Genomic DNA, 288,358 nt, shown 5'->3' with positions numbered 1-288,358 from the left:
CGAATACTGGCTTCAAGGTCTATTACTTATTACATCACTGTTTTCACGTCTGAATAGGTTTTAGCTGGTTTTAAGCTGAAGTCCTTACACTGAGTGTGTGTTTTATGTGAAGAGTTCTGTAGTCAAGTAAGGTCGACCAACTTCAGCTCCATCTGAAAGAATCCAGATGCAAATGAGTACCCTGAAAATTCTGAGAAGGCCTCCAGTAAAGAGGGCTGGTTACCTTTTCTGAATGGAACATTTATCAGGCTTATTTGGCCTTTTATTGTGTAAAATTCATTCACACACCTCAAAACATAAAATAACATAAAATAATTTGAGAAATGCTAACTTAACACAACTTACTGACTTCTGCCTACATCTCCACACATGTGTTTACCATCATTGAGAATGGCTTCTCCCTTCCTGTGAGCCAAGCTGTCTTCTATGCACTGTAATCCACATTCGCTCCTTAATGAAATCATCCCAGATGAACCAGGATAACCCACAAAATTCCAGTTATTTTATTTGTATTTATTTATTTTTAAATTACCATTGATGTTCAATATTATATTAGTTTCAGATGTACAACACAGTGGTTAGATATTTATACAAGTATCACTTACAAAGTGGTCCCCCTGACTGGTGCCCACTTGGCACCATACATAGTTACTATAATATAATTGACTCTATCCCTCATGCTGTACTTTACATCACCATGACTATTTTGTAACTGCTAATTTACACTTAATCCTTTCACCTTTTTAGCCCACCCAATCCGCTCTCCCATCTGGCACCCATCAGTCAAAACCCTAGTTGTTCTAGAAATCACCTGGACGACTCTCACAGACAGCTCTGTGTAATAATCAGTTACGTGGTAGTCTTTTAAAAACATAGATCACACATGTCATTTCTCTTTTCAGAACCCTTAAATCGCTATCCAAAGCATGCAGAAGAAAATACAGACTTTTTAGAGCCCAGAGATATGTCCCTTCTGCTCCTCCAACCTAATTTCTATCCCTTTCTTACATCTTTCCTCTCACACTGGCCATGCCAAACTCATTCCTGTTTCAGGGCCTTTGCACTTGCTCTTCCCTTCATGTGGGATGCTCTGAGCCCAGAACCTCACATGGCTCACTCCCTCTCTTCACTCAGGTCTCTGTCACACATCACCCTCTCGCTGAGGTCATCCTGGACCTCTGGATTTCAGCTCCCCGCTTCCTCTACTGGCTATTTTCTGACCCCACACGGTGCTGCGTTCTCCTCATGGTTTTAACACTGCCTTCCTTACATCATATAATCTTGGCTCATATAAGACTCAAGAGGGAAGGGAATTTACTTGGCTTCTTCACCACTCTATCCTGAGGGCCTGGAGGAATGTCTGGCGCATAGTAGGAATTCAAGAAATGTTTGTTGAATAAGTGAATAACTAAAAACGTTTAGTCAAGGTTCAAATTCTGGTTGTTTGCATGATTTAGTGGAATAACTGGGCCTCTATTTATGTTTCTCTCCCTTAGGGCTAATTTAATAAATGAGACTGCCTGATTATTTCTGTTATTATATGCATCTCAACCACTCAATTACTAGACTGTAAACTCGAGAAGAAAGGAATGGTATTTTATTTATCATTCCACAGCTGATAGACACAAGTGTAGGTTCTTAAAAATAAAAGGCACTGTAGACCTGATTCCTTCTAGTTCTGATTAGCACAATTCATTAGATGCTTTGAAATACATAGCATTCTTTAGAGTATTTCAGTTTTATGATTTTTCAAGGCAAATGCAATTTTGACCTTCAAACTATTAACTTTGATCTCTGTGAAGAATTCATACCGTCTCTGTGGCTTCTAAATATAGGTATGGGTGCTATTTGTTACTGTTTGTATTGAATTTAAGGCATATCCTGATTCACAAGCAGTGAGACAAAGGCATGGGGCTGAGAAAGCTTTGGACTACATGCTTATCTCACTTCTTGAAGCATCTACAGACACTTTTAGGACTCTGTAGGTCCTGAATGAGTTTTAGAAAAAAATAGAGGAGATGGGAGGCGTTAATAAATACCGAGTTGAATGTATTGGCAAATAGAAATGTGCCCAGCTCTAACATTCATTTCTGACGTGACAATGGGAAAGACACTTAATCTTTTCTACAAAATGGGTATAATGATAGTACTTACTGCGTATAACTACCGTGAAGATTAAATGAACAATGCAAGTAAGATATTGGCCCAGTGGTAGCTACTCTACTCTCATCTTGATTTTCCAGCACTAACTCCACACCTTGCACATAATACGAATGGAGGAAATGTTAGCTAATATAATTCTTTACTCAGATTGCCTTATTACTCAAGCTTGTAAACTGAATCTTTAGCAGTCAATCACTGCATACTTTCCAAGGGCTTTTTCTTGATTTGGCCCTCTATTAGGCATTGTAAGGGAAACATAGACCTATGTGATGTGTACTTCAGTTGCTTATTACTCAGGGAGAAAGCATAAATGTATAATAATATAATTTGAAAACTGGGCAGTCTATGAGAATTGAACAGTAGCTGGAAATGATGACAAACTCCCAGATAAGTTATGCTTTGAAGGAGAAATACTACCTGCTGTGCAGTGGGGAGGAAAGGATTCTCCAGAGACTAGAACATGGGGAGCAAAGGGGCAGGGTTGGGAAGGGAGAGGTGTGGTGATTAAGGGGGTGAGGTTGACAGCAAGGAGGATAGTGAGAGGAACAAGGACAGATAAAGCCTAGGAGGCAGTATGGGGAGAATCATGGGCCTTGGTGATTATGAATGAATGAATGAAGTAGAGACCAAGAAATCAGCCAGACTGTCAGGTTTCCAGCCCCGGCCACCAGGATGGTAGTGTCTGTAATAGAGATGGGGGTCCCCGAGGAGTGGCTGTGGGTGGCAGAGAAAGTAGATGGAGAAGAAGACTAGGTCCCTAGGGAAGGTCGGAAGGGATGAGGAAATGGGGGATTTGAGTTAAGGTAAAAAAAAGAGGGAGAGATGTTTCCCCAGAGACGGGAGGAGGCATGGGAAAAGGATGATAGCCATAACAGAATCAGATGTGCGGCAAGTGCATTGATAATGGGTCTCAGGTAATGTGCCCGTGTCAGGCATGACCTCCTTTCACACTTTCACCCTCGTGGTGGTTCTATGAGAGCAGTCCTCTGAGCTCATATAAAGGCCAAGCTGCTTATCTAGGGTCACACAGGCCCTAAGAGCAAAGCCTGGATTTAGACTCAGAGGGTCAAATGCTAGCCCGTTCCCTAAACCTTCTGCCGCCCTATTGTCCAAGGCCAGGGAGGGCTACGATGCTTGCAGGATGGAGGCTGGGCCATCCTTTCCAGGGAACTCAGGGAGAAGTAATAGGCTGAGAGGAAAACTGGGAAGTGATGTTGGAGAGAAAGGAGAGGCAGGGTTCTAGGGGGTGAGTTGAGGATTGAAGGAAAGAAGAAGTCCAGAAAAAGCACTGTGGGAAAATATGTTAGGGAGACAAGTGAGAAAGAAGCAAGAGGCCTGACTCAGCAGCACGGGGAACTGTTCACAGGGGGTAGAGAAAGTCATTTGAGGTGAACTCTGGAGACACAGGGAGAGCTTGTATCCTCGTCACCAGGGCAGCCCTTTAAAGTTTAGGGAAGGACTTTTCAGGTTCCCTCCTCTGGGCTAAACATTGCTCTTTTCCAAGTGGGTAATTCTGCCCTCTGTTACTGCTTATGGGGCAGGAAAGTTGTGTCTCTCTGGGAAGGCCGGGTACCTAGCGAGTCTGAGAGGAAGGCCAGACCTACGTTTCAAACTGAGCTCCTCCACGTACTGGCTGTGGAGCCAGGGGCCAGGCATCCGTGTGCCCGGTTTCCATCACTGCACAGCACCGACTTCACAGGAGCGTGGTTGGAATTAGATACAGTTTGTAACACAGGCCGCTGCAACTTTCCTAGCATATATGTTATAGTCTGAGACCTGTAAATGGCTGTACTGAATAAAAAAGATAAAAGATTCAAACCATGACTATGGTTATTGGTTTGAGGAGAAATGTGTTCTAGAAAACTTTATATAGCTTTAGGCATTACAAAGATATCTTGTATTGCTCTTATTACTTGCTATGAGTCCAGTAATGATTTCATACTACACCCAGCGCACTGGGTTAGCTTTTTGCTTGTCCTGTGACCATTTCTGTCATCCTCTGTGAACTTATTCACTTCTCACTGAATGACTCTTAGCAGTTCTATAAAGTGCTTTTCATTTACAGTGTTATCTCATTTCATCTTGATAGCAAACCTGTCAAGCAGATGCTCTTATTATCCCCATATTATAATATAGATGAGGAAGACGGAGGCTTACCTACAGGACGTGAGTCCCTCAAGGCCACGTGGATTTTCTACCTCCAAAATCTGTCTTTTTTTGTTTGTTTGTTTAATGTGACAAAACTCGGCCAACTTTCCACAGAACTGTAGTGTTGATAAAGTAACAGAGGTAATTATGCCTTGGTCACGTGGGGTTTGGGAAGTGAGGTCAAAGGAGAGGAAACCAGGATGACTTGGCTTTGAATCCTGGCTCTGGCCACCGGGTAAGTCACCCATTTTCTTCAAAACTCCACGTCTAGTTACTTATCATCTCGGTCCCTTAGCTCTTGAAAACATAGAATAATCATTTTTCCCCATGGGGTTGTTACCAGGATTAAAAGGGATGGTGCATTTGAGCATTAACCTTAGCTTCAAACATGCTACATTAATTATGAATTACTTTGCCTTTTATTGCATGCAATGGGTCATTGGTCCACCAAACGCCCATTTATCTTTAATGCAAGAAGGACCCCTCGCTTGCCAGCTTGTGATAGACGTAGTAAAGGCCCCTGAAGTCTCGAGGAGTTCAGTCTAGTGGTTAGAGAGCAGAAGCTGAGTGACAAAGACTATTTCCAAAGTGAGTCACTTTGCAGCTAACATTTTACCACAGTAAGAGTCAGAGCTGGAAAGAAGGGAGACCCACTGGCGGGGGAGGAGGGGTAGGGGATGAGTATGGGACTTCTGCTTTCTATGGTGAGCAGCTCTGTAAGGACCACGTGGTATTTCACTGGATGAATTGTTTGTTTATCATTGTTTCTGGTGTTTACTTGTTCGCAGCTTCTTTCTTTTTACTCTTCAAGGAAACTGCTCTTGGACACATCAGACATTCTTGCTGTGTGCTCTTGGTCATGTCTCTTCCCCTCTCTGGGCCTCAATTTTATATGTTAAGTGTTAGGATTGTGTCTGCTGTCCAGACGGTTTATTGTACTTTGGTATTCAGACCCTCTGGGATGAGGGCTGGAGACTCAGGTGTGTTCTTTCTGTGCTAACAGGAAAGAATGACATCTTTTCCTGGATTCTGACACATACACCATCCTGTGATTTCTGATTGGCTCTTAGGACAGGTACTGCCAGCCAGTTGTTTTCCGTTCTGCCTACAGCTCTGCCATCCTCCAGGTACGCAGCATTTTCAAGGGGCCACATATGCCAAGGACCACTTGATTTTCAAGGCTCTACGTGATATAGCCTAGGGGTCAGATGTGGTCTCGACTTCAAACAAAACGATTTGTCAGGAGTCACTTCCCATTTATGGTTGGTTGTTGTGGTTACCAAACAGATGGACATACATGGAATTGTATTTCTCTCTCTCTCTCTCTCTCTCTCTCTCTCGATAGTGGGGTGGAGCCATTGTGGGATTAGCTTAGAGCTATGAGTCACTGGATACAGGACATGTTTCTATTTGTCTTAGCATTTTATTATTATTAAAGTGTGTGAAGCCCCGTGGATACTGAGCCATGGCTTGCCCGTCTCTCCTCCTCCAGATGGTCTCCATGTCCCATCTATGTCATAAGCATCATGAGGAATGGCTACATAGCCAGTCAGTAATGTTGAATTGGGGCTCAGAATTCTGTATAACTGACCAGTTTGAGGGCCGATCATGGTTGAAAATATTGGAGAATTTTCAGAAAGGGGCAGATGAAGAGATCATGGAACTGGGAATCAGGAAGTTAAGCCCAATTACTAAGCATAATATAAATTTGGATCAATGATTTCACCCCTTTAAGAGAGGAGGGTTATAGGGACAGCTAAAAAAAAAAAAATTAAGTTGATCTAGCTTGCCAGAACCAATTAATTGACAGCAGCTGTCTGATGTAGTATGCTGGGAATTATGGGATGTCAATTGGGCCCCTTGGAAGACCCCAGGGGAAGTGACAGCACTGGGGCCCTGTGTTTAGAGCACTGGGTTTGATTAACAATGGCTGCCATGGGTTCTTGGGGCAAGAGTGTCAGGGGCGTGGAGTGTCTGCCCTTCGGGCAGTAGATCTCTGAAGTCCCACTTAGCTCCTGACTTTTCATATTTAGAAATTAAAGAAGATAAACTTAACCCAAATCTGTCACCACTTCACTTTTTCAGTGGGCTCTTTCAGTGGTGATTGTTTTCAATCACCAGGGCATCTAATTGTCACACATAGCCACATTGCTGGCAACGTGAATGTCCCTGGGACTTTTGTTATGTGCACAACACACATCAGATCTGATTAAATGTCCCAAATAAGAACTATAAGACCTCCAAGCCATCATAAAAGAAATGTCCTCTCCAATTCTCAAGGGGGCTGAACATAGGAATGGTGAACAATGTGTGCCATTTGGGGAAAAAGTATGTTCCAAATACTTACTATTTTCATACTATAAATTGTAAAAACTTCTCCACCTCCCCTTCCTCCAGCCCCTTCCAGCTCTTGGCTCATGTTTGGGGTATGTGTCTAAAAGGGGTAAGAAATATTGCTAGTCATAAAGTTGAGGCAGTCTTTTGAGAAGCCAAAACAATGTTTGGATGCAGAGAGGGGGAGCTGTCTTGACAGCAAGTGATGCAGGAATCTTTGTTAAACACAAACTCCAATAAACCAACGGAATTTTTGGGCTGCTGCGAAGCTGAGCTAATCCCCGGCTAAATTAATACAAGTATGATGAGTATAACAGTCCCTCATACTCTAGCTTAGCAGGCCCACATTTGGACAATTATACTTGAGTCTGAACATCATATTGTCAGGATGGTGAGATGTTTGGAACCATGTGTGATTATACACAATTGGAAGAATGGAAAGAAGAGGAGAATTGGGGAGCCACATGGGACATGTGGGTTCCCTCTGAGTATCTCTCATTTCAGTTGTCGCTGCTCAGCCCCATTTCCTCCTTCTAGATGGGATCCTCCATAGTGACATAGGATGGGTTCTCTGGGAAAACAGACCTTCAGATGGAGATTTGCTTGGAGTGCTCTTCAGAACAACAGCTGTGCTGGAGTAAAGGAAGCAGGATTGGGCGGAGGGAGAAGTTGTGTCCTGCAGTGTCTCACAGCAAAGACCTCAGCCCACTCCATGGGGACCTCTGGAGCTGGGAGAGCCCTTCAGGGTTGTGCCGAATTGAGGCCCAGGAGCCTCTATGTGACTGGGTGTGGGCTGGCTGCACCTGAGGAGGGCATAAACATGGGCAAGGCAGCTCCCTTTATCCGGAGAAAAGAGTCAGCTGTGAGCCTCCAGCAGGTAACACTGTGACATTTGGGAGAGTTAATGTCAGAGTATCAGTTTTGAGTCTGGTGGCTGGTCTGATGGCCCAGCACAGCAACCCCTACAGCGAGGCTGAAGACATGGCCACCAGTGGCCCTAGATTTATATTTTTCTAACCCTCTGACTTCACAGAGAAAAGATTCTCAATTCTGGCTTTAGTTTTTAAAAGTCTTGGAGAAATACTCTGACTGGATTGGCTTGGGTCTCCAACTCGGGTCGGAAGCTAAATGGTGATCAAATGAATGGTGATCAAATGATCTTGGAATATTATTGACCATTGTGGCAAAGTGGATGGAAGTGGTTAGCGGAAGAAAGGGTGACAGCACTACCGTAAAGGGAGAAGCCACCTAGCTTTTGTCATCTCACCTGTCCTGGGAATGAAGGTGCTCATTGGTCCTGTACAGTATGAGAGGACAAAAGGAGAGTGAGTTCAGCTCCATGGAAAGTTGATTTTCCTTTAGTAACTAAAAATGCCTTCTGTGGGGAAGAAGCCTCCGTAACTGGAAGCATTCCAGCAATGGCCATTTGTCTCTCTTTCCAGTACTCTGTACAGGGATTTTCTGTATTTGGATGGCATCAGAATTCAATGAAGAGTTTGAAAACGGTACTGATTGCTGCACTCCATCATTAGAAAGTCTAGTTCAGTAGGTCTGGGGTGCAGGGTCCTCTGCAGGACTCTGTATGCTTCTCATTTGATTCCCATATGCTTCCAAGTTGGGAAACCCCAGTATACAAATAAAACAGATATTAGCTAAACTGCTCTGAATGAATTGCATGTGTGTTTGGAGCACCAGGGGGAAGTGTGTGGGGAGAGAAAAAGGAACTGTGTTTATTTGTCCACCCTGTCACCCTTTTCTTCAAAGGTGATCTCTACTAAGCCATCTCTGTGGAACAGAATTTAAAATCCACCAGACTAAATTTCTAGACTACCTTCCAGCTATAAATCTCATTGACACCATGGATATTCCAGGTTAAACTAAAGCAACAAGTTTATCCATTGTTCTTTGCTGTTTCAGACATTTGCTGGATTTTCTGAACTGGGACTTTTGTGGTGAAAAGAACAGGTTTATTAAACCTGTCTTATTTATGAATGCTCCCTCACCCTTGCATAAGGCACAACTAATTGTGGGCCCAAGAGTAAAGAAAGAGAAGCATTTCCTCTGGAATCTCGGAGTCATGACAGGTCTCTTCCGATTCAGTGGAGGCGATAATTTGGGAGTGACCAATGCATGCTTACATAACACTATGAGGGAATCAAAAATAGGCTCTTTCTAAAACTAGTACACTTGTCTGTGGTTTCTTCCATGTGCAAATGGAGATTTTATTCAGCTCTAATCCTTGGGTTAGTACTCTAATATACTCTATTGTTTTATTTTTTCCATTTAGCATTATTTTATTTTATTTTTTTTATTTATTTATTTATTTTTAATTAATCAATTTATTTATTAGTTTCAGGTGTACAAAACAAGGTAATACTTAGACGTTCATCATTTATATCCCTCATACTGTGAACCCCCCTCCCCCCATCCACTATCCCTCCGACCTCACACTGAACCATCACATTATATATATAAAATTATATATGTACCTTTATGGCCTTTGTAGTTTTTTCTTTTATGCCTCCATTGTTTTAAGGTGTCATGGTGGACTTTATGTTGCTCGAATTTGGGGTATTTGAATGGTTTCCATTTTGTCATTATTCATGGCATGACCATGTACCATCTGGTACCTGTCCTCACCTGAAACCGCCCCATTTCCAGTATCCCCAACTCCCAAGCTCCTTTCCCTGACTACACGCTCCTCTCTCAGTTCCCTTGATCCCCTTACACGTGATCCAACATCCTGTCTGTTTGGCTCAAACATCCAGCTGCGTTTTCCATCACAGCTGAGGAGCTACTGGTCACTATTGCTATGCAAGGCTTTCAGCTTTAGCACTTCAGGATTGCTCAAAAAATGTCTGCTCTTATAACAACGACTCTGAGGATGATCGTGGTTATTGAATTCAGGGTTGGTGTCTTACTCATCTTTATCCAGTCAACTAACCAAGCGTGTCTGACTTATACACATCATCCCAAAGTTATTTGCTCAATGAGTGGATGATTTTAACGTTCAGTAATTTTTTTTTTAATCAAATGTTTCTTACATATTAAATAGCAATGCTTTTTACCTTTTTTAATATAAAAAAATCACACTGAATTCCTGGAGGACAGAAAAGTTAATTTATAATATTTTTCCTTTTATTACCAATATGAGTCTGATTTCTCTCTGAGATTGATAGAGAATTTTCTTGAAAGTTTTTTTGCTGGTTTTTAATTTTTGCTTACTGTGTTCCTAGTTTTCTTTGAATTTTGTCCAGTTTTGCATAGGTAGGATAAACTGCATTTAATCACCAAGAATAACTCTTTTACCACATGGATGAATTCTACTTGCTGAGATTCAATGTAGAACAATCCCATAAGAAAGTGAATTAGTTATAGCAATTTTCTTGTTATTTAAAAACATGGAGTTTTCCCTTTCTTTCTTTCTTTCTTTTATTCTTTCTTTCTTTCTTTCTTTCTTTCTTTCTTTCTTTCTTTCTTTCTTTCTTTCTTTCTTTCTTTCTTTCTTTCTTTCTTTCCTTCCTTCCTTCCTTCCTTCCTTCCTTCCTTCCTTCCTTCCTTCCTTCCTTCCTTCCTTCCTTCCTTCCTTCCTTCCTTCTTTCTTTCTTGTGTGTGAAAATTTGAAAGAAAAATTACCTGTAATAATAACGATTTTTGTGGTAATAACAACAGTTTTTTTAAATTCGTCCCTTGGTTCATTAGTCAGTTTACATTCTCTATTTCTTTTTGGGCCAATTTTGGTCATTTCTAGCTTTGTAAAGGCTCACTCAAGTCACTAAAAATTCCTCACAGATTATTGTCTTTTATTATCTATTAATTCATTTTTTAAAAAATGAGCCAGGACTGAGCTAGGTGCAGACAATGCAGAATAAGACGGACACAATTCTGTCTTTTGGATCTTTTGTGTCTTCACAGAAACAAACATTAAACAATAAAATTACAGAAGGTATTATTTTATTTCATCTACAATAAGAGTTATGAAGGTTCACTGGGAACATATAAAAGGCCAATTTAACCTAATTTCCAGGAGAAATGAATATAGTAGCTTATCATAAAGATGTGCAGCATATCTTATGTTTAATACGTATCAGCCTATACTAAAGGAAGTCAACATTTTTTATTGACAGCTCAGAAAACCGAGGCCCAGAGAACTTCCATGATTTATAGTGTGCTGTTAAAAAAGCTAAGATTATAATTTAAATCTGAATTCCAGTCAGTGTTTTTGTCTTTTCTAAATTATGGTAACTCCCATAACACATACATGTATCTGTATCTATATATACAAATATATGATATATGACTTAAATTATTAAAAAAGTATGTTTTATGGAATATGAGTCAATTTAAATTTTGGATTATAGCCATACATGAGGAACACATTGTGTATAATTCCAGCTATTATTGTCATAGGGCACCCGAATTCTGTTTTGGAAATAGATGAGTTGTTCATCATTAATTATGGAGTGATTATTTCATCTATGCTCTGGGAAGTTTCAGGTACTGAATCTAAGAAGTGTTTTGCTGATGCTGTTATCTTTGTCGGGGTATGTGGGTCACAGGCTTCCCTGCAGGCCTGAGAGGATTTTCATGGTGAGAAAGTTATATTTACTTACACAGCCCTCATCCCTGGGGACTCTCATGGCTCAATTGCCAGGATGTCAGTTGTGACTCTTTCTGCATGCCACAGAGGGACTCAGTGAAGGGGTCTGCTCTTAGTGGGACTTACAGCCTTTCCTCTGAGTTGGGGACACTCAGGAAATCCATGTTTACGTGTATAGATAATGCCTTCTCTTCACTGTAATACTCTCCTGGAAACTGTATTGAAAAGCAAATCACTAAACAGCAGGTTTAATTTTCCCAGTAGTGTTATCATTGGTTCTTTGTTGGTAACCAAAGATTCCACATCAAACCAGTCAAGGGAAGGACCAACAATAGGTCTGAAAAGCAAAGGTACATCTATGTATCAACCATCACTAACATTTAAGGTTGTTATATCATGCTTACTCCAAAACCTAGAAAAACAGTCATAAATATATTGTATCCATAGATCATTGCAAGTGGCATCATATGTTATAAATAGCACATACAGAACATGAAACTTAAGTAGAGCTCTAGGCTAATATTCAATGGCTGATCATTTTTACCATAGAAAATGAGAAAGCAAAGGGATTTGGGACCGGCTGCATGGAGTGGGAATCTGGGCTTTAACAGTTCTAGCCAGATCACCTGGGAAAGTTATATAATCTCTTCTGAGACTCATTTTCATCCTCTGTAAAATGGGAATGATACCTACACAAAGGGCATATTATGCGGATTAAAGAAAGTGAACAATATAAAACACCTAGCCCAGTGCCTAGGTATTGCTGAAACTCAGTAAATATTAATTTGCCTGTCTCTGCCTTTTCCCTTAATTTATCAAATGAAAGTCTGGAAGATGGTTTGAATGATTCAGATCTCTGAGAAAAACTACCTGGATAAATTTGAATGTTTTATGGAAATATTTTTAAAAATACTAAGCCAGTTATTTTTATTTCAAACAATCTAATAATTCTTAGAGTTTTATAGCCTTTAATTTATGATTAAATACTGTTGATTTGTAAAAAAAAAAAAAAAAAAAATCTCATTGAGAGAGAAAAAAAATATTTCTCGAATCTCTGAGGCTTGTATATAAAGAGCCAAGCCAGGAATATGGCAGAATAGATGATATTGGAACAGGTCTGATTTTGCTCCATGATTTTGGTGTAATAAACTTCTTTGTTCCCAAACATGAAAGTTAATACCGTGTTTCCCCCAAAATAAGACCTAACTGGAAAATCAGCTCTAATGTGTCTTTTGGAGCAAAAATTAATATAAGACCTAGTCTTATTTTACTATAATATAAAACCAGGTCAATATAATATAATATAATATAATATAATATAATATAATATAATATAATATAATATAATATAATATAATACCAGGTCTTATATTAATTTTTGCTCCAAAAGGCACATTAGAGCTGATTGTCTGGCTAGGTCTTATTTTAGGGGAAACACAGTAGTAAATTAAATCTATCATGCTTGAGGGATTGCCTTCCATAGGATGGTATAAGACTCTTAGAAACTTAAAAGGTATGAAAAGTGGGGGAGCCTGGGTTCTGACTGAAGCGCAAGTACCCACCATTGTTACTCCTGCTGTGGCTGGGCCATCACTGGTCCTCAAGATGGGCTCAGCAGTGGTCTTTGTTCTCTTTTTCTACACGAAGTCCAAGCTCAGCTACAGAGACTCTCTCTGCTTCTCTCAAGAACACATGGCTTAGAGTCCATGATGCAGACATTTGGCAGTCAGTACTCCAGAAAGTTCTCTGTAAAAATCCCAAAATGCCACAATACTCCTTAATCTCAGGGAAGCTACCTCTCAGTTGGACCTCTCAGTCTTTAACACAAAGAGATGCCATTTCTTCTGGGAACACTCAGAAGAATCCCTTACATGCCTAGAGAGGGCTGGCTGGGGTTTGTCATCCCCTCATCCAGCAACTTTCGATTTTGACCATAAAACCAAGAGCTATGTATTACCAACCCACTAGAGCAAGAGTGCCCTAAAATCCTATCTGTGAGAAGAAAGATGTGCTAGGAGCAAAGACTACAAACACATTGACACACAGCTGTTGCCTTCAAGTGGTTTACTGTCTAGAGTGGAAGAAAGACAAATGAAAGTTTTTAAGTAGTGTCCTAAGCGCTAGCATAAAAGGATACACAGATACAATGAAACACAGTGGCGATCTCTAAATGAGAGTTGGAGGGCATCCTGGAAGGCTTCATGGAAGAAGTGATACATAGATGCAAAAATTTTAAGACACAGTTTAAAACAATAAGGCAGTTTGTATAGTGTCAAATGTTCAGACACCAGAGTTAGACAAACTTGGGCGGGAATTCTGGCTCCACCATTTGTCAGTTGTATGACACTGGGCAGGTAACATATATATCCTTTTAAAACTTAGTTTCATCATCTATAAAACAGTGATGAAAATCGTACCTACCTCATAGTGTTGGTATTGTGGGAATTAAATAATGAAGAAAATACAGTTCTTAGCCTGGTGTCTGGAACGCATTTACTCTTCAACAAATATGTAGTTGTTATTACTTTTATTGTTATTGTTTCACACAATAGCCAGTGTATTGCTCTAATCGGATTTTGTAAACATTTGGTCCTCTCTGTGTGTTTTCAGAAATGCCACAGAAAGGCTTTATTCTTTCATCAGAGGAGATGTGAGGCAGAGGTCACAGAAACACTTAAGTTATATGGAGGATCTATGAGGAGGTGCCAGAGAAGAGGCTGTGTGGGACCCTGGGTGAATGCCAGTCAATCAGGATTTTTATCTAGAAACCTCCCTATAATTTGGAAATGAAGCTGGAAGCCAAGGTGGGAAAGGGTGGGGCTGCTTTGGGCTTTCAGCATCCCTAACCACTTCAAATCCCTTCTCAGCTCCAGTGTATGGCAGCACCAACAATGAGGCAAACGCCTCCCCACCTTCTCGGACTATCTTCTTCATCTCCAAAAAAAAAAAAAACAAACAAAAAAAACCACACACACAAACAAAATGAAAGGAAGGAAAGGACACAATGGGCAAAATGTTAGGAAACACTTTCCTTTTAGAGTTCCTGGCAGTGAGCAAGCTTTTCTGTTTTGGGGTACAATTATGTGGACGTTTAAAATACCATAGGGTCACAGGAGGAAAGCTTTATGGAGGTCTGACAAAACCAGTTCATCTACCCATTTTATAGATGTGGAAACTGAGATGTAGACAGGTTCACAGAGAGCATCAAGGGTGATGTGAACTGAAATCAATTATCTAAGGGTTTTCTAGAGGGTAACAGGAAAAGGCTGACCAAGAACCAGTGGGTGAGACAATGTCAGGAGGCAAATTTTATTCAATAGCAGAAGGTTAATAACCTTCAAAGTTGCTCTGAGATAAAAGAGGATACTTTGGGAGGCTGAGCCTCTACCTGATAAGGGGAAGGGGGTCTCAAAAATTAGAGGATGGAACTAGTGAAGAGAGGAGAGCGATGGTGAGCTTGATGACCTTCTAGGAAGCCTTCCAGCTCTGAGCTTCTAATGTGGTTCAAAGCAGTCAATCAAAGAAAGTTCTTTGGGTGATTCAGTAATTTAGTACATTTCCGGTGGTTTCAGTAAATTATAGATAAGCTTACCAGTATTTGCGGCTCACCCATGTTCCAGAGGTGGGGAGATAGCAGAGAAAGGTATTTGGAGCTCAAACATCATCATCACTTATTGTCTGTGTGCTTTCAGGAAAATCGCTGGCGAAGTCTCTGTGTCCTCCCATGGAAAACAGGCGGTTGTGTTGACGGAATAAGATAATGTATGTGAAAGTGTTTAGCTAAATTGCTGATATGATAACTAATACTTAAAGATGGAAAGTAGCAGTGAAACATAGGACCATGCAAATAAGACTTCTGTGATCTGAAACTGTTTTTAAAAATACTGATTTCCTTTCAAACTAATTCAGGGCATAACTAGACTCTCAAATGATTCATATGTCTTATGTGTGTGCGAACCAGAGATTATCTCTGTGCTTTCCAGGTGAGATTTGTCTAACTGGGAGGGAGCTAGACATGTAGGTTACCTTAAAGGGAGTGACTCTTGTCATAAGCCCAGGAAGGGTGAAGGTTTGTTGTGGAAGACTCTTCTTTAAAATCTTTCTAGTTAAGGTGGATTTGAGATTATTGAGTGCAACATTTTGGAGAAAAACCCTAGCTCCACTGCTTCTTAGTCAAATTATTTCAACTCCGAAATTAGGCATCTGTAAAACATAAAGGTTTTAGAATAGTATCTGGAACATAGTAAAGGTTTTGTGACTATAAGTGGTTGTTATTATTATTGTTGATGTTGTTTATTTTATTATTAGAAGTTGGTGCCCCGAAAGAAGTCAGGAGGTGTTCAGAACCACACAGTGATGTGTATACTATGAATAGAAACAAGTTTTGTTTTGTTTTGTTTTGTTTTGTTTTGTTTTCCTTGCAGGTTAGTTCTCTTTCCATCACAGCCCCTCTGTTTTCCAGCTAGCAATCTGTGTTCATAGCTTCAGTTTGGGGCAGCCATTAGGCCACTGATCAAATATCACACCTCTAACCCAACTTCTACCAGCTCCCACTTGTATATACAGAATCCCAGATCTTACTCAGACTTGTCACCTCATCTCAAGTCCTGCCACTTCCACAAAACCTTCTAGTATGTTGCTCAGAGAAATAGTGACAACCCCTTACCCCCCACCCTTAGAAACAGTGATCTTAAAACAACTCCAAGACAATTTTGCAAGACTTGTCGCTTCCCCTATCTGGACTTTTAGTTCCCCATTGGTAAAATGAGAAGAATGTAAAAGAGTCAATAAACAATTGATTGTTGACTAGAGGCCTGGGCAATATGCTAGATGACAGAGCAAAAGATGACTTGGACCAGCTCCCGCCCCCAGATAGTCTACAGTTCACTACAAGACACAGGAGAGGAGATTGATAATTAAATGAAAAGTTATAAGGACTGATATAAAAGTATCTGATCCCCAATAAGTAGATTATTAATACAGAGTTGAATGAATAGGTAGAAAAAAATGATTGTACCAAAGTGTGGGGAGTTAGAAAAAGTGGTATTTGGTTTAGGTCTTTTTAACAGCAAGGGAAGGAGGAAAGAAAAGAAGAGTAAACAGCATGTACAAGGGCTCAGAGGTATTAAGAAACAGAAAAAAGTGGTTAATTATGGCAAAACATTCCGTGTGCTGGAGAATATTTAGGGAGGGCAGTGAAGGCAGAGGAGGAAGTAGAGGAAGATGAAATTGAAACTGGTCTCTGTGTCCCTCATTAGACTATTGGCAATGGGAGGACAAAGGTCGTGGTAGCATTTCTTCCCTATTCTTCAACACATTGGAGGGGCACAAAAAAATTTGCTGAAAAAATGAGAGGAAAGAGTCATGTGCCATGAGAACCACATGCCACACTATGGAATTTGGGCAGAAAAAAAAAAAAACAACCTTTGAAGAAACACATTTACAGATAAATTTACAAATTCCGGGAGAACAGTCATCCCAAGTTATTAGAATAAATACAAATAAAACCATATCTGGGTACATCATAGTCAAACTGCTGAAGACAAAAAATAAAATTTTGTAATCAGGCGGAGAAAAATGGCACATTTCATCAAGGAACAACAACACTACAAATCATCTCTGACTTCTCATTAGTAGTGATGGATTCCAGAAGAGAATGGAACTTCATCTTGAAAGTGCTGAAAAGAAAGACAGAGAGAGAGAGAGAGAGAGAGAGAGAGAGAGAGAGAGAGAGAGAGAGAGAGAGAGAATAGAGAAACAAACTAAACTTGTCAACGTGGAATTCTGCATCAGTAAAAACATTCATCCTTCAAGAATTGAGGTGAAATAAAAGTATTTTAAGATGAAAGAGGACTGAAGAATTCATCATCAAGGCACTTGCACTGCAAGGAAAATCAGGAGGACTTCTCCAGGCTGAAGGGAAATCACACCAGATTGAAACGTGGCTTTTCAGTAGGAAAAGAAGAATTCTAGAAATTATATAGACATGTAGGTAAATATTTTTTGAAAAGCCATTTTTCCTCTTAACATCCTTAAAATACATGTGACTATTTAAAACAAATATTGTAAATTTGAGTTGTGGGGTTTCTAACATTTATATATGAAAAAAATATGACAACTATAGCATAAAGGACCAGTGTTGGGAGTAAATGGACTTATTGCAAATTTCTTTCATTTAACAAAGTGGCACAATGTTAACATTAAGGAGACTATATTATTAAAAATGTATTTTGCAACTCCCTAGAGCTACCACTTGAATAATAGTAATAATACAAAGAAATATAGCTAAAAAGTCGATAGATTCTAGAAATGATTAATTATCCTCAAGAAAAGCAGGAAAGAAAAGATAGAAGAACAAAAACTAACAAAACAAATAGAAAATAAATAGTGAAGTGGTAGGCCTAACCTCCATCAGAATGTAGGCTCCATAATGACAAAGACTATATTTATTTTGGGACATGATTTATCTGAATGAGTAGGTGTGAATTAGTGAATAAATGTATGCTCCCTGCACAATAGCTTCTCCAGTTTCTGGGGGTCTCCTTGTGACTTATTGTGGCAAATATGACTATAGTTTATATTTATGGATGTTCTACTTGCCAGAAAGTTTTCAACATTTGGAGCTTATAATTATTATTATTATTATTATTATTATTTTTTTTGGTAATTCCTGAAATGTGTGGAAAGACGATGGGCCAAAAGTTGAACTGGATAATTCTTTGTTGAAATTTCACAAATCCACTTGTCAAGAAAGTAAGTTGCATTTCTGTACATGGAAACTTGGCTGTGTGTAGCGTGTTGCCTAATGTCACCCGGGATTTGCTGGGTTACTTTGGCTTTTGCTATAAAACATGGATGTTGAAAAACTAATAACAGATACTTTGATCACAAGATCAATTTTGAATTCAACAGGATTCCAACTGTAGGGAAAAGTAGAAAGTCTCCGACCAACTTCAAAGGTGTTAATGGCATGAGAATGAGAGGTAGGGGAATAGGGAAGTCGTTCTGAGAGAGACACTGCCATGACGATTTTCAGACTTTAGATGCTGACCAACCCCTTTAAAGGAAAACAGAAATTTCTCATGGTTCCCAGCGTTGATATATTTTTTTAATTGTAATGTTATCGACATATACACACACAGAAAAGTAGGCATAAATGGCTCACTTTGTAGCTTGCCTACAACTGAAATAACAAAAACTAAGTTATGAATGAAATGCAAATAAAACTACAAAACAACTATGATTTAAATGCATTTAGTATGATGGATAATCCTGTTTGGCTGAAAGGAATTCTCTGCCCACTCCTATTCTGACAAGGTCCTCAAAGATTTGTCTGTGTACAGTCCCCCTGAGCCTCAGAGGGCCTATCATAGGTTTTCTACTTGCATTGTTACAAAACTTTTGTTCCGTAAAGTTCCGTGATGATGTCATTTGGCTTTCACTTGATGTGAACACATCACTTATTAAGACTGCCTCTTTTTCTTTTTCATTAGCCTTAGTGGTATTACTTGGGGCCGATTTGCTTACAAAGTCAACAAATGCAGGCGCTGAAATCCCGAGAGTAATGCAGGTGACCCCCGTTATTTCAAAAACTATTTGAATGATCATAAAATTCAAATGCAAAATTACAGCATTATCATAAGATGCCCAAGAATTTATGAATCTCTGAGACACTGTTGAGAAACACACGTGCTGTGATTTGTTTACTGTGCCTACAGCCTCTTTCGAAGGGAACTGCCCTTTTTTCAAAGCTTCTGGCTGCTTAAGTGGCCATGTCCTGTGCCTTATCACACATCAGCCTTTCCCTACCCCCACCCTCTGACCACTGTGGGTTGGGTCAGGAAGGGAGGGTGCACTTGAGCCAAGGGTATGTAATCCACTGGCTGGTCAGTAGCCACAAGTGTTTAGACTGCATAAAGAGGAGCTGGCTACGTTTCCTCCCTCTTCTCTCGCTGAATTTGCAGCGAAGTTGCCATTTGACAACACCCATGAATGCAGGAAGGTGATACCAAAGTGGAGCTAGAGCTCTCCGTTGCCCATGAACAAAGTGACGTTATGGGCAAGTGAACACCATAAGCATTTTGAATCACACTTCAGTTCCAAGCATCAAAACCCAACACAAGTAAGTTTTAAGGAAAAAAAATTGCTCCAAGATAAGAGAGTCAATCATTTCCTCCTGGACCAAGTCTCTCTCCTTCGGATGGTTCTGCTCTCTTCTGCGTTTGCTTCCTTTCCAGATATCACAGCATTGTAAGAAGGCAAGTGGACTTATATCTCCACCAACCAGTAAAAATCTTCTTCCATCTCATTAACTCTAGCTAAATCTATAGGCCCATGCTTGAAGTAATTTGTGGGACCTAAAGAGTCTCATGGTCTGATTCACATGCCCCATCCTGAGAGTGATGAATGGTGTTGTCAGATCCTCTAGAAGCACAGGGACTGACAACAGGGGAGGGTGTCCCCAGACGAGAACTAGGAGAAGGGTAAAGGGACATTTGGCAGCCACATAATGTATCCACTGCATATCACTTCTCCGCCCCATTTTCTTTGTAAAATGATTATAACTCTGCTCTACCGACCACTGAAGACTGCTGTGAAATGAAATGAGGCTGTGGGTATAAATATGTTTCTAAATTCTAAAATACAGACAACATGAAGTAATCATGTTTAAAGGGCTTGTTATCCCCTTGTCAAGTACCAAGGGCATAATCAAGCTGAATGGGCAGTCTTTACCCTACCGGCTGCAACTTCACGTTTCCTGGGGTCAGTTCCTCTTGCAGGAGTCAAGGGTATTCCCCTGATTTTATTTTGGGCAGCATGTGTAGTTTGCAAATATTTCTATTTTAATGACAGCTGCTAGGGCTTCGTGGAGTCATTAATTTTAGTAGTATGAAAGCTTTCCCGTTATCCAGTCTTTTTCGCTTCACAGCTTAGAAGGCATGTACAACTTGTATTTTTCCTGGAATCTAGAATGGAAGAGAGTGGTTGTTGCTCAGAAGAGGAGGGGTACGCTAAGAAAGGCACCAATTTCTGCATGCAAAAGCCCTCTTGGATTTTGAATTGTACGTGATTCAAACAACCAAAGAACACTGCATTCTTCGGTGTGATTACTTTGGGACAGTGCACAGTTTGAAGCAAGAGTTGTGAGAGTAGGTTGGTGTTTAGATAAGCAACCCCTCAGGAGAGATGGTTGATGGGGAGAGGGGGCGTGGATTTGGAGCCCAGAAAAATCTCTCACGTGGCAACAATAATAGGGAAACAACAAGGCCTACTTGCTGGGTTTCTTTGATGTGAAACCTGAGCCCAGCTCTGCCTGAAAGAAGCTGAAAAGTGAGGCAGAGATGGAAAGATTCTGATAGGACTTGGAGTTATAAGTTGAAAAAATGTAGGTCAACTTCCTGGATTTATATCAGTTTGAATAAAAATCCCATCCTCACTTCCAAGCAAACTCAATATATACTCTGGGCTGCATTTTCTGATAACCTGTGTCAACATAAGGGTTATGGAATTTGTTACTATATAAGATTGAGGGAAAGATGGCTGGGAAATACAGCAATTCCCGGGCACCCTGCAGGCCACTCTAGCACAGAGTGCCTTTGTGTGTACAACAACATGGCACCTGCTCTAAGGGGACCAGGAACAAGAAGATGCCTTCTCTGGGCTAAGGCAGTGCTTTACCAAGGCCGGTAGCTGGGGTCCTGTGTGCAGGCAGACTATAGACTTCAGGAGGAATCACTGACAGCCCATGAATCCTCATTTGTTTGAATATGAGGGAATAGGACAGGCAAAAGAGCCATGTAGGTTGTTTTAGTCATCATTTTGGGGACACCTCCTTCGAGGAGAGGTTCTTGGGGAAGGGCTGGAATGAGAATTAACTGAAGAGACATTTTTTTAATTTGGGTGTATAATTCTCAATTCAAGAAACTCCTATTTTGGATATCTGGGGTAAGGGTCAGACATGCGTATCCTGGTGTATGCTTATGCTTGGTCCTGACCTCCTTCGTTATTTCCCTGACCAGCCTATCGAGTTCACTGGACACGTCGTTTTCCTTTTTCTTTGAGTTCTGTGGGTTCCTTGATACGAGGCCAGAAAGAGCTTTGTGAGAAACCCCTCCTCTCCACTTAGGGCTCTGCTGCTCATTCCTCCCTCTTCTGAATTCCTTTAGCATCTTGGTCTTAGCACACTCGTCACCATGTTCTCCACTGGAGTTATTTATGAACATGTCTTATCTCCTCACACACAAGCCCCCAGAAGGCTGAGACTGTCACACCCAGAGGCCACCCACTGGCCCTTGGATTGCATCCCATCTGTACATGTAAACACACTTGGCCCTCAGAGTGTTTAAAACTTTTTTTATTTACTTGCCAGCTTTTAAAATTCAGGAGGCATTCCTCCCAACCCCAACTTTCCCCCTAAATATAATGACCATTGTGCATTGCTTTTTCATTTGGAATGTCTGAAGTTCTGTCAACAGAGGTTTCTCACTCCTGCATTGTTACTATTGACTGGAGCTGAGGAGCAGGTACCCCTTTCAAATGGGGGTTGTATTCTCCCATTCACTCCAGTCCCCACCACTCCCTATTGTCTTACACTGTGCTGCTGTTTTCCTTAATATTTCTCTCCTATCACCTGTTAGGCATTTGAATGTATAACCTCACTAAGCGCTTTTGATTTCTATGCAATATCTGACTTTTTGTAAGTGCTTCCCTAAATATTTGTCGAATGGCAAAAATGGAAGTCTAAACAGCTCCAGGAGATGGGTGCTTAAGTGGACTTCTTTCTGTAAGCTGCCAGATATGAGTTTGCAAGAAGAACAAAAGAGTCTATTAGATTTTTGTATTGTGGCTTTTCCCAGTCAAGAATGACGAGCTAGTTCCTCATTTTCAGCAGCTTTATCTAAATCCCTTTATTTACCTTCTGCCAAGTAGCTAAGCAATTCTCCTCAAGCTGGAGGAAATGCCACTAAACATGGGAATTTCAGAGAGCAGGTTCTCCTTACCCCCAGTTGCTCTCTGAATTCTTACACAGTCACCTGCTATTCATCAAGGCTTTTGAAGCTGGCCTCGTGTCACTCTCCACTGGAAAGCCCCTTGAGGGGAGAAATTTTTGTCCAGGAATATCCCTTTTCACAGTTGTCATGATTATTATCCGGTTTTTGTAGGAGACTAAATGGAATAGTGCTTTCAGCACTGATTTCTGAAATGCAACCTCATCTCCTCAGTTCTCTAATTAAAATCCCTCCATGGCTTCCATTTCCACATCCTAAAGTATAGGATGTGAACCACTTGAGACATTTAAAAAAACTTTTAAATTAAATTTATTGGCGTGACATTGGTTAGTAAAATTGTAGAGGTTTCAAGTGTATAATTCTATAATACATCATCTGTGTATTGCATTGTGTATTCACCACCCAGAGTCAGTTCTCCTTCTATCACCATGTATTTGACCCCCTTACCCTCCTCTACTACCATCTTTAAATTTTATTAGTCTTGTATTTATTTTGCTGGTGTGTGTTCTTAATGAAAAATGGTGCTGCTTTTCTATACATAGTAACAACAATAATATTAAGTTTTCCTTAAAAATATTTTAAGGAAAACATTAAGTTCATTGAAAGGAAAACAAGAAATACTAGTTCTGATGGAATGAGAATATGGCAGAAGTAGGGAGGTTGTTACAGGTATGACACTTGTTTGGGAAAGACTGAGTTTTCAGACAAAGTCTGGGCCCCTCTGCAAACGGGACGCTGCCCATCTCCGTGGCCTCAGCTCCCACCAATGTCTTTTCCCCTTTCCCACTGTACACCGTAATATATACCTGGAGGTTTCCCCACCTCTCACAAATGGTTTCACAATGGTTAGGTCTTCTTCTAGGAGAGTATTTGTTATTCCCTCTGCTAGGAGCATTCCCTTGGCCCCCTACCCCCTCCTGCCTCATCCCCCTTTCCCCTCACCTATGTGACAGGTGTTTCCCATCCTTCCATTGCGGCTACAGAGCCCCCTCCTCGGAGAAGCCTCACTGGACCACCCTGTATAATCTTGCTTTCTATTTTCTATCACAGCATCTGACCACTTTCCTTCCTAATTGTTCCCACAAACTGTAATTTTAAAAAAACAAACTATTTCCTCTCTTGATTAGTAAACGTCTCTCCCAGGGCATTGTGAGCTCCTTAAGAACAGAGCCCTTGTGTCCTCTCACTGCTGCATCTGCAATGGCCAGCAGAGTGCCAACCACACATAGATACTCAGTGGCTATTTGATGAACGAGTGAGTACATGTTCTTCCTGCCTTAGTATTTTGGTGAATTCCTTCTCATCCTTCAAGGTCCATCCAGCCCATGAGCTATTCCTCTGAGGACTTTCTGCACCCTCCTCGACCAAGATGGGGTAGTCGCTCTGTCCTCTGGGCCCACAAAGCATCCTCTATACACTAGCATTAGAGTATCAAATACACTGTATTGTAACTGGGTTAAAGGTCTATGTACCCCAAAAGTCGGTGAGCTTCTTGAATACCCAACCTCTCCTTCCTCCACCATTGAGCCATCATTCTCTACTTCTAACCATGATGTTACTGACTCCAAGGGAAATAGTCTCTTTCTCATGACTTTATTTGTACTCAGTGATGACTGAGGTGGGAAGTGAGGAGGCAGAACAACAATAATGGGAAAACAGTTATTGGTATTTGTGGGATGTTCAAGCTAAGTATGCATGACTTGTAGATGTGCTTGTAAAACGATCTTAATAAAAGATGTTATTTCTCTACAGAACTGTTTGGTTCTTCCATAAATCCTCCCACTCAGAAATCTCCAACAAAACAAGGCTTCCATCTACAGAAAAAAGAAAAAAAAAGAACTTCACCATCTAGTGGTAGAAATCTTGAACTGCAGACATACCTTTATTTACTCTCTCTCTTCCACTCAGCAGCTATTTATTGACCACCTTACTCTGTGCCAATGATTAATCCAGACAAGTTTCTGTCCTCATGGAGTCATTCATGGACAGGTTACTTTGCATGGGTGAAGTACGTTGTTTGGAGCTCTGGTGTCGGCAGGTTTAGATAAACAGACCCATGTAAGGTCAGTTTTCTTGGTGCAAAGGTCAAACACAGGTATCTCTGGGCCTTATACAAGTTGCTTTTCTTGCCTGATCGGTAACTATAAAAAAAATAAAAGCAACTTGGGGAGACTGAAACACACACACACAGACACACACACACACACACACAGCCCTCCCACGTGGACTTCTGGCTTCTCTGGGAAAAGCAGACAGCAGTGCCCTGCATTCTTACCTTTCAACAGTTGGCTGGAGCTGAGAAGCAGCTTCTCCTCTAGTCGGGGCTCCTCTGTCAGCCCACATCTGTCCATTCTGTCCACTCACTCATTTGAGCGTGATCTCTTTTTGCACGTATCCAGACAAAAGTGAATTCTCTGCTTTTATTCCTAAGGCAGGACATCTCCAAACGCCTCCAATACTTCCAAGAAGACCCCTGTTTCCCGCAGAGGCGATAATAACGGCCCAGTTATCAAGGACACGATACATGCCTTGGCAGCCCCTAAATTAAGGGCCATTTATTTCTCTGGGTTTCAGTCCTTAGGAAAAAGCTCTTTGCTCAAATCCTCCCACTTGGTTATTTCCTTTTCCCTCCTTGCTTGGTGAGCTAGAAGGTTCTTATAGAGCTGTTGCTTGTTTATCTTTATTTGTTCAACAGTCAATTAATGGACACTTCCTAAGTGCCAGGACCTGTGTATCCCGTGGGAGATACAGCTGAGGACGTGACACACATATCCCCAGTGGTGCTGGTAGTGTGTCCATTATAAAAGGTCCACGGTACCATAGGAAGTGAATGAATGAACACTGGACCTAATATTGGGGTAGAAATGGGGTCAGAGGAGAGATCCCTGGAGAAAGTAACGTGGAAGCTCAAACCTCAGGACAGACAGGAGTTAGCCAAAGAGAGAGAAACTTGCACAAATGCCCAGATTCAAGAGAATTGTTGGAGTTGGAGGCTGAAATTCAGGAGCAACTGTGAGCTCTGTGAGGAAGCACAGACTTCATTCTGCAGGTGACGGCCAGCCAGGAGAGCTGATGGGCAGGGGAGCGAACGTTCACATCCATGTTTTCAGAAGGTTACTCCATCGAGAAATCCACTTGAAGAGATTTGGCTGAGAGCTAGGGCCGCTGGTTCCGCTTTGGACCCCTCCTAGTTGAATGTTATCAGGGACAATTTGGTGACAAAGGACTCCGGGAGAGGCATCCGTGGCATCCTGGAAGGCACAGTGGGGCTGACCGCTGCCTGGCCTTGTACCGGCTCTTATTTTGCCCTTTAATTGTTGTTGTTCTGTCCCCACTTTCCCCGGAGTGCTCTGTTTTCTCCGTACTTCTGTCCACTTTCTGTGTAATTCAAGCATCATCCCTGGCCTGCTGTGGGTTTGCGGTTGCCTGGGGAACCATAGCAACGAGGTCGTGAACTCCCCTCCCACCCCAGGGAGCCCTTCTATCAGAAAGTTAGCTTCACTACCTAGTTGGAAATAGTCGATACCAAGCAAAAAGTCAACAAATAGTTGCCTGGAGTCTTGGCACTGGCGTCTTTTTCTTTTTCCTTTTGCTCAATTCCCAGCTGGTTAGCAGCCTGAACTTCTGCCTACCCATCCACTCCCCCTGGCAGCTCCCTCCCGTGCTAGCTATGCTGTCGCAGTCCTGCTGAGGAAGGCATGCGACCCGACCTCCGGCCCACCCAGAAGCCCTGGGCCCTTCTGACAGGGGGCCAGTCCTCTCAGAATGAACCCACTTAGGTGCCTGACACACCGAGGTTCTGGTTTGAGCTGCCGTTGCTGCTGGTGGTATGGTCTCCGGAAACTTATTCCACCACCTTGGGCCCTAGTTTCCTTTTCTGTAGCGTGGGAAATGATAATCCCCCTTCCCAGGGTTATTCTGAACAGAGGGAAATGGCTCTCCAGATTCACTCAATCATTTACAAGACATTTATTGATTACTCAGCCATGTGCCAGCCACTGGGGGATGGAAGCCTTTGTTAAACTGTAACGTGCTCCACAAATATGACATTCTCAGATGCAGAAAATTCACTACCAACTGGGTCAGATGGGGTGTGTTTGTTCTGCTTCCCTCACCTGTCTTGCCTCCCCAGGTAGGAGTGACCGCAAGCTCCCTGAGTGCTGCCACACCCACGCATTCAAGGCAAAGCTTTAGTAAGAAACTTAATAAATAGAAAATATCATCTAGCATTACAAAGGTGTATGGTGATGAAGGCTCTCTGTGTCTGGAGGTTTCCTTAAGTCCTGCACCAGAGGCCATCTGTAAGAGGGTGGTCGCATTTTCCCTATTGCTCCAGCATTGACAAGTAGGGCCCCAAAGAGGAGCTAGTGCAGTATTCCAAAGAAAGCCAGCAACAGTTGGAGCCAGAACACTCCTTGTCCTACAAATCCCCAGGGCTTCCCAAAAGTCAAAACTGAACTGGCTCTGCCATCATCGGTCCCTCGGCTTCCTCCTCCCTTCCTCTCCAGGCTACATGCTCAGAAACCTAGGTGAGGAGGAGCGGAAAGGAGAGAGAGAGAGTCATCATAGGGGTCAGCCTTGTGGGCAGTGAACTGCTCCATGGGAACACGTGTAAGGGCTACATGTGTTTCCTACTGGGAAACAGATGGGACCCTTCCATTAGAACAATCTAGGGAAGGTTTATTTACAAAGAGGAGCGATGTGGTCACCCATGGATAGTAGCAGCAGAGCTATTGGGGCGGGGGCTGAAACCAGAACCCGGATAGAGAGAGCCATCTTCAGACCAATTAGAAATCTTTTTTCAATGGTTGGCAAGATATTGGGGGGCTCTGACATAGCAGTGGCAGGAGAGTTAGAGAGAAAGGTGAAAATATGAGACCAATTTTGAAGGTGGACTTCACGAGGCTTGCAAATGGAATGGATTAGGAAGGAAAGGGCAACTTATAAGTTCAGACTTGGGCAAATGAACCATTAGTTTTGATTGGGAACACAGGAAGGGGTGGGGAGGGTTGGAGGATCCATGTTCAGTTTGGGACCTGCCAGGTTGCGAGGACTATAAAATATCTATGTGAAGGTATCCAATATTCAGTTGGACATGGCATCTGAGACTCAAAAGAGAGACCTTGGCTAAAAATACAGAATTATATGAAATGCGAACAATTATGATGACATATGTTAAAGACTGCCATGTAGCATGCACACAGTGCTGTGAGATCTGATGCTTACTGTGGGAGAAAGCAGTCCTTGACATTTTGAAAACTTGTCTTTGCTGCCATGTCTTTGCTGGAACTATGGCCACTCCTGAAAAGGTAATACCATTATGCTGGCGCATGCTAATTACTATCCACAAAATAGCCGTTTTATAGCGGAGGAAATTGAGGTCCAAAGAGGTAAAGTGTAGCAGTTCAGGTTATTATTCTCACAAGTGATCAAAACCTCAGTTTACAGTAGCTTAAATAAACAAAGGGATTTACTGGCTCAGACCCAGGGGTGATTTTGGCTTCATTCTCTCCGAGAAGCCCTTACAAGTCTTAAGTGTTCTCATTGGCTCTAATCAGGTCTGGTTCTTAGCCCTGATCCATCACTGTGGCCAGGTGGATGAGCTGTGCCAATTAGATTGGGACAGTGAGAGCCTACTCGCAAAGCTGGGAGAAGGGTCAATTCCTCCCAAACATTGGGATTTTATTATAGAAGGGTGTATTCACAAGTGAAAAATAGGGTGCTGTTACCTGAGAAGAGATGCTATGGAGGAAAAATCAAACAAACCAATAATCACCAGAAGAAGTTACCTGTTTCAGGTCACCCAGTCTATTAGCAACAGAGATACATCTCAGGTGACCACCCCACCTTACTTTCTTCTAAACCTTATTGCCTCTTGACTGCTTTGTATCCAGCAATGTTCCTAGAGACTTAAGGAGATCAGAGGCCAGGCATGAGCTAGTAAGAAAAACTGGAGTGATAAAAAGTTTAGAAAGATCACAAATCCTTCAGGATCTTCCTCTGGTCCAGGGTCACAAATTGGCCACAGTTAGACTAGAGTATTACAAGGGGAAAGGCACTGCCCCAGGAGGAGAGGCAGAAAACAAACTGGCCGTAAAGCTGATGAGTGACCACTGGCCAAGCCCACATTCCCGTGGCCTGGAAGAAGAAAGACCATAAGTAGCCAGGGAGCTTTCAAGACCTGTGAAGAGCCAGTTAAGACCAGCCCACAGTGGTTTCTAAAAGTGTCTCTGGTTCATTTACACTGTCAAGTTATTCCATGTGACTCTCACTCTTTTCTCTCTGTCTTCTCTGTCACAAAAAGTTTTGCTGTTTCTGGTTATTTTTAGCTCAGTACGAGCCTTCGGGGATCATCAGATCCAACTCTCTTGTTTTGCAGAAGAGAAAAATGAGACTCTGAGTGAGTTGATTGTCACACACTTACTCTCAGAGCTGATTGCCGAGCGGGGTCTCCAGGCTTCCAGCCCAGGGATTCCCTTGCACCTGGCTGCCTCCACCCACCTCTTCATGGTCTCAGCAAGGCCCCCAGCTGGGCTCTGCCTTGTTAAGAAGCCGAATGTTCTCCGGGGACTCACAGGCACCAAATGATTTTTACCTTAGAAATAGGGTGGGTCCCCCAAAGATTTGCAAGTTGGTCTTTGGAAACTCAGTGTCGCTAGAGAAATGGTTTTATGCTTTATAGGTTGTTAGTCTCGTTCACAAACCCCTGGACCCAGCATACTACACGCCAATAGTGAAAATTAGTAGTGAGCGACCGTTAATTCCTGTCTTCTCTCTTGAGGGCTGGACACTGAACTTTGTACTTCTTTATAGAAAGGCTTTGGGGACCTCGGCATCATGCTTACTTATTCTTTGGGAATTTACTGGCAGTCAGTCTGGAGCACACTTTATTTCTTTTCTCTTAAGTGATGGCTTCTCTTTTTTTCCAGGGCTGGCATCCAGGGCTTTCATTCTGTTTAATTGCACAGAGACCCACCCTCAGGGTTTCCGCTTGGCTGTGGCCATCTTGAAATTCTTAATGATTTTATTCTTGAACATATGTTTTGTAGGTAAAGTCCAATGGCACGGTGGAACATGCGTATGAACAGAGGACATAACAATCAAGAAGACAGGCAGGTCGGAACTCTCATGGAAATTAGGCTCTAGTGGGAGAGACAGGCAAAAAGCAATTAAACAAATAAAACAATTACAGATAAGTGCAAGTAAGACCATACCCACAGTGCTATGATAGGAAATAAACTAGGTGAGATGTTTTGATAGGATTAGGAACCGCTTCTCTGAGGAACTGACAGTGAATCTGGTTTAAACATTGAGAAGGATCCCTTTAATGCAAAAGAGCTCAGGAGAGGAAAGAGCTCATCAGAGAAATAGCAAGTGCAAAGGCCCAGCGGTGGGAAACAGCTTAATGTGTTCTAGGTATTGACAATATGACAGTGTGCGGGAGCATAGGGCATGATGTGGTGTGTGGAATGAGATAGCAGGAGCCTAGTCAGCCTTAGTTTAGGAGTTTGGGATGGATTTTGAGTGCGAGGACGCCAAGTTACAGAAGTGATGCTGGGGGGAGGATAGCATGATCTGCTCTGCAATGTGCAGAATGGATTGGGGGTGGGCAGGAGTGGAAGGTGGAGGAACTGAGTCTCAGAGGTGTTCAGTGACTGCCATTCATGCAACGTCTAAATATCAGGGCTGGCTGGGCAAGGTACACAGGGAGCTAGGAAGAGGAATTCCATTCCCAGAAATGTAGAGCAGGGCGCCCCCTGCTGTTTCAAGTTCTCTAGCTCTCCTTTGAAGGCGGGTCTTCTAGGAAGCCAGGAAAGGAACCTCCCAGCTCTTAATTAGGGAATGTACAGAAATTCTCCAATCACATTTCCAAAATATTGACGTTTTCATGTGAAGACACGGAGGGGATGAGGAAGTTCTCAACCAATAGATTTAATCTCAGTGAAGCTGGGGTAGAGATGGAATAAACAGGCCCTTTTAATTTCTAGTGTACTCACTCACTTACTTGGTTTTTAAAAATTATACATGGTCATTACAAAAAATAAATCAGACAGTATACAACCATAAAAACAACAACAAATTGTTCCAGATCTTACCACTCAGAAGTAAAAAGTATTAACATTCGATGAACATTATTTTAGACATGTGTATGTGTATATATATGGGTTGGATAAATATCCCTCTACAGTTAAAAAAAATTACTAAAACAGTTGAAAAGATACACTCATTATTAAGCCACATATTTCATTTTAGATGTATGTATATATTTATATAATTTAGATATAGGGATATTATTTCAGTGTTATAAAACGGGCGAGCAAATGTATTCTGTAAAGGTCCAGGTCGTAAATATTTTAGCCTTAATGATAGTAAATATTTTATCTACATCTTCTTTATCTAATCGTCTATGGATAGGCAGTTGGGTTGCTTCCATATCTTGGCTATTATAAATAGTGCTGAAAAGTCTTGGTCATAACTATTCTGCTCTGTGGCAAGAAAGTAGCCAGAGACAATATGTAAATGGACTGTGGCTTTGTTCCAATTAATCTTTATTTATAAAAGTGGGTGGTGGCCTGAATTTGGCCCAACGCTGTAGTTTGCTGGCTCTACTACAAAAGGTAAGACAATTACTGTGCTTACTCTTCCTTCCACCTCACTTCTCCAGATTTTGCTTCTATTATTTTAATTTGTTAAGGCTTATGATATGTCTATGCTTTTATGCTGCCATTATGACCATACATGATTAGCCCTTAGCTGTGATATTAAATAAACTTGGTGTTTATCTTAGCTCGTTTGGGCTGCTATGACAAAAATACCATAAACCAGGTCATTTGTAACAATACTTATTTCTCACAGTTCTGGCGCCTGGAAGTCCAAGATCATAGTCTAGGAAAATCTGCTGTCTATCGAGGACCCACTTCCTAGATGGTCATCTTTTCATATAACCTCACATGAGAGGAAGGAGAGAGAGATAGCCCTGGAGCCTCTTTTATAAGGGCACTAATCGCACTCGTGAGGTCACCACCCTCATGATTTACTCAATCCCAAAAGCCTCACCTCCTATCACCATCACCGTGGGGGTTAGGATTTCAACATACGAATTTTGGGTGGACACAAACATTCAGACCATAGCAATATTCACACTAGTATTTTTTTCATAGTTTTCTCATGCATGCGTTCTTTATTATTTATTATTGAACTCTAATTCAGGTGGGATTATTTGTCGAATAGTTTTGTTTAGTTTATTTTTATTTTTAAAAGAGTTCAAAAGTTTAATATTTCCCTAACTCTGTCATGTCAGAAAATATCTGTCTTTTAGTTCCATACTTAATAACACCTGACTTGGTATAAGATTCTTGGGTTACACTCTTTCTCTCAGTATTTTGTGGTCCCAGCTCCACTGTCTTCTGTCTTTGGAGTTGCCACGAAAAGCCTTAAAACCCACTGGTCTTCTTCCCTTTACGTGGCTGACTTGCCTTTGTCTCCCTGGAGGTCTGAAGACTTTTTTCTTTATCCTTAACATTTAATAGTTTCAGGAAATATCTCAATTTTGATCATTCTGCATCAATTTTTCTTGACCAAAGGTGTGCCCTGTTTTTCTGTGAATACAGTTCTTCCTTTCAGGAAAATTCTTCCTAGGTTATATCTTTGAGTTCTTTTTTGCTTTTCTCTATATTCTAAGGGTGCCAGTTGTCCTCATGTTGAATAATTGTTTGTATCTTTTGTCTTTACTTTAATCGTGTTGTCTTTCATTCTGCATTTTCTATTATTATCCCCGCCATCTCTCCATGCCATTTTCAGCCCCTTTTTCTCTCCTTTTCCATTTATGACTTATTAGATCTGTAACAACTTCGTTTTGCTTCTCATTTCTTTTTAGCTCTACAATCTCTTCTTTCATCTCAGTCAACTGTTTGATAATTTTTCTCTTGTTTTATTGAATTCATAGTCTTCATGAATTTTTCTCTACTCTAACATCCTTCAAACAGTCAAAGAGAATCAGCATTTATTTCTCCTTTGGGTTTTATTTTATTCCTTCAGCTTTCTTGTTTGTTTGTTTTGTCTTTTTCTTGCCTGACATAGTCTGTTTTTGTTGTAGTAGATTCGTACAATTTTTGTACTTCTTTTCATTTTGCTCACATTTGATAAGGAGCAGCTTTGTTTATAGTTCCTCTGGAATGGTGTAGATGGATTATACGAAACTGCCCACTTTTCTGGGGCCATTTTGTCTTCCCTCCTTCACGGTATTGTTTGAGAGCTAAGAGTAGCTTTCTATTCATTTTTTCAATTAGAGAATATCATTTTGAATCCCCAGTATTTTGTTGACTAACTGCTCTCAGGAGGTACGGGTGGTGTTAGAAGTTGCACTCAGTCACATCAGAATCTCTTTTCATGGCCAAACCTAAAAGGTTATGATTCAAGTAGTATCCTTTTCCTCTCTTGTTCTTCTGATAAATTATTGGCCTTAAAAGAAAAAAATAACCATTTCATCAGATGTGAGAAGTTTCTGTGATGTTTTATTCTGTGATCTTTACATGGAAGTTGAGTGTTGAAACAAGAGTCAGGTACAGTTTTGAAAGGATTGAATTATGAAAAGAGAGATACTAGATGAATTTTAAAGTCCCTTTTAGTTTGACATTCTAAAACGTGATGGATATGACAGCAATGGTCACCTAACTATTGAAAATGATCATGAAGTTTAAAAACAATTTAATAATAAGAGGCATTTCCATTTTCAGACCGCTAGAGGGCAGCGCGTGGCCACAACTGGAGGTAATTCCATAATAGTAAATAATTACGACTGTCAAACGAATTATCCTGGAGTTCATTTAAACTTTTGCAAAAAGCGTGAAAAGGAAAAAAAAAATTATGAGGGGAACGGAGCTAGGATTATCTGACAGGCAGGAGCTGCACATTTGTAAAATGGGGCCAGTGTTTCTTTCTCTTGCCATCAGTTATGAGCTGACTTCTGTCAATGCCCCCTAGTCCTCTATGATTGTGAACTCTTAAACCACAACCCCAATTCTTCGTCGACCTGCTGTTTTCTAGCCAGTGTCCAGAGTTATAGCCAACCAGCTTGTAAATGACCAAGACTTGACTGGGAGTTCCACCCACTTCAGGGCTCCTGGGCCTTCTGCGGACCTCTCTGGAGTAGGAAGCTCTTGCTACTGGTACTTTGTTTTCAGGGTTGCAGCGACAAGAGAACCAATGCCAGCAAGAAACAAATCACAGTCCTCCCTTTAGCCCTAGCTGTTAGCAACTCCTGTGGCATTCCGAATCATTACTGAGGACTGAAACTTTTGTGGCCCAAAGATAAGCCACTTATAACAAAAACGATGGAAACCCACCTTTGCTGGCAACAGGGCTCCATTTGATTCTTAGACTGGGTCTTGCTGCTGAAAGCACCATTTTGCAACATGAACTTTCAGCCTGTTGCTCATTAAATTCCTTCTTATATTGTTCATAATGCTTCATCAGAAAAATTGAGGCTTGTTTTTCTTTCTTGAGCTGCATTCTTAGCCTCACTCTTGGTGAGAATGTGTAATCAAATACATGTAAAGACAAATGCTCGTTCTACTCAGGGGAGCTCTGAACCCACAACATCACTCACCCAGCCAAAGATTAGGATTCAACATGCTCTGTCAGTAACACACAAATTGAGAGTGTCTTTAAAGGACTGTTTCCTTACAGAGACATTTTTTTTTTCCATGTAGATTTTGTCTGGACTATTCCAGGAAATCACTATTTTTTTCTTGGGAAATATGTTGACTTATATATTGTTGTTAGGTTATCACAAGACAGATTTCTTTCAACAGGCAGCAGGCAGGCCTGAATTGTCTTCCAAGATGTGTGTGGGCGTGAGCTGTAGTTCACTGTGGATTAAAGTGTTCAGCGCCCCTGACACATCTTTGAAGACCACATAAACATATGTGGAGGATTATACTTTCTATCCCTGGAGTTGCCTTGTTTGGACCTGACGTGGTGGGAGGGGTAGATTCTTATTGTGATTCATCCTGGTGAAGAAATGAATTCAGATTTCTTCTTGGATTAGGGGAGAGAATGGCTTTAATTCCTTATTTCTCTAGGGCTGAAGGGTGTAAGATCTTGGACTCAAGGGGCAAAGGAGAATATTAAACAAAACTCCAATGGGGGAGGTGAGCCAGCCCTTGAAATGTAGCTGTGTGTAGAGGGAGTGAAACCAATCCCAGACATATATATTCTAGGAGCTGTGCTATCTAACATCCAGTTTAAAGTGTTTCTTTTTCTTGTGTTATTCTTGAGATCTCAGTAGTGTGTTATCAGACATCACAGCTGGCATGTGCGGGCCTGTGGAGAATTAGGACAGGGCCTATGTTCTCCTGGTGTCGTCTACCCTGAGACAGGGGCCATGTCCTTGGGGCTGTGTCCTTTGAGAAAGTCTTATAGTGAGAGCCTGCAAGACAGTTTTGAGATGGAGAGAGGTGACCAGCAGAAGGGCCCAGTGCAGTGGTCCAGAGTGAGTAATGGTAAATGATAATCAAAGTGGATTTGGTAAGACCATAGGACAAAAGCATGACATTTTTTAAACCTTCCAATCCGCTGACTCAATCAGGAACCTTGAATTCAGACTCTAGGGTCACTTCCAGCCTTGACTTTCAGGTTGGAGCCTATAACCAACAATGACCCTAAGAGTAGATGGATTTTTGACCAGCCAAAGGTCAGCACAGAGGAAGAATCAGTCAACATTGGTTTCCTTGTGTGTAAAGAGCATGCCTAATGCTACCTCCCTTGGGGGAAAATAAGAATATATATTTTTATTTGTTTGTGTGTGTCTGCAAAAACTAAAAACAAACAAAAACAGAAACAGGCAGATAAAACAAGGTACAAATCAAAGTGGTTACCTATAAGGAGTGATCATAAGAATGGGGTAGATGGAGATAAAGATAGGAGGGGTACTTCTCAGTGTGTAGCTTTTTGTAGCATTTTATTTAACAAACATGTGCGTGAAATATGCATTTGAATAATGACCCTTGCAGTTCTGTTGTGAGGATAAAATGATAAAATGCAGGTACAACAGCTGGCATACTTGGGGGCACTTGTAAAATGGCGCCAGTGTTATTTCTGCGGCAGCACCTTGGTGCTCCTGTAGGGAACCTGTTCCTTGTCTAGCACCTGATGGGCCATACACTAGGAAATGACAAAAGTCATCAATTGTATTCTCAGGAGACTAGTCTAATATTTAGCCACCCTGAAGCCTGTGGTTACTCTTGCTTCCATGCCTTCTGCATTCTTTCCTTTCTGCCTTCCTCCAGCCACGCCACGTCCAATTTGGGGCTTCATGATTTCATTCTGGCTCACTATTGTCCACCACTTTTCCCTTCCACTGGTTAAATGCTGCTTTTCTTGTACAACAAACCAGTAACTCATTCTGTCTCAGATCAAACAACTCTAAGAATAGCAGGTGTCAAGAGCTGTGCCAGAGAAAGGAGTTGGCTCTGAGTGGATGTGGTCACGTGGGAAAGCAATGAAGTGAGGAGATTTAGGAGGCATTTGATTAATACCAGTAATTAAGAGATTCATTTGCCATTACTGCCTTCCAGAAACCTCCTGGGCTGACTTCATCGAGTTTCTGGGAGTATCTCTTTAGGTCAGGATTTATTTGTGATGAGATTCACTTTCCAGCATTGAAAAGCAGGGAATTCCTGTTACAGTGAAGGGTTAGAACTGGGGCAGGAATTGGGGGTAGACAATAGTTTCGAGTTGGTCCGAAAGGCAGGGAAAGCCAGAGTAATAATAGCTACCAAATACTGAGGGCCTACTGTGTGCCAGACTTCGCACCAGATCTTTATATGCATTACCTCCTAATGTTACCACCACTACTCCATGAAACATTTACTGAGCACATATTATGTGCTAAGTATGGTTCTACATGTGTTACACGGATTATCTTATCTAGTCCTTACAACTGCATATGCTAAATAATTTTTATTCCAATTTCTTCGATAAAGAAATTGGGATAAATAACTGATTGAATACCTTGCCCCCTAGTCCCACAGATGGCAAGTAGCAGAGCTTGGAATATAACCCAGGCTTTCTTGAGTCTAGAGTCCCAGTCACTGCCTCATGACCTCATTTAAATCCCAGGAGTATCTCTTTCTATGTGTAATTTATAGTTGATGAAATAGAATCGTTGAGCCAAGGACATGCAGGACCTTCTGGTGTCCTCAAATGACAAGGGCATGGTGAAGACATGCGTCACCATCTTGGATGCTAAGGATGGGCTACTTATGTCCAGTCGTTTCCCTCCCTATAGCCCTAAAGTCCCTTAGTCCTTTTCTCTGGTTATCTCTGTCCTTTCCCAGCCAACTCTTGCAAAATCTAGACTATGACCTTTTCCATCTTGGTTTTCTGAGCTTATTACTGTGTCCTTGCCAGATCCAGAGCCTGGCAGTGAGTTCCAGTCTGTCCACCAGCCTGATTTCCCCTTTCTTTGTCTTGTTGTATCCCACTGGATTCCTATTGCAAACCTAACAGACGTACTTGGGGCACAATGCTACCATTCGCACGATGCAGAATATTTCCTGTACATATGAGTAGACTCTTCTACAGTGCCCAACTCTCTGTATCAGCAACCTGGGATCTCTGAGCCTGCTGCAGCTGGGGGCAGTTAGCTACAAGCCTGCTGCCCACCTCTGGGCGACCAACCCCTTACCTAGCCCAGGACACTCATCTTTGTCCACATTTCTTCCCTTATGTTTTCTGTCTTCCTGGTTCTACTTCAAGTTGTTTATGATATTTTCAACTAAAAGATTCTATTACCCCTTGGTGAAGTCCAGAAGTGTATTATCATTTCAAAAATAAGTCTCTGTATTGTAGAAAAGGAAGAAAGATACACCAGGAATGGTCTGGGCCAGATTTTCCTTTGAAGCTCAATAATGTAGAGATAGCTGGGGACATAGCCTTACTTTTCACTCCATTTTTCTTTTTAAAATATTCTTGGTAAGTATGTGCTGGCACCTAGTATAATCTTAGTGCTTCTCTCTGCCACTTTTTTTTTCCTTTTCTTTTCTCGCGGAAAAATGCAGCAAGCTCAACGATCCTAACAGAAAGCCTTAGGATGTGGCATTTATGAAAAAAATTTTGCAAACTAGTACAAATTATATTAATAATACTGGTGTATTCGGCTTCAGCCAGACGTGTTGCTTGCTAATTGCATTTTCCAAGTGACATTTTAGGGAAGTTTTATTGAATTCATCCATTAAATTAGGAACTGGACTTTTAAACTCTTGAAAGTTTTGGCTTTTGGGTGAGGAATCTAATACTTGGGATACAAATTTGATTTTATACCTTGAAATCACTCTACCTTTGGTTCATGCATGAATGCATTTTTAAATTGCTCAAGACATTTATTGTTGGGTACGGAAAAACTGGTTAAATTAAAAACTGGGTTATTTGGGCTGGAGCTATTACCTCTACTTAGTTACATGTTTGAACATTATTAGCATAAAAAATTAAACATGCAGGCTATGTAATACCATGAGAGGTTCAGATGAAAATTGTTTCTTCAGTCTGGTGAGGGGAGAAGCTAGGAAGAAGACAATTACATTAATTCATGCAATTTGCAATACCTAAATGCACAAGGCATTTTCAATAAGTAATGGAGCTACAGAAATGAACAAAATAAAGGACCTGCCTTTACAGAGCTTACATTCTTACTTTATAGTATCTTCCTTAATAGAATTCTAGAATGAAGGAATTTGGGGAAGAGAATTGTTTTCCCATCTGGGAATTGGTGGTTGAGAAGAATTTTGACATATGGTATGGAAGGGTTCAAGACTTAAGGGAGAGTCTGAACGGAGGCTGAATAATGTAACCATGCAAGGTGTGCTCGTGCACTGTAGCTGTGCTAAAAGAGATTTATCGCTGTGACAGGAGGTGGAATTATGGTCAGGTGATGAGGGACGGTTCTAATTTCTCTTTCTATAACGCTAAACCAAACATTTTAAATAAATCACTGAAGGCCACACCTACACATTAGTTTTAAGGAACTCAAGGATAACATTTTGAAACATTGGTCAAAACATGTGATTGCACAAGGAATTGTGCAGGTAAAAAGCAAAGAGGAAACGTTACTAAAAATAAAGAAGCCAGTTGGCTGTCTTCCATTTGGTGGGATTAACTGACCCTGGGTTGAAATGACCTTGACAAACACAGTGGCATTGATTATGTCTCCCGTCGCACCCCTCCCAAAACTGGTTGTATAGACCAGAATTTTTAGCGAGCCTTGTTCGTGGGAGTTCAACCAGTCAGGAAAAGTAACATGTGTCATTGACATAGGCATTGCTTTTTGATTAAAGAGGAAATTCAGACAGAAGGTAGCTGGGTCAGTATAGGATTAAAACGAAAAGAAGCTGATATTTTTAAACACCAAGCTGGAACATTTGGATGAATTGTCAACTTCTCTCTGGGTAAAATTCTGCCTCACTCTCTGATGAGGGTAATTAAAACTACAACCCTTCCCAGTGGCCAGTACTAGAGTCACACTGACCATTCTGGATCATGGTTTCTCATTTTCCTAGACCCATTTTCTCAGGCTATCTCAGGACCACATATCATGGGTTATATAGCTTAATTTATATTTTCATCTCCTCCATCGTATATGAGAGACATCTAGTCTAATCAGCAACACATTAGCTTATTACTTCTGCAGATGGTAATCTCATCTGCTTCACATGGTTCCTCTTGGCTTTAGTTTTGGAGGATGACTCATTCAAAAAAGAAAATTTCATTGTTTACTTTCTTAGTGAAAAAGTCATATACATTTCATGTAGAAAATATGAATATAAACATAAACAAAAAGAAAAATCCAAATCCTCTATAATTCCATATATGTAAAAGGAAACATATTGAGTATACTATTTGATAATTTTCTTTTGCTACAAGAATTTAAAAAAAAAATCTGTCGTATGTAATTAAATATTCAGGCATGAGATTCTTTTTAAATAGCTAGATTGTATGGTGTTCAATGTATCCTCGCTGATTTACTTAATAAATCCCATGTTGTTGAATATGTAGGTTAAATATTTAGGATATTTTAGGTTGGAAATTTTAGGATATTTAGGATACTTAGGTTAGAAATTTTGCTGCATTGAAAATCTTTGTAGTTTATTTTTATTAACTTTCCCACACAACCCTAATTGTTTTTATAAGTTTCCATTATACATGTGGACTTGCTGGGTCAATCAATGTGTATATTTTAAAGTTCTCGATAGACATTGTCGAACTGATCTATTGGAAGGTTATACAATATATATTCTGAACGCATTGCTTGAAGCTGCATGTTTCCTAGGTGAAATGTGCCCTTTATGACTCTATCTCCAAATTATAGACCTTTTCAGATTTGAAAACTATGAAATATTTTATAGATGGTTACTGTCCAGGAAGAACAGTAAATTTCCAACATGATTCTACCCATGTTAGTTAAGTTTGTTAGTCAAATGAATGAGCTAAGTAAGGAGGTTATTTTTAGACAGAGTAGTACCAAATTCAAAGTCTGTAGTACAATGGAAGGATTGAAATCAACTTCGATGACCTGGCTTTGAATTCTGACTCTATAATAAATCTTAAGCCAATACAATCGCTTTAAGCTTCAGTTTTTCTCATCTGTAAAACGAGGATCTGATTCTATAGGTAAATGAAGTAGACCATGGGGTCTCGGTGTGATTGATCTCATTTCCACTTAGAGGAATAGGGTTTGATTGATGTAAACCCCAAAAATATAATCCTATCTCCCTTACTTGGTCATTGGTTCGGGAATGAGCAACCCCACCTGTATATAGCATTTGCAGTAGATTGTGTTATATTCAAAATATATAAAACTCATCCCATGTGGACTTTCTTTTAGAATGATTTTACTTCCCATCCTACTAACAACAGGCTTAGACAATAACTTTCTTTGCCCTGTAAAATGTGGGTGGAAGTTACATGTGTCATTTTCAAGTGGAAGTTTTAAGAACCAGCATGTGGCTTTGCCATCACAATTTCCTCTGCCACAAGATTAATATGCCCTAGAAACTGGCTTCTTCCTATGTCTTACTCCCAGAATGAAGAAGACACGGATGAAGCCCTGGCTATTCTGTAACAGCCAACATGCAAGTTGAATGAGAAACAAACCTTTGTTGCTTTGCAAGCCACTGGGGTTTGAGGGTCATTTGTTACTGCAGCACAGCTTAGGATAGGCTGACTCCTACACTATTTCTTGAACTAGAGTGAACATTTTTCAAGGGTGTGTGCCTAACCTCATTTTGTCTGTTACGAATGAAGCTCAAGCCGTTTGCATTACATCTGGGAGAAGCGGCACTCTCTTTCTTTGGATGCTGTGTTTTATGGTGGTGTCGCCAGGTACTGCTGTACCATTTTGTTACTATATGACAGAAATCAGAGGAAAGAGAAAACAGATAAGAATAACACCAGGAGAAATGGAACCAGAGCCCTAATCTTAATTCAATGTCTGAAGTTGACACACCTTTGAATTCTTCAGTTAAGTGAACCAGAAACAATAAATTCGCTTTACAGTTTAAGCCAATTTGAGTTGAATTTTCTTTTATTTGCAACCAAGAGCATCATGGCTGATTCAAATGTCTTCTGCAACATGATTTAGTAGAACCCAATTTGGGAAGCCTGAAAAGAGGATAACACTCTGAGACGATCATTTCTGGCCAGTGTATGTGCTAATGGTGGCTGAAACAGGACAAAGGTAGAGCTTGGAAGAGTTCCAGAAGGTAAAGAATTCTGAGATTAGGGTGCAATACGTTTATTCCACTGTGAGGTGGAAATTGAAAACTGACTGGGGGATAGTATGAAGAAGAGATCATCACTGGTTTCACACATGCTGATTTTTAGAAGTTCTCAACTTGATACAGTACTTTCCTTGTTCTTACAGTCCTAGTAGCGCTTCTCACTGCCTTAGCTGATCTTGCAGGATTTCAAACACTGCCGGCTTCCTTAGGTGTCTATTTCCAGCCCACCCTGTCCTGTCACAGTCCATACTTTTAGCAGAGAGGCCTCTTCCTGGATTTGTCACTTGACTGGTAGGGGGCTTAATTAATTAGCATGTGTAAGATGTCCAGCTCTTTATTGGATTAGGGGTAATTAGGAAAGCAGAACCAAGAGCTTTTTATTACCTTCCTCTCTGCTGGTCTTTTTCCTGCACCTTCTGGAGAACCTGGCATTGATGTTCACTTAAATGAACTTGAACTTGTTATGCTGTCTTATTTCATTTTTCATTAAACAGATTCGGAAGTCTCCCAGGTCCCACATGGGAAACACTTTCCAAGGATCAGTCATTTCTCCCACAGACCAGGCAAACTCAATGTTGATAAATAATGCAGGCTTATAATCGCCATAAAGGGCAAAGTGTTTGAAAGCCACAGGTGAAATCTGCTGGATTCTTACAGCTTTCTCTTACAAGAAATTACCCCCCAACTTGGACGTCATACTTACCCCATGGACCCAATGTACTAATTCCCTCTGCACAGATAATGCAACATGCCCCACAAACGATAGGATTTAAATGTTATATTATTTTACTTCATATCTTGATTGCATTTTCACCCGTTTTCTTATTTTCCTACACAGAAGATGAATTGGTTAGGAATTGCATTTGGGGGCTAAAAAAAGAAACCGGAAATAAAATGATTAACAAGACGGAGGTTTATTTTTCTCTCAGATACAGGCAGTCTGGAGGCTGGCTTTCTATAGTTGTTACAGTAGTTCTATAATATTAAGTTGGTGCAAAAGTAATTGTGGTGTAAAAGGTTACAAATAATTGCAAAAACTGCAAGTACTGTTGCACCAGCCTAATACAATCTATGTCCTAGGCTTCTCCTATCTTATTGTTCTGTCACCATTAACACGTGACTGCCATCTTCAAGGTGCAAGATGGCCACTGCAGCTTCAGACATGAAATCCAAATTCCAGGCAGAAAAAAAGAGGAAAGGCAAAAAGGCAAAAAATATAAAAAGAAAAATAATTTTTTTTTAAAAGCCTCCCAACTAAATTAGCACCCCTCTTGAAACCCTCATGCAGAACTTAGTTACCTGGCTACCCCGATCTTGAGGTCAGGCTGGAAAAGTAGTTTTGCATCATGGCATGTTGATGACCTCAACAAGATCAGGTTTCTAATAATAAGAAAGAAGTAATGATGGGTAAAATGTAGGCAGTTATCAGTTTCTATCATATAGCATTCTTGACATTATGTCTTAAGTAATAATCCTTAACTCAATAATAATTACTAGTATTTGTATAGTATGTTAGGTTGTCAAAACTGATTCCTCCAGGGGTCATGGCTTCTTGGGGTCTTCAGTGACTTCAGAGAACACAGAGACCATTTTATATGGAGGGATATTAGAAAATCTTTATTTGCCATATGGTACCCAGCAACGACCCATCCTAAATAGATGTAGAGGGAGAAGCCTTCTCAAAGATTTTATTAAGTTGAACTTCTCCTAACTTTCCTAGATGCCTTCCAGGAGGTTCACCTGCCATTACTGAGGAGTAAAGGCACAGAACACAATATCCTGGTGCTTTCTGTTCAGCCTTCCAATCTCTTGCTCTTCCAGTTGGAGTTATGTCCTCTCCAGTAGATACAGCAGTGCATTTTTAAGATGAGTTGCTTAATGTGTTAGATATCAATTGGAATGCATCTCAACAGTGGATGCAGGTGGCCACTGTGGAATTCTAGACTTGGGACAACAACAATACAACAAAACAAAAGATACTCATAGTGCAACAATCTGGCTATTGACTATTCTCAAAATCTTTCTGCCTCAGAGAGATAATGACAGATGGTTGGTGGGAGGGGGGCGGTGTAGGGAAGAGACATAGCAGGTTAGCAGGTGCTCAATGTTAATTTTCTTCTATGCCTTTTATGGTTTGGGGGCTAAGAAGTTTAGGAAGTGCCAGGGAGATCATCTTACAAAGGCATTTGATCTCAACTCATTTTGTGTCATTATCCAGAAATAATGAGAGACTGAGGCAAAAGTGTTGAGATCGTTTTCATATCAAGGATTAGAAAACATTCCCTCAGTGGGAGGTTATTTCGTATTTGTGGATTAGACCTTACCTAGGAGCTATTTCCATCAGCAAAATGCAGCTTCTTTCTCTCCTGCCACCCACTTAGTGCCCTGTCTTGCCTCCATCAGCTGTTGTTTTGAGAGAGCAGGAAGCAGCACTAATATGCCCTTTGATTCACTTCCGCTGTCTACTATCTCGGTTGTGGTTCAAGTGTGTGGAAAAGACTTTCTCCCAATGAGGTCTTGTTGGCCTTGTCTTTTGGTAATGCTATCTTAGAGCAGCCACCAGTATGCAAAGTTCAGAAGCAATGTCACCATTTGGGGAGAGCATATGGAACCTAAATTTCATTTCTCCACTGGGACATATGCTATTAATTAAAGGCAGATTCTAAAGATTACACTTGGTAGATACATTGTCACACTGGAGAGAACTGAAAAAGAAAACCACCATTACACGTATTTCAGCTTCCTGTCAATCATTTCATAGTTGAGTGAAAGCAGTAACTGTTTGTTATATAGCACATTTAACAGAGGTGATTAATGCACTGCTTAAAATCTTTCAGTGCATTCCGACCTCTTTGGAGAAATTCTGAACTCCCTAACATAACCTCTAAGACCTTTTGTGATCTGGTCTCTGGCCATCTACCTTTTCAGCTTCACATTTTTGTCACTTTCTAATATGTACAATATAATCTAATCATATCAAGCAAATAATAATAAAAGCTCACATTTTTGAGCCAGCATCTATACAAAACACTTACCATTTAGCTCCAAGTAGGAATTTCTAGAAATGGGATTGCTGACTAACTGCAGATCTGTGGGCCATGCTCTGGATAGATGCTTGTATACGTTGTTCCTTGGCTATTGCTGTTCCATTCTTTTCAAATACCCTGAGACCATCATGTGTCTTTAATCACAGTTTCTATCCATTCCCCTTAATTCAATTTCTAGTGGATCCTCCTGGGCTGCAGGGATGTCTTTCATACTTCTCCAGGTCTGCACTCAACCCAACTGCCAGCTCAACTGCATCCTTTGAGCTCCAGCCATTTCCCTGAAGCCTCCTGGAGTTGGAGGGACATTTGCATTCCAGCCTGCAGGTTGACACCTTTCCTTTGTTACCCTAAGGACCATGATCCAGCACTGTTACCTGCCCAATCTTGATCAGCTGTTACAGGTCAATACTGCTTGGAAGAATGCAAAATAAATGGCAGAAAAGAAATGAACATCATAGTAAAACTACAGACCTTCATGAATCCCTTCCATGCAGTTTGTTCTTGAGCTCTCATTGGAGGAGAAGAAATATATATGTGTATAGAGTGTGTTGTAATAATTCATTATATGTCACATACTGCAATCATTTCTATGCATATGCAGTGTATTTTAATAAAACTATATGAGAGACAACTTTATAGCAAAGCAGCATTTTAAATGAGGTGTAGCTGGTCATTAATTTCCTCATTTAATTCTCACGAAAATCCTACAATTTAAATAAATTAGATTAAATGCTATTATCACTACAGATGCAGAGCCGGAGGCTTAGGATAACTTTAGTGATTTGTTTAAAGTGAGAACAACTCAACCATTATGCCAGGGCTAATAAACTAATCGCTCTCAGCCATTGAAATCAGCCATACATTTTGGGGGGATGGGGGTGGAGGAGACAGCACCGTTGATTTTATGATTATAATCTTATAGCATTTGAATTCACTACCAGTTTCATACACACACACCATAACACAAGTCTGGATTTCGGTTGAAAAATTAGAAGCCGTGGGAATACTAGGTCCTGCCTCATGTCAACAGCTGGAGCTCTGGGGGGAGGGGATTGTCCCCTCACAGTTCGCCATAGTCTGCACTACTCTCTCTTGTCTGTCCCAGGACCCAGCTCACTCTGCTCATGCTGCATGGCTCCTCTGCCACTTGAGGTTAGGACCATTGAACAACACACACACTCTCTCTATATATATCCAGAGTTCCCCCATAGCACGATCTTTTGCTGTTTCCTTTCTTTGCAGTTGCTCGGTTGTCCTATCACCTTTTACTCAACCAATACAATCCACTTCCTTTCCTGCCTCTCTGTCACATCCTCTTCCCAACATTTTCCACCCTTGCTAACTCAGAGTTGGCTACGACTCTGGGCAAGCCTCTGTCTTAGACCTTCCGGCAGCGCACTGTAATTGGCCTTTAGTGTGTTGTTCACACAAGCCCACTGATAGCTGGCAGGTAAATCTTTCTCTCTGAATCTTGATGCCCAGCTTACTTTTGCTCAGTAAGGATTTGAACAATGGATGAAATAAATGAGAGGATGGATGGATGAGGGAAGGTGTGGCTTGTTGACCCGAACTCAGATGGAAACCACTTTCTGCTCCCCTTTCCAGAGCAGGGCAAGTAAATATTCACAGTCACCGGTAGGGACCTGCCCTTGGCTTTTGACAAGAGCATATCATGTGCTTGAACTGCGTGTTGGTCTGCTCAGCAAGTGTTTCTAAACCAGAAATGTCCAGGAGGAAAGGCTACAACGTTGTTTTCCTTCCCAAATGAACTCAGAGCAGTAAATAATATTAAACCACAGACAAAACTGAACGGTGATTTAGTTTTTAAGAATTAAAAAGTCTCTAGGATATTAATCATGAACTACAGTTGGATGCTGAATTCAGCACTGAACTTGTAGTAGTAAAGACAATTCTAGTCCACTTAAGAGAAACGTTCGTTAGACATGACATTGAAAAAAACAAAAGCCTCTTTATCAGATCACTTTACTGAAATAGTTCAGTTGACTCTTATTTTAAGTAGGCATTCTGCCATCTGAAATGAGTATTCTACATATACTTTTTCAACAGTTAGAGTTCTTCCTTTGTAACTTATCACAGTTGCACAATTCCCCAACCCAACATTAACTATGAACTTAAATGCCAACCTTGTTCTGGTCCTTTCTAAAAATTTGTCAAAGGATTACATTTATATCGTTAATACCATCAAGTGGAAAAGACATAAAAAAAACAGCTATTCCTTGTCCCTCTTCCCCAGTTTCTCTCTCTAGTGGCAATCATGTCAAATGATTTTTAGCTATATTTTATTTTTATTAACTTAATATTTCTAAATGCTATGCTTTCCCCCCTTTACGTATTAGTTTCAGTTATTCCCAACTTGACTCCTTGATATGCAAGGTGGTGGTTCGACTCTTATATCATCCCTGCTCTACCTTATCCCTGCATCCTCTCCATCTGTACAATGTATGCCACCATTTAAACAATAAAATCCATATTCAGTCTTCATTCTTTTTGCACACAATAGTCCCCAAATGTCCCCGTTTCTACCCTTGGCTCCCTACATTCTAATCTCCACACAGCAACCTGAGGGCTGCTTCTAAAATATAAGGATTATCTTGTCACTTCTCTGCTCCCGACCTTGCAATGATTCCTCATCTTACTCAGAGGAAAAGCCCGAGTGCCTACATGGGGTCCTGCAGGACCTGGCTCTCATTACCTCCTGCTTTAGTCTCACTATTCTCTTCTTTTCTCTGCCCACCTTTTTCCAGAAATGTTGATTTTTTTTGCTATTTGTCAAGAACCTCAGACACACTCTTACCTCAGGGTCTCTATGCTCTTCTCCCAAATATTTGTATGGCCAACACTCTTTCGACCTGCCGCTCCTCAATAATTTTTGGTCCCTGTGTTCTGTCAAAACTTTTATTTTTTTCAGTAGCTCTTGTCATCTTCTAGCATACAGACATTACTTATAATGTCTCAGTTATGATTGTCTCTATTCCTGCTCCTACTACACTGGAAGCTCCATGACAGCAGGGGTCTTCATTTTGTTTGCTCTTGTATGTCACACCTAGAAGAATCCCTAGCACACAGCACAGAGTGCCGCTAGCTGCTCAAAAACTGGATAAGTGAATGAATAATACGATGGTTTAATGTGACACCTGGCAGGGTCAAGTATAGTGTCATGGAGATGTCATCTCCTTTCTTGCCTAGTTTTCTTTTCCTTCAAGAGTTTATAAGTGCCCTTTTCTTCTCTTATCCCATCTGTTAGCCATACATCTTTCATTCCAAATGATCTGTAACATCACGGTTTTGTTTTTAAGGAGAATGACTGATGTTTCTCTGAGTTTAATTTTGGCTTTCAGTTAAAGATTTTTTTTTTTCGTGTTAAGTGAGCATTCTTATACTGTTTTTAAAACAGCTTTATTAAGATAGAATTCAGAGATCACATAATTCATCCTTTTAGAGTGTTTAATTTGATAGTACTATTGGCTGAATTGTGTCCCTCCCACCCCCAAATTCACATGAGGAAGTCCCATCTCCCAGCTCCTCAGAATGGGACCATATTTGGAGAGAAGGTCTTTATAGAAGTGATTAGGTAAAAATGAAGCTGGTAAGGTGGGGCCTTACTCCAATATGACTAGTGTCCTATAAAAAGAGGGTGAAACAGCTGAGGTGCATGTGCAGAGAAGGATGGCCATATGAGGACCCAACAGCAGGAGGGTGACCTTCTGTACACCAAGGGCAGAGATCTCAGAGGAAACCCTGCTGTCACCTTGAAGGTAGGTGTCTAGCCTCTAATAGAGAATACATGTCTGTTAAGCCATCCAGGCTGTGGTGTTTTGGTATGGCAGCCCTAGCAAACTAATAGATGGTTCTTGGTATATTCACAAATATACCAAATATGTGTAACCATCACCACAGTTAATTTGAGAACAATTTTATCATCTCAAAAAGAAACTCCATACCCTTTAGCTATGACTACCTCCTGCCCTCCCCACCCATCCCAGCTCTGGGCAACCGCTAATCCCCTTTCTGTTTCTATAGATGTGCCTTTTCTGGAAATTTCATATAAATGATATCGTCTTATAGTGCGTAATAATTTATCACTTTGTTCGATTGGCTTTTTATTAAAAAGAAAATGTGTATCTATAAGGGGAAAGCTCACTGTAGTGTATGTGTGTGTTTGTGTGTGTTGTGTGTACGTGTGTGTGCGTGTGTATGTGTATGTACCCTACTCACAATTATAATTAAGACCAATATTTCCCTTTATAGTACTTCAGGTAGTTTGCCATTAGTTCCTTTTTTGGGAGAATGATGTAGGTAGATAGGTTATTATTTGCTATTTGAAAATTTGGACAGGTTTTGATCTGAACAAGTATATCCAGTTTTGTTTGTGTGGTATGTGAACAAGTTTTCAGCATGTTTAGTTACTGGGTATTCAATTTTTTCTTTCTTCTTGTGATTATTTTGAGGTTTTATATTTTTAGGATGAAAATGTGGAAAAATATAACTAGTATAGGGTTTGAAGACCTGAATTTGAATTTCAGGTGCATCTCTTAGTAGCTGGGTGACCTTGGACATACAACTTCATCCCTCTAAGCTTCAGTTCTTGGATGGAAAAGGAGGACAGATATTTATCTCGTAGGGTAGTCACACAGACAAGAAGAGGAAATGTACATAAAACAACCAGTACTGTGACAAAGAACATGGTCAGTACCGCCGGTAAGTGACAATTCCCTTGCTTTTGAGAAAATACTTTATTTCACATGGAAATTTAAAGTAATTAGCATTTAATTGTGCAAAGTGTTTCACACATTTTTTTCCTATTATCCTGGATGCTCTATTTCTGGTCTCATTTATAATTTCATTAATTTTTAAATTAAGTTACTGTCCTTTGGCCATTTGTTAGTGTTTTTCAGCCAATAATTTTTGGTCATATAAATCACTTTTTTTCATTTTTTAAATTATTTAGCTAATTTAACTAATTATTTGTTTATTCTGTCACATTTATGGTTTCTTTTTCTCCTGTGGGCTTTTTAAAAAACTCACTTCCTTGTCTTACACAATAAGGTGAGAACTTAGCTAATTTTTTTCTTTCTTTTTTTTTTTTAAGAATGAAAACAAAGAAAACAAGCTTTGCACTTTTCTCTAAACACTGTTTTTGATCACTTCTCATAGATTTTGATCCATGATTATTATGCCTTTTATATTCTGCTGCTGGATTCTGAACAAGTGATTAGAACCAGACTTTCAGGGATAGACTAAAAGAAGGGAAACTAGTAAAAGAAGCCATCACAACCATGAGCTGAAAGGCTGTAGACAACTATCTAGATCGAGAATACTAAAGTGGTGTCCAAGTGTCTGGGCCTGGAAATAAAAATCAACCTAAACCAGTTGAATGCCTATTATGTGTACTGTTCTCATAGTAGTTTTGCATATGTATCTCCTTAATACCCATGACAGTGTTGTGACATTTGTCTCATTTCCTCTCTCCTGCAACTGAAGATATTGGAGTAGTCAAATGACTTGCCCAAGGGTATAGAGCAAGTATTATGCAATCCATTTCTCGGGAATCCCAGCTGGGTGTTCTTTCCACTGCTTTACCATGTTACCTCTTTATGAATCTCTTCCAGGCTTATTTAGAGGCCAAGTCTTATTCTCCAAAATGTCAATGATGAGCATTATTATCTTTAATTTTGGGAGGACAGAAATGGTTTGTGCTTATTTTGCAGGGTTACTTAAGATCAGTTACCCTAATAGAAGGCATGGGTGTCAATGGGAGCAGTTTTCAAAGATAGGGGAACGCTTATGTGTGGAAGAGCTTGCCGATCTGTTTTACAAGACTCCATAAGACTAAGCTGAGAACAAGGTGTAGCATATTAATAGTAGCTACAGTTAATTAAATAACTACTATGTGCCAAGCACTGTGCTATAAGAATATTACATACATTATTTTAATTAATTCTTATCACAGTCACAAGATGTAGGTATTGTTATTATTTTTATTCTCACTTCTATATAGATTGGAACATTACGAATGCAAAGTATTAAGTAATTTATCCCAAGTTGCAGAACCAGGAAGTGCCACGGCTGGCAATTAAATACAGGTTATCTGACTTCAAAACCCCAAACCTTATCGTTTTCGCTTAATTGCTTCTCCTTGAAGCTATAAAAAGGCAAAATATTAATCAATATGAAAGAAAAATATTAAGGAAGTGCTGCTTTAAGAGGTGGTGGGTCATTTTATTGCTGGAAGGATCCAAGCAGAAGCTTGTGATCCTCTATCCACAAAAATTACCGGGAATCTGCGACCTGCAGGCTACTGGTACCGACCCTGAAGGAGGCTAGAATAATTTGTTGGAAATAGGGAAATGTGTGGTAGAAACATCAGACGTCTTGTGAGATAATGGGACTCCTATCCATGAGTCGGGTGGGGTAGGTAGAATAACTTTTTGTAGATAGAGTCTAAATCTGAATGGATAGTTTAACTCAGTGACTGTTAAATTTTTTTCCAGGGGCCTTTCAAGGACATTTTCAAATCAAATGTCGTACGTGTTTATTTTCATTGTGCTGGAAAGAGAAGTTAGAATAGCCGTTCTCAGGTTTTTGAGTGTGTGACTCACAACCAAAGTCTAGAAATCGAGAGCTCCTCTCCAGAGATGAAGAGATTCAAAAGGTCTAAACAAGTAAGCAATAATTACAATGCGAACACTAGTCCCCTGTACCAGAAGCATCCACAGCCTCCAGTGTACTGTGTAACTTCATCACCCATTAGCGTGTGGATCTCCAGCCCCTCCTATGTACACACACAGCCATATGCCAGGAAACACACACCCTTTCTTAGATGCCAGCTGGGTATGAAGCTGTACCAATTATTTAAACACGTTCTACCAACTCTGTACTATTTGAATAAAGCATTCAACTCAATGTTATACCTGACACTTTGCCATGGCAGTGCCAATTAACAGTGAAAGCAAAATTAAATTTACACGTTGACCAACGGTAGAAGCACACTTGTGATAAGTCTGTAGTACAACTGTTATATGATAAGCACTATAGAAATTGTTGTATTTCGACCACAAAGCCTGCCTGCGGTGCAAGCTGGTGGCTGAATTAAGAAGCCTTTTAACTGCCCATGAACTAGACTTTTCCAGTAAATCTTAAACCTATTTTAATTCAGAGGGAAGAACTGCTCCTATTTCACCGTGGGCTGGAATAACCCCTATCTGGTCTTCAGACTGTATGAGGAAGTCTGGCTATGACTCAGTGGCCACTATTGCCCAAATTCCATGAGCCCCTGTTTCCAAGCCTCATCCTCTTGACTTATTGCTTTGCCATCTAGACAAGTCATTAAACTTTAGTGAGCCTTGATTTCTTTACTTAAAAAATGGTGATAATAATATCTTCTCTGTAAGAGAGAATGACATAAAGAAGGTAAAATGAAATAAAGACAGCAAAAGATCTTTATAAACTGTAAAGTGCCATGATGGAAAGAGTTATTATTATTTTAAAAGTGCTGTTCTGGCAGAGCCTGGACTGTTGCTGAAAGCAGGCTGACTCAGTAGCAGGTTTGTAGGGGAATGGGGAGTCTGCTGGGGCATTGCTAAGGAAACCAGCAGACGCGTACGTCATTGAGCTCCATCCTTATCTGCCCACTGCAGTGTATCTACCAAGAGCACAAACAGTGCAAAGGACCAGTCATGGATGACTCGGGGAAAAAACACATCAGATTCCATTTAAGGAGGGAGAGATAGTGGTAGCAGGCTCCAAAGAAGGAAAATGTTTCTCTTGGTTACAAAGAGGAAAGCGCTTCCTGAACATTTCTAATCGACATGTGTAATACCATCTGGAAGGCAGAGGGAGAAAGCTGGCTGTCAGGTTTCCTTTCTAAAGGGGAAGCCTTTGTCCCTGGCATCGTTTGGATACTTGTGAGGAGATGAAGTTTAGTTGCGTAAGCCCTGGGAGTCCCTCTGGGCTCAGCTGACGGGTTCCATTGTCAGCTTCTTTGTTGAGTATAGTAAGTTTGGGTAAAAAATGAGTCTTGTGACCCTGGGAACTGAAATTGTGGGAAGTTTCCTGTGTGTCCCTTTATAGTGCTGCTATATCTCTCATATAATCTTCTCCCTCTTCTCCCTTAATACTTTTCTGACGATAGTCTTGATTTCCATGATGGATTATTTCGCTTGCTCTCTTTGTACCTGAAGTGGAGGGCATTTAATAGATGTTCAAATACAACTTTCCTTAATGGAACTCCTTGTTACCCTCGCTCCCCCTCGAGGGTGCTCCTCCCCTGCATTTAGAACTCCATGCCACTATTGGGCCACTCAAGGTACAAACCTCCAGGTTATTGTGACCCTGTCATTCTCTGACCTGGTATAATGTCAAACAATCCTACTGATTTTATCTTCCTGCACCTGCCTGGCTCACTTCATCCCACTGCGACTTTCAGGGGTCAGGCCTTCACCACGTCTTACTTGGACCATGCATTTGGGCTTCATCTCTAGCTTCCAGCCACGTTACTACCTCTTCCTGAGGCTGCTAAAGCCATCTTTCCAGACGGCAGAGCATGGGTGCCATTCCTACTTAAAAGTTTCTGATGACTCTCTGTTATTACCTGCAGAAGTGCACACCCTTCTCCGTGGCATTTGAGTGAGCTCTTTTTAGGGACAATAGTGGGAATTGCACGAGGATACAAATAACTGTAGTGTCCAGTAGGGCTTAATGTCGTGTGGTCTTCAGCTTAGCTTTTGACATGATCAAGATTCCTCCACATACAAGAAATCGTTGTAAGGGATACAGAGAAGACTGGGTATGTAACCAAAATTGTTTTTACCGTAGTGTTTTCTGAAAATTCCACTGGTCATTAGCAGATGTTTAAGTTCCTGAATTACTTTTGGCTCGGGAAACTGGGGCTAACAGAGATGTCCTGTGATAAATGAGAGATGCATTGAATAAACAGACTAGAAAATCTTTTCCATTACAGGTTTGTAAGCATGAAAGTTGAACTTGGGTTTACCATTATTGAGACTACATAGATAAGACTGGTTGCAAAAAGCCATTTATGGCCTGTTTTTAACACTAGGTAGCTTGTGTGTCTTCTTTTAATCACTGTCTCTTATTTATGGCTTCAAAAAAATTAGAAGACAAAATATCTGGCCCTTTTAGAAATAGAAATCTTTTGCTGGAGTTCCTATTTCTAACCACTCTTCTACTTAGGGAATGGCTGAGAAAGCAGACTGTAGGATCTTTCGGTTGAGAGATAGCCACAGGGAGAGAAGAAATTGGGAGCACAATAACCGATCTTGGTGAAGACTAATGAAAACAGACATAAGAACTGCTCAGACATGCTTAAGATATTCAAATGAATACACATGAAATAGTGAACAGTGGTAACTTCTGCAACTGAGTGGGACAATTCTACTTTGTGTTTTATACCTTCTACCTATGGAATTTGTTTAACCATGAGCATGTGCTACTTTTGTTGAAAAATTATTAGTCGTATTTATATGTGTTGCCATGAGAAGGATCCAGAATATATATGTTGTGTATGGTGTATTGCATAATTTGAGTTTTGTAAATATATGTGTATATATATGTATATACACACACACACACACACACACATATATGCATACATACATATAAGAAATGTCAAATTGTTTTTTTTAATTAAATGAAATCTGACTCTGAGTCCCCATCTTGACAGGAGCGCAGAAACAATGCAGAGGATTTGGGGGTAGTTTTCCTCCCTTGCTAGAATCACATACAAATCCCCTGGTGCCAGTCTTCCATGGTGACCACTGATACCCTGTTTTGTCCACACTTGCACGTGTCCTCGATTGGGCAGTAAGTTACCTTCTATGCTAAGCTTGTGGAGAAACTTTGCTGAGACTAGACTTTCCCTCTGAGGTCCTGGTCTTTCCTTGGGGACAGCTCTGGGAATCAGGGTCCACGTTCCCATTACACATAGAACCCGGAGACCTTCTTGTCTTGTCTTGAGGACTGTCCTTCCTCTTGTACTCCCTCCTTTAACACAAATCACTCCTGAAGTTCCAGGTCCAGAAAAGCAAGCTTTATTTGCAGACATCTCATTTTGGCTCTACGTCAGAGGCACAAAAAGGCCTAGAATTCTTGGAATTCTTGTTCTTGGAATTCTGTGTGTGTACTTGTGTGTGAGTCTATGCACACACATTTGTGTTAATGCACGTGCATTTACACACATGCATACGTGCATAGGCATTTGTGGAAGCTAAAAATAGAGTGAGAATAAAACACAATTTAATGTCTTAATCAGTCATTGTGCCACATTCATTTTATAGAGAAGCAAACTGAGATTCAGAGAGATGAAACAAGGTTCGATGGCAGTGATAATTTTAAATGTGGATCTCTCAGTTCCAAAACTCATTCCAATTTCCTCAGACTTAACCACAATCACATTTTATAGTAAATATAAAGACTGGAAATTTCAGGCAAACCTTCCCAGATTTTCATGTAGGTACTACTTTGAGGCTTGTAGGGAAAATGTCAAATTGCCAGATTTTTTTTTCTTCCTCTTCATCCTGCATCTGAAGGATGGATGCTGTGGCAGAGAAACAACTTTAGGTCTTAGGATGATGGGCATGTAAAAACCATGAAATACTAGGGTTGGAGGAGAATTTAGGGACCACCTAGGCTATGGTTTTGATTTTTTTTCCTTCTAAGAACCACTCTACTAAGTTATTTGGTTTTAAGCAACAGAAACCACTCCGCCTAATGTATGCCAATGAGGAATTTATTGGGAAGATCTGGGGTAAGTCACAGATTCCAAGGAAAGTTGACATACCAGACCTTAGAAAGAGCAGGTCTGGGCGTCTGAGGAGTGAAGCTCTGAAGCTTAGTCTTTCCTTGAACATGTGCTCGACTTTTGTGCTTTTCTTGAAATCCAGGGTTTAAACACTTTCCCAGGGAATCTGATCGCCCTGATAAGGGCCATGAAACCACCCTTAAGTCCGCAGAGGTCAGGGGCTCTTGACTGACACCCACATTGGGATCATGCAAAGTGGGGGTGGGATAGCTGTCTTTGTCCAAGTTTCCCCACAAATCTGGGCAGAACAGGAATCCTAATCCAGACCTTCAAACTCCAATCCTGGGCAGCTTCTACTTTTGATATCATGATGACTGTGCATTCCATTCTAAGTGAGTTCAAATTAGAAGCTACATTACATAGTTTACTAGGGGTATTTTTAGGTGCTAAGCACTTTTTCAAGGGTTTTTAAAAACAACCATATCCAAACAGTCAAGAAGAAAAATTGCAAACACTGTGGGCAGTGATTATCATTCATCAACTGAGATCAGACATCCTACAAAACTGTGTTGTGTGGCTGATCTGCTGCCTGATTAGAACGGAATAAAACCTGGAAGGCTTTGTCCATCGGTCCCAGACTTGGCTCCGATCCACGTCAGAGTCAACTCTGGATTCCGTTAAGGGCTGGCTTTGGAGCTGTTTGACCTGGGTTGGATCCCAACTTTGTCTCTACCCAACTATTGAGTGACCATGTGAAAGTTGCTGAAGCTCTCCAAGCCTCAGTTTCCTCATCTGTAAAATGGTGACAATTTCACTTTCAACTTCATAAGGGTGTTGGGAGAATGAAACAAAATCCTTTGTGGACAGTGCTTATCATCATGGCTGGCACCTGATAAGTGCTCAAAAATGTTAGTGGGACAGTCAGCAGGATTCTTCTTCCTGTAACATGGCTCCTGAGGCTTTGCAAAACCCTTTCACGTACCCACCTCATCCATCTCAGCAGCTCGATAAGATCTACCATAAAAGCCAGAATCCCATAAAATGGTAACACAGGCTATTTCATGAAAGCAGAATTTCAGAAGTAAATTGGAATCGATCTACTCTTAGAAATGAAAAGTATTTGATCTGGAAGGCTATTATATTTAAATCGAACAGTTTTTTAAAAGAGCAGTCCAAGGGCCTGTCAAAAGCAGAGCAAATTACTCTCCCCTTTGAGGGTTATCAGTCCCTTTTGGTGGGAATATAGCCTTCACCAGCGGTCCCACTATCTACTCGGTCCTCTTTGTAAAAGAAGAGGCTACAAAGCTGGAGGTCAAGAACCAGAGCAGAGAGTTGCCTCTCCTCCCTTTCTCTTAGCTAGAAGGCTCCTCCTCGGGGTATCAGGGCAACAAGGATAGACAGGCAGGTGATGGGCAAGCAAGGCTGTGGCTGGTATAAGGCACCCATGGAGCATTCCCTGTCAGCACTTGAGGGAAACCTGGGCAGTGATGTCAAACTTCCTGTAAGCCCAGGAGGCTTTTGTTTCCAAGAAAACAGGTTATGATGAGTAAGAAGGCAGCGTTCTGGTCTAATTTGCATGTAGATTGAATAGTGAATCATGTCAGGGTTTGTGAGAAAGGTGACAACTTTTGAGCAGGTGGTAATTTTCCCCATGTTTTTCTGCAGCCAGGTAAAACCGGATTTGCAGATAATATTCATTTCTTTTCTAATCTTCAGTAGCTACCAAGAGTGATTTTGGCTTACCAGTTTTGTTTTGTGTTTGTTTTTTTTTCCTCCTTAGAGGGGCTGTATTTCTGAAGAGAAGCAAGATAAAATTGCAAATTCTGTTAAGATGCCTTTTTCAAATGCCCTATCAGGTTATACTATGAGTTTTTAAGTTGTGCAATAGAATTGAATATTACTCGGCCATAAGAAATGATGAAATACTGCCATTTGTGACAACATGGATGGATCTTGAGATTATCATGCTAAGTGAAATAAGTCAGACAGAAAAAGTTGAGAACTATATGACTTCATTCATATGTGGGGTATAAAACTGAAAGCAACAAATGAACAAGACAAACAAACAAACAAAACTCCTAGACACAGACAACAATTTAGTGGTTACCAGAGGGCAAAGGGACAGGGTGGTTGAGGGAAAAGGGGATAAAATACATGGTGATTGAAGGAGAACTGACTCTGGGTGGTAAACACAAAATGCAATATATGGATGATGTATTATAGAATTGTATACTTGAAATCGATACAATTTTACTAACAATGTCACCCCAATAAATTTAATTAAAAAATTTTTTAAAGATAAATACAACATAAAAGAAAAAAATAAGAATTGAACTTGTGAGCTGAAGAATTACAACAAAATTAGTAAGGGAGCCCTAGATCAGGCCTGGAAAGGGTCCTGTATTGTCCTATGTAGTTAAGTTAAACACCAAAGGGAAATATTAACCTGTAGATATTCTGCAAACTGAAAAAGGAAGGGAACTGACAAGAATGGGTTTTAGGAAATCCAGACTATAGGGTTTTTAGCCTCTTGCTCTGGTTATCTGTTGCTGTGGCACCTAATTTCCTTCCCCCTTGCAAACTAGTGTCATAAAACACCACCAAACTTTTTATTATGCTCATACATTCTGGGGGTCAGGAATTGAGGGGAAACTTGCCCCTGTTTCACAATGTCTGGGACTTTAGCTGGGAATACCAGAATACTTGAAGTGACTCAGCAAATCGGGGCCGGCTGGAATTATCTCAAGGCTTGCTCACTCATGGGTCTGGCGGTTAACACTTGCTGCTCACTGGGGCCTCAGTGGGGGCAGAAAGATTTCACGTGGTCTTTCCATGTGGTTTCCCTGCTTTCTCACAGCATGACGGTTGGGTTCCAAAAGGACCAGGTGGAAGCTGCAACCCCTTTTTGTGATCTAGTCTAGGAAGTCCTGTGGGTCACTTCTTGTCATAGTCCCGCCCAGATTCAGGGGAGGAAACATACACCACGTCTCTCCCAGGAAGGATATCTACTTCACATTGGAAGAGGAGCATGGGGGTTGGGATATGTACTGTGGCCATCTTTGGAAAATGTAATAAGCTATTCCTTTGGAGACCATTCATCAATTTCCAGAGCTAAATACCTTTCCACGATTTCAGGTAGCACAGATGATGAAGTTCAATGTCCTGAGATGACCTGGCTTCAGCCTCTCTCTGACCTCACCTCCTACACTCCCTCCTTTGCTCTTTCAGCTCCAGCCACACCAGCTTCCTTCCTGTTCTTGAACATCTTTCTCACTTGGGAGCCTTCAAGTATGCTGTTTCCTCTGCCTAGAATACTCTTCCCCTCTTTATAATGTTCCTCCCAAAGGAAGGGATCAAAGCAGGACTATTTTCTGTTTTAAACTTCTTGGCCCTGTTTCTGCAAGCTGTCAGATGCATCTGGAGCAAATGGGCAACCAAGCATGTCCACTTCTTGTTGTTCACACCCTCCACCTGGAGCCACTGAGCCTGACAGAGGGGAAAAGAGAATGTCAGCACTCCTAGTCGTGCAAGCTCCTTTTCACCCTTCCTGTGTCTGTGCAGCAAGATGAGGGAAATGAGGACTACAGGTCCTCGCAGCTTTGGTGGCACCAGATGCTGGCTATCTGCTTCTGACAGGGGAGAGGACAAGTCCCACAGGCATGACTTTTGTGTGTTTGTTGTGTGTTTTTGCACATAGGCCACTGCAATTGGAATTCCAATGCCCCCACCCCTGCAAGTGACTGACTCATTCTAATAAGGGCAGAGTGGCTTATAAGGAAGTGAAGGCTTCAACTGGAGTCTCACTTATCTTTTAGGGACCCCTGGGGCCAGAGAGCAGGCCAATCACTTTTACACACCTTGAAAGCACTTTTCCTGGAACCAATATAATTCCACTATTTTAAACATTCAAATCCTTCCCTCAAACAGCAATGTGAATACTGACAATATTATTGTCTCAAGAGAAACACTGTTTCATAATCCAGAAAAAAAGTTATGGCAAATGTTTTCTGTACAGGGCCAGAGAGCAAATATTTCAGGCTTTGCAGGACATACAATCTGTCGCAAATACTCAGTTCTGCTGCCGTTGCATGAAACGAGCCATAGACAATATGTATGAAAACCAATGTGTGCCATCCTGTTGCAATGAAATTGTATTTCTGAACACTGAAATGTGCATTTCATATTATTTTCACATACCGTGAACTATTCTTCTTTTGATCATTTTCAACCATTTAAAAAGTAGAAACCAATCTCGGAAGCTGTACAAAAACAGGCAGCAGGGCCAGATTTGGCTCTCTGGCCTTGGCAATTTAGCTCATTACTCTGGAATACTCAATTCCCTCTAGTTTACAGTTTAAATCATTGGGTCAAATAATCTGCCAGGGACAACCTGGTCTGATGGCAGTCTTTTTCCATCTATATACCAGCACGTCACTCCTCTCTAACTATTATCGTTCTTTAAATCTCAATATGGTAGTTTTATTTTTAATTTTTAAAGGAACCTCCATACTGCTTTCCATAATGTCTGTACCAATTTACATTCCCACCAACAGTGCAGAAGGGTTCCCTTTTCAGTACAGCCACACCCACACTTGTTATCTTTGATCTTTTCGATGATAGCCATTCTGACAAGTGTGAGGTAATATCTCACTGTGGGTTTGAATTGCATTTCCTTGATGATTAGTGATGTGGAACACCTTTTCATGTACCTGTTGGCTGTCTGCATGACTTCTTTGGAGAAATATTTATTTAGGTCCTTTGTCCATTTTTAAATCATGTTTTCTTTTTTTTTCCTATTGAGTTTCTTTTATCCTATGTTTTCTTTTTTATCCTTTTTATATTTTGGATATTAATGCCTTATCAGATGTATTGTTTGCAAATATTTTCTGTCGTTTCATAAGTTGCTTTTTCATTTTGCTGATGGTTTCCTTTGCTGTGCAGAAGCTTTTTAGTTTGATGTACTCTCACGTATTTATTTTTGCTTTTGACGTGTGTGCTTTTGGTGTCAAATCCAAACATCATTGCCAAGTATGATGTCAAGGAGCTTACTGTCTAAGTTTTCTTCTAGGAGTTTTATGGCTTCAGGTCTTATGTTCAAGTCTTTAATCCATTTTGAGTTGATTTTTGTGTGTGGTGTAAGACAGTGGTACAGTTTTATTCGTTTGCATGTAGCTACTTTTTAGCCTTAAAATATAAGGAAACCCTGCCATTTGCAAATACGTGGATGGACTTGGAGGGCATTATGCCAAGTGAAATAAGCCAAACACAGAAAGACAAATACTGTATAATCTCACTTAGATGTAGAAGCTAAAATAATCAAACTCAAAGAAGCAGAGAGTAGAATGGTGATCGCCAGGGGTTGGGATGATGGAGAAATGGGGAGATGATGGTCAAAGTTTCAGCTATGCAAGTTAAATAAGTTCTGGAGATGCACTATGTACCCCGGAGCCAATAGTAACAACAGCGAACAATAACAAACTCACCGCGTTGTATATATTAAATATATACAGCTTTTTACATGTCAATCAGCCCTTAATAAAGTGGTTTAAAAAAATCTCAGTGTGAGTTTCAGTTCTCAGAAAAGCCTGTTAAGAACCTTAATTGGAATTAAATTAGGCTTTCGCATAGGTTCCTGTACTTCTCGGCACTTATAATTTTGTATTTATATCTTTATTTGTACGATCATGTGATTACCATCTGCCTGTCTTACAACACTGTAGCATCGGGAGAGCAGAAGCCAGGTCCATTTTGCCATTCATTGTACCCTAAACTGTAATGCCTGACACATAGCAGGCGCTCCACAGACATTTGTTGAATAAATAAAACCTACTTTCCTGTCTGTTTCGGCTCCTGCTTTGAAGTGAAGCAGAGCCCCTAAAAGAATGGCACTTGAAAAATCAGATTGACCACTGAGGTAGGAGGAGAATTTCTTGCTCCGGTCTTAAAATGAAGGCAGCTAGAGCTGAACTCAGAACTCGAACATGGAGAAGAATATGAATTGCAGTAGACCATCACCTCCCACATTCTGTAAGCTTGGCCTCTATTAATTAAGTTATTGTTGCTCATAGTTCCCCTATTTCATACTACTTACTGCACCTGTAATTATACATTTATTGGAGTGATCATTTGATTACTGTCTGTCTTTCCTCCATGACTGGAGAGACTACGTATATTTTGTCTAAAAATTGTCAAAATAAGAAGACTTTTAAGACAAACATTGAACTAAGAAATTGTGTGAAAGAAGATAAATGAGCTAGAAAATGAGTCTGTTAGGCACATTTATTTGGAGCTTAGTTTTTGGTCCACTTTATTTTTTCGCTCTTAATTTTGTCTAGTTCTTGAATTTTCAAGTTAATATAACTGTCCGATGCTCTGACAGGGGTTTAGAATATGTTTAACATGTTGTTTAAAGGTAACGACAGAGAAAGGCCAGAGAAGTTATTCATTCATTCAACAAATATTGAGAAATATAAGATTACAAAAATATGGTCCTTGCCTTAAAAAAAGCATAATGTAGGATATGCATACCACTTCCCTTTTCTATCCTTTCCCTGTCCTTGGCTTGCTCTTGATTCTGCAAATTGGCACTCAGTTTAGGTCCAATCTGGATTAGTTCAAGGAGTCTGGGACCAACCAGAACATCTGCCCTGGTTTCTGGCTCTCTCTCTGTGCCTGATATGTTTCCATGAGTGTGGGGGACTGTCACTGTCTTGGATTCTCAGGGCTTAAGGATTCCCTTTCTCTGTCCTTGTGTGGAATGAGATTTGGCTGCAGGTCTCTATGAAGAATTCCCCACCAGTGAAAGAAGATTATCTTAAGAGCACTGGACTATGAGTCGGAAACCTTGGTTTCATCCTGGCTCAGCCACAAACTCACCACATAGCCTTAGGCAAACGTCTTTTCTCCCTCTGGACCTTAATTTCCTATAAGAAAAAGAAAATGAAAAAATTGGATAAAAATTGGATAATGTCTTTTTCAGAGCTCACATTCTTACGTTCTATACCTGCCACTGCACGTCTATCATTGAGAAACTACAAAAAACACTGAGGTTCATGATTTTGAGTTTAATAACCATCTTGTTTTGGTAAACTCAGTTTTTCAATATTTCCAAAAAAGCAATTTCAACCCCTTTATGAGGTCTCTGGCTGAAAACAAATGAAGATTGACAGGCTCCAAAGTATGAAATAGCGATGAACTTCTTTCAGCAAGGGGAAGGTTTTAGCCTGATTTTGAGGATCCTTTTGGGGGTCTTTTCTTTGGATGAGCCCTGATCAAATAACAGGCAGAGGGAGAGGGCTTTGCTAGTTCAGAACAGTTAACATTTACCGAGCAGCTTTTAGATGCCAACACTGTCCTAATTGCATGTATTACCTCATTTAATCTTCTCCACAACTGTATGTCATTCAAAGAGAAAATTCAAAGATTTCTTTTCTAACAGGGCTAGCAAGGAGCAGGGTGCTTAACATCAGGTTGAAAGTGTTAAGGGAGCAATGAAAAATGCATTTTAATGAGTTCATGGCTCTCCAATAAAACGCTGGTGTTTATTTTATTCACCGAAGGCTTTCTAGAAGTCTTCTTGGTCCTAAGGAAAGCCACTAGCTATGCCATGTCACTGCAGAATAAATCCCATGTTTAATTATACAAAATAATAGAGAGGAATGAGATGGGCCTACCACCGCGGGAAAGGCCTGAATAAGTAGGTGGAGAAGGGTATGTGTTTGGTCTCAATTTACTCTCCCAGAGGATGGTTCAGGCTATTATTAAGTGGGTGAATAGTTTGAAAGGATGAGTTGAGGAAAATTAGTAGAGGGATTTTATTCTAGGATAAAAACCACTATGTTTGTTTGCAGGGGATTCAGAAGCCAAATTATGTCTGGTTGGAAGTGACGTCTATAAGCAAATGTCGGAAATGCTAATAAGCAATGGGGGCAAGAGTTGGATAGAGGGCTTACCATGCAGAAAAGATGAGGAAGGCCCAAGGATGTGTGCAAGAAGGTGGTGGAAGAAGGGAGGGGCAAAGGAGAGAGGATGAAAGAGAGCGATCATCCTGATCTCTCTTTAGCTGTTCTACTTAGGACTCTCAGTATCCTCAAAATCAATATTTCTCACCTTCTTGAAATAAAACAAGTTGAACCCCACTGTATTCCAAATACTGACATTATCGTAAAATAATATGGACTTAAACTTATTTTCATTCTATCATAGAATAAAAAGGTCCCTCTCCCCCCAATGTTTCCCATCTCATTAAAAAGCATAATCCAATTGTCTATACCTAAAACCTGGAACTCACCCTTGATTCCTTCCCTGACTTCCTGCACTCATAAAATGAAATTTGTTGAGGTTCTACCTGTTGGCAGACTCTATTCCACATTCCTGGGATCTCATGGAAGTTTCCCCCATTCTAGTATAGAGAGTCAGACTATGAATAAAATAAAAAAATGAAATGACACATGGTAGAAGGTAGAAACTGCCAAGGAGAACAATAACACAGAAAGGGTTATAAGGATTGCTGTGGTGGGGAGATGCAATCTTAAAGAACATGGTTATGAAAGGATTTGTGGAGAAACATTTGAGCAAAAAAAGAAAGCATTGAGGGGGTGAACCATGAGGATATCCAAACATCCTGGGGAAAATTATTTTGAGCAGAGGGAACAGAAGAGCTGAGAAGATGGCTTGTATGTTCAAGGACCAGCAAGGTCAATGAGGACAGAGCTGTGAGGGAAGGGGCAGATTCTACAGAAACTTTGGTTTACTCTCTGAGCAATAAGAGCCATCAAAAGGTTTTGAGCAAAGAAATGACACAAGAAGTCCTGACATGACAACTTTCAAAATATTCACTAAGCACATTCGCATCTTCCTGTCTCTACTGCCACCATCTCGTGCTGAACGTTTTGAAACCTCATGTCTGGCACCCATATTTGGTTACCTCCTCAAAACTGTTCTCTATGGAGCAACCACAGTGACCTTTGAAATGTATAGTGGATTATAACACAGTCCCGGTTATAATCCTTCAGTGACCTCCCAATGCACTTTGAGCAAAGTCTAAATTCCTGTTCACCACATGCAGTCAATCTCCTCCTATTTCACTCTGCTATAGTCCCCTGAGACTTCCCTCCGTTCCTCAAGCGCCTGCCTGTCTCTGCCTTAGGCTATTAGTATGGATCTGGAAGAGTCTCCCCATCACCCACCACGACCCCCCAGCTCTTCATAGACTAGTCCCTTTCTTCTCCAAGTCTCTCATCCTAGATGCCTCTTCCTGAGCAAGGCCCCTCCTAACTATCCCTCTGTTCATCTCCATCAGAATGCCTTGCTGGTTCCTGCTTGTCACTGGTGCAGTTTGTAAGAATGTGTTTATTTGTTGACTTGCTTCGTAAGTTGTCTGTTTCTCTTGCTAGACTGTGAACTCGGTGAGGAAAGGACTCCTCTGGTTCTGTTAGTCATGGTGTGTCCCCAAAATCTACGACGTTGTTGGTTGTTGGCGCTCAACAAAAACTGACTGAATGAATAAATGAAAGTGAGAGAGAGGGTCATAGTTTCAGACCCTTCAGTGCTATCTATCTATCTATCTATCTATCTATCTATCTATCTATCTGTCCATCAATCATCTATTTGTCTTGGTCAGTTTGGATTGCTATAACAGAATATTGTAGACGGAGTGGCTTAAACAACAAACGTTTATTTCTCACAGTTCTGGAGGCTAGAAAGTCTAAGATCAAAGTGCTGGCAGATCCGAAGCCTGCTCAGGACCCTTTTCCTAGATTGTACATTGTCATCTTCTCATTGTATCCTCATATGACTGAGAGAAAGCCATCTCTCTCTTGTTTGTTCTTATAAGGACACAAATCCCTTTCATGAAGGCTCCACACTCCCGATCTAACTACCTCCAAAAGGCACCACCTCCTAATACCATGACATTGGTGGTTAGGATTTCAACATATGAATTTTAGGGGGACATAAACACTTAGTCCATAACAATATACATATGAATTGTATTATTAGAATAGCGAAGGTAAGCTTTGTAAGTAATAAAGATCACTTTCTAAGCCATTTACAACATTCTTCTAAAGGAAAGAAAGGGCAGCCGATATAAGAGAAGTGACATTCTCTTACTTTACAAAATGATATTTTTAGTGTATTCATTTCTCCTTAATTGTTGCCATATTTATTTTGGTTCCCATGGGAACCTAGACAGGGACTTTCCCTATCTTTCCCTTTTTCCCCCCATCCCTTCGGGCATCTGTAAAGGAAAATGGGCCTGTAGGAGCTGCTTCAAAATTCGCTGTTTGTCAGGTGGTTGTGGGCACCGAACACTTTTTGGGACTTGCTCAATGCCAGATGCGATGCTTGGCATTGTGGAAAAGAAGGGGAATGAGACACAGTGCTTACCAGGGTGGAGAGTGGGCTGCTACACCAGTCACCTCAATACAGTGTGATAAGTGACATGATAGGCTTTGCACAAGGTGTTAAAAGAGAGGTCAAGAGAGCTGCTGGAGAGACAATGCTTGGATTGTGTTTGAGAATCATCCTGGAATTAACCTGCAAAAGGTGGGGAAGCAAGAGTGGGAAGAAATCTCTCATCAATTGTGAATTATTTTCCTATTTCAATTCAGAAGTATTAAGAGTTGGAACACAAAAGGGAAAAGAATACAAGAGAGGAATTAAACCTCAGAAAAGTAAAAAATAAAGTCTGCCCGTTGCTTATGTCTGTGTGCAAAGGATGGATGTGGATCTAGGTAAAGAAAATGATGAACTCTGTAAGAAATAAAATCCTAGACATTTGTCATCTTAGGTTTTCCCAGATAAAAGGGGTCAAGTAGCCACCTTTAGGATACATTCAATAATCTCACAAAAGAGACCAGCTTAGTTATGTGTGGGGCAGGAGAGGTGCATCAATCTGAAGGAGAGTGAACCTGATCACGTGACTGTTGGATTCTCTGCAACCAATAAATAGGAGTGGTGATGATGGCAGCCCACCTGGTTGATCAAAGACTGGTGTTGTCATTAAAACACACTCAGCTACCTATAGCCATTTAAAAATAAACCAAATCCTGAGTAACTATGTCTCAACAACTGTGAAAGGGAAGCCTAGTCCCCAGGGACCTTCAAACTCCCTCTTTTCTTGCTTTCTCCCCGCCACCTCTCAAACTGCAGGTGCTGCCTTCCAGTTTCTCTGCCTTGTTTCTCCCTAGATCTTCATGTCCTTCTTCTTCTTTTTTTTTTTTTTTACTCTTACCCACATCATTTTCTCTTGGTCCTGCATCCTATTATCCTAAGAATTCTAGAGAAGCTCTCTCTTCTCGGGTGGGAGAGGACACTCAGAAATTAGTTATTTTGATTTTCTCACAGGCTCATTAACAGAATTTGCAGAACTGAAGTCTATTAAAGATGCAGAATCCTCAGATGTGAGAAGCAAAAGGACATTGGGGAACTTAGTATAATGCTCTCACTTTACAGATGAGAAATCTGAGATGCTTGGAGCGGAGGTCAGAGTAGCTTCTCAGGGCCAGGAACTATCTGATAAGTGATGCTGTATGTTCATATTTTAATAGCTAAACTCCCTTGAATGAGGCTCAGAACATAATTTCCTTCTATTGAATTTTTGTCGCCAGAAGATTCTGGTGTGGGATCACAATGCTACCTTAGAGATTCTCCTTATGAAGCTGGAATACATTTTCCCTTCTATTTTTATGTTCGAATATGGTAATGACATTTTAAAAAATTGCCTTCCTTGTTGGCATTTTTATTGATTCTTTCCTCCAACTACCCCAAATAATGAAATGCATAATGTGGCATAAAATATACAGAACCATCTAAGTGCTTATTCTTGGTTACTACCTGCCAAATTAAACACTTTCCCTTAGCAAAGTGAAATCTGCAGGAAGAGAGTTTAGAATAAACAATAATATTAATGAGGTGCTGGCACTGAGCCTAGAGGTTTGTGTACAGAGACACGCTCAAGACTTACAACAGTCCTGTGAATGAGGTACCTCGATGCTTTCGTATGCCAGGTGAACAGAGGTGTGGAGAGCTTAGGCTCTGGCTTAGAGGGTAGGGCCAGCATCCAAGCCCAGGTATAGTAGAATTAAAGTTGGAGCTCCTAAGCCCTCTATCTTACTCATCGAAAGACAATAAATTGATTCAAATGTGTAGTCATTTTACATCCTCAGGCCCACAGTTTGGGTGTCATAGATGAATGCAACAAGAGCCATTTCCACTATATGTAGAGAGGCCTGAAAAGGAAAGAGTAGATGCTTTCCCATAGGCTGTGAGAAGTCTCATGAGACAGCCTGGCTGGGGGACATCAACCCAAGTGTCATCAGTGACAGTTTCAATATCTTATTAATTCCTACCCTGAATTCCTATCTACTTATTTCTCTCTTTCCTCTGGCATGTGTCTGCTCAGAATCTTTTTGGATTCTTGGGTCAACACTTAAGTCAATCCTTCCTTAACAGGTCACATGGCCTCACTGGTCAGACACATGCATGTGAGCACACACACACACACACACACACACACACACATACACACACCATGATTTGCCTCTTTGCTTCACAATTCATTGTCAGTGTTTTTATGGTTCACGTACGAACAAAAAACTATCTTTACATTCCTTTAACCATTATTACAACTCTGCTTGTCCATTAACTTTTCATTATTATTGTAGATAAATAGGACTGCAGTCACTCACTGTGAAGTAACTGGGCTTTAATCAGGAAAACAAGTGTAATAAAATTTTTCTTGCTCTCTCATAGGTCCGTGGAGAAATCCAAATAGTGGTTGCAACTGTTCCTTCAAGATAATGTATTTTCCGGTAACTGCTTTGTGGATATAATGCCGTAACCCAACAGATGGCCCCTTAGGAAAGATTTTGGGCTTGGTGGTGGCCATCCGTGCAATGTGAATAGCTTCCTTATCTCTGTCTAGCCCAATCTCTCACTCAAGGTTTCAATGCTTAACTTTCAAGTGCTTTGGAGGCATTGCTTTTTAGATGTCCCCAGCCAAAGCAAATGACTTAAGTTTGAAACTGTACTCACTGTTATCTAGAACTGTGCTGTTCAATATGGTAGACATATAGTTATTGGGCTAGTGAAAAGCAGCTGGTCTAGACTGAGATGTACTGTAGATGTAATACATAACTCAACTTGAAAGACAGAGTATAAGACCAAGAGTGCAAAATATCTCATTAATAATTTTACATTGATTACATGCTGAAATGATAATATATTCTATGTATATAATTAAATAAAACATTACTACAATGAGTTTCCCTGTTTCTTATTACTTTTTGAAATGTGGCTCCTAGAAAATTTAAAATTATGTATGTGGCATGTGTATTTCTATTGGACAGTGCTGTGCTATAATATCAAAACTAATCCCAACACTCATTTTATGAGTGATGAGTGATACTAATAACTAATTATGAAGTAAGTTTTGCCTTCCTGAAATGTGTCAAAGCACTTACATGTGCTATCTCATTTAATCCTATGAGATAGACATCATGGTTGTGCTCATTTTAGAGATGAGATCTGTAGAGGGGAAGTAGCTTGTCCAGTGTCATATAGCTTGTAACTTTGATGCTCTTCATAGCTTCAATTGCTGTGAATGATGGAATGCACAAGTATTTTCCAAGACACGGATGCCCTGTGTATATCTCCATGGTTCCCGCTCACTGAAGTCATTCTCTGGGAGCCACTGTCCTATGGACTTATCCCTCAACTGTTTTTGCCCCCAACTGTGATCTCATTTTCTCTTTGAAAAGAATATATGTGCAATTTAAAGTAAAAAGGCATTCCCTTACAGCAGGGACCTCTATAATTACTGCAAAATCTATTTTCTTAACTATCAAAGGCAAAGGAATGTGAAGCTCTGTGATGAAAGGTGAGTTTCCATTCTGCCTAAAACTGCACCCTGTCACGGCAACATGCACACACGCATACATTCACACACACATTCACACACATAGCAAATCACTCAATCACTCTTCCCAGACTCTGTAGATAGTTATAGTGCAGTCGCATCTTAGACTTTGCATGCAGTTCGTTAAAAGGTGAAAATAACAAATGGGCAAAAATTATAGTGTTAATATATTTCCTTATAAAGGACAACACTGGGACCTCGCATGTCATCTCAGAATAAACCCAATTTAGCCGATTTCTTCTCCAGCTTAGAGTGGATTGCTGCTTCTTTAGTTGAGTGTCAGATAATATTGCTTGTTTGTATGCAGGGAACGTTATATGAAAAGTACATATCACTTAGCCCAGTGAAATATTCATCTCAGGAGAGATACGAGTGAATGAGGGAAATGAAATTCACTCCTCCATCTCATGCTAACTCTAGGACATACACAGTCCTTGAGTGGAATGGAGGGCAAAATTGCCCCTACCTATTTAAATTGTTGTGTTTTTCTCTCTATTTCTTGACAAGCACATACAATGGAATTTGTGCAAGTGAAATGAACATGCATATTACTTCCCAGCCCCTCTGGTAAATAATATCGACTTATTATGGGTCTATCATACATAAAGTTCCTCAAGGAGGAGGTTTTATGATAAAAGGGTGTGAAGTAGTTATGTTTGGTGGGCTGGAAGAACTCACGAGTTCATTCACTATTCTTAGAAGAGTGACTGAGTGTCCCTACGTGTCAGATGCTGTCCCCGGTACTGAGGAGTCAGACATGATTTTAGAGACCATCTCTGTCCTTAAGCAGCTCAGACGTTTTAAAGGATTTGCTCTTGTTAAATAATAAATGCCCAGAGCATTATGGATATTTTCCCTAAGAGGGCAGATGAACAGTTTACATTTTATCTTATCATTATTATCATTGTTATTAGAAAAAGGAGGAGGTGAAGGCTAGGAGGAAAAGGAATGCTGAAAAAAGTTTCTAGTACCTGATGGGTCTAACTGCACTAGGCCATGTGGCAGAATGGAAAGGGATTTGAGCTTCGGAGAAGGCACGACACACATACTGTGTGGACCTGAGTGGAAAAGAGTTAGAAAGTCTGGAATGGCGAATTGCTGCCTTTTCCCTTAGAAAGTATTTCTGTTTTAAACTGCATGGGACAAATGCAGACAAGAGAACTCATCTGTTAATTAACTAGTTTCAATCTTATATTGAAATCCTGTTCTTTGGGTAATTGTACTGTGTAACTTTCTGAAAGTTTAAAAACATTGGTCTTATCTAATTATCTGATGTTTTAGGCTATAAAATGAAGCTTAGATGGAGAACTATTAATTTCCAATTTATTCGCCAGGTAAATGTTTGCCTTTTAAAAAAATTCTTCATTTTCCCCTTAAGATATTGATATTTTTGCTTCGTTTTTAACAGCTAATTGGTTGATTTGTTTCAAAGGCACCTCTGTGACTTTGTGTTCTTAATCTGGAGTTTATTATGTTTACTGGTGCCAACATGAGAGAGTATCTATATCTACTTTGTACCTTCTGTTTTCCCTCCTAAAAGTACTTTATGACCCAGGCTGCCTTATGGATCAGGAAGATACTAGAAGCTTTGAAACACACAAAGCCAGGCTTTGTTATCACCTGAGTATGCAGAAGGACACACCCTGAGTCTGTGTCATCTCGTGCCCTTATCACATGCTCCTTCGTTTTCTCCATTCCACTTTTCAGGTTCCTCTCTGGCTAGAGGATGAAAGAAGCTAGAGTGCTGCCTGGGGCTAGCTGTCCATACTGCCTGGGGCTAGCTGTCCATGCCTGGGGCTAGCTGTCCACTGTCCATGGCTGCCTGGGGCTAGCTGTCCATACCTGGAGGTGAGTGGCTGGGTTCCTGTGGGCATGTCTATTTAGGGTGTGTGGAACTCACTCTCTACTTATGCAGGTTTGTCTCAGGCCACACCTGCTGCTCTGAGCCCTCACATGATGATGAGATCATCCCAGTTTGCCTTTGGAGCTGGGTTCCGTTTCCCATCAACTGGGCCCAGGTGTAGTCACACCCCCTACGCTAGTCTCCTTCAACACAGCTGATGTCAGCTGGTGCTCCCAAATCGCTATGTCATCAATGCCCAGGACTCTTTTCAATTAGAAAACATTTTTACAAGATGTGGGAGAAAATACATTACCTTTTTTTCTGATAACCAAGTAAGGCATGCTCAGTGTTGAAAATTTGACAAATACTGAGGAATGTAATTTAAAAAAGCAAATATGATGTATTATTGTGCCACCCAGAGATAACTACTGTTAATATTTTGTGAAATTCCTCATAGATCTTTAATCTGCTACCATGGGCATTTGTACATTTGGGATGCTTTTAAGTGTATTGGTAGGCATTCCACTTTTTTCTCTTGATAGTATTTTGTGAGTATTTTCCCATGTGATCTACTGTCTATGAGGCCATGTTTGGATATGTTTGTGTGTGTGCATACACATGTACACAATACTTTCTAGTGATTTCTTCTATAATTTAAAGCCTCCCTTTTAAAGAACTATCCAAGACTTGTATAACATAAATCCCCACGTGTGGTAACCCTAGACAGCCACCAATCATAGATTTTGATGTTTTGCTGCTTACACTAGGGCTTCTCCATGCCTAATTACATTGTTTTCGTATTTTATTTTTCCTATCAAAGTTTACAAAAATCAAATAATGCAGTGCTTCTATGAAAAGTGATAGCTATCTTTTCACCACCCAAGGATCAGTTGTCTCCAGAGAAGAGAATTTTTTTGAGTTCAACAATTGGGACAGTTTAATTTTGCAAATTACAGAAAATGTAGCTATAGTGGTTAGGAATAGGTTTACTAAATATAATGGAAAATATAAATTAATAGTAGCTAAAATATTTGTCATTCATTTTCTCAGGTAAAAGAAGCCTGAAGATCTGTAGTCCATCTCTGCTATGGTAGCTCCACATTGATCAAGGACCTAGGCTCTGCTATGTTCTTGCTCCCTTGTGACTTCCATTTTAAAGGTTTGAAAATGCCTGCTGCCAGAGCTTCTCAGGCCACACAGCAGGAAGGAGTAAGGAGCAAAAGAAATATGACATGCTCTAGTCATATCAAGAACCACAAAGGAGTCTTCCTGGAAGTTCCATATAGTACATCTGTTTATAAATTTCATTGGCTAGAGGTCAGCCATGTGCTAGGGGGTGGGGAATATAGTCACTTATTTGGGATCAATGCCCCACTATTAAAATTGCAATTTTATTAACCATAGAAGTAGATGAAGGATACTGAGTAAGCAATCAGAAAATATATTGCTTTACATAACGGAATAGTGCAACAATTATGAATGGTTTCAGGTATGGTTTGATCCAGCTGATGCCATCATCCAGATTTTTGTTCCATTTCTTAGAGAGAGTCTCTGGCTTATACTCCTCATACATTGTGTTTACCCCCAGACTGGCTCTCCCTAGGATGGCAGAGATGGCTGTTGCATGTCATCATATACTTACATCACACTTTCCAGATAAGGAGGGAGACATTTTTTCAGAGACCTATCACAGGAGAGCAAAAATACTTCTCAGACCCCTAACAAAGTCTCTTTGTGTATCATTGGCTTAATTTGGGCCATTTGCTTATGCCTGCATTAGTCATTATGACTAGGTAGATTGAATGTGTTGATTGGTTTAGCATCAAGGTCATCCCTAGGACTAGCAATGGGTTAAGCTTCCCTAAAACATAGATTGGCTGGATGGGGAAGATGTGACTATGGTATGGCTGTCGCTATATAGAGAAAGCAGTGCTCACTACGTCTCTTCTGGAAATCACCTCCCTCTTTCTACGTAACATGCTTACATGCTTACATAGCTATTTCTTCACTTGTCTATTGATTTCCCAATATCACATTCTCAGTTCTTTCTGTGGTCACCTCTGCAACTTTAAATAGCACAATTAAACCTTCGTTGTTCATTCTATTAACCACAGGAATGGAGATGTCTTGACTCCTATATTGTACAATGAGGACATTAAAGTGTCTTCATTCATCTTACCTTTTCACTTTTACATCTCAAACATTGCCAGTTGTACCATTAATTATATAATGTTGACATTGAGAAATATACATTCTGACTATTCTAGTTAAGTCTTCTTAAATGTCCATAGGTTGATTCTAGATGTTTAAAACAGAAAACAATGCTTAAATCATCATGACATTATAAATATTGTCCCTGAAGTCCCAAATGGTATGCCAGGTTGCACTTTCTTTCTGGGTGGTCAAAGAAACACGTCTGTGTCACTCAAGTTCAAATCCTTCTGTTTTTAAATGCCACCAAATTCCTTTACCATTTCTGTCAGTTTTCTGAGATCTTATTTCAACTAACTCACCTCTTTTTTCCCCCATAGAGATGTCTCTTTCCTGGTCATCCAGATCACATCAAATCAAGTACTCCCACGACCAGTGGCATGGATAGCTTACATCCCAGATGTGAATCTGGAGCTCAGGAAAGAATTCTGGGACGGAGTGCAAAACTTTGGACTTGTTAGCATGATTAAAGCAATCATCGTGGGTGAAATAGTACCGGGTCCTGTAGAGAATGAAAGAAGAGGAAAGGCTTTGACATTTAAGTGTTAGCCTGAGAAGGAGCTGGCAAAAGAGACTGAGCTTTTGAAATCTCTGCATCAGAGAATCAATGAGTTGGGGAAGTCGGAGAGGTGACGTTGAGCCTCGCACCTGGAACAGGAGTTCTTGCTTTAGCATTCCTGGCAGATGGCACCCAGCCTGTGCTTGGGTACCTACAGTGCGAGACGGCTCCAAATGTTGAGACAGTCTTACGCCAAGCTGAATTGTTTCTCTGTGATATCCCGGGCCCTGCTCTACATTCTCATGCGTCAGAAATCCAGACTGATTTTATTGTTTCCATCTGCATAATAACTCTGGAAATAGTAGGAGATAAAGTGCCCAATGATAGAATGCCATCAATCATGAATGTTGTTTATATGTTGTTGTTGTTGTTGTTATTGTTAGGATTTTTATGTCATGATTGCTCACAGCAAAGATGTCAAAATCAGACAGCCTCAATACTAATCTTGGCTCCGGCCCTTTCTAGCAATGCACTTCATCTGAATGTCACGTTCCTTAACCTTTCTTGGCAGGGTGACCATTCAATAATATGTGCTTAAAAAATGTTTGTTATGTAATAATAAAAGAACAATAATAACAAATGTTAAAAGCTCCATTTGCCACCTGTTAACCTTAATATAACTTTATTAACTTTTACAATGTGTTGAAATTATCTGTATCCAACCCTATCTTCTCTAGTTGGCTCCGAATGCTTTGAAGAGAGGGATCCACTTTCTTTTTTAAAAAAAGAGTTTTATTAAAATGTAACTGACATACAATATTATGTTAGTTTCAGGGGCACACCATACTTATTCAACATTTATGTACCTAAAGAAGTGATCACTGTGGTAAGTCCAGCAACCATCTGACACTGTACCACGCTATCAAAATATTATTGACTCTATTCTCCATGCCGTACATTATGTTCCCATGACTTATTTGTTTCATACCTGGAAATTTGGACCTCTTAGTCCCCTTCACCTTTGTTCCCCCCTTTTTGATTTCTCAATTACAGTTGACACTCAATATTATTATTTTATATTAATTTCAGGTGTACACATAGTGGTTAGACATTTATATAATTTAAGAAGCAATCCCTCTGACTAGTCTAGTACTCTGACTAGTCTAGTACTCACCTGGCACTATACATAGCTATTACCATATTATTGACTACATTTCCTATGCTTTACTTTACATCCCCATGACTGTTTTGTAACTACCAATTCGTACTTCTTAATCCCTTCCCCTTTTTCACTTGGTTGCCCCCAACCCCCCTCCCATCTGACAACCATCAAAATGTTCTCTGTATCTATGACTTTGCTTCTGTGTTGTTTGTTTATTTTGTTCTTTAGATTCCATAGATAAGTGGACTCACACCGCATCTGTCTTTCTCTGTCTCACATGCTCCACTCAGCACAGTACTTTCCAGCTCCATGCTGCTGCAGATGGCAAGAACCCACTCCCTTCCACGGCTGAGCAATAGTCCATGGTATGTAAGTACCCCCTGCTTTTTATCCATTCTTCCACTACAGACACTCAGGCTGCCTCCCCATTTTGGCCACTGTAAACAATGTTGCAATGAACATATATATGCACACTTTCCCTCAAAGAAACAGTTTGGGTTTCTTTGGAAAACTACCCTGAAGTGGGATTACTGGGTCCTTCTTTGTCTCTTGTTACAGCCTTTGTTTCAAAGCCTGTTTTGTCTCGTATAAGTACTGCTATCCCAGTTTTTTGTTTTGTTTTGTTTCCATTTTCATAAAATATCCTTTTTCCATTCCTTTACTTCCAGTCTGTGTGTGTCTTTTGATCTGAAGTGAGTCTCTTGTAGGCAGCATATGTAAGGGTTTTGTTTTCTTATCCATTCAGCCCTCCTATGTCTTTTGATTGGAGCATTAAATCCATTTACATTGGAAGTAATTGTTGCTAGAAATGCGGTTATTGCCACTTTATTATTCATACTTTTAGTCTCTCTCTCTCTCTCTCTCTCTCTCCATCTTAAAGAAGTCCCTCTAAGATTCCTTGTAATTCTGGTTTGCTATTGGTGAACTCCTTTAGCTTTTTCTTGTCTGAGAAGCTCTTTATCTGTCCTTCGATTCTAAATGATAGCTTTGCTCAGTAGAGTAACCCTAGTTGTAGGTCCTAACTTTTCATCACTTTGAATATTTCCTGCCAATTCCTTCTGACCTGCAATGTTTCTGTTGAGAAATCAGCTCATAGTCTTATAGAAACTCCCCTGTAGGTAACTAACTGCTTTTCTCTTGCAGCTTTTAGGATTCTTTCTTTGCTTATAATCTTTGGCATTTTAATTACGATGTGTCTTGGTGTAGGCCTCTTTTGGTTCATCTTGTTTGGTACTCTCTGTGCTTCCTGGGCTTGTATATTTATTTCCTTTGCCAGGTGAGAGAAGTTTTCCATCATTGGTTCTTCAAATAGGTTTTCAATTCCTTATTATCTCTCTTCTCCTTCTGGTACCCCTATGATGCGAATGCTGGTATGCTTAATATTCTCTCAGAGGCCGCTTAAACTATCTTCCGTTTTTTGGAGTCTTTTTTCTTTTTGCTGTTCTGATTGGGTGTTTTCTGCTATCTTATCTTCTAAATCATTGATTCAATCCTCTGCTTCATCTAATCTACTGTTGATTCCCTGTAATGTAGTCTTCATTTTAGTTATTATAGTCTTTATTTACGACTGGTTCTTTTTTATATTGTCTATCTCCATTTCTATGTTTCCTATCTGTTGAAGTTCTCCCTGAGATCACCGAGCATCTTTATAACCAGTGTTTGGAACTCTGCGTCTGGTAGATTGCTTGTCTCCATTTTGTTTAGCTCTTTTTCTGGAGCCTTGTTCTGTTCTTTCATTTGGGAACTATTTCTCTGTCTCTCCATTTTGGCTGCTTCCCTGTGTTGGCTTCTATATAGGGCTGTTATGCCTCCTGGTCTTAGTAGAGTGGCCTTATGCAGTAGGTGTGCTGTGGGACCCAGTGGTGCAGTCTCCCTCATCACCAGCGCTGGGTGCTCTAGGTGTGTCACTTGTGTGTGTTGTGTATATATCCTCCTGTTGTAGTTGAGCCTTGATTGCTGTTCACATATCGCTGGGAGGGATTGACCCTCAGGCTGATTGGTTGTGAGGACTGACCATGACTACAGTGGAGGAGCTGTGGTACAGGGGCTGACCCTACAGAGCAGGATTTGCTTTAGCAGGGCTCTGGTACATGCCCAGGGTGCTCTTTGGGTATATCAATCCTGGAGGTGGTGGGTGGTGCTTGGACTGGGTCTGAAGCTGGCCCCTGGGTGTTCTAGCCCCAGGGCCATCTGGGAGGGGACCTGCTGCAGGCCAAGTTCAGCTGCAGCTTGTTCTCTGCCCAGGACCACCTGATGTGAGCCACAAAACAAATCAGAGATGGCCTTTACCTGTGCTGGGTTTGGAGGTACCTCGAGAGGCCAAACTGCAAACCAAGGCCTGCTGTTGCAAATACAAGCTTGTGGCCGTTTAGCCAGAGGTACGGGACATGCTGAAGCCAGATGCTGCTTGTTTGGGTTTTGTGAACCTTTGAGAGATTTTAGGAAAGTCTACACCATGAGCCAAGGCAGGCAGTTTGTATGGAAAAGCCACTGGAAGCTGCATGGGTGGGCTCAAAAGTTGAGTGGGGCATGGTCTCAAGGAATCACTAGGGTGGGGCAGACAAAAGGTGAAAGACAATTTGATGGACTCTGATTGGCATCTGTGTGCATGCTGGGAGGGAGAGGGCTCAACAAAGAAACATAGGCTTTCGTCATCCGGGAGAAAGTTGCCCCTCCTGCCCTTGCCCTGACGTCAGACAACTCAGTTCTCTGCGTGTCCCTGTTGCATCTCAAGCTGCTGCCCCAGCACTGGAGTTTAGAGTGGGTGAGTCCATCATCAAGTAAGTCTGTGCATGGGCCCTTTAAGAGGAGTATCTGGGAGTGCAGCCACCGTCTGGCTCACTCAGCCATAATCTCCGCTGGTTTTCACAGCCAGAAGTTATGGGGACTTCTCTCTCTGGCACTGACAACCTGGACCGGGAAGCCTGGTATAGTGCTGGGACCCCGCGGTCCTCTGGATGGCACCTCTGTAGCCAAGGTATCCCTCCCAATTTTTAATGGTCACACATAAGTGTGGGACCAGCCTGCTCCACATCTCTGCCCCTTCTACCAGTCTCACGGTGGCTTCTTTTATATGTTCCTAGTTGTAAGGCTTCGGTTCATCTAGACTTCAGGCAGTTCTCAATGATGGTTGTTGTGCAGTTTAGTTGCAATTTTGATGTGGTTGTGAGAGAAGGTAAGCACAGCATTTACCTACTCCTCCATCTTGACCAGATCCTCAAAGGATCCACTTTCTTATTCATCGTCTCTCCATGGTTGATCACAGGCTCTGCCACATAGGAAACCAGTAAAAACATTGTGGGACTGATGTTTGCCAACCCCATTGCTACCCAGGTTGCCCTTCTTTAAACATGAAATGATAGTTCAAGTCATCCACTAACCATCCTATTATAAGTGCCCCTTACATCTTTAGGAGACTCCAAATGAATCCCACACATGCTCCTGCAATCCAAACATGTCAGCCATACTTGCCTGTCCTTTTCTGCTCTGACAACCTCCACATCTGGCCATGCTGCCTTGTGACAGGTTACTGCTGCTACTACCCATCATGAGACCACCAGTGTCTATGCCCCTGACCCTGGCTCTGAATGACCTCCTCCCTGGGTCTGAGTCCTGCTTCATTAGTTGGGCCCTGAACACAGAGTCTTGACTTATGCCCAACCTCTCACAAATCCTTCTGGAATGTTCCTGTTGGTTTTTGTTTCTATCCCCTTCTCTCTACAGCTCAAACCAGTCCAAGAAATCTGGTGGGGCAAGAGGCCATTCATTACATATCTGCCCACTTTTCTCTTTCTCCCACTGTAACTTCTACCCTCATTAGAGTCTCATCTCCTAGTTACAGGACAAAGGCTTCCAGGTTTAGGAATGGAACAAATTGATATAGGATGGGGAGAATGGGCAGCATGGAGGAGGATGAGAGTTGTTCATAGTAACCAAAGCTAGTCAAAACCATCCCATTAAATAGAATATTTATGGTGTATCCCCAAATACCCTTCTCCATGTTAAAATTCAGTTTTGCCATATCCTAAATGTGATAATGGTTACACAGCTCTATAAAAATTGTCCAAACTCACAGAATTACACACCAAAACCCAGCAAATTTTACTATATATGAATTTCAAACTAAGTTGTAAATTTTCAGTTGTGTCAGATTTTTGCCTGTCAGTTCACACTCGTGATGTCTATCTCGTTGATTTAACTATTCTTGGAAGACTTTATTTTTTCAGTTTTCCTTCCTGATAGGCTAAATATTAATTTATTTGATTTTTATTGATAATAAAACATGAATTAGTTAACGGCCTTTTCAAAGGTAAATAGACTAAACTCAACAATATCAGGAAGACTACAGGACAAAGAGTAACTCAACACAAAAAAGGGCCAGGAGCCTCTTATCTGGACAGCAATAACTCGGCTTGGTCGCCTTTTATCTGCCTCTATTCTCTGCTGCCACAGGCAGTTGGCTTTTCATTGTTCAAATAGCAGGTCCATACAGACTTTGCCACACAACAAGTTACCTAAGTACACTTTATCTTAAATTGATGTGGTCTTAACTCTTGCTCAATCACATTAATTCTCTTTGGAATAGATTGACTTCTGGGCAGTTCTTTCCTAGTTAGATGCAGCCTGGGCTCCTTTCCTCTTTCTCTTGGCTCTTTATCCACTTATCAGTAGCAGACAGGATGTCATTGCATCTAAATCACCTGTTCCGTTTCACAGCCCCTCCTGCACACAACTCTATTTCTCCCAACACCACACCCTCTCATAGAAGGGAGTGATCATCCTTTTATCCATGCAGATGTGGGGTCCTTTGGCCTCCAAGGGCTCTTGGTTCTTGGGTAACTCTAGCCCCCCTGGAAAGCACAGAATCTCTGAAAATAAATCCAATTGTCGGTTCATAGTTCCAATTGTCGGTTCATAACTTTCACAAAAGGAGTGTCCACTCTGAGCCAGGATCTTCACGAACTGCAGTCCGTCGCCTCTAGCAGCTTAGATTTTACTGAAGAGGCAGAGAGTAAACAAGTAAAAAATACATCAGTGAATTAGTTACAGAGTAAGACAAGGGCTACAAGTGACATAAACAGAGTAATAAGAGAACGTAACGGGACGGGAGAAGCTTTCAAGGAGAAATGTCTCTGTAAAAAAAGAAAAGAAAAATAGGCTGAACCAGAGGAGAAGCACTTCAGATCTCTGAAACAGTAAATGCTGAAGTTCTGAGGCCAGAAATAGCTGTGCAAGACCAGAAACCTAAAGCCCATCATGGCTAGAGCACAACGGGAGGAGAGTGCTATGAGCTGGGGTGGGAGAGGAAGCGACGTCCAGACAAGAGCTCAGGAATCTGAGTTGCAACTTCAGGAATCTGAGTCGCAATCCTCGTCCAGGTCTTGTTTGGGTTTGGGGAGATGGAGTGCATAAGACTAACTATAGTCCTCTGTGGCAGATTTGACTCTTAAAAACAAGAAATTGCAAAGGTTCTTCCACTCTCAACTCCATTTGCAGGAGGTTTTCTTAGATGTGGTCTCGATATAGAATGATTGTCTATAAGGTAAGCTGAGGACTCCAGTTAATGACCTGTGTGCCCACGATGCCACTGCATCGTGTTCTAGGGTCTTAGTTATTCTATGCAGTTTGTTAAAATAAAGCCACGCACCCTGGCTTCATTAAAGGAAAGGTATTCACAATTTGATTTCTGTTCCTGAGCAGCTGTGTCGAAACACTAGCTGTTTAAATTTTTAGCAGCTCTTAAGTGGATAGAAGGTATGCAAGCTTCAAGTTTGTGAGTGCAAGAGAAGCATTGATTTATTTTAACACTTTGGATTCGGCATTTAATTTCCATCTTCTTTGTTCCTTCTCTTTGTTCTCGCCTCTCTCTCTCTCTCTCTCTCTCTCTCTCTCTCTCTCTCTCTCTCTCACACACACACACACACTCCTCCAACCACTATGCTGTACACCTGAAACTAATATAATATTGAATGCCAACTGTAATTGAAAAATTAAAAACAAACTCTGAGACTTTTAAGATAACCCCCATGGTGCTCTGCTGATAAGGTGCTTGGGTTGTGGCCAGTTGTTATGCAATGAGCACATAACAGGACATTTGTACCAGTCAAGCTGGGTGTGGACAACCAGAAGAAAAAAAGGTATTCGTTTCTGCAGTCTCGAAGAAATTAGCAATAGAAATCCTTAGCATGTTTCAAGTTTATAAATAAAACAATGGAGTCGAAGAGTTCTTAATCTCCTCCGAGTGAGATTTCTGACCTGCTGGCTCTGCTGAGCTATTAGTACTGGAGGATTCCTGGCAGAGAAACCAAGTGTGGAACCCGGAACAGCCTGGCACATCACAGGGGCTCGTAGTGGCCATTTATTATTTTTAGGCTGCCAGCTTCCATTTTACCTTCCTAACAGCACCCCAAATTTATTGGGAAATAAAGTCTCCCCCCATTGTGTATAATCTTGGTGAAAGGACCAAATCTTTTCCCTCCTCACTGATTCAGAATGGGGGAAGGAGGAAACACAAAGCTAACGTTGGCCAGTCTGGTGTGTGGTCCAGCGACTTTGAACCTCGGTCAGTAACCCAAGGAAGGAGAACTGGTGGAGACCATTCACTATATCCGGAGGGATAGCACACCATCCTGAATGAACCAGCTGCTGTACTTCTTGCTTTTTGGTTTTATGAAGCCCTGCTTGTACCAGCTTCTCTAAGTCTGGCATCCTAGTGATTCTGTGAGCCCCTAAGTAGTTCCAACAATTGTCCTTTTCTGAAGTTAGTTAGGGTCCTTTTCTGTTTCTATCAAAGGCCTTAATTGAAATGGTACAATAACTATTTCTAGAATGAATGAATTCACGAACAGAAATGAAGGCAGGTCCAGATTACATTTCAAGACTTGTGTGACTTTCCCCTTATTTTGTTATAATCGGAGAATTGAATTGCATTTGTAGATGGGTTTTCTTGGGACTTGGAAAAATACTGAAGTTTTCTACAACTCTCCTTCTGGAGGCAAAGCTGTTTTTTAAAAATAATTGAACCTAACTTTTAAACATATGCTTATGGTCTGGTAGTTAGAAAATACAGATAAGCACAACAAAGAATATAAAAATATTCATAAGCATCTATTTATATAATAAATATCAATTGACAATGATATTTATTACCTAAATGATATTTCAGGGTCGGGATAATATATTTAGCTAATCCCCTATTGTTGGACATTTGGGCTATTTCCACTTATTCATTCTTTTCTTTTTTTAAGGGGAACAAGACTTTATTGGGGAACAGTGTAAACTTCCAGGACTTTTTTTTTTCCAAGTCAAGTTGTTGTCCTTTCAATTTTAGTTGTGGAGGGTGCTGTTCAGCTTCAAGTTGTTGTCCTTTCAGTCTTAGGTGTGGAGGGTGCAGCTCAGCTCCAGGTCCAGTTGGTGTTGCTAGTTGCAGGGGGCTCAGCCCACCATCCCTTTTGGGAGTCGAACCGGCAACCTTGTGGTTGAGAGGACAGGCTCCAACCAACTGAGCCTTCCGGAAGCTCAGCGGCAGCTCAGCTCAAGGTGCTGTGTTCAATCTTAGTTGCAGGGGGCGCTGCCCACCATCCCTTGCGGGACTCGAGGAGTTGAACCGTCAACCTTGTGGTTGAGAGCCCACTGGCCCATGTGGAATACAACCGGCAGCCTTCAGAGTTAGGAGCATGGAGCTCCAACCGCCTGAGCCACTGGGCCGGCCCCACTTATTCAATCTTATAAAAGATTCTGCAATAAACCTTCTCTTGGATAAATATCTGTGTCCATAGGCTACATTTTAAGAAGTAGAATTATTGGGCCAAAGAGTTTGCTTGTTTATAATGATGTATTTACCATAGTATCCCTGTTAAATAAAATTGATAAAAAAGAATAGCCCTTTTATTATGGGACTCTTCTTCAGTAAAAGCAAAAGAAAAACAAAATAAAAAACGAAAAGGAAAGAAAAGTCTATGTTGCAAGCTATATATCAAAGCAGACCCATTAAAAACCACATTGCATTGACTGTGCTTCATTTTGACCATCTTTGACCATCCCAACAAAATAGAGACAGATGGTGCAAGAAAATTTTATTAATAGCCGTGTCTGCTCAACGCAACCAGACACTGCATTTGCTGTCTTCATTTATTCATTCAAAAAACCATTACTGAATCCCTACTGTGTGCCTGGAATGGTACTAGGGGCTAGGACATCGAAAGGGAGGTAAGACCTGGTCTCCACCTTGGAGACACTCCCCATCCTGGGTCATGCAAACCCGTGGATAACTCACAAAGCCAGTGTGGTGGTAACTGCTACAGTGAAAGATGAACATGGCATTGTGGGAGTAGAGAGCCAGGAACAGTTCCAACCTATGCATTTAGAGTTCTCTCCTCTCTCTTGTTCCCTTCTGTCCCCTTAGAAAGCACATTTTGAAATGGGATATACCTTGAGAAATACAGAGTTCTGGGGAATCAAAGAAGGAAGGGATCAGGAACAGCTTCATGAGTAGAAGAGAAGCATTATATTAGCTGTTGCTCCTGCAACAAATTACATAGTGGCTTAAAACAATACAAATTCATTATCGAACAGCTCTCTAGATCAAAAGTCTGACATGCATCTCATTGCACTCAAATCAAAGTGTCCATAGGGCTGCCTTCCTTTCTGGAGACTTTAGGAGAGAATCTGGTTACTTGCTTTCCCCAGTTTCTGGAGGCCATCTGCATTCTTCCATCTCCAAGGCCAGCAATAGCTCGTCCAGTCCTTCTCACATCATGTCACTCTGACCTCTTCTGGTGTCTCTGTCTTCTACTTTTAAGGACCCACCTGTATAATGCAGGATAATCTGCCATTTGAAGGTCTTTAACTTAATCATATGTGCAAAGTCCCTTTTGCCATGTAAGGGAACATGTTAAAACACGGTTATTTTCGGGAGCCATTTCCTGTCTTCCATGGGCATTAGAGTTTTAGAGCAAGACTGACACCATCAGGGATCTGCCTGAAGGAGAACACGCTGACAGGACAGACTGAAAGGCAGAGACCACTTAGAAGATCTTGATGATTCTACAAAAGATATAATTCAGTCCAGTGGGAATGGAAAGGAAAGGAAAGATGCCAGTGCCATGGTTGGGATAGACTCCCTGGGAAGTGGCGAGTGGCTGAGTCTCCAGTGGGAGAAGGGGAACAGAGGTAGAGTTGTCAAAGATGATTCAGGCTTTGTGCTCCCATGACTGTGAGGAGAATGGTGTCACTTATCCAGTGTATTTGGTGCAGGGAAGTGGCATAGTGGTAAACTTAAGTTTGGAAAATAACCTAACTTTTCCACTTTTAAATTTTGAGTAGGGAGTATGATGAGGTGAATAAAGATTCAGGACATATACACTCCAGGGAGAGATGTAATGAGTGGGAATGGCTGAAAGTACGAGGTGTGGAAACCAAGACAGGGTACAAAGAAGGTACAGAAAAGATAATAGGATAGGGAGAGACTGAGATAGGAAGAGAGAGAAAGAAGAGAGAAATAAAGTACAAGTAAGAGGGGGAAGAAATACAGACTATGAGAACGTCAGACAGGACCCGGCAAAAGAAGGGTGAAATAAGAGCCAGGAATATAAACAGAGAGATGAGAAATGGACCAACTCGGAGTTCCTGGCATGAGCAGGTTGGTCAATTTAAATTTCCAGTTCACTTGGGTTGTGTTCACAATGTTAATAATTTTTAAGATTGTCTTGGAAGTTTTATTTGCATTTGGAGGTTAATTACTGTTACAGCTTCTCTGTTTTGTCAAGCTTCCATGCAGACTCAGTGGTCCTTGAGGGGATGAGTAAACCACCTAGTAGGCCCTTGGCCCCCTCACCTGCCTTCCCAACATGGCTTAAGTCTTGACTTGTTTTGTCCCTGTAATTTGTCAGATGTGTTGAGGAAAAGTGTTTTTGCACTCTGTCACAGTTCCTCACAGATATCACAAGCACTACTAAGTGACACACAGGCAGGAGCTTTGGTCTCAACACAACTGTGACTTTATGGTCCCCATTTTACAGATGAGAGTACTGAGGCTTGGCTCCAGTCTAATCCCATGCTCAAGTTCGCAAGTGGACAGAGCTGAGAGAAACGCTACCTTCAGATCTGGGCAGCAAATAGTGGACTAACGAATATTGGCAGAATCACTTATGAAGGCTTGAGGCACATGAAACACTGCCTCTGGAAAACCTGGGCACCTTCTAAGGGACCACTCTGAACCCTGCTCCCAAACTAAGCCTGCCCTGGCAGTCAGAGGCATAAGGAAGTAAGCCGTACTGGGGTAGGGCTTTCCCCTGGCACAGGCACCACAAGCGCTTTCAGCTTTCATTCTTTATTATCTTTCAGGAAAGGAAATAAGCCCTCAGAGAGGTTAACCAACTTGCCCAAGGTCACCCAGGAGCCGCCAGTGAGCCCAGGGCAGCGTTCCCACCAGGGGAGGCGGATGCTGGCCAGCCCTGAGGGGTGAGGTCGTTTCCGCCCGCCTCCGCGCCCACTCCCCTGCGCGTGGGGCCGCCCGTGCCGTGCCCCCGCTGTCCCCGACGCCCGGTGAGGGAGGCAGGGGAACCGCGGGGGCTCGGGCTGTGGAGCCCGGCTCGGCCAGCTACGGAGGAGGACGATGTGCGGCACGCTCAGGTGAGCGGGGCAGGGGTCCTGCCGCCGGTAGCGCGGGGCCCACGCCTGGAGCCTGCCGGCCTCCTGGCGCGGGGGCTGGAGCCGGCACCCGAGGGGGCGGCGGGGAGGGCGCAGGCAGTGGCTGGGAGCGCAGCGGCGGCGGCGGCGGCAGAAGCTCGGCTCCACGGCCAGGGGTGGCCGCTCCAGTCATCCAGGGCGCCTCGCTCCCTCTCAGGCAGCGGGTAGGTGCGGTGGGTGCGCGGAGGTCAGGAGCCCCGGAGCCCACGTGTGCGGCTGGGGACGCAGCGGGGGCGGGGCCCGACCCGCGAGGGGCTTGGGGACTCTGGTCCAGAGCCTGAGCTCTGCCGCAGAGATGGGCTGCGCGGCGACTCGGGGTAGGTGGGCTGGCTGGTTGTGTAGGACACGTCTCCAGCGTGGGACCACTGTGGGGTTGGGGCTAGTGCCCCGCACTAGTGTACGTAAGTACTTGTGCAACTGCTTGTGTGGTCACTGAGTATAAGGGGATTGTGTATGTAAGGGTGTGTGTGAGTGTGTGTGTGTGTGTGTGTGTGTGTGTGTGTGTGAATGAGAGGGAGGGAGAGGGAGAGAAGGAAAGAGAGGAACATAGGTTGTGCGTCTATAACCTGTGTGTAACCAGATACGTGTGTGGATTGCATGGGTGGCCCTGGATGTGTAAGGAGAGAGGGTTCTGTGTGTGTGTGTGACATAAGATATGCATGTCCGAGTGTCTAGCTGGCTGTGTGTGTGAGTGACCGTGAGTGTGTGAGTCCATTGTGCTGCATGAAGCCTTCACGGTCACTGCCAGTACTAGCGCCCTGCAGTTGTCTTTCACAGAATCCCAATCCCAATTTAAGATGCATTTCCTCTCAGCTTGCTACCCAGTGTGTGGCACTGTGCTGTTGATACAGGGAAGTGGTGGCTGGCAGAGGTGGCGAAGTCATGGGCACCAGCTCATCTTTCGAGAGTTCAGTGTTAAGAAAAAATGTTGGCTTAGTTTTCCATTTGGCCCATTAAAATGAACAAAAAATGTTTCTTAGGGTACAGATTTGGCATGAACCAAAGGTGGCTTTTGATGGAACAACACTGAGGCAGGTTTGCCCTCCTTGTATTGATATTGCTGGGTGGATGGCCCGAGTCATAAAACTGTGGGTAACTCTGGGGGGCGGTGGGCGGTATTTTCCTGATCTCCTGAGTCGAACTTCACCATCAGGGATGAGGGAGACGTTGCTGGGAGCTGCTGGTGAGCACAGGTAGTAAAGGAAAAGGACACTGGTGATTGATACGGTGCCCTCGAATCACAGGAAAAGTCAGGACGAGACAAAACTCGTGGAATTCTGAGGAGCAGCTCTCACCTAGGTAGTGATGAGTGTGGAAAAAATTAGTAAAGAGTAGTGGATTTGCAGCATTCTCTAAAAATAAGTCGTTTTTTAATCTTATCTTTATTTTTCCCATGCATCCTGATCCTAAATTCTCTCTTGTGTTTGCATCATTTCCCCCTTTGGGAAACATCTTTATTATAATTATTGTTATACAGCTGAGCAGGTTATCATTTAACTGTAGCACAACAGAGCTAACTGGAGCTTTAGGGAGTGTCCAACCCAGCCCCCGTTGAGCAGGCGGAGGTCCCTGGGTGCAGAGAACAGTGTTGCTTTTGGTTCTTCTGAGTTATCTGGATTTCACTCCTGAAGCTGGTCCCTCTACGGGCCACAGTGGCCAACAATTTAAATGTGTTTTCTTCCACTTGAGTTCTCCAGGACCAGCCTGGCACCGTTCATCCCCTCATCTCCTTCCCCAAAGAACAGCACCTAAAACCCAACCTAAGCAACCTGCTACCCTAAACCACCTCCTGGTTTTCCCATTTGTTTATGAACCACCACCATGTTCTGGCTTACTCGGCTGGAAACTGAAGTCATCTTTTTATTTCTTCTCTTCCTTCATCAGTAGTGATCACAGCTTAATAGGCAGGTTTTATTAGCTTTCCTTCAATACCTCGAGTCTAATTTTTTTGTTTTTATGTTTTGTTTTTTTTCTTCCTATTGTCACTACCTTATTGGGCAAAACCCATATTCATGGATTTCTGGAAATAAGAACAGATATAGACTGTGATCATTGGGGAAATAAAAAAAAAAGCAAAGCCAATATCAAGGAGACCCTTGATATTATGACTGTTTGACTAATAAGTGAAATAAGTTTTTTTTTGAAGAACCTAGACCTTCTGATGGTTGCAGCATTATATGACCTAGATCAACTATCTTGGCCTTTCTAAATCTATTCCTTCATTTGTGAAATGTGATGAAAAATTTCAACTAAAACCTAGCTACTAAATCGTTTCTAAGGTTTCTTCCAGCTTTAAAATTCTCTAATTGTCATTGGTGTTCTTTGTTTTAGCAAGAGACATTTCTCCTAATGGTTTAGCATTACCTTCTAATATCTAACTATCTTTTTTAAAAATTCAGTTTTTCTTTAGGAAAAGGAAATAGGCAAAGGGGAAAAGGGTGAAAGGCACTGTTGACCAAAGTTTGTTGTGGAGGGTCAAGTGCATATACTATGTCTTAGAGTTGAAGGAGTCTTGCAGGTCACCCATTCTCACTTTCCCATCAAGTTCAGAATCTTCCTTACCATTACCTGTTTGAGAATTGAAAAAAATGTGTCAAGTCTTATTGAGATAACGTCCCCCAACATTATAATTCAGACTACTCAACCCTCTGTAGCCTTGACATTTGGGGCTAGGTAATTTTTTGTTGTGAGGGATTGTCCTCTGCATCACAGTTTGTTTAACAGCACCGCTGGCACCCATTAGATGTCAGGAGCAAGCACCAGTTGTGACAACCAAAAATGTCTCCAGACATTATCAAATGTCCCTTTGGGGGACAGAGTCGCCCTGCCCCAACCCCTGTTGAAAACGACTGTTGTATGTGTAATTCAAACACAAGTATTGTAGCCTTGTACAGAAATACTTTACAACAAAGTATATTAATACATGGATGAATTGCTGTGTTGCTAGCTGCTTTTCCACCCCCTTCCCACTTGGCCACCCTCACACATTTACCTTTATGCCTCCTGGTTTCTCATCGCCTTGTTGCTATGTCTGGAAATGCTCAAGATGCTGCTGAAGGCTGAGAAGCATTTCAGAGACAACATAATAATAATAATCCTGATAGCTCACATTACTCCACCCCTTGATATGTACCAGGCATGGTTCTAAACGCTCATTTAATCTTCATTAAGAATCCTATGAGAGAGATGCTTTTATTCCCCCCATTTTAGAGATGAGCTAACTCAATCTTAGATGGAGTGACATGCTCATGTTCTCTCGGCTATGATGTGTTAGAGCTGGGCTTGGTTGGTGTGTTGTCTGACTCCAGAGTCTGTATTCTGAAGCCTCACATAAAACTGCCTTCCATAAATGCATCTTGATGTTACAGGGTGGAAATGATCTGAAACATCCTCTAGTTCAGTTGTAGAACCAAGTCAGCTTCTAGAAAGGCTAGAGACGTGAGGTTGGCAGTTGCGTCCAGATGAAATAATGGGCTTTCTCTCTTTTGTGTCTTCTCTAATCTCTTTGTTATTCACGTTATTCATAAATAGCCCCAGGGCATATATGCAGGGTGAGAGGCAGTGGTGGCTGGGTTGGGTAAATTGGGGGAGAGGGGCTCAGGGGAAAGGAAGGATGGCTAAAAGGAGCAAACAATGAATGAGACATTTCTTTTTCCATTAAGCCTTGCCCACCATCTAAACTTGAGATGTCTCGTCTATCACCAAAATGAAAGTTGCCATATTTTTATCAGTTCCCTCTTTACATATTCTTGTCCTGCCCTTTTCATTCTTCTATTCTGCATGCTGTTTTTATACTACAGACACAGTAGAAAGTGGTATACCTTTGGACAGAGAGAAATAGAAGGGCAGTATAAATGACTGTCCAGTGGGTTTATTGATAGGGTAAGAATGAGTACCTTACCGATTACTATTGAGCTTGAAAATTCAAGGCAAGCCTTCAGAAAGTTGACTACTTTTTGAAAGACCCTATAACCTACCGCAGGTCTAGTTGCTGCCAGTGAATAGATAGTAGAACCTTGGTTTTGCGAGTCTTAGAGTTTGGTTAAGAGGAGAGTAGTTCCCAAACTTTGGAAAGCAGCAGAATCATCTATAGGACCTGTTAAAATGCATGCTGCTGTTCCCTACCTCCAGAGTTCCTGATTCAGTGCTTCTGGATTGGGGTCTGAGAATGTGTATTTCTAACAGGTTCCCAGGTGATACTGATGCTGTTGGTCCAGGGACCACAATGTGAGAACCACGTGGTTAAGACCTAAATAACTAAGTAAAAGTCACAACCCATCCACCTGAGTTTTTGTTTTTTGGTTTTTTTTTAAATGTATTTCTAAGATAAAATTATTTGGATTTATGAAAATCAATGGATAGATCAAGATGGAAAGAATAGTAACTGCTAGGGACTAGTGGTCATCTCTTACTAAGCATCTAAGCTTTGCCTCTCATTTTGAATTTCAGAAAAACCTCAGCCCTTTTTCAGCCGTGGTACTTCTAAATTGGATTAATTCTGATCTTAGATCTTTTCATGGTCCCTACCTCCACCCACTCCCACTGCTACTTCAATTTGGAAGATAAAATCCCTCATTACTCACAGGAAAATCCAAATAAAAAGTCCTTTAATATCTTGTTTACTGCCAGATAAATTCTGACTTGTTCCTCTGAGATTAAGAATGGTATGTTACCTGTCCATCCAGCTTTTGTTTCCTGTGTAGGTGCTTTGTAGTTCTTTCTCTTTCAAATCAGTATTAGCACCATGAAGAAACCCAACAAAAACTCAAGTCAGAAAATTTATGTTAAACTTTTAAAATCTTAATCAGAAAAAGTTTCTTTTAAAACCCAATTTCGCAGTCAACCTCTTCCTTCTTGACTGTCAGCATCTGTTTCTTTTTCGTGTGACCACATGTCATCCACCTAAACAGAGGGACTCCAAGTACTTGCTCAGAAAGATCTAGCGGTTCTGGAACTGAGATCCAATTTAAGTGATTTTCATTGAATATTTGCTATGTGCTATGGTCTTTTTTGATTTCTATATCAAATAAACACCCCGAGAGAAGCGGTGTTTCTCACATTTATAGATGAAGAAACCAAGGCCTCGAAACTTTAACAAAATTCTTGTATTAGTTAGAGAACTAATTGCATTAGTAAGTATATATTTTTGGTTACACATAATGGAAGTGAATATTGGCTTGTGTAAGCAAAAGTTGGAATTTATTGGAACGATAATGTGGCTTTTGTCGTGGATTCAAGGAACTCTACCGCAGGATGGATGGGAACCAGGTCATCTCCAGAGAATTCAGTGCCGGGAGTTCACGATCTTTTCCCCATTGCTCTGCCATTAATGTGACACATTCCCAAGAGGGTGTTATTTCTCTGTTCAAATTCTCAAGAAAGAAAATCTGATTGGCCCAATTATTTATGACCAAGACATACGTCAGAGCAGAAGCATAGTTGCCATGGGGCTCGCGTTTGTAGTTGTAGATATTTCCAATACGGGTGGTCTAGTGGACAGTCGAATGAATGTCTCCGGTTGTCACAAAACTAGTGTAGCAGAGACAGGATTTGATTTCATGTTTGACTCCAAATCCAGTGCTTTTCTCCTACCAAAGGGATGTTTGATAGAGAAACACATGAATTTGGCATCTACTTTCTTTTCAGGGTCACCCCATCATCACCACCACCATGTTCGCCGTTCCTGCGTAGGGTCCTGCTGTTTCCATTCATGCATACGGTACCTCTTGGTTTCTGATACGTATATGGCTGCATCCTGGTTTCTCTCTGTTCACTTGGATTCTATGTCATGTGACCTGGCTTCTCATTCTGCTCATTCATGTCAGGTCTCTGGCTCTCCTCACACTACTCTGATTTGTTTTACAATTAATATTTTACTAACTCGCTTTACCATATTTCTATCTATCCACCTCTCCACTCATCAATCCATTTGGGGATGATTTCAAAGTATGTTTCTGTTTCTTATTCTCGTTTTTATAATTGGGAAACTGCAACCAAGACAGTTGACCTGACTTACCCAAGGTCACCACCCCTGAGGAGGTAGGTAGGTGATGGAGCTGGCATTTTACACTGGCAGTCTGATTCCCCAAATCACTTTTTTAGCCACCAAGTAACATTGTACCTCCTGGAAGGGGAGAGAGAAAGATTCATTCAAGGTCAGTTAGTGGCAGGGAATGATCAGCACCAGGTGATCTGATTCTCAAGCTCCTGAAATTTCCATTACCTTGATCCATGATAAATAGTTCATTTTTCAGGAAGAAATAGTGTTTCCCTTGCTGTGCAAAGACCTGCCGATTTGGTACTTTACAACCTCCCTAGATATCTGGAAAATCTGATTTTTGACATAGATCATTTTGCAAAACTAATATACTCTTTCTTCCTTTTCAACATTTAAAAGGAATTTATGGAAATGACAAGCTGGGAAATTACCATTTCAGATAACTTTTTACAATGTTTACAGGACTTCCCATATGTTACCTTATTTGAACTTCATGAGTAGTAGCAAATCTGCAGGACAGGTGGGTTGGCTAGCTTAACCACACTGAACACTTGGAGACCCGAGCCTTGTAGAAGCGAAATGAGGAACTCAGAGTGCTTAAAGGAAAGTCGGGCCTTGGTAAAAAAACTTATCCTCTTTCAAGTGCCAGCAGACGTTCTATAGGCTTTAAGGAGCTCCATAAATATCTAGTTAATAAAATTGTGCTGGAAAAGTTGAGATGGGGGACTATTGAGATATGGGTCCTTTATGAGATAACTTAGTAGTTAAGGGTCTGGGGTCTGAAAACACTGCAGTGTGGCTGTGGGGACAGAGTCGCAGAAAGCGGTTTCCAGCCTCTCGGCCTCACATGGAAAGGTGCTGGCTCAGGTAATAGATGGCCATCAGCTGTGACTAGTTGGCCATCAGCTGTAACCAGTGAGCCATTAGGCACTGATATAACTGCCGTGGCTGAGCTAGCAACTGCAGATTGCAGTTAGTGAAGGATTGGTTGGTTGGCTGGCAGACAAGCGCAGATTGCAGTAGGCAAGGGAGTTGGTTGGTTGGCAGAGAAGCAGACGGCGGATTGCGGATCATGTTGATCCTACCTCCTGTGTCTCACCCGGCAGCCAGTGAGACCCCCCTGATGGGATACTGGTGGATGTTTGCTTTTGTGTCTTGACCAGCCGCCATCGAGAATATTGTGGTATGACTCCCCTACCTATGGCTCCGTGAGTGCTCCTTTTTGGCCTCACCATATCCTGCGTTCTTGTGCGGGAAGCGGGACCAGAGACCCCTCATGACAGTGGCTTTGCATGGTGTCTCCTTTCTGTGCCTCAGTTTCTTCATTTGTGAAGTGGGGACAATTGCAATACTCCACAGCGTAATGTGAAGATGAAATGAGGTAACACATGTGGAAAGTTTGGTACTTAGTATGTGTTCAACAAATACCAGTTATAGAAATGTGTCATTATTTCTGTCCTGCTTCCTCTTCGGGATTCTTCTCTTCTGTGTTAAATGGGTCCCTCTAAAATTTATGGGTATAGTTTTATCTTTTTCCTGAGGGGTTTGTTTGGGAACTATTGGAAGGAGATTTTGGACAGCAGCCTTTTGGGAGGTGACATCTTATTAATCCAGTAAAGATGCAGATTCTGCTCCAGAATTTCCATCTAAGCTGTAAATAGTCCATGTCCTTCAAGATTGCATGGGGATGCTTACTTGGATCTGATAATCAGCACATGGTATCTGAGATAGAGAGTTCTGTATAAACTGTTTTCTAATCCAGGAGGCTCAGAAGAAAGAGAAAAGTGAGGACAAAAGAGGTAGAATGCTGGCAGAGACTTTTTTCCCTTAGCATGCACAGAAAATACTGTAATCCAGGTCTTTCAGCCAATGAAGCATTTAAACAGATATGGATAAACTATCAAAGAGGATTTCAGAAGGATGTGTTCACCTGTGTGGGTTGTGCTCCATTCTCACAGTGTTTCCCAAACTGCTCTCCATGAACGATCTCTACTAGAATCACCGGGACATTTCCTTGTTAAAATGCTGATACCTGGACCTACTGATTGAGAGAGGCTTCGAGTGAGGCACCCAAATCTGCAGTTTTGCAAGTGATTTTTAGGTATTCTAATGTTTGAGAATCACTGCTGTCTGCAGCATAATGCTGCAAGGTTCAAAACATTAATTTTCAAAACAGTTTAGATGGAATGCAAATTTGGCTTGACCTGCCCTCAATTCTAGGCCCATGAAATCAGTAGTGACAAAACCCTTTGGGCATTCTCAGGCTCAGCTTTCAGGGGCCTCTCCTATAGAGAAGAGGAATAATTTCTGAAACCGCATCCAAGAGTAGGGGAGCTCAGCCCCCAGCTGTATCACTGCCTTTGTAGAGAAGCAGAGTAGGAAATGTCCAGCTTCCAAGGACTGGGACACTGCCACGCTGGAGACCACCTTGTTACGATAGCTGGCCAACATTATATTGTGAACTCACTGTACACCTGCTTTGTAATTATTCATTTCATTTATTTTTTGCCATGACCTTTTCAGGTTAGTATCATGCTTATCCCCATTATACAGACGAGGCCACTGAGGCTAAGAAAAGTAAGTAATTTGTTCTAAGACATAATGGTATTTGATAAAACTAGGACTGATTCCAAGGCTGTGCTTTGAATCAGGGGCTGGCAAACTATCTGATCAGCTTCCTAGTTTTGCATGGCCTGGGAGTTGAGTTTTTACATATTTTAATTGTTGAAAAAAATTGAAAGAATATTATTTTGTGACAAGTGAAAATGATATGAAATTCAAATCAGTGTCCATAAATACATTTTATTGGAAAGCAGCCATGCTCATTCATTTACATATTGTCTATGCCTGTTTGCACACTACAACAGCAGATTAGTGTAGTTGTGATAATGACCTTATGCTCCGAAAAGCCTACAATATTTGCTAAATGGTCCTTTTGCATAAAAAAATGTGCCAACCTCTGCTTTAAACCACTATGCCAGTGTTTCCCAAACTCCAATCTTTTGAGTACTGCCTTTGTAATTCTTGCCACCTTCTCGTGCCATCTGGAGCATTATCTGCATAGCACTTTTCTTTAGATCAATTAGTTTTCCTTAAATAAATTTGTTTTATTTTCCAAAGAAACAAAAATGTAAGTGGAAACCAGTACCAACTGCAAGAAATAGAAGGTAATTGCACAAACAAATGCAACACACACAAAACAGTGTCTCAGCTTTTAGTTCCGGTAGTGGGAGCAGACACTGTCACTGTCCCTCCCATTTTCTTGCAGATCCCCTCACTATATCTCTGTACGCCATCCTGACTTCGATGGTGAACCCACATCATTTTTAGGGGACTGCCTTCACTCTGCTGGAATTGACTGTTTTGCTCATAAGCACAGTTAGCTGGAGGTGCTTGGGAATCTGTGTCCCCCTGCGGACAGTACTTAACTAATAAATGATAAGTGTGGGAGTATCAATCCCCCAATTCCCTCCCCACTGGTCCACGATAATGCTGACCATATGTTTTACACCATTTCCCTTCCCTTCTGGATTAAGCTTCAGTGGCTTAACACATTCCTCATTGACGGCCTTTCATTTCTTTCCCTGTATCATTACACGTCAGCCAGCTAAATAAACTGTGTACACTTAATGTAATCCTCTCCTCAAGATCTGCTTCTTGGGGAGACCCCAGTAAGACAATAGTGTTTCTCACAAAAGGCTGTGAGCCCGAGACCTGTTCTTTATTATGAAAAGAGAGATGAACAAATACCAGGAAGGATTCAAAGATAAGCTAACACTTATGTGAGTCCTTTTCTTCAACGTAAATAACTGTGATTAAAATAGAAAATGAAAAGAGAACACATTTTTCATCTCGATAGTTTTAACGCCCCACCTACAACCCAATGTCATGTGCTTTCTTCAGTGGCATGAGCACCACACTTGGGAAATTGATGTTTTACCTTATAGCGTGGTCCGCACACCAACAGCATCAGCAATTCCTGGGAACTTATTAGAAATGAAAATTCACCCCTTTAGACCTACTGAATCAGAACCTTGGGAGTGGGGCCCAGCTGTTGTGTTTTAACAAGCCTCAGGGTGGTTCTTATGCACGCTTAAACTTGAGAACTAAACAGCCTCTGAATTTAGTTCTGCTCTCATTGCATTCTTGGATTTCATCGACCTCGGAATCATCCAAGACTTGCTTCCTCCCCTCAAACGTGACTGTCTGATGGTTTTCTGGCTTTTGTTTGAGCCTCCCACTGAGGTGGACATTGTCACTTGCCAAGGCACACAGGTCAATGATTGGACAGCTGTGCTGTGGGGTCGTCTACCTCATAGTGAATCTCAAACTCTTGAGACCCACGCTCATCTCTCCTTTGGAGACACAACAACAAGGCTAATTCCTTTTCTCATCAAATATAACTTTCATGTTATGTCATGCTAGTCATTTAACAGATACTGATCACATACTGTGTCTCTTTCCTCATAGAACCTGTGGCCAGATTCGTACTAAGACTTTAATCAAGTGATCAAAAAAGTAAATACATGAATAAATGCCCCCTGAATGTTTTTTTTTTTTCCTTTATGAAATATCCAGAGCCATACTTCACTGGATCTGGTTTCTTGTAACCTCACAACCCAGGTCACACTCTTTGGAGGACAGATTGGGTATGCCTGTTTATTTATGCCTGTTTAATATTCTTTCATTGGTTAAGGGCTGTTTTAAATATCAGGTTTTTTGGTTTCTGTTTTTGTTTTGTGTTTTTTTTGACAAAGGGACTAACTTCCTAGCTGAGAAATACACACACATACACACATACACACGTATATATGTGTATATACATGTATATATATATATATATGTGTGTATATGTATTCACATATATACATGTATTTATGTGTATATATATTTATATAAGTGTGTGTGTGTGTGTATGACCCAGGAAGACTATTTTCTTAGTTATTTTGAAAAAAGGGGGCTGGCCTGGTGGCTCAGGTGGTTAGAGCTCCATGCTCCTAACTCCGAAGGCTGCCAGTTTGATTCCCACATGTGTCAGTGGGCTCTCAATCACAAGGTTGCTAGTTCAATTCCTTGAGTCCTGCAAGGAATAGTGGGCTCCGCCCCCTGCAACTAAGATTGAACATGGCACCTTGAGCTGAACTGCCGCTGAGCTGCCGCTGAGCTGCCGCTGAGCTGCTGGAGCGCATCCTCTCAACCACAAGGTTGCTGGTTCGACTCCCACAAGGGATGGTGGACTGTGCTCCCTGCAACTAGCAACAGCAACTGGACCTGGAGCTGAGCTGCGCCCTCCACAACTAAGATTGAAAGGACAACTTGACTTGGAAAAAGGCCTGGAAGTACACACTGTTCCCCAATAAAGTCCTGTTTCCCTTCCCCAATTAAACAAAAAATTAAAAACAAAAAAAGAAAAAAGTTAAAAGCCATTTTTGCATCTTAATTGAACATGTCAGTCTGGTCGTTCTTTAAGTGTAACTGAATTGACATCTATATGGATTTTATGGAAATAAAATGGCTAGAAGCTTTTATTCAGGACTAAATCTTTCTAGATGATTTAGCAGAAATGGCATTTTGACTACCACCTCTAGAAAGAGATACTTGGCAAATGAAGGTCCAGCTTCTGGAACGCAGGCTCTTTTTTTCTTTTTTAAATGGCTTACACACATTTTCACTTGTATACTACCATTTAGATGTCTATGTAAATAAACAAATAATATGATTTACAGGGTAATTTACAGGGAATAATTCTTTTAAAGAGTATGTATCAACTGATTAAGGTATTAACCAAAATTAAAAAGCCAAAATGAGAGGCAACAAGTGTTTATTTGGGATCAAAGAATTGCGACTAGCGGAGCACAGATTTAGGCAGAAACCCAAACAGTGTCCCAATTACAGAGTGAAGGCATAGAAAAGAAGAAGAAGAATAACATAAAAAAGAAAGAATTCCTATCGATGCTGATAAACTGAGCTATTCTTGCTATACATTATTGGTTACTGGCTCTATCTTTAGATAGAAAGAGTCCATAATGATCATTCCTTATGTCTACTTTCCTGCTGGTTTTATAAACAATTGTTTGTGAGACAATGTTGGTTTGGCCCAGTCCAAGGATCTGGCCCAGTTCAAACAGTCTTGTTGACATAAGAATGTCCAAAACTGTAGAGAATTTTTTGAAAAAATGTACTTGAGCCAAACAGAGGCTATGCCTGGAAGCAAGATCTCAACAGACGAGAAACATACTTCTTAGAATGACAGTTTGCAGTTTATTTTATGCATTTGGAATTAAGGACGTAATGTAAGGAAGATTACATGAAGGTGGGAGGAAACAAAGTGGGATTAGATTGCATGAGAATTAACAAGATTATGTGCTCTTTTGAGGATGATTTCTCTTCTGAGGGGTCTGAAAAGAGACATTTCAGAGGTGTGTTAACCTATTGTGTTTCCTCGAAAATAAGACATAGCCAGACCATCAGCTCTAATGTGTCTTTTGGAGCAAAAATTAACATAAGACCTGGTCTTATTTTAATATAATATATTACTGGGTATAATATAATATAATATAATATAATATAATAATACCGGGTACAGTGGTACCTCGGTTTTCGAACATAATCCGTTCTGGAAGACTGTTTGAGTTCTGAAATACTCGAAAACTGAGACATGGTTTTCCCATAAAAAGTAGTACAAAATGGATTAATCTGTTCTAGGCCTTTAAAATCAACCCCTAAAACTGAAAATTTAGCATGAATTTGACTATCTAATGATACCATAGATCCATAAAATTTACGGCATTTTTAAACCGAAATGTTCATAACAGAGACTTTCGAAAACCGAGGTAACACTGTATAATAATATAATATGATATGATATGATATGATATGATATGATGATATGATATAATATAATATACCCAGTATTATACCCAGTATTATATATGCCATGTAGGCATACTCTATAACCAAGGAGAGCAATGAATTTTTTTCTTCCATTTAATGAGGATTTCCACAGCTGTAATTTTTCAGGTGCTCCAAGAGTTGTTTTCACAGTGAAGTTTATTAGGAAATCGTGGTCACCATGGGATGTAGAAGACGGTTTGGGGATGATGTGTTTTTGATCCTGATGAGATTGTGTGCTTTCATGCATGTGGCCAGGAGTGGGTTAGAGCAATGACGTAATGAGTGAGACCTATGAGAAGCATTTGAATACCTAATGCTTCGTAAGTATCTGGACTTATTTGATTTCCCATTACATTGCTCTTATTTTTGTCTCACCTGCTCAAAAATGTCTGTGATCGTGCCTGTTTGAAACAGTATATGTGAATTGAGCATTCATCCTTTTTTAAAATTATAAAATGATTCAGAAACCTTTTCTTTTTTTCCTGGGAATATGGGAGGCAGAGATAACATGGATTATCACAGTCCTCCAATTTTAGCATTGGAAGAATCCCCAGCAGTCACCAAAATCACACGTCTCATTTAGATAGACGTCCTTAAACAGTTACCCACATGCTGCCTAAATGCCTCCAGTGATGAGAAACTCAGCTCTTTGAAATTTCCTTTAACTTCTGTGAAGCTGTAATTGAAATTTCTTCCTTTGTTTACCCTGCCCAGCACCCTCTAGCCCAGTCCATTCTACAGTTGGAGAAATTGAGACTCAGATTGGTGAACAGGCTTGTGAAAGGGAGCAGAATTTGCAACCAAAATATGTCTCTTTGGCATAAGGGTTATTTTAGGCTGATTATTCTTAAGAAACAGCAGACATAGGAAAAGCTCTGAAAACTGCATAGAAATTACCCTTTGTAAGAAGCATCTAGATTTATAAGGGAAATCTCCATTTGTCTCTTTTGGTACCAGAAAGAGAAGAATGACTCTAAATCTCTTGAAACTTTTATCAGTAGAGAAGGCAATGACTTAATCTGCATAACGACCTTACTCTTGTTTGCTGTGCTTTTCCTGGTAACTCCTCATAACTATCTTAGCCCCCTGCCATGTTCTTTTGTCTTTAGCTGGACATGATTTTTAAGGTGGTGGCTTGGGCATTTTGAAGAGTTACTCAGTTTTCTTGGGTCTCTTCCATGTATACAGGAGGTATACATGTTGTTAAACTTGTTTGTCTTTTTCCTGTTTATCTGTCTTTTATTACAGGGGGTTCTCAGCTAAGGGTTTATAAGGGTAGAGGGAAAATTATTTTTCCTCCCCTACACCTGCTTAAGAATACAAACCTTGAGTTAACAGGGTGGGGCTGCGAACCCAGGCCCAGTAATTCCCAGTCCAGTGCTCTTTCTATATGTCAGACTTCCACTCTCAATTTGGCAATTTAGGTAAATAATGTTTCACTTACTACTGACACTTGTCCAAAACAAAGGTATTGAAATAATGCCCTTTGATGTAGAAATTTAACCCATGTAGGCATACTCTATGAAGAAATGTGGTCAATTCATGCATAGTTATGCAACAATATCCATTATGCAGCCAAAACTAAAGAAAGAACAAAACAAAGTGCAGCAAAGCAGGCTGAGGTTATGACATAGTTCCAGGTTGGCAGATGTTGGCGCTGTACCAACTACATTGATATTCGACTTGAATAGGTGGGGGCGATTTACAAGTGAGTACTGTGCTCACACTTTTCATAATCGAGATGCAGCCACACACTTTCTGTTAACCATTAATGACTATTCCACAACAATCTTTCAGAGTATTCTGAATCAAAGAAACAAGGTTAAAGATGGGATGTACTTACCTTTTGGGTAAATACTTGCCCTTTAGGTATTTAAAATGTGCAAGCTAGACAACTAGGGGTTGGAAGAAGCCTTTGGTGGCATAATAAGATGATCTCTTCCTCTTCCTTCTCCCTTTTTAAGGAAAGATCAGAGTCTGAATGTATTCATCAAGGAATAGAAGCTCCAAGGAGTCTGACAGAGTTGTTTGTTACTGTAACTTTACTTTTGTGACAGGAAATATGTTCTGAATAATTTCAGGGGCTTTAGCTTGTCCTAGCCCTGAGAGAATACTGAGACCTTCATTGTACCTCACGTGGTAGAAGGGTTTAGTTGACTCCTTCCTCCACCTCTTTTTTAGGACTTGCTATGTTCTTTTTCTGGTTATAATTATCTAGGACTGTTTCTCTGAGGAAGACCAACATGGAGGGTATCACTCCTTGTCCCTTTATCCAGGTGGTAGGATATAGCATGACTAGCACTAAAACACACGCACACTCGTGTGCATATACGCACACACAGTGTCTTCCAAATTGACAACTTTTAGAAGTGACAGAGCTTGTACTTGAGCAGAGGAGATGCGCTCAGTTGATTGTTTTTAATTAACTCGGTAGTGTTAAGGAACTCGAAATGTAAGTATACAAGATAAAAGCACTGGTTCCTTGTAAACCCCTCTCACTCTATGCGATTTTCCTGACAAGAGGTGTCCCTGTAATCGTGGCTCTGATTAGTTATCCCTGGTGAACACTGCAGAAAACAGGACTATGAGTGATTAATTAAATCAAGATAAGCACTATTCACCAACTTGTCTTTTGTGAACTCTAACAAAATGTCTTTTGTGAACTCTCACTGGCTTGCTAAAGAGCAATCATTTGAAGTGGAATTGGATATGATTACTTCAGGAATGATTTTAGATAGAGGAGGAAAGAGGATGGAACCTTGTCACTTCGATTGTTAGGGCTTTGTACTTAAGTATTTCAAATAAAAGATTATTCCATATTCAAAATGTAAAAGAGAAGTGGACAAAGCTACTTTGCTTGAGGTCGGAGTCTAGATTCAGAGTCCTGTAGGCTGAGCCTTCTCCACACCTGCCACAGATGTAGAAATGCCCACAGGCACCCATGATCATCTTAGAGGCTCTAAAGAGCAAACATTGAAAAACCCCAGAGATCTGCATCCTTTCCAGATCTGGTGGTATGCCACTGTCTTCCTGGCTACCAGGCATATGTGTTTGGTCCACCCTGACCAAAGCATGCAAGGGTCCAGGCTGAGGTTCATGGTTCTGTTATGTAAACAGATTTACAGTTTCTTCTTGGTTAGATTTGATTAATAAATCAGCAGATGGAATTATAGAATATCAGAGCCAGAAATAAACCCAGAGATCATCTCTTCCAATCCTTTCTGTTTATTGAGAAGAGGATGCTGAACCTTAGAATGAAAAAGGAACTTGCTCAGGGTAATGCCAGGAGAAACAGACCAAGCTCTTCTGCCTCTGCATTCTCTGACTCATTGTGTTGTGGAACAAATGTGATGAAAAATAGGAATTCTTCTGAAAAAATGAAACTGTACAGTCAGTTAAGACTGCTGATTTGGTGGAGATCAGTAGGTGTCCGTCTACTAAAGGGTGTAAGATCTTCTGAAAGTCTGTGCTAGAGGAACTTCTGGTAATTTGAAAGTTAACTCCCCTTCGACTAGGAGTTCTTAGCCTGGGGTTCATGGATGGGCCTTAAGGAATTGTGGGCTCCCCAGAAAGTGTGTATGTATGTTCAGGCACATCCATGTTTTTCTGGGCAGAGAGTTCTCAAGAGTGTGCTAGATTCTCAAAGGGGTATGTGATTACCCACCCTCAAAAAGGGTAAACAAAAACCAAAACCCTGAAAATCCTCATAGTAGGAAACAAAATGACTGACCATTTTAGGCAATGTATTATTTTAATCATAACAATGTACGTACCTATTTTCACTAGCTAGTGTCCTAATGCAGATCATATGTATATAAATAAGCTATGTTTCCGAGAAGAGCAAAAAAATAATAAATAAACTAATTAACACAGAGTAAAAAGAAGTGTCTGTATGTTTTAATCTCCAGATTAGTAAAACGTAAAGAAACTTTTGCAAAACTCAGCTGTCCCATACCTTAATATGCCAATAGCTTTTTGCCATAGGCTTGTTTATCAAATACTTTTCTGATACTCTGTAAAATAAAAGTCTTAATAAATAGGAAACAATGATTAGTTGACATTTTTCCTTTAGCAAGGACTTTTATTTTCTTGCATTACCTTCTGGTCTAACCTCTTATTTATTCCCGCATTATAGGACCCCGTGGGCACTGACTTCCAACTCACCCATGCCTATTTCCTGTAATGGACGAACTTGAGGCTAATGTGAGGTATGTAACATTCCCGTACATAGTATGCTGTAAATTATGGTTATTTGAACTGTAAGACCTCTGAACAATCTATGGTAGTAGAGTCAGAAAGCTAATAGATAGGGATTTTCTTCAACGTTTTGTGTATAATCACGAGTGTTTTCTGTTTAATTATAAGTGTTTTTTTTCACTTCTGCTTAAATGATAAATAGGGCTATAAATGTTTCCAGAAGTCTATACTAAAAGCCTGCACTATGGGTGATGGTGTTAGAGTAAAGCCGATGTTAATCTCTGTAATAGGAAGAAAGAAGTTGTATTGAAATAGTGTAAAAATAGCTTAAGAATATCTGTACATCTATACTTTGAATATACACTTAAGTAGTGATTTACAGCAGGTTCTAGTTTGCCCACTTCTTTTTTGCAACCAGGTCATTAGATTATGTGACATGATAGTTGCATGCTATAGTTATGGAAAGTTATGGAAACGGTTTTTGCTTTGTTTTCCTGTAATTTCCTGCCACCTGTGGATATCAAACAATAGGATGGCTCCTAAGAAAGTTATGTCTTTAAAGGCTGGTTGCATTTTATGTAGCACAACAGAATAGGGCAAGAAACTTGTATTCAATAAGACTGACATGTTGTGGATTGGCATTTGAGTCTGAGAACTTGCCATAGACACCAGTAGCTGGAAGACATTCCAAAAAAGTACATTCCTGATGTAATCACAGGACAGACAGTGTTACTTTCACTTGAGACCTGTAGAAAAACATGTTTCAGGTATAGATCGGGAGCATTGTGCCTCTGAGTGTGATATAGTAGAATGCTGTGACAAAAGGGAGTTGTCAAATGCCTTGATGCAAACTCTAGTGAGATGTGACTTGAGTTGCAAAGATGTACTGTCACCCCAAACCCGGGAACTCCTTAAGGGTGGAATGTGTCTCACGCATAATCCCTGGCACGTGGTGGGTAAGTACTAAAGGGTGTTGAACAGCCAGTCGTTGCTGTTACTACGTGTATTCCCAAAAGGGCCGTGTTCTACTACACCTAGATATGCAAAGAGGCTCTGACTATTTAGCAATAAAACATTTTACACTCTCAATAGAAGCATCGTGGACTTTGTGATTTACCCAACACACTGATTTGGTTCAGAGTCTTAGGACTTTCACACAAATTTTTCAGGCTGGTGCCTTGTGTTTCTTTTTCCTCTAAAAGTTTGTGACATTATTTGTACAGTGAAAGCAGGGTGGAACCTAGAGAATCTCAATTTTATTTTTGATAATTGAAAGGTCATAGTGAGCATTATCGATGGTGAGAAGTTATGAAATTGTTTTGAGTTTCAGACACTGTATAAAACTGCATTAGTTGGTTAAAATGCACTTCTTTTGGGGTAACTCAGATATTATGATCCTTCAGATTTCTAGCTTTTCAACATTTATTTATAGCAGCATTGGATTCAAATGGCAGAATACAATTCAATTAAATGAACATTAGCCTCATGCGCTGTGGAATAATAGCACCGGATACAAGATAACATCACTCTCCAGAATCTTGTCTCTGGACTATTCTCTCTATCAGGTTTCTAACTTGATCCCATCACCACGTGTCATCCTCACCCACTCTCTCTCTCCCCACAATATTGGTAACATGCAAATGCCACAGACTTTCCACCTTCTTCCTCCTCGGTCCAGCTTCTGGGTGTCCATGGTCAAGGACACATATTAGGTTGCCATTTACAAATTGTGGTGCATGGATCACTAATAAAACATATTTTTAGGTGGTACATGAACATGGTTTTATATGCTTTGAAGATAAGAAAATGAGAGGAGGGAGAAGGTTGGAGAAGAGAGAAGATTCAAAAAATTTGAGCTGTTCTTGGAAAGGGTGAAACATCCAGTGGCATGGTGTCTGTAAAGGACTTTGAGAGTAGTTAGGTTGCAGGTTGCATATCTTTGTTTGTTTGTTTGTTTTTAATGTGTATGATGTATATGCTGACCACTCCCAGGATCCAGCTTTTCAGCAAAACTTTCCAACTTGGCTACGAATTGAGTGTTGAATGTCTGTTATGTGTGAAGGCATCATGAGCTACAAGCTTAACATGTATTATCTTATTTAATTTTTAAGACAATCCTATGAGGTACATGCTATTGTTATTTCCATTTCACAATGTGTGGTAACTAAGGCACAAAGAGGTCAAGTAACCTGCTCAACGTCATATAACCACACTGCCTCCTACTATACTACAAATATTTTATGTGACCGTGCATGTGTGTGTGAATGTGTATTGGTGAGATGGTTGACATTCCTGTCTGGGTAAATGTGATTTGGAAAAGAGAATGCATGTGTGAGAATGGACACCCAAAAGGCACAGGATGGCAGAAGACTACAAGTGCCTGGGGAAATTTCAGAAATCTGAGAGAAAGTTTTAGACCTGTCTGTGCTGTAGAATTGAGAGGCTCCAGTCAATTTTTTGCAGATATCAAGGGACAGAGAGGTCCTAATTGACATTTAGGGCTAAATAAAATGTCTTACATTTAAGTATTTTGTCAGACGATACTGGCCATTTCATTTTTCGTTTGTTTTGTTTCATTTAATTGAGTTTGCTAATTCCATTTGATCTTTATTATTATATAGCTATCAGTATTCTTGGCTACAAGCATCAGAAACTAACTTGCTAACATATTCAAAGGTAATTCGGAGAAGCTACAATGTGCAAGCTCAAAGAATTAAAGTGGAAATGCTGGAGGTTAAGACTTGGGTTTAGAAACTGATGCCCTAGGTATAAACAAGAACATTGGGAGTTCGAATAGAGCTCAGAAGTGGCCAACCAGAGGAAGAAGTGGACAGTACATTTCTGCATTGTGGACAATTTCTAGCCATTTCCTCTTTCTATATACTGCTCAAGAGTCAGAGTCCTGGGACATGACATCTGATTGGCCAAACCAAGTCATGTGACCACTTACTATCCAGCTTTCATAATGGGAGGCAGGTACTGCTTAGGAAGATGACATACAATGGAGGAAAGTTTAGTCCTCTAAAGAAATAGGTGCTTTTTAGGGAGGGGAAATGGAGGCCTGATAGAAAAATATGACCGATGTCGAACTCCATGTTTTTTGTAGCAGTTGGATTTATCTATGTTTTCAAATAATGTTGCTCTATGTATAAATAAAGGTAAGTTAGGGTTCCTTAATCTGTTTGCTATACTTTCACTAAGCACCAGAACTACATGCCAGGAAGTTAACATTAAGTGCCTATTCTTAAGGATCTCATGGTCTAGTTAGTAGATGATCAAACAAATAGAATTTAATACAATGACAAAAGAACCTTAATAGTGAGGTATACAGTGAGCTATGTTTTCAGTGAACTATAAGGTAGGACTGAAAAAAAAGAAGAAAAAAGAAAGAAAAAAGAAACACGAGGGCTTGGTTTTAGAAATATGAGAAGCATTTACCAGCATTTTTCCCTCAAGGGCGTCCATTGTAGAAAGTAGTCATTGTTGGATGGATTGACTTGTGATGAAAGCTGGCAGTGAATCAGGCCTGGTTGGAGAAGCAAGTTCCTGACAAGTTCTCTCCTTTGGTAAAGTGTCTCACAAACTCAGCAGTCAGCAGGCAGCTCTTTCCAGACAATTTGACACCCAGCTGATGTCGTTTGTTTGACTGTTTGCTTCTTGTTGGGGCTGTAGAGGAGACAGCTGTATTTTTGTGGTGGCTTTGGTGATTTTGCATAAGATAAGTCCTTGTAGAACATCATGTGCTTGTGTTTGGGCATTGAGCCTGGTGGTGGCTTACCCCAGTGCTGTACTGAAGCCCATACATATGGGCCTGAAACACTGTCTGACTTCAGACGTAGCCCATACGTTTTGTTTTGTTTCTTTTAACTACCAGATTCTTTCCACTGATGTGTAAGTTTTCTCAGTTCAAGTAAGATTCCCTAAGGCAGTCCAGGTCTCCGTCCTTTTCTCCCTGCTGTTTATAACAGTTAAAACGTTTCTGCTCTCTAAGAATTTTTTCTATCAATTTCTAGTTCCGGAAGGTACAGGTTTAGGCAGGAGATGAGTAAGTGAATGCAAGTCCAAATATATACAGACTTCCATTTTGAAGATTTCTCAGGATAATGACCCTAGACTCTGAAGGAAGAAACAAGTTTAATTCATATCTTAATTCTTTTTAGTTGTGGTTTCCTTCTGCCCTTCCTCATCTCCTTGCCCCATGGACTCACCATACTTTCCTGCTGCACCGCCTGTCTTTTTTTTTTTTAACAATTATTTTATTTTTCAATTAGAGTTGACATACAATATTATATTAGTTTCAGGTATACACCATAGTTATTAGATAGTTATATAACTTACGAAGTGATCACCCAGATAAATCTAGTACCCATCTGACACCATCTATAGTTATTACAATATTATTAACTACATTTCTTATGCTATGTTTTATATCCCCATGACTATTTTGTAACTACTAATTTGTACTTAATCCCTTCCCCTTTCTTGCTCACTCCCCCAACCTCCCTCTCAGCTGGCAACATTTTAAAAAGATTTTTATTAAAATATAGCTAACATGCAATATTATATTAGTTTCAGGTGTACACCATAGTTTTTCAACATTTATATACCTAAAGAAGTGATCACCAGAAGTCCAGCAACCATCTGATACCATACCATGCTACAATATTATTGACTATATTACCTATTCTGTACCTTACTTACATCAGGTGTACAGCATAGTGGTTAGACATGTATACAATTTAAGAGTGATCCCCCTAACTAGGTGGGTGGGGCTGGTCTCAGAATTACCAGGGCAGGACCAATGAACAATGTTAGGCTGATGGAGACTCAGATGTAGCTTTTGCATGCATCTGCGCTCTGGGCAGGGGCAGAGCTCAACAAAGAAACCATAGCTTTCGCCAGCTCCTCCGTCTGGAAGAAAGCTGCCCCTCCAGCTCTCATCCTGAAGCCACACAACTCGGGTCCTCTCCACATGTTCCTTTCACCTTTTGAGCTGCTGCCCCATTGCTGGAGCTCAGAGTGAGTCCGTCAGCGAGTAAGTCCATGGTGGGGGCCCTTTAAGAGGAGTGCGTGGGAGTGCAGCCACCCTCTGTCTCATTCAGCCACAATCTCTGCTGGTTTTCACAGCCAGAAATTATGGGGACTTCTCTCCCTGGCACTGGAACCCTGGGCTGGGGAGGGGCCTGGACCTCTCTCTCCTCCGGGAGGACCTCTGCAGCCATGATATCCCTCTCGATTTTTAATGGTCACATGTGTGTGTGGAACCAACCCGTTCCACATCTCTGACCCTTCTGCCAGTCTCGAGGTGACTTCTTCTGTTTGTCCTTTGTTATAGGGCTTTGGTTCAGCAAGACTTCAGGAGATTCTCAATAATGGTTCTTTTGTAGTTTAGTTGTAATTTTGATATGGCTGTGGGAGAAGGTAAGCACAGTGTTTACCTACTCCACATTTTGACTGGATCCCCAGCTGGCAACATTTTGATGGTTGCACTGCCTGTCTTTAATAAGAACATCTTGGTTTAAGATCTGTTTCTCCTCTACAGAATAACTGTTGTGCTTTCTCATTCATGTTTCACATTAGCAACCAGAAAAGTGTCTTATAAGAATGATGAATCACATAAATGGTAGCCTTCTCCTCTCTTTGCTAGGGTTTCTGGGAAACTCAGAGCCTAATTTATAATTACAACACAGCAAGTACAAAAGATCTTCAGGCACCTACACTGTTTCTGACAAGCCTGTATTTTCATTTTCCATCTCTTTTTGTCACTTCATCTTGTTTCCTTTGCTTTGTTAGCAATATCTTATATTGTTTATTTTTGTAAGCCTCTTTAAAGAAGGAAGGACAGACGTGAGTAGGAAAGGGAGAAAGGAATTCAAGAAGGAAACAGTTTTCCAGAGGGAGAATCTTCTTCTATTGGTAGGACTTGGTGCCATGTGCTGGGAAGCCACTAAACCATTTTTGAACATAATATCAAAAAGGCAAGCTTTTGTATAAAACACAGAAAAGCTGAATAAATACCAAAAGTTGCATACTTTATATAAAATACATACTCTTGATGAAAATGCAGTCACCTGCTGTTCACATGTGACACCCTTAATTAAAAACCGTAACAAAGGTGGGCAGCGGACTTTGAATTAATTACGCAGTTGCTTTAATTCTGTCAAGGCACTAAGCTGAAATTCATTACTTCAAATCAAGACATTGAAATAACTGGATTATTTGTATGATTACAAGAATTAATTGAAATGATCCGATTTTAGCAAAGAGCAAAGGAGCAATTTTTTAAATAAGGCAGTTGATTCTGGGTTTGATTTTTAATACTGGTGACAATACATATGTTAGGTTAGTGCAAAAGTAATTGTGGTTTAAAAGTTTAAAAATAATTGCAAAAACTGCCATTACTTTGGCACCAATCTAATATTTTACTAACGTCTGAGTTGGAATTTTTAATGCTAAATATCCTAAAGCCTTGAAATATTTCAGAGTTTTAAATCAGTGTCTGCCCTAAAGACTTATCAATATGTAATTGATATGCAACCAGAGTTAATTCATGTTTGTAACCTGCCAATTGGAACTCTGAATATGTGCAACTTCAAGGCAATGAAATGTTTTTGCAGGAAATTTCTCTTCAGGCTTTGAAATTGTGACATGCATTAGCATATAAGGAGAAAGTGAGTGGGTAGTTTAAAAGGGGTTATTTTTATGTTGCTTCAGAAATGTAAATGAGAATAATATTCAATTGTATTTCTTGACTGATAAAATGGTGATAATTCAGTTAGTCTTTTGATTAGATCAGGAGCTCAGTGAATATGAACTGGAACTCACCCTCTGGTGAAAAACCCCTGTGGTTCATGGGGTCACAGGGGACCTCCAGTTAGAGACCTCGAGGACCATCAGAGGGAGGAGGATACTTCTACATTTCTAACGCAATGGTCTTTTGCACTGTATGACATTTGCTGGTTGTGGAATGAAACTAGTAATCTTCTACATGCATGTCACACTTTGCAGCTTCTAAAGTAAATATACCACAGTGATTTTAACTAACAACACCACAGGACGCTGGAAGAGTGGGGTTTTGTGTTCAAGTCTTGGCTTTCCCACTTGAACTAATTATTTAATCTCTCTAAGCCTTTCGTGTTGGCATCTGAAAATGGGGTTTTTGTAAGGATTCATAAGTAACATAGGTAAAACTCTTAGCATAGCATCTCCTACATAGTACTCATTGAACAAATGGTAAATATGCTGCCATTTGTCATCACAATAATCATGAGATGTAGGCTTTTATAACCTCTAGGACTGCTAGTCAATGACTACACTCTGTATATTTTTTGATTGCTTAAATTTGGTATCCCTTTAATTGGCTGACTTTATGAATCAGTTCTTAATTTCTTTGACTGTTTGTTTCTGATTGTATCCATTCTCTGGTGGGGAAATTGAGGCTTTCCAAGGTGATAAAAGACCTCAATATTGGGTCTTGTAAGTAACGTAATTGGGATAAGACCTCTCTTCTATACCCTATTCAGTCCTGTTTTCTCTTCACTCTGTAGCTTCCATGAACTTGGGCACATTCCTGTTTGGGAATTGGAGGGTCTAGGATTCAGTCCTGTTTCTTTTTAACTCCTAGTCTTGTGTGCTGTTCACTACAGTCAGCTCTCCTTTATATGCCATGAACCTCTTGATTGATGACCTCTGTTTAGAGGACAATAACTCTGACTTGTTTCTTTCTGCTTGTGTATCTGTCAATGACCAGTTGGGAAAATGGAGAACTGTTGTATATATCTCAAGCAGGGAATTGGTCACAAAGCTAGCTTCTTGGAAGGGCAGGAAGAAGGGGATGTTAACCAGAGGTCAGAAAGCTTCATGAGCCCCACCTCTGCCATTGGTCTGCTGGGAGCACTGCTGCCGTCATATCTGGTGCCTATGGAACCATCTGCGGCTATACTCACCGCTGACGGCACCTCTGGACGATGGGGGAAAATGGTTCCTGTTTTCTTTCTTGCAGTCCAGTTTCCTTTTCTGAACCTCCCATTTGGGAAACAACCAGAAGCCAGTGGACAACGAAGTATGGTTTTCAGGCTTCTACCCTCTCCCATGGAAATTAGTGCCTGAAAGAGTGATAAATAACAAGTATATCTTCTTCCCTGTAATCTAGCTTTCTTTTGGAACTTACAGCGCTGGAACTTGATGCATTGGGCTTCACAAGCCTGCAAGGTCACATGTGATCACATTAATATAAACATCTGAATCTCTGTATCTGATTCTCCATCTGCTTGACTTCAGGAAGCTATGTTTTGTCCCGTTCACCTTGTCTAAGTGTTTTTGGGCATTCGATTATTACTTAAAGTGAGTGCTTGTAAGTGTCTCTGAATTTGTTCTATTTCTCGAGCTAAATTTTGGCAGCCTCCAGCTCTAACCGTTCCACGGAGGTGCTACTCTGAATCTATCCTGATGAATGACCAGTCCTCAGGACTCAAAGATTGCACCTGATTCTAGTAAAACAGGAGCCTCTTGATACTGAAAAAAATCTACATTATTGACATGTGAAGTGAGAAGGATATACATTTTGTGTAATACTTGATCAAAGTGAGTCCCCTACTGAAATTGCTCGAGACAGAAGTGTTTTCAGAAACCAGCAATGCAGCATTTCCAAATCTCAGACCTCATCTTTTTCAGGGGTGCACAGAAGGGTTGGGTCCCGATGACTGTTGGTTTCAACTGTTACATGTTTACAATTACCACTCACATGCATCATTCTAAGTCTCTTGCCCAGTCAACTCTGTTGTATCAGGTTTTTTGCTTATGATACGTTGTCATCCCTCACTGCAGCTTGGTTCTTTGGGAGTCCTGCCAGCCATCACTAAGCTTTATTTAAATCTCAAATTTCCATAAGATTTTTCTAGATGGTTTCTCAGGACCTGTGCAAATCAGTAGATGCAAACAGCTATGCGGGGCTTGAGTATTGCCTAATTTTACAAAATATTTTACAAGATCTGTTTGATTCTCAGCTCCAGTTCAGTCAGAATTGCATCTGTGTTTGATAGGATTAGAGCATGGTCTGTATTGTCAGGGCACCAGGATTCCCTAAAAAACAGGGTCTTCTTGTCCCTCTTTAGAAGAATTAGCTGTTATGAAATTCAAGAATCATATGACTGATGCTGAGAATTATGTGAAATCTCTTACAAACTCCTTTCCATAATCTGGAGCCTTGTTTTGGGCTTATACCTTCTTGAAGTCTCACAAAGCACAGTACACAAGAGAAATACAAAGTGTTTCAGAGAGGTTAAGTGGTTTTTCCACAGCTAACAGATGATTAATCTGAGGAGAAAACCCAAGTGCTTGCTTCTGAAGTCACTGTTTTTTCCCCAAATTATTTTCTAACTATCCAAAGGCAGCAAACTATTTCCTAAAGGGTATATAATTTAGATTAAAATGTTACTTGATTCAACATGTCTAAATCTGAAACATGGATTTAGACAGAACTGGGAAAATATTAAATCACTTCTTATTCGTTGCCTTGGTCCTTTATAACAATAGTTTGCTATGGTTCCGATGTTCCTAAGCACGTGGCCTGTGTGATCACCTTTAATCCTGACCACTCTGTGAGTTCCTTACTCTTAAGGGCTGAATGTTTGTGGGGCCTTGTCAATGGGATTAGCACTTTCATAAAGAGACCAAAAGAGCTCTTTGCTCTCCACCGTGTGAAGACACAATGAGAAAATGGCTATACGCACACCAGGAAGTGGACTCTCACCAGATACCAGGTCTGCTGGCACCTTGATCTTGAACTTCCCTATCTACAGAACTGTGAGAAATAAATGTTTAAGCTGCCCAGTCTATGGTAATTTGTTGAAGCAGCCCAAACTGACCAAGACACTCACTGATAGTGTCCTTGTTATTACATGGAAAATGACCAAGGCTGAGAGGGATCATTATTTTGTGCAAAGTCACATTTCGAGGGGTGAAGAGGTGCAGCCAGTATTTTCACCCAAATTTACTCGATGTGGGAGTCTATCCTTTGTGCTTCTCGGTTTGCTTGTGCAGAGATTTCTGTGTGGCCGAGGGTCTGTCATTAGACGTTTCTAGACTTGGGTTTCCAAACTGAAGGCCTGGCAGTTACATTTGCAGGGCCTGTCCCTGTCCAGGTTTTTAAAACTTGACTTAAATGCCTTCAGGGAGGCTGGGAAGTCTCCAATTTGCCAGAGTAATAACGATTCCTGCTGTCTGAAAAGAAGCCATTGGAACTATTATATTTCCTTCCACAGCCACAGTGTCCAGTTGTCAGGGAGTTCTGCCTGCCTGCCAGGCCCTTGAGGCTTTTTATTTTATCACTTAAACTTGGAAAACAGTGGTAAGAATTATCTCCAATTTTATAGACCATACAATGACATTTAGTCCCTTCCATTTTCTCCATGGAAATTTGTTTTATTACCATTTAGCAAATAGGGTTGTGTTGAATTTAAGAACTTTTTTCAATTAAGGAATTAGAACAGGTTTCTAAATAAATACCTGTTAAATGATTACCATTTTATCAGTCAGGTAATGATGTTCAGGCAGTGTTCTTATTTGCATTTCTAAAGAACTGTAAGAATAATCTTTCCCCCCCCTCTTCCCACTCACTTGTTCCTTAACTTATTATGGCTTTATTAATTTCACTGCTTGCAAAAGGTTTTATACAAAGTACTCGTTTTTGAATGTTCAGTATTATCATGCCTTTATGCATGTCAGATATAGATGCATATTTATTATAAGATCTCACTATCAACAGTGTAACTGACATTTTTAGCCTTACCTTATCTCAAGTATCACCGATCTTCATTATTTATAATTATTGCAGTCCAAACTCTCAAAAGTTGAGTTCCAGAAAAATGTGTGTGTAGATATATAAAACTAGGAAGTCATTTCTCAGCATTCAAATATGTTAGTAATAGTAAATGAAGGAAACTAGGTATGGAAGGTCCAGAAATGCGATAGAAGAGGGAAAAATCATGTCAGGTATTTAAGGAGAATGACTCTGGCTGAGCCCAGGTTGAATTACAGTGATGACAAGTGTTAGGGGTTCGGGGACTCAGGAGACTGTTACATTTGTTCACGGAGGAAGGATAATGGCCAGAACTAAGACTGAGGGAGTGGGGATAGAGGAAGAGGAAACAGGTTCTAGAGGAAGTAGAATTCATCATAGAAGGTGAATAATTACATGAGAAGGAAGAGGAAGACATTTTGAAGGTTATCATGGAGAAGGAGTAGGGCTCATGGGAGCTTAGTTTGGAGCTGGTTGAGATGGAGAAAACTGTGAGACATTTGGTGATAAACATCTAATAGAAAGTTGGTTAAATTGGTGCGAAACTCAGTGGGGAACTGTTTTGGGGAAGATTCTGATCCCATCTGGTGCATGAATAGAATAAACTAGAAATTGGTTCCCCCAAAGCTTTAATGATCTTCTAGACAAGGGAGAGATGAATAGCTCTCCAAATATTAATATCAAGGAGATTGCCTGAGTATGAAGCGTCTTCCTTCTTGGGACTTCAGGAAACATTTCATTCTTTTAACTTGCAAGTATTAAGGAAGTGTTGTTCAATTCAGATGTGTGTAAAAGTTAGAACTATGACCTTTTGACCTCCTACACTCAGAGAGTTTATGGGAGCAAGCCACCTGTTGTCTATCTTTAGGGAATCTGGAATTAGTGAATTATTTTCTTTGGACTTCATTTGTAGTCAGTGTGATTGTGAAAATCGAGTCTAATATTTTTTTCATAGTAAATAAATTCTTTATGACTCATGAGGGTTATGATGTAAGACATGGACAAGTGTTTGGAAAATAGTGCATTGATTTAGTGTGAGTTGTGACAAGCTATGATCATTAAGAATTTCAACGAATTTAGTACGTTCGTAGATGATAAGATAAAATCCTTTCCCTAAAAAGGAGTGTTTTGATAGCTTGTTCTGGGATTGAACTGAATTTTGCCATTGCACCACTGACAGGAGTTTTGAAACACAAATTGAGTTGCCCCAAGAATCCTGAGAATCAGGAATATTGTGGGGCCGATTTCTGTTTTAACTTCAAACATGTTATTTTCTGTGCTTGTGTTGTGGATGGATGAGCATCATGCAGTTTAAAACCCCTAACTGACAGGGAGAAGCATTGGCCAAACAGTCTTCTATGTTAAGAGATTGTATAGGCCTCTCAGGTCAGTTTTCTGGACAGTCAGCCTGGAGTCAAAGTTATGACTTTGTACACTAGTGAAAGAGGAATTGGCTGTGGGGCTTGGAATCCAGGATTAGGGGAGCAAAATCAGAAGAAAGATTCAATCCACTTCAGAAAAAAAGAAAAACAAAAACCAATTTTACTTCTGAGACCCTCCCTCACTTTAATTGTTTGCAGGAACGTTGATGCTGCTTATTAAGAACACGGAAGTTGAAAGGTATTTAAAATATCTCATGTAGTCAAAAAAACCCTAAGCAGTTAGTCATATTCTTTTAAAAAACTATAATTCATATTTAACCAATTGTGGCATAGTTCTATCTAATTATGTTTAACTGAGGTTTTACTCTGTGGAAAAAAAGAAATAACTAGTAACCTTTTTGCACCAGCTTAATTTAGCACAGTTTTATTTAGAATTATGTAACCTTTACTCTGCCACCCTCTCCTGCCCTTCTTGTCACTGCTGTCATTCGCCCTCACCATGTCTTTTCCGAGTGATTAGCATCATTACCAAACTCCTTTCCTGACTATGGCTGTTTCAACTCCACTTCATTCAGCAGCCAGATGACGGACCCTCTTTCTATAGCTGAAGTCCGATCATGCCCATCCCCTTTTTTCTGTCAACTTCCTCCTCACACTTCAAATCAGAACTCATCTACCTCCTACTGAACCCCAAGCCTTCCCCACCGCCCCTCTATGCTTTCAGGGCTCTGTGTACAAATTGCTGTTTTCCGTTATTTATAATTGTCAGAGATGTTTGCAACTATTTATTTAATATGTCTACCTCCTGTGCTGGACTTCCTGTGCCCAGATTTTAGCACACTGTCTGCCATATTATAGTGTCGGAGAAATTAACTAAAATTGAGAAAGCCTTTATAGTTCACTTTACAATCCTTTAGGCACACTCTCATCATCAGTGAAGGCCTGTCATAGATAGGTTTGTACAAATGGATATTAACAGTCATCACTATCCCCACCACCCCAAACACTGAATTTCACTTGCAACCATGGATTCTGAGGCTGTGGGATTTGGAGAGGAGATGGGAGGAGGGAAGGACCACCAGTTCTTTACTGGGAGTTGAAAGGCCTCTGCTGTGGGAGTGTACAGATTTCATGGCAGGGGACTTCTGGTGCCAGGGTTGGTGCTCCCTTTATTTTGTAACCCCTCCCTGGGATGGACTCCTTTGCGGTGCTGCCATCCCCACCACCTTTCCCGAGATTTCTAGCTAGCACGTATTGAGCACTCAATCGTGTAGGTCCTGTGTTCAGCCCCTTGTAAGTGTTTTCTCCTTCGTTCCACATAGCAGTTCTATGAAAGGGGTGCTCTTATCATCTGCATTTTATAGTTAGTAACACTGAGAAGGAGTAATTAACTTGCTGATTCATATAGCTAATACATGATGGAGCCAAGGATCCAAATTTAGGAGGTGTGACTGCTGACCACTGACTGCAGCTGCCTCGGTACCACTAGACCACATACTGCAAACACTGGTGTCATTACACCAAGTCCATAGACCACCACTACTCATCTCACTTCTACAGCTCCTACTACCACTCCAACTATTACTGTGAATTCTGTTATTTGTCCTCTCTGTACTACCTCAACAGTACCTTGTGTCACAGAGGCGGCAATAGAAAGAGCCCACTCTAAGAAAGCCGGTGTCATCCCGGCGAGAGGAGCCTGTGTGTTCTGTGGCCCCTCAGAGATCAGGCCCTTTTCAACAGACTTTCTGTTTCGCTTTGACTGTTTCATTTGTCAGGAATTCTCCCTCATCTCTAATCAGAACTCTCTAATCAGAAGCTACCCCTGTCCTCTTTTTCCATCCTCAGAGGTGGCTGAGATCAGCTGGGGACCTAGAAGGTTACACAGTAATGGTCCTAAGAGGCCTTGAGAGAGTTAAAGCCTCTGTCACGTATCAGAATCCCCACTGCAATGTCCTAGAAACTAACCACCTGCTTCTGCTTGAAAATTCCAGTCTTTTTAAAAAGTCATGTCCAGGGAATTGGTTAAATTGGACTTAATAATCAATTTAGTCCAGATTATTAGGTATTTCAGTGAAAAAAGCAACCACGGTGAGTGTGTCATATTATACAACATTTCTCTAGTCAGATCTGGCAATAGATTTTATCTTGTAGACTAAATTCGCCCTCTGCCCCTTTACTCGTTCTCTCATTTTCTGTGCCATTGTTTTTCATTTGTCCAGTTACTGTCCCCATCACTCCCCACAGAGTAGGCATTGTCTGTACCTGCCTCCTGGGAGGAGGTTGAGTCACTAACTCCAGACTGGCTGGATGCCTTTGCTTAAGACAACTTCAGATGGCCAGTACTTTCCTACCTCGTTGAAAGGCACTGGGGTGCCAGGAGCTCATTTCTATCTCCAGCTCTGGATGTTTCCCAAGCAGATCACTGTGGTTTAAGAATGACTGAGGCCTTTTCTTCCCATCACTCTTTCCTGTTCCCTGCTGTCTTTTCCTCTCCTCCTCTTCCTCTCCTCCTCTTCCTCTCCTACATTATGTTACTGACCTGTCATCTTGCATCCCACTTCCCCTTTCTCCCATTCTCTTTCTCTCTTGCCTTTCCACTCTGCCTAACATTCCCTGCTTTCATCCACAACCCCATGTTTTTCTACTCTTTTTTTTTTTTCTCTCTCTCAACATCTTTATCTCTCCCAATCCCTCACTTGGTTCATTGGCAAACATTTCCCTTTTGTTGCACAAATAGACTTTTAAGGAACACTTGCATACACATTGGTAAGTGTTCACCGACTGTCTACATGTTGTGTGGCTGTGTGTGGTTAAAAAAAGTATGAGATAACAGTTCTGGCTAGTGATGAGACCTCATATGAATAACTTATGTACATGATATTTCAAAGTGTATAATATGCTTTTACATGCATTGTTATCTAATTCTCGCAGCATCCATCAAATAGAACAAGCATTACTAACCTAACTTACAGAGAAAAGAAATGAAAACTTGAAAGGTTTTTGCACTTGAAGTCACACTACTGGTATATGACAGAACCAATATTAGAATCCAGATGTTTTGATTCTTAGTCCAGTGGTTGTTCACTATACATGTGGCAATGAGTGAAAACAACTCATTATAAGTATTATAAGTATGTCTCAACATGGTAACAGTGGTTGCTGTAAGATGCTAAAATGTGGGTAGAAAGCCATGATGATTTTATGATGTTTGGCTTAGGTTGAGATACTTGGAAAGGTTAACTGAAGTTTGGTGTCTAGGGGAGGAGAATTCTGTATGCTTCTAGGTTGTTTAGCTGGTTTAATAACAAAATTAATGTTAAGACAGATTAATAGGGGAAAAACCAATTTAATTATGTATATGTGGGGGTCCCACAAAGACAATGAGACCTAAGGAAAAGTCGGGCAGTTGAGGCTTACATACCATCCAGACCTAAGGAATGAGATAGGGGGCTGGGACTTCAAAGGGGAGGAGGGTATTTTATAGGACAATAAGGGCAGATGTTTAATAACTAGATGTTTGTCCTACTGTACAGATAGGTCATTCAGGTAAAAAGTTATTTCTGGTTATAGCTCTCTTTCTGGGCCCCCTGTCTAAATTCTTTTAGATGATTAAGGAGAGGTAAAAGTTTTTCTTGAGTCTTCTGGGTCTTGATTGTTTTCAACTTCAAATAATCCATCTGCCAAAGGGGCACATTTTAGGGAGGCTCATCCTGACCCTGTGAGGTGAGAAGTGGCTCAGATCTGAAAACACATTTATCCATTAGGATAGGGTTGGTTTTGGGGGAACATAACAGGTACACGATGGAAAGACTAGTGCATAAAGTGAAGTGATAACAAGCAGCAAATCCAGCAAATGGAAATATTCAGACCACAGCAATGAGGAATCTGGCAGTTAATTATTTTAAACCATGTAATTTGTTGTCCTTAGAAAAGTTTCTCCAAATTTACGAGGGACCCATCTACAGTTTCTAGAGTGGGAGAGAGGACCCGTCAGGTAGACTCCTAAGGCTGAAGTGACTGGGGCTTGGGGCAGTTATTACAAGAGACAGAAAGATAGGGATGCATTTGGATACTAGTCAAAGCTGGAATGCAAATTGGCAGCTAAGTCTCAGGATCCATACAGAAGCCAAGAAGCCAGTGCTGGGATGTAATCCAAATGAACCACAAGGATGACTTGATGTCAAGTATTGTCAGTAACTCAGCATGAAATATTGAAGTGACCTTTGAATTCCCTTGATTATGGATGGACCAGATCTCCAAGGCAAGTCCTAATAATAATAATGTGCCTTACGGGCTATTTATTGAAAAGGACAAAGAAAAGGAAAATTCAGGGGAGACTTCATGAGAATCTGCCCCTTGACGTATAGGAACAATACAGATTATCCATATAGTGGCTAAATATTTGAAGAGTGCTGTTAGTCAGGGTCCTTTCAGTTTCAAGCGAATTCAAAGTTGTTTAAGCAAAAATGTTTAAGCTCGCCGAATTGCAGAGTTCAGGAGTGCAACTTGCTGGATCAGGGCTTCAAACAATGTCCTTGGGATCCGTTTGTCTTTCTGCTGTGCTCTGCCATCCCCTTAAGCAGGGTCTTTCCATGCAGCGATACCTTGAAGTTCCAGGCTCACACCCTGTCAGTTTCAAATGCAGATAAAACAAGGGTCTTCCTTCCCGGTAATTCCAACCAAGTACCAGAATTAAGTCCATCGGACCAGTTTCATGCACGGAACCATCTCTGCTCCATTGTGGTGTGCATTGTATTTCTCTTGGAATTTCCAGGAGAATTAAGTATGGTAATTGTCCAGGCCTAGGTTATGTGCTGTCCTGGGGCAGGTGGGAGAGAATAGCTGAGCCCCACCCAAACTACATGGGCTAGGGTAGGGACAAGATGGTTCCCCCAAGGAAAATGGAGTTCTTTTACTGGACAAAGGGAGGATGAATTCTCAATAGCCTAGAAGTGCAGATGTTCAACATAAGGGCTAAAATCCTTCCATAGAGGAGACTAACCTCAAGTGTCAGAGTTCTTTGAAGTTGGGTTGTGAAGTATGATCTGAATTGGATCATTATGGGAAATTATTGTGTCACCATGGACTGACCAAGTAGTTTTTGGACCAGGAGCTTGATACAAGTAGCAGGTACCGAGAGATAGAGGTACCAGATGGTAGGTTCCAGTGGAATTGACAAGGCTGGAAGGAGCAGGTGTCTCTTAGGGTTCGGAGAGAGCAAAAGTCTGGAGAAGACCGCTAAGAGAATGGAAACAAAATTGTGCTGGTTGGTAGATCACACTAGAGGTTTTCATCTCAAGGCAAAAGCTTGGGTTTTACTCTCTGGAACTCTTGTAGAATTCTAGATAGAAGACTTATCCTACAATCACCTCTCAGTGAACTGGTTTCTTGTTAGGAAATGGAAGACATGAAGTTCAAACACTCTTTTGAATTTCAAAGAACCTCTTCTTCTTAACAAGCACTAATGACTCTTCCTAGTTCAAACAAATGATTAAGGTTGACAGTAGAAACGTAAATCTCACTGTAACTAATGATTCTGCTAATATTCCTTCCCTATTTATGGATATTATTCTGACACATACAAATATGCTTGTGTACATGTATGGTAAGTGGGTGTACGATGTGAGGAGGCTGTGGTGACTGTTCTTCTAAGTAAGTATATATTCCCCAGTGGGTGTGAGTTGTGTGAATACAGCAGCTGTTGAGTCTTGGTGTGGTTTTCTTTCATTTAGTCTGAAACCAAGCTCCGCTTGAGATCGGAGAGACAGTGAGCTAAGTCAAGTCTCCCCCAACATCATAGTATCACAGAAACCTTGGAGAGAGAGCAAGGGACTTGACTCAATAGCTTTGTCCAGTAGAAATACAACGTGAACAACAAGTGTGAGCCACATATGTGATAAAAAATTTTCTAGTAACTATGTTGAATATAAGTAAAAAGAGACAAGGGAAATTAATTTTAATAATTTATCTTATTTAACTCAACATATCCCGACATGATTTCTGAATATAATCAATGTAAAAATTATTAATGGGTGAATTCACATGTTTCTTTCCTACTTAGTCTTCAAAGTCTGGTGTGTATTTTCCGCTTACAGCACATCTGCATTTGGGCCAGTCACATTTCAAATGTACGTGGAGCTAGTGGTTACCATAATGGACAGTGCAGTTCTAGAACACCTGTTCCAATGTCAGCAAATTACTTGAATGGGCCACCACTCCCCATTCTTAACACACTTCCCACCCGCAACTGCAAACACTGCCAATTTACCGCCCTTTCTTTCCATGTCCTGGTTCTGTGACTTGACCCTCCTTAACTATTTTTGAGACATCCACCACCAACTGACCAACAGCAAGTGACTTAAAGCCCTTTTGCCAATGCAGATAGTTCAACCTCTGACTTTTCCTCCATATTCTTCCACCTTCCTATCGAAGGCTGCTCAACTCTCCCCTGGGTTCCGGTGCAAGTGTTCTGTCCTTGCCTTACCTTGTGCTGAGTAACCATCAGGCCCTCAGGAGCAAAGTCTTTCCTTCTTTCCCCTACAATATACCAATGAGTTTAGTTTCCCACACTCAGTTTGTCCATTGCCTGTTCTTATACCTGGCTATTTACAATGGATAGTTTCAGCATGAAATACCTCAGAACTTAATTTTTAAAAATCCTTCTTAATATTATCAGCTGCCTCATTTCTGAATAAACAGGCTACATTTTCCAAGCTCCGTCCTTGGACCTGATTTGTCACATGCTTTTTTTTTTTTTTTTTTTTTTTTTTTTTTGTGACTATCAAGTTACAGCTCATTTCATGCTTTAGCCCCTTTTGGTCTTCCTCCTACAGCTTCCACGATCTTGTCTGGGCCAGGCAAACTACACATCCAAGTGTGGGGACTCCCTCCTCTGTGCATTTGTAACTGTATTTCTAATTTTGCGGTGTGCCTATGGCCAGGCTGTGTGGGCTCCCGCTAGCTTCATTAGTGATTTTCTTGGACTTCACTGCAGATCCCTATTGATAGCCCCATGTTGTCTGTACATAAAATTTGCTATGCAGCAAGAACACCCCCCCCAAAAAAAATCCAAACAATTGTGTTTTGACTTCAGGTCAGTGCCTTCGGTTTCCATTCCATTATTAACTTAAATGATTGTCCAATTTAAAAAAAAGAATTTGCTGTCTTGGTCAAGAGAGACATTTTTAGACAACATAGTAAAGTGTCTGTCTTTTCTTTGAACTGGCAATATTTGTAATATGCATTTGTTTTGCAAGCATCGTTAATTGTAGTTTATTAGAACTTAATTGATTATTAAAACTGGAAGGGACTTTAAAGATGAAAATGATCTGGTCCAATCTCAGTGTTTAACAGATCAGGACAAAGAGGCCCAGTGGTCCCAAGGCCACCTACAATGAGTCCTAGGCAAAACTGGATGTAGTTTCCAGGTTCCCGGACTCCAAGGTCAGAAGTTTTTATCGCCGTTCTTTTCTTGCCCATCCCTCCCTTACTCTTTCCTTTCTTCTCTCCTCCTTCCTCCCACCCTCCCTCTTTCTCTCCCTCCTGTTATTCCTTCTTTCCTTCCTTTTTCTTTCAGTTTCTACTAGGGAAGCTGGATCCACTGCATTAAAATATAACCTTTAGAAGGTATATTCCAAATACAACATAGTAAATCAACGAATATGAATGCAGTTGGAATTACTGGTATGTTTTACAATCTTCAATGTTCAGTGTACTTTTGTGGTCACCAAAGCCTAGTAACAGTGACCGGTAATTTGAATTAAATTGGTAGTAGCTCTTAACCTTGCATTTCCCCTGTTCACATCTGTTTCTTGAATGAGGGCTCTAATGGTTAACCATATTTGCTGTTGATATGAGGAGTGCTGATAGGCTAAGCCACCTGTTGGGTGCTGCATCTGTCCAGGTCCCACAGGAAGGAGAAGGCAGAGACGGGGTAAAAGTGTATGAAGGGTTAAAACAACTAGGGGTGGTGGAGTACCCTGGAAGGCACAGCAGCAGTGAGCTGCTACCACCCCTATGCCTGAAGGGACAAGGGAAGACAGTTAGTACCAGAACCCAGAAAGGCCTACAGTTGGTTGTAGAAATTCACCCAAATTCTTTTTGAAAATAGGAGCTGTAGTCTTCAGTATAGGAACGCAGCAACTATCAACCAACCTGTGGCTCAGCAAGTACAGAGATGGAGACACTCTCCCACCTCACTCTCATGCTGATGCCTCTTATTGACTAAACCCAACCAGGAGCCAGAGGGAAAAGGAGATGATCAGTATGGTTATAACATAGAGCCCAGGTGGAACAGGGTGGCGAGTGGAGCTAAAGGACCAAAGGGAGCATGCAGGCGAATGGTAGTGAGCAGAGATTGTTTCTGACTGCCCAGTCTCTATTCCCCCTTTCCCTGAACAGCACCCTGATTTTGCTTGAAGGAGTGACTCCTCCCTCACTCCTGGGTTCTTGTGTTTTGGGTGGGGCTCCAGAGTTGCCTTGTTCTCTAGGCCTGGCCCCACGCAGAGCACCTGGCCCCTGGCCACAGTGATTGGTTCAGGTGGGTACAATCAATGACTCATAGGACTAAATCACAGAAATGCTTTTTCCCCTGGACTTCCTGAAAACATGAAGGCCCAGAGAGGCTGCCATCTGGTCACCTTTGGGGGAGAGCCTACCCAGAAGGAAGCCATTACAGAAGAGGGAACTGCTGGCGAGTATAGGGAGGAAGGCCAAGTCTCACTGACTTTGAGTCTCTGGATCCCACTATACGTTCAGTTAGCCCCTGCTACTGAAACTTTCAGCCATGCAGCCATATACGTACGTATTCACTTTTGCTTAAGCCACTTTGAGTTGGAGTTTCTCACATTTAAAAGGAGTTCTAAGGAATTAATTACTATCAGAGGCCAGGTAAAGGCTTAGACTAGGATAATACTGGTAGAAATGGAAAAGAAATAAGACTGGAGAATGAATAAATCTAGCTATGCTTAGGTTCAAAGGATGGATAGGAAGATGCAATAAGATTAGTACCTCAGTGATACTGAACCTCGGTGATAATAAATTCCATTAGTAAAACTATCTTGTAACGGCTCATGTATTTTGTTAATTATCCCAAGTTTAATTATGGTACAGTGTAGAATCTAATAAAAACTATGTTGGCTACTATTGAGTTTATGTGGCAAGTTATGACTTTTATACAGGTAATCTAATACTGTAAAAAAATCTTTCATGTATGCACAGAAAATAATCTATGGACCAAGATATTTCCATTGCTTGTTTCTTGTGAACAGGATAATGGATGTGAATGTTCATTTACATGTTTGTATTTTTCTGCTGTTTTTGTTAATGATCATGCATTGCTTTGTAATAAGAACAAAATAAACCAGACTTAAATAGAGTCAACAATGTTATATTTTTCACAGCAACTGAAGAGGGTAAATGTTGATCACAGGGGTCGGGAGTTACTGACCAGGGAATAGAAAATACCCTTGTAATTAATCAGCTAGGTGAGATGAAGTGTTGAGGGAAGGGAGAAAACACGCCCAGATCAGGCTGGAGGCTGTTGAAATAGCCCAAGTTACAGGGGATGCAGCCCTGAGCTGGGGAAATAGAAGTTGAGGCCATTTTTACCTACTTTCCCATCTTGCGCTGATGATCGTCGTAACATAGCGTGTCAGCTTGCCATCAAGGAGAATTATAAGTAAGTTTTAGAAAAATAAACCACCAGAAAGGTTTAAAAGAAGTGTGCCTTTTCCCTTCTCAGGTGAATACAAGACAGTTCACTTAAGGCTCCTCCTGTTTCTTCATGCAGATGCTCAGAATCCATTCATTGAGCTCATACATGGTCCTTGTTGCCTAGCAACATTAGTGGAATTGCTATGTGTGCTTCTTAATCACTGTAAAGTCTTGTCCTTTAGTTTATATATAAAAAAATGGAAAGGGTAGAAAGAGAAAAGGGCTATGGAAAATAAAGTGAAAAACAAAGTGCCCAGAATTTATCTTCCACCTGCAAATTAAATCATAGCATCTGAGTAAGTTTAATAGGTGAACATTTTTCAAAAATAATTTTGATCCCACCTGAGGAATTCATTGGCAAATGAAAGTCCTGAATCAGCATTTTACCTGACCAGTCTGCAAGAAAGGAGGTCCCAGGACTTAATTGTTCCTTCAGGAACTTCCTATCTACATGGCCACGAGGGCTCAAGAAAACCCCACTCACTCCTTTTGGACAGAAGGACGACATCATATTAACAGTGTTTTGAAACCCCTTATCATCTTCATGGAACATATAACATTTGTATTTTTCAGTGCTACAACCTCTGTGATAATAAATCCCATTCATTTACTGTTCCCTAGGGTCAAATCTCATCAAAAGTTTCCAAGGCCAGTACCTATGGTGTATTTTCACATAGTAAAAAAAAAAAAAAAAAATCACTCTTAAAAATTCTTTACACTGTATGCATAAAGCATAGTACACAGAAGTGGAGACTAATATGCCCTCTCTCAATAAATCCATATCACCATTTTTCTTGTGGTGGAACAGATCACTATGTCTTCTCTTGAGAGCTGTGTAAAGTAGTTGAGTTTTTGTGTTGTTTGAAAATTTAAAAAATGTATTTCTTTGATCACGAGCATTATAAGCAGAGTGGCAAGGTTTGTACTCTGTGAGGGACAGGGGAGCTTAGTTGACTGAAGAAACAGAAGATACTAGTTCTCATACTTATTTGTGGGCTTGTGGTCATTCAGTGGAGCGCAGAATTGTCTGTAATATTCAATTGTTCCCTCTCTTTCTCTCAGAGTAGGTTAAATGAGCGTATAACACAGCTCCATTAAAAGTAGACCTTTACTTTTATGTCCAATATATCATCAATTTTCAGGCAACAGGGGGATCCCTACTTCTATTATTCAAGAAATCAGTGACTAAATAATGATTCATTCTTATTCCCTGTCTTCCCAGAACCAAAGAACCAAAATACTGCAGACGTGAAGGAACCCTGAGTGATATGAACCAATCCTCTACCTGACATAAGAATCCCCTCTGTATTAACATCCCTAATAGAATATATTATCTTGATTGGCCACCTAGGAGCTGATGGTTGAAGATCTGAGAAGCTCAAGGACCAATAAAATATTACGTCCTTCTGCTTCTACCTCCTTAAGCCCTCTGAAATCTTTTTATATCTCTCTGACAATATCTTGATCATCTCTCACCTGGGTTACTGCAATAGCCTCTTCATTGGTCACACTGATGGAAGGTCACCCTTCAATCCATTCTGCCTACTACATCTGGAGTGATGTTTCTAAAATGTGAATCTTGCTATGCCACTTCCCTGCTTAAAAGCCTTTATCAGTTTCCCATTGTTCTCAGATTAAAATCCAAACCCCTTCACATGGCTCTTAGTGATTCCTGTGATTTGGCTCCTGGTCTATCTCTGGTGAATCACACCGCTCTTCACTTTACTGCTTGCATTTTAGTATCATGCTTCCATTTTTCCATATATTACATTCGTTTGCTACTGACAGCAGTCTTCCCCATTTCTTACCTATATCATGTTCTCCAGGTCTCAGCTTAGATGTTGCTTTCTCCAGGAAGCTTTTGTGGACCACCCAACCCTGGATTAGATGTCCTACTAAGATGTCCCCATAATGTTTCATTACAGCACTTACGATACTACATGATAATTGCCTATTTTTTGTTTCCTCTACAAGGCCTTAAGATATATGAAGGCAGACACTCTTGTTTTACCTAATTTCTTAGCACAGTACAGGCCCATTAAATATTAGTTGAATGAGTACCATCTCATGCTCCAATACGGTCTTAGTTGCCTCTTGATAAGACAGGTTTTCATCCAGGCAAGACTCCGTGGACTACATGTTTGGATGGAGTGTAGACCTTGGGATATGGTCCAGACTCCCTAACTTTTCACTTGTAGTTAGACAGTCCAGACTAAGGGTCTAGGCTTCTGGACCATTCCTCATCTTAGCTGCCACCCTCCACTATTCTGATTGGAATCTGCTAGGGATCAGGGACTTGGCAGTATAAAACTTTGCCAAGCTAACTTTGAAAGTCTACATAACTTCCATGGTTTCTCCATTTCCACATTAACTCATCTAAAAACCCTAGTCACTGAGTAAAGTGGGGCTTAAAATCCATGGGACTTCAATTATGTTTTAGATTCTAATGATTCAAACCCAATAGGAAAGAGAGAAAACAGAATCTTCTCCTGGTAGCTCCTACACAGGTCGCCTTATTTTTATGATTGGACCAATTTGGATCATGTGCACAGTGGTGAACCAATCACTGTGGCCAGTGACATGTGGTTCTCTGATTGGCCAGACCTGGGTCACATGCTCCATTTCTGGAGGCAGGTGGTGCCCATCCCCACCTCCCCAGGTCACTTGGACTGTGAGTGGGGGGTAGAAAGATCATCAAAGATGATTTAGGGTCCTATTAGGAGAAGAATGGGGAGAAGATGATGGGCAGAGGGGTATAAAAATAACAAAGACCTACCCAAACTGATTTATTTCCTTCAACTCTCTTCAGTCAGTTCATGGGCCTGTACAGCACTCATTATTGTTGCCTGTTGCAGAGAGCTGGACATGCCAGGTCAACATTGGAACTTAAAAAGTATCTCATGTTTTCTGTTCAGCCTGTGTCCACTGCTTTTTTCAATGTTTTTGTGGTGGTCTGAGAACACGGAAAATAAGTAAATATCATGTGCCTAGGCACTGTGTTAATGATATAAGTACTTTTATCTCAGTTTACAAATGAGGAATTGGATGCCTCAGAGATTAAGCCACTTCTCTGAAGACAAAGAGGAAGGAATGGAATTGAGACTCCGGTCTATATCAAGCAGTCTCCAAAGCTAGTGCTTTCCTTACAATGCCTTTTGACTTCTGCCATGATGAGAAAGAGACCCTTTATTCTTCAGAAATGGTTTACGGTAACATTGCTTAAGCTAGAGGGGCATAAAAACATTACCAGTTAGCTTTCTTATCTACAGTGATTTGAAACAGTGCTGATTGGTTCCTAGCAAACTATCCATACCCTTCAGTCAAATATTGGAAACTCCCAATACTGTTATTTTTGATATGAGGTTAATTTGTGGAAGTGACAACTGAATTACAGACCTATTATATATATGGAGATAGATATATAGATATATAGATAGATATAGATATAGATATAGATATAGGTATTATATATATGGACCTATTATATATATGGAGATAGATATATAGATAGATATAGATATATATTATATGGAGATAGATATATAGATAGATATAGATTATATCTATTATATATGGAGATAGGTATATAGATATATAGATAGATATAGATATAGATATAGGTATAGATACAGATATATAGAGAGATACAGATATATGGATAGATATATAGCTAGGTTCCCATCAACAAATATTTTTGTATGGATTTAAGCCACAGCATCACATACACAAATTTAAATATAATTTACAATAACTCACAAGCTGATTTTTAACCATTATTACATACCTACTTGAATGTGTACAAGTATGTCACTCTCCTTTGTAGTGGTATCTGTTGTTATGAGGACCAGGAGCTGTCAGATACTAGTTTTTCCCATGTAGGGAAATCTAATTTTCAGTAGCAAAGAAAGAATCAGACATGTGTAGAAAAGCAGATACCCCAGAGAACACACAGGAGGATATCTGGGTGCACATTAGATTTTCTGGGTCCAGTTGGCCACGATACTCAACTGAGCCAACACCCTTTCTTGTGGTTATGTGAGATGTTTCAGTGAGTTTCTCTATTGCCTGAGCTGGTATAATGGAATGGGTATGTGATACATATCTTATTTTACATAATAGTTTACAGTTTACAAATGTTTTTCCTTCATCATCTCATTTAACACACTAGGTAGCCAGCCATCTTGTCCTGCTCCTACCCAGCTGGCTCAGGGACGTATGTAGTGGAAGCAATGTTACTCTTGGAACAGCTGTGGCTGTGATTTCACTGCTTTTACAACAGTTGCAGCTATATGAGGGCTGAAGTATTCTGTATTTGTAACCTTCTGTATTATGTAAGTGGCATTATTATCTTGTTAAAATGTCAGTTTTGATAAGGGTGTTTTTGGAATTCTTTCAAATGAAAATTGGATTATAAAGTCACAGGAAAACATCAGGAGGACTAGGAAATGACTTGCGCACGAGAAAACAGATTGAGGAAGAGCCTGATGAGGAAAGAAAATGTGGTTAATTAATTATTTTTAGTAATTTTTTTATTGAAGTATAAAATATACTTAGAAATGTACCCAGATAAGAATACAGCTTGATAAATTTTCTCCAACTTGAGAAGACCTGTGTAACAAACACCCAGATCAAGAAATAGGTTAACAATGCCAGAACACCTCGTCACTGACCCTCCCAAGCAAAGGTAACCATTATCCCGTCTGACATAAATTCGTTTTGAATTTCATATAAATGGATTCATACATTCTGTATTCTTTGTGTCTGGCCTCTTTCACTCATCGTTATATCTTTGAGATTTATTCATTTCCTTGCTTGTAGAAGTAGTTAGTTCATTCTCCTGACTGTTAAGTACGTATTCCATTGTATTCATATACCATAATTTATTTATTCATTTTATTGTTGAGCTTTTGAATTGTTTCCAGTTTTAGGCTATGATGATTAGTGCCTACAGATTTTTTGTGTGTGTTTGTGTGTGGATATGTGTAAACATTCTACTGTGCATTGATTAGGATTTAGTAGTGAGATTGCTTAGATGATAGCGTATGAGTATGCTCAGCCTTAGATGATAATATTAGTTTTCCACCAAAAGAATGTGGGAATTCTAATTGCTCTACATCGTTGCCAATGCGGGTATTGGCAATATCGATATTCTTTGCTAATGAAGTTTTTGTTCAGATCTTTCGCCCATTTTACAGCTGAATTCACTACCTTTTTCTTATTGATTGTTGGGGCTCCTTGTATATTCTGAATTAAAGTTCTTTTTTTCCCCTGATATATGTGTTATAAATATTTTCTGCCACTCTTTTAAAGAAAATTCTTAAAAATGCAATCCAATTTATCAGTGGTTATGTTTTATGGTTAGTACTTTTTTATATCATATTTTAAAAATCTTTGGTTTTCTCAAGGTCAAGAAGATATACCCCTAAGTTGTCTTCTAGAAACTCTATTACTTTACCATTTATATTTAGATTTATAATCTATTTGGAGTTGAATTTTTATATGGTATGTAGTAAAGGTTAAGGTGAATTTTTGTCACTACAGATGTCGAATTGACCTAGCACCTTTCATTAAAAAAGCCATTTCCCCCCATTTTACTCAGTATTCTAAGTCACTGATGATTATGTGGGGATGTGTTCCTGGACCCTATTCTGTTCTTTTTGTTAGTTTATTCTTAGGTCAACATCACACTCTTAATTACTGTAGTTCAAGATATTTGATGTATTAGTATGCTTCTATAAATAGCATCATTTAAAATTTTATTTACTGATTATTTTGTTGCTGTTACGTAGAAATAAAATTTATTTTAAATTGATCTTGTATCCAGCAAATTTACTAAATTCTTTGATTAATTCTAAGTTTGTTTTTAGATTATTTTGGATTTTTTTTTTATCTATGTCACCGTCTCTTTGTAAATAATGAGAGTTAGCTTCTTGCATTCCAATCTTTATACTTTATTTTCTTGCCTTAGTACATTTGCTACTACATCTAGCACACTGTTGGCTAGAAATGGTGAAAGAGGACATCCTTGCCTTCTTGTTGATCTTATGGAAAATCTTTCACTATTTCCCTAATAAGTATGATATTTAGTGTGTAATGTTTTTGTAGCATATTCCTTTAAGTCAAAAAATTTCTCTCTATCCCTAATTTCCTAAGAGTTTTTTTTAAAATAATGAATGGTTGTCAGATTTTCTCAAATACTTTTTCTGAGATGATAATATGAGTATTCTTTTATTAACATGGAGAGTTACAGTGATTTATGCTTGAATGTTAAACTACCTCACATTACTAGAATAGCTCATTTGTTGTTTTAGGTATTGCATTCAATATTTTCATATTGTGTGCAGGATTTTTGAATCTATATTTATGAGATAAATTGGTTCATAATTATCCTTTTTATAATGTCCTTTCAGATTTTTGTACGAAGGCCATTCTGGCCTTTGTTCTCTAAAAGTTTTTGTGTAAGATTGTTGTTATTTCTTTCTTACACGTGTGGCAGAGTTCACCAGTGAAGTCGTCTGGGCCTGGAGATTTTATAGAAAATTTTGATTTGATTATAGATAAAATTTTCTTTAATACCCATGGGACTATTCAGATTTTAAAAATTTCTTATTAAGTTGATTTGGTAAATTATGATTTTAGGTACTTGTCCATTTCATCTAAAATTGAAATTCATTAGCATTAAGTTATTCATATTTCCGTTCTTTACCTTTGTAATATTTGTAGAATCTCAGGTATGTTCCATTTGTCATTCCTGATGCATAAAACTTGAGCCTTATCTCTCTCTTTAAAAATAAATATAATAATAAGTCTGTCTAGGATCAATTTTATTAATCTTCTTAAAAAAGGAAATTTTAGTTTGTTAATTTTCTACATTGTTTATTTCAGTTTAATTTTTCCTTTAGTTTTTTCTGTTTCCTTCATTCTACTTTCTTTGGGATTATCTTGCTCTGGAGATTTTATATATATATATATGTATATATATATAGTATATATATACATATATATTATATATACATATATAATCATATATCATATATACACACATAATCATATATCATATATGTGTTACATATATAATTAAAGACTTTTTATTATATCTCAACAATTTTTACAATATATGCATTTAAGTTTATAAATTTCCCTCTGAGGACTGCTTAATTTGCATCCTGCAAAGATTAACACATCATATTTTAATTATCATTCAGTTCAAAATACTTTTAATTCTCACTTTGAGTCCTTCTGTGACCCATGGTTTATTTAGAGGTATATTGTTTAATTTCCCAATATTTTCAAATTTCATAGTTATTTTGTTACTTATTCCAAGCTCAATTCCACTGCTGTCAATTAATTACTATTAATGATTTAATTTTTTTTTTTTTAAATTTTTGAAACACAGTTTTGGCCAGCATATGATCGTGTTTGGCAAATTTCCATGTGTACTTGAAAGAAAAAATTCCTTGTTGAGTGGTGTTCTATGTGTCAGTTAGGACATGTCTGGTAATACAAATCCTCCATCCTTATTGATTTTTTTTGTCTTCTTTTCCTATCTGTTCCTGAGAAGGTGTGTTAATATCTTCTAGTCTGATAGTGGATATGTCAATTTTGCTTTTCAGTTTTCGCATATAGAGTTTTTTCTTTATGTTTTGAAGATATGTTATAAAATACATAAAAAATTATAATAAATATATCTCTCTGATGAATTGACACTGTGGCCATCCTGAAATATTTTTATTTCTGAAATACTTCTAGTCTTAAGTTTATCTGGTCTGATATTACAGTAACTATAACAGTTTTTTATTTAGTGATATATATATATATATATATATAAATAACTTGTGGCCTTATATTTAAACTATTTTTACTATAAGCAGCCTATATTTTTTTATCCAGTATGACAATCTCTTAATTTTATTTGGTGTAAGCTATTTACATTCCAGTATATTTGGGTTTATGTCTATTATATTAATTTTTATTTTCTAGTTCCAACTATTTTATGATTCTTTTCCATGGTTTCCTGGACTTACTTTGGACTAATAATTTATTTTTTCTTATTGCATTTATTTCCTTTATTAGCTTGTTAGATGTATATTTTGGTGTTTGCCCTAAAGATTAAAATATACATCCTTGTGTTATTAAAGTTAAATATAAGTTTGTACTTTTACCGCTTCTTAAACAACCCTAAGTCCTTAAACAGTCTGGCTCCATTTATCTTCTTCTCCTCTCTCAGTTTTGCTTAGTAACTACATATAAAACACCACAAGGCCTTAAAATGTTTTTTTTTTTTAATTTTTCAGTTACTGTTGACAGTCAATATTATATTAGTTTCAGGTAAACACCAACGACTTTATATATTATTTGTACAGTAAAATAGTTTTGATTTACTTATATGTTTATCCTTCACGTTGCTCCTCATCCTCTGTGTTCTCATATTTTTCTCTGGGTCATTTTCCTTCACAAGGAGAATCTCTTCAAGATTACCTTTAGTGCAGGTCTGATAATAATAAATTCTCTTAGTTTTATTTGCCTGGAAGTGTTTTTATTTTTCTTTCATTTTTGAAGGCTATTTTTACTGGATGTAAAATTTCTAGGTTGACAGTTTTGTTTTCTCTCAGTGCTGCAAAAATATAATTTTGTTGTCTTTTGACTTCCATACTTAGAGTTGGGAAGTCAGTTATAAGTCTTGTTGATCTTTTGAAAGAATGTGTCTGTTTTCTCTTCTGGCTGCTTCTAAAAATTTCCATTTATATTTGAGTTTTAAGCAGTTTTTTACTTTCTTATTTTGTGTGTAGGTGTGCTTTTTCTTTATATTTATTTTGTTGGATTCATAGTATTTCTTGAATTTGAGGTTGGATTTATTTTAGCAGTTTTAGAAAGTTCTACAAATACTACCTTTGCTTCTTCCTTCTCTTCATCTTGATGGCATTTATGTCAGACCTTTTCGGTGTGTCCTATCTATTGTGCATTTTTAAAATTTTCCATTCTATTTTTATCTTCAGGAGTCAGTCAGTATGTTTTCTATGTACGTATCTCCTTTTTTAATGCTCTCTTTATTCACATCCAATCTGCTATTGAGTCTATTAAACTCTTAATTTCAATAGCGGTATTTTAATAGTCTTAGAATTTTCATTTAAGTTCTTAAAATATTCTGAAATTGTCTTGTTAAATTCTGTTTATCTTGTTATTTATTTACTTGAACATGTTAATTACAGTTAACTTAAATTCTGTGTCTTATAACTGCAGTGCCTGGATCACCACCAGTGAACCATTCTACCGTTCAACATGGATTTTGTTACCAGAAGGAAGGCTACTAGGCAGGCATCTCAAAGAAGTCTGCCATACTACTAAAGAATAGAATTATTTTAAGTAGCAGGGGACCTGCTATGTACCAACACACTTTTCAAAATGCTAAACCACATGGCTTGATGGTCTCATTGATCACTTACCTTCACTGATTTCACTTATTTTGATCTCAACTCCTGGCCTTCTGAGCATTACCTACCTGTCCCATTTTTTTCATTCCTCCTACCACTCTACCCCAATCTATCTTTTCCTTGTTTTCTCCTCATTTTCTCCTCATTTCTTCTGACTGTCCTATCCTACCTACATTTCCCCTGGTCCTATTGTTTGCTCTTAATTTTAGAATCTTCTCTCAGAATTCACTGGACTCAAACCTGATAGATACTTAAGTAATCTCAGATGAACATTTCTCTGCCTTACAGCATTTAGTAGAGAGCTTTGAATCCCTGAGTAAAAACAGGACAGAACACAGGGAGAGTCAAGCAAGAGTTGAAGTTGAGGAATGACTGAAATTGGGGTTTACCTCCGGGAGATGAGTCAGGATTATACTTGTTAGTGAGTTAGTAATAATTGTACCATCTCAATTTAAAAAAAATAAGAAGAAAGAATTTCCTAAGACGCATTCTGAGACTAGTAGTAAGCCATTATGATCAGAGGTTGTGCTTGTCACTTAAAATGGGTGTCAAATAGCTACAATCCATACATTCTTGGATTGTTAGACTGCTCATTAGATTTGCTTAATTACCATTTGCTGTCCTCAGTTGCTGTTCCAGGTTATAATAGAAGCACAAATGCCATATGCTACAATTGATTTGCAGCTACAGACTTTGATCGGAAGTATGTGGGTTGCTGATTGGTGTCTGAGGCAACCGATCTTCTGCACTATATTTTTAACTAACACAGTGAGATAAAAACACGATGTTGCAGTGATTATTAGTCACGGCAGTAAATAAATGTGTCACTACTCTAACTCTTCATGCAGCCCACAGTTTTATGTATTTTCATCCCTATAAATGTGTTATATCATTTTTAGAATTTATATCATTTAAATTGGAAAAGATTTTAAAACAATTTTTTGAGAATGCTGGAGGGTGGAGAAAGGGCCATAGAAAATCAAGAAATCCTCTCTCACATCTCACACAAAGGAACTGGAAAGGACAAATTAAATTATTCATTACATTTGAAATCAATATTAATTGCTTTCAGAAAGGTAATTCATATAGAATGGTCGATGTGTCAATCTTATCAGGCCAATAATTAATAGAATGATGTCAGTACAAGTGAAAGTAACAAAAACAAATGAAGATTTCTCCTGCTAAAAAAGTCATGTCTTTGCGTTGTATGATTTTCAAACACCTTTCCTGTGTTTGGGGCATTTTTTGTTCTTGTGGGGATGGTATGTCCTGTGTCCTGGGCACTATTAGTGGGGTTCATCTTAATAAAGTGTTTGGAAGGGAGGAATGTGATGACGCAAAGGCCATGGGAAATCCATTTTCTGGCTTTGGTGGGCAATAGAACTGGTAGTGGCTCTGATGCCTACATGAGAGTCCAACGTATGAGTTTTGACATGTGGGCCCAATGGTGGTCATGGTGCTGGAATTTTCTCTGGAGCAGTCCCATAATATTGTTTGAGTATTTTTCAGGTTGGGTTGAGTTCACCCCTGACTCTCTGACGTTCCTAGAGATTGTGGAACTTCCTAATGTCCTTCAATAAGTATCCTTTCTGCCCAAATTAGCTAAAGAGGATTTTGCTACTTGCAACTAGAAATGCTAATACCCTCTGTATGATCCCATTCCATTAAAAGAAATCATGTTTGCATAGAAAAAAAAAATGTAACAGTGGTTATTTCTGCTAGGTGGAATTTGTGGAGACTCCAATCTTGTATGTGTGATTTTTTTTTTTTTTTTGAAAATTTCTACAACAAGCTCCTATTTTTTATGTCAAAGCTTCTGGGGAGTAAATTCATGGGAAAACTCATTGCTTCATAGCACTAATCCATTTGTGGAACATAAGACATGAGAAACCTTATTGACTTCCTGATAAAGTTGAAATTGTAAAAAAATAAGAGTCATAGCCATGGAACTTGATGGAGATTTTGGAGATCAGGATCCATGCCGGCTTTGACTGATGACTGTGTGACCTTGAGTGACCTTTGGGCTTTGTTCTTTTCATTTGCACAGTGAATGACTGGGTTGGGGTACATCGCGACCTTTAAACTTGGTTTTGTGTAGCCTCTGTGTTTCTGGCGAAGGAGAGAAAGATTACATGTGCTGCATGCAGTGTGCTACACCTTAAAATAAGCCAGAGGAGATTCAGATGTTCTTGTATCTGTCTCATGTGTCGGATTTCAAAGTTTTCTTTGAAAGTAAGTTTTCTGGCTAGTAACACATTTGAGAAACTGTGGAGCCAAGTCATCTCTAAGGTCCCTTTCAGCCCTAAGATTCTATAATTTTATTACTTTTCCCCCTGAATTGCTCCTAGTATATTACCAGGTAGCTTTATACACACACACACACACACACACACACACACACACAGAATTATAGAATTCTGAGTTGGAAAAGACCTTTTTAACCTCAACTTTTTAGTCTGGCAGTTTCTAATCATATTATCTAAGAAGCTAGTTCTCCTTAAAAGCTCACTTGCCTTAAGACAGACATTTATCTATTTATGAGTGTTCCATTATTATATTTGTCATTGACAGGATGTTCATAAGACATACAATATATTTTTATTAAGAATATATATTACGCTATGACTGGAATATAAACAAATGAAAATCCACTAGTACTTACAAAGTAGAATATTGTTGCTGACTACAATTTAAAATGCTCTTGCTATTAAGTATAATGAAGACTATTGAAAGAAATTTCATCATCAGGAAAGGTATTCTCATGCTGAGAAGTGTGTACCTGGGCTTTATAGATCAAATCATTGATTTTTCTAGCATACTCAAAATACATTCTGGGGAATTAAAATAGAATGAAAATTTAGTATGGTTGAGGCAGTGGTCATTTGGAGGCATTGAGGGGAAATTGGTAAGAGATAAGAGCCTAAAATAGAGATCAGATTATCAACAGCCTTGAATTTCATCTTATATTTTGGGTTTTATGTTGAAGGCAGTGAAGAGGCAATAAAGGTTTTTAAGCAGAAGAATGACATGATTAGATTTGAATTTTACACAGACTGGTCTGGCTGCACTGCAGATAATGAATTAGAGGAGGGTCAAATCTTGTGGCAGAGGGAGTAACTATGAGGCTTATTTCAGGTATGAGATTTAAAAGTTAAATTGGTTGCATTACAGGTGGAGGGAAGTAAATGTATTCCAGAAAAAGCAAGGAGATAAAAGCCATAAAACTCACCTATTTGGATGAGTGAGTAAGGAAATGTGAGGCATTAAGATTGATACTGTGTTACTTTCTTAGTTACCGTAGTTGACTGGCACAAAATCAAAAGGAAGAGTAGATTTGGGAACAAATGATGAAAGCCCCTATTTTGTAATGTAGACATGGGATTCAAATTTTAATGCTTCTGTGGTTTGGAAACTGGCAAGCTAAGAAAATATCATAAAATGGACTTGGCAGGTCTCCTGCCTGAAGAAAATAAAACATCTCTGGAGAGAGACACATGCTGAACCTAGGCAGTCTAGAATTCTCACACATAAAGTTCCACCAAAGATGAACTCACAATCCAAAATTGCAAAATATATGAGAGAAAAATTTGATTTTAGTGAGAGTCGGCAGATCCCTAACTCAACAGGCTTTTAACATTGAGAACTTCAGATGATAGACTGATTTGATAGAAACTACAAAGTAAATGTTTGAAATCAATAAAGCTTTTAAAAGAGCAATTGAAACTATAAACAATCATGAGACACTATGATAAAGAGTAAGCCAAAATAACCAAATGGAACTTCTACAAAGAAAAATATAGTAATTTCAATTAAAAATCCTCAAAGGAAGATTAAAGGTTAGATAAACTGTAGCTGAAGAGCGAATTAATGAATTGAAAGACAGAAGTGAGGAAATTGGCACTGTTGCAGCACAGAGACAGAATATCTGAAAATTCAAAAAACCTGGAGAACAGAGGGAAAATTAATCTATGTTTAGTAAGAATATGAATTTATCAATAACTAGAGAAGTTATTTTAAACCATATAACCAACAAAATATTGGTTGGTTTTTCTGTTAATGAGAAAAAACAAATAACTCAAGCAGAAAATGAGAAACAAGAAAAAGAAAACCAAATGACCAATAAATAGATAGAAATTTACATGGTCTCACAAGAAAGGAAAGGAAATGCTAACTATCACACAATGAGATATCATTTGATATCCATCTTATTGGCAAAAATTAATAAATCAATGACACCAAGTGTTGGTAGAATGTAGAGAAACAAGAGCACATTCAGGGGAGGATTAAATGGTATAATTATTTTGAAAGGTGTTTGGCAAAATTTTCAACTTTGTATTTTGCAGAATTTTAGTATAACTATTTTGAACAGCAATACAATGAAAGGACACACACCCAGTAACTTAGCAATTCTGCTTCTAGGTTTCTGCTTTAGAGAAACTCTTAACTCCTGTACTAGGATGCTTATAGCAGCTTGTTTATGATAGTGAAACAATGGAAATAAATTACCTGTCCCTCATAGGAGAATGGACAAATTAAATTGATTGTGGTTTATTCATATGGTGGAATACCAATTAAGGTGAACTAACTCGGTTTATATATGTATACAGATAGGTCTCCAAAGCATGACATTGAATAAAAAAGAATACAAGCAACATAATACCATTAGGTACATTAACATAAAAATACATAAAACATATAAAAACATAGAAAGAATATGTTTTTCTGTCTGTACACATATGTAATCAAAGGACTAATGCATACCTGTGAATGATACGCAACCCCATTATTGTCATGGTAATTTTGGGGGAGGGAGGGTGAAAGAATGGAAACTTTAGTGATACCTCGTTTTCCTCCATTGACAAAGTCCAAGACCGTCCTGAGTTTAACTTTCAGTCAACTGTGCTAGACCCCTTCCCTTACACTTGTTCCTAGACTGAGACCCTTTCCCCAGTAAACATTGCTCAGGCTTGTGTGTCTGGTCGTTTCATCCTTGTTTCCTCAACTCAATGTATTATTTTCTTTACTTTTTGGAATATTTGAAATATTTCATAATTAGAAATTATTTAAATTTTTTTTAAAAAGAAGAGCTTAATCATCAATGGCAAGTGATGCAGAGAGTAAATCAGACAGATGCTGAGAAAAGTCTAGTCCTATAATCACAGAGCTGATTAATGATTTAGCAGGGGTGACCCAGAGCTGGGTGGTGGCAGAACTAGCTGAGACTTACGAGTCTTGGTTTTTTATTTCTTCCAGCTGGCCACATTGCTTCCCTATGTGGTTAAAATTACTTCAAAAGTCCCTAAATCCAGTTAGGAACATAGCAGGGAGAGGCTGAAAGTGAAGGGAGTGAAGTAGGAAAAGCTGGAGGGGCTCATCCTCCTGCCGAGGCAGATGTGACCAGAAGAGGAAATGTAGGGGTGAGGGGGCTTCCAGTACAATTTGCTGGGCACCTCCAGGGCACAGCTTTGGTATATGTTGAGAGATGTTGAGCCTGAGTCTTCTTTATAGGACTTTCCCTGGAGCTCAGGTGGGAGGGTGTGCAAGAAGACAGCGCATTCTGCAGCCCGAGTTTCCCCCTGTTCCCGACAGTCTTGTTTCTTCAAAAGCTTCAATAAAGGAACATCATTCTCTCCCACAGTTTGGATCCCCACACAACCTTCTCAGAAAGAGTAAACAGTAATTAGTTACATAAAGTGACAGAAAAGATACAGATACAAATTAATGAAGGAGGATGAAGGCACAAATGTGTCATTATGTGGGAGGCGCAAGCATCCCACCTTGCAGAGTGCTGCTGGGAGGAGAAGCCTGAGAAGGTGGGATCAACCCAGGCAGAAGTTTGATGCCATTCTGAAAACCCACCACCCACCACCTAGCTTCCTCCCTCCCCCAGTACCTCAAAGCCTTCCTGCCCTGTATCAGGCCAGTTCGGTATGACACAACCAAGTTTGATTTCCTGTCCTGGATCTGCCACTACCTGGCTCTGAGACCTTAAATAAGTCACCTCCTTTTCTAAGCTTCAGTTTCCTCATTCTAAAGTGAAAGAAACGGAATTGGACGATTTCTAAATTTTTTCTGACTCTGATATCCTATGCAACTATACATATATTGAAGATATTGTCCTCCATGCCACAAAATTAGCACTGGATCATTCACTGATGGTTAAGTGTGATCTGCTAACAACTGGAGAAATTGCCTTAAAAGCCCTAATGCAAAGATAGTAAACTCAGATGTCTTCAGGGACACGGAGGTAACACAAATTTCTGAAGCCGGGAGGTGTGACATAGTGGGGAGCAGTGTAGGTTTTGGGGAACTGGAGAGTGTCTGCTTACTCAAAGGCATTTACATGCAGGTGTTTCATAAACACTGTGCTGAACAAATAAAACTCTTCTGGGCATGGATTTGAGTCAAGTGCCCCTAGTGTGCAGCCCCTGATTAAAGAGAGGGAGAATCTGTGATGGAATTTCAGTGCTAATCATAGAGGCTGAAGAGAACCCGGGTAGTAGGGAGTGAAGAGGTGAAAGAGGTAAGGACAGATTACAGTCGATCATCATTTGCTAGCTAATTCAGCATTCATCTAGCTTTTTTAGACAGGTAGCCTGAGATAGATTTCACACCCAACCCCACATCAGTTAAATTCAGTCAGTTGGATCTTGAGGCAAGTCCTGGATTTAACTTTCCTTCTGTTTCACATGAACGGTTTGGAGTAAAGATTTGTTCCAAGATTTTGTTCTGCATCTTACAGTCTATGAAGCTAAATATGAAATGGCTTTGGGATTCCTCCCTTCCTTCGTTCATTCATTCAACACACATTGCCAAGCATAGCTCACAATTATTCATCAGATGAAAATTGCCTCAAGAACCTGGCATTCTAGAATTGACAATGGCATTCAGTGTTCGTTTGACAATTATTTATTGGGTGCCGCTTCTGGTTCCAGGCGTTGTTCTGGCCTCTTGAATGCAACAGTGAGCAAGACAGATGAGATTTCCAAACTTATGCAGACCAGTCACAAGCACGGGAGGAAACATAATTAGTAAGATGATTTCAGCTGGTTGTAGGAGCTAAAAGGAATGGGGTAGGGAACGGTATTTTCTAGGGGGTGATGAAAACAATGGCATTCAAGCTGAGACTGAAATGATGAAAGTCTCATCATTTCAACTAAAATAAAACTAGGGAGGATGAGCAACCTGTCAGAGAGGATAGCTACATTCAAGTCCTAAAACACAATTGAGTTTGACAAGTTTGAGGAAGGGAAGTGAACACAGGAATCAGAATTTGTTTCTTACTCACCATGGTAGATAGCAAGGCAAGTCTTGTGATGATATACAACAATTTAAACCCAGGAGTGTGTGGATGCAGACGAAAGATCAATGCAATAGGAATCAGGAGGCTAGAGTTATCCATCGTCTGCCACTAACTGCTGGTGACCAAGGTAAGTGTGCAAGTCACTTAACCTTTCTGGGCTTCAGTTCCCTCCTTTGTAAAATGAGATGGTCATAGCAAATACCCGACTGGAACATAAGCACTATGAGAATAGGACTCTTATTTCACTTATTTACTGATATGTCTACAATGACTAGGGTGGTGCTGAACATGTATTTATATCAATAAATATTTTTTGGATAAGCATTGAGCAATTTTCCTAGCTTTAGCATTCTAGGATTTTGAGGCAATCTTTATGAATATTGATTAGCCTTGTTTTGGTAATCTGTGCCTTCCACAACGAATCTAGATATAAAGTCGTGAGCGTAAAAAATATGTTACTTGCTGACCGATTAGATCGACTCTGCACATATTCCCTGGTTATACATTAGATAGTAATAATGAAGTAATTTCAGAGACAGATTCCTGGATTTAACCAGGCTACCATATGCTGATGGAATGCATTGTGCCTGGCACCATTATAATATGGCACTTTATATGCATTATTATTTTTTTAATCTTAAAACAATCCTGTGAGTTGGGAAAGCTGACACTCAGAGAAGTTAGGTTTCTCAATGTCAGGTCACTATCTAGGACTCAAACCCAGGTCTGTCACAGGCAGTGCTTTCAAGCAGTATAACATAATGCTTTCTGAATGGTTGTTTCTTGTCCTGCATAAAATATACAACTATTTCCGGGTTGGTGACAGAGGTCAGTGATGTTAAGGACCCATGCTCCTTCTAGTTTTTCATTTTGTTGTGCCATATGTATGGCTGCTATTGCTCTAGACATCAAATTCAAGTTCAAGGGAAAGAGAGGAGAACGGATGATTCAGCAAAGTCCATCCTTTTTCTACAGAGGGCAAAGCCTTTCCCAACCCTCTACCTGACTTCTGCTTATTGGGTAAAATTGTATCTGTCACCCCTGGCAACAGGGAGATTGGAACAGAGAGGAGCTTGATGGAGGTGGGCATACTGGTGCTCCAAACAAAAGTGAAGTTCTGCTACCCAGAAAGATGGGGAGAATGGCTACTGGGAAGGCAGTCGTCAGTGTCTGCAGTACGTCTGTAGAACAGTGTGGCCACCGAACTGTCACAGAGGATTTCTGCTTGCTCAGGCGTACTTGAAAGCTATCATGAGGCTCTTTTCAGTTTATAATTTCTTGTTTGGGTTTTTATATATAAATACACACACAGGGAATGAAAGCAGCTAGTCACGAAGCAGAGCCTTGGGGACTATGATCCAGACCCTGGGTGGAATCGTGGAACTGGAAAGGGCACAGCATTGGGTGAGGGAGCTTTTGGTGTCCATCTAGTCTTGGTTCTGTCAGTACCTCAGGACTTTAAGAAAATCCTTCCCTCCATGTTTCCATTAATACAAAGAAGAGTTTGAACCAGAAATCTAAAGCTTAAGTGAGTACCACCCTTTGCTGACCTTATTTATATCGATTATGAAGAAGGAAGGGTGTTAGTTTAATAGGCACAAAATGTTTTATGTGCTGCTATAAGATCTACAAGAACTTTCGAATACTACTTGTCTCCACTGAAGGAAGGGTGGATAAGATGGGGTGAAAAGCTTAAATGCTAAAAGGGCTACATTTTGCGCTAAGCAAGACAAATTCCACCATCAACCTGGTATTTAGAGACTGGAAGCTTCTGGATTCTGGAATGGTCGGTTCTAGGACTAGAGCTTCAATAGCAACTCTCCCTTGGGTACTAGGGAAGCAGCCAAAACAAATGACTGGGCCTCTTCTTAGGAAACAGTGACTCCTCAGAAGTGCCTTGCAAAGTGCTGGTCATCTCCATGGTCTTTGCCTGGTCTGTGTAAAGAGTGGGTGTGTGGCAGGAGCTACTGTAGGCTTTGAGGGTTCTTTCTAATGTAAGAGTGATGATGATGGTGGCAGTGGTGGTGGTAGGTGGTAGTGATGGCAGCTGGTATTTACCGTGTTTCCCCGGAAATAAGACCTAGCCAGACAATCAGCTCTAATGTGTCTTTTGGAGCAAAAATTAATATAAGACTTTGTATTATGTTATGTTATATTATATTTATTATATTATATTATATTAGACTCAGTCTTATGTTATATAAGACCCAGTATTATATTATATTATATTACATTACATTATATTATTATAAAGACCCAGTCTTATTGTAAAATAAGACCAGGTCTTATATTAACTTTTGCTCCAAAAGACACGTTAATGCTGATTGTCAAGCCAGGTCTTATTTTCAGGGAAACATGATATGAGTGTTCTTAGTGTGTTCCAGAACCTGTGATAACTGCTTTACAGATATTATCTCTATGCCTCAGTTTCTTCATCTATAAAATGTGGATAATAGTAGTCTTTGTCCCATTCTTTCACATACTGGATACTTATTAGGAACCTAATGAGCACCAGTTACCCAAGCAGTTTCTGTACTATTTTAAAAGGTCTTCTCAGAAGATGTAATGAAATAATGAAAACGGAGAACCTAATCCTGAGCATAGTCAGTACTTGGAAGCATTCTTCATTGTTTTTCATATCCAACTGACTTTCTATGTAGTGAGCTCCATTGTCCCCTGAAGCTCAGCTGTACGCCTGAAGCTCATGGAACTAAAGTGGCTGGCTGTGAGTGGCAGAATTCTAAGATGTCCCCCTAGATATCCTGCTTTGCGGAGTACACACTCCTTCTCCTACTTCTTTAATTGTACACTGATCGAGGTACTGCTACGAAGGGACTTTGCAGATGTAATAAGGTTCCAAATCAGCTGACCTTAGAATAGGGTCTGCCCCAATCACATGAGCCTTCTAAATCTGTGTTTAGCGGTAAGAAGTGAGGAAGTTGGAGATTTGAGGCAGGAGATGGATTTGATGGGAGGGGAAATCCCTTCCAACTTTGACGGTGGAGAAGGCCACATGGCATGGAATGTGGGTAGTCTCTAGGAGTTGAGAGTGGTCCCAGCTGACAGCAGCAAGGTATGGGGCCTCCATCCCTCAACCACAAGGTTCTGAATTCTGCCAACAATCGTGTGATCTCGAAAGAGAACCCTGAGCTCCACAGAAGACCAGCAGTGATCTCTGCCTACATCTCTGAGTGTGAGATGCTGAGAAGAGAACTCAGTCACATCATTCCCAGACTTTTGACTTATGAACAGAACTATGAAGAACTATGGACTAGTGAATGGGCATTGTTTTAAGCCGTTAACTACGAGATAATTTGTTATCTAGCTCTAAAAAACGAATATTCTTACTTTGGGGCACATGACTAGCACGTGGCAGAGCTAGGATTTGAACTGAGGCCTGGCTGACTCCAAAGCTTTTGTTTTGAATTTCTCTTATACTGGAGAATTATGCACATTTCAAATTTTATATTAAGCAAGAAATAGGCTTAGATATGTTAAGTTCCTAAGTGCAAGTATAAAATGCACATAAATGGTGTGATGAATTTGAAGTAAACGCTGAGATTTATCAAGAAAATAAATTGCCTGCAATTTATTGCCTGCAAATTACATATTCTATGTGTAAGTCAACATAAAGTGTTATTAGAATGAATGAGAAAAAGGAAGGTTTGCCATGTCCCCAGATTTAATTTAAAGAAAGAATAGTGATATATAAATACTTAAGTACATTTCTCTAGTTGCCAAATTAACTTGGCAGAAACTGACAGCTATGAGTGAGTTGAAGAAATTTTTGTGCAATAAAAGAATGCCTGGAATTTGGACAAATAGAACTTGGTGTGCAGGAACCAGAAGACTGGACATTGCCACGGGTTCTACAGTGTTTTGAAGAGCAACTGATTTCCAAAGACTAGCACAATTATCAGACATGGGCAAAGGAACATCATGATTCTTCTATGGAGTGGCCATGAATTGGGCATGGTATAAGGATGTCATCATAAGGACCCTTTCCCATAAATCCTAGACTCTAGCTATAAATAATAATAATAATGATAATAATAATAATAATAATAATAATAATAATAATAAAATCTGTATCAAGGGCTCACTGTGTGCCAGACACCTTTCTAAGTTCTTCACATGAATTTTCCTCCTTGAATTCTCAAATAATCCTAAGAGTTGGTCCTTGTGATCATCTGTTTTGAAGATGAGAAGCCTAAAACACAAAATACTTGAATAACTTGCCCTCGGTAAATATTAAGCACTAGCTGGAACCTAGCCATGTCTCCAAATGCTGTTTTCTTAGCCTCTCTACCCTTCTCCCTGGAAAAAAAGCTAAAGGTCCTGGAAAATGTATTTTTGTTAAAGAGGGAAGTACATTTATATGGCCAAGGCATGATGTTAAATGAAAGTATACATGTTATATTATCGCTTATAGAAAAAGGAAAGATATACTTGTTCAAACAATGCTACCTATATTGGGTAGAAAAGAACTAATAACTAATGACAGTAGATACCCTGGAGTGTGCCAGAGATTAGGTGTTAGGTAATAGTCAAAATGAGGTTTAGGTTTATTTGAAATGTTTGAATTTTTTTCTAGAGTATTTACAGTTTATTATGAAATAGGTCAAACTAACAAAATAGCATAATATAATGGAACAGATTGCCATGTGCCCATCATGTAATGTAGGAAATAGGGGGTGACAAATGCAGTTGACCTCTCCATTTTTGCATCCCCTCATTTCCCTCCACAGAGGTAATTTCCACCCAGAATTTGGAGTCTATCATTCCCATGCATTTCTTTATACTTTTTAATACATAAGCATGTATTCAAAAATAATCTTAATTATTATTAATATGTTAATAAGCTATTATGTTTCCTGCTTTTAACTTTACATTAATATACTGCATGCGTTATCCTACGACTTGCTTTTTTAAAAACTCAGCATTATATTAGCAAATGTATCAATATTGATATGTTTATCTAGTTTAGTTAAATTTTTTTCATTCCTATGTAGTAGGCTACTATATGATGGGCAGGGATGGGGTGGGGAGAAAGAAATCAGGCACAGGAAAAGAAAGGAATCCAGTTGCTGAACCAGTGTGCAACTTTGGGTGTTTGGATAGGGCCAAACTGAAGTCACAGGCAGGCTGAGTGGAGGTTTAGACTTCTGTGTAACTGCTTACCTCTCCTTTCATTAAGGGCGGCATTAGCCCCAGAATTGGAAATTGGGGAGTAGAGACAGGTAGAAGCAGGAAGACAGAGAGGAGATGCACCTAGAAGCTCTTCTCTTGACTGTTCCAGTGAGCCATAGTTCCATCAGCCAGTCAGCCAGTATATCTGCAGATGGGCCGGCTCTTCTAGGGTGCGTGGGGGTTAACTGTCACGTGGACATACTCATCAGTTATCCTATAGTACTTGCTTCCTCTTGGGATAGTACAATCAGCTCCACTATGAGGACATTTTAACAGCGGAAACCAGAGAAAATTATGTTAAGTCACCTGGCAATTTGTGAAAAAATAAAATGAATTCTGTGGTGGGTGGAAATATGACTTAATATAGAATGTCAAAGATAAGTAATTTCCCTGAGAACATAAGAAGTGTCATGTATTACAGGACTCACGGTCCCACAAGCCCATAATCCCAGCACCAACTCTGGCAGTGGGGAAGCCGTGGGTGATGAAGTGGTTCTTTCTCCATTATGTCAACCTGGGCAGGGTAAGAAATCAGTTTTTGGCACACACACGTTTGGGTGATTTCCAGTGGCACCACGTATATAGACCCATTTAGAGATGAGTGAGTGAACGACATTAATGTTTTTGAATCTGAGTTTTCTCATCTAAAAGGAAAAATTATAATAATGATCTTAACCTCTCTGAATTATGTGGATTAAACAGGAATAGCCAGGGAAGCACTTGTTAACTGAAGGCTGAATTCACATGTTTCATTTTTAAAATGTATCGTGTGTGTGTGTGTGTGTGTGTGTGTGTGTGTACGCCTTTAATGCATATTTGCCATTTTCTCAGACGTTTTATCCATCACTGATTAGTCTGACTGGCTGTTAATGGGCTTGGGTGAAGAGCAAATCATTTTCTCACCTAGCCGTTTGCTATCCTGTCTGTAGATGAGGAGGGAGGCTGCTAGTCGGGTTCTGGTGTTTATAAAGATTGGTAGCACTGAAAATTTTGTTAGAGGGGTTTCTCCCAATAGAAATCATTTGCCTTGTTTTCTGTTTGAGTGTTTTTCATCGTTATCTCTCCTTCGGGAGAGAGGTAATATGATTGACTCTCCTGTGGAGAAGAGAAGCAATGATGAGACAGTAATGATTAGCCCATCTCTTGGTCTGTTCCAGTTGAGTAAAACTTGCCCCGGTGCTCGGCCATGTAGCTGGCTTATTTCTCTCTAAAGGTCCGGCTGTCCTTGGTTAAGGGTTCCACAATGTCTAATTTTGTTTATTTCAGTGTGATAAGGGACTCATATAGAAACTTAGAACTGCAGGCTTCCTAATTGTTCCTCTAGTCTATAAAATAAAGGAATAACTTTGATGGTGTCTTTGATCTCCAGTCCTTTAAGCCTTTTGTGCACCCCTCTGGTGTTGGGGAGGTCGCTACGTGGTGAGGCATTGCAGGGCAGCTCTGGTGATTAGGACAGGAATGAAAAGTACCAGACTTAAAAGCCAGAATGCCTTTGCTGGACCCAGGCAGTGCACTAACTGCTCACTGCGCTGCTTGTGGTGTTCTTTAGGCTACTCACTGTTCTCCTTTGGGCACATTATAGGTTCGAACATCCTAGCTCCCTTATGGTTGGGTGGGGCCATGTAACTAGTTCTGGCCAATGAGTTGTTGAGTTTTGGAAGTGATGTGAATCACGTCCAAGTGGGTGCATTTCATTACCAGTTTGTGACACACACACACACACACACACACACACACACACACACACACCCCTCAAGTTCTCTTTCCTTCTAGCATGGCAACTGGCAACATTTAAGATAGTGACTACTCCATCAGTCTGGGGTCCCTGAGTGAATGTGGTGAGCAGAGTTCATTGACCATTCACAACGGAATGGACATGTACAGTGAGTGAAAAATAAACCTTTGTTCTTTTAAACTGCTGAAGATTGGGGGTTATTTGTTACCAGAGTATAATCTAACCCATTCTGACTGACACAGTGATGCTTGAGTACGCTTTCTCAGAAATCTCCTCAGTATAGCATTTCTACTATACAAGTCGATGGAGCTTGTAATATGAGAAGAATGGAATTTGTCACTTTCTCTTTGAATTGAATTCTGACTTCCAGTATCTTCCCTCGCTGGACCCAGCCACACTCTTTAGAGCTACACAACAGTGTCTTAGAGATTGAAGTTAGGCTACCCCAACACCTAAGCCTTTTGGTCTCTAGGCTGAAATCCCCATTTCCTCAACTACTCTATTTGTGATGCAGGGAATAATTTGAAGGCCTTTAAAACATATTCTGGTTAGCTCTGTGTAGATATTTTTGAGTGTCTCTATATAATCATTACCCAGGACAATTCTCAGGGTACCCTTGGACTTCTAGCAACGTTAGCATTCATATCTTTAAGATTCCATAACCTTCCTAGGCTTTGTCATGTTTTTAGGTGAGAAGGATCAAGGATAGTGAAAAAGTGTTCAGGTCAATGGATTGAAAATCCCAAAGGTCAAAGAATTGCTGGAGTCAGAGTTCTAAAGATAGGAAATGATGGTTGGAGAGAAAAATATTCAAAATGGAGATTTTGAGGTGTTGTAACTATTGGTAATGACAAGTCCAAGGTCTGAACATTGGGGTGAATAACTGAGGAAGTATGAAGCACAAGCTCACAGGATGAGAGCAGGTTCACGAATCTGTAGTTCTCAAAGAACTTATCAGAATAAGAGTTAAGCATTTACATTCATCTGTACTCCAGATGACCTATTTTAACTTTTAGATTATTTCCATAGGTTATGCTGTGAATTATTAAATTTTCTGTAATATTTTGGACTATTCATCCTAGTACATCATAGATTCTGGAGTTCAGAAGACCTGGATTTATTACTTACTAGTTATGTGACTTTGGGCACATCAATTCAAGTCTTTGAGTCTCAGTTTCATCTGTAAATTGAGTACAGAAGTAACACCTATTTTCATAGGCTTGTTTTGACAATCGAGTGAGTTAACGCTTGAAAAACAGCACTTTTCCTGGCACATGGTGGTACTCAGATAATGATAACTAGTCTTTATCCCATTATTATTAAAACAGAGAGGCCAAAGCGGCCTGAATGATTAGAAACCTGCCACAGTCAACCCTCAGGGGATATCCTTACTACATTACATTATACTATATTACGTTACATTATGTTACATATTGCATCCTAGCATTTATTTTCAAGCTAACCACAAAATTAATTTTTCTGTCTCAGCAGTTTCTACCACATGGAAGCACTTTTACCCCATAAATTATTCTGAGCAAGAATAACACACGTACAAACACACCCCAGAATTCTACACATTTGATTTGCCAATATTGTCAAATTAGATCCTCGTAAGCTAATTAAATATAGCTTTTTAATGGAAGATGTGTACTACAGCTATTAAAAATCCCTCAGAGCTCTGAATGAGGAAAGCATAAAGCTAGAGCAGATCTTTCTAATTTTCTCAGTAGAGACGTAGTTGTGTGCTGCCTCTGCCTCTGCTCTATTATTTCTAACCTTTGATATTCACTGATCTTCTTTAACTGCTCATGTCTGGTATTGATAAATCAGGAGCACCCCCGTGCACTCATTTTAGACAAGATACCTGACGTTCAAGAAAACAGCCATGCTCTTGAAAGTCATTATGCTTTTCTAGACCAGTGAGTCTCGATCATATCACATCAACCACTGGTTGGCTCTTTTTAAAACAAATATTTGGTAATAACCCCTTGACAACACTGAAATGAACTCTGTGATTAATATAACCTATGCGTCTATACACAATTTAAAAATCTTCCACATGATTCCTTAACTGGAATACAAGAAAGCAGTAAAATGAAAGCAATTTATAACGAAATATATTTCATGATATACATGCTCAGACTCGTCTACAGTAGAAAACATAAAGCAGTCAGATATGTGGGCTAGGATGTTAAATTACCACGAATGCAACAACTACCAACAAAGCCCAGCACAATGAAAGCATAATCTTCCCTTCATTGTGTGTGTGTGTGTGTGTGTATGTGTGTGTGTATAAAACCATGCAAAATTTTATGTGTGTTTATATGTAAAAGAAGTGAAGTTTAGATTAGGTGATAAACAATTTTTTTTTCATTCACACAAATGGCTGTAGTACATTCTAAAATCATGGAGAATATGGGGTGATAATTTTTTAATTGAGAGATTGTCCCTTATATTGTAATGTCACCGGTCCTCCCCTGAATGCCTGTAATGTTCCCCAATCATTACCATAACCCAAAGGCCCACAGATATTTCAAACAGCTTCTAGGGGTGGTACCACTTCTGCTGAGAACTGTGTTCTAGATAGGTTGACTGGAGTAACATGTTTCCCCAAAAATAAGACCTAGCCGGACCATCAGCTCTAATGCGTCTTTTGAGCAAAAATTAATATAAGACCCGGTATTATATATTATATTATATTACATTATACTATATTAAAGATCTGGTCATATTTTAATATAAATAATATATAAATATAAAAATTAATTATTTATATTATAATTAATTTTTGCTCCAAAAGACACTCCAAAAGACGCATTAGAACTGATGGTCCAGTTATGTCTTATTTTCGGGGAAACACAGTACATACAATTAAAATGTTTTTAAATTACTAAGGCCAAAGCCCATCCTCAAAAAATAAAAAATCCACTATTGTTCCTCTACAGTTTAGATGTATCAAGATGCAAATCTGATCCTGTCGCCCCCAACACCAACCTTCTTAAAACAGTTTGTGACTCCCCACTGAACTGATGATAAAGACCTAAATACTTAGCCTAGACTCCAATCCCCTCCCTATCTGACCCTTGTTGGCCTCATGTGATGCTACCTCTGCTGGCTCCCTGTGTTCCAGTTACATTGGTCTTTGAGCTGCTAGATAAGTCATATCATTCTCACTGCAGCACTTCCAGCGCTAGCCCCTGACATTTCCTGCTTTTTTTGCAGTCAACTCCTATTCTTCCTTTAAATTGCAGCTCAATTATCACTCCCTCAGGAAAGTGTTTTCTGATCTCCCATCAGGGTCAATACCACCATGTATATTTCTTCTCATAGTCTCCACAACAGCTGTAATTTTACATTTACACAATTATTGGCTTCACGTCTGTCTGCTCTGGAGCCTCTGCGCTCTCTGAGGGAAGAAACCATGCCTTCTTTCTCTTCTCAGTGACTGAAATAGAGTAGATTCTCAAATATTCTGTTGAGTGAATGTACCAATGGCTGAGTAGATGAAGGAAGGGTTGAATGAACAAGTGAACAAACATGCCCATAGCTAAGCTGACATTCCTTAGCCAAGCCTTGTTGAATCAGTGCGTTTATTTGTTTTCTGGTTAGCAGAGCTCACTCCCAACGTGTCTCTAAGCAGAGCTCTAAGCTTGGAGAAATGAATGCTCTCATGTATGACCTGTTTGACAAGAACAATATGTTCACCTTCCAGTGTGAAGTAAGAAGTGTTGTGAGTTTGCCCAGAGTGCAAGAGAAGATGGGATTCGTTGGAGAGGGAGTTCCTTAGTTGAACAAGTAATACAAGAAAATATTCTTGTAGTTTCAAATTCCAGTAATACCCCCAATGAAAATATCTACCATCAGTTTTGACTCTCCTGCCCCAAATATTTATGATTAACAATTGGTTATGCATTCTTATGGTCATAACTTCTGAATTCATATATATATATATGGTGCCAAAAATGTATACACATTTTAAGAAAGGAAAAAACTGCATTAAAATTGTAATACTCAATATATACCAATAACAAAAGATGAATTACAAGAGGTGCTCCAAGTTGTTATTATCAGTGTAATTTTAATATATGTGTGTATATATATATATATATATATATATACATCCCTTCTCATTATTTTTACCATCTGCATAATATCAAGTGTCATGATTTAATTATTCACTCCCAGATTGGTGGACACTTATATTGTTTCCACTTGTTCATTCCTGCGAGCAATGTGGCAACACCCTTCTGCATGCATCTTTGCTCACCTACGCAAGTGTTTGAGCAATTCCCTAGTATAGATATGTAGAAAACGTTCATGCAGAATTTTCGAAGATACTACCAAAATAGCATCCACAAAGTTTTACCAATCTATTTCAATCTATCTTCCAACTAGTCCTGAAAATACTCTTTTAGCACATCGTTTGCAACTTAAAATACTACCAGTGTAGTGTTTTTCCAGTCTCTTGGGTGAAATTTAACTCTCATTGTTTTAAAAATACATTTTCCTAACTACTTGTAAATGTATGCATCTTTAGGCAAACTATCAGACCATTTGTGGAAAAGAGTGACCTACAATATATAATTTATACCACATGTTCCATGAGGATAGGGAATATTTCTGTCTCATTCTCCACTGTAGCCCCAAGGCCAAGCATGTTAGATATATACCAAATATTGGTTGGTTTGGAAGTTGATTGATTTATAAATTAACAGATTACCAGACTCTCATTTACACTTAAAAATTCTCTGAAGCTATGAAATAATTTAAACTAGAAATAATTAGTAAAAATAATTTTAAAGAAAGAGTCTCGCAACACTTGTAGAAGCACAAAAAGTGGGAGTAAGGGTGGTTAAGAATCCTAAATTCTGAAAGAGAATATTTTAACTGGCTTATTATAAAGGCAATGGCACTTGAAGATCACAAATTTTGTGCCTTCTGTTGGCGGTGAATTGAGGTCAAAGGGGCAGCTGGTGCCGGATTTCATATACCCATTGAGATCATGGTAGGAACTTCAGATATTCCACATAAACTGGGAAGGCATCAAAGATTTTCGAGCAGGGAACATACATTGTATACCTTCACTTTTAGAGCTACAGCTCTGGCTCTTGTGTGGGAAAGAGGCCATAAGGGCTGGGAATGGAAGAGTTTACTGCAAGAAACTAAGTTAAAAATGATGGAAGGTTGGGCTAATACTATTTATGCTACTGATGAGCAGTTGTCAGAAATTAAAAACGGGGTGGGGGGTGGCTCATGGCTCAGTTGGTTAGAGCACGAGCTCTGAACAACAAGGTTGCCGGTTCGATTCCCACATGGGCCAGTGAGCTGCGCCTTCCACAACTAGATTGAAGGACAATGACTTGGAGCTGATGGGCCTTAGAGAAATACACTGTGCCCCAATATTCCCCAAAAAATTTTTAAAAAAAGACAATCATTTAAAAAAAGAAGAAATTAGAAACGACCAAACATGGAAGGGCATTTCCCCTTCCCATGGAAGGGGAAAAGAATTTATGAAAAGTATTAGTTATTCTCTCTTTACAGCAGCTTCAATGGGCAAATACTAAGAGAGAATCCATTCCTTTGAGCCCCACAGTTTGCAGCTACATTTTCAATTAGTAATGCTTTTTTAAATCAAGCACACCAATTAGTAAATTTAATAATTGGCTGGAGAAACAATACTTGCAGATTTAATATACTTATCAAGACAATTCTATGATCAGAACTAGATATAAGTAATGCATTTTGAAGTAACTCGTGCATTGGAATGTAATACACTTTTAATGTGAAATACTGGGAAAAGGTAGAAAAATGTAAAGAACTAATTAAATTTTTCTAGAATGTCATTATTTATAACTATGTTGGATATATAATTTCAATATATGGGTTATATGTAATATATATATTATCATGTGTGTAAATAATAGATACTATGTATTGACCTGTACATATGTGTGTCTATGGAAGTATGTATATATGTTTATGTAGCTCACGTACACATACTAGGCTTGTATTGGATTTTACTCTATAAAATTCATGTGTAAGAAATGCCATATTTCTTTTAATGTCTAAATCAGTTAACTTTTTAATGAACCCATCAGTTGGGTCTCGAGGGGAAATTCAATCTCAGATATTTTGTGGACCTCTTTCTCTTTCCGGATTGAGCTGGACCTTTTGCTTGTCAGTCCAGTCCATGCTGGTGACCATTGCCAGGATAGTTGTCCACTCCTGCCTGGTCCCTGGAAGGCAGGGGGTTCTGCTGCTTCTGTGCCAAGCTTGACACTGGAGCCTTCCATCTAGTGGTTGTTTTGTATGGTGCTGAGGGAGACTGCAGAGTTCCTTCTTTCTCTTGGAATCTGTATACCTTTGCTGTCACCAAGTCATAGCTCTTCAAGCCTTGCTCCTTTCTTAGTTGGCTACTTCTGCCTTTAGATCAGGTGATGTGCCTGGTGCCAGAAACCTCTGTCTTCGGCCCTGCAGCTTGAAAAATGCATAACTAACGTTGCTGATAACCTGAAACACAAATCTTAGTTATCTTCTTGGGATCCAGGAGGAAGATAACCTCTCATTCTTTCTAGTCTTTTTTAATTTTTTAAAATCATTTAAAGAAAAATGTCACAAGTTAATCTCTCAGTATTTTTCTGGACCCATATTAAATACACATTTTTATAGAAAATTGAACTTGTGCCTTACTGTTTCATACCTGCTTTTAGCACTGAAAATATTTATGAGACCTTTCCCCTGTCATTAAATATTCTTTTCAAACCTGGATTTTAATGGCTATGTAAATGTTAAAAAATATTGTTTGTGTAACTGATACCCAAATTTAGACATTTTTTAGGTTGTTTCTAGTTTTCTCAATTATAAGCAATAGGGTTGTGAGTCATATTATACATGAGTCTCTAAGAGCAGCTATAATCATTTATTTCTTTAGGATAAATTCTTAGAGGTGGAATTATTGGAGTGTGGATGTTTTTAAGGCTTTTTAAAATTGCCATAAGCATAGTCTGGACATGCATTTATGAATTGTAATATAGTTCTTAGATTTGCCAGGTTGGAATGCCATAGCAGTCATATTTAAGAGCTTACTTTATATGATTCTATTCTTGGCTCTGGGGATGCCCAGTACCATCCAGGTAGAGAATCTGAACTTCAGTCTGGCTAACCTTGGATGACACTACAGTTCCTCTCTGCCTGCCTTCCTCCATTCCCATCACTTCCCAGCCTGCTCTTATGGACTGTGTGCATGACAGGGTGTGTAAGTGTTAGTGTGTGTGCACATGTTGACAATGAACTTGAATGCAGAGACTTTCTGTTCAAAACTGTCATGCCCCATCAGGATATTGGATGCTCCCCACTTATTTCATACTTCATGGCGGCTTAATATGCTAGAAAATTCTTGCCCCTTGCATTTGTATATCACCTTCCAAACTCAATCTCCACTTCTATGAACTTGAAGCACATTTTTTTTTTCTTTCTCTTCTCTATCACATTTGCTTTTCTACTAGTTATGTTTGCAAAAACTCCAGTATATTCTTACTAGTGTCTCTCTTCTCTGGACTCTATTTTCACTTGTTGTTTCATCAGCCTCCAGCCAAACTGCAACATACTGTCATAACGATCAGTCATCGACCAGACTGTTTCTTGCTATACTATGAGCTAGAGAACCAGGATAAATGTGCGTGTCATTTGTTTATAGTTGAAATGAATAGAAAAGATGAATAACAATAGTTAGCATTTATTGAGAATGTGGTATATGCCAGGCAATGTCCCAAGTGTTTTACATGCATTTCCTTAACTAATCCTCGCAACAATTTCTTTGCCCAGGAGATGACTAAGAAATAGATTTAGAAGTATTGTTAGCCTTCAGAGTACAACCTGGGCAAAGCATCTGACGTTCTCTGGCGAAACTAGCTAACTACTCAGTAGTCTGCATATGATGTCAACAGTTGTACGTTGTAACTCAAAGATAGGATTGTTGGCCTTATTACGCCTGACTCAGGGAGTGGTTTAGACACAGGATTTAAAAGGACTATTGAGTAGAAGACAAGAAAAGGAAAACCTTTTTGCTGATTATTAGAGTTTAAGCTTCTTTCAGGCAAGAGCTAACTTGTACATCCTTTTACTTGTTTAGCACTACATATATTTTTTGTGCCAGGCATTGTGGATATCAAATGAGTAAGACAATATGGTTGGGGTGACATATTTAAATAAATAATTAAAATATAGTGTGATAAAAGCTATTAATGTAATTATAAGGTGCTGTAAAAGCGTATAAGAAGAGCAAGGCCCTAGAGTAAAGGGTGAGATGACTTCCCAGAGAATAAGATGTTTAACTGAGCACCAAAGGACATTCAAGGATTTGCCAGGTAGAGAAGGGAAAGGAGAGGAAGGGGACTTAACAAGTATGTTCCACCTCCCCGAGGAGCATTTCAGTACTTCTCTGTGATAGAATTGATGATGAGCAGTGTCAGAAATTAAACTGGAAAGCTAAGTAGGAGCCAGGTTAAACCAGGTCAAATTTGGTGTTTTACCAAAATTTCAATGAGTTGACATTAGAAGATTTTGTACAGGCTGGGGGAGATGAGCAAATTCCTTCAGAAAACAAAACAAAATATTTTGACGTCAGTGCTGATAATGGTTAGAAAATAGGGAGAGTCAAGGCAGATGATCGAGTAAGAGGTCATTCATTCATTCATTCATTCAGTCCACAAATACTTTTTGAGTATTTATGTGTGGCAGGTACTGTCTTAGGTGCTAGAAATATATCAGCAATGTAACAGACCAAGTTCCTGCTTTCAACAAGATTGCATTCAAGCCATTCTAGTGCATGGGACTAGATAATAGTTGTAAAAATAAAAAATACAAGACAAGGGAATAAAGAAGGAGAGGAGTGGTCCAATTTTAAATGTAGTGGTCAGGAAAACCCTCTCTTCAGATTTGAATCTGAACAGAGACCTGAATGAAGTGAGGGGCTGAGCATTTCTGATCCCTGGGGATAGAGGGGTCCAGATGCAGGCATCATCAAATGAGAGGCCCTGAGATGGGCTCCTGGATGGCTCCTTTGGGGAATGATGAGGAAGCCTCTGCAGCTAGAGCAGCATGGGAACAGGAGAAAGTGATGAGAGCTGAGACCATAGAAACAGCCAAAAGCCAGCTTTGTAGACCCATTTATGCCATGGTAAGGGCTCTGGGTATTCCTCAGTGTGATGGCAAGCCATCTGAAGGGCGGTGAGTAGGGAAGTGACATGTTCCAACCTAAGCATTTTACAAAGTTTATTCGGTCTCCTGGGCAAAGAGTGGATTGTATATAGAAAACGATAGAAGCAGGAGCACCAGTTGGGAGGCCTTTCCCATCACCTGGGTAAAGCATGCTGTAGTTTAAACCAGGGCACTAATGGTGGAGGAGCTGGGAGAGGGTCAGGATCAGGAGATGTTTCTAAGGTAGAGCTAACAGGATTTGTTGATATATATGAGAGATGAAGAAAGACACTTGTTAAGAATCACCCCCAGGTTTTTGGCCTGCACAACTGGAAAACTAGCTTTGCTGCGTATTGTGATGGGAAATAGTGAGGTGAGGCAAATCAAGAGTTCGATTTTGGAAATGTTCAATTTAAGCTGTCTGATAGACTGACAACTGAAGACAGAGTAGGCAATAGTGACTGTTGTAGTCTTAGGCAGAGATAACAGAAAGGCTTCCATTAGGAGATTGACAGCAGACTGGAGAGATGTGAAGAAATTTAAGAGACACTCAAAATAGCTAATGACTGAGGTAAAGCAGAAGAAGAAATGGAGTAAGATGCCTGATTTCTGGCATGGTCAACTGGAATGATGCTGCTTTGTGCTTAGAAAATCTAGAGGATTGAATGACTCCTAGTTCAATAGATTTCGTTGAATAAGGTCTTGGAGGTCTTAGTGTTTCTATACCATATTCTTCTTTAGACCAAACTTCTCTCTGATCCAAAAGAGCAGAGGTCATCAAACTTGTTTCATAAAGGGTCCCAGAGTACATAATTTCAGCTTTTGTAGGCCGTATAGTCTCTGCTCTAATTACCCAACTCTGCCTCTGTAGTGGAAATCAGCCATAGAAAATACAAAAGCAATTGAGTGTGACTGTGTTGCAATGAACTTTTGTTTACAAAACCAGGCAGTAGGCTGGATTTGGCCCATTGGCTGATGTTTGGTTATCTCTGAAGTAGAGCAACACTAAGCAGTTTCTTTTCTCATCTGAGCATAAGATTTTTACACTGTCAGAAGTGGAGTTGAGAAGAGAAATCATACTACTTTCCAACAGCCAGACAGGACCCGGGCATATATGCAGAGCTGGATACATTAGAAATTGGGCACAGAAACAGAGGCCACCTAAAGCAAAGAAATGGGGAGCCGCTTGTTCTCAGAGCGTGGGAAATTCCATCTTTCCTTGATCCCCTATCCTTGGGGTAAATGATTGACCACACTGGAGAGGCTCCATGTAGTCCACATTTTTCCCTGGGCTGGATTTCTCAAAATCACAAGAAAAATGTCAAGGAAATGATCAGCCAAATTCTGAAAACAGGCCATATGTTTTATTCCAAAGGAAGACATTATCTGATGGACATTTCTGTACGTTGAACAATTGTAGGTAAAGAGCCGTTTGCAAAACAAACCTCAGACGCTACATTAATCTGCATATAAAGAAAAAAATGTACTGTAAAGAAAAAAATCTGTCTCTGGAACTATTTGGTCAGTTTCGATTTTGAAAAAAATGGATTTTCTTAAAGTGGGACTCACATCTAAGATATAATTTACTGGCACTACGATTGAGTGTTTTTGTTTCCAAGAAGAATGGAAGCCCTGGTAGTTACACGCTGTGCAGTAGTGACAATCTTCCCAAATGTTGACCTCACCTTGTCACCTCAGTTTTGGCTTGGCTTTACATTCAGGCATGACCTCAGAGAACAGTGTCTTTGATCCTGGTATCTTTTGTGTTCCTTGCAACTTTGAACTTCATTATACTCTATGCAGACAGATCCTCTTTGGGCTTTGAAGTTTTTGTCATGCCCAATATGTGTGATCTTTGAGGCCCTGGAAAAGTCTATTAAGAACTTGCCATAAGAATTTTTCTCCATGTATGTATTTATATTTGAAAAATACCTGACCTTCATTAGTTGTGCACCATCCCCCCACCCTTACTCTCCTCTATAGGGTCTTCAAAAACAATCGAAAAGTGTTCTTTTAGAATTGCATAGGAACTCCATGATGTGTAATTTCCATCCTGTAAGGATTCCTTTTTTTCCCCCTATCATTTTCTATAGCCAGCATATTTTACAAGGTGTATTAAGCTGTCATTGTCAACATTTTGGGTATTAAGTTTCTGGACAAAAACATAACACTTTAGCATGCCTTTTTTTAAAGAAAATTCTGTTACACACGAGCACATTTGAAATTTCGTGGGAAAAGCATTGCACTTGTAATCAGAGTGTGCAGGTCTAAATCTCAGGTCCACCAAAGCAAGGAAAGCATGGGATCTCATGCCTCCTCACCATGCTAAACACCCATCTCTTCTGAAAACAGGGCATCGTGATGTTAGATGACATGGTAATTATGAAGATGAAATGAGCCAACATCGAAAATTTCCTTAGTGTGTCGTTTGCCCTATGGTAGGCGCTTGATAAAGCAGTATCAAAATCTACCCACCTGCAAGCAGGAAGTTCCAAACCTACGAGCAAAAGCAAGTAATTTGCAGTGTGGAAATGGGGGTGAGGGAGAAGGGCATCCTTCACGATGCTCTTCGTCCCCAAAGTGAGGTCCCCAGACCAGCGGCATCAGCATCACCTGGGAACTTGTCAGAAATGCAAACTTTGGGACCCACCCCAGATGTACTGGGGTGGAAACTGTGTGGGTGGGTCCAGCAGTCTGTGTTTTAACCAGCGTCACCTCCAGGGTTCCCGGATTGCCTAAAGTTTCCCTTTAACCCAGTTGTTCTCTATACCACCATTGATGACCTTGATACTCGTTCTACCCCAAGTTGACCCACGAACCAGCAGCAGGAGCAGCACTGAGGCTCAGCGTGAGCCAGTGGGCTCGTCAGAAATGCAGATCCTCAGACTCCACCCCAGACCAAAAGACTCAGAATCTGCATTTTAACCATGTCCCCAGTGGATTCATATGAACATTAAAGTTTGAAACCTGATCACAAACTGTATTTCTTTACTTTTTTAGTTGTGCCCTTGTTTAGTGTCTGTTTCCATCAGCAGTGTGAGGTCTGTGAAGGCGGGGACTTTGTCCCTTTCTTTACTGTTATGTCCCAGTACTTAGCACAGATCGTGGCATATAGTTGGCAGTCAATACATATTTGATAAATGAGAGATTTCATCTGACTTTCTCAGTTGATCCTGAGGAAACTGAGGTTCAGAAAAAGCAGGTGGCTTTTTGAAGGTACATACCTGTTATGAACAAAGCTGGTGCAAAAAAAAAGAGAAAAGCATTCTTGACTCCTAACGAAGTGTATTCTGTGTGCGTGGGACCTTGAAACCAATTGTTCTGGATGATATCACAGAACATAACCTAAAAATTCTTTAGCTATTGTCCCTGTATGGGCTTCTAATATTAATAGCAATTATAATATACTTTGTCATTTATAGTCCACTTCCACATATACTGACCTTTGTGGAACTGTATTGTAGTTTTTCTTTTATTAAAAACAGAGAAAATGGTGTTCTTAAGAATGTTTGTGGAACTTTATTGTAGTTTTTCTTTTATTAAGAATAGAGAAAATGGTGTAGTTTTTCTTTTATTAAGAACAGAGAAAACAGAGCCAACAAGTTTGTGGAGTTTTTGTTGTTGTTGTTGTTTTTTATTAATGGATCAAGAGATCACTGAAAAAGCAAAAAAAGAAGAGACAGTAAAATTTTTCATAAGAGTAACTGTCACAGAACCCATTTAGTAGAGTAGGCAGAACTCTTTGGTCAGATGGGAACTGTCTGGCAATGGTTGACAGTATTTTTGGAAGATATCAGTGGTAACCCAAGCATCTAACATGGATTTAGCAGAACTGGTTCCTACTTTATTTTAATTATTATTACTGGACTTACATTTACAGTTCAACTGACAGTTCTGCCTAATTAAGAAAGTTCCTTCCATGGTTAAATTTTGCTTGTCACTCAGTTTAAAGTTTAGCTATTTCGAGCTCCTAATTGGCATGCCACAAATGAACCATAACACTGAACTTGGGGTTCTCTAACCCTGACATTCCCATTTAATTTGAGATATACCTTCTCTGGAGCCAGAGATCATCACCAAGACTCTGCATCTTTTTTTTGTTCCGCTCATACAAGAGGAAAGGCAGTACAGGGGACATGGTTCTAATGATGAAGCTATGGTTGACGGACAATCCATGTTCGAAGGATATGTTCAGACCATTGTTCATAAATAAGAAGGGACCTAAAATCAGCTAGACCTGCCTCCAATATAGGAGCTCTACACAATATCCTGATATATGGTCATTTATGTATTTTTTAATTGTAATCAATTATATATAGCATAAAATTTACCATTAATGCATAAAACAACCATTTTTAAATGTATAATTCAGTGATAATAAGTACATTCACAATGGTATACAACCATCACCACTATCCATTTCCAGAATTTTTCATTTCTGCCCCAAGCAGAAACTCTGTACTCATTAAATAATTCCCCATTTCCTTCTCCCCTCACCCCAGCCCCTGGTAACCACTATTCTACTTTATTTCTCTATGAATTTTCCTACTCTAGGCTCATCATATATGTGGAATCATACAATATTTGTCTTTTTTGTGCCTAGTTTAGTTCACTTAGCATTTTGTTTTCAAGGTTTATCCAGAACTTCATTCCTTTTTATGACAATAAGATTCCATGGTATGTATGTACCACATTCTGTTTATTTGTTTGTTGATGGACACTCAGGTTGTTTCTACCTTTTGGCTATCATGAATAATGTTGCTATGAACATTGGTGTACATATATCTATTCATGTCCCTGCTTTCAATCCTTTGGGGTATATCCTTACAACGGGAATTACTGGACCATATGGTCATTCTATATTTAACCTTTTGAGAAACCAAGTTGTCCACAGCAGCTGCACCATTTTACGTGTCCACCAGAAATCCACAAAGATTCCAATTTGTCCACATTCTCACCGATACTTGTGATTGTTCATTTTTGTTTTGTTTTGTTTTTATAATAGCCATCCTACTGGGTGTGAAGTGGTATCTCATTGACATCTAGGTCTTCTTAAACACTTCCTGAGCCAGGGAGCTCAAAGCAACACCAGGAAGCTATTGCACGTCATCCTTAGGTGTTAGAAAGTTCTTATTCACCATTACTAAATCTCCTTCCCTCTAGCAGTGATTCTCAACCTTGATTGCACGTCAGAATCACTTAAGAACTTTCAAAGATTCCAATATTTAAGCTGTAACCCAAATGAATGAAATCATCATCTGTGTGTGTGTGGGGGCGGGGGGAGCTGGTATCAGCAGTTACTAAGTCTCCTCACGTGATTTCAACATGCAGCCAAAGTCCAGAACCATTGCTTAAAGCCTGCTCACTCATCTACTTTGTCATACAACCTGCAGGACATAAAGTGTGACAACCCTGTCACTGAGCCTTTCTGATGACCCCTATTAGATAGCCAGACCTTTATCCACCAATGGCAGGCCTGCCCTCCTTTTCCTCCTAGATTTTTTGCCGTAGTATATATTACCAGCTGACACTTTACATAATTTCTTTTTATCTATTCATTGCCTGCTCTCTGCTCTGCTTATTTCTGCTTCCCTAAAACGTACAACAATGCTTCCTGCAGAGAAGGTGCTCAGAAAGTATTGTTGAATGACTGTGAATGCACAAATCTACTCTTATTTCAAATGACAGCCCTTCAGGTAGTTAAAAATAGCTTGTGTGTACTGTACTGGGTCTTCTTTTCTCTAGGTAAAATCTTCCCTGTACCTTCAATCAGTTTTCAAAGACGTTGAAGGATAAACCTCACCATTATGAATAAAATGTCTTTCTTTCATTCAATCAACAAATAATTGAGCACTTCCTATGTACTACACATGCCTACACACTACACATACTGTAGAATAGACATTGTGCCTGGCACTGGACACTGTGCTGAAAAAGGATAACCGAGGTCAATCTGTGGGGGTAGGGCACAGACAAGAATCAATAACAGAAGCCATTTCAGATAACAATACATGCTATAAAGAAAATAAATAACGTTTGTTGGCTGTGGTACATTAAGTGGGGGTTAACTTTAATCTGAGACTTGAATAACGAGAAGAAGCATTCCAGGAAGAAGGCACAACTAGTATGGGGGCCTTGAGGGGGGAACAAGTTTCAGAGGGGCTCTGAGTCAGGGCCTCTGAGAAGGACAAGGAAAAAAGTTACTGTCACTTCCTTTGTTAGACACTTTACCTCAGTTAACATGACTGAAGATCAGATTAGTTTTGGGTAGCCACATCACCCTATTAAGGTCTTTTTCCTCATTGTTCAATCTTCCCTGTCCAATATTTGTATTGCTGATAGTTGGAATTTAGGTGTGGAAGAGTGATTTAGATGAACATACCTCAAATTTCTTTTTGTCTGAGCCCTAGCCATAAAGACGTCAATCAATCAATCAATCAATCAGTTAACAGCACTTGTCAGCAGAGTGGAGGGACTGTCTCCTTCTCCAACCGCTGCAATACTGGTTCTTTATTCTAACCAGCACCCTGTCTTTTGTGCCAAGCCTCATGGGAAAAATGTTGGACAAGACCAGAGCTAGGACTTGGTGGGTGCTGCCATTTGGGACGGGCAGCCATCTTGGTTTTCAGTCAGAGGAGCTCGGTAAAGACGGATACATATTTCCTGATTCCTGGGACCCTGTGGTTCCAGTAGTGGGCTCACAGGACAGTCAGCTTCTTCCACATCAGCCACTAACGTACTCTGACGACTTAGTTCCGCTCTTTGGGCTTAGTTGTTTTGTATTGAAGTGTGGGGTTTGGGCCCGAGAATATTAAGATCCTTTGAAATTTCATTTAAAAAGAGCATTTTATTACTCGAATAAAAACTAAAACGCTTTCCTGTAGCTTCTGAATAACCTGCAGGTATTATGCTGTTATAGCTAGGTAACACTCACTTACAAGTTAATAAAACAAAATGATTTACATGCAGATGGCAGGGGTTATAGAATCAAATTAAATACCAAAATTGACAAGAACACGATTTGAACTGCTATGTTGGGCACGAAAAGAAATGTGGTTTCTTCTCAGGGCAGTGAAAGGAGTCCCTGACTTTACTGATTGACTGCTATTGCTCCAATGACTTCACAGAATCTGAGGCCAGGTCAGCTACATAGGAACAAGCTTCAGGCCGTGACCTGTTCCCGGGACACCCACCTGTACACAGCAGCTTCTGTGTGGACTGGGAAGGACTAATGAACACAGGGTGGCCTTTGTATTCATGCAGACCCTTGTTCAAATTACCATCATTCATTCATCCAGCGCCATCTTTCCTTTATCTGAGAAATATGAGTGGCACCTTGGAATTGAATTTGTCAACAGACAAAGCAGACGAGGTCCCTGCCTCTGGAGCTTACAACTTAGCTGGGTAGGTGCACAAAACAAATCAATCAAATGCATTTCTGAGTACAAGGAAGTGCTCTGAAGGAAAGGCACAGGTTCTCGGATGGAGAATAACTGCAGTCTCCAGGTAGTTAATTCACCTCTCTGAGCTGCCTCCTCCCCATTATGTAGGCATTCACTAGGATGACACGTAAAGTGACAGGACAGACATTGACATAGATTAGGTGCACGATAAATGTGTGTTGCGAAGATAAATGAGGAAAATATTAATTTTCTTCCCCGTGTCTCAAGGTTTCCTTAAATTCTTTGTGTGTGTGTGTGTGTGTGTGTGTGTGTGTGTGTGTCTTTCAGTTCTAAGGAGGGTTTCAGGTCAGTGGAGAAGGTCGTGCTGCTCACGTTTCTCTCGGCGGTTATCCTGATGGCCATCTTGGGGAACCTGCTGGTGATGGTGGCTGTATGCAGGGACAGGCAGCTCAGGTGAGTAGCATGAGGTGACCTTGAGGAGTTCTTGGATCTCCCTGGAGAGCTGGGGTCTGAATTTGTAATTTCCATTATAATTTGATTATAATAAAGCAGGGGGGAAAAAGAGCACACGTAACTCTAGCAGGACCCGTGTAATCACTTAAGTGCATTTCCATTCTGTGTTCCTGTGTTTCACATTGTTGGGTTTTTAAGGAGCTGTGATCACTAGATGTACAACCATCAGGAGCACATCTAATCTAGCCTCCCCACTTTATCAGTCGGTTCAGGGAAGGGGTGGCTGACTAGTGACCCATCTAGGATTTAAACCTGGAGGTTTGCTCTTTCTACTTCACCAGTCTGAACCCTGACTGCAATTAAGATCATCCGAAGACCTTTTTAAAATTGTTAATGTGTAGTATAAGTATGTCCCGTGCAATATTTGGAACATACTTACACAAAATAATTCGTGGTTAATCTGAAATGTAAATTGAACTGGGTGTCCTGTATTTTATCCGGCAACCCTGGGGGGTGGGTAAGTGTCTTAATCACCCAGAGTCCCGGAACTGATTGATCTGGGGTGAGCCCTGGGCATCAATATTATCAAAATTGACTGAGTGATTCTGGTGTGCAGCCTGGATTAAGGACCACCAGGCCAGAAAGAGGACAAAAGATGCAGTCCTGCCTCACCTACTGCCTTCCCCTCTATACAAATCATGCCCTAATCCAGTAATGATGCAAGAAAGTATAAACGCACATTCTGGTATGTGTCACAAATGTGAAACGCATGGTAGTCAGTTTCAGAGTGGAAAACAGTGGAATTTGATACTGTTTGTGAGGGCGCCACTTTCGGAGGGTTCCTTGAGAATGACCAAACAGAGGCCTGAAGGGCCAATAGTAGGAAGAGAGAGCCGCACCTGTGTAAAGGTTCTCAGGAGGGGCTCCATGCACAAGGGTCTCAAATCAGGCCACTCTGGCCAAAGGGGAGAAGAAGAGAGGGCTTTGGTGCAAGAGGGGTCTGGAGAATTCAGAAGGGGCTGGACCATGCAGTGTCTTTCCAGCCAGGTGCCAGCAGGGAAAACAACCTCACAGAATACATTACACATTTGACTTTTCTTTCTTTTTCTTCCCTCCCTCCTTTCTTTCTTTTTTTCTTTCTTTTCTTTCTTTCTTTCTTTCTTTCTTTCTTTCTTTCTTTCTTTCTTTCTTTCTTTCTTTCTTTCTTTCTTTCTTCCTTCCTTCCTTCCTTCCTTCCTTCCTTTCTTTCTTTCTTTCTTTCTTTCTTTCTTTCTTTCTTTCTTTCTTTCTTTCTTTCTTTCTTTCTTTCTTTCTTTTTTTCTTTCTTTCTTCCTTCCTTCCTTCCTTCCTTCCTTCCTTCCTTCCTTCCTTCCTTCCTTCCTTCCTTCCTTCCTTCCTTCTCTCTCTCTCTTTCTTTCTTTCTTTCTTTTCTCTCTCTCTCTCTCTCTCTATTTCTCTCTCTCTCTCTCTCTCTCTCTCTCTCTATTTCTCTCTCTCTCTCTCTCTCTCTCTCTCTCTCTCTCTCTCTTTCCCTTTCCTTTCCTCCTCTTCTCTCTCTTGCTTTTTTTCTACTAACCTTCCTTCATCCTTTCCTCTGCCTTGCCCTTTATATTTTTTTCACTCACAGGAAAATAAAAACCAACTATTTCATTGTCTCTCTTGCCTTTGCGGATCTGCTGGTTTCTGTACTTGTGATGCCCTTTGGTGCCATTGAGCTGGTTCAAGACATCTGGATTTATGGGGAGGTGTTTTGCCTGGTCCGGACCTCTCTAGACGTCCTGCTGACAACGGCATCAATTTTTCACCTCTGCTGCATTTCTCTGGATAGGTAAGGACAAAGCAATGTGCATAGCTGATCTCTGTGCTAATGGTTGTGGAGATGTGTCTTTCTTTCTTCCCTAATTCATTAGAAGAAGTGGATCTTAGAGATTCCCTACTGGTTATTCACGTACTCATTCACGGTCCATCTTTGTAGAAGGCCCCTTTTCAGTCAGACGCTCTTTGAGGCCCTGCGGACACAGAGATTAGGAAGTCCTAGAACCTGCCTGCAAGGAGCTTACACTCTTGATAGGGACAGGTAACAGCCATCAAGTTTACCGCAAAGCACTAAATTTTATAGCGATGGCATGAACATAGTTCTGAGGAAGCTGAGTGGCAGGGATAGGCAGCGGGGGTGGTTCAAAATGATGGTGTTCTATGTTTGAACATGACTGTCTCCTGAAAATGTGTCTGTATTATAATTTTATGTGCATATCGAGGTATGTACCTGCGATTGTGGAGACTCTTTTCCAGAAGGTTAAAGGTGATTATAAAATCCCCAGGAATTGTTTGTTTGTTTTGAACCCAGGGCTAGCATTTTATTCCTGCGGCTTAATTTCATTCTTTTCCACACTTCACTTCAGAAGGCCTACTGATTTCCATCTTTGCCTCATTTGTTGGAGATGTGTGTTTATTCGTTGTATCAGCACTTTTTATTTTCTAATTCCTGCTCATTTGTATTTAAAAGTAAAGGAATAACGCAATTTAAAACACAGATGATTACACAAAACAGATGGAACCATCACGATAGCCGTATCGTAGGGGTTAGTTCTCAAAACAAAGTGTGGTGTACAAATTACATTATCAGAATTATCAGGGATAATCTGTTATAGTCTCTTGAGTTGTCCAACAGACCAGTTTTTCCTCCAATCTTGGGATAGGTCACCATTTCTTTAATTGAGAAATAGGAAAAGCAGTTGACTAAAATTAGAGATTGTGGTATATCGAAAATACATGCCTTTAAACACTAAAATCAGAGTCTTCTCAGAGAAGTACTCACACTGGAAAAGGTCCTTAGGGACTAAAACCAGCTGAGGGAACAGCCGATTTATCTTGCATCCCCTGGGACATGTGTTTATTGATTGGAATGGCAAGCTTACCCTATATAAATTGCCCTCTCACTCTTGCTCTCGCTCTCACTCTGCCAAGAACGTATAGTTGAATATGCTTAAGTTAAATGCATGTATAATGAGACTCCAGTCTACAGCTAGAGATAATGACACTGGTAAAATTGAACTGTTGATTGGCAGCCAGACCCGTAGTGTGTCATAGTTTGAAATTTGTGTTTATTAGCTTGTTTATAACAATCTGACTTCAATATGTGAAAGATGTTTTAAGACCGTATATACTGAATGAAAGTTCACATTAGAAAAAAATAAAATGTAAGGAAATAGAAAATATATGGAAATCGTGCAGGGTAGACTGCATGTGATCATTGCCCACATGACTGGTGAGACTGAAAGTGTTGTAGGAAGTTGGAGACGGCAAAGCTGAGGGATCAGGGCAACCGGAGAGGTTCGGGCCTAAGTAAGGGGAAGAAAATGAGCTGAGAGGGAAGTGTAGAATCTCTTCCTAATGTGGAGAGTTTACTCTGGGCAGCTCTGTAAGGACTGAAGTTTTCCTAGGAAGATTGGGCTTCCAAGTTCCAGATTAACTGTCTAGTTCTTTTGAAATCATGAAATGTTCCCTGAGTTGTCACGAAGCAGTATGGACTGGTCATTAAGAACCCTCTGCTTTAAAACTGATCTGCCAATTTGTGGCTCTGAGGTTGGTGATAAGTTTATTAAGCCTTTCTGAGTCTCAGTTTTCTCCTCTCTAAAAATGGAGGCAATCGCACTTATTTTATAGGATTGCAGTTAGGATTAAGTTAGATAAACCACTTAAGGCACAGCGTTGACCCAGCTGGCACAGCACTCAATGTGAGTGGATGTTAATTTCAGTTTCTTGTAACCACTCACGCAACTCATGATCTTTCTTACCAAACATGGACCTCCCATACCTGCTTCATCCATATATCACGTAGTTATTCTTATGCAGTCTTTCCTTGTCCCCTACATTTAAATAAGTCCTATAGAGTTTTCCTTCCTAAACAGATCCTAGTCTATTTCTCTCTGTCTCTATCGTCCTCGTCCAAACGGTTATCTTTTGCCTAAGTCACTGCATCGACCTCCTAATTATGCTCTGCACATCTATTTTTATTCCCCTGCAGTTCACTCGCTACTAAGAAGCTCTCATAACCATCTTTTAAAATTGCAACTCTGATCCTGTGGCCCCTTTGCTTAAAATCCTGCAGTGGCTATTCATTGCACCGAGGATCAAGACCAAACGCTTTAGCCGGTAGTTTTGTGCCATCTTTGTCCTGTCTGCATCCCGGCCCCACTTCATGTCTTTTGTCCGCCAGTATCACTGTCTGGGCCGCCACTGTCTTGGCCTGCCTTCCCTTTCCAGTGCTCCGTGCTCAGCCACCTTAGGCCCTTGGCTCCTCCTCGGCCTGACGAGCTCCTTGGCCACCTCACTCCTTTGCGTCTTTAAGATTTCAGCTCAAGCCTCTCTTCCTTGCAGAAGCCCTCTTTGACCTCATTAAACCCATTCTTCTCCTTTGAGAACTTAGTGCATTTATGATTAAAACCACAATTAATTTTTCTTTCGTTTTTTTTTCTTAAATGGCTCTGTCTCCCCCAATGGGAGAAAGCGCAAGCACATACATACATAAGGGCAAGGTCCCCACCTTCACGGAACTAAACTTTTCATGGGGAGATTAACAATTAACAATTACAGAAATACTGATTTAGGTATTTGGTAAACACTTGAACAAATGGAGTGTTCAACGCATTCTCTTTTTCAGCAGAGCTGCCAATAATTCCATTCCCTTCTCTGATAGTGGACATCAAAAACTCCAATACCGTAAGTCAAATGGAGTCAAATGGTTTTGTTTTCTTTTAGGAGCCTGGAAAACTTGCCATCTGTCTCAAGCATTCCCTGTCCCAAGAGTGATATTTTTACTGGGCTGGAAGGTCCACTTTAGACATTACAGGGCAACATTTTAGTCTAGAAGAGTATGATTTTATGTATCATCTAGCTTCTGTTTTTGCTGTGTCCCTCCCATGACAGTTGGGCTGGGCCAGGCTGGGGAAAGGCACAGAGTGAGTGTCTCGCTGAGGTGAGATGTCATTGCTCACCGTGTAACTCCTGGCAAGACGTCTTGTCCTCTCTGGAGCTGCCGTGAGTCTGATAAAGGGTAGTAGTGCCTCTCGAGCAAGAATGATCACTGTGATGTCAAATTACACCTAGATGGCAGACCCCTGGATCAAAGCAAAATATTATGAGATACGTTTCCCTAACTACCACTCTCCATCCACTGTGCTTCCCGGTGCTCTGAGAAATGAATCCTTTCAATGCAAGCTGATTGCCTCATTAAAAATAATTTCCAAAGCAGAATTAAAATACCTGCATCATGTAGCATGTGTCATGAGAAGTCAAAAACTGCATTACAGCATAAGGTAGAGTTGATTATTTTAAATCTAAGGTTCTGTGGTGAATGAAAACCAACCAGGTATCTAATAGAATACTGGTTTTAAAAGTAGAATATAATGCAGCTATTAAAAACCACAAGGGAGCTGTGTGTGTTGTCCTAGACAGATATCAGTGGTGTATTATGTAGGGGCAGGGAAGCAAGTTTCAGACCTTAATGTTTAGAATAATTCCACTTTTGTACAATAAATATATAGATGTTTGCATCCGGGTTTATAGGAGTGAGCGGTGGGGGGAGGGAGAGACAAGGTACACCAAAACATTACTGATGGTTATACGGAGGCCACGGGGGGGGGGGGGGTGCTGCTGGCTAGATTGGGCAGTCAGTTGGATAGGGGTTGGGAGCCTTTACTTTTACTAATTTCTGAAATATATGTTTTAAACTTCAATTTTCTCTTTGCTAGAAGTTAACACTTCTTGAATGCAACAGCAGCCATAATAACCTTTTCCCTGAAAGTGGCCCTGGGACGGCACATTCCTCAATTGGCTGAGAACATTCTGACTTTAGTGTTAGGAGTTCCCCGTGAAATCAGAGCAAGGCGGTGGACGTGGAAATCTTTCTGACCAGTTTGTTCTCTCTGCTTTCTCACAAAATGCCCTAAATTCTCTCCCTACAGGAGAGGAGCCCTCACCATCTCCTGTCAGTAGATTCTTCCTCCCATAGACCCTTATATCAATCTTCATGACCTTGTGTTTGATCTATTTCAACAATCTCTTTTCTAATCATCACGGTTTTTAAAAAACTCATACCAATAATACCTAGTATTGTAAAAAAAAAAAAAAAGTCATCATTTCACAGATTAAACATAAAAATGTTCCCAAGTCTCTCTCACCATCTCCATGTCTGTAAACCCTAGAGGTAACCACTATAAATAGTAGCTCCTTGTAAATTCTAATTATTTCATATGTAATTAGCAGACTTGTTATGTGAATATATTTTTAGCTTACCCAAGTGAATTTATGTTTTAAATAAGCTTTGAAGAGGGCTTTCCCTGTATATTTCCCGATGAATTGCCTGACTCTAGTGTTCTTACCAATTTGCTTATCAGATGATACATTAGTAAGATCTTTCCCAGCAGCATGTGACAGAAACTAAATTGATTGTTTCAATTAGCTGAAAAGTCTGGCTGCAGACATGGCTCTCCAGGGTTTGAACAATGTCATCTAGTCGAGCTTTCTGCCTCTGTCTCTGTATCCCTTTCCTATTTGTCTTCGTCTTTCCTTCTTTTTCTCTCTGTCTTCCTCTCTGACTCTGTGCTTGTTTCTCTATGTCTGTTTCTATCTTTCTATCTGTTATTCATTGTTCCTGTGCTGTTTTCTTGATGGATTCCTTATCAGGTTGGGTCCAGAAAAATAAGCACAGGCAACATGAGTCTTAAACCATCCTGAACTCTGAGTCCACAGGAAGAGAAACCTAAATGCTGTTTCTCGTGGAAGAACTTTGGTTGGCTTTGCTTGAGTCAAATACTCTCCCTTGACCAGTCATTGTGGTGTGGGGATGACACATCTGGCTGCTGAGGCACCATGAGCTGCTGGCTTTACCGGACTATATGGCATAGTACAAGGGCAGCTCCTGCTGGAAAGAGGGATGCTAGACAGACAAGAACAAGACATCACCTTCGCTTAGGCTGGCCGAAGGACCTACAGGTATCTTTACGAAGCCTCCGTGATAAAGTAGAGGTGCGTCATCCCCAAGTCTTATTTATATTACTCCAAACACCCTTACATTCTTCCTCTGGTTTCATATACTATACTCTTCAGACTTAACCATTCTGGTCTGCTTTCTCTGAGCATGCTGTATTTTGTTCTGTATTTTGCATCATCTGCAATTCCCTTAAAAAATCGACTTCACTTCATTGAGGGTAGCATTCTCTCTACCATTGCAAGATTTTCTCTTTGATAGGTCCAAGTGAATTGTCACCCTTTCTCTTGGCCCAGGAACTTGATGTATTTTCACTGCAAAAATCCTCCAAGGGTTTCTCAGTCATAGATTTTCTTTGAAAACAGGTTTACTTGTCAACCATGCAATTCTGACTCAAACGCTGCATACGAATATTTCATCCTGTGCTGGAGATAAGTGTGTCTGCATTTCTTAATGATCTTCCTGGAGCATAACTCTTTTGTAATGTATAAATGAAAAGTGTCTGTCATTGTGAACTTGTGTCACACAGTGACATTTGTTTTCTCAATAGGATTGAAATGCATTTCTGCAAGGAGAGCATATGATAAATCTCCCTTTCTCATATACTCTTTGAGGTCAGGGTCATGCTTTGTACATAATTGTAGTATTTGTCGAGTTGAATTTCATGCTAGAGGATATGAACTCTTATTTTTATATTCACTTCATCAAATATTTATTGAGTGCTTACTAATTTGCCAGGAGCTGAGCACAACCCCGGAAGCAACAATCAGAAAAAACTCTGAATCACAGAGGTTTTAATCTAGAGGAGAATCCAGACAATGAGTAGGTAATTCTAGGAAAATTAGAGGGAGGTGGTCATTGAAATAGAATAAGGGGAAGTCAAAGGAACTGTTGGAGCGCGTGGCCTCCAATGCAGAGATAGCTCTCAGAAGAAGTGACACTGAAGGTGGGATCTGTGGATGATGTCAGTAGGGGAAGGGGAAGAGGGAGAGGAGTGGAGAGTGACAGTTGCAGAAAACAGATGTGCAAAGCCACAGAGGTGTTTTGTTTGTTTTTAGCGACTCATCGTGAACTACAGGCTAAATCCTTAGCTTGTTTTTCAGTGCGATTCCCAGTGTGTCCTGTGTCTGTCTTTCCTATCTGCACTCCCAGCCAGGACGGATCTGTTACCTTTTCCTGAGTATGATGTGTTTCTTCAGAACTCTATGTTGCTCCCTGTGTCTTGATTTCCTTTTCTTTTCCTGTGAACATCCACCCTTGTTCAATACTCAGGTAAGATGTGTCACCTACACTGCTGGCCCGGGCTGCATTCCCAAAAGAGTCCTCATTGTCACCTCTGAGCTGCCACAGGTAAAATACACAAACAGCTGGGCCACTCACTCGAGGTGAAGTACGTATTGCCTCACCTGGTTTATTTAAGTAAACTAAATATATTTTTGGAATTTGCTGCGGGACAATTAAAAATGGATTGTGGACTGCAGTTGGCCGGCAGGCCGCAGTTTGGACACCCCTGCCCTAGACTGTCAGCTCCTTGGCAGTCAACCTTTCGCTCGTCTATTCCTGTGTTCCCCTTACAGGCCACAGTAACTGCTCCATGCATGTCCCTGGAATGCTTTGAGAAGTGACTTGTAGTTATTTGCTATGACGTTAGTGTTAGTTTTTCTTCCCTTTTAGAAGTTTCAGTACAGCAAGTAGTTAAGAATGAGGCCTGGGGTGTGAGTGCCAGACTGGCTGGATTCAGTCCCAGCTTGACCACTTATCAGTGGGTCATCTTGAGGAAGTTACTCAAGGTGTCTGGGTTGGTTTTTTCTTTTTATCAGTAAAACTGTGTTAATAGTAGTACAGTCCATTTGGAGTTTGTGAAGAATAAATGACTGAGTATACACAAAGAACATAAACCCGGGCATGGTACCTAGTAAGCATTCAGTCAAGGCTAGCCACGAGTATTTTTCCACTGTTTTCCTTTCCAAATGCAAATTCCGAGTGGCTGTTGTGGGGGCCTTCCCAGACACTGCCAGCTAGTTGTGTGTTTCTTCCTGCTACATCGCTGAGCGCCCTTCAAGGCGAGACACTCAGCCTTCCAGCCCTGGCTGTCTTGCCAATCTCCATTGGCAGCTCACCTGTCCTGTGGCTTCACCTGTACCTCTGCTCTCGTCTGTCCTGCAGTCTTGTCCCTTGCTGGCCTCTGGGGTCCCCTGGGCTCTGTTGAACAGCTCGCTGCTCATGCAATGTCTACCTTAAACATCTTTCTGTGTTCTCAAACCCAACATGTTCTACATGGAAATTTCCATCGTGAACTAATATCCTCTCCTGCTTTTATTTCAAAGGTGCATCTATTAGTCATTTTTTAGTCATTTAAACATAATTCTTTGAGATCATCTTTCGCTTATTTACATGACTGGCTGGATGACAAATGGTAGCTATATTGTCAGAAATGTCTTTCAAATCCATCTTCCTCCTCTTTATTCCTTTCTCCCAATCCTATTTCTGGATTCCCCCCCCCCCCAATAGCTTCTTAGTTATTATCGTATCTGTGAGGTTCATCTGTCTCTTTTCTATATGTCCTCAGCTCACAAAGCTTATATAGAGCACTGCATATTTTCCTTTCTCTTCCTAGATAGTATTACTTTTGTTTAGCTTTGCCTGTTTACCAGCATTATGAGGACATGGGCTCTTGGCACATGCAGGTTTAAGGCCCATTTCTACCACATCCTGGCTCTGTGATGCTGGGCAAGTGCACTAAATTCTCTGGCACTCAGTATTCTCATATTGAAAATGTGGATGATGACAGCTGCCTTGCAGAGTTGCTATAGGAATTAGATCACACTGATATACTTCCCACCACATAGTGTATCCTCAATAACTGGGTTATGTGTATGGTAGAAATAGGAGTAGTTGCAGCAGTGGAAAAGAAAGCGAACAATTGCAATATAGTTAGAGAAGTGCTGTATTACAGAAATAGACAAGGCACTATAAAACCCCAGGGCAGAAATGGGGAATCAATTCATATCTCTAACAGAAAAGAGTCTCTCTGTGTGCTTTTGGGGGCCAGAAAGAACTTTCTAGGGGATGTGATCCTTGAGCTGAGTCTGGAAGGGTCGATGGGATAGCCATCCAGTGTCTCCTGATCAATTCATACGTGTCATAAAATATACCGTGGTAACCTTTGTATGTGTCCAGTAAACCCTGCCAAGATCTTTTCAGGTAACGTTTTTTGGCAGATTATTCTTTTTCCTCTAGTCTACAATAACTCAGGAAGACACCTTCCTAGACAGCTGGTACTCCCCTTCTTGCAAGTTTCCTTATCACGAAGATACAAAGAAAAATGTTTAACAGAGAGGAATATAGTAAACATTAAATCTACAGATTGCATATGGGATTATGATTTCTGCAAAAGTTCCATCTGAGGTCCTCCAGATCTCTGACTGGAAAGAGTTGTTCCCTGTCCTCCCACCGCTATAGTTTTTCCTTCCTAAAACTTGAAGTTCTAACTCTGTTCTTGGCTCCATTCTCAGCCCCCCTTCCTGTCCCTGGCTTCTAGTGAATATCCCTGCTGGGGTCTTCCTCATTGATCCTAGAGGTGGCTGGCAGTTTGCCAAGCCCCTTGGGAACCACAGGGAAAGGCCTTTCATTTTTTTCTTGAAGCTACTGCTTTTCTCTCTTCTCCACCTCCTCAAAAGGAAACCAGAACTAAAAATAAGGCAAAACCAGTTACTAAGAGCAGAATGATAAGTCTCTTTCCCAGAACTCTGCCATAATACTTGGTTGGATCACCTCCTGGAGGGAAGACTGCTACCCAGCCAGTGAACCCCACAATTATCCCAGATTATATATCACCTGTTTACCCCTGTTGTTCATGTCTATTGCCGCATTAACATCTACCCCAAAATTTAGTGGCTTAAACAGCAATGTATTATTATTATCATGTTTCACAATGCTGTGCATCAGGAATTTGGGCTTGGCTGAAGTCCCTTGATGGGATTTAGCTAGAGACTAGACTGGCCTGGAGGGTCTAAGGTGTTCATCACACACATAGCACCTTGATGGGGTCATCTGGGAGGCTGAGCTCATTTGGGCCCCTCTCCCTGTCCATGTGGCCCCCGTCTCTATATGTGATCTCATGTTAATACATGTTAGATACTTTCACATGACAGCTCCTGACTTTGGGAAACCAAAAGTCCTCTTGAATATTAGGCCTGGGAGTGGCCTATAGCACTTCCAATGTGCTCCGTTGGTCAAAGCAGCCTACAACCCAGATCCGAGGGAAGGCGGCAGACTCCCCACCTCTGGATGGGAGGAGTGACAAAGAATTTGTGTACATCTTTAATCCATCACAACTGCAACCTCTTACAAAAACTCAGATGTAATTAATCCCTCTTTTACACAAAAGAAAACAGAGACACAAAGACACCAAGTCATTTGTCCAAAGTCAGAAGGACAATCTATGAAAGATCTGGGACTAGAACCTACTGATTTTTTTGCTAAACGCATATTGCTCCTTGTAACTCACAAGTTTACTGATTCTGTGGAGCTCTTTATCCCCTTAGTCCTGAATGTTAAAGACCATTCACTTGTGGTTTATGAATTTGTGAAAAAATCAATCTGTGGTAAAAGGTTTCTGTTTTCCTGATTCCATTTCAGGAAATAGAATAATAGTCAGGTCTTAGCAGCCAGCTGCTACTTTATCTCTTCTCTCCTGTGGTTGACATTTCTTTCTTTACTTGACCTTAATTAGAGATTTGGTCTCAATAATCATGCAGGATGCCATCTTCAGCCATCTCAGGTAGGAGGGCTGGGCCTGGGTTAAGTCCTTGAGAGGACAGTACACATAATCAACTCCATTGCAGGCAGCCGATATGATCTCAATGCCTCCATTCTCCTTTAGGGACCAATCCATTCATTTTTCTGCTTTTTAGAATCGACTACTGGGAGAGATGTTGAACCACGTGACTTCTATTTTATTTATTAAATAATTTAGAGCCCTTGGTTCCAAAATGTATTTGAATCTGTTTATATATGAAACATATATATATATATATTATATACAAATATATATAATATATATATACACAAATTATATATATATATATATATATATATATATATATATATATATATGAAAGATGGTAGGGATGCAAGTAAATAACAATGCTATTTATCAAGCTTCATGTGCTAGGAACTTCTAAGTTTTGAACATTATTTCATCAGTTCTCACAGCTAATCAATGAGGTAGGCATCATGACCCACACTTTCCTGATGAGGAAACAGGGTCTTGGAAAGTTAAAATAACTGATCCTAAAACTACAGAGCTAATAGGTGGTTAAGGCAGGGAGAGTTGACACCCAGATGTGAAGACATAAAGTTGACCGCTAAAATCCTCTCTAATTCTGAGAGTCTGGGATTCCGACTTGTTCTCCTTGCTCCTTTGCCTTTCCAGTGGTTGGGAGGGCAGGAAGTGAGGAGGAAGAATTTTTCTTAATTTCAGGAAGAGTGGGGAAGAGATTAGCATGGAGCTTAAAATAAACAACTGTAGTCTAAGAGTTGTCAAAGTAAATTATGTCCCCAGAGACATTCAAAAGCAATTTGATCACTCATTTACACATGGCTGCTGTTGGAGAAGCTGGTGGCTGATCTACCAAAGGGTATTTTAATGGAGTTTTATAAGCAACACTTTGATGCAATATTTTGCATGAGAAATGACTTTGTACATCTTAGTTAATCCTGGCCATCTGGGACCTCACTTGCCATTCATTTAACGACTTTATAAAAGAAGAATAGGAACTGTCCATTGGAAGGCCAGAGAACAGACCTTACAGATAAATCTACTCCTGAGATGAGACGGAATTGCTTTCCCTGATGAACGCTGTCCACCTCGGTTGTGAACCAACAACTCTTTATCTTGATTTTGTTGTAATTCAGCTCCTTTGGTAGAACATCCAGAAGTGTTGATTGCAATGGACATTTCTAGTTCAAAAACTTTTGGTGACTTCTCCGAGCATGGCATCCCAAAACCTCTATGACAGTGATTCTCAAAGTGTGGTCCCAAACCACCTACAGCAACATCACCTGGGAACGCATCAGAAATGCAGATTCTTGGGTCCCACTCCAAATCCACAGAAATCTGCATTTTAGCGAGCCCTCCAGGTGGTTCTGATGGATGCTACAATTTGAGAACCACTGCTCTGAGAGCTGCATCTTAGGCTTATGTCCTTCTACTTCCTTATAAACACTCTACTATCCAGCTATGTGGATATATGGATACATATTTAAAAATGTGTTTTATATCTATATATATTTCAGATAGATGTATATATCGTATATAATATTTCTGTCTCTGAGCCTTCATCCATGCTCTTTGTAGCACCTGTATTGTATTTTCTCCTCCACCATCCCGACCCAGTCTCTAAAGTCCAACTTAAAAGACACCCCATGCCTCTACTAGATACAACCTTTCACATCCCAACAACTTGGTCCCACATTTGAATGTAGTTTATTTCAATTGGTGTTGATTAAGAGTGTATTATTACTCACCCCGTTTTGTGAGCATGCCCTCTACACCTAGCATTGTACTAGGCATTGGGGAGACAGTGGTGAACAAGGCAAACGTCTCTGGAATGTCTAAGTCAGTTAGGGGAAGACCTTTGTTATCTCCCACCCTGGGTCATAGCTCTTGGAGGGAGTGCAGGTGTCCTGTACTTTTCTAGTGTCTCCCAGGCTGTATTAAGTTACAGTGTGCTGGGTGGAAGGGGCTGAACTAGTCTTCTCCGGTCCGCATAGGACGCACCAGAGTATTATGCTCTCCTCGTGGAAAATCACCTCCTCTAAACCAGGGTTTCTCAACCTCGGTATTACTGGCGCGGTAGACCGGCTGAGTCTTTGTTGTGGGCGCTGTTTTGCACATGTAACATATTTAGCAGTGTCCTTGATGGTTACCCGTTGGATGCCAGGACCATCATCCTTTTCAGCTGTGACAACGCAAAAAAGGTCTCGAGACATTGCCCAATATCCCTTGGCAAGTAAAGTCAACCCTGGTTAAATACAACTGGGAATATTTTTACCTGCGGAAAGGAAGATTTCAGAAACATGGAAAAGCCCTCTTCAGATGTCTGTAGGACCACTACGCAGGAAAGTAATTAGAGATAGAATTTTAAATTGAGCCAGAGGGTGAAGCTGGAAGTTACAGAAAGTCAATTTTGGAGGAAAGGGTCTTTTCGTTTTTTATTTATTTATTATTTTGTTTTAGTGTCAGGTGTACAAAACAATGTAATAGTTACATTTACACCCCTCACAAAGTGATAACCCCCTCCCCCAATCTACTACACGTCTGACATCATATACAGCTGTTACAGTTCCATTGACTCTATTCCCTGTGCTGTGAAAGGTCCTTAACTTCCGGACAGCCTGAATCTGAGAACGCACTGCAGTAGTAGGACTTAGTTACTTCTCAGTGCTCGGTAGGTTCATGGAGGCTGGGGTACACACTCCATTGTAGAGAGGATATGGGGATTTCAAGATTCTGAGATTTGGCATTTGTTTTTATTGTTTCTTAAGTGGCTTATAAAGAATTAGAATAATCCCTTGCGGGCTTGGGGGAGGAAATTGAGTAAAGAAATAGAATGAGCTTCATGTCCTGGCCTTGAGTCAGGCTGTCTGAGCTGGCCCTCCTGTGGAGCCTTGAATAAATCCTGATGACTTCTGTGTTTCTGTTTCCTCACCTGGGAAATGGGTACATTTATAGATCCTGTCTCAAAAGTAGTGTTGAGGACTAAATGAGATAATACAGGTAGAGTCCTTGATAAGTAAATGAATAGTAGCTATTATTACTAACTCAGCCAAGGGGCTTTGCTTCACCTCCAGAGACCTTGCAAATTTAACTAGCTACTGCTGTCCAGCGGTGTTGTACGTGTGTTTTGGTGGCACTTCATGGTAGGATTACTATTTTTGTTATTAGCAGGGTAATATATTCCAAATATAGGGCTTAAAAGCAACCATCATAGATAAAAATCAAGTTATCTGACTTCTATCTGGTCTTTGACTGATAGACAAAATTAGAATTTTAAGGAAGCGCCAGTAGTCAATTAGCACTAGAACTTAATTTTATTAATCATTTTATTCAGTGATGCTTCTTTGCATCTACTTAATTTAGATTCTGCAGTACAGTCTTCAAGAGGATGTTTATTTTTCCAGATTCTTTGCTAGAAAGCAAAGATCATAAAGGTGACTTATTTAGGGTAGTTGCCTCAAGGGCGCCAAGACTTTCGTAAGAATCTTGAAGCCATAAAATCAAGCGAGTGCTCTTTTTTTTTGCCTCTTCCTAGCTTTAGGTTGCTTGCATCAGGCAATCTTTGGTGTTTTTTAGCCTGTAGATGCATTATTCTAATCCTCTGTCTTCACATGGCCTCCTTCTCTTTGTGCGTATCTGTCTCTGTGTCCAAATTTCCCTCTTTATGAGCACATCAATCATATTGGATGTAGTCCCACGCTACTGGGCTCATTTTAATTTGCCTACCTCTATAAAGACTCTATTTCCAAGTAAGTTCACATTCCAAGGTACTGAGGGTTAGGACTTCAACATCTTTTTGGGGGGAAGGAGGGATACAATTCAACCCATAATAGCAACTTAAGCAAAAGGGGAATTTATTGAAAAGAAATGAGATGGTTTATTAAATTGAAGGAAAAGCTAAAGAATAAGGAACTGAAAGGGCAAGAGCATGGCTTCCCAAAGATCCAATGGGAGCTACTTCCAGCCCCACCAGGAGGCTGCTGCAGGAATAGAGGGACCTCTGCTGAGTTTCCCATCTTTCTGTCACTCTGCATGATGTTCAGAGTCCCAGGAGAAAGTCAAGGTGACTCCTTCACTGGAAATGTCAGAGCCCCATCGTTTGCTGGTTCAGCACCACTACAGCAACAGACGAGATAATTCCCCAAAGATTTGGGATGCTATTACCAAGAGAAAGGACGAAGAATGCTAAATGGACACAGCCAAATGTCAAATCTACTCCCTCTAGCAGGGAAGGGAAGGGAGCAAAATTTGGGGGGAAAAAGTACATTTTTATACACTCCTAATTCATCAACTCTATATTAATAATAAACCTCTGATGATTATTAGTATAGCCATTCGGAAAAATTTACCACTCTGATATGACTTGTCTTCCTTATAAGTCAAGAGCATGGAGGGAATTCCAGCTAATCATGACTCCTTCCATTACTGAATTGTCTTTAGTTAGATTTGGCTATGATGTCAGTTTTATAGACTGAAAAAAATGAGTTCCTGAACAATCCCCTCTTCCATTCTTTGGTCGGTTGTTTCCTGCACCCTGTTCCAGGTCAGGATACCCACTGTCTCGCTGGCCACAGGAAGCACACTATGGCCGGCTGCTCCTTGATGACTTAGAAGGACGAGTGCAATCCTCCCCTCCCATCTTTGAAGCCCCCGCTTCTCGTGCTCTGACCCTGGGCTCTCCTCACCAGGCACACCTCCACCCTGTCCCAACCCATCCCACCCCCACCTCTTCAAAAACTACAGCCATTGTTATATTAGTTATGCTTCGAATTAAGAAAAGAAAAGAAGAGGTGGGGAAAAAAATCACCAAGTGAACCACATTAAATGAGGAGCGTAAGGGGGTGGCTCACCATTAAATGGTATAAAATCTTAAAGAATAAAATTAGCCTCCAGGGTGTCTTTTTACATTTATTCTTTAGATTCTTCCAAAGACAAATAGCCGATAGGTCTGCTGTGGTATTTTGCCTGTTGTCACATTCCTGGACATGGGAGTGGTGATCTCCAAGGCTGGAATAACATGCAAGGAGCGGTCTGAGAGTTAGAGACTTACTCATTAAGTGAGGCAGGTTGCATCTCTTTCTGGAGATAAGAAGAAAGCCAGTACACTAGGCAGAACATAGACTCAAAAAACAGGAAATATTGCAAATTTTAAATGATCGGCATAAGAGAAACAATTAAATCGTCAAGCCTAGAAGTAACACACGTCAGTTCTGTTCGTGACTCAGTGACCAGTCACCTGCGCCCAGGAGGAACTAGGCATACTTAGCAAACAGCCGTAATAACTTCCACTTGTCACAGTGCAAACTCCAGGTCCCTCCTCAACAGGCTCCAATGCAGGGACCTTGGAATCTGCATTTTACGTAGGCCTCCTCAGGTGAGTCTGATGCAGGGGAACAGGGTGGAATCCCTGGACCACAATTTAAGGAACACTGGCTATGAGCATCACTTTAGTTTGGGCAGCTGATCAGGAGCATGGGGACAAATCGGAGATACAGTTCCTAGAGCTCAGATGTTAGGCCAAGCCTGGGTCACCTTACGTTTTTATTAAAGAGGACCACAGATGCCTGGACGCTGAGGCCCAAAGGGCTAGACAGAAGCTCAGGCACGGGCAGTGTTGGAACTGTGCCTGAGACAGAGCAGACCCTCGGGGTGTCGTGCGCCTCAGGCACTGGGAGAGGAAGAAGCTGTGGGATGGACTCCATGCAGTGATTCTCAGATGTCATCTAAGTTTTATGGTTATATTAGCAGAACCACCTTGGCCACTATAACATACTTTATTGTGTAATTGCTTTTTTCCTTTCCTCTGTGCTTTTCTCACTTCTCTTCCCCTTTCCTACCCTTCTTCAACTACCCACTCTCCCCTTTTACCCACATTATTTTCCCTTTTCTTTCTTCCTTACTTTTATTCTCTACTTCCCCCTCCAATTTTCTCCTTTCCCAATATTTCCTCTTTTTATACCCTTTCTTCTCCTAAATTCTTCTCCTCTCTTCTCTCTCATCAATGATTCACCCCTTCTTCTCCCTCTCGCTTCTCCTCTCCCACGGCACCCACCCCCCTATTCTCTCTCTCCAGGTATTATGCCATCTGCTGCCAGCCTTTGGTCTATAGGAACAAGATGACCCCACTACGCATCGCATTAATGCTGGGAGGCTGCTGGGTCCTCCCCATGTTTATCTCTTTTCTCCCTATAATGCAAGGCTGGAATAACATTGGCATAATTGATTTGGTGAGTAGATCCCACTGGTTACTGTCCAATTCACTTTGCTTGCTTGGGGTTCTTAATAAACAAACAGGATCAGGTTTGGGTCGATATTCTAAGAAAGATTCTGATCATGGTCTGAGTGACGGCAGTAACAAGAACAACAACAAAAAAGCAAGCCAGCATTTTGGAATGCTTACTGTATGCCAGAAAATACCCTAAATGCTTCACCTACAATCCTGACAACATCTTTGGCTCATCGCATCCTGATGAGAAAAGTCAGGCTCAGAAAGGTGAAGTAACATGCCCAGGAATATGCCCAGTAAATAGCAGCACAGGTGTTCAAAGCTTAGCATTCAGACTCCAGAGCCTGAGGTACGTGATAATGCCCCAAGAGTCCTCCATCCTATTTCATGCTGAGAGTCCATGAGGCTTTCAATGACATGTCACGTGGGTGGAGGCTTCTGGAGAATGAAGAGAGCCCTGGGCCAGGAGTTGAGAGCTGAACCCTGAACCCAGCGCTGTCATTGACCCACTTCCTGAAAGGCTATGATGAGAAGAGTCATTGGTTCTCTGTGGAGAATAGTGTCTTCCAGGATGTAGGAGAACAGCATGTGGCACATGTGCTAGGCATGGATCAACCCCTTAAAGATCAAGATGGTCTTTAAGAGTCATCCAGGTCTCATGTACTGTGTTTGCAATACCACACTTGTAATGACGATCAATTATGTAATGAAGATCAGTCCGGATTCATGAGCAGGGATATATGTGCGCTAAGGAAGTTATCAGACAGTTACTTTAAAATTGATCCCAGGACCATGTCAAGGTAGGAAGGGGAATAGAGAGGAGAGATTGAGAGCAAGCTCTGACCCAGCAGAACCAGTTAGAATAGGAGCTTCCCTTTCTTCTCTCCACCCCATTCCTAGCCCCTAATCTTGCCTTGTTCTTTGTCCAGGAAAGGATATCCAAACCAAGGCTGGGCCAGGATTTGCATGTGGTATGTCAGAACAAGAGTTCCTGGGGCTTCTGAAAGCAGTGCTGGGTCCAAAGGAGTGGAGAAGTGAGAGGGGAATCCGTACAAAGGAGGCTGTATGGATATTTTCTTGAATCGTGTCCCTCTTCTTTCAAACTTTGGTTTTATCATTCTTGGGGGAAATGAAGTTCAACTTTTCAGCAACCACCAGAATATAACCACGGCCAACAAATGTCGAACACTTCCTGTGTGCTGAACCCCATGTTAACTTAATCATTATTCTTGTGAACTTCACTCAGGCCTCACAGCAAGGCTATGAAGTAGATCTTATTATTGTCCTCAGGAAACCGAGAATCAGAGAGGTTGAGTTATTAGGTAAAGTCACATTGGTAGGGAGTGGTGGTGACTATATCTAAGACCAGACTTACTGAGCTCCCGAATCTACGCTCTTACTGTTTGTGCTAACCTAACTCCTTAGTGGAGGAAACCTTGGGGAAGCATAAGCTTTTGTGCATCAGAACTCTTTAATATGGGCACAGGGCTCTTACCTCCTGACGGAGAATTTCCAAGGGAAATAACGTAGGGAATTTTTGTCCATTTCTGAGACTGAGATAGAGGCATGTCCTGTTTACTTTGTGGAACTGGGAGTGGGGTATCTGCTTGCTATCAACATGCCTGGTATTCGCTCCATGATGTTGTGGTTGTATTTCATAGCTTTCCACTCATTTGCCCATTGAATCTGCCTAGAGAGACGAAAGCACAACACACATGTTCACAATATATATACATTTGATTCTCGTTATTTGTGGTAATTAGGTTCTACAAGGTTGTGTAAACACTGAATTAGCAAATGCTGAATCTTTGCTCCTAGGAGAAATACAAGAGTTGGGTTGCTCCAAGTCTCTGGTCCTAATATTTTCATCGACTAATCAATACATAATATGTGTATCATACGTAAGAGAGGCCCATGAAATATAAGGTGACAGAAAGGTTGAAGATAAAATAATAGGAAAATATAAATGCAGAGTCATCAAAAGAAAGCTGGGGTAGCTGTACTATGATCAGTGATAAAATACATTTAAGGCAAGTAATAGTACTTGAGCTATGAACAGAGCTATTTAGGAATGATAAAATGTCAATTTAAGAGGAGGATATACTATAACCTTGTAATGTACTGTAAGACATGGTACTAAATTACTTATACATTTATCATACAAGTAATAACATGTGTATCTTATATTTTTATTCATATCTTTATTCATGTGTGTATTCGCACTGGATATGATAACCGCAGGAAGTATCATTTTGTTACTCAGCTCTCTACAGCCAGGGGCTATCCCTAGAAAAGGCTGATAGAGCTAAGACTGTCAACACGCAGGGTTTATAGTTGGGAGAAAATTCTTTTAATCCTTAAAGGGATCCAGTGTATTACAGTATCCAATACAAGTGAGGAATGTACTGCAATCAATGTAATTCACTGTGTTAATCAAAAAGAAGGGAAGATCCACATAATTTCGTTATTGCCAAAAATGCATGATTTTTGCAAAGTTCAATATCCATTTATGATTCTAAAAAATCCTCATTAAACTAAGAATACAAGAGAATTTTCTCAGTCACAGAGAAAGCACTGACAAAAAACTTACAAGTATCATACTTAACAGTAAAATATTTAAGATGCCCCTCCTAAAACTGGGAAAGGAACAATGGTATCCATTCTTACTGCTTTTATTCAAAATTATACTGGAGCACTTATCAAGTTCAATAGTAAAATGAAATTGTCATTATTTGCAGGTCATATGAGTGTTCATAGAGAAAATTCAAAAGAATCTAGAGATGAAATATTAGTAACTAATAAAGTTGCTGGATACATAGTCAATATACAAAAAAATTTCATTGAATTCTACATACTAGCAACAAACAATTAGGATTAAGAATTTTAGTATGATACCATTTGTAATAGAGTAAAAAGTCAAATACTTAGGAATAAACCTAACCAAAGATGTGCAAGATTTTTACACACAAAAATAATAAATTATTACTGAAATAAATATTAAAAGACTTCAGTAAAGGGAAAAGATTCCCATGTTTGTGAATGGGAATACTTAACATGATAGAGATGTCAGTTTTCCTCAATCATTCTATTCTATTCCCAATCAAAATCCTAAAAGGTTTTTATGGAAATTGATAAGCTAATTCTAAATTTTATATGGGAAATGCTGAGACACAAGAATAGCCAAACCAGTCTTTAAAAAGTTAGCCACACAGTTCGAAGACTTTTACTGCCAGATATACTGTGTAGAAGTAGACAGGGAAGGAGAAAGAGGCAGAAACCCGCTACGGGTTTGGTAGATAGAATGAGGAGTGATAGTGCCCCTATTTTATTTCTTCTCTTCACTGGGGTATTCACAGCTCTTTGTGGATAGATAAGCCCTCTGAGTCCTGGGATACGATCATATTCCTTTCCTACCATCAAGGTTCTAGGCTTATAAAAAAACAGAAAGCTGTACTGATAAACCTCCTTTCTTTCCTTTTTCCTTATTCTTTCTTCCTTTTCCTTCCTGTTCCCCTCCCCTTCTTTCTACCTTCCCATTTCTCCTTTTCGCTTCTTTTTCATCCTTTTTCTTCTTTTTCCGATTGTCCTCATTCCCCTTCTCCTTTTTCCTCTTTACTTTTTCCTTCCCCTTTGCCCTCTCTCTTCCTCATTTCCTCTCTCCCTCCTACTCTCAGATAGAGAAAAGGAAGTTCCATCAGAACTCCAACTCTACGTACTGTATCTTCATGGTCAACAAGCCCTACGCCATCACCTGTTCTGTGGTGGCCTTCTACATCCCGTTTCTGCTCATGGTGCTGGCCTATCATCGCATCTACGTCACAGCCAAGGAGCACGCCCACCAGATCCAAATGTTACAACGGGCAGGAGCCCCCTCAGAGGGCAGACCCCAGGTGGCAGACCAGCATAGCACTCATCGCATGAGGACAGAGACCAAAGCAGCCAAGACCCTGTGCATCATCATGGGTTGCTTCTGCCTCTGCTGGGCTCCATTCTTTGTCACCAATATTGTGGATCCGTTCATAGACTACACTGTCCCTGGACAGGTGTGGACCGCTTTCCTCTGGCTCGGCTATATCAATTCTGGATTGAACCCCTTTCTTTACGCCTTCTTGAATAAGTCTTTTAGACGTGCCTTCCTTATCATCCTCTGCTGTGATGATGAGCGCTACCGAAGACCTTCCATTCTGGGCCAGACTGTCCCCTGTTCAACCACAACCATTAATGGATCCACCCATGTGCTAAGGTGAGTGCTTAGGGCCTTGACAGATCTCGTTATTTGAATGACTCAGAAAACTGGGTAACTCTCCCGTTTTCCATTTCCAGAGGGGTTATTCTTGAAAACCTGTGCAGTGTTTACGGAGATGATAGAAAAGCTACCATTTGATCATGGAATAGAGTAGTGGGAAAGGGCTCAGGCTCTAGGGGAGACAGACCTACTTTCAAATCCAGTCTCCATAGTTCTGTGCCCTTGGGCAGGTCATTTAACCATTCTAAACCTTTATTTCATCTTTTTTAAAAATTGAGATCATAATTATGCTATCAATATCACAGGGTTTTTGTGAGCATCAATTGTATGTAGAGCACATGGTACAGAGCCTGATATCTAGTAAGCACTTAATAAATATCATCTATTATTTACAGGTAGTATTTTAGGGTATTAGTGAAAAGCATGGGCTTTAAGGTAAAATAGACTTTATTTTGACTCTGGTGTCACTCTGCCATTTGTATCATCCTTCTTGGTTTTACTTTCTTCAACTATAAAAAATAGTAAAAATAATAATATCCATCTCATAGGGCTCTTGGACAATTAGACATAATGTATTCACATAAGGTCTGACACATAGTAAATACCCCTAATGCTACTAATAATGTTATTAACATTAGTAGGAGTAGGAGTGATAGCATATTGTCTAATACCATAAGATGGCCATAAAATAACATGATAAACTAAAATAAACAGGATGATAAATATGCAGTAATAATGCCATGTGATAAATGATATCATGGAGATATGGACGATCGAGAATGGGGATAGGAGTAAGAAAGAAGCTGATTTGGCTTAAGGGAATCAGGGAGGGCTTCACCGGACAGCATTTTATAAGAATTTGAGACTTGGAAGCCTGAGGAAGGAAATGGAATATGAAAGAGCATGGAAAGGTCAAGTGTTTTGCCCAAGGTCACATAGGTTGACGGATGTAAGAGTGACTTTTGGGTTGAATGTTCAGGGACTAGTCATGATGCCTCTTTCTAAACCCTGAGAATTTTCTGGCTACTTTGATCTAGTGTTTTCAGCTGTGAAAAGCCATGTGTGATAAGTACATTCATCCTGTAGCGAAGACGAACTGTCAATGACATTTTTGTCTTGAAATGCACAGGATGCTCTGAGAGGCACAGGAATTTCTAAAGAGCAGTTCCTTCCTTGAGACAAGCACTTGATTTTCCTGATGGTGACAGTATTCAACTGTTCTAGCAGCTGAAAATTGGGGACTTTTCATTTGCATGTGGAAGTAAAGAAGAGAAAATAGGAATTGCTGTGAAATATAAATGCTTTGCCTCAGGGGCTGCTCAGAAGCATGAATTCAATTTTCTGCTCACAGTGTGAGCAGACTTCTAGGTGAAGCCTAGTATGGTGTTGAGATTCCAGCTGGTGGAAGGGCCTCCAAGGATACTCCTATAAGCTGGCATTCTTAATTATTATGCCTTAGTGAGTGTCATAGAAAGGATCCAAGCATCAAATGTGTGTACAAGAACCTCTCTGTGGGGTGCCAGATAGTTTTGAGCTATTTAAGCGAGCAGTTGCCTGCGTATAGGCTGTCGGCAGTGTACAGAGTGTGTCCCAGCAGTGTGTTTGCTAGGTCATTTGTTTGGAACTGGGTGTCCTTCTCCCATAGGAACAGTCACAGAAAGAGTTTGGGGGAGGGGGACTTCTAGCGCAGCCCAAGAAACTCTATTTGCCTAATACTGTACTGTTTTATCCCTGCGGCTTCTGGAAATCTGCAGTATGATTGCAAAGCAGAGATTGCAGTTTGGAGGTGGCTTATGGATGTACTCTCCATACCGTATTCCTTGCATTTCTTCAGGAGGTCATTAAAAGTACAGAAAGTTGGTGGGAGGTACTTTTCTGTCTGTGTGTATGTGTGTGTGTGGGCGGGGAATCTTATCAGAGTGGAGGCAGCCTATCCAGAGAAGAGAAGGTTGTTTGTTTGAAACCTGAATCCACTAGAGCGTAAGCCATGCCAGGAAAGGAATCCTGCCTGTTCTATTTACTGCTACATACCAAATACTCAATCTGTTGCCTGATATATAGTACGAACTTAAACTCTTGATGAATGAATTAACAAGCCATACAATTAATTCTCCAGATCAACTGTATTAACATGATTTAAGAAAAATTTACATTTTTCTTAAAAATCCCACAAGCAGGACATCATCAAATTCAGATGAACTCAAGAAATCTAAAACCTAAACCATCAAAAGTAAAATCAGATGTTATTCTGCTACTCCTACCCCTAGCCTCTATTTTTCTTGGTGTTTATGCTGCTTTAGACTATAGAATTCCTTTTTTTTAAATTCCTTATTTCTTATAGGAATAAGACCAAATATTCCTTAAGGGTAGAAAGAAACCCTGGCTTTCTTTTATTTATGTACCAAATAGTCCCTTACACACTCTTTACAAAATAGTAGATGATCAAATGATCGAGACACTTTTGCTGATGAAATGTCTTCATGATTTTCTTCAGGTTAATGAAAGATTAAAACATTCAAAATCGAAAATCGTCTGTTTTTTAAATTGTTTTTCTTGAGACTCTAAAAAGTATAGAGGACTTAGTCTTCAACCCAAGATTCACATTGGAGAAAGCCAGATCATGACAACGCTCTGAAATTGTGGGGTCTTTTTCTTCTTAAAGTCTTTCTAAAAGAGTGGAATTTCATTTTTCCAGGTGGAAATAAAACACAGGCTAATCTGGCTCCAGTGTTTTAAACTAATAGGTTCCATCCTTATGGTCCTCGGACTTACATAACATTTTATCATTAAACAAGCAGATGGGTAGCCAGTGAAATAAAATATGCATTTGCAAGACATTCTACAGGACTTTGATCACTCAGATTGTACTAATGTACACCGTAGAAGAGATGTATATAGTTGTCATTGGTTTTCTGTTGGACAAGAAGTGAAGATACCATTTGGTTGGCTGATGAATAGTTTTTCTAGATATATAGGCTACATAGCCTTCTAAAAATAGTTTCCAAACATGAATTATTGTCATATAAATGTTTCTTTGGCCACTTTTAATTTGTATGCATACGTATACACATATAAGAAAGAGGCATGATGCCCGTATGTGGGCAGTGGATTCTAAGAGGTTCATCTTGTTGGAGAACTGATTCTTAGTGAATTTGGAGCCGGCCTCCGTCTCCTTGTCACATCCTTAACCTGGCTCTGTAGCGGTTTTCCTCACCCACCAGTATCTCTCTTAGTCTTATAGGAGTCATTTTATCATTCTAGGACACTCATATAAAACATAATGGTAGAGAAGGGAAGAAATAACCCAATGAGAAAACATTGTCTGCTTTCCTACTCAAGTCAGGAATAAGACAAAGATCGCGTGTCACCCTTACTGTTCAACTTTGTACACGCAAAACCCAAAAGGCAGAAAAAAAGAAACGCAAGGTGTAAAAACTGGGGGGGAAAGAGTGAATATGCCACTATTCATAAACAATATGATCACCTACCAGGAAAATCCTCCATAAACTGTGAAAACTAAGATATTTCACAAGGAATTCCAGACATTAGATACTAGACTCCTACATCTCAGAAATAACCAATGAGAACGGGAATTAGGAAAAGCACTACCATCCGTAGAAGCAATAACTAAAGTTACTTGAAAAATGTAAGAGAAATGTGAGACATTTATTGAGGGAAACCTTAAAACTTTCCTACAGAGAAGAGCAGGGATACAGCCGTTCTCTGTGAATCCAGATGAAATTGCTATAAAATCCACATTTTCTTTTGAAATCACAGGAAACTCATCCCAAGTCCAGATTTGCAAATTCTGGAACTTGAGCATCTAATGTGCCAGACACTGTGCATGAGGTAGGAGATATAAAGACAAATGAGAGTTGATGTCTTACTGAGCTCAGAGCCTAACTGAGGAAAGAGACACATGAACAAGTAATCATGGTACAGTGGACATCCCTGGAGTTGTGCACGGGTTCAATGGTAGTTAATTGCTACTAACCAACAGTTTCCTTATCATCGCTGGTGATGGTCATCTAACATCTACTGAATTCCTGCAATGAGAGAACCTTACGACTTCATGAGCCTTCTCAATGGCTGAGCAACTCTAGAGTTTAAAAGTCTTCTCCCTACTGGCTCTAGTGCCTTGAGCAAGATAAAACCCAGCTACGTCTTTTTTATTGAAATAACCCTTTCTGTATAGTTTAGTTGTATGTCCCTTCTGAGGCTTTTCTTTCAAAAGCTAAATATCCAAATTTCTTCCATTACTGTCCATGCAATATGGTTGAAGGCTTGGAGAACATAATTGTGTCCCCTTATTTGTAGCCTTTATTTTCCTTGATCATTTTCCCTTAAAAGTATGGTCAGCAGACCACTCACATTGGAATCACCTGGGAACTTAGTAAAAACACAGAATCTTGGGTGCTATTCATTGAATTGGGGCAGATTAGGGGAAATTATGTTTTTCCAAGATGACTTTTATGCATATTAAACTTTTGAGAACCACAATCCTGGATTTTCATGAATTGGAACGGTCCAATGTTTGCTGGCATTGATTGTGCTTTCAGGATTAGGACACACAATTTTTAGGTTCTTTCAGATTCTCTTAGAGGGTAATAATTTAATCTGATGTTAACTAGCAAAATAGGGAAAAAATTCCTTTGGAAGCTTGCCTCAGATCAATCATTCTTCAAGCCAAGTGACATTCCCCACTGGGGAGGTATAGTGCAACCATATAGACCAGGGGTGTCCAAACTTTATTCAACCTTTTTCACCAAGGGCCATATGCGGTAAAATACACAAACAGCCAGGCCACTCACTCGAGGTGAAGTATGTATTGCCTCACCTGGTTTATTTAAGCAAACTAAATATATTTTTGGAATTTGCTGCGGGCCAATGAACAATGGATTGTGGGCCACAGTTGGCCGCGGGCCGCAGTTTGGACACCCCTAATATAGACTGTCGCCATATGGATGACTGGTGATAGGAACAAGCCATATTGATTTGTCTTGAGGTTCTTTGGGGATTTGACTCTGGAGTTCTTTGTCCATTGGATAAATGCCGAGGGGCTGGCCAGCCTTATTCACTGCTGTATCCTCAGAATCTAGTAAAGTACCTGAAACATTGTGAGGCTTGACAAGGGGAAGGAGGAATGCTTCTGTCTGTTGTCCCCTGGCTTAGCTTCTCTTCTGTTTAACTGTCTCTGTGAAGGTTAGCCCCTATGATCCAAGGCAGAGTAGGGACTGGGGTGCTGACGGTAACCTTAGAATAGAGATTTTCTTCAAGTGAAATCCCCTGAGGATTCCAGTTTTGGCTTCTTGGGTAAATAATCCCCGTTCTGCCTTTCTCACTACTTCATTGTGAAAATCAAACAAGATAATGGATGTGAAATTGCTTTGCTAACTGCAAAGCTCTGTCCTCATGGGAGAGATAATCATGTTACAAGAACAGAATGTTGATAAGTTAGGTAACAGAAGCAGCGATTGTTAAAGCTTAGCTTTAGAGGTGGTTTTCTTTACTATCATGCCAGGTTAGATCTCTTCCCTGGTTCCCCAAGTTTAGACCTTGTTCAACCCTAGGATACTCACCCAGTTCCTGAGAAGGCTGAAAATTTCTGAAAGCACGTCCAAAGAATTTGTTGTCTTACCTAACTTGGCTCTTTGCTACCATCCTCCATTATCCACCGGCAGTAACCCTAATAAACCGGTTTTCCATTGATTTGGAGATCCCTAGAGCTATGCTGTCCAATAGGATAACCTCTAAATGCATTCCAAGTGCTCAGTAGCCACATGTTGTGGGTGGCTATCGGATTAGAGAGCACAAGTGTAGGATATTTCCAGCACCACAAAGAGTTGTATTGGACAGAACAGCTTTGGAGCTATGGGAGTCTTCTGCCTGGAAGGAGGCATTATACACTTTCCCTCAAACTTGCTCTTATCAACCAAAGCTCAATAATAAAGAAACCGATGTTCTAGTGGATGTGCTATGTAAGCCTGTCTTTGACATTTCCATGCGCAAGACTAGTATGTTCAGATTTATATATGGAATAGAAGAGGAAAATACGAGGATAGAGAAAAATGGAGAGTGAGGAAGAGGCAATGAGAATGAAGCTCCCACAAAAAACTGTAGAACAACAAAAAATTCTTCCCTGTTATTGCCCTTTGTTTTCTTTATAAATAACAATGATCTAAATTTATAATTGTATTTATTTTCTCTCTTCTTGTTTATTATCTATCTCCCCAGTCAGACTCTCAGTATTAAGCACAGGTAACATATCCACGTTATGCCTAAAAGTTCCCCTAGAATGTACCATATTGATCAATTAATTACATTTATTTGTTGAATGAATGGATGCTTTTACCAGGTCCTATTGTTCACCTGAACGATATATACCCAAATAAGTTTTCACTACTTTGAAAATATTTATTAATGCCATAATTGGAATAGTTGGGTTTTTTTTCACTGTGAAACCACTTGCCAACTTTTAATTTCAACACATCAGAAATCCCCTTTTAAATGAATGTTTCCACACTGTGGGTTGGGGGGATTACCCTGGATGAAAAAATAATTTAGGTTTGATTTACTTTGGATCCTTGGAGTATTCTGCTAATGTTAGAAAGTTGTTTGACATTTAAAAGCCATTTTTCGGCCTTTACCTTGAACTTTGGAGGTTGCAATTGGATTCAACATTTACCTGATTGTTTTGAGCCAAAGAAGACTTAATCTGGGTGAATCAAAGATGGATGAGAGTGACCTTGCCTTATCTGCCCCGACCTCCTCCATGGCTGGCTACATAATTTGTAGGCCCAACAAAAAATGAAAATACGGGACCTTTTTTGTTCAGAGGGCAGGAAAAAAATTGCCATTAAAAGTATTAAAATATAAAGCCTTTTTCTTTCATCCGCAGTCTTTCTCTCAACCTGTCATGTCATGGTGTGCTTATTTGCTTTTTACCTTTTCTACAGTAGAAAAATAAAATAGAATTGTACATTATTAGTATAAATCTATCATGCATCTTTATATTGTACAATGCCAGCTTTAAATGCAAATATAGGAACGTTAAACTTATATGTGAAATCGCCAAAATTCTGCAACTAGCACAAATTTTATTTTGTAGTTCAGACATGCTTACATATTTGTTTTTACCAGACAGTGCACAAAACTAATGCAACTGTTTTTATTTCACTTCTTGATACACACTCATACTACTAACATTCTACCTTCAGCTTACTGATGAGTAAAGAAGGACTGAAAGTGAAAGGAGCCATGGTTGCCCTCTTATCCCTTCTTTCTATGTCAGTATCTTTAGCCCAAGTGCTTGGCTAATACAGGGAAGCAACACGAGTGAGAAAAGACTTGATAGGGTTCTCTGGTGGTTCTTGTTTCTTAGAACATCACTGCCTTCTTTCTGCATTTGGCAAGTTGTGGATCAAATGGAAAACGTGGCCTCTCGGGGCTGTCAGCATTCCCAATTACTAAGTCACAGATGTGTTGATATGAAACGTGAGCCCAGAATTCTAGTGAATCCATGGAATTCGGCAAGACTCAAAGTGAATACGAGGTAAGCTGTGTGGAGGCTGTGTGGTGTGGTGCATGTTATAGAAGCTGCCAACAGACGATGGAAGAAAGGAAAATGCTTCATATGTATAAAGTGTTTACCGTGTATTGGCTTTGAGTCTTCTAAACTATGCCTCGTGGGTCTGCCAGGATTCCGTGCTCATGAGTCGTAGCTAATGTGATTGGACAACAAGGAACATGTCGCACACATCACCTCTGCTCATGTGCGTGCTCCATTGTCCCTTCAGACTTCACAAGTTCAAAAATAAAGTTATAAAGAATTTCAAGGCAATAACAAGTAGAGCATTAAAGCAAGCTCTGGGTTCCTGTGTGACTGCACTGGTCACACAACTGTGAAGCTGGCTCTATCCCCAGTCCTGCCCCAATTTCCACCTAAAGCAGCCTCTCAAAAAACAATGTTCTTGTTTATGATCATGCCAGGAAAACAGTAGAATAATAACATCAGGAGAGCTCCACTTGCCTCACCGAATACTCAGAATTAGAAAAGTTAGTGCTGTTTGTACCTGCTAAAAACCAAGTGGCTTAGGCTGCCCTCCAGGATTCCCACTTCCAGGCAAAAGTGCTGGGGCCTAAACATCATCCCCTCCACTGACACATATTGTCCAGAAAAGTCCCTGCCTCTGACTTAGAGGAAGGAGAACTTTGGTAAGTTACTGAAGGGGCTTCCCACCCTGTGTAGCACAATGCTTGTCGGTTCTAGAGTCTGGCACACCTGGGTTTCCATCCTGTCTGAGATCTGTCATTTACTATTCACATAATCTTCAGCATGTGACCAAACATCTCTGAGTCTCTGTTTCCTCATCTCTAAAGTGGGAACAATATTAGAACCTGTCTCCTAAGGCTTTTGTTAAGGTTCAGTATGATATAACATATGTGCAGAGCTGAGCCCAGCTCCTGTTACACAGAAAGCACTCAATGAACGGAAGCTGCTACAATTGCTGTTCTTATAATTGTATGCATGACATCGTTCATATCTTGGTTAAACAACCTTCTCCAGTTATTTTCTCAGCTTCCTGATTAGCGTTTCTTAATAAATGAGTCGATAGAAATCTCTGTGGTCTAAACACTGTTCCTTAAACAAGGAATGCAGAGCTCCCTCTGCTAGAAGAAAAGCCAGAAATGAATTAAATTAAATGAATCACACTGTGCATAAATAATTGTTTAACTAACATGAGAAAAAGCTCTTTTCTTGGGAATATCATGCCCTGTGCCATACGGTTGGGACTGTTATTGGGACTTCTGGCTTTTAAATTACCTGTAGGCAATTCCTGACCCAACATAAAATATGCTAACTGTATCAAACAAGTTGGGTATATTCTGTGTGTATTTTTCCCACTTTGGCTCTGCAGGTGCCACTGTTGTTTGGGTGTTAAGGTTCTGTGTGCCTGCCCTCTGAGATCGGTGCCCACAATACAGAGGGATTGTGCATTCCACCCTGTGGGGCAAATCCCCAAACAACACCCAGTTCAGAGATGGCCAAGGTGTTTTATCCGAGCTCCAGAATGGAGGCTGTGTGGTGTGGTGCTCTGACCCTCGACCCTGGCTATCCACTAGTCACCTGGGGACTCTTAAACAATCCCAAGCTTCGGTTGCACTTGTAGAGATTTTATTTTAATTGGTCCAGGTGGGGACCAGAAGTGCACGTTTTAGGAGCTCTTAATGGGCAGCAGAATTGAGAATTACTGGTGCAGTAGAAAGAGAAAGAAGCCTGTCTTCTAACCTACTTCTAATCTTGGAGAGATGATCACCAAGCAGCCATCATCTCTCTCAGTACCAATAAAATGGGGAAGTTGAAGTAGATAATGCTTCACATGTAGGCCTAGCTTCATGTCTTAAGCAAATGAGATAGTGTGTGTTTAAACCAGTGGTTCTCAATTGGAGACCACTTTGTTTACCAGGGCACATTTTGCATGTCTAGAGTCATTTTTGGTTGTCATAATTGGTGGAGGTGCCCGGCATCTAGTGATGAAGGGCAGGGATGCTGCTCAACATCTGAAAATGCATGGTACCACCTCCCACCCTCAAAGAATTGTCTGGCCCCAAATTTCAAAATAGTGCTGAGGTTGAGAAGCCTTGCTTTAAACAAATCCTCTGGGCTTTGCAACACAGACCCTCCTTACCACTGCCAGCAGACAGCAGGAGAGGGTTTTGAGCAATACCAGGAGGTGTCAATGATTTTACCTGCACTTCAGTGTAGCCCCTGCACCATTTGGCCCCTCTTAATCCACATCCATTTCCAGGACAAAATAAGAAGAAGAGAAAAAAAAAAAAAACCTGTAGAAGGCAATTGGTGTTGTTTCTGGTAGTAAAGGCCCCGCATTTCTGTGTTTAGAGTGCCGGCAGTAACCTTGCAGATAAGCCCTTTCCACAAGGCAGGCTCTATGAGCTTGTTCTCTTACAGCATGTACTTGGCAGGGACACAGCCGTCCCAATTTAGTCAGAGCAGCTGTTCAGGAAGGAATCGCCTCCAAAGCACACGAAGAGAGCCACCAGAAAAACCACACCCCCGTGTACATGAGTGTGTAGTCCGCAATGCAATGATGCTGGTTCTTGGCCCATGGAAGTCGTAAAGCTTCTTTTTCTATTGGATGTCGACAAACTAGAGTGTGTCCGGAAGAGAGTTAACACCAGGATTTTTTTTGTGGAATTCATGACATATGAAGAACAACGTCAGGAACTGGGGCTACTGAGCTTAGGGTTTAAAGAAGATCCAGATCATAACATTTTTTTTTTTTATGTCTGTAAGGGCTGTTGTGGAAAACAGGGACTTGACTTGTTCTGCATGGTCCGAAGAGAGAGAGATAGGGACAAGGGATTGAGATTTTAAGAATACATATTTTACTACACAATGGAATGGATTGTCTTCTTAGAGAGTTCCTAATAAAGTAGAAGGAGAAAGTTGGATGACCACCAGTCACGTAGAAGTGTTGACTGACCATCAGTCACTGAAGCATTGACTGATCATTAGTCAGCATTGCTGAGGAAGAGCCGGGAGATTGAAGGAGATGGTCTCAGACCCTTCCTTTGTGATTGTGTGGGTCACAGAACTATGGTGGTCCTCCCACAGTGCATGAGAGAGCAAAACCTACTTCAGCCAGCATAACAGTTGAAGCTAGAGAACTTCTGGAAAGATTACAGTGAGAAGAAATGTGGCAGAGGTGATACTGTCGATTTCAGGGTCCATTTTTGTTTTCCTTTATGATTCGTCTGGCAGCCTGTGGCTGGTGGAAAATTTAGACACATCTAAGCAAGAACTACCTCCTCAGCCTCTATGGATGCTCTGTGGTACATAGCCGATTTGATGCCTGAGATTCCGTTTGAGGAAAATATTGTCATATCTAGCCATCAGGATAAATTTCGGTTGTTTGAGGCTTTATTATGAACAGAATTGCCATTTAATGATTTGTAGGGAGACGAAGCCCTGGGTTGGGATTAAAAAACATGCCGTCGGTCTGGTTTTCACGGTCTTCCCTTTTCACAGAGAGAGTTAGGACCAGGCCTTCAGGCTGGGGAAAGAACAAGACAGGATACCAGTCTAGGAGGAAGCAGAGGACTGGTGAAGCAGTTTAGTGTTATGGCTAGCAGCATAGGACTTGGTATTTGATGGACCTTAGTTTGACTTCAGGACCTACCAGTTTGAGTCTGTGTAATCCTGGGCAAGTTACTTGACCTCTCAGTGCCTAGCTTTCTTCCTGTGCAAAATAGAGGTAAAGCTGGTTCTTGCCTCATAAGACTGTTGTCAGGGTTGTGTGAAATATTGTACAGGTAACCCCCGTAAAACATGGCACTTCTATAACCTGGCTTTGCTCTAACACGGTTCGAGAATTGGGGGAAACCCTCGTACAACATGGCATCCTAGAACACGTTTCACTCTAACACAGTTTGAGAATTAGAGAAATCCCTGAACAACACGGAGCGTAATAAGAGCTTTTAAGAGCAAAAGATATTTGAAATTTTTCATTCAAGTGTGCATGTCGTATCAGATTTGACTGCAGAATTTTAAAATTTATTAGAATTTTAAATCCATTTTGTTTGTGGAGTACTAAGTTCAGAGGATGAAGATACCTTGTCAAAAAGAAAACGCCCTCGGTTAATGGTGCTTAGTAGTGATGACGAAGAAACATTATTTAATACACATTAATGTTATACTTTGGGTGAAAATTGTTTTAACAAAGATCTCTTAATTATAAAAATATAGTAGTATTTTTTTTTTAATGTTTGGAACCCAGCCCTCTTTTTTGTACTTGTTCTTTGTTTCGTATAACATGGATTCGAATAACACGGCATTTTTTAGGAACCTAACAACCGTGTCGTACGGGGTTACCTGTGCATGTAGAGCCTGGAACACATAAGTTATTGATAAAGTGTGTTCTCATTGTCCTCCTCATCATTTTTTAAAGGCAAAATATCAGGCAAAAGACAGGTTAGTATAGGCTTCTATTCCTGGAACACTGGTTCATTGTCAGCACAGGGTCTGAAAGGAAATGTTTGGTGTCAAAATCATCATGATATCCTCCTGATAAGGGACAGAATAGTTCCTGAGTAATTAGTTCAGAAGGAGAGGGGGAAAGTACTTTTATTGTAAGGATAGGGGAACTGTGGAGAAGGAGAGATCTGGAAAGTTCTAGCTGCTATCCTATTGGAAAATCATCTTCAACCCCTGAGTGAGGAAACCCAATAGAATGGCTCTAGTTATAGAATCAAACCAACTGAGTGTGTTCTGGGTTTATTGTCAACCAAAGTGCTAAGAACTTGCTTTTCACGAAATGATTTCAGAACTGTCTTTTCTCATTTCCATGACTATTTTAGGTTATTTTTAACACGATTCTTAGAAATATTTCACAGTTAGAATTGTTTTTGAAGAGGTTTTTATTCTCTAAGAAATGGGTGAATCTATATTTTGATAAACCTAACAAACATATTCGGTGCCTGCTTATGTTTCTTTTATCCTTCTCTGACTTTTATTTCCTTTGCAAGCTGGTATAATGAAAAATTTTTTCCTCTATTTATGGATGCTTTAAGGACTTTGGGGAAAGGAATATGTATATATGAATACACACACATATACTATATATGTATATACATACATACATAGGTATACACACATATGTACATAAATATCTGATTATCATGTATAGTAACTAGTTGCTTTAGGAATAATTTGGCTTTGGTTTCCTGGTCCAGACATTACTATCTTCACCTTCCTCATCTTCATCTTAGATCAACCATTTACTGAGCACTGGTTTATACACCAGGCATCAAGCTAGGTGCATTCCATATGTCATCTCTTTGAATCTTAATATAGTCTGCGGAGCAGGTGTTATGATTCCCATTTAATGATGAGGAAACTGAGACTCAGAGAGATTAAATGATTTGGCCAGTGTTTTCTATCTGATGAGTCGTAGGGTCAGGATTCTAATCCATGTTCATCTGATTTCAAAGCCCTTGCTGTTAGCCACTAAACTATGCTCCTTGTCAGCTTATTGAAAACTCTTGAAAAAATGCAGAACTTTTGATTCTTAGGCATGGGAAGGGCTTCAGAAGTCACCTGGTCAAATATCCCAACCAATGCAGTTATCTCTTCTACAACTTATCTGGTAGGTAGTTGTCTATCTTTCCTCCCAATGAGGGGTAGCTCATCATTATCCAAGGCAAGACAGTCTATGGTTTGAATAGCCGTAGTTGTTGCAAAATTAGATTAAATTTTACTTTCCTGTATCTTAGCATCGTCAAAACTTAGAGTTTTACAGCTAGAAGTGGTAACAACTCTAGCAGTCCAGTGGTTCTTAAACGTGTTTTTTTTTTTTAGGTGTAGAATTATTTTGTTCCAATAGACTCTTACGTGGAACTGTGAACAATAGAAGTAGAACTGCTTTGATCAAAACAGATGTTGATATGGGGGTATGTGTGCATAGAATCATGACCATTGACCGCATTCTGCCAGCACATCCTATGGCCCCTCCATGGTGTTATTTGTTAAAGTCTTGTTAGGAATGAGCTAAAATAGACTGTTGAACCCAATAATTTACAGATGAGAAAATTGAGCCTCAAAGGCTTAAGATGTTTGCTTAAGATCATGCTGGTATATCAGCAAAAGAACAAAGATCAGAATCCAAGTCTCAGAATGCCTAGCCCACATTCTCATTTATTCATTCATCCATTACCTTTTTATTACGTGCCTAATATGGTCCAGGTTCTGTTCTAGAAAGTGGGATACAACAGGGATCTAGACAGTTAAGATCCCTGCCATCAAGGAGCTCACAGTCAGGATTTTACCATCTCACTTCATTCTGATGGTGTAAGCTCTATTCTTGTGGACACCCCCTATACACACACACACACACACACACACACACACACACACACACACACACACAGTCAGACTACCCAGAAGGTGATTTAAAAATAACTGCAATAAATGCAGCCTCCTCTGCATTCAGTCCAGCTCATCCATGGCTTTCCAAAAGACGGGGTTGTAAGATTGTATGCATGGCTATTCACATATTTGGTGATTTTCGGGTGGCCATTCCCTGACAGGTGGCACATTATAATTTTTTTTGTACCTTTGATTTTATTTTGGGACCATGTATACAATATAATCATGGAGAGAGAAGCTGTTTCACATGTATCATTCAAGAGGATGGAAAGACCAGACAGGCACGTGGGATTTTAAATGGTAAATGCTAGCGGGGTGGAGTTGTAGTAGAATAACCTTGAGCACCATAGTGTGACTTGCAGTAGGAAGATGGTGAAGGGCATATAAAGTCCATCTTGCCTGACCCAATCTGGTTTTCCAGCTCATTTCCTTCAACTCTTCCCCAGCTTAACTCCCTGTGCAATAAGCATGCAAGATTGGTCCATTTCCCCCAAGTAAATAGTGAATTATCCTGCCTCTGAATTATTTCTGCTGCCTCAAATGCTCTTTCTGACTGTACTGCCTGGTACAAGCCAACTCATTCTCTGAGGCATGGTTCCAATACGAGCTCTTTAAACTTTCCTGATCCCTGCCCCCTCGATCTTCGAGTAATAACTAATCCCTTTCTCCTCTGGGCTCTCTTACCACCTGCTTCTCCTTCTCTTGGCAGCTGTAGGATCGTAAGTACTTTCATGCACCTGACACACCCTCCAGTCTCCAGGTATGTTTGACTTGGGCAAGTTATTAGGCCTCATTCCACTCAACCTGCACATAATAAAACTTATATGGTAGGATTGTTCTGAAAATTATATGAGCTACTGCGTGATTTGCTTAGCATAGTAATTGGCACATAATAAACAGTAAATGTTGGCTGTTTTTGTTACGGATCCAGGCTTTTCAGGCATTTTCTCCTACATATTTTTAGGTTCTATCATATAGAAATAGTTAAGCAGAAAAAGCAGGCAGAGAGTATGATCCTCCCAAAACTCAAAATTCCAATCTTTCGTCATTTAGGAACGGTGGTAGACAATAGAAAAAGAAAATCTCACAAGGAGATCGATTTGACCTTAGTTGCATGTGCATATCGAGAAGTAGGCAAGCAGTTGCACTGGCATTAGAATCAGCCATGACCACTGATTTGATCTTGCACTTTGGAGGGTTGAAACATGGATGTTTCTGAGGCTTCGACTTAAGGAGCCACATTTTGTCCCGAGGCCACAAGGTTAGGCATTCCGAACTGTACACACCCAGCTGTTTGGGGTCCTTTCTGCAAGTAGCACAACCCAGCAGAAAGAGCCCTGGCCTAGGATCCCTTAGCTTCCGCCCTAAGGATGTGTTGCTTCTGTGTCCTTGCCACGACATGGTCTCTGCAATTCCCTTTTCTTATCTCTCTGATAGGGGCTTTTGTCACTTGCCTGCTACCTTCACAATTTTTACCACATCAGCATTCCACCCAGGCTATTATAAACTTATTTGTCCTTCAACACATTCTGACTCTGAATGGATAGATTTGTAAAGGAAACTCTGTGTCATGACCTTACATGCAAAACCATGTAGAGAAGATGATTTAAAAATAAATGCAATGAAGGCAAAGCAAATTATTATTTGTGTAAGTTACTATTATTAAAGTTTAATTTGATCCTATTACTTTCTCTGAGCCTGAGACCTGCTCTCCATTCGTTAGGTATTAGAGACTTGTCAAAGCCCGAGTGGGGCCAAACTGAGTCTTTCTCTTTAAAATAAGCAGACACATCACCGCAATAAGGCATATAAATGGCAAATCACTGGGTTGTACAGTTGAAACTAACATAATATTGTAACTAATATAATATTGTCAACTGTAACTGAAAAATAAATTTTAAAAAACATAAGCTAAAAAAAGATTTAAAAAAATAATAAAATCAAGTAATCAGAAAGAGTGAAAGAAATGTTGAATCCCCTTCTATGACTCACATTATTTAATGCTGTGCCCATTGGTTGGCATGTCACCTGTATATCACGTCCCATGTTTGGGAAATACTGCATTGCCCGGAGTCAGTTCTATTCTGGTTGATAGTGAATCTAAAGATAAATAAACTGACCGAGGGCATTGCCTTTTGAGCAATGTAACTTACTGATAACTTAGTGTGTAGGCTCACTGTTTATAGACAATTCAATTAGTTTTTATTAGCTCATTGTACCCAAGCATTCTATTTTTCATCACATAGCGAACACCTAAAAATACATTGCTTGTGAATTTTGCATTTTTGCTTTCTCACATTCATGATTCATCACCAAGTCTTTTCTCATGTATTCTTCCTCAATGTCATGAAAACCAATGAATATCCCCTTGTCCACTTTGCTACAATGCACTGTTTGCCTGCATTTCAGTGTTTCCATGCCGAGCCCTTGTGGGGTATCACTGAGTGCCTCATACTCCTAGCTCTGGCCCTCGCCACTCTCCGGTACTTTCTCCTTACTGCTGCCGAAGTCTCTGGGTCTAAGCTCTGCCTCAGGTATGAGTAGGATGACTGGATATCCACCTTCTCAGGGAATCTCACACTCCCACGTACATAGGAATCATCTGAGAACACTTTTTAAATATGCAAATTTCTGCTCTCCCTACTGCTCTCCTCAGCCTGCTGTCAGAGGTCTGCTGTGGATACTGGGAATCTGTATTTGTTGTAGGTACCCACGATAATTCTGGTACAAATAGTCTCTGACCACTTTGTGAAAGATGACTTCACTAGTGATTCTTCTTTTCTCTTTCTCCTCCTCCTCCTTTTTCCTATTATTCTGGAAGACAGGTAATTTATTTCATCAACTGTTAATACTAAATTTCATCACAGAACTCTTCCCACCACACAAAAGATTTCCATGTTTCCCAATGGACTGAATTCCTGGTTTGAGAAGCAGAATGCCTGGTTTATAGCACTGAATTCGCCCCTAGCCACATCAACCAATTCATACCCCTATACTGACCTCCTTCCTCTTCTAAAATTGGAATAATATTCTGTACCCTTCGTCCTTAAAGATTTGTGTTGATGATTAAATGTGGAAAAAGATATTAAAAAATGCTTCATAAATTGTAGAGGACTTCTACTAAAACACTATTAAAACAAGAAACTGCATTTTAAAATTACTGTTAAAATATCGGAGATTCTTTTTTTAATGATGTTTTGCATCAGAGATTTTGAGCAACTCTGCCAATGTTTCTGATCAAGCATATGGTTGAGGAGAGATAGTTGTGATCTCGCTGCATTTTAAGTTGTGACATCTCAGCCCCCTCCCCCACCATCCTACCCTACCCAGATACATTCAACAGTTTTGCAATGTAATTTCACAGATTCAGAAATTGAGGTTTTTCAGGATCTTGACTACAAATCCAAAAATCACCCCCCTTGTGTTTCCAGTGAAACCTCTTCCCTCCACACAGAATATAAAGTATCAGATACTAACAATAGAATATTAAAAGCCAAAATCGAAGCAATTACCCACAGCTTTGGAGAACAGTCCTACACACAGCTGGTGCCCAATCAGAAGGTCTGTAGCTGTCACCCACCATCTCTGCTACTCATAGAATCAGAATGTCAGAGCTGCAAAGGAGCTTATAGATAATCCTCCTCCTCATTTACAAAATGGGAAAGTGAGGCACAGGAAAGGGGCAAAGTCATAAGAATCATGCATGGATAGAGGCTCAAAAGGCATTAAAGCCCAGGGCCCTGTCCCCTGGTTGACTACTCACATGACTGCACTCAGCTGCTTCCTTTGCTAAGTTAGTAGGGTGACCTTGTAGTTGGAAGTGAAAGGGGCTCGCTGAGTGTTAAAGCCGTGTCCACCGAGTGTGATCTATTGCACTGGAAGGAGGTCTTTTGGGGTGCAGTATATTGCACCATAATTTTGTACCTTGAATGAAGACCTGAAAAGCAGATGACTTTAAACTGTTAACTGTTAACAATGAGATCAGTACAATAGCGTAAACTGAGACTGATGCGGGCCAGCCAGAACTCACGGTCACCCTGTCATTTTTCTCAAGTCCCATTTGCCCTGCAAAGAGGGTGTTGGTTGTGAGTCCTCCAAGGAGTTAGAGGGGGGACCATTGTCCTTCTTTCTCCATGACTCCAGTCTTTGGCAAGGGCTTATATTGATGTATCCTGAATAAAATGGAGTGACGACAGGCATCCATCCAATAGTAATTCCACAGTACTCTCAAGCTCTACTTGAACTTCTGGAAAGATGGCATGAGAGAGCCAATACAATCTTTGGAAACATCTCTCAGAGGACCTCCTCCATTCTCCTCAACAGCTCTGGAGCCTTCCACACACCTAACTCTGTGGCTCTCTTTAGCTCCATCTTTCTGCCGTGTCTCAATCCTCTTTCCTCATTCTTTGTTACACTTATTCACCTAGCTTTTCTGACTGTCTTCCCTACTTTCCTCCCTCCTTTGCAGGTTTCTGTGTTTTTTTTTTTTCCTTTTCCATCTAGTCTTCCCAGTTCTGCATCACAGAAAATATACATGCCACTTGGGAAAGATTCTCCTTTGCTGGGCGGAAGGGGATAGCAGGAGAGTAATATGTTAGCATGCCAGTCACACTGTGTTTCAGTAAAAGGGGGAGCGACATCACACTGTAAGCTTCCCATAGGTAGAATAAATAAAATATGGACCCCTGTACATACTCCTTTTAACCTTGAGTCCATCATAGTGGGACAAGGAAGTGTTAGAGACAGCAGTACCTGAATACCAGACTTAGCAGTGGTAGTTCTCAGGATGGTAAGTGACAGTATATCCAGACAATGGAGAGCACAGACTTTGATATCAACAATGACCTAAATAGAAGGTCTGATCCTGCCATTTATTAACTGAGTAAACTTGAGGACAAATCATCAAACCTCTCTGAAACTCAGTTTCCTTGTCTGTTAAATGGCTATAAAAATACATGTATTCATGCATATAACACACTTAGTCCAGTGCCTGGCACATAGGCATTGCCCTCGTGAGTGGTTGTTTTTATTGTTACCAATAATTATAACAATAAGTATGATGCAAAGGGAATTTGGCCCATGAGAAATGAGAAACCCTTCCTTTCTATTCCTTCTTTTTCTCTCAATAAATATGTTCAATGAATAAGACAGATAAAAATTTTGTGGGGGGTATATAAAAACACAAGGCCTCATCTTGAGTTATCTAGTGAGTTTATACTTGAAAATGGCACGTGGAAAATCTGGAAGAAGGAATGTATAACTAAGGATGAGTCAAAAGCTATGTTCAGAGCAAATAGCAAACCCAGAAATAGTTAGATCTCATTATTTGGGGAAGAAATCTTGCATATTTTGCTGCAACAAGAATAATCTTCCAACTGGTAAAAAAAAAGGAGAATATTATGGGGAAAAAGTTGCTGTCTGGGATTGATGGAAAACATTTAACTGTCGCTGAGCCGAGCTGTATTGTATCTCAGGGGATTAAAGGAACTGGTTGATAAAACCTCTGACTGGTGCTCTTTCGAGGATTAGGGAAATGATGGCAGCCTGGAGACCAGTAAATGTTGTCCCAGTTCTTAAAGAGAGACTAAACTAGACTCCGGAAACTATAGACTCATAGCTTGAACTACAACTTACCAAAATTCTAAGACAGTTATAACAGAAAAGATTTGTGAGCAAGAGTCAGTATTGTTTCATTAAAAAAATAATTCAGGCCAACTAATTTCATTATCTATTATGACAGATTTACTGCTTGGCAGAGACATTTCAGCAAGGCATTGGGCAAAGCCTTCCCTGGGTAGGTCCATTCCAGGTACAGACTGTTACCTGTTTGCTGGGAAGGCAGTCTGTGGTGGTGTGCCATAATTCTCTGTTTTAGCCCCGTGTTAACAGTTTTTTATCTTGACTGAAGACCTAAGAGGCAGATGACGATAAACTGAAACATCTAGGCAGCAATAGATTATCTGACCTTCTGTATGCTTGTAAAATCCTTCAAGTCTATGTCTAGCTGGTGCTACATAAGCGCATCTTGAATCTTGAAATTGCTACGATTTAGAATACTTTCAATTAACTAAAATGATACCAAACCAGTGAAATGAAATTTACTTGAAACAAATGTAATATGCCCTAGATTGGCTCAAGTAAACAAACAACATAAACTGCACCAATGTAGTGAAGAACCAACCACAGGAATTCACAACTATTTGTATCAAAAAAATACAAGTTGGCAACAAAATCAATATAAGCCAATAGCATATTACTGTTGTCAGAAATGAACTTAATGGTGACCGTATTCACAGAAGTAAACTAAATTGATGATGAAAAGTGCATAATAGGTCAGGCTCACTGTGTAGATTTGTGTTCTTTCCTGGTACCCTACTTCAAGAGAGATAATCATAGTAAGGATTGTGTTCAGAGGACAGCACCCATTATGGGCAACAATCTGGAAACTATAATATATAATGAACTATTAAAGAAAATGGAAATGTGTAGCCTGGAGACAGAAAACTTGGAGGATATAATTAGTAGAGGGAAAAATTTTAAGTGGGCCTGGAGGGCACAGTAGTTCCACTAGGAAGGCAGATTTTGGCTGAACATTAATAATGAGCTCTTTCTAATAACAATAACAAGCACTTTCAATAAACTTGCTGAAAAATAATATGGCCTGGCTGGTCACTGGAGATTCTCAAGTAGTGGCTATACACCCACTCGTCTGCATGGCACAGGGGCTTTCCTGCACGGGGTGGGCTCTTTCACGAGATCCCCTGTGACATCACTCCAATGCTGAGGTTCTATGATCTTCTCCCCTCTCCAGGGACGCAGTGGAGTGTGGTGGCCAATGGGAGAGTCAGTGCCACCCCCCAGCAACTTCTCCTTTGGTGGCTGCTCAGCCCAGTGACACTTAGGCCCCTGGGGCAGTGACTCAGAAGACAGCCATCCCTCCAAGAGAGGGCCAGGTCCTAAGCTGCTGCTTGTGCATGACTGCACCTGGTATTCTCTTCACTGGAGCATTCCATCCGTCGGGACAGGCACCCATGCCCACCAGGGCTTTCCTCCGGGATTGCAGCAGGCGGCGTTTGTGAGAGTCAGGGGACAGGACAGCCCGGTTGTTCACTCGGGGTTCTCCTCCAGAGAGTCCTCCCATGAAGGGATTTTTCATTTCCCAGAACTTCCTCTTCCTGGCATCTCGCCCTTGCCTCACACTGTCTGTTGTCCCCAGTCTGTCCCCTTCCTGTGCCTAGTTGGTCTCACTCATGTTCCAAACAGGATCACTCACCGTGTCCTATCTCAGTCATAGATGTCCCTAAATATGCCTTCTTTGCTGTGCCTGCTTACAGACACTGTCAAAACACATTCTCTTCGTCTTGGTCAGAGTCATGTTCCAAAAGCACACATTTCTTGCTCGTTCACAGCTGTGTTCAAACGAATCACTGTCTCATCTCTGTCCTGTTCTGTGCCCGGCACTAGCATCCTTCCCTCCCGGTGTCTGTTCAAAGGTGTGTCCTTCTGTCCAGCTCTCGTGTCAGTCTCAGACTTCCACTTGCTGTTCCTTATGTCCTTCTCTTCAGGACACGCTCCATTTATTTACCAAGGAAGAAACTGGGGCAAAAATATACCCGAGGAAAACGGTCTCCGCAGCTACCTTGGAGGGAAACAGAAGACAGACAGCTCCCTCCCAGCGCCATGGCCTCAGGCCCTTGTGTTCCGAGATGCCCGCCTTCCTCTTGAACTAGCACAGCATCTTCTTGTAGGGAGACTTGGGCAGGGCCGGCGGCATCGTGGTGTTTATGAAAAGACTTCGGAATCTTTCCCATGAGCTTGTGGTGAGGACCACTGTACCAGTTTATAATACTGGAATCGGGCCCTGTCGCTCCCAAAGGAGAGAACTGTTGAGAGCTCACAGTGCCGAGACCTGTCACTCACTGCAGTCCCCCGGTGGAGGAGGTAGGACCAAGCAGTACTGGGGCTGGAAACCTTGGAAGACCCAAATTCTAGCCCTGGCTCTACTCCTAACATGCTGTGAGATCTTGATCCAGCCCTTCCCTCCCTGTACCCCATTTTCTACATACATCAACTGAAGTTTAGACTAGGGGATCTCTAAGATTCCTCTCCGTTTCCAGGACAATGGGATGCTGCTGGAGCTGTCTGCTACCTCGAAAAGCCATGGCCAGCCTGCCTTTTGACTGTTTCAAAGAAACTAGCTGCCTCATTTGGGCCTTCTAGACCCTTGACCTTGCCAGCTTTGCCCTTCAGATTAACCTGGATATCCTTCATTCAAAGCTGAGTCCACGGCTCTTGCAGGTTGCCCCAGAGTGAAGATCCCAGGGAAGGAAACACCATCACCTCGCAGAGCCACGGGAGGTTTTCACTTTGATCTTGGCCGTGATTTGATGGCATCTCAGGACTTTCTCATACTCACTTTGTTCCCGCTGCTTAAGAAATATCAGCTACCATTTCTGTTGATGTTTACTTTAGTTCTGGAATCAAACCAGACGGGAAAGAGACTTTGGAATGAGGAAGAAAAGATTGCCCAGAAACCATCCAAATGCAAAAAAAAAAAAAAAAAACCCAAAAATCCTCTGTCCTGTGAAGACTTAATTTACTGGAGAGAAAGTCATGCCTTAGGGAAGGGTAAAAGCCTTTAAAGATTAATGTTATTTAGAACTCCCGAATGCTATTGAGAAACACTGCAGCACGCCGACATGCTTCATAAGCCTGGGGCCCTCGCTGGTCAGTGGAGCAGATTCAACCAGGGATCCGTTCTCATCAAACATGAAGAAAGTTTATTTAAGTCCTACCTTGCACCTTCACTGTGGCGGGAGCAATCCCCTTTGCTTTTTCAAGTCACCATCCTCTGCCACTATTAGATTGGGGCTTAGCAGGCAACCACCATTTTGAGGATGATCCTTTTCCAACACAAAAGAGGGAGCAGCAAGGTTCTGAGTCCCAAAGCCACGAATGTGGCGATGAGACCCAAACTACCTACTCTGATGGCTGCCCATGCTGCCCACTGCCTTTGTGAGCATGCGGTCGGGGTGGGGGCAGCGGAGAAGCAGCATGTGCACTGAGCGGATGGCTGACTTACTGTGTGACCCTGAAGTAACCGCGGGACCTCTCTGGCCTCTGAGAGACTCTCTCCTGTCTGCTTCACAAAGCTGTAGCGGCGAGAAATGATTTTCATGAAAGCGTTCTGTAAATCATAAAATGCCCTTCTGTATGTTTATTATTACTTTGGCTTATTTTGGATGCACTAAGAATTTCTTCACCAAGAAGAGATGAACCAGCTTAGAGAATGAGCTTTCTATGTTGAAAAACAATACCGAGGGAAGACCTTTTGGGGGTCTGCTCTTCCAAATCCATTCTCCTCATTTGGTGACTCCAGGTTGTGCAACACACACAAAACAGCCTTGCAGATTTATACATTACAAACCCTCTCGTTTGAAGGGCTTTTGTTGGTCTTGAAGTAAAGGAGTGGGGAGAGAGAAAAGGGGACTAATTTTGCTAAGAATGAGTCTAACTTCATGTAACTTCAAAGTCACATGGAATAAATTCAAATGCCTTTTTTGCCATGTAAACACTTATTTGGTGAAAAAGGGTCATCAACATTATCCCTACCCTATAAATTCAACATATATATAAATTCCATGAAAAAAACCTCAAACATTGACCAAACTATGAATGACCAGCTGACAAGAATGTTGTGAGTCTGCTAAGATATGATATGAAATAACTTTTGAGAATTTTTTAAATCTGACCGTCTATGTAAATGTTAATTATAGTTTAATGTTTTTTAGCTAACACCTTATTTTTGTTTACATTTTTAATAAAGTAGAATTACAAGTGGGGCCACTTGTCCAGGTTATAACGCACTGAGTCCCCTTGTGTAATCGGCGTGTAAAGGACATAAGTTCCCATTATATAGAACATGGAACTTAATTACATAATTTCAAAGGATTACACATTTTAATGGTGGTTGCTATGTTTGGTTTTATACAATTGTTAGTTATACCTATGATTTATTTGAAGTTTAAGCTTTGAAGGTACTAAGATCCTCGATTCTAATTTGTTTCTACGGAAAGCACCCTTGGCTTTATGGTAATATACGTTTTTGATGCAGTTCCCAGTAATGTGTTCTGGGGAAAACAGGAGCCTACATAGACTTGTGGGTTTTTTTAATTGATAAATTCTATTTATTGATAAACATTGATAAATTACACATATGTTTGTATTTGTGCATTCTGTACATGTTTATATAAACTATATATTGAGGGAAATCTTAAGTCTTAAAACTAGTAACTGAACTTTGAATACACAATAAAAAATCAAAGACATGCCTCAGTTCTGTGGAGCGCTCTGAACCTCCGTAGCCCAACCCATCTCAGAAGCTCTGGGTGTTTGAAGCTGGAGAAGATCCTGTCTCCAGTCTCAGGTTCTCCTCAAGGTAAAGTCTGAAGCCCAGGACCCCTAGAAAGTGTGATTCTATCTGTCTGTCTGTCTGCCACCTTCATCAAGGCCTCGAGCACTAGTATGCTTCTCTCTGACATGGTCATCCCAAGAACGGGGTCGGGGAGGATCCAGCCCAGCCATTCTCGGGGCACATACCATAGGAGCCGTTCAAGGCAACATGGCAGCTGTACATCCACAGGTCTTGGATTGAGGTTATTAAGCCTGTGCCTCTTTGCTGAAACTTTTTTTGGTGTTATGAGCCACCCAGGAGCCTGGAATCCAGCTGCCTTGCCCTGGAGTCCCTGGGCCTTTAGACCTAGGGCACCTGTCAATGAAATTCAAGCCCTGTCACTTTTGAGTATGGGGCAGAGGAAAGAACCTCCCCATGGCAATCAGTATTTGTCCCAGCTGCTCTGTTTAAGCCTTGGGACTTCCGTCATCTCACATAGAAAATGCCAGGGGTAGACAAGAATTAGGTCATCAAATCAGAATCCTTTCTTCATACACAAATTTACCTGGAACCCCGTTGAACATGGGCCGAAATAGGATGGGGAACAACTGGGTCTGGATCCTCCATCTCTGCTCATCCAACCCTGATAGGAGCCTTCTTGGCAGCTGAAGACCCTAAATAGCCGGACCAGGCACCTCCTCTAAAAGTCTGTGATGGTACTTGGTTTTCCCTCCTCCTTAGTTTTTCTAAAGAATTCGTAAGACCTCTGTGAGCTATTGCTCCAGATGCCTTTCCTCCGAATCACACCTATCCACTTTTTTATCCGAATCACACCTATCCACCTCTTCCTCTATACAAAAATAAATACAAATAAAAGGCCCCATCTCCTGAAAATTCTATTCTAGAATAACGTCCTGAGCCTTCACCTTCTGTGAAACATCCACGGTGTCCAGGCAGAGAGCTGGACCTCAGAAACTCAACCAACCTAGCCTGGGGAGACTGTCCCCTTTCTGGCTTTCTTTCCAAATGGTCTTTCTTCACTTTAGAGCAGCCATTCTCCCAACCCATCCAAGGAGGAAAACCCAACGTTGATTTAGTCCTTACCATGTCCTAGATAGTTTTTATTTGTTACATAGTTTCATTTTATCAACAGCAGTACCTTCGTGTTCAGAGAAACAGGTATTTTTTGGACATATACTATGTGCCAGGGTCTGTTACCCGAGGTTAATTAATAAATAATACTGATAAAGTCTCGGTTCTTCCTCGTCAGGAACCAGAAAATAAACAAGGAGACATATACACGTGAATCTGACAAGTTTAGATACTCACAAGTGCTATAAAGACCATGAAAAATGGAGATGGGGTTGGGGCGTGTGTGTTTTCTGGGGTATTCAGGGAAAACTTCACGGAGTGAGGTCAGCCCTGTGACCTGGGACAAAAATGCTGGAGAGGAGTCAGTCATGTGTTTATTTGGGAAGAATATGATATCAGTCAAAGGGAACAGCACACACAAGACGCTGAGGCAGAAATGAGCTTTGATATGTGTGGCTGGTGCTCAGACAATATGAGGAAAGGGGTAGGAGAAGGGCTCCAAGAAGTAATAAAAGCTGACAATAATTCAGTTACATACCACTGGTTAGTTACTTCCTACTTGCCGGGGTTGGTGGGGAGCATTCTAAATGAAACCCTACAAGGTAAGTGTCATTTTCCCACTGTGTAGATGAGGAAACTGAGCTGTACCTCAGAGAAGTGAACCTGGAATTTCCCGAAGGACACAGATTACTTGGAGCTGGAAATGGAACCCAGACCTTGCCATGCCTAGCCCTTTTCCCCTGCACATAACTTGCTGAAGGGACCTGATCCCCCTGAGGCCTGTTCTCTTTGGTTCTTAGCAACAAGAACCATCCTTGAAACAGATGAGGTCTCTCCTTGTACTTCTCTCCCCTTTTGCCTCCCTTCTTTCTCCATGGAGTCTTGGCTGTCCGAAAACAAATAAAGATGCCTTTAAACAATGGTTCTTCATCAATTTTAAATAAGCTAGTTCCAAATAGCATCTAATTAGAAGTCAAAAACCAATTCTTGACCAGCAGAAAGTGGTCTGCTATTAAAACTGTTCCTTTTATTAGAAATAAGAGGTAGTTCAATCTGCTTGTATTTATAATGAGTAGATTTTTCTCATGCCATCTTCCCGATCAAAACCCCTAAGAGATTCTTCATTGCCCACCAAATTCTGGGCTCTCCATAGTGTTTCTAAGTCTACGGTTTACAGTTTTGCCTGCAAAACTCTTTATCCCTGCAAAGCAAACAATGTGCTCCAGACTGCACTCTCTCTTTGCATTTTCACCTTCGGTCTATTGGTCCTGCTCTCTTCCCTTTGGATGCACGTCTCCCAGCATCTCTTCAGAGTCCATCTCAAATGCCACCTTCTACCTGAAGCCTTTTCCAGCCTCCAGGGCAGCATGAGGGTTTTTGACCTATTCCAATCCCCGAAACACTTTATTTGTCCTTCTCTCTTAACATTTGGCTGTGCTTTCCAGTGTGGTTCATTAATCATGCCCTTTCTGAGCTTCCCTACCAGATTTTGAGTGCCTTGAGGACAGCCAGTTCTTATTGGTCATCTTTTTTTTTTTTTTAAATCTCATGCCCAACTCAGATTTTTGTGTGCTGGAAATAATTCATTGAATTTACTTCTTTGGAAGAATTTGTAGCTTTTCATTGTTTACAGCGTCCCCACTGCACCATCCCACTTGGCTCTTTCAGCCCCCAAATCTCACTGCTGCTCTGGCATTTAATACTCCACCCACTGCAAAAGCTGCAGCCTTCTGATAAGAGGAAAACCCTTCTGTGACAGTTTTGAATAAAATCAAGATGCTGATCATATTTCTTGCAAGTAGCAAAAGGATTAGAATTTTAAAATACGAAAATTTTCCTAATTTATGGCAAGCTTTTTCTTTTTTTTCTTTTGGTTCATGACTATTGAAAAGAACTAAAGCTTTAGAAGGTTTGTATTTATAGAGTGTCATGGTGAATCAACCTGAAGTTGCGTGAGTACTTGACATTGTATGACCCTAGAGAACATTGGCCATGTTGTCACCAGCAATGGCATTTATTGAGACAGAACAGAGCACAGAGTGAATGGACGATGGGACAAGGCCAGGGATGTGGAATGGACACAGTGAGAGTTGCTCAGGCCACAGTGTGATAGAGAATGTTTGAAAAATATGTCCTTTCCCCCGACATTCTTATTAACTTGCTGTATGACTCTGTTGCATGTCCCTGCCCCTTTCTGGCTTAAGTTCTGCCATCCATAAATTGAGAAGCTTTCTGTGGTTAAAAGCTTGCTTGGGCTTTGTCATTAGGGAAACATGCCTTTAGATTCAGGCTCTACTAATTACTGATTGTGGGTGACTTTGGGCACGCTCCTGACTATCTGAGTCTCAGGTTCTTCTTAGCATGGGGGTAACATCCCCCAGAGTGTGCTTGTGAGGCTTCGGTGGGTTAAAGCCTGTAAATAGTGGAGCACAGTCCCTGGCATACAGTAAATACTCATCGGAGTGTAGCTGCACTCTGGATTCTGTGACATTGAAAGTTCCGAAGCTGCATGTAGAGTCATATGGAAAGGGTGCTGAGGCGCCAGGGGTGGAGAATGGTGAGGGTGGCAGGCAGTGGTTATTTCTTTCCCAGTTCTGTGCCCTGGGAAGGGGCAGGCTATGAACACTACTCAGGAGAAGATGGAGATAGTAGGGATTTGGTTACGGCGTCAGAGAAGAGATATATGATAAGCATGGCCCGGAAACGGAGTTTCGTTGTCATTCAGTGTCTTGTTATGGGACACCTAAAATGTATCTTTATTGTCTCCAATTCATGAGTTTCCTAAGCAGTAGTCACACTTCATTTTCTAAGAGGGTAACTGGACACAACTTTATCGAATACCTAAGATCTGTCAGTACTACCTTGACACTTTACATATCCTACAACATGTACTCCTCCAAAAAAGTATTAATTGGATTGAATCCTAGTTTCCCAACTTGCTAGCTGTGTTTCCTTGGGCAAGTTAATTAACTTCTCTGAGCCACAGTTTCCTCATGAGTAATTAGAGGTGTGTGATTTAAATAAAATTGTGTATATGATAGCAAATAGAACATCACCAGGCAGATAATTGGGAGGTTTTTTTTTATTTATTTATTTGGTTATTTTACATAATAACCCATATTTTGTGGATAAGTAAAATGAAGTGTAAGGAGACCAAGTTTCTGAACCAAAGTCATACAAGTAATAATGAGCAGAGCTTGGATACAAACTTAGTGTTGCCTATCTTGAGAATCTGTACTCTATTTTTCTGCCTGTGTAGAAGGTAAGAGACAGAAGCAATACCATCAAAGTTTGAAGAGCTACTCTCTCTGAAATCAGAAGACATTTTGTAACACGTATGTGTGAATGTCCTGGTAGCCTGGATGGGTAGTCATTTCAACTGGTCTGGAGCCTTGGATGAAAGGTCAGACATTATCTGTGTTTGAAAAAACTTGGTTGAGGTCAGATAATTTCATTTCAATCGAGTCTTTTTCAGTATTGAATACCATTAGGAGGTTTCATCGTTTCATTCCAGCCTTGGTCCCCTGCATTGGCATGGTAATCATTAGTATATGGTCTTCTTGTCAACAGGGTCCAAATGGGGACCCATATGCCACTGCTTAATGATGAAATTCTTGGCCAGAACACAGCCCAGCCCACCCTCCACCCCGCATTCTTTCCCCAAAGCCTTATACCAATCTCTCTTTATCATCCTTAGGGACATGCCATGGAGGAGACTGTGAGTCATCCATTACTAAAGCTTTGTGAAAGGGAAGTAGAGCCAGGGTTTCATAATTTCAAGTGAAAAGCTCCTGGCTGGCTGAACCAAGGCACCATTTCTGGCGGGACCTTTTGTCCCATCCAGCCAGAGAGTGGGCAGTTGATCAAGGGGATGTGAGTCAATGGAAGAAACCAGGAAAGAGTAGTCTTATCAGGGTCACCCTTATTATTGCGTCTCCTCTCCTCAACACAAAGCCTTCCGGAAACATTGAGCTCATAAAAGTAAAAGGCCAAAGTCATTCCAGAATTCTGTCTCATCTAATAGTAGCCCTCTCAGTGGAGAGCAATCTCTATTTATTTTCTAATTTCCTGGTATTTATTTGCTATTCAAACCTTCCTATTGCAGTTGATGGTTTCACTTGTGGTAGCCAGTAGGATGGGGAAAATAAAAACATGAATTCTGATTCCACCTTGAATTCTGCCCTCACCAACTGGGTGACTTCTGGCAAGCCAGTTTGAAGCCCTTTGGGTTTCAAATTTCTCATGCAAAAAAAAGAAGAAGAAAAACGTCCTCACCTACCTCACATACCAAATTTGACTTATTCACTTGGCAAAAGTTTTTGCACTGCCAGAGGAGAGATAAATATAAATTAATAAATAAACGTTCATTGGCCTTTTGTGGCTTCCACATTAATAGGTTAATTAAGACACAGTTTTCTAAAATGTGTAGGACTGGGCAACAAATGCAAAGTATCTCCATTACTACTACTATTATTATAATCGTTATTATTAGTCTGTCCAGTACTCCAGATGGGAAGTCATCTCTGATTTCTTTACCTTCTATCTGCTTACATTTAGTCTTCAAATTCTCTTCCTTTGAAAAGACCTATATCTAGTCTTTCCAGTTTCACTGGCACCTCTTAGAGCTTATTCCCTATTACCTGATACTATGTAACTACCACTATCTTCTAATTCTTTTTTCTTTACATCTATATTGGTTCATCTATTTTTTAAATCACACATACACACGTGACACCTAACAAAAAGAAAAAGTAGAGTAACACCCCCTTAAAATTTTCCATATGCTCAAAATTTTCCATATTCAACTACGCTACTCAAAAACTTAAAATGGTCTCCAGTTGCTCATTGGTATGTCATCCACACCCACGGTACAATGACCAACTCAGAGTAGAATGAGTACAAATGGGCCAAGTCCCACTTCCTTGTCCAGCTGTCAGGTCCATATGTGACTTCTCCCCGCTTGCTGCGGTCCACTGTGCTTTTCTCCCACCACTTGTCAGTTAAAGCCAAAGCCTAGTTCATGGACAACCTCGTCTGTGAAGCCTAATCCAGCCCACCCTGGTCTAGGTCCACAGGACCTACTTCCTTGGGGTCACGATCATAATCTCCAAGGAAGGATACTCTCAGGCCCACACACAAAAGAGAAACACCCAAACTAGCTATCTCAGTATGAAGCTACCACCACAACCAACAGTACAAAGTGAAAACACCCTCTAATTGAAAAAGACCAATGAATTCATATAGATAGAGTATCTCAAGAGATAACTGAATGAAACTGCCTTATTAGTCATGCCAGGAATGTAAAGAATAATTGTTATCAATTTCATCATTAACCTCATCTCCATTCAAACTTTTATTAAACAGCCACTGTGTGCCAGGCATTATGCTAGGTGCTAATAATGCAAAAAGAAAAAAATTAGCTCCGAGGCGACAGTCTCTGTGGGCTTGACCTTGGAGCTGAAGATAGACTGGAAGAGACTCTTGCTGCATTCTGTGGCTGCTTTTACCCTGCTGGCTTCCCTGAGTGCTGGTCACTGCAGCCAGCCTGGACTGGTGATTAATCTTCTGGGTGGGTGTGCAGATAAGACACCTGGGCCAGTAGGGAACTGGCAAGTAGCTGTGGGTATCCTGAGGGTATAAGGAAACATCATACTGATGAGGGCATCTGGAAAACTTAACACCGATCATTGCACACTAGCAAGTTTCTTCTTTCCCTTTTCCTCATCAGGGATAAACTGCACTGTAACAATTTTATTATAGCTCTAACATTTGGGACATAATAAAACTCTGAGAGCCTGATAAAATCTAGGGCCTTTTCTCTAAGAATCTGACATAGGCACAGAATTGTTGATTACATTTCTAAGAAGTTCATTGACTCCCTGAAGTAAAAACCCAAGATTCGACTGTATTAGTGGATACAGCAATATTGACTTGATGAAGTCACAGAGTTCTTTCTATTGTCCTGCCTCTGGTTAGTGATGTATTTGTGTCAAAGTCATACCTACAGTCTCCAAGTGCCATTTCTGTCAACAGAATGATTCGTTGTAGAGATTACATTTCTTCACATAACCTCTTTCTTTTTTCCAAATAGCTCTATGGAAATTATCTCATAAATTGTAACAGATTTCCTATGAGCTACATAAAGGAATATGTCACTGCTTTCACTTCTAGACCCAAATGCAAGGTCTAGAAGAATGTGAGAAAATAGCTGAGATTTTGGTGAATCACTAAATCCAGTCAGAAATCAGAATTGTTTCCATAGAGATTTATGGCATACCTACTATGTGCCAAGCACTGTCAAATCTCGGCTGCTGTCTTGTCTGCAAGTCTGTTGCAAGAGGAAGAAGGCTTTTCTCTTTGGAAATTGACTGGGCTGAGCACAGCCTCCCTAACTCAGTGATAATATCGTACATTTTAACAGCATACACAAAAGCACTAGGGTGTGCATTGACAGAGTTTCTGGAAGCAGACAAAACTGGAGTAAAATCCTGATTTCAATTAAGCTCTTGAGCTGCAATTTCCTTATCTGGAAAACCTAAATTATTTCTAGAACAAGGGTCAGCAAACTACTGTTCAGCCATCAGACTATTTCTGTGTGACCCTTGAGCTAAGAATGGTTTTCACATTTGTAAAGGATTGTAAAAAACAAGCAAAAGTCGTCAATAACAAAAAACTAAACAGAAAGAAGGAAAATAAGAAGGAAGAGAAGGGAGAGGAGGAGGGGAAGAGGGGAAGAGGGAGGAGGCGAAGGGAAAGGGGGAGGAAGAGGAGAAATGCAACCGCGCCTGGATGTAGCCTCCAAAACCTAAACGTCTAGCCCTTTAGAGAAAATGTTTGCAGACTCCTGTTCTAGATTCAGAATATTTGAATCCTTGTGGCCTCTTACCAGCAGTATGATCTTGAACAAATTAGCCAACTTCTGTAATCTAATTTTTCTCATATGTCAAGTAGACGATCCTAGTGTTTATTCCTCATGATGTAAGGGTTACCTAGGTTCATGCATAAAATGTGAAGGCTGGGGTATAGGATACATGCTTACGGAATGTTATTATTGTTATTAGTGTTATCGTTACCATCATCACCAATTCTTTCGAGGATGTTTGTGAGTATTAAATGAGATAGCGTCCGTTAAACACACAGGATGGTGCCCTTCCCAAGGAGGCACTAACCTCGTTATTATCACCACCATCACCATCATCCTCATAGTTTCCAAAGCTCTTTCACATACATCCTCTCACTAGAAGCTCCCAACAACCCAGTGGTCCCGATGATCTTCCTCTAAAAAAATGAGAAACTGAAGCTCAGAGAAGTGAAGGGCTAGACCCTGAGCCAGGACGAGGCAGAATATAGACTAGCGCTCGATTTTGTGTTCTGAGCATGCTCGTTCCACACCATGTTGCCTCGCCATCAAAACATCTGAGGATCTGTTGTTTGTTAGTTTTCTCCAAATGATATACTTTGAGTCCTGGGAGCCTGACAAGGCAGGCAAACACGACTGTGTTCTTCCCTGGCAAGGCTCTGCAGACAGGAAGCTGGGATAATTGGATTCCAGCCATTCGATCTTAGGACTGCATTTGTAACCAGCCAACTGCTGATGACCAAGCCTAATGGAAAAAGCCCTGACCAAACAAACATAAGCCTCCCACAGCACCTCATTGTTTATGCTGCAGAGAGTGAAATTCATCAACAGCAGCCAACACCCTTCTAATAGTTCCTATCCAAGACAGAGATGGCTTCAGAACGTGCCAGACCTTAGTCTGCCACTGGGGACAAGCAGCGAGCAGTACCTGGAGTAGGGATGTGTGAGGTGAGGGGCCAGGACATATTTGACAGCAGAGCTGGTGGTGTGTGTGCTCTGATCAGAACTGCATTTTATTTGGTGTTGGCCAAAGGCTAAAACATATTTGAGCAAAATGTGCACTCAGAGTGATATTTAAAGCAAGTTGTTAAGATCATAGTGGTACAGCATTTGAGTGTGTTGATGACTATAAAAATAGGTAACGTTTCAATGTTTGCTCGCGTAAAGAGTCCCTGCCATTTCCTACCAACTTTGGCTTAAACCAACTTTAGCTCAGATTGCTTTTAAGACAGTAGATTCCAATAGACTGTTGTTGAGCTATGTAAAGTTGTTTTTCCTAATATTGTTGCTGCACAAATAACGAAAATTACCCCCAAAGGAGCTTCAGCATTGCCCCTGATGTATTGGGCGGAATAAATGGAAGTACACTTTGTAGGTAGTGATTTGTCATACTGGGAGAAGCTAATGATCTTCCTCTAATGATGGCAGTAAGCTGTGATTTGTTCCTCAACTGTTGTCCAGGAGATGCAGAGCTCTCGTTCCGAGGAAGAGAACGAGATGACCTCCCTGCCCAGGGAACACACCCCTGTAGTTCCCTGTGTTGGGCCAGATGTAGTCTTCTGAGCCTATGGCAAATGATTGTAAAGTGTTAACTCAATATTGTGGATAAGACCCTTTTAGGTAGCCAAGAGTTCTTCCCATAGTAACTAGAGTGGAGCTAATCAGAAAAGCCAGGGTTCTTAGAATGTCAAAGCAGGTTGCCGGAGCCATCCAGGTGTTTGAAGCACTCTGGGCCTTTATTCTATAGATCCCAGCTCTCTGCCTGGCTTCTCCCCTCTGCCTGCCACCAAGCCTTATCTTCTCAGCTTTGAGTTTTCCTAACACCTGCTGCCAGGCAGTTAGCTAACCATCAACCAATCCCTGGCCTATCATATCACCATCCAAACACTGCCAAGGCAGCCTGCATTGTGCGGCTTTCTGGGTCTGTGACCTACCCCAGCTCTGTCCCAAGCTGCTAGACAGAGGCCTTGCCTGGAGCAAACATGTTTGGACTTCAGGAAGGTAAAGCTGACCATTTTGCATGGTCTAGTGTGATCACTGAAAGTCGTCTACATTGTCCGGGCAGGGCAAGGGGATGGGTGACTTCTTTTCCATTCGAACGTTCACGATGCCATTCTTAGGGGTTTGTAGTGAGTAAAAATAAAGTAATGTCAAAGAGCTTTTCAGATGATGGTCTACAGTACAAATGTAAGAAACAGTCTCTGTATATAAAAAACATAATTTCAACTGGGTATGGTTTTACATGATCACTCTCGCCAGTAAAAATGCAAAAAGCCAGAAGTCAGATGAAAACTATCCCAGGCTGGCCGAGTGGCTCAGGCGGTTGGAGCTCCATGCTCCTAACTCCGAAGGCTGCCGGTTCGATTCCCACATGGGCCAGTAGGCTCTCAACCACAAGGTTGCGGGTTCAACTCCTCGAGTCTCACAAGGGATGGTGGGCTCCAACCCCTGCAACTAGCAATGGCAACTGGACCTGGAGCTGAGCTGCGCCCTCCACAACTAAGACTGAAAGGACAACAACTTGACTTGGAAAAAAGTCCTGGAAGTACACACGGTTCCCCAATAAAGTCCTGTTCCCCTTTCCCAATAAAATCTTTAAAAAATAAAAAAAATAAAACTATCCTGTTAATTCAGCAAGGTTGGCATGGATAGAGGACAGTTGATAAGGTGTTTAACACAAATTTTAAAATTTCTGAAAATCTAAATTTTTATTTTATATTAGTGTGTTAAATTTTATCTTAACATTACTTCAATGTGTAACATTAGTCATAGCTCCCACTTTTAAGTGTAGTGCAGTGCAAAAAAAAGTACTTGTAAGAATTAGATCTGAGATTTTCATAAGGAAAAGTCATGTTTTTTTGCCAGAATTTGCTTACTACTTTCAGACATATCTATAACTTACCTACACATTGCACTCTCAAGAGTTCACTCATTAGACACATTATGGGTTGTATCCAAGAAAAACAATATTGTTACTTGCATTTTAAAGGAAATATATAAACAAATGTGTAAGAGTAGTTAAATTTTGAATTAAATATTAAGTGTTATAAAAGAACATCTGTGTGATTGTGTGTGAATATATATCTATATGTACCCATAGGTATATTAATATATACACACGCACCAAGTATTAGTTATTATATATGTAATATATTTAATAGTTTACAATTGTATTATCCCATGTGTAATTCTAGCCCCACAGGAATACTCGAAACCACTGAATTGTGGAAAACCCGGAGCGAAGGAGTCGTTTCAGCTCCTCTTGTGCTAACACGCAACATGGCTCCTAGTGTTTGAGTGGCTGGGTCCTGATTGTCTGATTTCCAGGAAAGCATGTCATGCAAAGAGATCCCCAGATATTTAAATCTTTAACGGATTATTTATAGCCCACTGAAAGTTTCTGAGTTTCTTTCTTAAATTTCCAGGTCAGCATATGAATTATTGAAATTGGCAATTTTCACAGAATATATGTCTTGTTCAGAAGGTAACCGTTAGAGAGCTCTGTCAGTGAAGGATATACACCAGGGCATATCGTTGGACTACGAAGGATTAGAAAGAACCACTTGAAGGAAGAAAAAGTTGGGGGTCCAATTCCCCATTTAACATAAAGTTTGCCTGGAGCTTTACCAGCTAGCATTTAGTGAGCACGTGCATGCCAGGCACGATGAGTGCATGGTGAGTATGCCCTGCTCCAGTTAACGCTCACCCTAACTCGCTCAGGGAGGTACTGTTCTTATTCCTATGTTATTGATAAAGAGGGTGGGGCGTGGGAGTTCCAAGGTTGTCAGGCTACCAAGTAATGGAGCTGAAACTAGAATACTGGATATTGGACTCTCCACCACTGTTACCGTGTTTCCCCGAAAATAAGACCTAGCCGGATCATCAGCTCTAATGCATCTTTTGGAGCAAAAATTAATTGAAGACCTGTTATTATTTTAATATGAGACCCAGTCTTATAACATAACATAACAACATAACATAACAACATAACATAACGTAACATAACATAACATAACATAACATAACATAACATAACATAACATAACATAACACCAGGTCTTATATAATATAAGACCGGGTCTCATATTAATTTTTGCTCCAAAAGACGCATTAGAGCTGATGGTCTGGCTTGGTCTTATTCTTGGGGAAACACAATACCTAGCTAACGGTCAATAAAATACCTAACTACACTAGATGAATAAGTCATGATTTCTACCTGCAAGAAGCTCGTAGTTTTTTCTGGAAACATGCTATTTAAATTCATGTACAGGTTGCCTTTAACACACTCCATCAAGGGCTATCCCAAGGCTGCTTATATTGTCAAATAAATTATAGAAGCAGAAAGTGCTACACATGCATAAAAGAGGGAAAGGGAATATCACATTGAGGTGGTCTGAGATGGCTGTGTAGAGGAAGTGGCCATATATACCCAACAATATTTCAACGATTCTTCAACATAGACATTTCATAGATTAGCTAAAGAAGGAAGAAGAGAGCCAAAAAAAAGTATGGTCTGTGCTTTTTAACCTTATGGTGAATTATTTTAATCATATTGCCCTTTAAAATCCTAATTCCAAGGTCCTGGCTTTCTGCCTGGCCTCTTGCTTCATCTGAAGTGGAACTTAAGGTCTTGATGAGGGAAGAAGTGGGCAGATTTAGGAGAGCGTTTTGGAACCGGGAGCCATGAAGGTGTGGAGAGGATATTTGGATGGGGTTTCCTAATACAGCGAGGGTTTAGGGTATCTCTGGGAAATACAAGGGAGCTATGGATGACTTTTCCCTCTTAGAATGGGACTCAAAGCTCAAGAAGTAAAGAACCTCATTGCTAGCCTGGTCCAGAATCTGCCTGGGGAGTGGGGGACACAGGAAGCTAAGGCTTTTAGAAGGGAGGATCTGAGAATCATGATGCTCAGAGTTTAAGGTGTGTGCTTCTGAGTCAGAGGGCCTCCTGGGGTCAAGTGTGTGATGGTTTTCCTTCCAGATAACTAGATTATCTTGATCACACTGCCTCTAAGCCTTACGTTCCTCACCAGAAAATGGGGGTTAATAGTACCTACCCCACAAGGTTGACATGAGTATTACATGGGATATTGATATTATATATGGGAAGGTTATATGGGATAATTCACATAAGGAGAGCAGGATGGGACCTGGCTAGCGATACAAAGAAGAAGGGGAGGAGAGTGGCTTTCTGTGCATGTTTTGTCCACGACACCATGAAAGGTAACTCAGAACAGTTGCCTTACATTCTGACTTAGCTGCTAACCAGCTTGGTGCCCTTGGACAGATACTTTCCTCTGTGTGCCTGTTTCCTTTCTTGATAAATTAAAGTAGTACCTGCACTGGGAATCGACCAGGTTGTTGTGAGACTCAAATGAGATACTAGCTGTAAAAAGTGCTTTTTATTTTTTTAAGTATATATTTAATCAGTGTAAATAAATGATGATGCATTTGTTTTATTGGTTAGAATTCTTTGGTTCCTGAAAACTAAAGATTGAGATTTGGAATGAGACCAGCCTGGGTTTGAATTCAGATTCTGTCATTCGGTAGAATTGGAACAAGATTTAACATGTCTGTGCCTGTTTCGTTACATGTAAGACGTGGACAATAATGTGTATGTTTTAGGGGTTTAGTGATGATTCAACATATACATCAAATGTCTTTGTAGACGTAGGTGTGGCATAATCGTGGTGTGCAGTAGTTATGCTGTCATCCTTATCTCCGCCCCAAGTAAGGAACTACTAGAATGCTCCGTTAGACTGAGATCACCTGTCCACTAACCTCGGTGTTTTCTTTCTTTTTTCTTTCTCCACTTCTGCTTGGCTCTCCCTCATCTGTGGCTGTTTTCTGTTTCAACTAAAAGTGGCTGTTCCTCTGTCTCCAGCTTCCTTCTGCTCTTCTGCAATAGACCAGTTCCTGTCTAACTCTGAGCGTATTCTGTAAGTCTGTCACTGCGTTGTGAGTCTGTCTGTGTTTGTCAATGCACATCTTCCTATAAAATGTCCTTGGATGCTGCACATTCTTTTGTCCTCACCAGACCAGGTTGAGTCCAATGAGTACATCACATAACGTGGAAACATCATGGTGGTTGGCAGAGATGCAGCAAGCCCAGAGTTGGCTCTTGATTGTTATTGATCTGAAAGCCAAAGATTCCTATGATTTGGAAGCTTTGCTTTATTTTCTATTCCTTAATTTTTAAATTTTGTGTTGGGCTTCTTCTGTGTTCTGGGAGCACAGCCTCCCCAAGTCCTCTGGATGAGGAGCCCGCCATGGAACTGAATTCAGCCAGTGTAATCATCGTTCTCAGTGGTTCTCTCATCCGGGTCATCCCAGGCCCCCATTCGTCCCATGTCTCATTGGCTATACATGGTGAATTCCTTCATCTTTTCCAAACAAACGATTGCAATTAAACCCAGGTGTTTTTTGGTTTTTTTTTTTAAGTCTTTTGCATTTTTAAAACTCCTTTTATTTTGAAACATGTTTATATCTATAAAAAAGTAGTACAGCACCTTCCCGTATACCTTCCACATAGCCTTCCCTAAGGCTAACATTTTGCATAACCAGGGGACATCTATCAAAGCTGGAAAATTGGCATTTATCGGGTACTACAGACATTATTTGAATTCCCCCAGTATCAAATCAGATTTTGAGTCAAAGTTATTATTTTGAATTTCCATTGTAAGTTATTCTACACTACAATGATGCCCTGAGGGACGTGTGAAATGTTTTCCTCTGCGTTAAATGACCCTCATTGAGTTTGTTGTGTTGATTTTTGTTGACCTTCTCTTCTCTTTGCACACATGCGCTATCATTTTTTTTCATACAATCACCTATTTCCACTAGCATTGCATATTTCCCTTCTAGTTTCCAGGCTCTCCTCTGCTGTGTGTGGAAGAACTAACTTTCCAGAGCTATACGCAAACTAAGTTTAAATAGTCTCTAAACTGAGAAAGGCAGCGAGAAAAGTCCACACCTTTGTGACAACTACTCTGATGATTCAGAGATCTTGAAAAAGAACAAACAAACAAAAAACACCTCGGTGTAGGTTTCCGTGTAGTTAAGGTCACCAGACGCCTGACCTTGGGATAAATGAAGTGTTACTAGTAAAAGATTCACAGAAACACATACGTACACATGCCCCTCTGTTTGTTCATTTTCTCCCGACGCGTCGGGTTTTTCTAAATGAATAGCTTGACGACAAAAAGTCTTATGCCCACAACCTAAACTGTGTTTCTTTTCTCTTTATACACATTCTTTCTCTGACTCCTTGTATCAGTCTGCTCTGGCTGCCGTAACAAATACCATAGACTGAGTGGCTCAAACAACAGACATTTATTTCTCACAGTGTTAGATGCTGGGAAGTCCAAGATCAAGGTGCCTGAACATTCACGTCTTCCTGTTTTGGAGACAGACACCTTCTCATGGAATCCTCCCGTGGTGGGGGTAGGGTGGGACGATGGGATTACTCAACTCTGGTCTCTCTTCCTCTTATAAGGACACTAATCTCATCCTGAGGGTCCCACCATGTAGGATATACTCTTAGAGCACTGACCATTCCTCAAACAAGGCATGCCACTCTGTGCCCTTTCCTGCCTTGGCACCTTTTCCTAGCCCATGCTGTGCCTCTCCTGCCCTCACTGTCCCCATGACCAATGCATCAATAGGTCCCGTCAGCTCTATTTTCTAGATATATCCTGAACCTGACTACTTCTCAACGTGCCCACTGCTACCATCCTACATCTCTGAGCCACCAACATCCCTGTATACCTTGAAAATCACCTACGACATGCAAAAGCATGGCTATACAAAGAGGTCCACATCCTAATCCCTAAAACCTGTGACTTTATTACCTTAGATGGCAAAAGGGACTTTGCAGATGTGATTACACTACTTATCTTGAGATGGGAAGGTTAACCTAGATGATCTGTGTGGACCCCCTGTAATCACAAGCATCCTTATCACAGAGAGGCCTGAGTGTCAGTCAGCGAAGGAACTGTTATGTTGAAAGCAGAGGTCAGAGCAGTGAGGCCATAAACCAAGGAATGTGAGCAGCCTTGAGTCCGGAAGCCGAAAAAGGAAAGGAATGGGGTCGTCCTCTAGAACCTCCAGGAAGAATGCAGCTCTGCCCAACACTTTGATTTTAGCCCACTGACACCCATTTGGAACTTCTCACCTCCAGAGCTGTAAGATAATACATTTGTGTTCTCTAAGCCAGTCAATTTGTGGTCATTTGTTCCAGCAGCCATAGGAAGCTAATCTACCTAATTTGCCTCTGGGCTCCCACCCCGACCTCAGTGGTGAGTCCCCGCTGAGTCTCAGCTCTCATCTCACACGGGCGCTCCCCCACGCTGCTCTCACAGCACCAGCCTGCCCCTTCCAAAGGGGCCTTTGCATTTGCCACCCCTCTGACAGCCTCCTCCTGGTTAACTCTCTCCATCTTGTGCTTCTCATCTCTGTCACTCGGTCACACTCCCCTGACATACTGACCTCAGCCACATCCCGCCATGAATGCTCTCACAGCAGCACTCAATACCTCTCATTCCTAACACTTCTCATGGCTGTGCTTTTGCATTGAATGGTGGGTCTCCCTCACCACACTGCAAGGTCCATGGGAACGGCGACCACGGAGACTTTTCTCATTGCCCTGATATCTCCAGGACATGGCACAGTGCCCAGACTGTGGCAGGCACTCAAAATACGTTTTTAAGTAAATAAGTGGCTGCATGAATAAATGCCTAGGATTTGAAAGTCTTATTCCTCGCTCAACACCCAGAAAATAGCCAAGGTAAGATCCTTGTTTCCAGGTGATGGGTATCCAGCGTCCGTGAAACTCTGCCTTAAGGTTGAATCCCGTTAAAGCCATGCACCTTATATTTTAATAGTTAAAACATCTTCTTGCAAGCATCTGTGTGAGCACTGCCGTACAGGGAAGGGCTGGGGTGATATGAAATAAAGTCTAATTATTTCCTTATAATGTCAGGCTGGCCTGGCAGAGGGGGGCTATTATTATTGTGCTACTAATTGCCACATGCAGGCTGCTCTAAGTGCAATGCTAATTGCTCCGTGAATGAATTGTAGACTCAGGTAATTATCAAATCTAATGTAGCTCCCCTCGTGTTTGAGTAAATTAATACAAAGGGGAGAAGCAACCCAGCTTAGAGGGAGCTGCTTCCTGCCTTGCTGCTGCTTGGGAAACTGCAGAGAGTTTTCATTTGGACTTGAGACTGCCCAGGTACACTCACACATCTGGGGTCTGCTTTCCTCCAGTGTCACTGTGGGGACAGAGCCAGGGGTGCAGTTTCCAGACTCTCGGCCTCACATGGAAAGGTGCTGGCTCAGGTGGTAAATGGCCATCAACTGTGATTGGATGGCCATCAGCTGTGGCTAGTTGGCCATCAGCTGTAACCCGTAAGCCATTGGCCAGTAATATAACTGCCGTGGCTATGCTAGCAGAAAATGGGGGCTAGCAAGAAGATGGTGGCTGAGCCTGCAAGCGGCACGGTGAGGGTTGCAAACAGTGTTTCTCCTGCTTCCTGTGTCTCCAACCCAGCCTCCAGTGAGACTATAGTGGTGTGACTCCCCTACCTATGGCTCCGTGGGTGTTCCTTTTTGGCTTCACCATGTCCTGCGTTCTTATGTGGGGAGCGGGAGCAGAGACCCCACAGGCCGCCCTGTGTGACAAATGGCGCAACATCCTCATTTATCATTATCCTTAGAGTGTCTTCTACATAAGCATGCACTTCTGGGATATCCCTGTATCTCAGATACCGGAGTACAGCCCCATTTCACAGGGGTGTTAGGTTCTGAAACCTTTTTTGAAGACCCGTATTTAAGTCATTAAGCAACTCATTAACTCAGAGGCAAGAGCAATGGGCAGGAGTCTGACTATGGTCCTGGCCAGGCCCCGCCACTCACTTACCATGATGCTCAAATAATCACTCAACTGCTCTGTGCCTCATTTTCCTCCTCCTTATAGTATTGGTTTTACTCTCTGCCTTGCCTGGACTGCAGAACTACTTTTAAAAGATTGTGTATGGAAAAATCCATTAGTGCTGCTTTAGTGTGCCTGCTTACCAAATGAGAGCTTGTGACTCTGAGAAGGGAGAAAGGCAAGAGAGGGGAATTTCCTATATCTTGAGTCCTTTCAGGTTTTACCTATAAAGGAAGTAAAAAAGGAAAATATTTGTAAACAATAAAGTGCTATATATATATGTATATATATATATATATTTACACTTATGTATATTGCCTTTGTTACATACTCGTAACTAAATGGGGTATTGAGGGAAAGAACTAGATAGAATAATTTCCGTTTCAATATGTTGAGATTCTACTCTGTGCCAGACCTCGTGCTAATGTCTTCATACATTACGTTATTTAATCCAGACACCAGTACTAGGAGGTAGGTGTCATCACCTTCAGTTACAGAGGAGGAAAGTGAGGCAGAGGGAGATGAAATAACTTGCTAACCCTCACAAAGCTGGTAAGTGGTAGAGTGGGTTTGGGAACTCAGTCTAGCTCAAGGGCTGTCAATCTTGGCACTATTGATCTTTGGGGCCAGATAATTCTTTGTTGTGGGAGATTATGCTACGTATTGGACAATGTTTAGCAGCATCCCTGGTCTCTACCCCCTTCCATGACACCCAGAAATGCCTCCGCAGTGGTCTTGTTGAGACCCACTGTTCTAACTGTATACCTTGTCCGTGGGCTGTGTGAGGATGAGCTGTGTGGGCTGTGTGAGTGTTGGCATCAGACAGACCAGGTTTGATGGCGTGTATCTTCACATATTACCTGTATTCCCTTGGGCACGTCATCGAAGCTACGCATCATTTTGCTGAACTGAAAAATGAACATAATACTATCTCAGAGGGCTGTTGTGAAGATTAAATGAGGTAATTCATGGAGAGGGCTTAGTACATTTCCTGGTAGACACAAACCAATCAGTACAAGTCAGCAATAAATTATTATAATTCAAAGCAAAGCATTAATGTAATTCATAACAAACCACCAACTTGGTTGACAACATATAATGCCAAATAATGGGCAGGTGTGTGTGTGTGTGTGTGTATTTGTTTTACTGAATGGCTTTGCACTGGCCTCAGAGAAGTGAGTGTTGATGGTGCCCCTAAACCCACATGCTGGAATCTGGGTTACTGATGACAAGAACCACTTGCAACGGAGAATGATTTTTTTAAATTAAAGTTTACTGGGGTGACAATTGTTAGTAAAGTTACATAGATTTCAGGTGTACAATTCTGTATTACATCATCTATAAATCCCATTGCATGTTCACCACCCAGCGTCAGTTCTCCTTCCATCACCATATATTTGATCTCCTTTACCCTCATCTCCCTCCCCCCACCCCCTTACCCTCTGGTAACCACTAAACTATTGTCTGTGTCTATGAGCTTTGTTTCTCATTTGTTTGTCCTGTTCTTTTGTTGTTTTCAATTTTATATACCAAATAGCAGGGAAATCATGGTTCTCTGCTTTTTCTGTCTGACTTATTTCGCTTAGCATTATACTCTCAAGATCCATCCATGTTGTCACAAATGGTCCTATTTCATCTTTTCTTACCGCCGAATAGTATTCCATTGTGTATATATACCACAACTTCTTTATCCATTCATCTATCGAAGGACATTTTGGTTGTTTTTATGTCTTGGCCACCGTAAACAAAGCTGCAATGAACATTGGAGCACACGTGTCTTTATGGATAAATGTTTTCAGATTTTTTTGGTAGATACCCAGAAGAGGGATTGCTGGGTCATATGGTAATTCTATTCATAATTTTTGGAGGATCCTCCACACTGCCTTCCATAGCGGCTGCACCGGTCTGCATTCCCACCAAGAGAATGATTTAAATACAATTAACATATTGCATGCAACTGTGTGATCCTGCAGAAAAATAATAAACACTTGTCAAGTAGTCAGTTTCACTGTGATGCTTAGAGTCAGCTTGCTGTTTGATTCATCTAATGGATTTACTGTTCCAAATGTCACCGAAAGGAACCAAAAGAACAAATACAGTTACATTGTTTTCCAGGCTCAGAGTGGTTTAGTAATTTCGGTCAGCACTTTGATGTTGCCGGAACCATCCCTGGTAGAGAGAACTTAGCATCTGCAGGTACAGCTTTGAGGTGCTACATAGGGTCCATCTTGCTGAGTAACACAAGAGCAGTAGGGTTTATTGGGAGAAAAGACATCTGGGTTCTAGTCCCAGCTCTGCGACTCCCTATCTGTGTACCCCTGGGCCTGGCCTTTCCTTCAGGCCTTCAGCTCCTCACCTTTAAAATGAGCAATTTGGATCCATTTCTTGGGACGTCCCTCTCAATGACATACTACCCATATCCAGCCCCACCTCACCATGCTCTGGGAAGCACGCAGTAGAAAGAAAATCACGATTGGTGGGCATGCTCTCTTTGGTGCATTTGAAGGATGCCTGTAGAATTCTCACGCTTTCTTTCCTTTCTCCCTAGGTACACAGTTCTGCACAGCAGATATCACCAGGAACTCGAGAAACTGCCCATACACAATGACCCAGAATCCCTGGAATCATGCTTCTGATGGAGGACATGGCTTACAACTAAGCCATTCATTCCCATTCATGTCTGCATGAACAGGGCACCCTGGCACCTCTCCTGACCCCCATCACCACCAGTGAGGCGCGAGGTGGTGGGGCTGAGGGCCCAGGGACGGTACATGGAGATCAGTGTTGGCTAGCACCCAAGGCCAGAGCATGGAGGCTCTCAGAGTTGAGAAGGAACTTGAGGCATCGTCAGATCCAGCCTCCCACCAGTGCAGGAGCAGCATGTTCCACAGCACCCCTGGACGTTGGTTAGTCTCTGCTTGCACACCTCTAGAGACAGGAGCTCAGGACCTCCAAGCTTTCATTATAAGGCAGTTCTTTTCTGTGTTGGAACACAAGTCTGTCATTGCTCCAGCTTCCATCTGGGCCATGCAGTTGGCCCCCTCTTGCCCTTGAGAGCCCTTGGATATTAGAAGACAATAAGCTGCCACCCACTCACCCTTTTAATTCCTCTTTCTAAACTACACAGATCCAATTTTCTCTCCATTCTGGCCGTCTGCTTCTGGACATGCTTTGGTGGGTGAATTAATCGAGGCTCTTTTAATGAAATTAGGTTGACATCAAAGCCAAGGGACCCATCCAGAAGCACATAAACACTGATAAGTGAAGTATCAGTAGTTTTCAGTTCATAGACGTGAACATTTTTCTTTTATCTTGAATGTAGATTTTGTAAACTCTGCTTCAGTTTTGGTTTCAGATCCATTACCAAAAGGCATCTTTATAGCCAGTCTGATGTGGACATGTGTTTCAAGGTGACATTTTCTCATTGGCATACTGGCTTTGAGGTCTTTTGGAATGGATCTTGATTCACTTCCCTTCCATGACAATGGGAAATGGACCCATGCCTTTACTGAGAATGCTGATTGAGAACAGCTTTACAACTCATATTTGGGGAGGGAAAAGGGGGTGCTGCAATCAGACACCTTTCAGGGACTTTCAGGGCTCTGTGCTGAGGCAGCGGCTGGTCTCAGGCAGGGCAGCTGCTGGGCAAAGACAGAACCACAGCCCAACTTCCTTGGGACACTTCATTGGCCCCTGTCTGTGAAGCTCCTAGGGCTACCACTTTTCCTCATCTTTACCAGCACCTCCCCTCCTCCAACCTCCTAAGGAGATATTTCCCTAATGTCAAAGCTACCACCAGATTACTTTATTGTGGGGTGAATTATCCCCCCAGGTTGAGGCTCTGACGGTAAATTTTTTTCAGTTGCCTTTCTTTTGGCTGCTGATAAAAACCCTATTGAAAAGATTGATTGCTGGTCCTCATAGGGAAACCGAGGGAGCAACCAACATGGGTGGATGGGTGGCTGGGGGTGGGGGGCTCATATCTCCCCCACCCTACAAGACAAAGGTATGCCAGAAGTTCCTAACCTTACCAGTTCTCCTGGTCCTTCCACTTGCTCTATGACCCTTTTTTTCTTCCTGAGTAATCTTAGAAGTTGCACTTGCCTCCTCATCACCTATTTCATTCATGAGGGCAGAACCCATTACCTCTTCCTCTTCTCTCCGTCCCCAGATATGGTGAGAAGTATGGTCAGACTCTACATAGGACAAGGGGGACCAACCACCTGCGTTTTAGCACTGAAAGTCCCCCATTTCAGGAAACCTATTAGTCCCAGGCAAATTGGGCTGGTTGGTCACCCCAGGGGTGACCTGTATTGAGGATCATAAACCTCCTCACAGTGGCTTTCCTTTCTTCCGTTTTTCATGGAAAAGGTAGAGAGGAGTGAATCTGGGGGTCCAGAGGCCTCCACATGCTGTGGGAATGTGATCTCTGTTCTCGAAGCACAAAGAACTGCTTAGGGAAGGACTAAGACAGAGATCCTAAGAAGCAGATCACAGTGGGGAAGAATACACTGAGCCCTTTCAGGCAGCTGGTAAACTTTGTTTAATGCCCCCAAGTGGACAGGATCTACTTTTTAATACATGCGTATATACACACATACATAAACACGGTAGGATGTCTTGCCTATGAAATGCTTCTTTTCCCAGCAGCTTAGCAAACATATCTGCTTATCTAAAATATTTCTCAGTGGCAGATCTACCATATTAAAAGGCACACTGGATTCATCAGGGATCCAGAGACTACAACATAGGTGGGAAAATGAGATCTTACCGTGTCACGGGGCCGTATCTTCTGGACTCTCTGGACACGCTTCTGTGGGCCACCATGCCTGGTGTCTCTAGAGGTGATAAGCACTCTGGACCAGGGAAGGACAGCACTTGAGGGAATAGGAGCCCGTGTCACTGGTAAGAAGGTGGTCTCTTTTGCAGAGAGGGCTTCAAGGCAAACTTTGCTGTCTCTTTAGACAAGGGCTGGGATGATATGGGTGAGGCTCCAAACGTCCACATTGGTGGTTCAAGGGCAGGACCAGACTTGCTCTATCTGGACAGTTGCTAGCCTGGCATTACTTCAATCTCTGTCTTCTGGGAATCCAGGTAATATAGCATGTGTATGGAAGCCTCTGAAGGAGGAACCTTAGAGCTTGTCCAAGAAAGAGGAGACCTCGATCTTGCCCTCTTATCTGAGAAGGCCACCCTCTTTCTGGAAGCCTGCAGTATCAAGAAGAGGTGCTTCCAGGGAGGAGGGCGTATGCTCCAGCCCTGTCAGCCAGATTGGCCTTGACAATCAGTGGGGTGATGGGTGCTGCAACCAGACTGCCCCATGTGGGGATAAAAAAGGTTCACCTGTGTTTCTTCTCAACTTAACTCTTCCACCTGCAGGGCTATCCAGGAGGTAGCCCTGAAACTCCCTGTCCAGCTCATGGTCAGCAGCTAGAAAGCAAAAGAGATAAAAAAAAAACAACTTCTTCAACGGACATCCAAGTATGTGCTTGTAGAAAAACCAGTTTTTTCTGAGGTTTCACCTGCTCGTCTCACCAACATGTCCTCTTCATGCGGCTAACTTGCTCTTTCCTGAGAAAATTGCTGTCTAGCTGGAAAATGGGCGGTGGGCATGAGGATGGATGAGGGAGGGGGTCAAGGGCAGGGCCAGGAGTGGCTATAATTAAATTGCCTTTAATATTGTCTTCAAGTAAGAACATAAGTAGTGTCTCTTGGGTGCCATGCTGTCTATGCATTTTTCTCTTTGGTGTTGGATCTCAAAGAGAGATCAGTGTGGCTTTATTCTTTTTCTCTATTACTCAGCTTTGCTCTGGTCAAAGTCATTCCTGTAATAGCTGGTCTGAAAAGAGACTAATAATGCCTTGACCTCCTTTAGCCATCATTTGCAACATCTTTTCCATCCAGTCTAGAAAACTGAGGCCAAATATTTGGTTTGAACGTAAGCAAAGGCCAGAGTTTGGAACACCATGTCGTGGTGGGACTTAATCGGCACTAGTGTCGTTTGTCTCATCTACAAAATGGAGAAAATCTCTGAGCTGGTAGGATTATCGTGAGTGTTCCAACATGCGTCATCCAAGGGCCCTTGTTAGGAGTTTTACCAAATATGTGTCCTGCCTGTCCTGTTATTTATGTAATATTTTTATTTAAGTTAATTCACGTTTTCACTCACATAAATTTATTTTAGGAAGAAACATTATATCAGTACCCTAAATAGAAAATCAGTATTACTCGCCATAAATAGAAAGCAGCCATGGAGATAAATGACAACAAAACAAAGTCATTGAATTCTAAGGAGAAGCCAATGCTCAGAGCTTACCCAATGCTTCAGTGTTTAAAAGGGAGACGAGTGAATTTTGGAGAGCAATAGGGCCACTTCCCTTGAGGGACTCTTTAAGCTAGGAAGGGTTGAAAGAGAATGTACCAGAGATGAACTTCCAAACTTTATTAGTTAATGTGATTCAATGATAAGTTGCAGTCCACACTTTTTGGAAACGTAGACAGAAGGGACGTGAAACTGCTTATATTTTTAAGAACTGTTATAATTCAATTCAGATTAGGTTTCTCCTTTCCCTTTCCCTTTTTTTTTTTTAGCTCACCCAGAACATATCTTCGTTAATAATAATAGTAATGTAGCAATAATAAGAGAAGCTAACATTTAATGAGCTCCTTTCTGCTAGGCACTGTGGTGCTTTACATACACGATCTCATTTAACCCTCATGAAATCCTTACAAGATAAGTACCAAAATAACCCTGTTTTACAGACAAGCAAGCCTCATCTGAGAGACCTGCTGCCTGTCTAGCCCAATGAAACAGACCTGGGAACTGTGGGCTTGAACGCAAACACAGGCCGTCTGATCCTAAAGTCCCCAAGTCCTAAACACATGCAACACTGTTCATTTTTAGGATTAACGTATTCCACATTCTCGTGTTGGACCCTACGCTGGGAGAGAGCAGTGAACAAGCCAAGTGTGGCCTCCTCCCTCATCTCATGCTGCCTCAGTAAGAGTGTCGCTTTCGCATCAGCTTGGGACCTGGAGAGGAGCTGGGGAACGTGCCTATTCCTGTGGGAACCTCTGCCACTCGCTTGCTCTATTGTTCTCTTCTGCTCTCTTCTACTCTCTGAGCCTCGATTTCTATCTTTAAACAACAGAGGGATATAGGTACTAGATGGTTGATCAGCAGAAAAGGCCCTTCTGCACTGATCTTTCGTAGCCTTTTCAGTATTCAGCAGCCTGGAATCACCAAGTAACCAGCAATGGACCCTGAGAATCAGAAATGTCAGCCAAAGGAGTCAGCCACAAATATACATTTGTGTATTCCAGACATCACCAGGGCTGCTGCTCCCCAGTGGAAGGCATTTTGTCTGGGGCATATTTTTGAGTTGGAACCTTCGCACTCCGTGGAGAGGTTGCCATTGGTCCCATCAGCTCACCACAGCAGGCCCTTTGCACAAGACCTGAGCCTCTCACGGCAGCGTGGGGGGAACTGGTGATTGACTTCATTTTATAAAAAAGGAAACAGACATTGTCAGGGAAAGTGATTTGTCCAAGGACAGAGAGCATACATGGGACAGAAAACACTTTTCAGGCCACTCCATTCTAACAGACTGCTTTTCTTCCTCCTCTTGTTTAAACTTATTTGATTTCAAAATATACAAATTATATATTTTTAGACTATACAAATAATGGGTTGTACATATATTTCTGCAATTGATTCTCATTATAAAAAGTTTTAATAATATGGATACAGCAAAACACCCCTTGACTCTAACTCAATCCCACTCCCCTCCCAAGAAGTAATTCCTCTTATTGCCTGGCTTCTATAATTCAAGAAAGTGTTCTGTGTATTTACACATGTGTAAATGTACATATACAAATGCACGGTTTTGTTTTGTTCTTCTACAGAAATAAGATGAAACTATCTGTAATAATGTGCGACTTGCCTTTTTCAATGGTACACCGTCAACATCATTTCACACAGACACGTGACTCTTCGTCATTCTTTTTAGTTGCCATGTGTGCGTTTCATACAATAGACGTATAGTTTGCAGTGTTGTCTCTTTCATGTTCTGGCTGCGCCCCGTGTCTGAGTAGGGCATTTGAGGCATCGGAAAATCAGCAGCCTTCTTTTTCTGCGACTGCGCTAAACCAAGTGAAGGTCAGTGGAGTGATTTCAAGTTTAACTGGCAGCAGCAGCTCTGACTTGGCAGCTTCCCTGTGGGGAAAACCTGCCCTTCCATGGGTTCCCGCTCCCTTTGAGGGGCTGAGACAACTTTGCTCAAGTTGCACAGGCTTTGGAGTCAGACTGCCGGCTTCCTGCTTTCACCACTTCCTAGATTTGTGCGTTTGAACAAGATATTTAACCTGCTAAACCCTAATTTCCCCAACAGTAAAGTAGAGGACATAATGATCAGACACATTTTAAAGTTGTTAGTATGAGGATATATAGGAAGCATTTGGTAAACGCTTCTAAAAAATGCTTTCATACTATTATTTCCTCTTAATGGCCTCACCAGTTGTGCTTCCTGCCATTGTGGTATGTGGTCTAAGGAATAGAAAGTTATGGAAAGATTAGAAAACAAAAAACCTCTCATAATAAAGGGAGTTATAGTGAGAGCAATACTACGCCCACTTGCATCACACTTTCCAGTTGACTGAAGACTCTCGTTGGACCCTCACAACTGTCCTGTGACATGGGTATATTATTCACTATTACCATTTTACAGATGAGGAAACCAAGTCTCCAGAGTCAGGATTGTGAGCAACTCCAGGTCACCCGGCTGTCGTTTGAGGGAGTCAGAATCTGAACCCAGGTCTATTGATTTCAAATGTGAAGTCCCCGTGAGAACTGTGGTGCCAGCTATGATTTAGAGCGAGGTTGAGGACTCACACACCTGGCAGCATTAGGACAGAGACCTGATTCTCTAACATTGACAGTAATTCAGTAATCCACCCATGAAACGTTTCTTAAGGCCTTTTAAAAATATCTCAGACACTGCTCTACATGTCGGTGACACACAACTGAATGCATATGGGACAATGCAGTTCTCAGTTTACATCCTCCAGTCTGTAAACTGAGAATGGTTTTTACTTTTTTAAGTGGTTGGAAAATAAATCAAAAGGTATCTTGAGACATGTGAAAATTATGTGAAATTCAAATTTGTGTCCATAAATAAAGTTTCGAAGTAATGCAGTCGTGCCCCTTCATTGATGTATCTTCTATGGCTGCTTTCATACCACAGCAGAGTTGAGTAATTGCCACATCTGAGCCTAAAATATTTACTATCTGGCCCCATATAGAAAAGTGTGCTGACTCTTGCTGTAGGGCAATCACTATCTAACCAGTCATTCTATAGACATTTACCAAATGTCTAGTATAATAGAAATCTTCTAGGTTGGCCCTGTGGCTCAAGTGGTTAGAGCACCAGGCTCCTAGCGCCGAGGTTGACAGTTCTATTCCCACATGGGCCAGTGAGCTGCGCCCCCTACACCAAAGATTGAGAACAATGGCTCTCCCTGTTGTGCTACCCTGTGCTGCCATGAGTGGCGGCTGGCAGCCAGCATGAGTGGCCAGCAGCCGCTCTTGTCGCGAGCGGCTGACCTACTGCCTCAGCTGGGAGGCAGCGCAACGCTCATAATACCTGTATTGACAGAGTCCCAGAGAGCTGTTTCCAGGCTCTTGGCCTCTCATGGAAAGGTGCTGGCTCAGGTACTAGCTGGCCATCAGCTGTGACTAGCTGGCCATCAGCTGTTATCCGTTAGCCATCAGCCACTGATATAACTGCCGCGGCTGTGCTGGCGGGGCGGCGGGAGGAGTTTGGTTGGTTGGCAGAGAAGCGGGTGGCAGGTTGTGGATCCTGTGGCTCCTGCTTCCTGTATCTCCAACCCAGCCGCCAGTGAGACTATAGTGGTATGAACCCCCTATCTGTGGCTCCGTGGGTGTTCCTTTTTGGCCTCACCATGTCCTGCGTTCTTATGCGGGGTGCGGGACCAGAATCCCTGCATTACACAAGCATGAGCCAGGGAGCAGTGTCCTACGTAAGTAGACTGAGAAACAACGGCTTGAACGGGAGTCGGGAGGGAGGTGGAAGAAGGGGGGGGAAATTAAAAAAAAAAAAAAAATTAGGGATCTTCCAAATGTTTTCAGTTGGGCCACTCTGGGCATCTTTACAATGACTTTAGCGCCCCCTGCTGTATGTCTACTTGTTCTAACTGCATTGCGTGAGGATCAAGTTAGAAAGCAGCGACATCTAGTGGCTGACCTAAGCATTACTTAAATTATATGGTTATGGTTACAGTGAAAAAAACAGATTTGGATTGAGTTTTCGCTGAGGGTTGGGGGTTCTGTATTATTTTGAAATATCTAGAATGTTCTATAACTTGTTTCCTGACTCTCACTGATAACGGTTCTAATCTGGAGAGTGGAACACAGTTAAAAGGGAAGTTAGCAGAGTTAAAAACAAGGTAATAATGATTTTAATGTAATACCTACCAGTCTTCCTAATGTAATAATAGGGTTTTAAAAGACTTGGAAAAGAGAGAACTTTGAAGAAAGACACTGAATACCATTCACACTATTTTAGCGTTAGGAAAACTTGCTGGCATCCTTGCATTTCTATGCACATTAAATGAGACAGAGGCAACTGCGTGGGAAGCAGGCACTTGGATTCTTGTCTCACCTGGCCTTAACCAGTCCTTGACCATCTGAGAACTCACTGGGCTTCAGCTGATCCCCTGTAAATGAAGGGGTTGGATTACATAAGCTCTAAGGGCCCTTAACCCTCATACAGTCCGTAATTACATAGGCTACAGTCATGCGCTGCTTAACAAAGGGGATGTTTTGAGAAATGCTGGGCAATTACGTCATTGTGATCAGAGTGCACTTACAGAGACCTACCACTGTAAGTGTAAGAGTTATACTTTTATAGGACTGTAGGTGTGTTTACACCAGCATCTCCACAAACACAATTGTTTTGCACTGGTTTCAGCCTACTAGTCACCTCATTGTTGTGGTTGGACCAACTCTTGTGGTTCTGATGATGGCAAGACGCCCCTCAGCAATATCAAGAAACTTTGAAGGTTTATGACCAGACTTGGAAATTACAGTACAGGTGGGGCCACACAGCAAGTTTGAGGGTAGAGAAAGAAAGCATAGGTCTGAGGTTCTCTTTTATTAGGGTCAAGGTAGGGGGCCCCCCAATAAATAAAAATGGATTTCAAAGGCTCCTTCTTTGTTGAATTTAAAACATAAGAGCAGGAATTTAAAGCATGGGAAGAGAAATAAAAAGTAGGTCAAATGGTCGATTGTGGAAATCAACCCATCTCTAAAACAAAGGACCTTCAGAGGGAGAAGTGGCCAGGCTCCTTTCCAGTCCTGTGACTGGCAATGTGTTTGAGACAGCCATCTTTCAGATGATGCCTCTCTGCAAAGCTTAAATCAGACGCTTCCATTATGAAAAGGGAGGGGGGGGGACTCAAAAAACTGTCAGAGCTTACCCTACAGTATAAGCTAAGACTTTCCCAGATGGCTATGACGTTAACTAAGCTCCATTATAATGAGACCATTGTTTATGTGGCCCCTTGTTGACTGAAAGGTCGTTAAAGGGTACATTACTGTATTTGAAAAGTTTGTATTTTTTCCCCCAGACCTTCAGTTTAAGCAATTTGTTGAAGTCACTCAGCTAGCAAATGGCAAATCTGACCCTGAACCGCAGCTGCTGCTGCTCTAAGGCTTTTGTTTGCTCTTGATCTGACACTCAATACTGTAGAGATCACTGCCCTAGCTGGGCAGTTTCTCTTTGAGAAAGGAGAGGCCACTTCCTGATGACCAGATATCCTGGGAAGCTCTGCTGTTCCCAGTGTTCTGTCGTGTACAGTTCTGAGTTGAACATCTTGCAGCCAGAGAACTTAAAAAGAGAGATCAGAAAGTGGATTGTACTGGAATCTTATTTAGATGCAACTCTACACATTCTTTTTCTGCGTATTTGCTACTGTTCTTTAAAAAGAGGGATTCAGGTCCAAGGCAAAAAAAAGTTTTTAATAAACTTTTATTTTTATATTCAAGATAAAGCATATACACAATTGAATGTGGAAATAAATAACTAGAAATGCTTTGGAAACTTTTGCATTTCCCCCTCAAACTCAGTTTTTTTTAACTCATGAGTCTTTTTATTTGATGTTAAGAAGTATGGCAACTATAATACCAAAAGAAAAAAAAACAACACAATTTTGTACAGAAACATATAGCCACTTCTGACTATAGGGTTTAGTCTGTGTTTTAATAGTAACAAAAAAGCACACAAGACACAAAGACTCTTCAACAGATTTACTCAAACTGCTTTGCTCGAGAAGAAAAAGGCACAGATTTAAGGGGATGACAGTGATCATTAAGAATATAGTAAATGGAGGCTCAGCCAAAAAGTGACACTTTATGAACTAAGTCAGGAAAAATGAACTCTTTCCAATTATCTGCCTTCATTACAATGAATTTTTAAATTAAACTGTATAAACATATGATATAAAGTTGGTACTTAGGAAGTGTCTGTATATCTCCTCTATGTACAAATCTTTGTATACAACTTCAATGTTCCTTATATATTTCCTATATTCCAAACTGAGCCAGGGCCTCCAACGCCACGGCCCGAGTCCATATGGTGCTTGCCGGCAGCCGGACGGCCCCCGCAGCTTTCTGCCAGAAGAGCGGGGACGTAGGAGGGACCGGTCAAATGTAGTCATCTTCCACTGGCTCCCCATTGACATCACAATAGTGGATAAAAACTGCCACCACTCGCTGAAACACACCCTTCTTCATTTGACGCATCTCTGAAATTTCTTCTCCTATTGTTTCCATACAGATGTCTGCAGACAGCTGCCCTTTCCTTCGAGGAGCATAGATGGTGCCTTGGAAATTAGAAAGAAAAGGGGAAACACGCGTGATTATCAGAACTATTTGGAAGGACACTTGATTAGGCCCATATGACATGCCTATAGACTATAATGCAACGCCACTGATATGTGTATAGCTCACGGAATGGGTCCCCATCAGATTATACACCATGTTTGATGCCTAAGAGCATACATGGTTAGGGGCCCAAGGTGAAACTGCACCAGAGAGGTTACGTCATATACATGTACATGCAGTTTCTGAAATCCATTTCCCCACAAAATATATTTTTAACAATTTTTTGTTTTTCAATTACAGTTGACATTCAATGTTATATCAGTTTCTGGTATACAACACAGTGATTACAATATTATTGACCAAATTCCCTCAGCTTTACTTTATATGCCCATGACTGTTTTGTAACTACCAATTTTTGATTCACAATCTTTTCCCCTTTTCCATCCATTCCTCCAACCCCCGCTCCCATCTGGCAACCATCAAATGTTCTCTGTATCTATGAGTTTGTTGTGTTTGATTATTTTGTTTTTTAGACTTCACATATAAGTGAAATCATATGGTATTCGTTCCCCTCTGACTTATTTCAGCCAGTACAATACCCTCTATGTCTATATGTTGCCACAGAAGGCAAGACTTCATTCCTTTACCACATCTTTATAGATTCACCCATTGATAAACACTTAGGTTGTTTCCGTATCTTGGCTGTTGTAAATAATGCTGAAATGAACATACAGATGCCCATGTCGATTAGACTTAGTGTTTTGGGTTTCTGTGGATAAATACCCCGAAGTGGGATTACTGGGTCCTTTCTCTCCTGTAAGAGCTTTTGTTTTAAAGTTTATTTTGTCTGGTATATGCATTGCTACCCCAGTTTTGTTTTTTTCTGTTTCCATTTTTATGAAATATCTTTTTCCATCTCTTTACTTTCAGTCTGTGCATCTCTCGACCTAAAGTGAGTCTCTTGTAGGCAGCATATGTAAGGCTCTCGTTTTCTTATACATTCAGCCCTCCTATGTCTTGATTGGAACATTTAATCCATTTACATTTAAAGTAATTGTTGCCAGATATGTAGTTATTGCCATTTTTTCTATTTTTTATCTTTATTTCTTTTTCTTAAAAAAAGTCCCCCTAACATTCCTTGCAATACTGGTTTGGTGGTGAGGAACTCTAGCTTTTTCTTGCCTGGGAAACTCTTTGTCTGTCCTTTGATTATAAATGACAGCTTTACTCAGTAATCTTAGTTGTAGGTCCTTGCTTTTCATCACTCTGAATATTTTGTGCCAATCCCTTCTGGCCTGTGAAGTTTCTGTTGAGAAATCAGCTAATAATCTTACAGGAACTCCCTGTAGGTAACTGCTTTTCTCTTGCTGCTTTTATATTCTCTCGTTGCCTTTAAACTTGCCATTCTAATTATAATTGCGTCTTGGCGTGGGCCTCTTTGAGTTCATCTTGTTTGGGACTTTGTTCTTCCTGGACTTGCATGTCTATTTCCTTCACCAGGTTAGAGATGTTTTCAGTCATTATTGCAAGTAAGTTTTGAATTTCTTGCTCATTCTGTTCTCCTTCTGTTAACCACATAATGCAAATGTTAGTACACTTGATGTTGTCCCAGAGGTCCCTTAATTCTCATTTTGTTGATTTATTTTTTCTGTTCTGATTGGGTATTTTCTGCTACCTTATCTTCCAAATCACTGATTCGATGCTCTGCTTCATCCAATCTGCTGTCGATTCCCTCTAATGTATTCTTTGTTATTGTATTCTTCATTTCTGACTGGTTCTTTTTCATGTTTTCTATCCTCATTTTTATGTTTCCTATCTCTTTGTTGAAGTTCTCCTTGAGATCACTGAACATCCTTATAACCAGTGTTTAGAACTTGGTGACTGGCAGATTGCTTGTCTCCATTTTGCTCAGTTCTTTTTCTGGAGTTTTGTTCTTTTCCTTCATTTGGGACGTGTTTCTTTATCTCCCCATTTTGGTTGCCTCCCTGTGTTTGTTTCCATGTATTAGGTAGGGCTAATATTTTGTGCCAATATATTTTCTAGGGCCTTCTGGGAGGGGCTCTGGTACAGGCCAAGGTCAGCCGCTGCCTGTGTCTTCCAGGGCCACTTGGTATGAGCTACAAAGTGTTCTGCAGATGTTGCAGGAGGTGCCTGGGAGAGGTTAACTTGCAAACTGAGGCCAGTTGTTGCTAGTGACAGGCTTGGGGCTGCGCAGCCAGAGGTATAGGACATGCTGAGGCCAGATGCTACTTGTTGGGGGTTTGTGAACCTTTGAGAGATTTTAGGAATGTCTGCAGCATGAACCAAGACAGGTCTTTTGTATGGAAAAGCCAGTGGAAGTGGCTTGAGTAGGCCCACAAGTTGGGTGGAGCAAGGTGTCCAGGAATCACCAGGGCAGGGCATATGGTGTTTGCTAAGCTGATGGAGACTCAGCTATGGCACCCTCCTGCACAAACAGGCTGGGTGATGGGAGGGCTCCAAAAAGCAACGATGGCTTCTGTCAGCATTTGTCTGGGAGTAAGCTGCCCTTGCCTTGCCCTTGCCTTGAAGCCAGGCAATTTAGTTCCTCCCCCATATGTCCCTGGCGGCTTCCAGCTGCTGTCCCAATGCTGGAGCTCAGAGTGAGTGAGTTGGTCAGCGAGCAGAGTCCATGTGCAGCCCCTTTAAGAGGAGCGCCTGGGAGTACAGCTGCTCTCCGGCTCACTCAGCCACAATCTCTGTTGGTTTTCACAGCCAGAAGTTGTGGGGACTTCTCTCCCCAGCATTGGAACCCTGGGTTAGAGAGCTCAGTGTGGGGCTGGGACCCCTTGCTCCTGCAGAGGGTACTGCAGCCGAGATATCCCTCCTGATTTTTAACCACTACATGTAGGCATGAGACCAGCCCATTTCATGTCTCAGCCCCTCCTATCAGTCTCGAGGTGGCTTCTTCTGTATGTCTTTAGTTGCTAGACTTCAGGTGATTCTCAATGATGGCTGTCCCGTAGTTTAGTTGTAATTTTCATGTGGTCGTAGAAGGATGCTAGCACAGCATTTACCTACCTACTATCTTGACTGGAAGGCCCTCATAAAACATTTTTTAACAAACATCCTACAAATGGATATTCAACTGTGCTAACACTTAGATGAACTATATTTAAAATTTCTTTCAAGTTTCCCCCAAATATCTACACCTAAATCATAAGTTGCAATATGTATGCTAAAAACTGCTTATAAGTAGCAAAATAATAATTAGCATAATTGGAACCAATCTGAAACAATATGGCTGAAAATAAGGAGTAACAAAATTATAAACGTTTAGGTAATAAAAAAGTCTAGGTAGGAAAATCTGTCTACAGGATTCCTTCCCACCAACCTCCATATGTCCCTGGTAAGTCAACTGATTACTGTACAAGTGTAGAGCTGTTCTTTGTAGGGGAGAACCAAACAATAACGAAAAGCAAATAAACACATTTATATAGGAAGTGAATTAAAAGCTGCACTGCTTCTAACTCTCAAACAAAATATAAATATCTAACACAGTAGAATATACTCAAACTAGAGAATATAAATAAAGTCAGGTTATAATTACTTTCTTCATCATCTTCAAAATCGTATCTGGCGAAGCTATTGGGTTCTGCTGCCCGTAGTGATCTCAACCAAGGGAAGTCAGAAATCATGGAATATGGAGCACCATCCACAACACCTGAAAAAGGAAGACAGGATAACAGAGCTCCTGGTGTGGAAGTAATGACAGGGCCAAAGAGGCGGTATTTTGGATCAAAATGTGCTTTTGTTCCTCATGGCTGAAAACGCTCTGCACCAGGAATGCACGTTCCAATTCTAACTCTGCCGCTGCTCAGTCACATGATCTCAGTCACACAGAGGATGGGGCCTCTGCTTTCATTAAGCCTCAGTTTCTCTCTATGTATATATGCAGAGGGTGCCAAAAAAAAAAAATGTATACACATTGTAAGAAAGGAAAAAAAACATTAAAATTGGTAACTTTGAGCACCTCTTGTTATTGCAGAAGTCAAACGTGACTTGTACTTATCTTTGGTTATAGGTATGTATTATTACAATTTTAATAGTTTTTTTTCCTTTCTTAAAATGTGTACACATTTTTGTGGCACCCTCTGTATGTATAAAACAAAAAGGCTGAAACAGGTGCCCTCAAGTCACCTCCAATTCTCAAACTGTAGCAAGTTTCAATTTTCTTCTACTTTTTGTGTTTTAACACTGCTTCTGATTATTTTAGGGATGGTAAAGACATACGTAGGGAGAATAGGATTTACCTGGTTCCTGCTACCCACAGATATTCAATATATCCACTATTTTGAAGAACTGTAAGGCTCCAATTCCTATCTTCCCTAAGACATGTCTCTCCATTTAGTTAGTCACAGCTACTTAGCTTTCCAACTATCTGTAAATGCTCACCTTCTAAAGTATAGATTTCTCTTCCCCAGGGGTACTTGGGGTACTTCTTTAAGTCATCTTCACTTCGTTTGGCTTCAGGGAAGAATTCATACTTAATGAGCTCTCTGGTAGCAACAAGAAAAAATAAATAAAAATTATAAAACTGGAAAAAATGTTGGGGTGTGCAATAGAAAGGAACTGTCAAAACTGTGTCAGGCCTAGATTCTGATGAGCATCTCAAACTAAACATTAAGTACCTAATGGAAGAAGGGTATACTCAAACTAGCGAGTACATATCGAGCAGGTCAAAATTACTTTCTTCACTACCTTCAAAATCCTATCAGGTAAAGAAAGAAAGCCCCTCTTTAATCAAATGTCTCGTGTGTACAAGGTGCTTAATATAATGTTTACATAACAAATGCATAAAAAGCCCAATTTCCTGATGATGTATAGCATTGCAGTTTTAAGGTCTTTAATTCACCTCTTTTCCATTCCCTAAGGGTAGAGGAATGAAGTCAAATGTACGTGTACAACCTTATCTTGGAATTTTTCTTATGTCTGAAAATAAAAAGTTACAAAAAACACATTTTTAGTTTTAAGTCCTCATTCCCTCAAGATTTTCACTTACGTTGTATTTCGTATGTTTCAGTGCCTGAAAAGCCCAGTGAAAACATTTAAAATAAAGACTAATTAGGATTTTTTCTGGGAGTCCTTGCAACAGGAAATGGCTGGCGTGGCCTTACTTACTGATTGATGTTTGCTATGGTATCCATCCAGCTGCGAATGCGCACCTTGTTCCGGACGTTGGGAGGGTTACTGAATTCATGGATAATGCAGATGTGATAGGGGTAGGGCCCGCTGAACAGCTTCTGCTCAAGTGTTAGTGTGTCCACCTGTAGGAAACATCATGGAGACGGGTTTGGGCCAACGAAGAGAATGCCTCAGAAATCTCTCTCTGAGAGCTTGAATAATCTTCGCCGGGGACCTACGTTTTAAAATCACTGGCTGATTTGAAAATCAAATAGTCACATTCCGCCCTGAACACAGCTTGCCGCATTGGAAGTGAAGTTCAGCAAACTCTTCTGTCTAGCAAGCTGAGAGACTGACATTTCACTGTTATATAAATGCCCACTAAATCGGAGAGTCGGAATCAAGTCACAGAGCCCAGGAGTCTGCTTCCAAGCACGTCTTTCCTAGATTCAGATGGTGACTGCATTACAGACCTGTGGCTGCTAGTACCATATCCCGTTCAAACTAGACTGCTGCCTATTCCAGCCCCTTGCCTCTTTGCAGCCATTGTTCACGTTGCTCTCTTTTCACGGAATGCCCTCTGCCTAGCTCTATTTATGAAATCCCACTCTACCATCTTAGTGGCATTCACATCTACCTCCTTCTCTGAAAGACAAACTTCTCAAGGGAAGGACGTTGTGCTGTGTACTCTTCAGCCCCAGCACATCAGAGCCACTCAACAAACAATCTGTTGAAATGACTCTTTTGGGGCCAGGTGCCAACTGACTACAAAGGTTTAATATTTCCTTTAAACTTCTTTTGCAATTAAGCAGAGCCTTACATATAATGTTTACTTTTTATTTTGTTGTTTGAGAAATCATTGACATACACCATATATAAATTTAAGGCATATGGTATGTTGGTTTGGTTGACAAATATTGTGAAATGATTACCAGAACAGGCTCAGCTAACATCTATAGTCATATAGGTGCAATGTGTACTCTTAATAATAATGAAAATAATAATAATAGCAGCTATCATGACCGCTTACTATATACCAGCAACTGTTCTAGCACTTCACATGTATTAATTTAATCATCACAATAACTGTACGTTTTTATTCTTCTAATTTTATAGATGAAGAAACTAAGACACAGAAGTTAAATCATCTGCTATAGGTCAGTGAACCAGAATTTAAATCAGGCAGTGTGAAACCAATCTTTGCTCTTAACCATAGGCAACTTTGCATAAGTATGAAAACTTGCTGAATAACAATTGCCCTCATCACACAACCTGCTAAATACCCACAAAAATCTAGCAGAGAAGCATTAAGGAAGACTGGCAAAGTAGTCTATCTTGGTTAAAAGAAGGTAAAGGGTCATCACTATAGGTTGAGCAGATGAATAAATGTCAAGTCCAAAAAGGCTGAAGACTAAGTAAACGTGTCACTGCAACACGTGTGTCATCAGAAAGGGGCAGAGCTGGGTACCTGCTGCATTGGGCGTAGGTATATGATGCGGTTTCTCTCAGGAGGCATCCGTAGTATCTGGTCTAGTACCTGATCCATGTTCAGTTTCTTGCACTGTGCATAGTCGAATCGGTTTACAATTGGCGCATTCTCTACTTTTAAGTGTTTCAGTACCCTGCACCTGGTAGCTACGAAATGAAGACAACGGTAAGCTCTACCAGTAATTTATGCAAAATCATAGAGCAATGTACAGCCTATTTGGAATCATCTTTGGAGGACAGACACCCACGTTTTTGGCCCCAACTTTCAGGGGAAAAAATCTTTCATTTTAATTAAAATTTTTATTTTTTTATATTTAGGCACTTGTTTTTTGTATTATAAAGGAATTTTAATATTTATTTATTATTGTACTTTTAACTCATAAGCATAAATAAAAGAATTAAAAACATTTGTATATAATTAATAGATACGGAATTAGTACTACCCAAGTATAACGCATCCTTATTTTCCCCTTACAAATTTGGGCCAAAAAGTGCGCATTACGCATGGGAAAATACAGTACTAGATATCTCAAACTTTCAAAGCTCACACAAAATAATACCCTACTATTTTTCAGAGACAAATATGTACATACACAAATACATGAAAGATGGACTGGAAAGGATGTATGTTAAACACATGAGTGTAGACGGTGGGAGCCGATGGGATTGGCAATGAGAGACAAATGGAAAAAGGGAAAAGTGGGGCTTGGATTAATGATAATGTGCCGTGAATTGAAGTTACGATTAATCATGTCAATCTAATCCAGAGCAGGTAAGCACTTAAGGCCCAGTCACCATTCATCCCCAAAAACATTCACACACAAAACATATCGAATATCACACAGTTAGCACATGGCAGAGACAGGATTCAAAATGAGGTCTATCTGACTCCAAAGCCCATACATATTGTTGTTCTGTCCTATCAGATCAGGGAGTAATGATCATTGGAGGAAACGGGAGAAGATTCTATTTTAAAAGATGAACCAAGTCTCTGTGCATGGTCCCTCGCAGATACTATGGAGTAATTATTTGGGAATCACAGAACGAGGACAAAATTTTAAGTAATCCAACATAATGATTCCTTTAAAAAACTAATCTAGTCATGCTACTGAAGCATTTGTGAGCCCTTAGTTCTTTCACCTTGTTCACGATGCTCCTGTATGCCATGGGCCTAAATACATACCATGGATGAACATCATCTTGGGACAGTCTTTTAGCACTAGATCTGTGATTCCACAGTTGGTCATAGTGACTCCAACGAGGTTTTTGGATTTTAATACAAGGACCTACAAGGACACAAATTTTTAAGTTAGAGATCTCTGTACCTTTTTTTTTTTTTTTTTTTTTTAAAGCTTAAATGTCTTCACTGGCACAAATGACAGACCACTGTTCAATATTTTTCTCCTTAGGGCAAAGAAACTATGGAAAGATGGGAATTTCAGTTCCTTTACGTTATTCAGGACCTTGGCTGGACTGAAAGGTACAAGGGTTTTTTCCTTCACCTGCACGTGGTCGTCCTCAATCACAGGATCACTGGTGCTAGTGGATTTATCTGCCGTCCGCTTCCGCTTCATGGCATGACGTGGCTTTGTTTTGGCAACCTCTAGAAAAAGCAAGAAAAAAATGCAAATTTTAACCTTGCTTTCTTTCCTTCAAGAGAGCACACTCAATTCCATGTGTATGAACTCCATCAAGGCAACTCTCAAATATGTGAGAGACCCCTATTTCCCAATGACTGTTCCACAACAAGATCACCCTCCAGTATACCTCAAGTATCTCTACATCAAACATAATATCCCTTGTTATCCCTGGGCCCTTCCAACAACCTAATTAACATCCCAATCTCTAGTCACTCAACCCACCCTAAATACTATTGATGGATGAAACTCACCAATTTCCTGCTAAACAACTTTAAATTATCAATGACTGCTTAATGAATTCATTTCAATACCTGGCATTTGGAGCTATGCGTTAGCCCCCTCTCTCCTCAGTTTTATTCCATACCACATCCTAGTCATCTCCTACTGCCAAAGCCTCGGAAGCCATTAATTATTCTAGCTCCTTCTGCCCAGAACCCCTTTCCTAACTTCACTTTTTGAAATGCTACACATCCCTGAAAAGACCACCTCAAATGCCACCTGCTCTAACAAATCACTTGGATTCCCACACATTGTATATGGCTTTCTAATTCCCTGTATACTTGTTCTGTTTCTCCATTTAAACTAAAAGCTCCTCGAAGGCAACAATACCGTCTTATTTCATTTTTGTATCAATGTCAGCCACCAGCAATGAGCTAAAATGAACATTTATTGAAATGAATGGCACTCAACATTCACTGAATGAATTGAATGAAGGAAGGAATGCAGCAGAAATACATAGTGGAATAACAATAACAGCAAATATTTACTGAGCGCTTACTGTGTATCAGGCACTTTTCTAAAGGTTTCACTTGTATTAAACTAATTTAATCATTCTGAAGGCCCTTCTGAGATAAATTTATTATTCTCTTTATTTTACAAGTTAGGAGACTGACACATGGGAAGGTAACATAGCTTCCAAAGGTGTAAGTGGTAGAACCAGGAGTCAGAACCAGGCAATCTGGTGCCAGTCACTACGCTAGAAAACCTGCAATCTTGTTATCTGCCAAACCCTAGTCAGTAAGGCGCTAACTCATTTTTTAGTATTGTTCTGAAACATCACAGATTATAAAAGCAAATATGATTTTAAATACAAGTTCTAAATTCATCTCTAAAACTTAAGCACATATATATTCTAAGACAAGACAGTAGAAGTCACTGTCCTCATTTTTTATAATCATTCTGTAGCAAAGCTTCTACTGAATGAAATAAGATCGCCATGAATTAAATCCCGTCATACTGCTCTTCCCACTTGGCAATTCTCTAACTTCAAACATGAAAGATTACTAAGAAAGAGGGAAGCAAGATGCAAATACTGCAAATTCCCAAAGGCTTGGGATTAAATGGGAACGCTAAAGATCTAGTCCAAGTACTTTTCTACACACCAGAAACTTTCCTCCACTATTTGAAGTCTTTGTGAAACCTTACTATGCAAAACAACAGAAAAGAGCTGCTTCGGTTGAAAACTAAGAAAGAACCCAAGAGTTCTACTCATCGATCTTCCTCCAAGGACCTGGAACCCAAGCAAAATCCTGGAGTTCTGGAAAAGCATGAAAACCATTGATCTAGGTAACCCACTAAAGGCCTCCTTTCATAGTATTCCTGAAGGAACTTTGTGCAGAATCTAGTATTTTCATTGACAAGGAATCTTCAAAAGGCAGCACATTTCATGTAAGAGACAAAATGCACATACTCGTTACAAATAAAAAGGCCCTGATTCCCTCTCCCCATACCACAAAAATGAAAACAAACATACAAAAAAAGCAGGTCTGTTTCCATTCCTTTATGACAGAGTTCAAATAAGAATCTTCTATTAGCATTCTCTTTATGATCCGATTTTCAAACTTTTCCCTTTGCTGGATTGCTCTCTCCCCTTAATTCATCAGAATATGGGGTTCAAAGTTAAATTTCCTGCTCTCCAGTGTACCCAAATTGGCGGCTTATGTTTTCTAAGAAAAGTTATAAAACTAAGTCACACTTTACATTTAGATAACCTTAAAAACCAAGGACTTCCCAATGTAAAAGGAAAACATCTTGTTTGTTATTTTCTTCTGCCTCCCTCCTTGTTTAGGAACAATTAATCTTTCTAGGGGCAATTCTTAGTGATTTCATATACCCGCCGGCATCAATATACCTCAAATGATGGTTCCTACCACTTACTCACAATTAAAAGTTCACAATTACTGAGCCCCATACCAAGTAAGATATTGTGCTAGAAGCTGGCACTATAATGGCGAACAAGCAGACACTGTCCCTGCTCTCATGCAGCTCATAGTCTAGTAGAGAGACAGACAGCAAAACACGGAATTACAACATAGTGTGGTTAACATTAGAAGATGCTACAGAAACACAGAACAGCAGACCAATCCAGTCTTGGGTGTCAGGGAAGGAGGTTAGTATTTATGAGAACCATACCATATTAATCTTAAATGCTATTCTTTGACAATCCAATTAGTTATATTTGTGATATTTGTTTTATAAAGTATTATACAGTGAGGATAAAAAGAACTTACAGGCGTTTATTCCCCAAAAAGGAATTCACAAGACGAATAGCTGTATTAGCTTCTAACATGGTTTTAACACAAGGCCATAAATTAAAAACTAATAAAAACCTCAAATGTTTTCTTTAAAGTGATTTAAAAAAAATCCCTAACACTCAATCAAGTCTGTTCCTTTATTAGTTTGGACTTTTCTCCTCAAAATTTTTAAAGCAGGATGGCGAATAGTATTAAAAACATGCTAGATTAAAAATAACAAGTTGAAAGCCACCCAAATAACTTACTCTTCTTTCTAAAAGAGATCTGGAAAATATTAAAATCAGCATTTTGACATCTCTCCAGAAAAGTTGTTACTGAAAGTATATGGACCGTTTAATAAATATTAGGAAATAATTTCCCTACTAGAGACCCATTGGCTACATACATTAGAAGTCTTCTCAAACTGAAAAGTAAAATTACAAGGTAACGGATGTAATATACTCAAAAAAGTAAAAAGCACTATATGAGATTTAAAAAAAAAGAATTCTAGGGAACTGTTTAACCTAAGAAAAAGTTCTAGTCATGAAACAAGTCAGAAGGAAATAGAAAAGGGGATACTAGAACACAAGGCAAAAAAGAAATCACAGCCCCTTATGGTTAATATGAAAGATCTATGTTAAAAACAAAAACAAAACGAAGCAAAATCCCCCAAACAGTAACGACCATAAAACTTTACCAAGAGACATAAGACAAAATGGAGACAAAATAGTGTCTAAATAGGAAGACTCAATGCTGCAAAAACGACAGTAATCTTTCCAGTTGATCAATGTAATAGAATTCCAAACAAAAAAGATTTGTTTTTAGAGCTTGACAAAGTTATTATAAAATACAACTGTAAAAATAAATGATAAATGTGTGACTAGCCAAGGGCAATTTGACAAAGAATAATGAAAGAGGAAAGGGCACTGGAACAGAATAGAATGCCCAGAGATAAATGTAAATACAGCTAAGGCACATGGTAAAAGAGCATTTTAAAATAATGACATAAGAATGAATGTCAATAAATAGTATTGAGACAACTTGGTGACAATTTGAAACAAAAAATCAAGTTAATTAGCACAGATTAAAATAAGGAATTAAAATCAAATAAACAAATAAATAAAAGAATGAGAAGATATGAACAATTAACTGAACCAGGTGCAGGGAAGGCCTTCCACAGCAGAGAAGCAAAGGTAAAAAATCGTAAAGGTAAACACATACACCTGACCTTACAAACACGAAAAAAAACTGCAACAAAAGGTGTCACAATGGGGAGTTTCTGTTTAATGGGTACAGTTTCAGTTTGGGACGATGAAAAAGTTCAGATGGATGGTAGTGATGGTTGCACAACATTGAGAAAATACTTAAAGCCACTGAACTGGACACTTCAAAATGTTTAAAAATGGTAAATTTTAGGTTATGTATAAAAATTATCATAAAAAATTTAAAATTCAAGCTAGAAAAAGTATTTCATCATACATCAGGACTAGTATTTGCAAAACATAAATCTTTAAATAAAACTCGTAAGTTTATGCTACTACAATTAGCACATACTTAAGTTCTCATATTTATCTTATGAAAGCTTATTTTTGTTTAACTTCACATGATTCAATCATCTATTAACATATAAAAAGTATGGACTCTGTTCTGGGGTCTGATTTTAAGATTTTAAAATTGAGGGAGACTTGGATAAAGTTAAAATATATTATTATTCATTGACAGGTATACATGACTTACAGGCAGAAGAGATGACTTAAAAATAAGGTCAGATATATAAATAGAATTATGATTAAGAAATGTGTTCATCCCCACCCTACCCAATGCCTTGGCATACACATTATATTATTAATGACACATAATTTTTTTTTTCAGTATATCATCACCAAAATAATTCTCAGCTAAGCTAGATACTTACCGGCTTATCTCCTGGCAAACCTAACTGGACGCAAAACTAGACTTCAGAAAAAATTACTAAGTACTGCAGAGACAGATAGAGGGAGATCCCATATGACATATTCCCCCAACCCCAGCAATTTCAGGCCCTTATCTTTTAGCTAAGGTTTAATACTTCGCTAACAGTTAAGACTTTCCTAAATGTGGGATGAGAGCAGAGTTTATCTAGTGGGACGTATGACATCAGAATCAGCAGTGTAGTTAGGGTCAATATACAGTTATATTTTTCTTAGAAACTTAACTTTCTGAGTTTTCCTGGGTCAGATATTTTCCATACCCCCCGCCCCCACCACTGCTGAAAATTAGCTCCAAATCTGTATGATCGCAGAACCCCAACACAGAATTCAGTCTGCCAAACTGGCTTTACCTAAGAAAGCTTATGGAATGAGTTCATGCCCGTCTCCAGTCCTATCCTGCAGTTGCTAAGCCTGGCAGCATTGTCATACCTGACTCAGATACCAGCGGTACATGGGACAGTCTGCTCCTGGCCCTTGTTAGGGGCCTCCGAGGGTAGTCTTCATTAGACTGCACGTCACAGCTCTCAGGCTGGGAGCTCCCCCTCCTGTCCTCACCTGTAGCCCCAGAGCCACTCCCATTAGTCCTCTCATCATGTGCTGGGCCTGAAGACCCCCCTTGTGGCAGAGTCCTAAAGGAAAAGGCGGATCTCGTACCATCCGGGCCATTCACAACACAGGCTCGGCTGGTTGAAGGACGTTCCTCATCAGAACACCTGCTAGTTCTCCTTTGGGGTTCCTGGGGCCTGTGACAGCAGCATCTGGGGCAGACAGAACTCTCTGCATCTCCCTCCTCCATGGCCTCAGAGTCCTCTGACCCAGCGGGGGAGCAGACACACTGCCTGGACACATCCACTTCTGGAGGGCTAGGCTCGGAAGAGCCGCCGCTGGTCACCGTCCTTACAAAGGCAGGGCTTTGAGAAGCAGTGCTGTGTGAGCTGGAGTTTCCCACTGTGCTGGCGGTGGTGCTGCTGCAGCTGGGATAAACATCCTTGTTTTTTTTCTTTTCAGGAATATCCCTAGCTGCTTTCATATCGGCTTTGATCTGCTCACTGGTGACCTGACAGCCTTTCTCACAGCTGCTTTCCTCGAGGGGAAACTGCTTCGACTGGCCCATCTGATGGGAGTTGTACCTCTTTCGAAGTGGAGTCTTGCCTTTTCCACTTACTGCTTATAGAAAAAGAAGAATGGCCCGAGGAAAAGAAAAGGTTTCAGTACAAATTCTGGACAAAAGGCAAGAGTAAATCTGGAACAGGAAACAATGTACACCAGTTTTCCTAAGGTATAATGGTGACCACATACTCAGCTGCTCAAATTCTCTATGGCTCCCTAGCGCTTCCCACGTTCACACTCATTAGCTCAGCCTTCAAGGCTCACCAGGACCTAACTGCAAACTAACTTTCCATTCGCATCCCCTCTACACACATTCTACACCCCAGCCCAAACTTTTCTTTCACTACACACAGCCCTGCTTTACTCCCTTGGGGTCTCTGTTCTTACCAATCCTTCAGACTTGGGCCTCTGTGATCTCGTCTGCAACCCCACCCCAAAACCACTGCAGTGCATCCCCTTGTAACGTTATCACACGTTTCTGACCTGACTCTTCAGTGAGGCTAGAGGTTCCCTAGAGAGAGACCACGACTTACTCATCTATGCATCTAACTTACTCATCTATGCACCTAACACAGTACCTGGGGCACAGTAAGGCTCAGCCAGTGTGTAAAGGAATCCTTAAACAAATAAGGTTTTGTCTGGCTGACAGAAGATCTAGTTTCTAAATTCAGAAACTGAACTTTCTAGGAAACATTAGGTTAGTCAGCTGGTCATATTACTTTTCCTAAATTTTATTTTCCATAAAAGCTCCTTTTGACCACAATGTAAAGATATCTGAACTTTTTAGAAGAATAAAATAAGAACTGAGTAATTAGTCAACACTTAGTAAATTATTCCACTAAAGAACTGAGTTTTCCATATACAGAAGTGTGTATTTCAGGTTCAGTGTAAAATGACTACTGAACATTCAAATACATTAAGGAATAGGGTACCCAAGGAAAAATAAGTGGAGAATTTTTAAAAACCCCATCCTGTGCTCAAAGTGGTAAGCATCTGGTTCTGAGAAACATAAAGGAAGGGAAGACAAGGAGGAAGTATGAAGAGATATAGTTACAGTTTCTTGGTGAGGCAAAGGGCAGAAGGCTGTTGGCTAAATTTAAAGGGAGACACGGGATGGGAAGAGCTCCCTCAAGCCCCAGAATAGCCACTGACATTCACTGAGCACAGCTGGACAGGTTAGCCACTGGGGAATATCTGTCTTCACTACTCTAAATGACCAGGGGCCTTCTCTTACGCAAGGCGCAGGCCCCTTTCTAATCCCTGACCCTGATGCCACAACTTCCTAAAGCTATGGATTCACAATGCTCGTGTCTTCTCTTCCCTGAGCCCCAAATTGTACTGCAGTTGCCCTCCACAGCACCACCCAGACTCCCCTCTCCCTTGGGCTGTTGCCTTTCTTGTCTCCTGTCACATTTTGTAAGATGTTACCTGCACCACACGCTGTGATAGGGACACATTATTATAAAAAGTCCAAGTGTGTCAGTTCTCATGACTCTAACAGGTCAGAGGACAACACGATCTCTCACCTGACAATTCCCTGGACTGCACTGGCTCTCCGTTTTTTTCTTCACGTTCAGAGTAACGCCGAGCACCATTCTTAGGAATCCAGACTTCTTGGAGTTCTAGACTGTCTTCCTCATCATCACTCTCTGAATCATGAACAGTAATTGGGGTTGGTTTTACTACACGCTGAAGACCACTGGGTCCTAAAACAAAAAGCACAGACCTAACAGTTACTTTTTTCCTTAAGAAAGCCTCGCACTCAAAATGCTGTTTCCAGGGATCTAGGCTCAGAGATGCTTCGGCTGAATGCAGTCTCCCTGATCACTCGTTTCAATGGAATACGTACATACTTGGGTGAGTACTGTGAAAGCACTTTAACTCTAAAACTTCATATAAACATTAAGTATGATTAGTAAGCAAATTAAAATAGAAGATCATGTGGCATCCCCTTCAGGACCTTCACTATTTGAAAAAGTCCCATAAATCATCCTAAAAATAATCAAAATAACAGTCATAATAATCACCAAAATAATAGGCTTTTTTTCCAATTTTGCAAGTGTGCAAATGAAGGCAAAGGAAACGAGGACCTCAGACATCTACAGGACCAGTGAGAACTCTGCATTCTTTAACTGAGCACAGGTCTATCTCACTGAATGTAGTTCAGATACCTTCTTGAAAGGCCATGTGCATGTTAGAGTCCGGTTATTGACTTATACTTATGTAAAACGTGTTATCTGCTTGGCAGTACACACTGTAAACCTTTAGCTTGCATGACCCAATTCTCTATGAAGAATGACTGATGTTTGTTCCATCAACAAAATGTAAGCTCCAAGGAACCTTGCCTGTCTTTTTCCTGTTAACACTGTACAATGCCTGGCACAGAGTGGGAACTCAGTAAGTATTTGTTGAGTAAGTGACTGCATCTGTAAGACACTTAAAACCAGGGTAGTTAAAGGTGTCTTCAATTCAAAGACAAGGTATCCTTCCAACAGACTAGCAGGGAGATAACTTGAGCTCTAATTTCAGTTCTGCTCCTTGATCCTTGGCTGAGTGGTCCTGAACAAATCATTCAAACTTTTGAGAGAATATTAAGTTTTGCCACCCGGAAAATGCAGGATTGTATTAGGTAATTTTAAGGGTCTTGGACTACCATAGGTCACCCAACAGCAGAGACTAGGTCTTGGTCTATTTACTAAACCAGGTTAACTTCTCCACTGCTCTTCCTCTCCACCAAAACAAAGGGATGGCAAGCAGAATGTTTAATCAGGTCATTTATTTCTCCATCAACAATCTAAGTGCTTTCTTTCTCTACACACACACATACACAGGTGTATGCTAATACAGACAGAGGAATTGCTGCTGCAGTTATAAAAAATCAAAACCAAACTTTAGTACGATACATACAGCAAGGAGAACATCAATGTAATACAGGCCTCAGTAAGTAAAAGAATACAACACATCATTATCTGTGATGACAAGAAAGAGTCATTTAGGGTTTTAACTCCTTCATTAGAGTCAGGCCCTAGGTTTCAGAACCATGAATGCGGGAGGTAACATGATTACCTGCTTGTTCCTCGTCACCATCCACAGGAATAACTGCCTGACTGTGAGCTGGAGTCTCATGTCCACTCTCAGCCACCACCTCTCCATCTTCTTGCACCATGTCTTCCATCTCATTCAATGCTTAAATAAAAATAAACACAAAGTCAAACAGGAGAGCTCTACAATGACCACAACGCTGGCCGAACTGTGGCACCCCTGAGAAAAGAACAGCCCTGTGATTATTACGCCCACTCTGGAAGAAGAGCACGTAATCGTGCTTCGTTATATCAACATTAACAAGAAGTGTCCACTTCTTCTGCAGGCGACGAAATCACAGACAGGAAAGGATCACTTGGAGAAAGTCCATCACTGTATGATGAAAGCAAGGACAGAAGCACACAGCTGAGAGAAAGCACCAAGTTCATTCCTGAAGGTGTTACCAGGGATGGCTGTTATCAGGCAACTGCTTATCTCCTTCTAAGCTGTTTGCTTGGAGGGAGTGAGAGCCAGCTAAGGGAAGACGTTACAATCACAAGCAATTAGTCTTGTAGTAACTGCTGACTAAACCAGGAAGTATTGGGCAGGCAAGCTCAAACTGTACGTAGGTTTCTTTTCCTACTCTCTAGAGGCTGCGGTATCATTTTTGGCTAATGTGTGACAAGGATTATTAACAAACGTACCAAGTACTTTTTTAACATTTTAATATCACTCCAAATGTTTTATTTGCACCAAAAAGTCTTCACTACATTTATCAGTGCCTATCAGTGAATGGGAATGTGTGATTTTATTTATAATTTTCCAGATCATAAGTGCAGTGAACAATTTCAGATCGATAAGTTTTATTCAGTTTACTCTCAATATAAAATGGTCACTTTTCAAAGAGGACCCTAAATTAAATAATTCCTGGCTTTGCCGGCTTTTTATAAGATTAAATCCAATCCCCAAGTCAGTATTCCCGGAACTCAGCCCACGACGCCCTCACGGCCTGAGCCTGCATGCCTGATCGCAGCTTGAGTAAGAACAACGCTAGTGCTATCCTACACATTCCCAGCTCGAACACAAGGCAGAGGGCAGCGGACGTCTACCCCCTTTACCACTATCTCCTCAGTGCCCAAGGGAAACAGAAACAGAATCAGAGAAATATAATCCAAAAGGAAAAAATCATTTCTATCTGGAGCTCACAAAAGGTCTGGGTTACCGTCGGCTGCAAACTGCTGTTCTCCTGGCTGGAGATCTTGCCGGAAGTCATTCTCCTCATCAGAGTCATCTGGCTGATGGTGATTATTGTCGTGGATGTTGGCATTATTCTGGGCATTATTGTCATTGTCGTTGTTGGAGTTCTGGTTGCTCACAAGGGCTGAGGACACCCCAATTCCTGTGCCTGCACTCAGACCAACTCGAGCACAGCCCTAAGGCAAGATGGAACCACATGCTTATTAATTAATATCCCTTCAGTCATCTCTATTTATAGCACCTTTCATCTCTATTATTTATATAGCACCTTATTCATGAAGTGCTTTTACATGTGCATACAGGACTTCACTTAAGGCTCACAGCACTTCAAGCAAGAAAAACTGCTATTATTCTTGAGTTACAGATGATGAGATGCACATTGGGAAGAAATCTGCTCAACAGCACATGACAAGTCAGTGGGACAGCTAGGATATGAAACCCAGTAATCTGACCTCAAATCCTGAGCTTTCCCCACTCTGTCACACTGCTTCAACAGTAGGAATGTAGCCAATTAAGAACTAGCAAAACAGAACATGATTAGTTGACACTTTAAGTTTTTAATATGGTGAGAGTATAAATTTTATGTTAAGCTGTTTTAAAATAACGTTTTGTACAATTGGGCAACCTCTCAGATTTCCCAGGATATACAACTGACTGAAAAAGATAGCAGCAAAGGAAAACATTTCCAAAATAAATTCCTAATCCTTATTTATATTTTGGATTCCTGATTAGAGAGTTAATCTCCAAACTAATTACTCCAAGTAATAATTTGTCTTAGCTCAAATTTCTACCTTTGTTCTTACCTTACTTTCAGTTTATAGGACTAACAAGAACAGCTTTCCACTTAACTTTTTCCTTTCCCTTCTTTGCAAACCCCTTAATACTCATTTACAAAAACAAGAGGCCATGCATTATTATAACCTTTATGCCTTCACTGAGGCTGGCAGTAAAAAGTCCAATCATAACACTGTAAAGGCATATTAGAAAGAAAAAAAATAATGTAGGTTGTTTTCTTCCTTGAGTATCAAAATAAATGAACAAAAACTCTCTCAAACGTTATTTACTTTGGGTGGTTCACGAAACATCTGGTCCAGTGAAATAAACTCCAGGCTGGGCAACAATTCAACAAACTGACCAAAGGAGTCCAGCTTCAAAGCATGGCACCGCACTAAGTTGATATCAACCAGTCGAGTCCATCTTGAGTGGTCTGTTGACGAAATGGCCAGAGAGAATATAAGTAACACTTTCTCCATTACTGATGTACTCTGTCACTTTTAAATTCTGTTTCCTTAAGGAACTTTTCTCTTATCTCATGATCTCTAAAACTTGGTGACTACACTGATATTTCCATATCTAATTTCATTGTGAGAACTAGATAGCTGGGGAATCATTAACTTGAAACCAAGTCAGCCTTGATTTCAATGTAACCCACTCTACAACCTATATACCTATTCAACAACAGGACACTAATTAAAGAAATACTGGTGTATTTATTTAATGGAACATTAAGAAGCTATTAAAAGATTGAAGAACCGAATATGCTTGCATATTAATATACAAAGCTCTCCAAAATATTTAGTACAAAAGACAAGTTACAGGACGGACAGTGTATACTCAGCAGGCTCCTTTTGTATACATAAATCATTTTTAAATGCTACATATGCATAGGCTGCAATGTGCACAAAATAATCTGTCCAGAAGAATATACAAGAAACTGTTGATGGTGGTTACCTTTGAGAAGAGGAGACTTTTCATTTTGTACCTTTCTGTATTGTTTGATATTGTTTATCAAATGCATGTATTACTTTTAGTTTTTAAGTGTTAACAGGAATTCTGAGTGATAGGATTATAGGCCATTTTTTTGTGTGTTCTTCTTTATACTCTTCTGTATTTAAGAAAACAAACAAATCAAAAACCCAATAAATGTTATTTGTCAAAAGTCATCTATGCCTGCTACAACCCAAAGTTCCTATTTCCCAGTAACTTCTTGGTTCAGTTGGCCCAGGGAGAGAATTTCCCTTCTGGTCGGTGAGACATGGCCATTCTAATGAGTGATGTCAGCAGAGGTCCCCGAGGTCCAAAAGAGGCCTGGGGACGGGCTTTGTAAGAACTACAGTATCCATGGGAGACAACGCAGACGGCAGAGGCGGCTGCTCTGCAGGTGTCAGTGAAGGGGGCTTGGTTTGGTTAAAGAGGATGTCACAATGAAAATTCTCTAGTTCTGAATTCACTTAAAAGTTTGGGAATCTAGGTATTTAAGAAGGGCCTTTAAAGAAACAAACAGTATTTACTCTCTTAGAGAGGAAAATGAACTCCTCCCAGAGGAAAAATACCAAGGGCAGAGGTCACACTTGTATATACAGGAGATCAGGTGGGGAGGGGAGGTCCGAAAAAGCCTAGGATTTTATAGCAGTAGAAAATTTCACTATAAGTTCATGTTTAATATGTCACTTAAAAGTATTTTTCAAAGATATATACTCACTCTGTCATTTCAGATGTGTCATTTGAAGGTAATTCAAAGAAAACAACTATAATATCCCAGGCAATGATTTGTACCTTTCATTGTAAGTGCCTGGCCCAAGGAAGTGTCTATAAAGATCAGGACACTTGAATCCATAACCTGGACAGTGTAAATTTCTCGGCAGAAAAATTCAGGAGTTCAAAGAGGCACTGAATATACTTTCAACTTGGTTATCGGAAGTTCCCAGAACTTGAATAATAATCCACATAAAATATCTACATTTTATATTAGGATGCAATCCATAGCACACACACAAAAGATACGCATTATCTCAACGTAAAATACAGCAGTATTTAAGCCTACAGTACCTGAGATCCAATTATATGGATTATGTAGATGGGGGCAATTGTAAATTGCCAGATATTTGATACAGGAAAACACTTCATTGACTGCCTTCATCCCTATATCGGTGATGATACCAGGATTTTCTACCACATCAGCCAAACCATACTTCACCAGATCTGCATTAGCCATTCTGCCTAAAAAGAGAAATCAATTAAAAAAAAAAATCTTAAGCGTTATGAAGTGCTCACAATACTTTACATTAACATCCAGTATGATCACTCTCTATGATAATTCTGTGTCACCTGTCCATCATCAGGTTCAGGTTCGTGTACAAATTTAGGTTAGGTATTCTGTACGAATAGGGTAGCATTTATCTTGCAAAATAAGATTTTATATTAAAAGTCAGGGGACAGCTAGTAAGAAAATAATTATTTCCAATTGTTAAGAAAAGGAAAAAAAGAAAGCAAAAATCTTAAAGCAAAACTGAAGGATGTATTCTATTAGTTCACATTTACAGTGCTTTTTAGTTTTATCTTTTAAGAGAAAAATATGTTAAAATGTAAGTTTTTCAGTGTCAGGGTCATGTTTTTTGGAGCGGGGGGTGTTAGGGGGGGCGGAGCCCATGTGTGGAGAAGAGTAAACTCTGGGAATTCAGATTCATTGAAGGGCCCGTGTTATTGGTTACTCAATCTGATGTATCCCCAGAAAGTGGACTTCTAACTCAGCACACTCTCTCTCTGCCACTGGCTTTAGTGCCTGCTGCCTTGTCACAGACTAGGGGTGTGGGTAAAGCAGAAGAGGGTCCTCCATCCTGGTTTATGCCACTGGAAATCACACTTCACCCCATGTCTCCTATCATCGCTTCTCCCATCCAACTGTCTTTACTCTCCAGGATGGTCCATCTGACTATCAAAAATTTGAAGAAAAAAAAAAAACTGCATCTATTTAGATTACAGTTACATTATCAATGTCCAGCATAATACTTGGATATAGGAACTTAAAAAACACCTCTCACATTCCTTGTGATCAACTGACACAAAGTACAGAGAAAAGACTGTACTGCTCTGGTGAAGCTGTCCTGCATGTTACAAAGATTTATACCTTTAGCTTGGAACGTGTTCAAAACAGCCAACCTATCCCAAACTCTTCCAATGTCACTTTCCATACAGTTCATGGTCTCTCCACTATATTCCCCTTTTTTGGTATTTACTGGCATTTCTTGCAGATTTTACCTTAATCCATCCTTCACAATTTAGCTGAGCAATTTTCTTTAGCCTCCTGGTAAAACCCCTTTCCTTGCTCTTTGGACTCTACACTTGCCTTTCCCCTTATGATCAGGTAAATCCTGTACTGACCCTGTTCCTTGGGCGCTATCTGCATAAATGCTATAGACTCACACGACAAATCCTTGTCTTACGTTCATTCCTTTGAGACTATCACTTCTTCCTGATCTTGGGGTCCTCCTGATTGTCACACTCCCTCAAAACCCTGATGACATCACCATGGACTCATCTTTTTTCTTTTTTGAATTCAGCCCATAGGTGTGCTAAAAGTAAAAGCTACCATTACTGAATGCTTTGTAAATGCCAGTGATTGTAATAATAAAAAGTCTGTGTTTTCTTATTTGTTAAAGATAATACCATTTAACAAATGAGGAAAAAATGAACTTAACAAGTAACTTGCCCCAGGTCCCATGATTAATAACAGGCGGGCCTCAAGTCCACCTCTCTCTAAAGCTCCAGCACTGAAGACCACTTTATACAGCTTCTGCTTTTTAATGTTTTATATCCCATCACCTTCACACGAAGCTCAGAGATCATAAATCTATGTAAACAAAGAATCCTTCTCTAAGTATTCATCCTTGGGTCGCTTTTCTTATATTCCTAACACACAGCATCTGAGTATCAGCACATCTTATGGAGGATGAAGGTGATGTTTCTTTTTATATTTTGCCTGACCCTTTGTAACAAAAATGTGACGCACGTTTTACCAGGGGCTACCCCCACCTCCTAGAACAATGCTTCAAAAACTAAACTACCGAGAAGGATGAGTAAGTAAAAGAGCGTGAGCAGGGAGGGACCTCTCACTCCTTTCTAGATAGTCTGTTAGAAGCCCCTGGCACCAATTCTGATGCAGAGAATCCTAGGCTGTCTTTGGAGAAACAGGAGAGTTATGTACATGGGAGAAATGCATGAACTACAGCAAATAGGAAGGAAAAAAAACAGCTTATAAAAAGGTCAAAACTAAAAGTCTATTAAATATGAATGAAACTGTGAAATAGTTATATTGAAAAGTGTAAAATAATGGTAGTCAAAAGGTAAAGTGTTTTTCTATTGAAAATATGTGTTGAGGAAAAACACTATAGGGAAATATTTGGTTATAAAGATAACTCTCAAAGACAATCTTTCCCTGGGCCTAAGTGTGGCTATCTTGAAGATACAAAGTTTGTCAAGTTTTGAGCTTTTGGAAAGAATAAAAAATAAGATTATAGAAAGAACACCAATTACCAAGCTAATAATCTTATTAAGTTACTACACAGATACTGTAGAAAGATAAAGAATGTTAGCAACCTCATTCAAAAACAGAAAAGCTTGATACCAAATACAGCAGGTCCTCGAATAACATCACTTTGTTATAACCTTTATGAGATGCCTTAGGAACTCTTGTTTGTATCAATTAGCCTAGGGTAAAATTGGTTTTATTAGATGAACACTGTTTTGCCGCAGTTCCAAGAACTTATCAAGGACGTTAAGGGGGACTTACTGTGCACTGATTTTATATGGAATTACTATACCAGTTTAGCCTTTTAAAGCTAAGTCGGTGAAAAGCTGATCTTTTTCAAAGCTATATGGAATAAAAGTGATTCCCGTGTTAAATTGGCTAGACGGTGATTGGATTTGATGTTTAATCCTTCACCTGTATTAATGAAAACTGCAACAAAATAAAACAAAACAAAACGACTATTAATCGGACATATGTCAGAAATGAAAAAGGACAACACTCATGCTATTTGACCTGCAAAGCCCTGGGCAGAGTGATGAAGCCTTCTTATGGTCTTCTACAAAGCAAATCAGATCCAAAGAAAAAATGCTATTTGGTATGATAGTTTAAGAAAGACTTGTTGCAAATTACATGGGGAAATAGTTAATTCTTACAAAAATAAAAACATGCTGGTGTTCTTGAATGTCTAACTAATGTATGTGGGGGGAAAATGTTTGAATAATGAATTGACATGCATTCAAACACAAAGGAATGAGTTCCCCATTGTAAATACATTCCAGAAAATGCTGTGAACAAGCCTTTCAACAGCAATCATCATGAAATGAATACTGACCATTATCTGCTCACACTATCTGGAAAATCCAGAACCCCCAGCGGGCTTATTATGGAAATGAAGAGCATGGGCAGGGAATGGGACCTCATCTGAGAGGACCATCAAAAGCTTCAAGAAGTGTGGCAGATCAAATTCAACAAATGGAACCAAGGATGACATTCTGTGAAAAAAATGAAGCAGAATGGGAAAGAAACTTGGGCAGCAAAGTGGAGACAGTATCAAATGTAGATAAGGATCTTTTTTTGCTATGCTGTTAATCACTACATATTCTATAATATGCTAAAATCTGAGGCAATATTGGAAAAATTCATTGACACTTCAACTTTAAATTAAAAATTTCTTTTTCAAGAAGTAGAGCTCCTAAAATCTTAAGTTCTCTTAATAGTCCGGATAATATGGCACATCCCCATTCAGGTGTCAGCTTGTCAAGTAAGTTCCCTATAGCAATCTAGGGAATAAAATGGGATAAGTCTTACTCTGCAGCAAAAACTCATCTACATATCCCAGATGAAGGGTTTCAAACTGGGGGAACTCCAACTCTGCCATCTTTAGGGCAGAAAAGACACCATCTTTGGTTAAGGAAGGCTGGATCCGAACTTCATGTAACCTATAAACAAAGAGATACACAGCAGAGTATAATGAAAGCCATCAGAATCAGAGGTTCTTCTAATGTAAGGCTCTGAAAGAAGTTTATCTTACTGAGGTGTCAAATGCAAACGTTTTCCCCTCCATTAAAGAGACGTTTCCTTTAAAGGAGTATTTTGCGAAACGTGGGCACATCTTAGGTGGCACACTGAACTTACACTAAGTAACAATGAATTACACAGTAAGAGTCTTAAATCCTTTCTAATGCTTTCTTAAATCTGATTAAGTCAAGGAGATCTGATTAATCTGTGTCTGGTGCTGATTTTATTTCTATAATGTATTTTTTATGCTAGCTGTTAAGTCCCATTTTAACAAAGAGTATAGTTCTACAGTACGTAACAAAACCTACTAAATTAAACTTAGAAATGGTTTTATTTATACTCTTAATATTCTACTGATGGAAAGTAAGTTTTCTTTTTGAATAAATGAAAAATGGTTAATTCAATTTAAATAATATTATAAAAGTGAAAATAGAGGCACTTTTCATAACACAGGAAACAGTAAATGTGGCATAAGTGACATGAAAATGTGTTAAAAATATAAAGGTGTTACAAGATCAGGACACTGAAAAAGCTGATTTAAAACACTGATTTCTAAATAGCAAATGTTATCTGCAACTAACTAACGCCAATTCCTATAGTCGCAGAGGCTGAAACAACACTTCCCGAGAGGGCTGCAGGCAGCGGAGCATCAGTGCTTGACTTCGGTTGGGCTCTCAGGCACTTCCAGACAGGTGACTGCTTCTCTCTGATGAGACCACACCCTTTCAGAGCTTGTTGGGTCTGGAGTGCAGACCAATTGGTCATCAGTTATGACATAAGGCTACCACTAAGTGATAACCCTATTGCTATGTAAAACAACTCCTTTGTATTTTACAGCTGAATAAGGCATGATCAAACTTCATACACACATTCCCCCAAATTTTTGTAAAAAAGGGAAAACCACACAATTCTAAACAAAAGACACAAGGTGAAGAGGAAACATACCTACGGGCAGCAGTGATGATGAGGTAACCAAGATCTACTTCAAGAGCGTTTTTGCAAGCTCCCAAAACAATAGTGTGCAAATTTCTAAAACCACCTAGTTAAAGGAGAAAAGGAACAAAACAATAAACATTTCATTTGACCACAGCATTTTTATTAAAGCATTTATACACACTTTAGATAACTATTTGTTTAAAAGTAAGTTTGTTTTTCCACTTATATTAATATCTCAAGATGAATTATGACTACTAGCCATCTCCTTAAAAAAGATGAAAACAGGTACTGTCATTCTAAAAATACGTTTTGATAGCATCTAAAAATTAGTCCAAATTATTTAGATTTTTAAGTAAGAATTCACTGAAAGCCAGAAGCTCATGAGAGAATTGTAAAAAAGGGATCCTGACATTTTCTGGCCAAAGGTTGAACCTCCAATATGTTATAAGGAATAAGACCAGCACTACTTTAATTTCAACTAGTTTTTTTTTTCATGTTTTTTAAACTTATACAGAGGGTGCCAAAAAAATGTATATACATTTTCAGAAAGGAAAAAACTATTAAAATTGTAATAATACATACCGGTAACAAAAGACAAATACAAGTCATGTGTACATTTTTTGGGACCCTCAGTAGAGCAAAAAAAGTACGCAAATCATTCACATATACATAGCTTGATGAATTTTCACAAAAGACTGATTTGTTTTGAACTTTTATAAATAAAATCACACAGTATGTACACTTTTGTATATGGCTTCTTTTAATAAACATTTTGTTTATGACATCCATGAACATTGTTTCAAAAATAAGCTATAGTTTGTTCATTCTCATTGCTGCACAGTATTCCATTGCGTGAACATGTTATATTTTAATTTTGCATGCTATTGCTGATAGCCATTTGCGCTGTCTTCACTTTGGGGTTACTATGAACAACGTTACTATGGACAATCCTGACCGGTCTCCTGAAGAACACGTTATGCGTTTCTGTTGGGTTTAAAGTATCATTATCATTAACACTGTGAATGATATCTATTTGTTATAAATGGTACTTGATGATTTTCCATTTATACTTTGAATATCCAAAGTTAGACTTTTAGTTCTCAACTATTATCTATCTATCTAGCCAAATTTCTTGGTATTTTTGCTGCAATGAGATGATTAACACAGCATTCTATTAATATTACATATCATTATTTAAAATATAAAGGACTTAGAGAGTAAAATGATTTTTCTTTTTAAAAGCCATCATCTGATGGATGGATCTATATCCAAGTGATAAACATAAAAGCATTTTATATACTATAAAATACTGAACAAATGTTAGATATTGACATCACTAATACCTGAGTTTTTTTGTAGGCCTAAGGCATCCAAGTCAAAAAATATCTCTTATCACCAAAGGGCAACAGACATCCATCCCTGTTAACGTTTCTCAGAAAGATTCCAAATATGTGTTATTAACGAAGTAGTAAGTATTAACAAGTCAGAAAACATGCCTATCCCTGTATTATTTACTTTGGGAAGGTTTAACACTGCATAAAAAGGAAATGAATACTAGCTCGCGCTCATGGTTACTTATTCTCCATGAAATACACCAGACAGAAAGTGAAATTACTAATAAGCATTTTTTTAAAAAAAGACTCAAAAGAAAAGTAAAATGCTCAATGATTTTTTTTATATTGATTTTTTAAACATTTGGTAACTAAAGAAAAACAAATACCTGATCTCCAACTGTCTTCAACTACATGTTGGATAAGACCTCCAAGAAAAGGAACTCGAACCATTTCCAAATGTTCCAAGTTTCGGGCAGAGGCTAAGCCTGTTACTAGAGGGACATATTTCAAAGAGTTTGTTGGTCCTGGCGTGGGGAAGGGTGAAAAAAAAATTCAATGAAACAATATAAATTGACTTAAAGATGAATTTTCAAATCAGCAGCTGAAACAAATAATTTATAAATTCTATGTCAGAAAATGACAGCCAAGTATTGGCTCTCTGCAATTTCTACTTAATAGAATGAACGCATTAGCCTGTTAACTATATATTTATTTAGCATAAGGCCTTTTCGTAGTATTTTTTGTAAATTCCCTGAAGTCTCAATAGTTTTGAGCTCAAAATAAGTAAGGGGGGAAGACAAGTTGAAAATTTGATGCTTCACTCAAGTAAATAGCTCAGTCATTTAAATATCTCTCTATGCAATGACTCTTTTATTAGGTGTTATAGATGATCACAAAACATAGGGTCCGATTGGTCAAAGAGCTTGTGCTTGACATGGAGATAAAACTAACATGAAAAAATTATAAAAAGATAAAAAGACGGAACATATCAAATACAAAAATAACATCTTCTACACTATATAAAAAAAGAAAAAAGAAGGAAAGAGAAGAGGAAGGGAAGCAGAAAGAGGCAGAACTTGAAGGCTGTTTACAAGTAAAGAGGAGGAAGAAGTGTATAACTCAGGACAAGGAAATGATAATAAAGTAAAGGAAAGAAACTAAGGTGAAGGTTGCAGGGTACAGTGAATAGGCAGGCCTGACTAGGAAAAAAGGTGTATCTTAGAAACACGTCAGAAATGATATCAAGAGGGCCCCTGGTTACTATGAACTCAGAAGCATAATAGTTCCCACTTAACACCCTTGGGAAGCAGAGACACTGAAGGTTTCTGAACAGAAAAGTAGTATCAGAAAAGCAGTGTTTTATACTTTAAGGCAGATTAGGTCAGATAATTATTTACATGCAGAATAACTAGGAGGCCAGAGACAAAGAAAGCACATAGAAATCTATTAAAACAATCTTATAAAATGCAAAAGTGCCTATAAGAAATACGTAGAGACATTGGGATAGTGTCAAACACAAATCATGTGTCTTCTGTCTTTAAAACAAAAAGTACATTGATCTTCAAAAGTTAAGTTACAAAACATAAACAGTAATAGCAAAATATAATTTCCCTTACAAATGCAGCTGTGGCATTTGCTTGAGGCTATTTGTAGGATTCCACCAGAACCATGTACCATTACCTGCACAGTTCCTCATGACGAAAGTTCGTAAGCTGATGCAAAGAAAGTCTTTGAATGGCTGTGGCTTAGTGAGTCTTACCCACTTCATATAAAGGTGCCTTAGCATTGGGATACAAGGAATTTCAGGAACATTCACCCCTAAAACATATATACAAAAAAAGAATAAACAAGAAAATCACTAAAAGACTGTATGCTGTGTATAAGAGTCTACTTTTCAAGCTGATAATTTATCCTTCATGGCTATTTTCAACAGAACAAATTACCTAATTAAAAGTCTGTTTAAGATTGGTATAAATCAGTCTTGTAAAGAACATTTTAAACAAACCATAAACAGACTAGTATTTTGTTATTTCTTTCTAAAAGGTACATGGGAAGATAGTATTAAAAAGTATTTCTATATTTTATACATGCTAAGTCTTCCTCATAATTCTAAATCTTTCTCATAATTCACCCTTCCAGGACATATATGCCCAGTAGATATCAAATGAAAATAGGTTGTTGAAAGCAAAATGAAGAAGATGTAGAAGGAATACACAAAATTACTATCTGACTACCAATGCCCAATGTCCCACCAGTGGGAAAACAAAATTTCTCAACACAAAGGCAGACTAGCTGGCTTTAAATATAACTGTTTCAGGATGATATCCAGAGACAGGGATTAAAGATATTTCTACAAACATATGAATCTTAAGGATTTATAAATGTATGGTAAGAGCCTTTCAGCATGACACCGAGAAAGTGAGAAACCTGCCAGTCATTTATTTTAATATTTCAAATTGATAAAGATATTTTAACCTTCTGATTCATGAGTGGCTTAAAGCTAGGAATTGTACCTGAGGAGGACCATATCTGGAAGAAAGGGGAGGCAGAGTGGGAAGAAAAGTCAGAAGATATGAAAGAAGAAAGGAGATAGATAAATCTTGTAAATTCTAAATGGAAGGAAGCAGTTCGAGAAACTTGCCCAAGAATCTAAACACTGTAGGCTACAGAAAAGCCAGGGAAGTGACACCTGTCTCTGAGAGAAAACCCAAGATCCAGCGTGATTGGCATTTATTAGGTTAGTGCAAAAGTAACTGTGGTTTAAAAGGTTAAAAATTGCAAAAACCGCAATTACTTTTGCACCAACCTAATAATAAGCGGTAGTTGGGAAAACCAGTTTAAACTTCTAAACTTGAGTCATAGAAGGTCTATTAGCAACAGTAACTAGCAATGCTGGAGTACTTGAACGGTTCTTTAAAAGCTAAATACTACAGAACGCTCCCACTGTACAGATGACTCCTTAACCTGGTCCTCCCAAAAAAGCATAGTTAACTTTAGCTTTGAACTATGTAGACTCACTGTACGGCAACAGATAGGGAATAAAACTGGGGATGAAAGCAAAGGGAGAAAAACAGAAGAAGTAGGGTGCAGACTGAGACTCAAGATGCAGAATCCACAAAGGGACGTTTAGCATCCACCAGGATGGTGGCAGTTCTGATTAAAAACCCCAAGTAGCAAGGGGGAGACAGATCCAGACAACTACATCCGATGCCTAATCCACATTTTGCCCCAAATCTATTCTACAGACAAAGGACACAGTTAGCTGTCTTCCCCAGCATGTTCATTAATTTACTATACACGTTTGTATCACCATCACAGTGTGAAACTGTTGAATGAATCAAATGAATTAATGCATTTCAATAACATTTACCAAGTACTTATATTTGCAACGAATTGTGACAAACATCGTGGTAAATATAAAGACACCAAAACAAAGCCTCTGATTTTACAGAGCTTATTATTATATACTTCGGCAGTAACAGCTAAAATCCAATTTCAAACTAGATATCCAAGTCCCTAACAAAACTACTCCTTGATCTTGTAAATGAAAGGTAGCTAGAGAGCTTTGCTCTTCTTCCATAATTGTGCACATAATTGTGCACACATAATTAAGGCCTACTCCTTATCATCCCTGCTGCTCTTCCTTCACCACCTGACTCAGTTGTGGTAATTTCTAGTTCTTTGGGATCATCCCCAAAACATCTGGAATAATGCTTGGAACAGCAAATGGTCAATATGTATGTGTTCAATAAAACATTTAATAAGTATTTATTTATTACTATATTACTATAGAAGTCAGACTATAGTAATAGGAGGCCTCCAAATTCCTTTCAGCAACCTAAGCCAAAGTCAACAAATTAAATTTGAGAAAATATTTGCCCTTATCATTTACTTAGGTTGAAATTATTGGGATAGAATATCCAAGAACACTTAGATGGAGAATGCACACTATGACCACTGCAAATAAGGTGCCATTGGGAAAAGACTACCCCCGCCCTATTTCTCAGGGAAAAAAAGAAGCAGCAACTTCCCATTGGATCTGGGTTGAAGAATATAGCAGAATTTCCTGCTTGGAGAAGATACAAGTAAAATAAGAGTGATCTAGGAATTTTCCGCAGTGTTTTAGAGCTGAGCTGTATAATAAAGTGGCCACTAACTACATGTAGTTATTTTATGAATTAACATTAAATAAAATAAAACATTCAGTTCCTCTGTTTCATTAACCACAGTGGGAACCATATAGGATAGTATCAATATAGGACATTTTCAACATCACTCAAAGTCATATTGGAGAACTCCCCTCTAGAAGGTAGAACTAGGACCAAAAGGTGGATATTAGAGAACAAGGGCAGGATTCAGGCTCTTTGAAAACAAAAAACAAAAAACCCAACAACTTTCAACTACTCAAACTGTCTTCAAAAAAGGAAATAGACTGGTTGTGAAGCAGTATTTCTCTCACCCCCCTACCTCCCACCCAGAGCTCTTTAATAGGAAATTTTTATACAAGTCTCACAAGCATATCTTTTGCCATCATCAAACAACAAAGCCATTTCTAAAATTTTCATTATTCCCTTTCAGTGAATTTTCAGTTATATGGCATTTTAAAGAGTCACAAGTGAGCCAAGAAACAGGTACTCACCAACTAAATGTAAAGTTTGAATTTTGGCTCCTACAGGAATTTTCAGTTTATTTTCAGGAGGAATTGGAAATGCTCCATTACGATTACGAAATTTCCCCAAAATATGAACATGTGGCATGTATGTCCAAATGGATTCTACCAATTCCAAATGAGAGGTCTCTACACCCTAGAAAATAATGCCAAAGCAAGCATAAAAAAAAAGCTTTTAATTTAGCATCCAAAGCTTATATTTCTGTATCATAAGTTATTAAGTATGCAACGGAGCTTAAAAGTTTGTTACAAATGGAATTTGCATGCGAGTGAACATGTTCTATCACTCTTTCAATTTATTTCATCAATTAGTTTAAGACAAATGCTCAACCAGAGGTCCTTACCACCAAGTTTGGGCATGCCTGCAAAGCTTCCAGGACTCCTGGAATGCTAAAAGCTTCATGACCCCGTACCCTTCGCCTCTCGAGGTATCTAGGGTGAAGGCCATATAGTTGTTCGACGTCTGGCATCTTCTTCAGTAGTGTCAGAAAACTGGAATCTGTGAAGCCTGAGAAGTTCAAAAGTATTAGAGCCAAGTTCTTCTTTCCATTCATCAACATTTAGTTGTAGTTTTTATCAAAAGTGAATACAACAAAAAAAGAGGTTTCCTTTTTAAATGTTCATAAGACTAACACAGCTGAACAAACGGCTAAACAGAAAACTTTTCTTTTAGTAACAGAGGAAATGTGTCAGCAACTTGATTTATTCTGAGTTAATACTTTATAGTTGAGGCTTTTAACTGCTTATTGCCTTTTTTTGTTCTTGTTGCTGCTTTTAAGGCACAGAAATCTTCAACAAGGAACAACACACCTTTAACCCAGATAACCTGGACTATATGATGGGTGGGTGAGGGAGGACCACCTACCTGATCAACACCACCCTCCTCCTTCCCCAAAAGTGCTTTCTGGTCCATAAAACCTCAAGGGCTCTGCAGAGCACGCAACTAAAAAATGAGTAAGATATGATCCTCATCTTCAGGAAGCTTATAGTTCTAACCTAAATCCCATCTCAAACTAGGTTCTCTTCATCTATCCATTTCTTACTTACTCTGTCCTGAGTTTAACGATGACACCCTGAACATTTTAGACAATTCACTCTTTTCACAAAGACAGATGCAAGTTGCTAAGAGAATATAAGCGATCCAAACTGAGGACGCTGAGCTGGCAGAGGGCTCTTTATCTCTGAGGCCAGCTGTGCTCCCCAGGGGGAATCGACCAGATGGGAACAGAAGGAGGCAGGTTACTTCCACAGCAGAAGGTGCTGGTGACATAAGTAGGGAGACGAGTCTCATACAGATGGTACTTTATTTATCTGGGGTTTTTTGTTTTTAATACAGGTTGTCAGAAAGCCAACTGTCTGCTCACGAATGACAAAAACATTAACACTCAAGAATAAAAATGAAGCCTAAGTCACTAAGTCTTACACACTACAGTTCTCAAAAGTTGTTCTGTTTGTACAGGGCTACTCCAGATATGTTAACTTTACAATCATGAAACTGAAGGGTAAGAAGGGACCTACAACAGAAATTACTTGGTCTCTGATTATAGTAACAGTTCATATTATCACCTTGTATAGTAACCTTTACTGACTGAGCTATTCAAAGTGTTAATCATTTTATATGTTTCTTATCTATTCTTACAACCTGATGAAAAAGGTTATCACCCCTTTTACAAATGTAACAAAAAAAAAAAAAAAAAAAGATCTTGGAGGAGTTTAAAAGCTATCAAGTGGCAGTGGCAGAGCCCAAATTCAAAACCAAGTCTGATCTCTGCCAATGTCCATCCTCTTTTGTTGTACATGACACACTGCGTCTCACTAAAATGTGGTTCAAGTTCAACCTCCTTGACAGAGATGGTATGAGAATCCAGAGAGATCACATACGTAACCATAAGGTATTATATAAAAACCTTAGTGAGCATTATTATACAGAGGACCGGGCTTTAAACTCCAGGGAACAGTAAGAGCTTATTTAGGCTACAGACTGTGTGCTGTGACTTTCTTTTTATATTCAGTGCAGGGACGGGAAGCTTTGGGCTCAAGGTATTTCTCCCAGTCTGAAAGAAGTCAGCAATGTGCATACAAACTCTTCTTAGACTGTATCACGTGGGAGCCCCGCTATCCTCGTAGATCCTGTCTCCAGAATCCCTGCTGGCCTCACCTCTGTTAAAGCAAATCCAATATAAGGAATGACAGTGATTTTCACACAGCCCTACTGTTTTCTCTCCTGCTATAAATGATCACACTCTGGAATAAGATGACCCCTTCTCTCTTAGGATGGTTTCTTTAAAGTATTTAAAGACAATTGTGGTTTGCTTTTTACCAAGCTAAGTGCTAGCCTCAGGTCTTTATAATGTTCTTCACAAAAAGGTATACACTGGTAAATAACTTTGGGCCAACTGATAAGAGTTACCAGTTGACGGATGACGCTCTTTCAAGGATACAGTACCCCAAACTGTACAATATTCCATCACGCCAGAGGTAGTGTCTCCTGTTCCACACAATAGGACAGACCAAGACAATTATCTCCTCAGCCCTTCACTTCTGTTTAGGCTCCCAGCTACCCACTCTCATCACATTTTCTAAATATCAGAATCTGAACATTGTTGATGAAAGGTGGCTAAAAGACATTTAAAATTGCTAAACAACAGGTAAAAAAAAAAAAAAAAAAAAAAAGCACTAATTAATGGACTGATATTAACCAAAAAGAAGCCTGACTGGCTCTTAATTTTAATTCTTGCCTTTCAGGTGTGTTCTGCTTAACCAAAGTCCTCAACTTTCTTTTCTCCTGCTCTCTTTATCTGAAGTCCATTTGGTATGGTTTGACCTGCAAGGCCAATGCCTTATTTGATAATCTCCAAGACCTAATACGGACTTTTTAAAAGTGCTAAAGAAATTAAAGTTTGAAACGTGGAATTTCTGTGGCCTACTAGCGCAGCTTTACAAAAACTAATAAATATTTATTTAACCAGAAGTGCATTAAGGGGTACAGGAAAATTATGAAAACCTGCATCGTAGAACAAAGGATACTTTGTCTAATGTGATAGACATATCTTTAGTTAATAAAAGGCTCAATAAGTATTCTCTAATCATATATATTGTGGAACAGGCTGATGTAGTTCCTTAATGGAGCAGGAAATAAAAACAATAGACACTAAAACAGTAAAGCATCAGGCGAAATGTATTGTATTAACCTAAACAAACCTAAATAATTTAGATAACATCCTGCCTCCCTACTTACAAGGTAATTCTGATTACCTATCTCAAGACAACAAGTAACATTTGATGGGAACATTATTGTTAGTGTCTCGTAGGGCTCCCCTGTACCTTACAGGCCAAATCCACTTACCACTTGGCATGTATTCCCACCACCGCCCTGCGCAGAGATCCACAACCCTCACAACTCTCAGATACAGGGTCACTGCTTCCTTTAGCTTCCGGGAAAGACACTCCATACACATGATATCCTGCAGAGGGAGGTACCTTTGTGAGAGAAAGAAACTCGTATTTATCAAGTGGGTTAAGTATTTTCCTCTCCCTGATGGGTTATTTTTTTCCTTCCTCCATTCTCCTATCTCTCAAATGAAGTAAGACCTTAGGTATTCACCGGGTTTTTAAGATTAACATGCATATATGGCTTTTTACTAAAAACAGGTAAGTTAGCAAATATTTAAGTATTGCATTCCCTACACAAGGCATTTGATAGAACTTCTTTTAAGTTTTAAAGGACAAAGGAACTGTCAAAAGACAAAAAAAGGAAGGAAAATATCAGTACATTTCAAGGCAACTAAAGGAATGTGAGGAAGATCAGAGAGAACTGATCAATTTGACAGACATGATCAGCATGGCCACCATTTTTTCAAAACTTTTTCAAGATCTACTTCCTTTGTCAGGGCTAAAAAATTCCTCTCTGCTCCCTCAACACCACCCACAAACTCTACTATTTTCTTCATCAAGAGATATGTATACTAAGTTTATAGTATACAATTTTTTCCTAGATCTTTTACCTTTTCAGCCACCCACTCTGAGGGAAAGTATTGCACAAGCACTGAGACACTTCATCTGAATAACAATTGCCTCTTTTCCAACCTCCTGTTATTTCTTCCTTCCTGAAACTTTTCAACTAACCTTTACTTTTGTTCTGTTTCCAGTGATACCAATGTCTATTCTGAAAGACCAGAAAATCTCATTCTCTCTTTCTTAACATTCTCCATGCATATCTAGATTCATTTCTTTTTAATGGTAAACACGACCCTTTACTGAGCTGGTTTGTGTCATAGACAATGTAAGGAAGTTATTGTTTCACAACTTGACAAGATAGGTGTTCTCTGTCTGCCACACAACCCTCCCCCAATCCATTTTCTTCCTTCCTCTGATCTACTGTGTACCCTCTCCCTCTGGCTATCAGCAGACTTTGGCCACTGTCAAGAATAAACAGAGGCTTTCTGCTGTTGCTAGTCCCCCAGTTCAATTCTCCAACATCCTTCACTGATTCCCTTCACCCTACCCACGCCTCTCTAAATAGTCCCTTCATTAAATTATCTTCCAGTTCCAGCTGAGTGTATCTTGTTTTCTGCTAGAAACCTCAATGATAAAGTGGGTGCTATGACTTCATTTTGCAAGTGGTGAAAATGGCTCAAAAAAAGTTAATCTGCAAAAAGTCAACACCTAGTTAAGAGGGAGGAAGTGCAGGGATGTCTACACAGGTGGGTCAAATTCCTAAAAATTAAGCTAATTCTAAAACAAAAGTCCAAGTATGCCTGCTGAATATTTCTCTACTCCATTTTTTTCTATCTCTGGCCCCTCTCCCTTTTCCTTGGAAACTATTTGAATAGAGAATGAAATCAAATTCTCTACAGAAAAACCATTACTGCTAATTTAATGTACATTCTCCATAACTCAGTATAAGTAGGACAATTTTCAGAAGCTATACAACTTCACATTTTATAAGCAATGAAAAACATTAAATTTGTTTTCTAAATCAAGTTTTGCCACTAAAACATTTTCCCCCCAAATGATTGTTATCCACAGTATTTGCCTGAGTTAATATTATATTCCCTTTAAATACAAACAGATCAGTAATCACCTGAAGTTTATCTTACATCACACTTGCCCTCAGAAAAACAAATGTATTTTTCCTTCATATATAGTCAATGGGCTAGAGTTCAAAAGGCAGATCAAATACATTTTAGAAAAGATGTGTTAACATGGCACATAGAGCAAAGATTAGGTTTCTAAAGAAGCCAGTTTTTCTTGTTTCATGAAAACATGCCAAGTAGTTACTACAAAATTACAACGTGGGTCCTCAGATAAAAACTTTAGAAGCCTAAAAATAAATCTTTTTTTTTAGAATTAACATCTCATACCAAATTCAAGTGTTCAGCTTAGTTCACAGTTCATCTTACATTCTGCCAATTTGCTACATGTTTTTCTTACATTATAAGCAGGGTAACATCCTTCTAGATTCCAATACTTCCATCTGAATATTATTCGAACTGAAGAATGTTATTTGATCCACTATCAATTTAAAATATGGTCCAATTCGTTCCCATGTCCTACCATTATTCAACAGCATCTAACACACAAGCCCGGAAACAATTTTATCTATGATTTCTTCTAGAATTTTAAAAGCTTTATTGTTTATTTCACTGATGTATTTAGAATTTAGTTGTCAGATATGAGACATAAGAACATGCTTTTATTCTTTTCTCCAAATGGTTTTGAGGTTGTGACATCACCGCTGAATAATCCACAAAGCTCTTCCTCACTGATGTGAATACCAAGGTTTTCATAAATTAGACCCCAAATATATCTGAATCCGCACATGGAGCCTATATATGCAGTTTGTCTGTGTTACTCAACTATCTGGGTATCTCCTCCAATATCAAATATTTAATTATTGTATATTTTAGAATATACTCATATTTGAACATCTGGTAAGATTATAGACTCTTTTACCAAAAAAATTTAGCTATTCTGGCAGACTTTTTCTGCCAGATCAACTCTGGTATCATTGTTATGTTAAAAAACAAACAAACCAAAAAAAGTGTTATTTTAATTGGGCCTTCTATTCCCAGACAGAACTGAACAAAAACTACTCTATGTCACAGAAAAAGAAACTGCAGAAGATAAGGACTAATATAAATTTATATAAGAAAAGTAAAGTACTTATGGTTCCCCAAAGTAACTCTGCTATCACTATTTTACAATTTTTCAATCTGCAAATATTCAATAATTTTAAAAAATTCAAAACATTTCTAAGAACTTCATTTATGGAAATGTCCCCTAGGTAAATAAACTAAAATAAATGAAAATCCAGAAGGTTAGAAAAGTTCACTATAATTGTATAAACTACTGGAAACAATCCAGACGTTAGGGAGAAGGTAATTATCGTGTCACAGGAATAGAACGCAATGACTAAAATGATAATTATGAAGACCATGTAGCAATATGAAAATAGGCAGTACACAATCATAACCATTAACACTTACCAAGCATTTAAGCCATACAATGTGTTAAGTGCTTTAAAAGCATCATCTCATTGAATTCTTATAATAATATCTTTATATCTATCATTGGTCCATCTGCTAGTAAATGCAATTCAGGATTCAAACTCAGCTACTCAACTTCAGAATGTTAGGAATTATTTGAATGGATAATGACTGAAAGAAGGAAGCAAGGGAAACTAGAATGTTTTTTATTTGTTTAACTATTGTTTTGTTTTGGGTTTTTTGTTTATTTGTTTAACTACTATTATAATGCAGTTTGGATTAAAATATAATTTTTAAAAAGATTTTGAAAGAGCTTATCACAAAACAACTTTAATATGTGCACTGCATATGGTAATGATGGGTATTTCACTAAACTTGTTTCAATCACTTACGTATATGCACATACTAAGCAAAATGTGTGTTTCTCACTGCAGATGGTAGTCAAAAAAGTCAAAAACACTGCCTTATGTATAGTACTGTAATAACAAGTCAACAAATCAGTCAATAAGAACTTCATGCTATCCAATCGAACTTCCTGCAACAAAATAAATATTCTCTATCTTCACCACCTGTGACACCCTACACAGTAGCCACTTGTCACATAGGGCTACTGCAACTGAGGAACTGGATTTTAAATTTTATTTAATTTAAATTTAAATGCCACATGTAGCTAGCGACTACCATATTGGACAGTGTACTCTAGGATTTGTTTGTACTTGTACATTCCAGGTAGGTGCAAGTCAACCAAACAAAGTCTTACCTAAAAATATGGCAAAGCACTTCATGTGAAAGTTGATTCATATAGTCCTTCGTTTCATCTGATATAGTTTCTTCAGGGATCTCATTATTCATGAGACAAGTTTTAACACTTTTCTTTCGTGGACCCATTGCTGCGTTATCTCCAGTATCAAAGAGCAAATCTCTCCTCTTGGTTACTTGAGTTCAAAGCACCTGAAACCAAGCAGAGAATAGACTAAAGCACCAAACCCAGATGCAGAAATTATCCCTAGAAAACCTAGGTAAACATTTATTTTACAATACAGACAAAGGTAGTGCTATAACAAATGGTACAGACCACATTCAAATTAATAAAATTATTACACAAAAGGCGCAGAACATCGTTTCCTGAAAAGCATACAGAGAGCATACAGAATACAGAAACGCATTATTTAGAATAAGTAAAAATCTAAGGAACCAGGAATCCTGAATTCTAATTTGTTTTCTGACGCTTTCTAGCTAATTCACTCAATTTCTCCAAACTTCAATTTCTCCATCTGTAAAATAAGATCTCTCACTTCCCACAGTCAGTCGATTGGCTATTCTTATCAATTTTACCACAATACTGCTCCTGCATCAAATCCCACTGGCTCTCAGGCCTCTATCAACCCTCACCCGGGCTACTGCAAGGGCTTCTAAGTAATGGCCACCACTGAACCCCCAGGGTCTAGCACAGTAGGCCCACATCAAATAATCTGCTGAATAAATACTTACCATACCACACTGAAGCTAGAGTTAGCTTTTAAAAACATTCCTCTGCTTGCGGTAAGTGAAAAGAGCAAGATGTTGAATTTGCATACAAGAAAAAGGAAAAATATGTTTGTGTTTGCATGGGACATTTTTGGAAGCATCCATGACAAAATATTAACAGTGGTTAACCTCTGGGGAGGGAGAACAGAGGTTTAGGAAAGTAAGAAAGAGACTTTTACTTTTCATATTCTTTGAACATTTTAGATTGGTCATGTATATTATATTTGTTAAAAAACAAACAGAAAATCAGCCTGCAAAGAATCCAGTTTCTAGAGTACAATCGCAAGCCACCTTTTCAAGCTCATCTTTCAATCCTTCCCACTTGCTCCTCAGGACTCACTCCAGCTGCACCCATAGCCTGGTTTCCCCAAACACACTGATCTTCCATGTGGACTAAGCTATTAACTCTGACTAGAATGTCCTTCCCTTCCTTTTAGTTTTTTATCTAGAAAACCACTATTTTCTTTTTTAAATCTGCCTTCAAAATCTCGTTTAAATGTTAAGTACTCTGTGAGAACTTCTGCTCACCCCCTTTTCTGAGCTCCCTGGGAGACTTAACATACACTTCTAACAGCAACATTTTATTAGTCGTGCCTGTGCTGGGAAAAGGAAAAGATCTCTGCTCCTGAGAAACCCTCAGGGGACTGCGGGATCTCTCCATGCCGCCATATGCATCCAGCAGCTTCAAGGCCGCTGGAACCACTTCACGCTCCTATCTGCTCCCACAGCACTCAAACTCAGCACCAAGCCCGTGACCCTGGCAATCGTGTACTCAGATCTCACTCCAATAAAGACCCATAATGAACAGCCACTCTACAGCACTGAAATGAGTCAACAAGACGATTAACTAGCATAGAGCAATCCAACCATGGATTAAGTCTCCAGCGGTCATATTTTAGCATATGCTTCACCTTTAAGCATCTTGACAACTCTAAACATTCACGGATAACATGTGCTTGACTTCCCATCATTTAAGTAAAAATCTTTCTTAGCCCTTCTCCCTTCTTTTTCTTCATCAAATCCACACCACTTAATAACTGACATCCTCATGTTATGACTCCACCTTTCATTGTACCTTGTTTTTTTTTGCAATGCTGTGGTTTTGAGTGAATCAGATTTAGTAGCCCCATTTGAATTTTTAAAACAAACTACATTTGCATTTTTAAACCAAATAGAGGGCATCTTAAATATCACTGAGTTTATAAAAGTTCACTTGTTCGGAACTCAGAAAAAGATTTACTCTCAGATATGACCTTATACAACATCATACAGAGGTTATGTTTCCAGCAAGCCCACAAAAATCGGTTTAACATACAGGAGGCATTAACATTACCAAGGGGCCTAAATTAGCAGGACTAACACTAAAAGTGTAGGTGAATTTGTATGTGTATTCGCCATATAATGCCTAGAACTGAAGTCTTGGTCATGCAGCTAATACCTACTCTGCAGTAGGCGGAATAGCGCCCCTACTCTCAGTGTCTGGTGGGGACAGGACTTGGAGATGCACACCGAGGAAAGGATAAGATCTCCATCCTATATCTAGGGGTTTAACAGGACAGGACCTCGAGACGGGGGAAACCCATCAGTCCAAGGAGGTGCCCCTGGAAATGTTCAGGAGATAAAAAGCTTCCTCATTAAAGGACTCACTTATCTTGCCTTCCCATCACTCAAACTATAAAGGACAGCAAAATTGTTTCAGCTAAACTTGACTTCATCTTCACTCACGTGAACTAACAGCTAGACCATAAGCACGTCATCCCAGGCACAGAGTAAGAGTGGTCTGGTATTCCTGTGTGAGAAGAAAACACCACGCAAGACATGCAAAGTCCCAAGTGATCTCTTGTACGGTGCACTCTCTTAATTGCTTTTCTTTCACTAGGATGAGGGATAAAAGCAAGTGAGCAGAGAAAATTGCCACAACTAGCTTTCTATGTCTTAGTTTCTTCCTACCCCTATCTCCTAAAAATATTACCATTTGCCACTTGAGAGAGTCAACAAAGAAGGGAAGGTTCAAAGCAGTAGTAGGTTAAAAGGGAAAGAAAAATGGAGGAACATTCCAGTTATCAGCAATAGATAAAGATGGGGACATTGCAGTTGGTTTAGCAAAGGAGTCATAGAGGCTAAGGGAGAGGTGAGTATTAAGTAACAAGTGAGTATAAATGTGTGCAGACTATAGTTTGCAGCAATAGGTTATTTCTAAGGTTAGCAAATTCTGGAAGCTTAAACTCTAATCCTCAAAAAAACGTCATTCTACAGAAATACAGAAACCCAGAATATTAGAAGTTGAAGGGGCCCTCAGAGGCTACCTCGTCACACAGTTCTTAATTTTTTGGAGTTACAAACCCATCTGAGATTATGATGAAAGCTGCACATCTTCTCCCCAAGAGAAAAACAAAACATATGCAGACTCACGTACACTGAATTTCCGCAGGGGCTTCACAGACACATCAAAGCTCATCCAGAGGTCCCTATCCAAGAATGGCTTTCTCAATTTTCAGATGGACACAGTACTACAGAAGATAAGTCACTTGCCCAAGGGCATATATAAAGTGTCCGAGCTCAGGATGGGATTCAGACCCCCCCAACTCACACTACACACCCTATCATCAAGTCAATCATTGCACCTGGGCTGTCTCCCGGCATTCCACAGCTATCTATGCCCCGGTGCTTAGAGATGGGTTTCTGGAAGCTCTGACAGAACTCCTGCTGACTGCACCCTCTTTCACAAATTAGGGTTTGTGGTCCATCTAATTTAGGCCCCTACACAGTAGCCTCCAGCAGCCCTGGGTATCCTACAGTCATTCTGTGGCTATCTACTGCAGACCTTAGCCACAGGAAGCACCATTTTTGTCCTGGCAGCCCAACTACATTCTAAGTAGTAAGCCTGTGTTGTTTGTGAGTATTCTTCCATAATACAGTTCCTCTTAGGTATACTCTTCTAACCTGCCAGTTCCAATCTCCTCCCATCCCAAACAAAACAACACTATCCTCTGCTGATTCAGTTCATTCTGCTTGTTCCGAAATTGTTCCCAAAATTGATCAGTTTTTTAACCCTTAGCCCTCAAGAGTATCTCCACCTCTTGTAGGGGAGCACAAACATTTCCTTGCTTATAAAATGAAGTTATTTTCCTTTTAATCCTCTATTACCATTATAGAGGTGTTAACACTTATTGTTCACAATTCTTGCAACCGCTGATATCTATAAAAGACCTATCTAAATTCACTCCTTTACTCCATAAATGTCACAACTGAAAAACTTCCTATACGTGTTCAATCGTTGTCAACATCCTCCTCCATCCCTGACTTATTCTACTAATTACTCCCTTCCCCAGCTCACATCATACCCTCCAGGGTATTTGTTTGCCTCTTATTACATACTTTACAGGGCAGATAAACCTACCTTACAGCTAATCAGAAATCTTAGGGACCTCTTATTTTATAAAATGTTCATAATTCTGTATCAATCTCTCATTCTGCATCTAACTAATAACAATTCTCTGGAGAAATTCCTCCTTTACTTGATTGCTATTGTCTATCTGTCTATGTATCTCTCCATCCATCCACTCATCCATCTATCCCAGGGGTGTCCAAACTGCGGCCCGCAATCCATTTTTTATTGGCCCGCAGCAAATTCCAAAAATATATTTAGTTTACTTAAATAAACCAGGTGAGGCAATACGTACTTCACCTCGAGTGAGTGGCCCGGCTGTTTGCGTGTTTTACCGCATACGGCCCTTGGTGAAAAATGCTGAAAAAAGTTTGGACACCCCTGATCTATCCTTTAAATAATCCATCCTTAGCTCAATTATTTACTTCCTACTAAGTGCTAGATGGTAACAAAGTCCTTCTTCCCATGAAGCTCACAGTCTCAGAGTGGAGGTAGATTTTATCCAGTTTCTTACAACTCATTTCAATTCTTACAACTTAAATTACTTTTCATTACCCTCACCTCTTTCCCATTTAAAAACACCTGGACGAGGGCTTCCCTGTGCTTCTTTTCTCTAATGCCTTTCTTCAGTTTTTATTGGCTTCAGCTTGCTCATATCAAAGTAATCGTTCACGTCACTGAACTTGGCCCCATTTCTCATATCATACACCTTCTATGTCTCCTACCTAAGACAGCCTCTCTTGCCTAAAGACATAACACACCGCATCCACCAAGGTGCTCAGATAAAAAACAAACAGAACTACAGCGCCGAAGGAGCATAGGAATCACCCCGTCCAACCGCTCATTTTCCAGATACGGGAAGTGAGTCCCAGAGAGGTAAGCTGGGTCGCCCTAAGTCATAAAGTCACCAAATACAAGTGCAAGGACCGCAGGCGTCAGTTCCAGCAGTTCCCAGTCCAGTTTTATTTCCCCATGTTCCTTTCCCTTACTGCAATAATTCTTTACCTAAACAAGACGTAAAAATCGCTGCCTCACAAATTTTAAAGACAGGGAAGAAGGCTTAGGGGTCACCCACACCCAGGAATTGTCAACAATGAAAGTAAAAACCTACGCCCACCGAGTTTTCAATCTATGCGACTACACGTATGCCCTGCGCGCCCCACGTGTCCCCTCCCCCAGAAAGTCACGGCCTTGCAGAGCCACTGCTGTGTTCCTCGGTTGTGCCGGGAGCACGGGACGGGGGCTTAAGGACCGGGGACCCAGTTCGACACCTTCGTTTGCCGGATGAGGAATCTCAAGTCCTGAGAGAGGACGGAAGTTGCCCAAAGTGAGCCCGCAAGGTGACAGCAAGTGTGACGACCAGAAAACCCAAGGGCTCCTGTGTTCCGGACCGGTGTGCTTCGCACGGCTGCTAGGAGGCCCTAAAGCAGCGTCTGCGGGACACCGCGCCGCGCCGCACAGGACCCCTCCCAAGTAAGTGCCCACTGCCCTGGCCGGCGTGGGGTCCAGGGGGACACCAGCAGGACAGACGTCCTCCGTCAGCCGACTCCCGGCCACGCAGCCGGTCAGGAAGACGTGCTCTTCAGCTCGGCGTCTACGGAAAGCCTCCCTGAAAGGGGGCCGAGAACCTGGCGTTTCCGAGCCGCAGGGGCAGGAGAGGCATCCAGAACGGCCACTTCACAGACAGGCGTCCCCCGCACAGAGAAGGTCACGGCCCCGGGCGCGCTCACACGGGGGCCGGGGACACCAGAACCGGGTGCCTGACCCCCGAGCGGCCGTCTCGCCCCGATGTGTGCGCTGGCTCCGGCGCAGGCACGGCCCCTCGGGACGCCGGCCGCACGCCCCCTTCCACCGCCTGGCTTCCACGCCGCCTGAACATTAAACCCGGGGGACTCGGGGCGTCCGGGGTGGACGGGGGTCCCACCAGCCGTCGCAGCCAAACTCCCTCCTCCTGTTGAAGGAACCGAGGTCCACCGCGGGTTCGGTACGCCGGGCTCTTGAGCCCGATTCCGACAAGGTGGCAAACTTCGCCACCAAGGCCTAGAAGGCCAAGCCCCACAAACCCAATCCCTGTTCTCCCCGGAGCTCTAGGCCCGAAAGGGGCTCGAGACCCCAAGCCAGCAGCCCCGGAGCCCGCGGCCCGCCACACGCACCCCGGGCTCCGCGGCCCGCCTCCCGTCCCCTGGCCCAGCGGCCACCGCCTTACCTACGCCGGGCCGGGGCTGTTATTGTGGTGGACAGGGAGGGAGAAGCCCTACCGACGCTTCCCGCGGCCCCCACCACCGCGGCGCTTCCGCTTCCGCCGCCGCCGCAGGAGCATTTCCGGAGCGTTGTCATCCGGGGCTGGGACGGTACGCCGACGCCATGTTGGGTGTGAGGCGCAGGCGTCGATGCACCGCAGCCATGTTAAGAGTGGCATTTCCGACGGGACCGGGGTGGGGGGAAAACTGCCCTTCTTTCCCGTGACCGCGTCGCCGCGCGGGATGCGCCTGGAGTCTGACCCCCGGGAATTAGTCATGACTCCGCGATGACTGCTCTTTTGACCGAGACACTGTAGTTAGTGGTCAGCGATGCGGGCTTTCGGACCAGAAAGAGCTGGTTCGAGTGGGAGTTCCTCCCCTTTACCTGGCAGAGACCACAACAAGCGCTTCAACTCTAAGTCTCGGATTGGTCACGAGACACCGGACATCATGATGGTACCTACATAATGAACCACCGCAGACTTGAGTGGCTTACCCCCATTAGTTATGATCGCCATGATTCTGTGGTTGGACTGGGCTCAGCTGGGCAGGTCTAGTTTGAGG

At 40.5% G+C, this 288,358-nt stretch overlaps 2 protein-coding genes across 10 annotated transcripts; one reads left to right on the top strand and one right to left on the bottom strand.

The window, feature by feature from the left end:
- The first annotated feature begins 74,109 nt into the window (after positions 1-74,109).
- HTR4 (5-hydroxytryptamine receptor 4) lies at positions 74,110-234,783 on the top strand. 5 transcript variants are annotated; one of them, XM_081035935.1, is made up of 11 exons: positions 74,110-74,214; positions 74,781-74,855; positions 84,835-85,122; positions 102,207-102,279; positions 164,753-164,878; positions 166,506-166,706; positions 182,726-182,879; positions 183,808-183,849; positions 186,553-187,121; positions 194,506-194,676; positions 207,881-209,614. In XM_081035935.1, exons 4-11 carry the CDS (start codon positions 102,254-102,256, stop codon positions 207,969-207,971), a joined length of 1,380 nt encoding a protein of 459 aa, XP_080892061.1. In that variant the 5' UTR covers positions 74,110-74,214; positions 74,781-74,855; positions 84,835-85,122; positions 102,207-102,253; the 3' UTR covers positions 207,972-209,614. The 5 variants fall into 5 exon arrangements, with proteins under 5 accessions (XP_080892061.1, XP_080892062.1, XP_080892064.1 ...); XM_081035936.1 differs by lacking the exon at positions 183,808-183,849; XM_081035938.1 differs by lacking the exons at positions 183,808-183,849; positions 194,506-194,676; positions 207,881-209,614 and adding an exon at positions 231,893-234,783.
- Positions 234,784-241,361: 6,578 nt separating this feature from the next.
- FBXO38 (F-box protein 38) lies at positions 241,362-287,866 on the bottom strand. Of its 5 annotated transcripts, none has more exons than XM_081036004.1 (22): positions 287,761-287,866; positions 281,400-281,590; positions 277,498-277,631; positions 274,496-274,659; positions 274,122-274,287; positions 271,163-271,300; positions 269,869-270,006; positions 268,158-268,251; positions 267,003-267,133; positions 263,216-263,386; positions 261,451-261,593; positions 260,352-260,562; positions 259,175-259,294; positions 257,635-257,814; positions 255,653-256,162; positions 250,378-250,478; positions 250,059-250,161; positions 248,856-249,022; positions 247,385-247,530; positions 246,659-246,762; positions 245,814-245,927; positions 241,362-242,244 (listed from the first exon to the last, which is right to left on the bottom strand). In XM_081036004.1, exons 2-22 carry the CDS (start codon positions 281,525-281,527, stop codon positions 242,066-242,068), a joined length of 3,342 nt encoding a protein of 1,113 aa, XP_080892130.1. In that variant the 5' UTR covers positions 281,528-281,590; positions 287,761-287,866; the 3' UTR covers positions 241,362-242,065. The 5 variants fall into 5 exon arrangements, with proteins under 5 accessions (XP_080892130.1, XP_080892131.1, XP_080892129.1 ...); XM_081036005.1 differs by having other exon boundaries at positions 241,363-242,244; positions 277,498-277,615; XM_081036003.1 differs by having other exon boundaries at positions 241,374-242,244; positions 255,428-256,162; positions 287,761-287,861.
- Between the last annotated feature and the right edge of the window lie 492 nt (positions 287,867-288,358).

The sequence above is a fragment of the Rhinolophus hipposideros genome, assembly GCF_964194185.1.
Source record: "Rhinolophus hipposideros genome assembly, chromosome: 23".
Lineage (NCBI taxonomy): Eukaryota > Metazoa > Chordata > Mammalia > Chiroptera > Rhinolophidae > Rhinolophus > Rhinolophus hipposideros.
The sequence above is the reverse complement of the archived record's forward strand: the minus strand, read 5'-3'. Positions and strand labels throughout refer to the sequence as shown.

Bases quoted from the DNA above. Each gene is read 5' to 3' on its own strand.
- HTR4 (XM_081035935.1), top strand. From the start codon at position 102,254: ATGGACGAACTTGAGGCTAATGTGAG. The intron at 102,280-164,752 runs GTATGTAACATT...TGTGTCTTTCAG, and splicing joins GAACTTGAGGCTAATGTGAG to TTCTAAGGAGGGTTTCAGGT. The intron at 183,850-186,552 runs GTATGTCAGAAC...TCCTACTCTCAG, and splicing joins TGGGCCAGGATTTGCATGTG to ATAGAGAAAAGGAAGTTCCA.
- FBXO38 (XM_081036003.1), bottom strand. From the start codon at position 281,527: ATGGGTCCACGAAAGAAAAGTGTTAAAACTTGTCTCATGAATAATGAG. The intron at 270,007-271,162 runs GTAATGGTACAT...TCCCCACGCCAG, and splicing joins CGTCATGAGGAACTGTGCAG to GACCAACAAACTCTTTGAAA. The intron at 256,163-257,634 runs GTGAGAGATCGT...TTCTATAAGCAG, and splicing joins GCAGTCCAGGGAATTGTCAG to TAAGTGGAAAAGGCAAGACT.